At 40.6% G+C, this 276,951-nt stretch overlaps 29 protein-coding genes, 2 long non-coding RNA genes and 1 other non-coding gene across 56 annotated transcripts in view; 18 read left to right on the forward strand and 14 right to left on the reverse strand.

Moving 5' to 3' along the window:
* Positions 1–2,632: 2,632 nt before the first annotated feature.
* On the reverse strand, positions 2,633–12,299 carry LOC144215702 (rho guanine nucleotide exchange factor 7-like). Its single transcript, XM_077744829.1, has 22 exons — positions 11,981–12,299; positions 11,372–11,455; positions 9,562–9,646; positions 9,368–9,483; positions 9,049–9,253; positions 8,490–8,581; positions 7,939–8,033; positions 7,693–7,788; positions 6,763–6,885; positions 6,490–6,628; positions 6,346–6,405; positions 6,113–6,259; positions 5,947–6,033; positions 5,736–5,814; positions 5,495–5,625; positions 5,213–5,419; positions 5,029–5,122; positions 4,858–4,947; positions 3,833–3,991; positions 3,543–3,639; positions 3,371–3,425; positions 2,633–3,308 (listed from the first exon to the last, which is right to left on the reverse strand). The coding sequence occupies exons 1-22, from the start codon at positions 12,143–12,145 to the stop codon at positions 3,186–3,188; spliced, it is 2,529 nt and encodes an 842-aa protein (XP_077600955.1). The 5' UTR covers positions 12,146–12,299; the 3' UTR covers positions 2,633–3,185.
* LOC144215621 (protein-tyrosine kinase 2-beta-like) lies at positions 11,135–23,571 on the forward strand. The gene is made up of 31 exons (XM_077744708.1): positions 11,135–11,266; positions 12,870–13,003; positions 13,079–13,400; positions 14,517–14,695; positions 14,861–14,948; positions 15,053–15,132; positions 15,203–15,265; positions 15,403–15,457; positions 15,524–15,664; positions 16,302–16,373; positions 16,464–16,565; positions 17,373–17,490; positions 17,555–17,585; positions 17,837–17,862; positions 17,958–18,005; positions 18,084–18,178; positions 18,266–18,344; positions 18,419–18,519; positions 18,894–19,009; positions 19,084–19,184; positions 19,248–19,337; positions 20,262–20,466; positions 21,799–21,889; positions 21,962–22,009; positions 22,095–22,217; positions 22,286–22,318; positions 22,469–22,493; positions 22,563–22,603; positions 22,668–22,802; positions 22,866–22,946; positions 23,037–23,571. Exons 3-31 carry the CDS (start codon positions 13,197–13,199, stop codon positions 23,268–23,270), a joined length of 2,805 nt encoding a protein of 934 aa, XP_077600834.1. The 5' UTR covers positions 11,135–11,266; positions 12,870–13,003; positions 13,079–13,196; the 3' UTR covers positions 23,271–23,571.
* A 281-nt stretch (positions 23,572–23,852) lies between these two features.
* Positions 23,853–26,234, forward strand: LOC144202946 (inosine-uridine preferring nucleoside hydrolase-like). Its single transcript, XM_077726089.1, has 8 exons — positions 23,853–23,986; positions 24,626–24,806; positions 24,899–25,078; positions 25,190–25,301; positions 25,386–25,522; positions 25,599–25,676; positions 25,816–25,932; positions 26,009–26,234. The coding sequence occupies exons 2-8, from the start codon at positions 24,627–24,629 to the stop codon at positions 26,159–26,161; spliced, it is 957 nt and encodes a 318-aa protein (XP_077582215.1). The 5' UTR covers positions 23,853–23,986; position 24,626; the 3' UTR covers positions 26,162–26,234.
* A 1,108-nt stretch (positions 26,235–27,342) lies between these two features.
* LOC144202950 (inosine-uridine preferring nucleoside hydrolase-like) lies at positions 27,343–31,242 on the forward strand. The gene is made up of 8 exons (XM_077726100.1): positions 27,343–27,473; positions 27,935–28,116; positions 28,190–28,369; positions 29,105–29,216; positions 29,293–29,429; positions 30,046–30,123; positions 30,249–30,365; positions 30,471–31,242. Exons 2-8 carry the CDS (start codon positions 27,940–27,942, stop codon positions 30,621–30,623), a joined length of 954 nt encoding a protein of 317 aa, XP_077582226.1. The 5' UTR covers positions 27,343–27,473; positions 27,935–27,939; the 3' UTR covers positions 30,624–31,242.
* On the reverse strand, positions 31,197–33,676 carry unc50 (unc-50 homolog (C. elegans)). The gene is made up of 6 exons (XM_077726110.1): positions 33,517–33,676; positions 32,704–32,975; positions 32,496–32,616; positions 32,286–32,425; positions 31,989–32,096; positions 31,197–31,719 (listed from the first exon to the last, which is right to left on the reverse strand). Exons 2-6 carry the CDS (start codon positions 32,969–32,971, stop codon positions 31,583–31,585), a joined length of 774 nt encoding a protein of 257 aa, XP_077582236.1. The 5' UTR covers positions 32,972–32,975; positions 33,517–33,676; the 3' UTR covers positions 31,197–31,582.
* A 167-nt stretch (positions 33,677–33,843) lies between these two features.
* On the forward strand, positions 33,844–38,741 carry ndufs1 (NADH:ubiquinone oxidoreductase core subunit S1). The gene is made up of 19 exons (XM_077728654.1): positions 33,844–33,960; positions 34,563–34,639; positions 34,714–34,805; positions 34,902–35,009; positions 35,084–35,160; positions 35,248–35,329; positions 35,410–35,540; positions 35,615–35,800; positions 35,869–36,003; positions 36,084–36,198; positions 36,343–36,488; positions 36,571–36,699; positions 37,164–37,293; positions 37,363–37,523; positions 37,606–37,760; positions 37,841–38,016; positions 38,087–38,221; positions 38,301–38,373; positions 38,466–38,741. The coding sequence occupies exons 2-19, from the start codon at positions 34,567–34,569 to the stop codon at positions 38,549–38,551; spliced, it is 2,190 nt and encodes a 729-aa protein (XP_077584780.1). The 5' UTR covers positions 33,844–33,960; positions 34,563–34,566; the 3' UTR covers positions 38,552–38,741.
* A 607-nt stretch (positions 38,742–39,348) lies between these two features.
* LOC144203140 (ras-related and estrogen-regulated growth inhibitor) lies at positions 39,349–42,649 on the forward strand. Its single transcript, XM_077726439.1, has 7 exons — positions 39,349–39,394; positions 39,577–39,633; positions 40,342–40,415; positions 40,538–40,676; positions 41,199–41,292; positions 41,895–41,966; positions 42,541–42,649. The coding sequence occupies exons 1-7, from the start codon at positions 39,349–39,351 to the stop codon at positions 42,647–42,649; spliced, it is 591 nt and encodes a 196-aa protein (XP_077582565.1).
* A 2,762-nt stretch (positions 42,650–45,411) lies between these two features.
* Positions 45,412–61,579, forward strand: creb3l1 (cAMP responsive element binding protein 3-like 1). The gene is made up of 13 exons (XM_077719806.1): positions 45,412–45,711; positions 50,742–50,874; positions 52,403–52,489; positions 55,246–55,400; positions 55,474–55,555; positions 55,633–55,823; positions 55,918–56,064; positions 56,183–56,241; positions 57,414–57,482; positions 58,718–58,820; positions 58,892–59,042; positions 59,589–59,751; positions 59,920–61,579. The coding sequence occupies exons 1-13, from the start codon at positions 45,604–45,606 to the stop codon at positions 59,954–59,956; spliced, it is 1,485 nt and encodes a 494-aa protein (XP_077575932.1). The 5' UTR covers positions 45,412–45,603; the 3' UTR covers positions 59,957–61,579.
* Positions 61,193–63,594, reverse strand: harbi1 (harbinger transposase derived 1). 4 transcript variants are annotated; one of them, XM_077720064.1, is made up of 6 exons: positions 63,471–63,594; positions 62,898–63,063; positions 62,610–62,812; positions 62,242–62,537; positions 61,990–62,165; positions 61,193–61,880 (listed from the first exon to the last, which is right to left on the reverse strand). In XM_077720064.1, the coding sequence occupies exons 2-6, from the start codon at positions 63,060–63,062 to the stop codon at positions 61,680–61,682; spliced, it is 1,041 nt and encodes a 346-aa protein (XP_077576190.1). In that variant the 5' UTR covers position 63,063; positions 63,471–63,594; the 3' UTR covers positions 61,193–61,679. The 4 variants fall into 4 exon arrangements, with proteins under 4 accessions (XP_077576190.1, XP_077576059.1, XP_077576112.1 ...); XM_077719933.1 differs by lacking the exon at positions 63,471–63,594 and adding an exon at positions 63,197–63,452; XM_077719986.1 differs by lacking the exon at positions 63,471–63,594 and adding an exon at positions 63,144–63,452.
* Positions 63,595–63,676: 82 nt separating this feature from the next.
* Positions 63,677–70,637, forward strand: atg13 (ATG13 autophagy related 13 homolog (S. cerevisiae)). Of its 2 annotated transcripts, XM_077719611.1 has the most exons (18): positions 63,677–63,890; positions 64,390–64,470; positions 64,550–64,630; positions 64,835–64,954; positions 65,144–65,190; positions 65,717–65,857; positions 65,927–65,967; positions 66,038–66,134; positions 66,198–66,305; positions 66,380–66,473; positions 67,231–67,329; positions 67,721–67,804; positions 68,304–68,416; positions 68,475–68,601; positions 69,107–69,181; positions 69,264–69,371; positions 69,448–69,579; positions 69,656–70,637. In XM_077719611.1, exons 2-18 carry the CDS (start codon positions 64,402–64,404, stop codon positions 69,731–69,733), a joined length of 1,614 nt encoding a protein of 537 aa, XP_077575737.1. In that variant the 5' UTR covers positions 63,677–63,890; positions 64,390–64,401; the 3' UTR covers positions 69,734–70,637. The 2 variants fall into 2 exon arrangements, with proteins under 2 accessions (XP_077575737.1, XP_077575821.1); XM_077719695.1 differs by lacking the exon at positions 67,231–67,329 and having other exon boundaries at positions 63,678–63,890.
* Positions 70,638–70,641: 4 nt separating this feature from the next.
* Positions 70,642–80,879, reverse strand: kpnb3 (karyopherin (importin) beta 3). The gene is made up of 25 exons (XM_077719494.1): positions 80,712–80,879; positions 78,736–78,816; positions 78,254–78,446; positions 78,059–78,161; positions 77,483–77,579; positions 77,286–77,390; positions 77,060–77,182; positions 76,850–76,970; positions 76,240–76,434; positions 76,032–76,156; positions 75,755–75,844; positions 75,507–75,680; positions 75,206–75,424; positions 75,050–75,133; positions 74,481–74,613; positions 74,283–74,404; positions 73,802–73,898; positions 73,489–73,661; positions 73,287–73,398; positions 72,947–73,002; positions 72,754–72,876; positions 72,459–72,678; positions 71,894–72,122; positions 71,629–71,770; positions 70,642–71,540 (listed from the first exon to the last, which is right to left on the reverse strand). Exons 1-25 carry the CDS (start codon positions 80,796–80,798, stop codon positions 71,457–71,459), a joined length of 3,288 nt encoding a protein of 1,095 aa, XP_077575620.1. The 5' UTR covers positions 80,799–80,879; the 3' UTR covers positions 70,642–71,456.
* A 2,946-nt stretch (positions 80,880–83,825) lies between these two features.
* Positions 83,826–95,071, forward strand: LOC144214502 (semaphorin-5B-like). Its single transcript, XM_077742967.1, has 23 exons — positions 83,826–83,971; positions 84,280–84,436; positions 87,465–87,653; positions 88,213–88,312; positions 88,388–88,433; positions 88,517–88,579; positions 88,949–89,047; positions 89,161–89,374; positions 89,449–89,734; positions 89,818–89,953; positions 90,505–90,712; positions 90,789–90,996; positions 91,068–91,185; positions 91,644–91,828; positions 92,112–92,255; positions 92,512–92,659; positions 92,730–92,955; positions 93,040–93,261; positions 93,419–93,589; positions 93,695–93,838; positions 93,924–93,959; positions 94,041–94,255; positions 94,348–95,071. Exons 3-23 carry the CDS (start codon positions 87,473–87,475, stop codon positions 94,498–94,500), a joined length of 3,303 nt encoding a protein of 1,100 aa, XP_077599093.1. The 5' UTR covers positions 83,826–83,971; positions 84,280–84,436; positions 87,465–87,472; the 3' UTR covers positions 94,501–95,071.
* Positions 87,887–108,124, reverse strand: LOC144214675 (uncharacterized). Its single transcript, XR_013330272.1, has 4 exons — positions 107,969–108,124; positions 97,114–97,182; positions 92,091–92,228; positions 87,887–88,334 (listed from the first exon to the last, which is right to left on the reverse strand). It is a non-coding gene; the product is annotated as an uncharacterized LOC144214675 (long non-coding RNA).
* On the forward strand, positions 95,578–106,532 carry LOC144214568 (voltage-dependent L-type calcium channel subunit beta-4-like). Of its 2 annotated transcripts, XM_077743101.1 has the most exons (14): positions 95,578–95,819; positions 97,096–97,179; positions 99,963–100,133; positions 100,211–100,333; positions 100,424–100,551; positions 101,289–101,365; positions 101,818–101,837; positions 102,620–102,700; positions 103,086–103,144; positions 103,226–103,335; positions 103,425–103,576; positions 103,944–104,039; positions 104,452–104,637; positions 104,819–106,532. In XM_077743101.1, the coding sequence occupies exons 1-14, from the start codon at positions 95,757–95,759 to the stop codon at positions 105,080–105,082; spliced, it is 1,614 nt and encodes a 537-aa protein (XP_077599227.1). In that variant the 5' UTR covers positions 95,578–95,756; the 3' UTR covers positions 105,083–106,532. The 2 variants fall into 2 exon arrangements, with proteins under 2 accessions (XP_077599227.1, XP_077599308.1); XM_077743182.1 differs by lacking the exons at positions 95,578–95,819; positions 97,096–97,179 and adding an exon at positions 98,222–98,701.
* A 609-nt stretch (positions 108,125–108,733) lies between the features above and the next one.
* LOC144204486 (ETS translocation variant 5-like) lies at positions 108,734–114,602 on the reverse strand. Of its 2 annotated transcripts, none has more exons than XM_077728516.1 (13): positions 114,448–114,602; positions 113,410–113,475; positions 113,255–113,339; positions 113,104–113,151; positions 112,964–113,014; positions 112,255–112,363; positions 111,978–112,172; positions 110,934–111,193; positions 110,786–110,851; positions 110,647–110,715; positions 110,420–110,571; positions 109,999–110,100; positions 108,734–109,924 (listed from the first exon to the last, which is right to left on the reverse strand). In XM_077728516.1, the coding sequence occupies exons 2-13, from the start codon at positions 113,455–113,457 to the stop codon at positions 109,691–109,693; spliced, it is 1,419 nt and encodes a 472-aa protein (XP_077584642.1). In that variant the 5' UTR covers positions 113,458–113,475; positions 114,448–114,602; the 3' UTR covers positions 108,734–109,690. The 2 variants fall into 2 exon arrangements, with proteins under 2 accessions (XP_077584642.1, XP_077584633.1); XM_077728507.1 differs by lacking the exon at positions 114,448–114,602 and adding an exon at positions 114,228–114,323.
* A 1,227-nt stretch (positions 114,603–115,829) lies between these two features.
* LOC144207648 (small Cajal body-specific RNA 2) lies at positions 115,830–116,216 on the reverse strand. The gene has a single exon (XR_013328746.1).
* A 25-nt stretch (positions 116,217–116,241) lies between these two features.
* On the forward strand, positions 116,242–121,815 carry LOC144206375 (protein FAM107B). 3 transcript variants are annotated; one of them, XM_077731340.1, is made up of 6 exons: positions 116,242–116,643; positions 117,314–117,513; positions 119,780–119,804; positions 120,237–120,354; positions 120,430–120,574; positions 121,372–121,815. In XM_077731340.1, exons 2-6 carry the CDS (start codon positions 117,385–117,387, stop codon positions 121,468–121,470), a joined length of 516 nt encoding a protein of 171 aa, XP_077587466.1. In that variant the 5' UTR covers positions 116,242–116,643; positions 117,314–117,384; the 3' UTR covers positions 121,471–121,815. The 3 variants fall into 3 exon arrangements, with proteins under 3 accessions (XP_077587466.1, XP_077587475.1, XP_077587480.1); XM_077731349.1 differs by having other exon boundaries at positions 117,348–117,513; XM_077731354.1 differs by lacking the exons at positions 116,242–116,643; positions 117,314–117,513 and adding an exon at positions 117,587–118,020.
* A 1,181-nt stretch (positions 121,816–122,996) lies between these two features.
* On the forward strand, positions 122,997–133,530 carry inavaa (innate immunity activator a). The gene is made up of 10 exons (XM_077732865.1): positions 122,997–123,057; positions 127,419–127,499; positions 127,618–127,751; positions 128,662–128,784; positions 129,457–129,691; positions 129,757–129,810; positions 130,320–130,476; positions 130,555–130,704; positions 130,785–131,214; positions 133,278–133,530. The coding sequence occupies exons 2-10, from the start codon at positions 127,436–127,438 to the stop codon at positions 133,368–133,370; spliced, it is 1,440 nt and encodes a 479-aa protein (XP_077588991.1). The 5' UTR covers positions 122,997–123,057; positions 127,419–127,435; the 3' UTR covers positions 133,371–133,530.
* LOC144207410 (uncharacterized) lies at positions 132,939–134,959 on the reverse strand. The gene is made up of 2 exons (XR_013328650.1): positions 134,282–134,959; positions 132,939–134,222 (listed from the first exon to the last, which is right to left on the reverse strand). It is a non-coding gene; the product is annotated as an uncharacterized LOC144207410 (long non-coding RNA).
* An 81-nt stretch (positions 134,960–135,040) lies between these two features.
* Positions 135,041–137,816, reverse strand: LOC144201130 (inositol 1,4,5-triphosphate receptor associated 2). Of its 3 annotated transcripts, XM_077723548.1 has the most exons (10): positions 137,691–137,816; positions 137,269–137,627; positions 137,150–137,177; positions 136,904–137,044; positions 136,706–136,837; positions 136,022–136,169; positions 135,915–135,955; positions 135,795–135,845; positions 135,579–135,736; positions 135,059–135,511 (listed from the first exon to the last, which is right to left on the reverse strand). In XM_077723548.1, the coding sequence occupies exons 3-10, from the start codon at positions 137,168–137,170 to the stop codon at positions 135,292–135,294; spliced, it is 912 nt and encodes a 303-aa protein (XP_077579674.1). In that variant the 5' UTR covers positions 137,171–137,177; positions 137,269–137,627; positions 137,691–137,816; the 3' UTR covers positions 135,059–135,291. The 3 variants fall into 3 exon arrangements, with proteins under 3 accessions (XP_077579658.1, XP_077579664.1, XP_077579674.1); XM_077723532.1 differs by having other exon boundaries at positions 135,041–135,511; positions 136,706–137,044; XM_077723538.1 differs by having other exon boundaries at positions 135,041–135,511; positions 136,706–137,044; positions 137,269–137,793.
* A 174-nt stretch (positions 137,817–137,990) lies between these two features.
* rpl10a (ribosomal protein L10a) lies at positions 137,991–140,544 on the reverse strand. Of its 2 annotated transcripts, XM_077729012.1 has the most exons (6): positions 140,460–140,544; positions 139,896–139,967; positions 139,246–139,326; positions 138,532–138,680; positions 138,280–138,452; positions 137,991–138,195 (listed from the first exon to the last, which is right to left on the reverse strand). In XM_077729012.1, the coding sequence occupies exons 1-6, from the start codon at positions 140,462–140,464 to the stop codon at positions 138,025–138,027; spliced, it is 651 nt and encodes a 216-aa protein (XP_077585138.1). In that variant the 5' UTR covers positions 140,465–140,544; the 3' UTR covers positions 137,991–138,024. The 2 variants fall into 2 exon arrangements, with proteins under 2 accessions (XP_077585138.1, XP_077585147.1); XM_077729021.1 differs by lacking the exons at positions 139,246–139,326; positions 139,896–139,967; positions 140,460–140,544 and adding an exon at positions 138,927–139,200.
* A 323-nt stretch (positions 140,545–140,867) lies between these two features.
* Positions 140,868–144,450, reverse strand: fance (FA complementation group E). The gene is made up of 12 exons (XM_077721315.1): positions 144,158–144,450; positions 143,265–143,742; positions 143,066–143,149; positions 142,626–142,697; positions 142,417–142,461; positions 142,142–142,195; positions 141,880–142,023; positions 141,692–141,815; positions 141,545–141,620; positions 141,412–141,478; positions 141,188–141,313; positions 140,868–141,098 (listed from the first exon to the last, which is right to left on the reverse strand). Exons 1-12 carry the CDS (start codon positions 144,367–144,369, stop codon positions 140,994–140,996), a joined length of 1,587 nt encoding a protein of 528 aa, XP_077577441.1. The 5' UTR covers positions 144,370–144,450; the 3' UTR covers positions 140,868–140,993.
* Positions 144,451–144,771: 321 nt separating this feature from the next.
* Positions 144,772–148,778, reverse strand: mkrn4 (makorin, ring finger protein, 4). Of its 3 annotated transcripts, none has more exons than XM_077732988.1 (9): positions 148,544–148,778; positions 147,248–147,376; positions 146,913–147,178; positions 146,607–146,671; positions 146,283–146,524; positions 146,103–146,210; positions 145,701–145,800; positions 145,517–145,628; positions 144,772–145,420 (listed from the first exon to the last, which is right to left on the reverse strand). In XM_077732988.1, the coding sequence occupies exons 1-9, from the start codon at positions 148,582–148,584 to the stop codon at positions 145,407–145,409; spliced, it is 1,077 nt and encodes a 358-aa protein (XP_077589114.1). In that variant the 5' UTR covers positions 148,585–148,778; the 3' UTR covers positions 144,772–145,406. The 3 variants fall into 3 exon arrangements, with proteins under 3 accessions (XP_077589114.1, XP_077589109.1, XP_077589103.1); XM_077732983.1 differs by having other exon boundaries at positions 144,772–145,423; XM_077732977.1 differs by having other exon boundaries at positions 144,772–145,628; positions 148,544–148,776.
* A 521-nt stretch (positions 148,779–149,299) lies between these two features.
* On the reverse strand, positions 149,300–155,426 carry ppardb (peroxisome proliferator-activated receptor delta b). Its single transcript, XM_077732968.1, has 8 exons — positions 154,904–155,426; positions 153,228–153,584; positions 152,996–153,147; positions 152,767–152,905; positions 151,944–152,146; positions 151,074–151,280; positions 150,737–150,980; positions 149,300–150,676 (listed from the first exon to the last, which is right to left on the reverse strand). Exons 2-8 carry the CDS (start codon positions 153,523–153,525, stop codon positions 150,429–150,431), a joined length of 1,491 nt encoding a protein of 496 aa, XP_077589094.1. The 5' UTR covers positions 153,526–153,584; positions 154,904–155,426; the 3' UTR covers positions 149,300–150,428.
* Positions 155,427–156,450: 1,024 nt separating this feature from the next.
* Positions 156,451–164,610, reverse strand: LOC144207464 (differentially expressed in FDCP 6 homolog). The gene is made up of 11 exons (XM_077732958.1): positions 164,433–164,610; positions 162,308–162,448; positions 161,731–161,916; positions 159,907–160,134; positions 159,662–159,808; positions 159,062–159,170; positions 158,695–158,993; positions 158,412–158,578; positions 157,809–158,007; positions 157,576–157,666; positions 156,451–157,345 (listed from the first exon to the last, which is right to left on the reverse strand). Exons 1-11 carry the CDS (start codon positions 164,526–164,528, stop codon positions 157,158–157,160), a joined length of 1,851 nt encoding a protein of 616 aa, XP_077589084.1. The 5' UTR covers positions 164,529–164,610; the 3' UTR covers positions 156,451–157,157.
* Positions 164,611–166,332: 1,722 nt separating this feature from the next.
* troap (trophinin associated protein) lies at positions 166,333–170,917 on the forward strand. Its single transcript, XM_077722200.1, has 13 exons — positions 166,333–166,687; positions 167,199–167,317; positions 167,395–167,496; positions 167,983–168,022; positions 168,360–168,466; positions 168,630–168,752; positions 168,872–168,994; positions 169,112–169,151; positions 169,323–169,390; positions 169,752–169,841; positions 169,902–170,139; positions 170,216–170,409; positions 170,514–170,917. The coding sequence occupies exons 2-13, from the start codon at positions 167,312–167,314 to the stop codon at positions 170,571–170,573; spliced, it is 1,191 nt and encodes a 396-aa protein (XP_077578326.1). The 5' UTR covers positions 166,333–166,687; positions 167,199–167,311; the 3' UTR covers positions 170,574–170,917.
* A 474-nt stretch (positions 170,918–171,391) lies between these two features.
* pfkma (phosphofructokinase, muscle a) lies at positions 171,392–179,115 on the forward strand. Its single transcript, XM_077713079.1, has 22 exons — positions 171,392–171,553; positions 172,835–172,908; positions 172,976–173,053; positions 173,448–173,637; positions 173,908–174,073; positions 174,285–174,329; positions 174,488–174,596; positions 174,660–174,755; positions 175,256–175,348; positions 175,555–175,680; positions 175,925–175,989; positions 176,104–176,167; positions 176,327–176,473; positions 176,576–176,646; positions 176,782–176,869; positions 177,100–177,252; positions 177,321–177,485; positions 177,558–177,619; positions 177,813–177,924; positions 177,997–178,096; positions 178,710–178,815; positions 178,912–179,115. Exons 1-22 carry the CDS (start codon positions 171,463–171,465, stop codon positions 179,051–179,053), a joined length of 2,343 nt encoding a protein of 780 aa, XP_077569205.1. The 5' UTR covers positions 171,392–171,462; the 3' UTR covers positions 179,054–179,115.
* Positions 179,116–179,803: 688 nt separating this feature from the next.
* On the forward strand, positions 179,804–193,102 carry larp4aa (La ribonucleoprotein 4Aa). 3 transcript variants are annotated; one of them, XM_077718692.1, is made up of 17 exons: positions 179,804–180,408; positions 182,528–182,645; positions 182,891–183,052; positions 183,707–183,788; positions 183,873–184,009; positions 184,087–184,190; positions 184,502–184,612; positions 185,330–185,383; positions 185,513–185,722; positions 186,554–186,654; positions 186,794–186,835; positions 188,566–188,784; positions 188,940–188,994; positions 189,080–189,238; positions 190,063–190,184; positions 190,258–190,615; positions 191,060–193,102. In XM_077718692.1, the coding sequence occupies exons 1-17, from the start codon at positions 180,289–180,291 to the stop codon at positions 191,456–191,458; spliced, it is 2,553 nt and encodes an 850-aa protein (XP_077574818.1). In that variant the 5' UTR covers positions 179,804–180,288; the 3' UTR covers positions 191,459–193,102. The 3 variants fall into 3 exon arrangements, with proteins under 3 accessions (XP_077574818.1, XP_077574810.1, XP_077574827.1); XM_077718684.1 differs by having other exon boundaries at positions 179,805–180,408; positions 190,255–190,615; XM_077718701.1 differs by lacking the exon at positions 186,794–186,835 and having other exon boundaries at positions 179,805–180,408; positions 190,255–190,615.
* A 566-nt stretch (positions 193,103–193,668) lies between these two features.
* On the forward strand, positions 193,669–197,063 carry asb8 (ankyrin repeat and SOCS box containing 8). The gene is made up of 4 exons (XM_077723739.1): positions 193,669–193,797; positions 194,410–194,576; positions 194,661–194,765; positions 195,545–197,063. The coding sequence occupies exons 2-4, from the start codon at positions 194,448–194,450 to the stop codon at positions 196,178–196,180; spliced, it is 870 nt and encodes a 289-aa protein (XP_077579865.1). The 5' UTR covers positions 193,669–193,797; positions 194,410–194,447; the 3' UTR covers positions 196,181–197,063.
* Positions 197,064–199,184: 2,121 nt separating this feature from the next.
* atf7a (activating transcription factor 7a) lies at positions 199,185–213,428 on the forward strand. Its single transcript, XM_077723749.1, has 12 exons — positions 199,185–199,244; positions 204,181–204,252; positions 207,049–207,142; positions 207,262–207,381; positions 208,417–208,595; positions 208,654–208,802; positions 209,540–209,633; positions 209,718–209,837; positions 210,732–210,881; positions 211,065–211,253; positions 211,780–211,885; positions 212,239–213,428. The coding sequence occupies exons 2-12, from the start codon at positions 204,205–204,207 to the stop codon at positions 212,460–212,462; spliced, it is 1,473 nt and encodes a 490-aa protein (XP_077579875.1). The 5' UTR covers positions 199,185–199,244; positions 204,181–204,204; the 3' UTR covers positions 212,463–213,428.
* Positions 213,429–217,593: 4,165 nt separating this feature from the next.
* dip2ba (disco-interacting protein 2 homolog Ba) lies at positions 217,594–247,578 on the forward strand. 5 transcript variants are annotated; one of them, XM_077715495.1, is made up of 39 exons: positions 217,612–218,001; positions 229,245–229,307; positions 229,919–230,074; positions 230,165–230,290; positions 231,286–231,516; positions 231,604–231,735; positions 232,648–232,659; positions 233,157–233,276; positions 233,355–233,552; positions 234,104–234,195; positions 234,269–234,379; positions 235,037–235,160; positions 235,301–235,410; positions 235,549–235,651; positions 235,848–235,912; positions 235,991–236,084; positions 236,627–236,746; positions 236,830–236,944; positions 237,192–237,331; positions 237,415–237,551; positions 237,689–237,769; positions 238,083–238,210; positions 238,292–238,406; positions 239,151–239,352; positions 239,443–239,555; positions 240,560–240,640; positions 241,422–241,545; positions 241,657–241,778; positions 241,858–241,969; positions 242,036–242,145; positions 242,465–242,595; positions 242,667–242,835; positions 243,391–243,561; positions 243,634–243,695; positions 243,771–243,828; positions 243,905–243,979; positions 244,304–244,478; positions 244,561–244,684; positions 244,793–247,578. In XM_077715495.1, exons 1-39 carry the CDS (start codon positions 217,917–217,919, stop codon positions 245,043–245,045), a joined length of 4,740 nt encoding a protein of 1,579 aa, XP_077571621.1. In that variant the 5' UTR covers positions 217,612–217,916; the 3' UTR covers positions 245,046–247,578. The 5 variants fall into 5 exon arrangements, with proteins under 5 accessions (XP_077571636.1, XP_077571615.1, XP_077571608.1 ...); XM_077715482.1 differs by having other exon boundaries at positions 217,609–218,001; positions 243,391–243,695; XM_077715501.1 differs by lacking the exon at positions 232,648–232,659.
* A 911-nt stretch (positions 247,579–248,489) lies between these two features.
* scn8aa (sodium channel, voltage gated, type VIII, alpha subunit a) overlaps positions 248,490–276,951 on the forward strand; it is a 45,327-nt gene continuing 16,865 nt past the window's right edge. Inside the window, exons 1-17 of one of the 6 annotated variants that reach the window (XM_077725287.1) lie at positions 248,490–248,581; positions 254,844–255,177; positions 260,500–260,617; positions 261,136–261,226; positions 261,391–261,519; positions 265,134–265,225; positions 267,759–267,980; positions 268,157–268,220; positions 268,323–268,464; positions 269,166–269,372; positions 269,445–269,726; positions 271,478–271,792; positions 272,990–273,125; positions 273,355–273,593; positions 274,345–274,518; positions 274,642–274,998; positions 275,646–276,119. In XM_077725287.1, the coding sequence (XP_077581413.1) occupies positions 254,899–255,177; positions 260,500–260,617; positions 261,136–261,226; positions 261,391–261,519; positions 265,134–265,225; positions 267,759–267,980; positions 268,157–268,220; positions 268,323–268,464; positions 269,166–269,372; positions 269,445–269,726; positions 271,478–271,792; positions 272,990–273,125; positions 273,355–273,593; positions 274,345–274,518; positions 274,642–274,998; positions 275,646–276,119 (3,321 nt within the window). In that variant the 5' untranslated portion in view covers positions 248,490–248,581; positions 254,844–254,898. Of the gene's footprint in view, positions 248,582–249,628; positions 249,758–254,843; positions 255,178–260,499; positions 260,618–261,135; positions 261,227–261,390; positions 261,520–264,815; positions 264,908–265,133; positions 265,226–267,758; positions 267,981–268,156; positions 268,221–268,322; positions 268,465–269,165; positions 269,373–269,444; positions 269,727–271,477; positions 271,793–272,989; positions 273,126–273,354; positions 273,594–274,344; positions 274,519–274,641; positions 274,999–275,645; positions 276,120–276,951 lie in introns of those variants that run through there. The other 5 variants (XM_077725297.1, XM_077725313.1, XM_077725279.1 and 2 more) reach the window with 5 other exon arrangements.

Consider the following 276,951-nt stretch of genomic DNA (forward strand, 5'->3'; position numbering starts at 1 on the left):
ATCAAAGAGAAAATAAAAATGCATGCTTTTGCAAGAGTCTGTGTCTTTGGAGGGTAATGCACAATTGTGTTGACGTAGCTGTATGAATGGGATTCTTACATACAGCATTAGTTTTCCATTCATCAAAATAGATGTATTCTCCAAAAACAATCAAATAAAAAGCTTTTCACTTATATAATTACAAGTTTTATCATAGTGCCTCCTTTCATGACTCAAAACAATAGAGCAGCATGGCTTTAGTCATAAGAACTAAATCTCATGATGGGTCAGATTAAGTAAAGACTAAAGCCTAGTCCACATGTGCCACAATGTGGCATTGAAAACATGTGAATAAATGGTATAAAAGTGGTTTAAGGAAAATTAAACTCATTCAATAGGTGTCTTCTAAATCAGGGGTCCCGAACTAGTTAGACACAAATAGCAAAAATGTTAAACTGTGAGAATTAAAGAGCCCCACCACGCAGTGACCTGCCAAAACAGACAGACATACTCACAAAACACAGAATTAAAACCTTATTATTCACCATAATACTTTCCACTCTTAACACACACATTAAACACAACTTAGCCAGTTAACACAACTCAACTACCCTGAAGGTTGCTGTGGCAAAGAGCCGCATTCATTTTGGCCTTGAGCCGCATGCGGCTCGAGGGCCACATGTTCGCCACCCCTGGTCCAAATACATTTGACATTTGGTTTATGGGCTAGGACTAGACTAGGTTTTATGGGCAGGGATAGTCCAAGTCCCTAAGAGATACACAGGATGTGAGCAAACGTAGCACATGAGCACAATATTCCATTTAAAAAAAGGATTTGAATCAGAAAGGTTACAACTCATCATCTCATAGCCTGTGGAAAGTATCTGATGGAGCCAATGATCTAAATCGGCGGTCTCCAACTTTTTTCTCACCGCGGACCGACCGGTAAAGCTCTTTCTATTTTCTTGTGGACCGGCCGATGGGGAGGGCGACAACTTAAGACAAAATTGTGTGGGGTCAGTGCATGAACGACAACCACGATGTCAAAAAAATGTCCAAAGTTTAATCTCAATTATTTATTATTATTATTATAAAAACTTTTCCAATTTCAAGTAGAAGGGCGAGATTGAAAATGATTTTTACTCTGGCGGACTGGCACTAGGAAACTCGCGGACCGGGACCGGTCCACGGACCAGTGGTTGGGGACCATTAATCTAAATGACAAATGCAAAATATGCAAGAACAATTTTAGGAATAATAGTTTGATAAATGAAAAGTAGGTATCACTTTTTGATTTTTCAAGAAAAACACAAAGTAGTCTGAAACTTTTATACAGTAGTTTAGGCTACAAATGGACAAATATGAACTGAAGAGTTCAGCAAGCTACTATAAAATTAGATGCAAGCTGTGGTGCAATTAAATAACAAAAGTTGCTAGGCATCTGCAACACTACTTCAGCTGGGTCGAACCTCTTTAAATAGAAAAAAAAATACATGGGAATAAAGGGTAGTAGTAGTCATTTTAGAGTATAAATTACCTTTTCAATGATTAATTAGTAATTGGCTGTGCCTAGTTGGCGTGCTTACCTTTAAACCTGGGTGGTGAGGGTAACAATAGGGAGTCAAGACTATACAATTGAACTCCAAATTCAAATTTAAAACAATCACATGAAAATTGACTCATTTAATTGTGTCATCGCCTTTACTACAGGATCCAAATTCAATAGCAATTGTTGTTAATTTACCTGAGTTTAAAGCACTGAGATGCTCAATGATGAGAAGTTGACTTCAAATAATTTTCAACAGAGATGTGTGTCGAAAAAGAATTTCTGTCAATGTATCTACTAAACGCGAAACGTGTCTATTCAGAACAGCAGGAAGAAGATCAGCGAGTGATCACGGTTGTATTGATAAACTGTGGGTCGTGTCCACCCCTGGAGGGCAGTAGGACTCAAAACATGCAATACCACAGAAACACTCTAGGGGACGCTTAAACCCATTGTATAAAATGTCAAAGGAAGAAGCATCAGTAGTAATTTGGGTTTATGTTTACTTGTCTACAAAGTGAGATTGGCTCACATGGCTAAAATGAGGAATGGCAAGCTACAATTTGCCATTTCACAAAAGAATCAGTAAAATAACAATTTTCTAAATATTTTGCAACTTGCACAGAGGCTCTCTGAGCCTTAATGGCACCTTCCCCCAACCTTTACTTTTACATTAATATTCTGAACCGCTTAATCCCCACAAGGGTCGCTGGATTCACTCACACTCTCACCAAGGGGCAATTTAGAGTGTTCAACCAGCCTACCATGGATGCTTTTGGAATTTGGGAGGAAATCGTAAGACCCAGAGAAAACATTTACAGTGTATGTAAATGTCATTTGCAGCCAATATAACCACATTTGTACATTTTTGATAGCCTATTTAGGCTATACTCTCTCTTATAGAACATCAATTTGACACAGAAAACTACAGGCAATCAAGCACGTCAATGCAATGTGTGTCTTCATAATTTATCCTGTTGTCCTCATTCCTTGACTGATCTTGTAATCATCCCGCAAATCCCAAAAGCCTTCCAACAGACAAATGAAAATGTCACCTTGTTGGTTGTGATTTGAATGTGTTAAGAAATAATAACAGAAATAGAAGACTATCGTTGGAGGAATTTTATTTGACACATTATTGAAATAAATAGGCATTTGATTGTTGGACATCATTAACATTAAAACAGACTTGGAATCAGATGCTATTAAATAGATCATTTACAGTTACATTGCATCATACAGCTTTTGAGGTCATTAGTGACAAAATGTGTATTTTCTGGCATATATTGAAAAGTGTTTAAGTTTGGAAAAAAAGGAATGCTTTCTTTGTCTGTTGGCAATTTTTAGTGTGATTAGGTCAAGTGTAGAAAATCTGATTAAAAGAATACAGAATATAAAAAAGACAATATTAACAAAAAATAGTATTCATTGAATTGCATATTTGACATCATAAAAAAAAATGTATTGCTTTGGTTTAGAAACCGCACACTAATTACCATTGAACATTTTCAGTAGGTTGCCTGAAATAGGTCATTTTAACGGGCAACAATGTCCTCGGGCAACAATGTCCTCTTGGCAACTAGCTCAGTGACTCACACGTTTAAGGTCATCGTGGATGATACGGCCTCAATTTTCTCCAAGATTCAAAGTAATGTTGGTTTCAGAGGTTTGTCTCATCCCAGGTTGGGTCATTCAAGTTCTTCAAAACCCTCCTTATGACCCTCTCAAGCTCTTTCCTGGCCCTTTGCTCCTCCTCGAGTGTCCTTTTCATCCTCTTGTTGTCCTGAAAGACCACAAAAACATGGTTTCCCTACTTCCTTTATCCAGCAAAGTGTGTGTACTTACCTGTTTGAGTTCCTGGACTTCATCCCTCAAACTGTAGACAGTGTCTACCAAACTCCTGTAACCAGAATTTGATATTCTTTTGACATGAGGGAAAAAAAATGACTATCCACATTGATCTGTTGGTACATATTGTGAGCACTCGTAAACACCATATCACATGCCTCTGTCTCACCTCTCTTCCATTACGGTTTGTCCGTTGCTCTTGGTTTCCTCCACTATGATCTTCTCCTCATCTGGGAACAACATATGCACATCTCTCCTGCTGGAACCTATTTCAAAGCAGACAACAGTGTAAACTATTGTGTCTTCTTTTAATGCCATGCTACAACATGCATATAAAACAAGAAAACATCAGACACATACATGCAAACACAGCAGATACGGACACTAGAGGACTAACTCTATAGGCACACTAGCCAGGTTGCCATTGCTTTATTCTGACTTGCTACACTGAAATCTTACGAGAAATCGAGGCAGTCCTGTAACTAGTGGCAGTCCAGATACTGTCATAATCCGAGTCTTCTGATTGGTCGGAAGGCGGCAGGTTGCCCGGGATGCCAACAACGACGAGGCTGGAGTCAGCGAGCACGTGGTTGTGCATGAGGTCAGTGCCTTGCCAGGCTGCGCCCGCAGTCACCAGTGGGGGTGCATAGGGCAATGATGGAGGGGGAACATGAACCGCAGAGTTGGGATCCAAAAAAAATAAAAAAAATAGAGGGGTGCCCCCCAGCCCCATAAATAAATCAACATCAAGCCCCAAAAAAGTACATGGGGAAAATACATTTAAAAAAAACGTGGACCATGATTGGGAGGCATAAATTAAAGTAACATGTATATACAGTAACGATGAAAGGCAAGAGTATATGATTTAATGGATGAATGAAAAAGGGAGGAGAGAGAAAAGCTTTTCTTAAGAGTTGATGCTGAGAATAAAAAGATTCAGAGGTAAGCATGCATTTTGAAACATTGTCTTGATAACTTCAGATTTTAAGTAGCCATAACTCATTTCATTTCGCTTAAATAACTTATTTTGAGCATTGCGAGCTCATGTTTACCATGTTAATCTTGGTAACATGATTAAATGAGTTCAATTGATTTGCATGATGAAATTAGTGGGCCAAAAATGCATTTTTGAGTAAACTGAACCTAATAATTGATAAATTGCGTAAACCTAGCTTTGATTCGATCACTGCTGGGAGCAACTTATATAATATTGATGTCCCGATTCAATTCTCGCCAGATGTGGCTATTTTTGGAGTATTAGATGTAATTACAAGATCGGATCCAATACAGTATTCATGAGGGTTTTCAGTAGTGTTGCATTAAAGTACTTAAATTGAAGGCCATTAAAACTTGAAAATTCAAGTAAAATTGGCTAACCTAAACTCTTTTCTTTTCTACATGATAATACATGATATACATATTTTTACCTTGCCATAGTGAGGCAACCCATGTTTGTGTATGCTGAAAGTGTGTTTGTAACTCACTCGAGTTGAGTGTCTGTCGCGTCCTGGCACTGGTGCAGTACGCCTCAATTACTTTCAATATCTGAGCGTCTTCTTCGAGAGCCGCTGTGCCTGAAAGAAAACGACGGACTAGAGATTTGACTAAAGCCCATCAAGACATTTATGCGAACAGGTACATTGAACCCTACTTACTCTTTCTAACAGAGAAGTCTTCCTCTGACGGTTTCCTCTCTGGTTTCCTCTTAGGAAGCAATTTCTTCATATTCTTTGGACTCTTGCTCATATCCTGCCATTAAAAAATATAGGAGAGTAATTAGTACCACGAAGCACAAAAGGCTTAAAAAGTTCAAAGTTTAAGTGGTTAATCAAGAAGCACCTCCTTGTTGTAAAGAGCGGCAGATGGCCGGAGAGGAGGCGCGGGCCGAAGGCAGCTCATGCTCCAGGGTTTTGGGGTATTTGGAGGTTCCATTACCCCCCACGTGGAACTGCCTCCACATGAGGAAAGATGGGGGAGGGTGTGGAAGCCGCTACTGCCGCTTCGAGACTCTGAGTGTCGGGAAGGCGTGATGGGCAGAGAAGGCAACTGGCATATAGAGACGGACGGCAGGGGTCAAATGTGAAGTTCTCTGGGTTTTAGGAGGAGAAAAGGAGGACTTACAGTGTGACACACTGACTGAGTCTTGTATGAGTGAGCAGCATGCGTGTGTGTGTGTTTGGTGAGAAGGTCTAGCCAGTCCAGCAGATCCTGCTGACTGTTGCACGCTACTTGCATCCGTTCACACTGGGTACCTGCACAGCACATGTATAGATACACAACCTTTCAATGTTTTTCTCCATGGTCCAAAACTATAAAGACATTGATCTCCAAGTCACAAAACACATAGAATAGAAAGTCAGACCAGAAATTTCGAAAGCATTCCTCATGGTTTCACCATCTTCTAACTGGGAGATCAGCATGCCTGAAAGTGGCATCTTTCCCTGCAAAAACAAAACGTTACATTACATTTTCAACATTTGGCAAACTTTTAAAATCCTGTTCTCCCTTGATTTGAATAATTACTATACTAGATTGGAATGTTTATCCAAACATGGAATAGTATCAAACTAAACCTGATAAATGAAGCCACTCATCCTCAAGCTTGCTGAGAGGAAAAGGAGAGTGTGAGGGAAGAGCACAAGGTAGCGTTCACTCCACTCCTAAAATACATACAAATTGCCTCTTATATGGTGCACTATGTTGTAACTCAGTATGTGGTCAAAATGCTCCAGAGGTCACCTGACAGTTCTGATAGCAAACAGCAGCCTGGGACATGTGAAGAACAGGGCCGAGAGTCTTGATGTCTTCCCCTTCCCAATTCCTGATTGGCTCAGTTAAAATCTGTAACTCCAGGTCCTTCTTCTTCCTCACTTCCTGACACATGGCCTGAAAAGGAAAACGAGAAACGGCACTCCGTGATGAATTCACTTAGTTTGACTTAGTCGGACTGATGGCTAAGTTCTTCGTCCTACCGCCAGACTTTGAAACGATGCCATGCAAACATGGAGGTCCACTCTGTCTGGGTGTTGCTCCTGAAACCAAAACCATAAAACTTTTCTGTTTCCATTGTTAAGGTAACAAATCACCATCAAGTGTCTTCTTCAGAATGGATGTACCTCCATGTGTCTGTCCATTTCCTTCAGCAGGGTTGGATATCGCTCTAGGCGAGTAAAGGGTTTACTCAAGCTGGTGGTCAACGTTAGAATCCCTGGACTTGATGCTCCTTTGGACTCCATGTACTCCCCCAGCTCCTCACTGCATAACGGGCAATTCAGATGTTTTCTCTGCCTAAGTCGTGTTTCTTAAGTCCCTTTCCCCTTGCATTACCCAACTATTATGGGCTAACCCTAAGACATCAAGGAATTGCCCATTGCACAAGCCATTCTGACCTTTGTTGGGTGAGAACATTGACAGCAGATGGATGATTTGAGCAGTAAGCCACGTAAAGATACTTCATTTGGGGCAGTAAATTTAAGAAGAAGCCGCCTATCCTCTGCTGACATTCTGGAAGCCTAAAATAAAAAAGAAAACAGCACATAAATATGTAATACTTTAAGTGATTTGACACCAACATGACACTGTGATACTTACAAAAGATGTCCAAACACTAAAAAGTCAAATGAACACACCCAGTTTCAAGGATGTGAGACATTGTGCTAAAAGTGGATTTTAAAATTCCACACACCCTTATTCAAATGCCAATGTCAACTCTCCCTTTTATCATGTCTAATAAAAAAATAGCAATCCACCAAAGAGGTTAAATGCCAATAAGTTAAACTTTTTGACTCGAATTGCTACTACATGTACTGTGGCCCAAACAAAAAACAGTTGATCATAAAAAGAGCACCACCCTTGCTTCACTATGTACTATGGTTATGGCCCTTGATTTTCTAGGGCTTTGTTTTCAGAAGTTGGGCAAGGTGAGGGAAATTATAAACAATGACTCTTCATGCTTTAAGACAGAAATCAAAGAATAAAGTATTAAGAAAAAGCCTTCCAGAAAAACTGAATATATATATAAGGGTTAAGTATTTATTATCTCCATCCAATCAGGTGAGAAGGCAGTTAGTAAACTCTGAATATAACCTCAATACCAATTATAAGGTGTGGACACTTGTGCAATCGCATAAGGTGAGTTTTTTTTTTGGTTTTTGTTTTACATCCCTGTGATATTTTCCCCCCAATTCAATTGTACAGGTCCCATTTATAATACAAAATCTTTTGAAATGATTCATCTCGGTCACATCCTTTTTATAAAAAACGAACTGAAAAGGTCGAATGTGAGCTTCTGAACAGACAAAACAAATGCAGCCACTGACTTTGTATGCTCTTCCAAAGATTGAACCAGCAACTGCTGGAATGTAGAGATCTCCTCAAGGTTTCCCTGAATGTGGCTGATGTCAGCACCACTCAGCCTGTAGAAAATCAAGTAGTAAACATTTATAATTCAAAAGTTATCTTCGACTCAATTTTCCATTTTCTGTACAAATATTCTGGTCTGTATACACTGGTGTGCTGCTGTTTTTCTTAATATTCTTGAGAAAATATCTCAAATGTAACTTGACCTATCTGTTGGCTGCAGCGTACGCAGGTAAGACCCCAGAAGACTTTGTAGTTCTCTTGAATATTCAGTCTCTGCTTCCAAGATATTCTGGAGAACCTTAAACACACACAAATAAAATTCAACAAATGTACACTAATAAAAAAATAAAAGTATGTAGGAGGTCATTTATTTCAGGATCACATTTTGAGTCTTTTTCATTAACAGCGAATCCAAGGGAGGTCAGTTAGCTCGTTAGTAAGATAGATTCAGATAGGTTAACTGAAGACGGGAAGCCTGGAAAGACTGCGGAAGCTTGCATTATTAAAACACTTGCACACATCAAGAGGAGCAAAGAATCTCTGGCATAGCTGCCCCAGAAACCATTGGAACGAAAGAAATAACCTACATAATGACACACACAGACGCGTGTGTATGCAGTAGATCAATTACAAACACGAATTGATTGCAACTGATTACAAAAGCACAACCCTGGCATTAGATGGAAAACTGAAAGAAGATAGAAAAGCAATGGACACTGTCACCGTGTTTGGCACTATTACTTGTGATACTAACCACATTGTAGTAGGTCTTGCTGATGATGGAAGTGTCAAATCCTTTCGGAGGACTTTTAAGCGTCCCAGACTTTGGTTTGTCTGATGGCTTATCTGCATAGCAACAAATAAGGAGAGAAATTGTCAAAAAGGAGTAACACATTTATATATACACACACATAGAACTCATATTTCAGGAAGCACTGTTTAACGTCTGTCATAGGATTATGACCGCCAGCCTGGTAGTAAACAACCGACATTATCCAGACCAATCCACTGCCAGTCCTTTGCAAAGGAAATACATGTTTTCCCCACATTACATGTTCAGGATGTTCTGTGGGTGTGTATGTGTGTGCGTGTATCCTCTTTATCCTGGAACTTCCTGGCTTTGTTTGTCAGGCCCTTTCCTTCCTTGCTTTCCTCATGTTCTTTAAAAATAACACACAACATACATTTCTTCTCATTTGAGCTTGGATGTGTGTTTGCATGTGTGTCTAACTTGGACAAGTATGCATTTTCTAAGCAGAGAAGATGAGATATGATAGAGTTTTTGACATGTTGGGTGTAATTCCAGCACCAACCGCTTCCTTTCAGTTCTCGCACGTAGTTACTGGGGAACCAGCCGATCTTGCCGTTGAGTGATCCTTCCCACCAGCCCCCATCCTCCTGCCTGCTCACATTAATGATGTCGCCCTTGGAGAAAGACAATTCGTCCTCATTTGTCTGTTGGAAAGCGAAGCGTGCCTTGAAAAGAAAGTGGCCACACCCGCCGCCCTCAGACATGTCCTGCAACAGAGAAAATGCACATTCGGCAAAAATGCAGTAATATGACAAAAATCTTAAATGATTAGGTTGCGGAATGTTGTTGAGGAGAGCTATTTCCTTCTTGGTACAACTTACAAGGCTATGATACTGAGGTGGTTGCAGTTTGGAGGAACGATTTTGGCTGTTGAGAGAATCAAACGATTTAATCCTCAACGTGGCCGAGTGAGGCACAGACACAGGAACGTCGGATTCTGCAAACAATCAGCGATTTTAATTTCAAATCAAATCTTGAAGATAAAATGAAGGAGCATTTATGCAAACATTGTTACCTTCAGTGGCTTTGCTCAGTGCAACCAAAGAGTTTAAGACCTTGTTGAAGTTCACCCCCTGAAGGAGGTCATGGAGCTCAAATGCCTGCGAGATTTAGAAAATGGATATGTCCAATTACATTATTATATTTACATTCACCATCACAGTACAGGATCCAACAATGATATACGCCTGCCTGTGTTTCATTGTGTGGTTAATGATGCCATTCCTGCAAAAGTCTGATGCGGGATTACTCGGAGTCTGAGCTCCCCCTGGTAATCTCTCCATTACAAACTAAAGACGCATAGACACGTGAACCCATAAGCAAAATACCTAAAGCACCTAATCTGGTGGAAACAAAAAACAAAAAAAATTGTGACGGATAATGAACACTATTAATACTATTACTACTATTATTGGTTCAAATAAACAAATAAACCAATGAAATTCCTTGCTTAATCAGATTGATACTTAGAAGCAGCTGCTCTTATAAACTCTTCAACCTGCACAATTTGCATAAGTTCACTTCACGTCATATTTATTGCTATAATGTGGTATTCAATGAATCTGCATTACAACATGTTCTGCTGCTATTGCCATACCCATTAGCTCACTAAAGCTTCTGCTGTTACATTGACTGAAAATGAAATTTATTGGCTTCATTGATAGTAACGTGAAGGTACTCTGGGGCCTTGATTTCATTATTCAAATCATTTAACTCATGGCCAAGTTCTACAATTGCAACGGTCATCAAAAAAATCTCTCAGCCCCAACAGAGTCAGAGGTCCACCATGATTGGAAAGACAGAAAATTGTCTGCATGTCAGCGGGCTGCCACTAATAGAGGCCTTGGCGTCCAGCACCATAGTTGACATCTAATCAACCTGATTGGAAAATCCACTAGCTGCATGACATTTTGCATTACATCACCCTATTACACTCCTCTCTTTCATCCTTCTGTTCTTCACTATGGGTTTTTCCCCTCTAGTCATGAATATGGTCGTTTTCCCCGATTCCGGTACACAAATGAATCATGTCTTACGTAACGTGATATGTTTGATTACAACTGCACTTGAATCAATAGCCTGTGTGTGCTCTGTAAGTTAGAAAATAGCAATACATTTGCTGACACATTCTTTAATATATAGCATTTTCAATATTTGGACTAGCATTTGGTGATTAAAAAAAAGAAAACGCTACAGAGAAACACCTACAAAATAAAGTCTAAGATTAACAGCCTCGGGGGTCAAAACAGAAAGAGTGCTCCCCTCCTGTTCCCATGACTACCACTGACAGGTTACGTGAACTCAATTCAATTAACTTAATTACTCTTTCATGCACAAAATGGAATAGCTGGAATCAAGATCCTATTTGTGTGTGTTTTTAGAACCCTGCAGGTGTGGTCGGAAATAATCACATAGCTGTCCACTTTAATAGTGTCCCTAAATGGGTAATGTGGGTTTATTTATACTACAGTCATACACTGGTGACGAGTTAAGCCCCGCCCCCGCACCCTCCCACACTAACACTAAAGTACTTATATAGTTATAAGTGGATATTCCGTGTCTGCATTAAGTGTCTACCCAGTGAAAAACAGTGAAAAACACTGTTATTTTTCAAAATCAAACTCTCATGCACCGTTGCCGTGTTAATGTGAACGTTTCCTGCAAAATAGTGCGCACCTGTACAGTCCGTTACGACGAGAGACACACCTGATGACCAACAGGTTCGGAAACAAGTATTTCAAAAATAGCCCGAATAATGAATATCAAAGTATGGAAGTATAATTTCAACTTATTCAATGATTTTAACATTAAATACAGCCACCTACCTCTACGCCGAAAGTCCCGACACCTTTGATGAATTCGTTTATGTTCAGCTGAACCTCGCTGTCACTTCTCGGTTCCTGAAAAAACTACGGATAAAAAAGTCACTCGATCAGAGCAGAATAATACTCATGATTTAAAAATATGTATATATTTATAACAAGGGGCACTTAGAAATAAATTTTACACGGAAATAATTTTTGTTTTGGCTTGTCTTCTAGCACTTGTCTTATGGCTATTTACGAGCGTTACCTTCAATACCTGCCTATTTTTCCGGTAAAACTTTCAGACTAAAAACCATATTAGTGGTAAACAAATTGTGTTGCATTATTGAGTTTGTGTGGTTTATTTTAAAACGAAACATCGCAAATAATATCACAAAGAATAGGTCGTGGTTATCTAGTTTTCAAGACTAGTATTGCCCATAAATGTGGATATCAGTGATGGCCTTTTATTTCGAAAGAGATATGTCTGACCTTGTTTTACAAATGAGAGGACCTCATAATTCATTTACTGTTCAATCATTTATCACCTAGCCATACTTTGCCCCCGATAACAAGCCAAAATGGTTCAGTTGTGTATTTTATTCTTTGATCATTTTTGCAATGACTCACTTTTTCCGTCGTTCCCGGTCTTAGTCGTTCCAGCAGCCTGCACAGGACCACCCCGTCCTGCAGAGACGTACGGAGGAAAGCCTCCGGATCTGAGATGCTCTTTTTGGGAGACTCCAGGACCCCTAGCGTGATGAGCCACGTTACAGTCTGCTCAGCCGCGTTCATCGTAGACTCAGAAAGCTCGTGGGCCGATCAAATGTTTCTTTTAAAAATGGAAGACGTGAAGAATAGTCAGTGCAGCGTCCACCTCATTGTTGAATCACCACAGCTCAGCTATTACAATGTCAAAAAATGGATGGATTCTCTCTCTCTCTCTCTCTCTCTCTCTCTCTCTCTCTCTCTCCTCCCCTCTCTCACTCGCTCTTCAATTACATTAGCTGAAAATTCATTTACAAGTGGCGTTTGTGTTGCATTTGTGTAAAACTGGGTAACACCACCACCTGGTGGACAAAGACTTGAAGTGGACCTAATTCGTCCATCTCAGGTCAGGCTTTACTCACTTTGAGGCCACCAGACCAGAATGCTACACCAACAGTGTGGGTCTTTCATCCAAAGGAGAACTTGAAGGGGGCAGTTGGGACCCCATCATCCGAGCCTCAAAGGCTTGAAAGTATGAAAAGAAAGACAAAGTTGCATAATTTGGCCACTTTTTGACCTCATGAAGGCCTTATCAGATACCAGACAATAATCACAAGAATTTCAAGAGAGCCTTTACACTGCCGTATTAATGTTTCATTTTCGATAACCTCAAAACCATCAGTTCATTTTTTGTCAAATATCTTGCAACATGCAATCGAAAACTCAGAGCAACACAGCAAATCATTATTGCTGTCAGTTTTTCTGTCAGTGGCTCTTCAACTTCCTTGTTTGTTGCTTCCTCTTTCAACAGCATTTGGTAACGGATTTGGCAGAAAATAATTCTCGTGTGACAGACTTTCAAAAAGGAGCAGCCTATTTTTGACAACTTTTATTTTTTGCATTTTGAAGTCATCGTGTGGCACTGGTGCCATTTGCACGAGATGGGTGAGTACATGAGAGAAAGTACTTCACTTGCTAGAGAAATCCAAAACCTTGATAGAATCTTCTGTCTTTCTGCAGCACCAGTTTGTCAATTCATGGATGTTTGACGAACTTGTGGTATTTGCAATTCTGGCGATACCTGTCTAAGTATAGTTTTCATGCTGGGGTTGCTTGAGTGTGTACATGTTTGTCTGAAATGTCAGGAGTTAGCAACACTTTGTCCTGGAGGAGCATGTCTCCTACTGGGCATCCAAAGACCCCAGAAATGCCCCCTACAGCAACTATGGGCAAGAAAGGCATCTTCTTGGTGAAGATTATCAAAGTTTGTTTCCTCAGCAACAGTTTCAACCTCGGCAAGAACTTCAAACTGGTCCGGTGCGTCGAAGGAATGACAGTTGGGGTATTTTTCAACTACTACAATGCTAACTAACCTGAATTGTTCAGTATTTAACCTGTTTTATTCTGTTTTGTGGAGTCAGCTTGTTGTATTCAAAAGTCTTTAAAATATTTGGTATTTGGTAACAAGTAAGGTGGGGATTTTTTTTTTTAAAAGAAATATTTAAAAATGAACTACGGCCGCCTGGTTGACTTCCTAAACCTCCCATCAGTTCTTAGGCAATGAACGCATAAGCAAAGATTGTGCATGCATTTGACAAGTCTGAAATGATTTCATATAATTATCCGTCCTGAGACGATTAAATGCTTTTTCATCTCTATATCATCAAAAATACAGCCACAATTAATGAATCAGCCCTCGTACAAAAATATATATGTTGGGCTCATAGTTGGATTAATCCTGGCCCATGCTACCAAGTTTCTAAACAATAGATTTCAATGTTACTTTGCACAAAAAGAATAAGAACAATTACTACCACTATTTCAGTGGTGACTTGGGAGCAAAAAAAAAACAGTGATTCAAAGAAGGCCACGGTTGGCTTAGGTTTGCCACATCCGCTGACAGTTCTGAGGTTGAGATTTTTTTTAATATTCAGTGATCCTGCTTAATGTTTATCTTTCTAGTTTCCCCACACATTTTACAATATATAAATAAGGTGGCACTCCGATGACTGGCGAGCATGTCCGCCTGACAGTTCTGAGATCGAGGGTCCAATCCCTGGTGTGGAGTTTGCATGTTCAGCATTGTTTTTTTTCCTCTCACATCCCAAAAAACATGCCTGGTAGGCTGGTTGCACACAACTAGTGTGAGCATAAGTGGTCATTTGCCTCATTGCTCCCTGCCATTGGCTTGTGAGAATAAGTAGAATGGAAATTCCCAGCAATTTACTGGTGCCCAATCTAGGGTGCACACCAAATCAACCAGTGGCAACAAAGTTGCTTATTTAGTTCAATAGTGTTGATTTTACGTTGAGGGATTGACAAATACTTTCTAAACTGCACTTTCTCTCTCTAAGTGTCTTTGTTGCATTGAATAATTGTGCAAAATGTTGATGTATTTTCAAGTCTTTAGTTTCACAGTCACAAATATCCCCCGGACTGCAACAATCTTCTCTCATAGGATGTCATCAGCATTGTCTTGTCCAGTGGCTGCGTGGGTCCAGGCATAAAGCACAACCTCTGTTACGGACTCCTCCTCAAACACCTCAAGTCATCGGAGATACACTGGCTACATCCAGACTTGACCATGGCTGAGCTCATACAGAGATATGAGGACCAGCACCTGGAAGCAGAGTGGAGGTCTGTACGCCTTGTTTCTTGTCATCGACAAATGAAACTGTGATATTGTGTGGCAACGCTTTCACGCTGGTGTATTCCAAGCGTGTAGAATGATGTGGAACAATGTTGAATGCTTTAACTTTAGTCAAAGGATTACAACAATGGTTGATTAGTATTTTCTTTTAGATATGACTTAAGGATCAGATACATTCCAAGAGACTTCTTAGAAAAATTCCAAGAGGACAGAACTACAATGCTTTACTTTTACCAGCAGGTCAGTTATGCTTTTTGAAGCACTCGTGCTGTCTTTTAAAAATGTGAAATTGGTTGTAAGAGACATTAAACAGAGGGTTTATTTATTTATTTATGTATTCACAGCTACGTAGTGATTACATTCAGCGGTTTGCCTCCAAAGTCAGCGATGGGATGGCTCTACAGCTTGGTTGTCTGGAGATTAGGTAGTGCATAATTTCAAGCACATGCATTTGTCTTCTGTATTAAAAGGAATCATTTTCAATGTGCTGACAGGAGATTTTACAAAGACATGAATCCAAATGGACTGGAGAAAAAGTCCAACTTTGAGCTTTTGGAGTAAGTCAGTGCACAGTGTTTTAATACCCTTTTAATATGTGTATTTATTAAAACGGCCAATGTGTGCCATGTCAACTAAACAGAATCTATGCTGTAGAATTTTCATTCTGTTTCATAATGTGAATTTCCTCTTTAAGGAAGGATGTGGGACTGGACCTGTTCTTTCCAAAAGAACTTATCAGCAGCATGAAGGTAGATTCCATTATTATGGATTGTAAAATGTGTAACCCTAACTGAAGGCTAACTTCTGACTTCCAGCCTAAGCAGCTGCGACGCATGATCCGCCAGACATTTCAGGGCTACGGCACTCTGAACCAGGATCAGTGCATGGCCAGGTTCTTCAGCACTCTGGCTCAGTGTTACAACTATACTCAGGAGAGATTTGCCTGCCAGCTGGTGGTGAGTCTGTGCGAAATGACGGCAGCCTCTTGCTCTTTATTTCTACCTCCTAGTGGTTTATATGGTTCTCACGTAACGTGTGAAAATAATCTATCACTATCTTTTTGTGGGTAATCTCTTAGACCACTCAAACTTTTGCGCAAGGCCTGCTTTGTGCTACAGCAGGGGTCGGGAACCTATTTGATGCAAAGAGCCGTAAACAATTCATATTTTTTAAATGTTACTCCATTAGAGCCATGCTCCATCCGAATTTAAAAGCCAACGTACATGAAAATGTGTGCCTTTTTTAGTCACTTTACCACTTTTAAAGTACAAAAAGTATCTGAATTATTTTGACAACATTGTTACGTTGTTGCTAATCAATGAGTATCAATGAGAAAATCCATGCTAAAGAGTGTAATGAGAAAAAAAAGGCGCTGGGGGTAGTGTCAATGCCATAATACCAACGTAATGCTCCTATTCCTGTGCTTTATCACCAGTAGTTTCCATAGTTTACCTCACAGGTTAGTGGAGAGCCATATGCACACATCAAAAGAGCCATGTGTGGCTCCCGAGCCATAGGTTCCCTACCCCTGTGCTACAGCATATTCCTATGTGCAAAATCATTTCTTAAATGTGACTGCGTGTTCCTCTTAAGCATGGTTGGGGTGTAACAATAGACCTAGTCATCGGATCTGAAGGTATCAGTCAGCAAACTGGAAACTCAACAGTAAGCTCATTCTCTTTCAATTTAACGAATTACTGCTTTCTAGGACATGTTAAAAAATAAATATATGTGTACATATTTCTATCCCCTAAGCCCATCCGCTTGGCCACATTCTCTCAAGTGAGCAGTGTCTTGTGCACTGCAGAAAGCGATGGCCGTGCTCTGCTCACCGTATACATAGAGGGAACTACGCAGGTAACTTGGCCTATATGGCAGCCGTTTGTAATGTGTATCTACAAAATGTATTATTCTCTATTAACTACCAAAAATGTTTGGAAAACAACCTGATGACGAGATTTTTCTCATCATCAAAAATAAAATGATACAATCCAGAACCTTGATTAGAAAGGAGGAAAATTTATTAGACAGACGGGATTGGCCTCAGCATCCCCCGCGACCTTAATGAGGATAAAGCGGTTCAGAAAATGAGATGAGATGAGATTTTCTCATCATCAGATTGTTTTCTGAACATTTTTTGGTAATTAATGGAAAATAATACGTTTTGTAAAAACGTATGAAACCCAATTAAACTTTATTTCACAATATTGTTTTCCAATAGAGTCCAATATTGTTTTCTAAACATTTTTTGGGGTGAATAAAAAAATTGTAGATACCTATGAAACCAATTAAATTTTATTTCACAATAATAATAATAATAACATATACTTACCATTTTAAATATGTAAGTGTTTTGCTTAAGTATCAAAGCAATCGGCCATATTTTATAACTGGTAATCCAGTTCTAATCATGATTCTGATTGTGTTATTTATGTATTTTTTTTACATATACATATTCTTTGATTGCCCCAGATTACATATGACAATAATATGATTAACAGTAATAAATTCAATTATATTTTTTATTTTATTTACATAAACAAGCGATAAGAAATAATACTATTTACTATTTACCCTTATGGAAGGGTTCCTTCTCACACAGCCATGCTGCTGTGGCCTCCTTCTTGTGTAGTTGTGAATTAAATAACTTTTTCTACTCCACAGCCTCTTTCAGTGAGTACTGAGTCTATGGCTGTCGCGGAGAACATGGCCAATTTCATCGACGGCTTCTGCCAGCTGGAATGCAGCCATCGTGGCTCACTCATTACCAGGCCAAATAAAGGTATACCTTGGAAATAATTGACCAATCCTGTAACCCATATAACAGAATGTCTCTATTCTTCCAGTGAGACAAAAACTCCCTGAGATTCCAAAACAGTGAGTTCAACTTTTCCAAGTAACCCTTAAAAAATGTACTTTGGATGTATACTAACTCTAATTAATTGTTAAAAATTCTATACTGTGCTTGGTTTCATTTATAAAGGCTCTTTTAACTTGGTCTCTGATATTTCGAAATTACAATATATTACTATAATGTGATACACTTCTTAAGAAAAGCATATTAATTGCAATTTTAATGACCTTGCTTTGAATTTTCATCTCAAAACATGATATTTGACCTCTTTTAGCAATGATCCCACTGGACCACCAAAAGGTTTGATACCAATCATGCACACTTTCAATAAACTTATTTTCCTACACACTAAATATTTGTATTTAAGTTTTGAACATTATTCTTTCTGTCTTCAGGTTCAGATATTTATGCTGAGATTCCTGACTCCACAATAGACGCATGTGGTGAGAGACCTAATGATACTTAAAAAAATAACGATACAGCGAAAATATATACTTTTTAAACTGTGTCTGTAAATTTAGAACAGCAAAGGATCTCCCGAGTGGATGTAATTGTAGGTTCAATCCTGGGTGAAGGCTTTTTTGGAGAGGTTCATGATGGTGTGTATAAAAGTAAGGTGAGTTTATCTGCAAGTTTTAATGTTAATGCATAGCCTAACTACTTTGAGTTAACTGACTGCAGTGACTGTGTTTTGTGTTTAAAGACAGGCACGATTCGAGTAGCCATCAAAACCTGCAAGGACTGTTCAGCAAGCGTGAAGGAAAGGTTTCTCAGTGAAGCTGGTCGGTAAATATTAATGTGAGATTTTCCCAAAATATATTAGACACGCAAGTGCTTCATGCCACTTAAATTTCAGCTTTGATGAAAAATCTGGACCACCCGCATATCGTACGCCTGCTTGGAGTGATTGATATTGATCCAGTCTGGATTGTCATGGAACTCTATGAATATGGAGAAGTATGCATTTTTAAATACTTGTGGTTGTCTCATATTGTACTATATATGCTACAGAAAGACAAAAACTAGTTTCCTACGAGCCATGTTCACAACATGTAATACTTTTCCACATACACTATCATCAAAGTACATACTTTAACATATTTCTGAGGTTGTGAGCAGTGTAGAAATCAGAGCAATCTTATTGGTTGCTTTGAAAGTTATTGTGCTTTTTATGGGAGCTTTTCCCTTTCAATTATCTTAGCTTTAAATGATAAAAAATGATAAGTCCAGAAAAATACAATGCTTATCCTTGTCAGGGTCAGCAGTACATTACTTTGACCCATTCCAAATCCTTTCAGTAATTTGGTTTTTATTTGTGTTTATGGTGTCAGCTGGGAAAATATCTGATGGATCGCAAATATATACTGACAACATCTACGTTAATCCTATACTGTCTGCAAATCTGCAAAGCATTAGCATACCTGGAAAGCCTCAACATGGTGCACAGGTATATCCAAATGATTATTTTCCTCTAAAGATTGCAGCTTTTACTTCATTCTGCATTCTGCTGCCATTTTGTAGAGATATAGCGGTAAGAAACATCCTGGTGGCATCTCCTAAATGCGTTAAACTTGGGGACTTTGGGCTCTCTCGCTACATCGATGACCAGGATTACTACAAAGGTAAAGTGATTTTCGCATATTTTGGCTGCCAACCTTTTGAAACGTCTCTCTTTACACGTGCAGCGTCTGTTTCACGATTGCCAATCAAGTGGATGGCGCCAGAATCTATCAACTTCCGACGTTTCACCATTGCCAGTGATGTCTGGATGTTTGGTTAGAGACCCTTTAATGCAACCTTTCTTATGTACTTTTAGATTAGATTAGTAGCAGTAGCAAGACAGACACAAGACACACAAGACAATGTAGACCTTGGGATGAAACTGGAGCCACACTCAGGAAGTGACTGCTGACTGAGACTGAGGTTACCACATAGTCCCCCAGTATTCTGGAGGTTTAAAAGGTGTTACAAGATGTGTTTTTGAGATACGAATGTAACATACTGTCGTAATGTCAACTGAATTTTTAATCAGACATAGGCATTGTTGTCATCATTGACTTGACAAAAAGCCTAATAGTCATCATACCCAGCTGCGTAAGCCGAAATTGTATAGTGCTTCTCCACAAGTTCGCCTTCCCAGGCAATACCCATTAATTGACATATTCAGACTTGTTAGCACTCCGCCACGATGGAAACATCGCATCACCTCTTGAGCGCCATCATTATTCACTATCAATATTGCTTAAAAAATATTACAATATTGCTTAGAAAATATTACAATATTGCTTAAAAAATATTACAATATTGCTTAAAATGTAAGGAAAATTAGATAAAATAACAAGTAATAATTACATAAAATAAGATTTTTATACAATTAGAATATCATAACTATATTTAAAAAAAATACATGGAGCAACCAAAAATATATTTGAGTCTTGCAAATCTCAAGGAAAGGACATAAAAATAATAAGACATATGACCTTGCAATCAAAAGTGTAAAATAATTTAAATAAACGCTTTGTCTCATGCAATTGCATCCTTTTTATATTTGACTGATGCTGACAGTGAATGATCATGTTTCATTTTGAAATCCAATCCATTTTCAACTCGGAGGAATATATTGATACTCATTGCTTCACTGTCAATAGCAGCCCAACGGTCCACTAAAAGCATGTGTGTGCATGTGTGTGACAAAACAGGTGTATGTGTTTGGGAGATCTTCTCACCTGGCCAGCAACCATTCCTCTGGCTGGAAAACAGACAGGTTATCACTCAGCTGGAGTCCGGTGTCCGACTACCTAAACCAGTGTTGTGCCCACCTAGCGTCTACTCTCTGCTGACCAGCTGCTGGGCCTATGAGCCACACATCCGTCCCAGCTTCAGTCAGCTTGTCTGCTTACTGAGGTACTTGATTTCCCACTACATTTCTTACAAATTAAAAAAAAATATGATTGTTTTTGTGGATGTGCAAAGTGGCCGCAGTGGGTGCAGGTTTTCCTTCCAACTGAAGAAGAGGATATATTTCTACTCGTGTTATCTTAAAAGTGTAATCAATTGATTGTCGTCAGGTGCTGCTAGTTTAAGAAGAAACCTTATTGGTTAAAGTGTTTGTCCGGGAACAATTGGAACAAAAACCTGCACCCATTGCCGCCTTTTGTGGAAAAATTTGGACACTGCATGATTTAATTGGTGGCTGGTCAATTTTCTTTTAAATGGAAAAACATCACCTTCAATCAAATCAATCAAAATCCTTTATTGCCATTATACAACAGCTGCCCATAACGAAATTAGTGCTGCTACTCCCCTAAGTGCGTGTTTCAGTGAGTAATTTAAAAAGTCACGTCTGGGCAAGCTAATTCTAAAATATTGCACATTGTTATTGCACATAAGGGATTGTGTAAGTCGTGTTCATATCTCTAAAAAAAAATTGTCCAACAAAGTGAAAAAACTGAATTTCATTCATTTTTATTGCATAATAATGGAGAAAAAAATTCAATCTACAAAAAATTAAAATTATATCTACATAGTTACTATCTTAACCAATCACATGCGAGTATCTTAGAATGGCTGGCAGCCCTTCTTTAATGTCATAAAACTGAATTATCACATACACTTGTGTTTGAGTTTAGAAGTGTTTGTACATACTTGAAGGTACAAATGAAGTCGGAAAATGGCTGCACTCCTAAGTGCATTCTTTTTTTTTTTAAACAGAGACCTAAAAATAAATTGTGTTTAGACACCTAATTAATATGAGCAACCATCTTTGACATAAAGGTCATTTATACCAAGTGTTGTTATTCCCTAAAGGGACAGAAACCACAATAATCATGTGTATCCCAGTAGAAAGGATCTGATGTTTTTTAACACTAAATTTCTTTTCACTTCGATGTCACAGTGAATAAAATAAAAATAAATAAAAGCCACTTTGTGTTTCCAGAAAGTGTCTGCCTGACATGGTGGCATATTTTATTAATGCCAATGCTATTTTAGCCAATCGCAAATATTCCACATTGCAGACCTTTCCTGATTCTATCGGTAATAGAAATTGCTTCCATCATCAAGGACTGATTTCATAACATGGGCTCTTAAGCTGCATTTTTTTTTGCTCTCTGATAAAACATTTCTACATTGTCGGGGGTCAAATACATTTTCAATTTTATACATGAATAACTCAGTAATCCTATTTCACACGAATGATATTTATTACAAATGTTGACTCTCCCTTATTAATGAAAGGGACATTCTTCAAATGGAGGAGGAAGGCGCAACACATTTCATCTCATCTATCTCGCAGATGGACACTGACCCTACTGAGCCCCCTCCAAAGGTGATGACTGACCATAAGTTTCATTATGCATTATTATAACCTGTACCACCCTGTCTTATGACCACTTTTCAGCCTTCCAGAGTTGTGGGCGCAACCATCCCTCGTTTCTCACACATCCAGGTGTGTTTCACACATCTCCATGAATTGCAGAAAATCTCGCACGTGTGTCAAAATCAGCTTTTGTCTTGCGTGTATGTGTGTTTAGGGGACAACCTGGAATGTTCCGAGTTGGGAGAAAACACAAGAGCACATTGATGACACTCTTCGAAGACAAAGAAGAGAGATGGTGATAGATAGACAGTGGCTGGAGCAGGAGGAGCAACAACTGGTGATATGAACAACAATCACGCAAACACACATGCGCACAATGACGGAGAGTGTGTGTTTGTATTGCAGGATACGGCTGTGCATCAAGCCTCAAACATCAAGGTGCCATATTTCTTCCTACAGCTCAAACATTTGTTTTGCAACTATAGTGCCAAATGATTACGTGAAACAAACTGTTAAAACTCAAGTTCACCCTCTGTTGCTTTTGTTTTACCTTTTACAACATGACCAAACCCCCATTTTTATTTGCAGCTTCCAGAAAAAAAAGCATCTGACGGTAATTTCCCTTAGGTGAAACATCCCAAATGGTAACAGAATGTGTAAAATAGCACTTATTATGTTAAAGGATGTTCAGCTGCGTCTCCAGCGCCTCCTGACATCACATGGGTAAGTTTCAAGTCTTGTCTTTAGTATTCAGCTTCTCCATTTCAAGATAATAGTGGCGCTGTAGTCTTGTCCCACGGCAGTGTTGGACCGAACAGATGATCAGGTTTACTCTGGCGTCATGGCGATAGTCAGACAGGTGGTAAAGCTGAAAAATGAAGTCAACATGTTGCCCGCCTCAGAGTATCCCAACGCTATCAAAGTAAGTGTCTCCCATTATTGGGTACTTTCACAATGGATGAAAGCACCATTCCATGCAATTCAGGAAGTTGGCGTTACTCTCCGAAGTCTTATTCAACACGTCGATGATATTACGCCTTCCCTGCACAGCTCAGTTACAAACGAGGTATTGCACCTCTAATATCTTTCTAATGTATTTTTTTTTCATGCAGAATTCCCACAGGAAGACACATAAGGGAATGTGTTTTGTTTTCAGATCGCAGGCACAAAAAAGCTGCTGAACAAAGATTTAGGCGAGTTGATCAATAAAATGAGACTGGCCCAGCAGAATTCAGTGACCACGCTGAAGCAGGAGTGCCAACGACAGATGTTGGCCGCTGCACACACCCTGGCACTGAACTCTAAGAACCTGCTGGATGCCGTGGACCAGGCTCGAGTCAGGGCCAACCTGGCAAGGCCGGAACAAGATGACAACTGTTCCCTGGATTAAGGGGGTTGGTAAGGGTCTGTTCTGTGCTCCAGGATGTGTAGTACATGTAGAGCAATAAACACTCGGCCCAAATGAACTCAAGACATTTGCTCAAAAGTGGACCACTGCTACATTGCCATGGAGAATTCTTATTTACATAACTGTAAAATGTTTAGGGTGCTGTTTTAATGCACAATTGCAGTCTTGGTTTGTCTCCAAAACATCTCGCTGTTCCTGAAATCATTTACATCCTATTCAACCTGGTCACTCAACAACTTCATTGCAGCCAAAACTGCATATTTTAAATAAACAATCATGCCAACACTCGCCTGACTTTGCATGTTGGTTACAAAAACCATACAGCCATAAACGCTAGCATCATTCTTAAGTGTGCGTGAGGCATGTGCATAATTACATATCATACATTCAATCCCATATGGTTTTATTTCCACATCTGCACCAAGACTAAAGACTGACTAATAAAACGTGTTTTGAAACATGATACTGCCAAAAGCATTATGTCATCCCCATAAGTACAAGATCGCTAACCCAATTCAAATGAAAAAACTAGTTGTTACTCATCACAAAAATGTTGGGCCCTCAAGGGTAGGCGTTGCTTATTGCATAAGAACGCCAGGGTCTTTAAAAACCTGCACCGCAAGCTCGCTGCCAGAGGATCTCTTTCGGGTTTACTGGTAGCAGCAGCTGGGAGCCATCCTACAAAAACTTCTTACCAGGTGAGAATATCTGTCTTTAGATTAAGTAGCAGAGCGGCCCGGTGGAGTGAGTGGTTAGCGTGTTGGCTTGACAGCTCTGGGGTCCAGGGTTCAAATCCAGGGAATGTCCACCTTTGTGGAGTTTGCATGTTCTGCATTTTACTCCCACATTCCAAAAACATGCATGGTAGGCCGATTGGACACCTTAAATGGCCCCTAAGTATGAGTGTGGGCATGGATGGTTGTTTGTCTCCTTGTGCCCTGCGATTGGTTGGCCACCAATACAGGGTGTCCTCCGCCTCTGGCCTGGAGTCAGCTGGGATAGGCTCCAGCACCCCCCTGCGAAGATAAAGTGGTTCACAAAATGAGATGAGATGAGAGAATAAGTAGCACTCTTTTTCACTCCACTTTATCATTTTTTAGATTCATTTTTGCCTAATGTATTTCTGTCACATTTTTCCACTGACCATTCACAAATAATATAAACAAACTTGCAAGTTTAAGTGATTTAACTTGCATTAGGGTTGATTTTTTTGTATTGATTTTTTTGGACAGTTTTCCAATATTTTGCATGTTTTAGACCATCCTGAATCCAATTCAAAGCCCAGTTTAAAAAAAGGAAGATCTTTCAAAGAAATTTGATTTTGTGCTTGGATACAGGATGAAAAAGAAGCTAATACTTGATGTGGACACAGGGGTGGATGATGCTCAGGCCATTTTGATGGCCTTGGGGGATCCTAATGTTGAGATACTGGGGATCACTTGTAGCCACGGCAACACCACCCTTGAGAATGTCCTGAAGAACACCCTTCGGGTTCTAAAGGTGTGCAACAGGTTGGACGTGAGTACTTATTTGATTCCCGATTGAACATACCGTACGAATTGTACGTACTAAACATGCTTCGGATCTTTATAAGATAACTCTTTTCAAAGATCCCGGTGTACGCGGGATGCTCGCGGCCACTCCTCTCCAACAAACGACATTCCAGTGATTATCATGGGAATGACGGCCTTGGAGATGTACCAGATCCAGATGCTCCCGGGTTGGAACTGGTGCAGAAGAAAAAAGGTGTCCAGGCCTTAATTAAAATGGTCAAACAGAACCCGGGAGAGGTGAGACAAGCAAAGATAGTCTTGAGGAATGAGACGGGTTGGCGATTAGGGTTAGCTACACTGTATGATTGCTGTGTGCTAATTTTATGTTTGTTTGTCCATTGTGCCCAGGTTACTCTAGTGGCCACAGCACCTCTGACTAACCTCGCAGTCGCAGTGCAACTGGATCCTTCCCTTCCCAAGAAGCTTAAGGCTCTGTACATCATGGGAGGCAACATTGACTGTACAATTACACACCCAATCTGAACATGCACATACATATTTTTCTCAAGTTTGGCTTGCATGACATGCTTTGTCTTGTACACAGCCAGGGGTAACACCACCATATGCGGGGAATTTAACTTTGTTGCCGACACAGAGGCTGCCTACATTGTTTTGGAACGCTACACTTGCCCCACCACTATTGCCTCTTGGGAGTTCACCTGCAGTAACAGCCTGCCATGGGTATGCCTGAAGCTCTAAATGGCAGGCAGTTAAAGGAATTTTTGGGGAAATAATATTCTCTGTCTTCTATATTTAGTCTTTTGCTGACCAGTTGTACTCCATTAAGTCTGAGAAAGCCGCCTTCATGAAAAAAATTTCAGCCCTTTCCAGGAAGGTAAGTTTTGGCAGGCAGAGGTTTCATTGTAGCATATTATTGCAAAAGATAACTCACACTTGACGGGTGGACTAGCACAAGTCAATGTTAACAATCCATATTTCCTTGAAACATAAGCCCTCTCTCAATGTGATGACAGAAATCGCAATCAAAGGACTACGAGAAGGAAATCACAGCAGGAAAAGGCTTCAATACTTGCGACGCCTACGCCGCGGCCGCAGCCATCAATGACTCTCTAATCACAGAGAGTGATAATGTGAGAATGAGTTCTATTTCGTCATCTTTCCAAATGAGAACAATTCCATCTTTGACTGCCTTCACTGGGTTCTCAGGTCGCTGTGACCGTGGAGCTATTGGGAGCCAATACCCGAGGCATGATGGTATTGGACTACATGGAGCTCTTGGGGAAGAAACACAAGGTGACCATCATGAAAAAGGTTGACCTGGAGATGTTCAAACAGATGCTCATCAATTCACTGCAGTAGTTTGGATTGCAGTGGCCGAGATGAGATATAATCCCTTTGTTCTTTAAGTCAAATAAATCCACATCAACATGGATTTTTGATGACTACATTCTTGAACAAAATTCAATAATCTTCTTCTATTGCCTGCTTCTACTTGTAGTTTAACATGCAGTTTCAAAATTCCAAAGTGTTGTAACCAAGCCAATTCCAATGCAAAACTCGTCCGGTTTCGCAAATCCAGCAGGTTGTGGAATGCCGGAATTGCGATAGTCTTTTTGCTAGTTGGAGTGACATGGACAAAGAAAACAGTTGTTCAGCCAATATATTGAATGTTTTCATATTTTTTTTGTTTTTAAATATTTACAGTAATTGGGGTAGTCCGGTGGATTGAGTGTTTAGCATGTCAGCCTCACAGCTCTGGGTTCAAATCCGAGGTGGTGCACCTGTGTGGAGTTTGCATCTGGGCCCGCGTGGGTTTTCTCCGGGTACTCCATTTTCCTCCCACATTTCCAAAAACATGTATGGTAGGCTGATTGGACACTCTAAATTGCCTCTAGGTATGAGTGTGAGAGTGAATGGTCATACAGATGAGATTGTTTCCCAATTTTCTTTCAAATAAACACAATTAAAGACAATTTTCATTCCTGTGCTCTGGAAGTGCAGCACCTTCTTGACTATGGAATATGAATACTGCAGTTCTGTTGAAATGTTGTATATCGGAAACAAGCCTTTTGTGCTGATGTGGCAAGGCAAGGGACCTTTAAGAAATGTCATACTATTCTTGCCTATGACGTATCGCTTCCTTAAAAGCAGCAGAATGGAAGACACGTGAGGACTCAGAAGAATATAGGCTTTGTGGCTTTATGGCGGAACAGAGCGCACAAACACATGATTAACAGATGGTCCTCACTTTGACTACACCAATGCCACATGTACATTAAAAAAACATTCAGGAATTAAACAAGACTTGTTTGCTAATATACAAAGAAGGGACAGTGGTTATGAAGAAAGGGAGACAGCCTTAGCTACTACTTTTCTACTTGGCCTTGGACCAACTTTATTTTAAGAAATAAGAATTCATGTGGGTAAAGAATGGGTGGTGTCTCAACTTCTGTAATTTTGCAAAACTTTTCTGTCTTTTTTTTCTCAACCTCAACATCTTTTCAGGAACCAGAAATTGTTGTTTACTGGTGTGTGTGTGTGTGTGTGTGTGTTACATAAGTTTTTGACAGCCCCACCCCATATACAAAAAGCAGGATACCCACCCTATGGTTAAGAGTTACTACTTCCTGACTGAGGTAACGTTAATCTATCCTACAAACTTCCCCAGCCGGTAAGTTGAACTGTTTGCTCTCCTTTTTTTTTTTAACAAATTCTATTCCTTTTGTACTATTAACACATTGTCAGAATTCTCAAATGCTATAAACGTATTTGTATGCTTATTCCTCATTAACTTTCATACTTTGTGTGGTGCTTTTTGTTCACATTCCACTACTGTCGTGTTCTATTTGAGATGGTGTGTTGCATTTAAAAGCCTGTTTCCTGCAAATGTTAGCAGAATTATAGCAACTATGTGAGACATTTTAATGTGTTGCTAAAAATGTAGCAGGAATTTTCCTGCAGCAAAAAACTAAACATAAATGTGATCCTAGGGAATTATAATATAAAGCAACTTGAGAGATTCTCACCTGCATTATATCTCCCCTAGATGAGTTTATTTATAGCTGCTTGCATAGGTTAAATGAGTTCATAGTCACAAGTTGTTGCCATGTTTTTTCCCTCTACTTCCTCCAGATATAATGAAGAAATTGATTCTCGATGTGGATACTGGGGTGGATGATGCTCAGGCCATCATGATGGCCCTGGCAGCCCCCAATGTGGATGTAATGGCCATCACCTGCACCCATGGCAACACTCCCCTTAAGAACACACTGAAGAATACCCTACGTGTCTTGAAAATGTGCAACAGGCTAGATGTAATTTCTAACTTCAAATGATTCTAATAGTTTCTTCCCGACCAGTCTAACTTTGGAATGTCATGCATAACAGATAAAGGTGTACCCTGGCTTTGAGGAGCCCTTACTGGGCAACAAAATACATGCGGGAGACTTTCACGGGAAGGACGGACTGGGCGACGTCCCAGATCCAGATGCTCCAGGTCTGGAACTGGTACAGAAGACCAATGCTGTGGATGCCATTATTTCCATTACCAAGCAAAATCCTGGAGAGGTGCGTGAATGGCAGAAATTAGCTTTTATACTGGCAACCAAGGAGTTAAAGAACATAATAGGCACTGTTCGTTTGAATTAAAATTGTCAATTTTGCATGAATTATAAAAAAAAAGGTACTAAAGCTTTAAAAAGGGGAGAAAAGAGCAATGGAGTTGAAGGATATGCTGTATGATACAACATGATTATGTTTGGATATACATGACTAGCAGTAGTGTTACGATGTAATCAGCAATTAATATTGCACCAAGATATGTATAAGTTCAAATGAATTGGAAGTCACTGTATGTCAAATATAGGAATTTAAATATTTTTTAAAAATTAAAAAAGACAATGCCCTATATATATATATATATATATATATATATATATATATATATATATATATATATATATATATATATATATATATATATATATATATATATATATATATATATATATATATATATATATATATATATATATATATATATATATATATATATATATATATATATATATATATATATATATATATATATATATATATATATATATATATATATATATATATATATATATATATATATATATATATATATATATATATATATATACATGATACCTGACTATAAGTGGCAATACAAATAATAATGACTATTTTACCTATGAGTTAAAATAGATTGGATGTCTATGGGCCGCCAACAAGTAAATAGTACTTTTATGTTTTACATGACATGCCTTGCATGTGCAGGTGATCCTCGTCTCAACAGGACCCCTGACCACCCCGGCACTCGCCGTCAAAATGGACCCTTCTTTGCCCGCCAGATTGAAGAGCCTTTACATAATGGGAGGCAACATCGAATGTAAGTGGACGCTTCATCCGTATTTAATATAACATGTTTGTGATGGAGGACATATGTGTTGTGTTAACCCACATAGCGAGAGGGAACACAACTGTGTGTGGAGAGTTTAACTTTCTGGCTGATCCTGAGGCCGCCTACATCGTGTTGGAACGTTATACGTGTCCCACTACCATCGCCTCATGGGAGTTCAGCTGCAGGAACTCCCTGCCATGGGTGAGGAGCAAATGAATGGACACTAGACCGCTAATGAGTAATCAAATATTTTGATCATTTATCATTCACTGGGACATTGTTGACCTTAAAGTTCTTTATAATCCCTTTCTAAAAATTAAATGCATTCCTATTAGTATTTGATTACTACTTTTTTCTATTTAAAAACTAAGCAGAAAAAGGGCATATATTTACTTTGAATTTAAGCATGATTTTTATATAAATTAAAAAAAACTCAACTAAATCGTATTCACCTATTATACACTTTTTCATATTTATTTTTTCAGATTTCTGTAGTACTTGGTGAAAGCATTATTGTAGTTGTATTGAATCAAAATTGAAAATGATCCGATTACGCAAGGGAAAAAAACAGCAAGACAGCCTGACTTTTGCCATAGTTTTTGGTTTTAACACATTTCTCAGTAAAATGTTTAGACTAGCATAATACAGGATGACGCAATTTTTTTATTCATATTGGCAGACGTGAGCAAGTGACAGCACTCCAACTTGAGCAACCTTATTTTTCTATGAGCTGATTATCCAACTACTATTAAAATAATGGATTGTGGCAGCCCTAATAAACACAAGTTTCATGTCTTGTTATGTTTGTGTACCATAGTCCTTCTGTGACACCTGGCTAGCCCAAAATACCCCAAAATCCCGTTTTATGGACTCCATCTATGCCCACACGCGGAAGGTAAATCTTAATGAATCCACATTTCACAACACTATTCTCTACAATGTAAACAAAAAGTAGGGTCATTCTTGAGTTATTATGATACTGAAAAGACTTCTGATTTCTTTTACTTTTCCACCTTGCAGATGGTTCAAACAGATCGGTATCAGAAGGAACTGGTGTCAGGATCTGGGTTCAACACCTGCGATACCTACGCTGTTGCTGCAGCCATCGCAGACAATTTGGTAACAGAAAGTGAGATGGTATGGTCAAGTTTCTCTCTGATTCTCTGAAATGGCAAAGTGGGAGAGAGTTTTTTGGGGGAAATATAAGATACAAAGAATCATTTCTGTGGGGCGCTTTCACAGGTGCCCGTGACAGTGGAGTTGGAGGGAAAAAACACCAGAGGCATGATGGTCCTGGATTACATTGATGCGTTGAATAAGGAGCATAAAGTCACCATCTTGAAGAAAGTCGACCTTGAGATCTTCAAGCAACTGATGATGAATGCACTGAAGTAGCAAGGGTGGAGCCATCATTCCAAGAGAGGGCAACATTTTTGGTAATATTTCTATGGGGTGGCTAGAGGTTGGCTTGCCCCCCAAAAATCTTGTATGAAATCATTTTTCTAATATTGTGTCTGTCATTTCCACGGAAAGTTTACTTCCCAACGTGGAATTGCTGCCTAGAATCTTTCTGGTTAAGATCTCAAGATAATAAAAATAACTTTTGGGAAAATGTCCAAAGAAGGGCTAGTCATTCCCCAAATCTGGAGCTATGTTCCAGTAGAGTTTACAACATTCAGAGTCACTTGCATGTGAAAAAGACATGTTCTACTTAGTTTGGGAAACCTAAGAGAAAGTTTTTTTCCTTCTGTTGGAAACAGTATGTTTGATATAATCAATGACACAATCAAGCAATTGATTGTCTGCTAAATAGTTTGATCTCATCCCATGCGGGATTTTTGACAAAGGTTTTTTTTTAAAGCATTTTACGTGACGGTTTGTTATAACAAATGGAAAGAAAAAAATAAAGACACATTCATGAACACTAAAACATGCAACTGTCATTATGAAATGTAAAATGGGAAGATATAAAGCCAAGAAAACATTTTATTGAAAAATCTCTGGAATGTCGGCCTCAATAAATAAGAAAGGCTGTTTTCAATTCAAGTAGAATTTTCTCAGTTTGTGGAAAAAAAACGGAACATACACAATATTTTCTCTTGATTCTGAGTTTATATATTACAACCCAACAAAATTCTATTTACAAATTATACAAAATAGCTAAAACTTGGAGCTCACAAGCTCCAGTGTTCCGGCAACATCGTCACATGCAGACAAAGCCGCAATGACTCAAACAGAAAACAAATGGAGTCATTCCAGAGTCACAATCAGTCCTGTTAAGTGATACTCCGTCACTTTGTCGCTGTGTGCAAAAGGAGCCGCATGAACGACCTCCGGCTTATATTGCAGCACTCCTACTGCACTCTGTATTTGTAAAAGCCGCAGAGGCCTTGCGTAAAGTTCCAGCCCAATGAGATGGAGAGGATATAGATGAGCGCCAGTGGGGCAAAAGGGTAGAGTAGGACCACTGTGTTCTTCAGGAACGGTAGAGCTGTTTGAATGGGAGGATATTTTAAATGACACATTGGCAAAATAAAAATAAAGTCACTAAAGTCTTTTCTGTCATTTTCTTGGTTGGATTTGTGTCGAAAATATGGTCTGCTGTCATTTCTAAAGTCACTTTCGACAATACAGCATTACAGAAAACTAATAGTCCGTAAATTCATGAAGTCATTCACATTTTTTCAACCATCAAATTTGTCAAGGTGCAGTCTTTCCTAGAATAATGATATGTATATTAAAAATGAAAATAGGCCTCACCGTTGTACCCCAAGAATGTGATGTAGAGATAATAACCGATGGCTATCAACCACAAGGTGTTCCCTACAAAGTATCCTAGGAACCAGGCGGAGTTGATGACAATCATATCTGAGGCACACCAAAAAAAACAGTGTTCACAACTTCCCCTAAGACACTCAACAAACTATCTTGAAGTGCAAAATCTGTGTCGCTGTGATAACGTGCAATCACAGCGATATCCTACTTTAGTTGATGTAAATTTAGCATTTTTTCCTGCAAGATTCTTATTTAGAATCATCATTACGTCGACCCACTCACGATTGATGAAAAACAACTGCAAGAAGTGCAGAATGACAAGGAGGGGGTAGAAAGCATTGAGGTGCACGTCAAACGCGTAGCCCCACTCCACGTCAAACTCGCGGCGAGGATGTTTCAGCAAGTATTTGTTGCTTATCACCCTGAAAACAAAAACATCATTGGCCATCTTTGTTTTGAACATTTCAATTAAAGCATCACTATACGACTCACCACATGATGGTTGAGATGAGGAGGCCTACTCCAATGCAATCAACAAAGACCACCCAGAGTAGAAGCTTCAGTGTTTCAAGAACGCCCATGTCCAGCACCAGTCCGAAACCTATAGTCGAAACTAGACGTAGAAAGAGGTTAAAAAAAATGCATATTTCTCAACCCCACGTCGTAATGTCATCTCGTTATCAGGAGATAGAAAACTTGCCACATAACCAGATGCTGAGGAGAACTAGGAAAGCTGGGTCATCACGAGCCCACTGGTCTTTGGTCTGTTTCCTATAGTGGAAGTTGCGGTAGACTCTTTGCGGGGATGTGAACAAATAAAGCATCTGCCACAGTGCAAATTCAAAGTCCATCTGCCTGAAATGGAACAGTCTTCGCAGGTACTTCCAGCGTTTGGCGCCCGCCGTATGTCGAGCGGCATCCCTCGAACCAAGGGCACCGTTGCTGTGTTGGCTGGTGGTTGGCAACATGAACCTGAAAATATTGTTAATATTTTTTGGAGTTTTATTAAACTTTTCATTGGCTGCCAATGACAGCAATAGCCGTCTAATCCATTTTAATTGGGAGGGGCAGAAGAAAGAACGTTCATTTCCCCTCAGAATAAAACTGAGTGAGTCAACCAGTGTTCTACGTAAAAATATAACATACAATAATGATAAATTATACTATTTTTTATTTTTTTGCCATAACGATTTTATTCTTCAGTGATGTTAAAATAGGCAATAAGGCTGTCGTCTTTGAAAGATCTGTCATCTTTGAAATTGCACACACACAGACGGCCTATAAAGGAATATCTTAAATCAATGTTCATCAAATCCTCCTTTGCAAGACTGAAAACAAAGCAATATATGGATACCCAATGCGATTATCCTGCTGATACACACTGAACATTTAGCTTCAAGCTAACTACAATAACAATCAAAAAGGCCTATTACTGGTTCTCAAAAGCAACTATAGAATGAAACACACAGAGGCTGCTGTGAAAGAGTTATTGTTTTTCCCTGTGTAGATCTACCTTTGTTGCTATAGTCCTTTCCCGAAGCACGTAAACTTTTTTCCTTGCTTGTTCGTACAGATATAGTATTTACGGTGCCGTCAAACTGAACACGTACAGACTTCCGGTAATACCGCGAGGTACTATGGGTAATGTAGTCGTGGCTGATCTGTTCCTAAGCAAAACAACGACAGCGCACATTAAATGACAATACTTAAGCAATATACTATGAATCAGAGTTTCATATGAAATGATCTCTCAGCTATAACGTTTAAAAAAACGAATCGAAGTTGCAATGGTGTTTCCTTATTTGTCCACTAGATGGCAAACTTACTCATAAAGTGAGTTTCCATGGCTAATTCCAATCGGAAGTAGCATATGCTACTTCCGCTAAATACGTCGTTGCTTGTGGATTACAAGAAAACAGTCGCCGCTGTTCTGGTCCAGAAGGCCAAATAGCGACAGGTAAGTCATAAAAAATGACAGATTTGTAAATATTGGAGTCGTTGCATTGTGTGGCTTCAAGATATATAAATATTTTCGATGTAACTCTCAGGAACCTTGTTACAACACCATGTCCTTGAATATTGCGCTTAGCTAATGCAACTCTCCTTTCAGCAAGGAGACATTTGGTTGCTTATGTCATTAGCTTCTTCCATAGTAATACCGATATTTGTATATATACATGCACTTTTAATATACGCATCAGAGGATATTTTTGTTTTAAATGCCTATCTGAAAGGTTTTTGTTGGGTGCGTCGATTGCACCCATTTTTGTTGACAAGGATACACATGTTTTGTGTCAGTCTGTATCGGCGATTTCCAACCAGGGTCCTGTCAAACGCTACTTTTCTTTGGAAAAGTAATGATATTTCACTCTGATTTTACATAGAATGACAACATTTAATTAGCAAGAAGAGAAGATCATCATTATTTAAAATGTCAGACTTTTGACATTTTAGTGTGGTGCTGTGAGATTTAACAAAAAAAAATGCTAAATGAATGTATTTGCTCAATAATGACATACATTTCCTTCAATGCAATCACATCATTCCCACTTGATGAAGAATTATGTTGCGCCTGCCAAATGTTGGCCGAGCCTTGGCCGGAGCCACGAAGGGCAGCCTGGCTCCAGCCTACCCAGGTAAGTTTGGTTTGTTTGCATGTTTTTTGGTCATTGTCTGTGAGTTATAGTAATTACGACTATTTTTTTTATAGTGCGCACAAACGTGCGTGCTGCGAGCAATATGGTTGAGGTGTTTGTGGATGGGAAACCAGTAGAGGTGGAGCCTGGTACTACTGTTCTACAGGTAAGTAATACATTTAAGTGTATTTATTGAAACAGAGTAACAATATGGTGTATATATCGGTGTTGTCATTCATTTCATTTTTCTGTTCTTCTTCAGGCCTGTGAGAAAGTAGGAATCCAGATCCCAAGATTCTGCTACCACGAGCGCCTCTCAGTGGCTGGGAATTGCCGCATGTGTCTAGTAGAGATTGAGAAAGCCCCAAAGGTCTGAAAGCCACTCTAAATCAGAATCTTGTCAACACAATGGCAGCTCTCACTTTTCTTTCTTCTTTCTAATAGCCTGTTGCAGCATGTGCCATGCCTGTCATGAAGGGTTGGAATATCCTCACAAATTCAGAGAAGACTCGCAAAGCCAGGTGCAAACTTCAGTTATTGCCCAAATAAAAATTGTTGTGCAAAAATGTCATATTGCAAATGGATTAATTGTCAATTTATGGTATCAGAGAGGGAGTGATGGAATTTCTATTGGCCAACCACCCACTAGACTGCCCAATTTGTGATCAAGGCGGAGAGTGCGACTTGCAGGTGGCTTTTATTTATTTATTTATTTTAGGAACAGAAAGATGGGCAATTCTTTTTACTACTCGGCAACATTCTGATTTTAGGACCAGTCCATGCAGTTTGGTTCTGACCGCAGTCGCTTCACGGAGCAGAAGCGAGCAGTGGAAGACAAGAACATTGGCCCGCTAATCAAAACGATCATGACACGGTGCATCCAATGCACCCGCTGCGTCCGGTACTGAGACGTCTGAAATGCTACGATCCGAGTTCCACCTCGAAATAACTCAAATCAATTGTCTTTTCTTGCAGTTTTGCCAGTGAAATCGCTGGAGTGGAAGATTTGGGAACAACAGGAAGAGGGAACAACTTGCAAATCGGCACCTATGTGGAGAAGATGTTCATGTCGGAACTGTCAGGGAACGTCATTGATATTTGTCCAGTCGGTGCTCTCACTTCCAAGCCGTACGCCTTCACAGCACGACCCTGGGAAACAAGGTATGTAAAACTACATCTTAAGCGACGCGGAGGGGAAAAACTTGTTTAAAATGTTGAATACATTGCAGGAAAACTGAGTCAATTGACGTGCTGGATGCCGTGGGCAGCAACATTGTAGTGAGCACCAGAGGAGGTGAGGTTATGAGGGTGCTGCCTCGGCTGAATGAAGACATTAATGAAGAATGGATCTCTGACAAGACCAGGTAAGATTCATGCTGGGTACCGTCGTACGGCGTATGCGCTTCAGCAAAAAATATATATATAATTTTGTGTGTTTTTATAGGTTCGCCTACGACGGTCTGAAGAGGCAGCGGTTGACTCAGCCATTGGTCAAGGACCAGTCGGGTCAGCTGGCCCCGACGAGTTGGGAGGATGCCCTGACTCGTGTTGCTGGAGCTGTAAGTGCTACTGATAGTTAACCTTCCATACATTCCAACAAAATAGAATGAGCAGCAATGAATGTGTAGTCTCCGTGAAGGTCAGTTATCATGTTCCAGTGCCAGTGACGGTGTATTTTTTTTTGTTTGTTTGGTTTTTTTTAGCTTCAAAGTGTTCAAGGCAGCGAAGTTGCGGCCATCGCGGGAGGCATGGCGGATGCTGAAGCCCTGGTCACCCTTAAAGATCTCCTCAACAGGTTGGATTCGGAAAGCCTCTGCACAGAGGAGGTCTTCCCTATGACTGGAGCTGGGTAGGTAGAAAAGTGGACTGTTTAAAAAAAAAAAAAAAAAAGGCGCGTGTTAATTTGGACACTTTTGCCGCTCTTTATGCAGCACTGATTTGCGGTCCAATTATCTTCTGAACACACGCATTGCTGGGATTGAGGACTGTGACCTGCTTTTGCTGGTCGGGACAAATCCACGATACGAAGCCCCATTGTTTAACGCCAGAATCCGCAAGAGGTAAAATAATATTATTTTTTGGTTCCTTTTTTTTTTTTAATATATAAAATGAAAACTTTTGGAATGAAATATTGGAATTTCAAATGTTTTTTTTCTACCTTTACTCTAATATATATATTTTTAAAGTAAAATATGAACAAAAGTAACCATCAAAAATGTTGACGATTTATTTGATTGTCAATTATTTGCTGAATAATGATGACAGCCCAAAAAGTTTGATAAAGGAACAAACACCCACTGCGAATGTTGTCAATCTGTTGCTTGCTCGAGAAGAACTTAAGTGAAAATAAAATGAACTTCCACTGTAAAATATTATGGTTCTCTGTGGGGGAAACATTTTTTTTTACCTTCACTGTAATATTAACCTGAGCAAAAGCAGGACATTTGCGCTTTTTTTTGGTTGTAATGCATTTTAAGAACGAAACCATATTTCTACCATACCTTTTGCTCTCTATCTGGTTTAGCTGGCTTCATAATGAGCTACGTGTTGCACTAGTGGGTCACGGTGTTGACCTGAATTACACTTATGACCATCTTGGAGAGGAGACCTCAGTCCTGAAGGAGCTGGCCAATGGAACGCACGCATTCTGCAAGGTAACATCTTCACCCACATGACTTTAGGTGACGCAAACCTCACCAAGCTGCTGCTTTATCCAAATGCAGGTCCTGGAAACTGCTAAGTGTCCGGTGGTGGTCGTGGGCAGTAGCGCTCTACAGAGAGAAGATGGTGCCGCCATTTTAAGTTCAGTTTCCACCATCGCGCAGAATGCCAGAACCAGCAGTGGAGTGGAGCCAGGCTGGAAAGTTCTCAATGTCCTGCACAGGTAGGAAAGATGGGTGATGCACGGCATTGACAAAAGGGAAACCAACTGGCTGTCAAGTTTGAGCTTCTCTGGGTTTGAACAGAGTGGCCAGTCAAGTTGCGGCTCTAGACCTGGGTTACAGAGCAGGCGTGGACGCCATCAGGAAGAACCCACCCAAAGTCTTGTTCTTGCTTGGTGCCGATAGTGGGTGCATCACCCGTGCTGACCTTCCAAAAGATGCCTTCATTATCTACCAAGGTAAATGCACCATCGTTGTCCCAACACATCATCGAATAAAGCCAGAGTGTACTTAGCCGGTTCCTTATCATTTCCCGCAGGTCATCACGGTGACGTCGGCGCAACCATGGCCGATATCGTCCTCCCCGGCGCTGCGTACACGGAGAAGAATGCCACGTATGTCAACACGGAGGGGAGGAGCCAACACACCCGGGTAGCCGTGACCGCGCCGGGAATGGCCCGAGAGGACTGGAAGATCATCCGAGCCGTGGCCGAGGTGAAGTTTCCTCTCACTCTATGGAACACGATGACATTGTCACAGCCACACTTAAAATATACACTTTCAGCTGGCAGGTTTGACACTGCCTTACGACTCACTGGACGAGGTCCGATCCAGGCTTGCTGAGGTGTCTCCAAACCTGGTGCGGTATGATGACGTGGAGGAGGCAAACTATTTTAAGCAGGCAAATGAACTTGCTAAGGTAAAAACGCTTGTATTATCCCGTCTTTTTGTATTGAAGGGTAAAGTATCCAAACACATTTGTTGAATTTCTTCTTTAGGGGGTAAAACAGGACCTCATCGCCACTCCTCTCATACCACCTCAAGTTTCTGTGAAGGACTTCTACATGACAGGTATGTGCAAAGCCTTCAAGAAGGCTCAGCAGAATCTAGCTGCCCAGATCAACGCTGTCTTTTCCCCCCATTTCCCTTTTGGTCTTTTTCAGACTCCATCAGCAGGGCATCGCAGACGATGGCCAAGTGTGTGAAAGCCAGCACAGAGGGGGCTATCGATGAGCCCTCTATTTGTTAAACACCAATAAGCGTCCATAAACTTTTAGGTCTATTGAAACGATCAACACTCAAAACTCTGTTTTTGCAACATTTAATTTAAATGTGTCCTCGTTGTAGCCAACTTCATTCTTTTCACTCTTGAGAGCAAACTTTGTTGGAGTGGATGGAGCTTTGAAAAATGTACAAAATGAATAAAATATTATAATTAATATTTTGTGTGTTTTTTTTTTTTAACTGTCACCTGTGGTAACCCTTTCAAGCACAAATTCTGATTTATTTAATTCTAACTGTTACAAGGATTCATTGAAGGAAGTAAACTTCCTTGTAATTTGGCTGGGAAGAGCTAATAAATCTCCATCAAAGGCACTGAAAGAGGTGGACATTTGATCACAATTCCTGTCAAATGTGGTCCGTTTAGGCAGATGGGGTTAAAAAAGAAATCCCCCAAAAGTTAATTCTGAGAGGGTATGTGTATTGACATTTGTGATATATGTACTATAATTAAGTCTAGTTGAACATGGAATGTTCAAACAAGCATAAAGCCTGCCGTCTGGAAATGATGGTTTGTATTTAGGGCCCAGTGAAAGGTTTATGTGAAGGTCTGCAGTCTTCAAGCCAGCTGACTCGTGTCCCCGAGAGTCACTTTCCTCCAAGCAAGGAAGAGGAGAGAGTCTTTGGTGACTTAATCCCGGCCTTATTTGGCAATTCATCATCAAGGTAGGTGTAAAGACCCTGTTCGTTATAGTCTTTTGTGTCAGTCCTTGTCTGGGATGATATTCTTTGGTCTTTCCAGGCACATTCCCCAAGCAGCAGACAATGGTGAAACTTCTCATCCTGGGAACTCCAAACACAGGAAAGACTGGTAGACTGCCTTTGTGATGATACATTTATATTTGACATGGTGGCCAAGTCATAAGACTTGACATGAAAATCTGTTCATTGCACTCAAAGTGGGAACCAACCATGGAATGCATCCTCGTTAGAATTTTCTTAAAATGTTAATTCCTTGATTTCCTTACAGTGGGCCTTTTTCTTTTTCTACAGCCTTGTGTGTCCGTTTCATGACAAAGCAATTTATTGGCGAATATGACCACAAGAAAGGTAAGATGGACCCTTTCATAAACAAATGTTCTCCTTTTTTTCCTTTTACTCTTACAGGCCACTCATTTAATTCTTTATCTTTCATTGATGGTGCTAGAAGTCCAATCCATTTGTAAGTCTAGCGACGTCAATGGCACCAAACTATATGCTTGTCTTCCCACTTTAAATGAAATGGACATTGATTGCTATTGCGATAGCATCGAATGATTTCAATACTATGGGAAAAAACAACTAGTGTTACTTGAAGCCATAATGAATGCTTTTTTGAATTCATCTTTAATTTCATTTCAATTTCATTTTTCCCTTTAAGTGTGAAAATATGGTAATTTTTCTTGACATTGAATTCATTTCTAAATTTGCTTATAATTGTTTTTAAACAAATAGTGAAAATATATGGATGATTAGTAGATTTATTTTTTAATGAACAGAAATAGTCACTTGCATAAAGGTTTAACTGCTCTAGGTGTCAACTTTTAAATATCTGTCCTTGGAAGTGACCATGTCTGTGGAAGGGTTAACGCAAAACCATCATCATGCGTGGTAACCTCAGTCTCAGTCTGCAGAACTTTCTTTTGTGGCTCCAGTTTTTACCTAGGTCTACAATGTCTTGTGTGTCTTGTGTGTGTCTGTCTTGCTACTGCAACCAAGAAATTTCCCAAATACGGGATGAAATAAAATTCTAATCTAATCTAATGTGTTCCACCACAGATGTGATTTACAGATGCTGCCGCCTCGTGGACCAGGAAGCTGTTGACCTTGAGATTTTGGATACAGCTGGCCAGGTACATTTGTTTTACACCTACAGCCCATAACCCAGCAGTGGAGCACATATGGTTCCTCAGAATTCAACACCAAGAGCATGGAAATCTTAAATCTGAATGATAAATTAAATATTGTGTGACAGGAGAGTTGCCCACCATCCCTGGAGGCCTCCATTCGTTGGGCTGATGGCTTCCTGTTGCTCTATTCCATCACGCACCGCCAAAGTTTTCTGGAGGTCGCCCGGCTCAAGAGACTTATTGACCAAACCAAGCAGAATCTGGGTAAGAATGGAATTGATTCATAATGACACCGTATATGTGTCAATCGATGGTTCCAACATAAAATGAGTCTAGAATGAATACGTTTTTGGGCTTATCACTTAACTATGGAAATTGTGCAACTAAAACTTTGCATTTGACATATATAGATGAAGTATCGGGAACAAATACCATGTCATTTTTCCTTTAAAAAATGCCCTTTCACGTATTTGAGGCATTGAGTCAAATTACCCGCATTAACAATCGTCAAGACTACTGACTAACCAACCAAAAGACTAGAACCAGTTCTGTGTGATCTACCCAGGCAATGTGTTTGCTCTCTTGTGTAAGCCCTGGATGGAGCCTGCCTATTGTCATCTTGACATCCACACACACACACACACACACACACGCACACACACACACACACACACACACCAGATCTCGCCGTATGTGACACATCCACATTTGACTGTATTCCTTAATTCTCAAGCAAAGACTTATATACATCTTCATCTGGGAAGTAACCATGGGTGTGTGATTCAGCTGTCCCAACAGTTTTAGTAGCCAATAAAGCAGACTTGGAAATTGGGAGAGAGGTGACAACAGTGGAAGGACAGAGACTGGCTCGTGATTTAAGGTTTGTCTGTAGGTACAGTGTACTCTATTATTAATGTGCTTATCGGGTGTGTGTTACTTTGCAATATTTGGAGAAAAACATTTTAACTACACTAAGTCAATATTGGGGTTCATATACAATCAGGGCACAGTCCAAAAAAAAAAGACTAAAGCATACCTGTCAACTGGTACGTTCTCGCCGTAATTGGTACAACTGAAAGCCCATTTTTATATTGGTACGCTGTACACATGAAAATGGTACGCTAAACGGTGATTTTGAGAAAAAAAAATAAATTAAGGCACTTTCTAGCCATTTTTCACCATCCGCCATTGTTTCTTCCCGGAAACGCATCTCTGCCAAGTGATATATGTACCGGCGCCTCTGATTGGCTAAAAAAAAAAGATCATGATAAACATTTCGTTTTGTAACACTTTCACCATGTGATTTCCGTTTCCTGTTCCCTTGTTTATGTTTACTTTCATTTGCAAAAAATTACAAAAAAGTAAAGTGGTAAGATTTTCCATGTATTTATACATATATGTAAGGGCGAAAACAAAATTTGGTAAGATCACAAATGGTTCGAGGTTGACAGGTATGCTAAAGTGATGTTTGCGTGTGTTAAGGTGTGATTTCAGGGAGTTGTCAGTGGCTGATGCTGTGTTGGCTGTGGAAACTGCTGTGTTTCAGCTCATCAGGTTGGTTTCATTTCATGTGAATGACCCCCTTTTTTTTTTAAATATGGATTTTTTTTGTTTATACTTAGAGATGTAGATTTATTTGAGGTCCTTTAGTGTTTAAAAAAATCTTAAAGCACTAGCTGCCATTGAGATACATACATTCAAATGTCAAAATACAACGTCCTCATGCTAAAAATGTGTTAATCCTTTCATGAAAAAAAATCATTAAAATTACTGACTGCCATTGACAGAGCTAGGCGTCCAATCAATTTTGATGTCTAGCTCTGTCACTGAAAGAAAAGCTGTCTTTTAATACTATGAAAAAAAATATGGTTCAAATTGACAATCTATTAATCGATACATATGATAAAAATCTGAAAGTAAATACAACGATGATTAAAAATTGCTAATAGTTTTATCATTATTAATGACCAAAAATAGTCACTTTCTGTATAAAAAGTTGTAAATACCAACTTTTGAATCACTGTCCACTATTTTTCAGCCGTTCTTGAAAGTTAATAATACCCGCACAAGAATTTTTGGTTCCCTTCTTAAAATAGGATTATTTTATCCCCAACGTGTGTGAAAACAGGCAGGTCCTGGACCAACAGCGGCCCTTGCCTGACCGCCGTTCTTACATGCTGACTATGCGCCACGCTCTGACTAGGAAACTGACCCGCTCGAAAACCATGCAGTGGTGACCTTTGACCCCCAGCATAGCAGGAGGGCACTTATATAAATCAGCGTGGAGACTACAGACGGGCTTTCTCCTTGAATGGGTTCGACATGATATAGGGAATTAAACTGTTATTTTACTTCTGTTTGGTTCTTACCAATCAATCAAATTCTGCCTCTGCCAGAAAATGAGTCTTTGAGTGTGCTGTTCTGACTTTAATAAAGTTTTTAAAGATGACAAGCAAAGCTTCTCCAGCCTGCAAAGCCTTTCACTTTACAGTAGATGGCAATGTCTACTCCTTCTTTGGTTTATCTGCCAGACAGACAATTGTTTCTCACATGTTCTTGACATGTGAGTAATTTGACACTCAAGTGTCTTATGTCACTGTTATCTAGAAAATGACTGATGCTGGGCTTTGGAAGGGAGTCTCTGCTCAGTTTTTCTTGGCATGTAGGCCTTAAAGCTGGCTTACCTATAGCTTTCTGTGTTTATTATGTGACTATTGGATGTTGATGAGGAGGATGGATGACATTGTAGTGGTCACCTAGGAAACTAAAGGTCAAAATGGCAAGGAAGTATTTTGGCTCAGAATAGACAGTGAGTCATTGTGCATCATTAGGGACTCAGCCTATCACCGTCATGCTGCTCACAAATGATAACTATACTACTTAAAAATCACAGGAAATGTCGTCTCCATCTATTGATGCGTTATTCCATTTATACAATCGGCTTACTGATATGGTTAATTTAAATCTGCAATACTGAGAGTGGGAGTGTGTCTGCTTTGTGTGTTGTTGTGTACACATTTTCATTCTTGAAAAGCTCTCACATAATCTTTACTACAAAAAAATATTATTTAATAGTTCTTTTGACAATGAATATCTCAAAAATGACAATTTGAAATGTAATTTTAATTAGGAAAAATCCCTAAAAAGTCCAGAAAAAAACTAAAGAGCTCAAAATTATTCAAGCCTGATTACGTCACAGTGATGGCAAAGAGAAAAGATGTTTAAAATTGGATTTTTGCTCATTACAGCAACATGGTCAAATTTCATAATTAAATTGAACCATTGATGTAACCCAGTGTTATAACCTTGTAAAATGATATCCAAACAGAGAGATAAGATACAAAAAATTGTATAACTGATGGTAATCATCATGGGTCTTTGTGACCGGTGCGCTCTATTTTGACTCTTTGAGGAAAGGCTTGAGATATTATAAATAAATAACAAAAGCAATTGCTTTCTCATTCCCAGTTATAGTTCAAAATGAATTTCTTACATTGCACTTTGGGGCTAGGACCTAAATACCTGTACTTTGACTACCTCTAACATGTATGTAAAAGGGCAAGGCCATTACCATGACATAATAAATATTAGGATTTTTTCATGTGCAGCAGCATAGAAATGTTCATACGAAGTTATAAATATCGCTGACATTTTGGCAAACCACTGAATGAGTGTAATCCACAAATGCACCATATATGAGTTCTAGCAGGACGCATCACAGATTGTTTAACAGGGCAGTGATGCAAACAAAGAGTTCCACTAACAATAGGTTTGGTCTTCTCGCGCTTCTAAATTATAGTTTTGTTTGTTATAAGGGAAATAAAGTTTGGTCTTTAGCTGCGGACTAAAAAAAATGGAATTTTACCACAGAAGTGTTTGTTTTAAAAAAGCAGCACCTGACTTCAACAGTGTTTTGTTGTAAAACACCAGATGAGTGAAAATCTCTTCTCTTGATTGGCTAAAAAATGAAAACCTGCACCCTGCCAAAAAAAAATCACTTTATGGAATAGTTTGGACACACCTGGTCAATACATATTTAAGTTGGGAGACCTCGAGATTGTTCCATTTTGTATTGAAGGATTACTTATTGGCCTCCATTGATGGCACTAGACGCGCAATCCATTGTGCTGAACATCTTTTGCCGTCAATGGCAGTTAATGAGCAATTAAACATATCTAAGTCACAGGTAACTCATGAGTCATCAACCTTTTTAGACGTGGAGACTCACGAACGTAGTCGTCATGGTAACGAAATCTGTAACGCGTGGGTCAGGGTGACTCACTAGCATGAGATGGGGTCCACCCCATAGACAGAATCATTTCAGTCAGAGAAGAAATAGGGTGTGATAAGTATGCAGTGATACTTGTTCCTTAGGGAGACATGGCCAATACCTGTCAGCAACATTTATGCGACTGTGTATTGTTTAATATTGTGAGAAAATTCAATAAGTACACACCTATTGCAGAAAAAATGTTATTATAATTATATAATATAGTATTGTACGTCCAGTGGACAAGTGGTTTGCACTATGGTCTCACATTTCTCGGATTGAGGGTTCAATTCGCGATGGCCTTTCCTGTGTGGAGTTTGCATGCTCTCCCTGTGCTTGTGTGGGTTTTTCTCTGGGTACTTCCTCAAAACATATGTGATAGGCTGGTTAAATTTCCCCAAGGCAGAGATGGCAAACAAGTTAAACACACAGAGCACAAATTTTACGAGAAACATGAAACGAGGCAAAGAAACGCAGCATGTACAAAATATAATAAGAAACAAGTTAGTCTTGGAGCCGCATGTGGCTCGATAGCCGTGTGTCCACCAGCCTTACCCCAAGGTATGACTGGTGCCTTCAGTAGGCTGGGATAGGCTCCAGCACCCCGCTTGTGAATGAAAGATTGAATGAACACTCATGCTTGGCTCTTTCTAATCTTGTCAAAAGGGAATGGGCGGAGCTTGTATATTATCCAGGTGTGCGTAGATCAGATGACGGCAGGAAAGGGGCGGGGCTTGGCTGCATATTCATCCGAGCGTGGGAGAAGCAGTGGTTGGATGAAGAAGACGGACGGAGTTCGGTTCTCTCTCTCACCCAGCGGATGGCGGCCGTCGAGCGTGTCATTGACCCGCGGACGATGCAGACGTTAGGAGTCCTTCTTTTTCATCCATAAGTTGTGTATCCAGACAAGACGCGACCACCATGGAGTCGATATTAGAGACACTGGCGGCGGATAAACTCTACCCGACCGGAGGCAACAACCTGTTGGATCTGGAGGAACTCAACGAAGGAGATTTTCTCACCAATGTGGTGAGTCAAACTGCAGCAGAATGCATGAAAAACACACTTACAAAACGCAACAAGTGTTTGAGTTTGATAGAAATGATCATTATAATTAGTCTTAGGTGGACGTTCCACCCGGACCCGGACATCGGTTGGCAGATCCTTATTGACATCCGGTGCAATTACCTTTCCCCCTTTATGTGTGTATGAATGTGTATGAATTTGTATGTGCGTGCGTGTGCGCGCGTGCACGTGGATGTGCACGTGCCTGCCTGCCTGCCTGCCTGCGTGTGTGTGTCTTGGTGTCTTCCAAACTGTGGAAAAGAACTATACATTGCAAAGAGGAACTTTTCTCCTTATCAATTGGACAGTATACATTTGTACATGGATGATCATTAAATGCCAGCCCTCCGAGTGCTAGTGGATTGGACGTTTGTCTTTGTCAGTGGCAATGAAACATGCTCACTCACTGTTAGTGCTATGGGTTGAAGTGCATTGGACATCCATTGCCGTTTTTAAATGCATTCACGTGGGATTGTAATTTTAGATGAAGTATAGATTAAGGATGTTCACAATATGATTGTCATTTTCAGAATTGGGTAAGAAAAAATAGTTATTGAAATGTATTTATTTTGAGGTTTTACCTTGTTGGCTGACATTGACGGCAATAGGTGTCCAATCCAACTTGATCGCTGCCAACAACTTTGTCAAAATCGATTGGATGTCTGTTGTCATCAATGGCAATGCTGACTATTCTTATCTAAATGGCTGTGATGTCTTCAGATGGCATTGGCAGTGAATGAGTGAATGACTGCTAGCAACAAAATAAGTATAAGCATCCTGCAAAACAACAAGAATAGTACAGTATACATGTATACAGCACATTTTATACTATATTTAAACAGATTGTCCTGCAACAGAAAAAAAGTTGAGACTATAATAAAGATAACTCATTTTATCACATTGAATGAGTAACTTTATTATTCATTTCAAACAAAATACTTGAACGTAATATGTTCTAAATTGTCCCCAGCTTCGAATGTTTGCGAGAATGGATGTCTGTTTCATTCTGCCCTGCAATTGGTGGCAAATCATTAAGGTTGTCCCCCCCACCCCTACTGCCTGTAGTTGGCTGGGATAGGCTCCAGCACCCACACAACCCTTCTGAGGAAACACCGTTCAGAAAATGAATGAATGAATTTTTACTACCTTATTTTCTGCTTCTCAGTTGACGTGAAAAAACAGGGATTTGTCAATTGTCAGGACAGAATCCGATCAGTTGAGGTACTATTCAGAGTACAACCTAACACTTTTGCTATGGTAACTTAAATAGGATCAAAAAGTGCCATGTTACAAATAAGTGATTTTCATATTTTTTTTATTCTGGTACCATTTCAGCACAGTTTGCTATACAGCCGAGCACATTTTAATTTCATTGTGTTATTGTAATGTTTAAGGATGCATAATATGGATTTACAAACAACAACAAGAACATGCAAACATGAGCTTATACAGGCAGTGTTGCTCTGAAGGCTTTTATATCGATATTAGCAGTTACTACTGTTGGAACGTAAAGTTTTAGCACATGACTCTAATGACGTATTTTAATCACTACCTACACTTATCTGTATTAATCAGTATTATTTGAGTCAACTGTCCCATAAAATGTGACTCTTTGCCACCGCCATGCATATACAATGTGGGGGTATCATTTTCCTCCATTGTTGTTGTTTGTTAGTGTCCAAGTCTGACTTTGTGTTCGTTTGAGTCAATCAATCAATCACCAAGCAATGAGAGGATGGACAACAGTTAACAAACACATTCACTGAAACATTAAATTTAGTCTTTAATGCACCAAACATGCACAGCACATCTATGGCAACATTTAACCACATACACATACTGTGCAGTCGGTATTCCCTATTAATCATTAAAACAACAACCAATAGAACCCAAATTTTCCTTGTACAGTGTCTTTTAAAAAACCAGCTGTCCTTTAGTCACTGACTTAATCATCTTTTTGGTTTTGGAAATCTCATCTCATTTTTTTGAACCACTTTATTGTCACTAGTCATGGGGGGTGCTGGAGTCTATCCCAGCTGACTTTGGGCCAGAGGCAGGGGATACCCTGTATTGGTGGCCATCCAATCACAGGGCACAAGGAGACAGAGGACAACCATACACACTCACAACCATCCCTCGGGGCAATTTAGTGTCCAATCAGCTTTCCATGCATGTCTTTGGAATGTAGAAGGTAACCGGAGTGCCCGGAGGAAACCCCAAAGAGGCTCGGGGTGAACATGCAAACTCCAGACAGGTAGACTGACCTGGATTTGAACCCGGCACGACAGAGCTTTTAGGACAGCGCGTTAACCACTCGCACCAGCCAGTTTCGGAAAGGCTAAATATAATATTTCTGTTTCCGTATTGTCATAATGCACAATCGCCATCAGTGGCACACCATGAGTTCATTTCCCGCTTTTCACTGAAGTCCATTGAGCCGTCACAAATTTAAGTGCAAATGTGAATTGAATGTCTTAATAAATAAAAAAAATGGCCAAAGTTCCAGTAAACTTGCCGTCAAATTTTAGGAGTCGGCATAAAACTGCTGGAATGCGCCTTTTCAACACTAAACACTCCATCTGGACACTTCCATGCATCCTGTCATTGATTTTATTTAATCATTTTGGGTCTATTGTCATCTTTCTCTCTTCCCAATTGCCAAATCTAATCATTCTATGCGGCCCACTATGAATCTTTTTCATTATGCTCCCCCAAATTGTCTTCAATTTAAATAACTATAACATATTGAAATTTATGTTTGTTTGTTGCCACCCCCTCCTTTTTTTAAAAGCAATCGTTTGTAACAACCCCTTTTGGAGGCGACACTATGATTACATGGTTTCTAGTGACAAAAATGATTTTGACACCCCTGCATAGTGTGGCTTCCATTTTTTTTCCTTTTTCCTTCTCAACTCCCCATTCAAACCCTGCACTCCAGCTGTAGAAAGACACACCCATCCTGTCTGCATCCTCACTGCTGATTGGGCACGGAGCTGCCTGAAGGAATGTGAGCAGGCACGCTGTCTGTGTGATAGACAGAGAGAGAGACAGAAAAGACAAATTTTGTGTGTCTTGTTTTCCTGAGAACGATGCTTGACTTTAGTCTCCACATTAACTCCAGTGAAGCTAAATGTAGCCAAACCGCTTTAACCACATGAAATCAAATGCAGTGGGGAGCACTGCCTTCGGCGTTTAACTCCGCAGAGCAATTTCACTTTACTTACGAATGTCAAAACATCATCGTTGCATGCAAGTCATCCATCAAATTGCTTAGACTCCAAATTTATGAGCATGTCATTATATTTATAGCCCTAAACTTCCCTTCCATTCACAGCCAGTAAAGTCCTAATTAATGGATGATCATAACTGATTATCCTGTAATGTGAGATACTATTTTGCAAACTTTTTTTCACCAGCTACAATCTAAAAATATATTTTTTTAATTCCACACCAATTATTGCTTTACATACCAACATTGAAATGCTGAAATATACTACTAATTATGTACGTATTCCACGTTTTTCTACCTGCAATATCCCTGACTGCTGTTGTGACAAATGGCACAATTGCAGTGTTTTTTTTTACAGTTTGAGACCAAACATTGTTAATTACAAGGATAACATTAGTCTTAATATATAATTACTCCTTACATACTGTATATTTCCACTTACTGGCAGCTCTGTTTCTTCCTCACTATTAAAAACACAAACATGACATTAAGATGTAAGAATGTATGCGTTTTCCAACAAAATGCAGTTTTCAGTATGTGAAATGTCTTTGATCATTATTGATGGAGAATATATCATCTTAAACTGGAAGGGTTGGACGTAAATCGCCAGCAATGGCAGTGACTCAGTAAATATATTATGAATTGTTCGGTTTAATCCGCAACTACAGGTCGATACAATATTTCCAACATCTTCACATGCCCCCTGATGAATCTGAACTTATTCCAGAACTGAATTCAGGGTAATTAGTGTTGAATCCATGTGATTTCATCAAATGATTGCACCATTTCCAGACCTTCAATGCAGACATGCTTAGCCTCAAAGACAACCTAACATAATGCGTGATGTCATTCTGAGGTTAAAACTTTCTTTTAGAATGCTACCCAGTGCTATATGTTCATAAATAATCCTCTTACGTTGATTGCTCTTTACAATTTCTGGATGGATGTAAAGCCTGGAATTGACTTGACGAGGTGCTTTGTGATTCCTGCTGCTATAACAACAAACCACTTTTTTCTTTTTAATTCACGCCTGTCTACAGACTTCTAATGCAGAGACATGTCGTGCTATATTTTTGAACATGAGCTCACACTTGTTTCCTGGAATAATACATTGAAATGAGCTTTACTCTCCTCTCCTTACCTCAAAACCTCTCTGGATGCCCACAAAGTCCGAGCACCGCACTGTCCCAGGCTTCCCGAACGTCTCGACTTGGTGACTCATTCGTTTCAAGACAAACATGTGTTGGATATAGTGACATCATAGACGAGGTGACATTTGGCTCTTTGAAGGCTGTTGAACTCATCTAAATGCCTTCTAATCAATTCATCATTATGCACTTTAATCAAGGTGGTTGTACTTGAAAAATTTAGCAAAGAAAAGGTTTTAGAACTTGAAACCCATGAATAATCAGTGATGATCGAGAAAACGGTTTTACAAAAGTTGATTGAATGAATAGCGGATGTGACAAAATCTGACATTGATTAAGCATCTCAACGTTGCAAATTGAATTTGTCTTGCTACCATATGCACACGATCAGATCTTTATGAAACCTGTTATGTCATCACCGCTCCTGAAATTGCATTAAACATGTTAAAGATCTTCAAAAGCAAACAAAAGTTCATATTCATAATAAAAAAAACAATGCTATTTATTAAAATTGCAGGCAGACTCTGCACATCTCCAAAACTATCACTTGAGATTGCCTAGAAATCATGCAAATCAGTTGTCCTCCCATTAAATCCAATTGTATTTTTGTTTTCCAGCCTTTCCCAGGTGATCAAATGGACGACTTCAACAGCGAGTTATTCAGCAGTTTCTTTGACGACCACCTATTAGAGCGCCCCCCGCTGACAGACAGGCATTTCTTTCTCCACATGGACATAGACAACAGCCCAGGTCAAAATCATAATTTTTATCCTTGCTACTTTTTTAATACTGCTGTAGTGTACTGTGAAAAACTAGGGGTGATGCTTGCCACGTCCAATTGTGGCTTTCCAAGTGGGTGAAAATAGCCCTAATACGTGTCAACTTATACATTTTTCCCGTATTTTATAGGTTTTTTTGGTCATTTCAAATTGTGTACGCTGTATGGCAACTTTTAAGGGATTTTTTTTTTCAAGTACCTTTTTTTTTTAAAAAAAAAAAACAATCTTGTCTTCCCCATTTTGGCTCTAATCCCTATCGTTTGTGTCACCGCTATCAGACGAAAATGTCATTGCCAATTGATAATGTTGTTATGCTTTGAGCATGATATGCATGACTTCCGTCTTTTCACTATATAAATATAGCGTGTCAGCAAGCAATATACCAAGACAGTCAAGGTGTCAGCGCATTTACACAATCTTGAATTTAGTGCATGTGAATGGCACACCGACTGATTTAAGTCCTTTCTATGTGAGTCAATATGTGCCACGTTGTGTTTGTATAGTTTATTGTCACTTAATAGGGGAATTGCAATCATTAATAGGGGGAGCAATTGGCCAAGGTTGACAGGTATGATTTTTCTTTTCTTCCTTTGGATTCCTGCAAATTGGCTAGTTGCTTGACCTCTCAGCCAACATCTGCTCACAAATTTACCCCCAACCCTCAGTCGGGCTCCAATTGGAAGCCAACTCGGCATGGAGACCAAGAGTATTGAGTTTCCCCTTTAAAAAGGTTCACAGTTCACCTCCTTCCTCTCACAGAGAGGTCAAATTCCAAGATGCACAAGTTTATATTAGCCTCAGCTTCCAAAAATGTTCACTTTGAACAACTGAAAGTGTCAGCATGCCGCTCCTACGAGCTGATTCCTGCCTCAAATCCTTTTTGAGGCAAAAACATAGTCACTTTCATAATTCAGTGGCACTGTAATTTAAAAAAAAATCTGTCTTTTGTTTGTGTTTTGGAGACCATGACTCTCACGGTTGTTAAAATTGTTAGTTGGACTCATGTCGGCCAGAGAAAGAATTTGGTTTCATTTTTAACCGATTCAATCAACAAATTCAACATTGGATTAAAAAAATGGAAATAATATAAGCATTCTATAGATCCTGAATTGGTATAAAAAAGGATTTAAATGAGTTTTGCTGTCACTGTACAGCGCAAAATGAAAATATTTTGGTTATAAAGGTGTTTTATTGTCGCTGTACATGGCACAGCTAAGTAGTTTTCTGTCTCAGTGGGCAATCATTCTCCTTTTTTTTCACAAAAATTCTTCAGGTCTAGTAAATGTACTCCTATAAAATGTGTATATAATGGTATAGTTACATAGTAAATTATTGTGTAATCCAATGGTTGGGAAATAAATGTCTCGTAACTGCATTGAATGGGAAACCACATATTCTAGTAACAAACACAGTATGCAAAATTGCCCTTGTAAAATATGTATGAATGTATTTATTCAGTAACCCCAACAAGACATGAATAACCTGAGTGATTTTCACAGACATCCAAGGTGAGCACAGCTACTCTTTGAGTGGAGACTCTGCCCCCCAGAGCCCTGCCCTGTCAGTCAAGATGGACCAAGACTCTGGTGGGTGACTTCCCTGTTTTTCTTCTTGACTCGCTTTTGTCATCTGTCATGTTACTGCTGTTGTCTAGAACTTTCCCACTCATTTTGTCCCTACAAATAAACATTCACATGTGATCGAGCTAAATGTGAAGTGCAGGTTCATCTTCCCATTTTCAGTTTTGTAACTCCAGTTCCTCTGTCCATGTGCTTTTGTGTTCTCCATTTATCCTGGGTATCCTTCTGCCTGTACAATTTTTCCCACTCTAACTAAGCCCTGCCCACCTACCGCGCACGTGCATACACACGCCTGTCCAGACACACTACTACTATGACAAGCATATGGTTTTGAGTGCGGTGTAGTTGAAGTCAGAAGAACATCCCTGTCTCTCTTTCTTGCAGTTTTAAACACACACTCGGCCTTAATTCAATCAAATCCTCATTAAATTATGTGCTCTTACTAAAAGTGGAGTGGAATTCACATGCAAAAACAAAACAATAAAAGAAAATAACATTTAAACGCCTATGTGGTGTGGTTTGAGCCTTTCCAGAGAATGACTACGCTAACATGCGGCACGCGACATGCTGCAATCAAATGCTTAAAAATCACAAACACCACGCAAGGAAAAGCAAAATGCGTAAGTTAAGAGCTTATGCGGTCAATCCAATCAAATTGGATCTGATGTCTAGAACAGATTCGATATTTAGTTCATCCTGTATTTGGAACATTTCTTGGTTTCAGTAGTAAGACAGACAAAAGACACACAAGACATTGTAGATCTAGGTAAACAAACTGGAGCCACTTACAGGAAGTCCACAAGGTGGGGAGCTTCTGCAGACAGACTGAGGTTACCGCATAGTCCTTCAGTAATCTGGAGGTTTTAAAGATCATCTTCCTTGCCTAGATCATCCCAAACTGTCAATAACAAAAACAATAACAGCAGCAGCAGCAGAGATTTTCGTCAAAGGCAGTGAGATATGATCACTTTAAATGGATGTCATTTGTATATTTGTCAATGGCGGTGAATGAGTTAAGGGCCACAACCCACAAATTATCCTGTGGTAAACGGATTTTGAAATCTATTTATATTTCAACTACTAAAACAAACTCTGGTGGACCGACAAACGAGTGGTTAGCGTTTCGATTTCTCAGTTCTGGGATTGAGGGTTCGATCCTAGGTCGGTCCTCACTGTGTGGAGTTTGCATGTTCTCCTTGAGCTTGTGTGGGTTTTCTTTGGGTACTCTGGTTTCCTCCCACATCCCTAAAACATGCAAAGTAGGCTGGTTGAAAAGTCTAAATTGTCCCTAAGTATGAGTGTGAGCATGAGCGGTTGTCTGTCTTCTTGTGCCCTGTGATTGGCTGGCCACCGGTTCATGGTGTCCCCCGCCTGGTGCTCCTGGTTAGCTGGGATAGGCTCCAGCAACCCACGCGAACCTTGCAAGGATAAGTGGTTCAGAAAATGAATGAAAGCAAACTGCATCTTCTGCATGTGTGCCCCATTCTTTGTTAAACCATGAAGAATAATATTAAAAGTTTACCTTATTTCATTGCAAATACTTATGTAGTATTCTTTTTAGTTGTATAATAATGTTTTTACTCTTCTTCTTCTCAATCGCCTCTTATTAGGTTAGCCTCTTAAGGTATTATTTTAATTCCAAGATGCCAGGAAGTAACGCAACATAAATGTTATGAGGTTGCTGTGCTATTAAACTAAAAGAAACAACTGACCGATTTGGACCAATGCAATGTATAAAACAACAGATAAAAAGGCATTTAAACAAGGGAGAAGCTTATGTTATTTGATTTTCTTGTCAACCGAACCCTCACTACACGGAAATTACCAGAGGAAGCCCATTTTTTTAAAGAAAAAATGGAAATGAGTGTATGTGTTGTTAGTAAGAACGGGAAATTAATATTGAAAACGCCTATTGACAGAAATAGTGTCTTATTTAACAGTATTTTCTTTCATGTTTTGTCCTTTTCAGCAAACACCCTGCAAATATAATTGGATACAATTGAAACTTTTAACCAAAAATATTTACCTCAAGGGAAAAAGTCATCAAATGACTTTGGATGCTACTGGTTGTTATTTTTTTTTATATAAGCTCACACATGGAGGCTCATATTTGTACCCCACTTGGCTTCAATTTACTGCTCTGCTTGTCGATGGGAAGCATACGTTTTACTGCCATCACCTGCCGTGCCGGAGCAACTTTTAGTTTTTTTTTTACTGCTTCTGTTCTGCTGAGATCACAGACCGCTTGCCATTCACCCGCTGGGATTCAAACCATTAACTTTTACATGACTGAACAAAAGCCTGATAATGTATAATTTGGTAGAAATATTTACTCATTCTGTTCCACCTTATCTCGAAGAAAAGTACTGAACTTTCAATAGTATATTGTATGTAAGTTATGATACTAATGAGTTTAAACAGTTTTTAACTAATATAACAAAAAAATGACTGGTTCTGTCCACCAAAAATCGAGCAATGTGAACGAGGAACAATTAAAACCCTTGATTATACCCTTATTTATATATTTATTCATGTATTTATTTATTGACTTACTATTAACTCCCAATTTGTGTATAATGCCTTTCCTATTCCTGCATCCTCACCCTCTTCCTACTGCAACAAAGAAATTTCCCGAATACGGGATGAATAAAGTTATCCAATCCAATCCAATCCAACGACATGGGAATTAAAGTTCATGTCGTAAGTATTAAAAGAAAAAAGTACAGTTGATGATCGTCTCTCTTGCACTTTCTCTTGCTTAGAATTTGAATGGAGCTTCAGTCAGGACCTGTCGACCATCTTGGTGAAACAGGAAGAGCCGGATGTGGCTCATGAGCCCGAGCCGCAGCCTGCCGAAGACTCGCCTTTCATACTAAGCCCAGCCCCTGCAAGAAGAGGGTCACTATGGAAACACACAGTGAGCATCCCTTAGTGGAAGACACTTTTTATTTTCTGCTTAATGTTCAAATCTGTATATTTTCTTGGTTCAGGTGTGTCCTCCAGATGATGTTAAACCTGTGACTATAAAAGATGAACCAGGCGAGGTGGGACAGTGCCACTGCCGGCCTACTGGTATGCACAGCACCCCCAATTTGCCCTTTTGAATTTCTCAGTATTGATGTATTCATTTGATCAAACTTCTTTCTCAGAAGAGGGCCTGCAACTTCCGCCCACTCCACCCAGCAGCAACCACGGCGACAGTGACGGCTCCCTGCCGCCCTCCTCCCCACACCTGGCCCTTCCTTCGTCTTCCCCGCAGCCGCAACAGAGACCAACAGGCCGGGGGTCCGCTTCCTCATCCGCGGCCATCTCGTCTTCACCTCTACTCACTGCGCCGCATGTCAGTAGCCTTTTTCTCCTGTGGCTTCTTACCTCCCCTGATCAAAACATTCATTTAACACTCTCCTTCTTCGACTTTTATTTTGGCGTGGCAGAAACTGCAGGGCTCCGGACCCCTTTTGTTGACCGAGGAAGAGAAACGGACCCTCGTTGCTGAGGGATACCCCGTACCTAACAAACTTCCCCTCACCAAAAGTGAAGAGAAGGCTCTCAAACGAGTTAGACGGAAGATTAAAAACAAGGTATAATGGGTAAACCAATAAACTTGAAATAAAATTCCCGATAGGTTGATTTATTATGCAAGTTTTGTAGTATTGCTAAAAATAAAATTACTGAAATATTTTTAAAAAATCTGGACAGATCTCAGCTCAGGAGAGTCGGAGGAAGAAGAAAGAATATGTGGAATGCCTGGAGAAAAGGTGAGTTATCATTTTTCCAGCCAATAACAGCCATTTTTTTTCCAAATACAACCTGGTTGACATTTCCTGTTTAATCCTTCATATTAACTCTATATAAACACTTAAATTGGTGTTAAGCAAACCAACCGTCTCTTCCCACTTGTGTACATCATTTGAGTGCATTCAATTCACATGTCAGGGATGGGGAAAGTTGAAAAACAGCTGGTTTTAATTTGAACTTTTTCCCTGCTCAGTGTGGAGCCACAGGCAAAGGACAAACCAGATTCATCATAAAAGTAGCTCTCTTTTTTTCCCCCCTTTTCATTAGTTTTTGTGTAGGGATTATTGGATGATCACTCAGAAAGGAAACAGCAGGCATCTGACAAGAGGTGGCGCACACAGAATTCGATGTATTCAAGGCAAACAGAAGGATTATAGGGATTAGATTAATGACATCCTATCACCTTCCATTCATTTGAAGAAATAATGTAATGTGAATGCGGGAAGGGAACATCCCACTTAAATTATTACATGAACACAAATTTGAATCGTGTGTATTACATGCACAAATTCAGATTTAATTGTTTCTTTAAATGTTTTTTTTCTTTCTTTTAAATTACAATATTAAAGGAAAGTGGTCTCAAACTTGCAGCCCACAGGTCAAACTCTTATGGCCCCCGCTACTCACGCAGATTTTGTGACCACTACACTATCAGGTGGCTATGAAAAATAGAAATAATGCTAATTAAAACAAAAGGAGTTAATAAAAAAAAATCTGACCTTTTTCAAATCAATTGTAATACATTGTTGAAACAAAGGGAAGTGAAAAACATTTAATTTAAAGTGTGGTATGTATATCGTTGCTTTGAGAAATGTATTTCTAGTTTTGTTTGATTCTATAAATCTCTGAAGCAGATATTAACCCTTTGGCTGCCATTGACAGTAATAGATCTCCAATCCATTTTTAAGTGGGAGGGGCCACAAGCAATCAAACTATCCCAAAGAGTTTAATAACAAAAAACAATGTGGTGGGCCGCTTTGGAACCAGCTGTAGGCAGATGACTTATCTTGAATATGAATAAAATCTATGGGCAATTCATGACAGTGTTAAAAGCATGTTTTAATTGGTGATTAGGAATTCCCACGGGACGAAAAAAAAAGTCATTTAATTTATTTTTATTTTTTTGCTCCAGGGTTGAAAACTACACGTCAGAAAATGGTGACCTATGGAGAAAAGTGGAGAACCTGGAGACAACCAATAGGTAAAGCTTTCTACACATGGTCAGCAAAATCATACATAAAAATTGAAGAAAATAAATAGAAATCACAAATGCAAAAAGATCAAATCATATCCCACTGTCACAGTATTATTTAGTCTGACTTGTTTTATTTAATGATGCCGTGATTTATAAACACAACAAATTCAGTCATTCTTGGATTTGGCACAACAACAAAAAATACTAAGTAATTTGGTTCCTTACTGAATCTGGATTGGAGGCCTATCACTTTTAATAACAGCCATTGAGTTAATTTTTACAACAAAGGTGCTTATTTCCAACCTATTATGTCTAGAGTTCATATAATGAATACTTCTCAAGCATACACTATATTTATGCGAAACAGTTATGTTGCTATAGGAATTTGAGCCTAATCTACTATTATCTCAGAGGAAGATATGGTCGTATTGGGGCTTCTGTGTGCGGCGGTCTATAATCAAAAGTTTACGTGGTGCAACGCCCACCCTCCACATCCAGCCCACCCACATTCACGAACAATCACTGGGTAAAATAGTTGCGTTGGCGCAAAACGATCTCCATGAGTCAACATTGTAAGTCTATAAAACAAGTTTGTTTGTGTTCCATGTGTCTACTTCAAATGAACTCATTGGCTGCCATTAAACGGCAGTTAAAATGGGAGGCTTGCCACTAATGCCAAGTGGTTTTGTGCCATTGTCAGTGATAGAAGTCCGACTTGTTGTACAGCTCCCTTAGTTCAAATGGAAACAGCAGCCGAGTGCATTGCTGCATTTTTTTTGACATTTTTTTATTCACAAGGCAAAGGCCAAACAGCCTTTTGATGGCCTGCCTGACTTGCTGGCCGTGCCAGTTGAATATCTGACTCCAATTCATTGGGTTCATTTGGCTGGCGTTTGCTTTAAAGCGCAGCACAAATGTTGAGCAGTGTCTCCCCTCAGTGTTCGCATTGGTCCATTACAGCGCAAACCATCAGAACCCTGTTCTCCAGGTCACAAAAAGCCACTGGCTAGTAAAGTTCTTGTTTTTGCACCAATCTGACAGCCAAAAACGAAAAGAAAAAGTGGGTCAAAATAGCAGGTTTTTTTTTTTACATTTAATTAACATAAAGCACCAAAAATGTCTTTTGACTGTGAATCTCTAGGAATATTATATACAATACTTCCAGGACAGGACTACCATAACGTAAACATCCATGTTGATATTATCCTCCACATTCATAGCACTTTATTATGTGTCTATAGGGGTCTCCTGCAGCAGCTCCAGAAAGTCCAATCGCTTATTTCAGGGAAAGTTCTGCCACGCACTTGTAAAATGGCCTCAACTCAAACGGGGACATGCCTCATGGTAAATATTTTCACTTTTTTAGTACTTTGAATTGTGCACAAAGGGCTAAATGTATTTTTCTCTCTGCACAGATGATGGCATTGTGTTTTGTCCTGGTGTTGGGCTCCTTTTCCCCTTGTTTCTCTTCCCTCTCCTTTGTCCCCCACGCTTCTTCTTCTTCCTCCTTACATATTTCTTCACCTCCATCCCACCAAGAAGCGGACCTATACACAACCAGTCAGGGTATGTTGCCACTCCATAATAACGGTACCCTTTCATTTGGAATTTGCTCTCCCAGAAAAAGTGGTGCTTTCTTGGAACGTGGGTAGATCATTAAAGACAAAAACAATAAAGCATTCCGGAATAGTTTTAAAATGAATGCTATGGACCCTATAGTTCAACACCCTTGGGTTTGGGACTCCAACAATCATGATGAAAGATGTTAATATACTATATTGTTTGTGGTGACAGAAGGACTTTTGGCTTTTATTCAAGTTGTTTTTTTTTAAACTGATAGATATATGTCACATTGAAACTTTTTAAAGCACCACTTTGTAGCTTGGGCCGCCTGGTGGTTGAGTGGTTAGCATGTTGGCCTCACAGTGGGGGACCTGGGTTCAAATCCAGGTCGGTCCACCTGTGCGAAGAGGTTGCTTGTTCTCCCCGGGTCTGCGTGGGTTTTCTCTGGGAACTCCGGTTTCCTCCCACATTCCAAAGACATGCATGGTAGCTTATCACCATGTTAACATCTTCCAAGACAAATGACAGTAAGTTTGTGCTTTTGTGCAGTTCGCTCCCGTAGCCTGCTCTTCTTCGACGAAGGGTCTCCACTAGTGGATTCCCCCGCAACATTACTAGTGGAGAGGCTCCGGTCTCGACCGCACATTCAGGCAAGCCGCCACACAGCTGATGTGCGGGGGAGCCAGACAAGAGGGCCCAAGTTGGACCACAGGTACAATTTCACAGTAATCCCTCGAAGATCGTGGATAATATTGACCAGACAAGGTCGCGATAATTGAAAAAACGCAAAGTTGGATCCCCCACCTAATATTACTGCCATACTATACATCATCCACAGTATCATATCCTTCAAGCTAAAGTTTACTCTTGTCTCCTTCAGAGAAACAAAAGCAAACGATGATTCAGAATCCCTCTGACAGACAGCCTGTTGCCCCTCACCCCTCAACTGCAGCTGACTCTTCACAGCAGCCCTCCAAGCACCATGGCACATATTATATATATATCAATATGAATATTTCCCTTCAATACATGGAAATAATGAACCTGCCAGGCCTCAATCATGCCGTAAGCACACATTGACTTCCCCTGTGAGCTTCTATGTCAACTGGTGTGTGCCACTGACAACTTCAGTGCTGCTGCTGACAAGTAGACGTCCTCCTTCACAGGAAGCCATTCAAGTGCCTAACACTTATAATTGAATCAGTTGCTTTTATTCGAATCAGAAGTGCAAAGTGAAAAGTATGTCTCACTCAGTTTGACACCACACAAGATCAAATCATAAAAGTCTGTCAGAGCTAAATACTAATTCGATTTTCAATTAGTTTTTACCTAATCAACAGTCCAAGCATTTATTTTGCACCCCAAAAAAAAACTCTACAATCATGTTTTCCTTTTGAAAAATTCCGAGGAGTGAGAAATTATTATTTTTATGGAATTTAAAACCGTGTGGATGTATGTGTGTATATAATATATTTGCAGCAAAAAAAATTGCATAGTTAAATTATGCGACAAAAATATGTGTTGTTTTAAAGTTGAGTGTATAGTTTTGCCTTGTTTTTTTTACATAATTTTCTTAAAAAGTACAAAAATGACCATATTGCTTAATAATATTCTGAGTATCAAAAAAAGAGCATATTTATTTAATGCAAAAAAAAAAAGAAAATACAAAGCCGTGTTGATCATTCAAAATTGTGTAAAATTATTTTTAATATTTTGATAGTGGCGCGTGGGACATCTGTTGTCCCTTTGGCATCAACTTGGGGTGTCTTAGTGTCTTTTTGCTGTATACTGGAATTCTGTCTTGTTTTAAGTCGCACTAAAATCCATATTTTTTTTGCTTGTTTTTACAAATAAGTGCCACTGTGAAATCAAAGCAAACAAAGAACTTTGATTGACTCCAATTTATCGACAAATTGCATTCAAAATATTTTGCCATCAAAGTAAGATATGCTTGCGTTTATGTATTTATTTCTGTCAGTAGAGCGTAAGCCTGTAAATATATGTATGGAATTACATTCCCAGATGTTAAACACCATTGCCATCTTCAAAAGGACACTCAAAACATTTTTCTTTATTCCTGTTCTGTCCATGACAGATTTCTTTAGAATACAGTATATACAGTAATGGCATTGATTACCCATAGAGATGATATGTCTTTGTGTGTCTAATTTTTTTATTTGGTTTGATTTACACCCCCCAAAAATGTCATTGTGTCAAGTTTGCCTCAACAATATCAATGCATTGGTGTACCATGTACATAAATGATATGGAGTTGTAAATACGGGATTCAAATCTGTCACATACTCCTTTTTGATAAGAAAAAAAAATTGTATCAAGGGTTCATTCCCTTTTTCCAGTTCTGGAAAACAATGGAACTCATTTTTTTTGGGCTGAACATAGTGAGAAGAAGAATCCAATTATTTCCACAGAGATGTGTTGTTATTGTACAGTGTCTTGCATGTTCCTCCATATATGTCTATGTTAAAGTAGTGTAGTCAGTAGAGTAGTAACCAGCAAAATATTAAAAATTTGCATCAGCATCACGGTCTCTTAACTTTCTTGCTTTGAATATAGACACCCCCCCATCCTATGTTGGCTTCCCTGTTGTTTGAAAATTGTCCTGCAGTTTCCAGGCTCCCGTTAGCTGAAGTGCTTCAGAATGAGCTGTTTGCGCATCTCTTCAGCCTGACTGTCCCGGTCTTCGGGTCTTTGCTCAAAAGTTTCAGGCAGCTCTAACGGGTCTGTCCTTTCCAGAGTCCAAGCGTCTAATCCTGACTGCAGAGAGGCATTGTGGAGAACACAACAGGCCAACATGATAGATGAGCTCCTTTCTGGTGAGTACTGTGTGGAACAGTTAAATACAACAGTGGTTAGTTGGTTAGTGTTCACCCGTACATGACTATATAGATATATATGTGTATTCTTCTCAATGTAAGTAAAACTAAGTTACCTGCAAATATCCTTTGGTACCATCTAAACAGCGAAATCTTGTCTGAATGGCGCGAAATGTTCTATCCACAATCTCATGTGTAGCCGTGTGAGCAAGATTGTATCCAAACTCTGCAGGAGATCCAGGGCATTTCACCGGGGTCATCAACCACGTCTTTAAAGGATAACTGCTGTCACCTAAAAAGCAGAAACCTCATGTTCCATTATCAATAAGATAAACTCGATGTTATCTGGCCAATCTGACAATCCTCACCCAGCAAATAGCCCTCCTCAGATTCCTGCAGTTCTTTGTAAAGGGCAGATCTTTCCAGAACATCCACAGCTTTGAAACCACCCGGCCAGTGAGTTTCCACGCTGAGTAACAAGCCTCTGGCGTCACAAACGAGCTGACAGCCAATAGAGTGGAATCCCCTCTTGTTGACATATGTTGAGTCTTCGCTGTTGGGAGCCTTGATGGCCACTTGAACACAGTCCAGAACTCCAAAAACGCCCATCAATCCCGCCACCCTCTGGAATTCCTGGGAAGTCTGCTCTTGAATTACTGGATTTCTGTGGGGTACCACCATTTGTCATCTACTTTGTTAACAGCAGATAAACAACTACAACTATATCATGTCGTACCTATTCAATGTGATAAACTGGGGCGCTTTCTCAATCAGAGCTTTGGTAACATTGGACACGCATCTGGACATGGACGCTTGGCTGATTCCAATAGTGTCTCCCATTGATGTTTGGAAAGAACCTGATGTGTAGAAGCCCAACGCAGCCAGGACTTGGACCTCGGGACTGATCGCTCTGGACCTCTGTGTTCTCCTGCAGAGTGACTGGAGTGCAGAAATTGACAGAAATATATAGTAGTTTTTTCAAAATGATTAATAACGTTGAAAGTGTGGAAAAATATGTGGTCACCTCTCTAAGTAATTCCACCAAGTACAAGATGAACTCTCTGGGGAAGCCAAACTGTGTGATGAGGAAGTCATCGGATACCGAGCCCACATCGAATCGGTCCAGTGTCTTGTGACCACGACCATGCAACAGCAAGTCACAATCCAAAACGGCGATGGATATCGCCATGCTGTGTAAATACAGTACTCTCATTATACTTGTATGATGACAATAAAAGCATTCAGTTGGATAATAGTAACAAATACATACATTGTACAATTTATAGTTAGAAATAATATTTATTTCACACCGTCCCGTATTACATTTCAATGTTCGAATGAATCATTAGGAGTATCACCCCGGTGCTAAAAAAAATAATTTTAATAAAAATAAATAATAATAAATAAAATAAAACATTGCGTCGTAGCTTGTACCGTACAACTAAAAGCAAAATGCTAAATCTTTAGCTCAGGATGGAGTCATTTGCCATGCAGGAAAACAATAAAACAGATCATGCGCACCAAATCGTTAAATAACTGAGATCGTTACTAAATATTATGCATTCTTGCGTTGTTTTCCTTTACGATAACGATTTACCTTGACTGGTGTATTTCAAAGACAACGACTATTTCAAGGAAACGCCACTTGGGACACTTGCTCCCAGATTCGCCAAACTACTTTCAAAGTTCATCTTTGTATACATGTAAAATAAAAAACTCGAACATAACTCAATAGTATCATATATTTACCCGTTCAAATAAAACAAATACATATATATTTTATTATATATTCTTTAATTTACTTCGTGATCTCGGGAAGAAAATCGCGAAAGTGCTGTCGGGAAACTGCTGCTGTCTAAACACGTCGACATGGGGAAGATAAACAGAAAAGTAGCACAGCAGCTGTTAACGTTGTTTACGTCGGAATTTCTCTTGTAAAACATTAAATCGAATACCTCCATTTATTGAATTAATTTGTACATCGCTGACGCCGTGTGTTCCTAAAGGAAACCCTCATGTAAGCTTGCTTTTTGTGATAGCCTTCAAGTGCGACGTTCATGTCGCCTGATTGTAGCCTAACCTTTTGCCAATGATTCATCGGTTCATTTACCGAGTAACCTTTAGATTTTAGACCCATTGTTGCCTTTCAAGGATCTATCTGTGATTAATTATATTGTTGATTGATCGGCAATGGATTGGCGTTTGCAAACATTTTATGTATCAGATCAATGAGCACTGTAAAAAAAAAACACGGAGAGGCCGTATTTGGCTTAATTTATACGACTCTGCTTAAAGGTTTGTCTTATAACTTAATAATTGGTCATATCGACATTACCGTAACTATTTTTAAAAAGGGATTTTTTTACAGAATGCAAAAAAAGATTGTGCTTCAATTGGTTATTCAAGCTAAAGTTGCACATAATTGTTCAGTGCTCTACTGTATATTATTAAAATATGTGTTGATTATTATTATTCATCATTTAAAAACAACACGATATTATCATGCATGATTGCAGGGTCGTGACAACATGGAAAGTGACCTGAATCCCCAGGATAAAAAAGACTTGGATAAATTCATTAAGTTCTTCGCCTTGAAGGTGAGAAGGTGTTACATCATAACAATATTTTTAACCCTTTTCTTCTGACATAAATTCAAAATATTGGTGATGTTTGTAGACGGTGCAGGTGATCGTCCAAGGTCGCCTGGGTGAAAAGATATGCATTCGCTCGTCTTCCTCCCCTACTGGCTCTGACTGGGTAAAATTATATCACATTTATATTTAGTATATATGAAAAGTTGGCTCTATGAAGTGCTTTCCTTTCATTTATGAAATGACACAACCTAGTAAATTTATGTGATCCGTTCTTTTTCTTGCTGAATTCTACTTTAAGCTTGTATGTCTTTTGTTTTTTTCCAAGTGACTCTCATATGCTTTTTTGAAATGTTGTATTTTTTTTTAGTTTAATCTAGCAATCAAAGACATCCCGGAAGTAACCCATGAAGCTAAGAAAGCACTGGCCGGTCAACTTCCCGGCGTTGGGCGCTCAATGTGTGTCGAGATCTCCCTCAAGACGTCGGAGGTGAAACATAAACATGATTTCAAGATTGAAAATGAGCTTATGTGCTCTTCTAAATCCTAGATCTTACATATTCCTACCTGGAATTTTGTAATGTCACAGTTCTGAAAGGATAATGTTGTTATTTGGACATTTGTCTTATTGTGTCCATTTTATTTCATCATCATCATCATCTACCTTTCTTTCATCTAGGGGGACTCCATGGAGTTAGAGACTTGGTGCCTGGAGATGAATGAAAAGTAAGCTCTTTTGTCACTTTAGAAATGTGTATTTTGGAAAAAAAATATCATTTTCAATAGTTTCATATGTTCCAAAAAAACGAAACAAGACAAAGCAAATGTGCTGTTTGAAATATATACTTGAAGATAGGCAAAAAGACGAGAGATTCGCATAAACCTTTTAATGCATAAATATTTTAAAAATATATATATATATTATTAACCCTTACATAGCACTCATTTAAGTCATTGCCCACCAGTGAAAGCACCAGACGTCTAATCCAGTTTGAAGGGGAGGGGCTAATAAACAAACCGATTGCACGTATCCCATCATTGGCATGCAATGAGTTAAATACCATGAAAATAAATCTGTACATTTAATTGGGGTCTTAAGCAATGTGCATTTCTGCTTTTATACACTTGATTTATTGGCGATAAAGCTCTAAAGTGGCAACTTTTGAATAGCTGTCCACTGCAGTGACCACTTGAGGTTAAATCAAAAATCCCATCCATTGCAGTGACATTTCCTTCCATTTTTCTTCCATAGATGTGACAAGGACATCAAAGTGTCGTATACCGTCTACGACCGTCTATCCGTCCTTCTAAAGTCTCTGCTGGCTGTCACCAGAGTAACACCTGCCTACAAACTTTCCCGAAAGCAGGGACATGACTATGTGATATTGTACAGGTGTGTACAGGTGTGTCAGTTTTCACCAGCTCTTCCATTTGTTTCATTATTTTTGTGTCTTTCTTCTAGAATCTATTTTGGGGAAGTTCAAATGAGAGGATTAGGAGAAGGTAGTTTCTCTGTTGGAGGTGGCAACAATTTCCACCATGAGCCAACATTTTTTTTCTCCATCCTTTTAAGGTTTCCAGACGGTACGCGTTGGCGTGGTGGGAACCCCCGTTGGCACTCTCACACTTTCTTGTGCCTATCGCACCAATTTGGCTTTAATGTCCAACAGGTAACATGAACTGTCCTATCAGATTGTTCTCTGTTTTGTTACAAATGGAACTTGGTCTTGCAGACAGTTTGAGCGATCCGTCCCCATTATGGGCATCATTGTGGACCACTTTGTGGACCCTCCCGGTGGCAGTCAACGAACTGCAGCCATGGGTCAGCCCTGCAACTACAGGTAACCCATGCATACACTTGTTGGAATTGGCCCAGACTGCTGAATTATTATTTTTTTTTGGTTTATCTTCTCAGAGCGCCAGACGATGACGATGGGGAAACATTTGCAGGAGTTCAAGATTCACAAGAGGCTTGCACGACGTCCTTCTCTACTTCCCCTCCCTCGCAGGTAAGATGACTCTTTTTTTTTTTTTCCAGATAGTGATCATCTTTCTCAACCGTCCCTTATTATGTCTTTTTAAAAGAATCGATTTTGCAGACCAGTCTAATCTAGGGCTACCATTTTTTCCCTCTTCTAACAAATTTCCACGATGATATAGTTGATAATTCCGCATCACACAAGGCCAGAAATGTCACATTTTGAATTCAATCCAGAACACAATTTAAAATGTAAAAAAAAGAAAAATCTTCCACAGTGACAAATGATCTTAATTCTTTTCTAAATGTTTGATTTCAATTTTCTCTTCTATTTTTGTGGCTCGGTCTTTGAGCATTTTATTGGGTCACTTTTTTTTTGCCAACATATTATTTGAGAAACATAAATACAGTAATCCCTCGAATATCGCAGTTATATGGCCTTGATAATAGGAAAATGGCTTCCGCTTGCGAGTTTCAGTGTGGATTTTCACATATTTATGAACTTTAAAAAATCTTTTAATAATTTATAGCAGAAAAAAATCGCATAGAAGTGAATTTTTGATAAGTGAAGTCGCAATAATGGAGGGAAGACTGGTATTAAATATTCTTGTGTTTATACTTTGGTGGTTGTGTGTGGGTTAGGTGGGTGGGCATAACATTTCTCAGTTTATCTTGTATACTACACTTAGTTGTTGAGAACTTGTGTTCTTCTTGGCTAGTTTTTCCATTTCACTTTGTATTTTCTCTCCACTTTTCTTTTCTTTCCTTTCTATTGAACTGCTTTTCAGTGTATCTGCACACTGAGTCCTTCTCCTTCCAAACTGTCCAAGGCCCTTCCCCTGGACAATCCCCAGTTTCCGCTGGTGCCTGGGATGGTCGCTCACACTGTGAGTCTACACTTGGGAATTCCATCTACTGACACTTTTTGCCTTTTTGCTTTTAAACTTCACACTTTATTGACCAACTTGATGCCTTTTCGATGCAAAATAGTCCAATTCCAGGCTAAAGCAGTCTTGAGTTTTCCTTTAAACCATAGATACTGTTTCTGGCCAATTTGCACGGTACATAGAATTCTATGGTGATTACTTTTCAAATGTTTTAAGTATTATTTTGAATGCATTTAAATGACCTTTCTGGATTAGAGCCCACTTGAAATCACCCCCAAAAAAAGCAATATTTTTCAAATTTTTGTCTCAAAGAGTCAAACTGATTGATAGTAAATTTGGTGTAGATCACACATCTGTTTTCTTTTTATTTTTTTGGGTGGCAAATGTGCAGCTGTACGCTTCCAGGGTCTCCTACCAGCCCCCCGTCCTAGCAGGAGCTATTGAGGTCTGCCATACTGCTGTCATTCCAAGCCAGGTAATAATACATTTGTTTTAAAAATAAAATAAAAATTGTGTCATTTGACTTATTCACTGAGATCTAGATTAGGGCCGCCATGATTAATTGACTACTTGGCAACTAATCAATGATCAAACAAGTACACAATTGATTAATAATCATTTAGAGACAGTCAATTTCTGAATTGTTCAAATTCACTCCTCTTTTTCATGAAAAAAAGTTAGTCTGTTTTTAAAAATATATTACATTGAAAAGTGCTTTTTCAAATTAAATAATAGAAATTTGAAAAAACACTACTATTCTATCCATTTTATCTATTTATACTCTTTTTTTTTTTTTTAAATGTAAGAAAAGTAGGGAATACAATTCTGTATACATTCCAATTCCTTTAATATAAACAATAGATAACGTGATTTATATAAGAACTGATTAGAGGTCCAATGGCAAAATAATAACCATCTAGACCCCTGGAATGCTTGCACAAGGTCCTAACATTATTGCACTTTATGCTTCTCAGGCACCACACGCTGCTGGCAAGGAAGACGGGCATGTGTTAATTCCAGCGCATGCCTATCATGGCCACCATGGCCACGTGACAGCGGAACGCACGGTCAACACGCCCGTCGGGAGGTAATTCCACGTGAAGCCGCATGCCTTGGAGCAAATTGACGGCCCCTTATTTCCCCAGCGGCGGGAACGACGACGACATATTGTCCCAAGGCGGGAGAAGTGCTTTTCCATCCGACCCGCTGGCATCTCTAAATGCGTTCACGAGGAAAGTCGGCGCCTTTGTCAATAAACCCAATACGCGGCGGGTAAGTCAAACTAAATTCACTACTACATTTTTCTTTCTTATTGTCATTCATTTATGACAGGGTCTCAAATTAAAGGTCAATTGCAGCCCCCATTTGATATCCAATTGTAATATTGATGTTGACCGCAAGTATTTTGCCATGGTCAATAAAAAACAATATCTTTATTCATTTTAAGTCAAATGAAACATTTGGAAATATTCGTTTAAATAGGAATAAATGAAACAAAAAATGGAACTCAATCTAAAGAAAAAGTTTAATAAGTTCAGCGCATACATTTCAAATGACGTGCACACCTGCCAAATAAAGTTCTGATGATCTGCTAAAGCTTTTACTGACACTTTCATAGCCACATCTCACAATTCAACCATTTGATTCCTTAGAACATTTTTTTTTTTAGTTTCCTTTGGGCACAATGTAGCATAAAGTCCTCCTCCAAATGTCATACACACTTACTACTGAGTGCACATTCAGCTTTTGACTTGATCCTTTTTCGGGTGTTTTTAAGCACTCGGCTGCAATGGACCTGCCATTTGCGGCATTTGCTCCACGAGGCCTCGACACAGAAGATAATGATCCCATGGTGAGAGCATTCGCTACTGGCTCGCAATGTTAACGTTGACATAGATGACTCAGCATCTCATTGTGCACTTGTGCGCATTCAGGTACATCCGCCAGACTCCCCTCCTTGCGTGTCACCTCTGCAGGCCAGCCTTCACTCTCAGGGCTCAGAGGAATCAGGACAGCAGGATGACTTTGTCATGGTTGACTTTGTACGTGTCTCGTCTCGACTACGTCCAGAAGCGCTGCATTTTTCCACCTAACGGCTCTTTTGACGTGACTTTTCAGCGGCCGGCATTTTCGAAAGACGATTTGTTGCCAATGGATCTCGGGACGTTCTACAGAGAGTTCCAGAATCCACCGCAACTGGCCAGCCTCTCACTTCACATCAGCTCTCAATCGATGGCTGACGATCTCGTGGTATGCTTATTCAAACATTAACCCATCCTTGACTTTTTTACAATTGAGAAGTTTTAACAATGAGCCATTTGTGCAGGACTCGCTGCCAGAAAAGCTGGCCATCTACGAGAGAAACATCGATGAATTTGACGCCTTTGTGGATATGCTCCAATAGATGGACAAGGTGTGTCAACATCCAAATTTCTTTCCTGGCAAGTTTGTACAGAATATTCATTTGTAAATACATTTGTGGCAACTAGCGTACACCCAAGTAGCGAGAACACCGATTGTGTCACGCAACTGTGCAAATGAAAGGATGTCTACTTTAATATATCAGGGACTTGATGAGATACAGCTGATCTAACTGCAATGGCTTTTATCTTCAAACACTACTAGCTGCTCAGTGTGCTGTCTTTAAAGGATGAGTTCCAACTCCGCAGCTGGCCTGTGGATTTCAGTCATGTACACATCATTATGCTTTCCACAGAAGTGTTGAAAAGTTAAAACTTGGTGTGTGCTCGATGCATCGAAGAGGAAAATTTGCTTCATTTTAGGAAACACTATCCTGCACTTAGCCTAAATTTTGCACACGTAAAAAAAATATATACAGTCAATCTCTTTGAAACAAAGTGAACTTTCTGGTTGTGAAGTTGCGCGTCGAGCATTGACCAAGCCTCAACATCTCACTCGTCCAAGTTGTTCTAAGCCAGGGGTGGCTAACTCTGGTTTTCAAGAGCCCCTATATCCAGTCTGTTTTCCATGTTTCCCTCCACCAACACACTTGAATCAAATCATCAGAATCATTGTCAAGCTTCTGGACAGCTTGCTAAGGAGTTGATCATTTGATTCAGTGTTGGCAGAGGGAGACATGGAAAACAGACTGGATAGGGGCACTCGGGGATCAAAGTTGATTATCCCTGTTCTAAGCCATCTGTTTTGATTGTATTAGGTTAACGTAGTACCACATGACAAATGACTCATTGAAATTACAATTAGGAAATTTGAGTCAAATAGTCTGGTCGAGAGCTTTAACGTAAACTTTCCTTTGCCTGGATGTCCCAATAAAAGCATGCAAAACAGCTATTGTCATGTCATATTCTCAAGTGGAATTTTATTGTAGGTGTTTTTGAGAAATGTCACCACATACCTGCAGGGCTGTAAAGTGTTACACCATGAAAGCGAAAAGTACGGTAGCGCACACGGATACTCTACAAGCATTTAGACATGAACTTAGTTGGCAGTCACCAAATACAGTTAAGCCCCCATTCCTAATGCTACCATGTGTTTTGCCATTCCAAAAAAAAAAAAAAAAAGTTAACCATTTGAACAGCAATCCAAGGAAGTTATAGATGTAGGAAGTCCTGCCGAGTTGACATACTCCTTGACAAATTCTAAAGTCACTATGTTCCCTAGAGTTAGCCATTCAAAACATGCCATTAATTTTGAACAACTGCTCTGAAATACATGATATGCCTAAGTGACTAGCAAAAAAAGAAAAGAAAAAAACCCATGGGGGAATAATTCACAGCAGACAGGCAGTGATTGCCAAGTGTTCATTTTTCAACTCACCCAGCGTGCAGTCCAATAGAAAGTCCAGTCCCCGTGCTACCCTCCCCTCTCAAATGAGCCCCCCTCTGATCTTTTGTTAGTGAATTTGTGTTGGGCTTCTGCAGAAACAAGTCACGACTGAGGGAATGCTTGGAAACAAACATTGAGTTAAAGGAGATGAGGCACTCAGTCCATGATGTCGGGGTGCTCCATTTTTGTGCCAGTCTATTGAGTGCTGGGAGATGAGGGGGGGCGGGGATAAAGCCAGAATTCTTGCTCTGCATATCAAGGTCTGTCAAGAGTCAACTTTTCTTCAGGGGGCTTCACAGCTGGGAGTCTGATCAGGAAGCTCAGGCAGCAGTCAGTAAATCTTGTATAGCTTTCTGTTGGGTCTCATTTAGCGTCTCTATACACTTGGACCACAATCCGGAACCCTAAGAGGTATTTAATATTCAAAAAATAAAAACCATATAGATCACACAAATTCCCGTCATGATGAACAAAAAGCGGCGCGGCGCTTACCTCGACTTGTCGGACGACGTTGGCCAGACGTTTACTGCAAGCGTCTTCCGATTTCACCGACTCGTTTGCGACTCCGTCGGCGATGATGCAGAACAAGTTGGGCAGGTTGGAGTTGTTGGGTCCGAGGACAATAGGGTTGTTACTGCACAGAGCGAAAACAAAAGGGCGGTTGGCCCTAGGATGCTTGCTGCTATCGACGGCAAATCTGGCACCGTCCATGTCCGTTAAATGAGATTGCCACGCTACTCGTGAGTGTCAGGCTAACCTTTCAATGAGGTCGCACAGGAAGTCAAAAGTGTGGACAGCTTCCTCTTTATCCTCGTTGAGGGGTAAACATCGGAGCCATAGAGGGAGAATTTCATTGACATTGGCGCATTCCGGCCGGAACCTCATGACCTTGCCGACGGCCGAGATGCAGTTTTCAGTGGCGTTGACGTTCTCCTTGGAGCGAGAATCGCCCGCCTTGATGACTTGGACCAGCAGGGGGATGGCCTCTGGGGGGAAACCAGTGCGTATCAGAAATCATTTTCAATAGGTCGCGAGACTGGAGTACTTTTGAAAGAGTATACTATTCATATTACTTCATTATTTTGTCAACACAAGTGTTTTCACTAGTGTTGCACCAATATCAGAAAATTTTAATACAGCATTAAAATCGTCCAACAGTTTAAAAAAATCAAAATGAATGGGCCATGTCAGACCACCAAGGGAATATTTTAACAACGTATTTGCACATGAAGTTTCAATTCAAAAACACATTTCCTATAGCAAAATATCAAGAAAGTGGCCGCTTTTATGCCAATTCATTCAAATATGTAAAAAGCGACTACCTGTGCAGAAGGGTCGGTAGCTTTCCCCGCCGTATTGCGCCATGACGCCGACACCATAGGCGGCCGCCTGCCGAACCTCGGGGCTGGCGTCGCACAGAGACTGCAACATGGGGCGGAGGAAGTACTCGGCGTACTTGAAGGAAGACGGGCTGCAGTGCTCCACCACGTCATCAAAAATGCACAGCCCCCACTGTCTGTCTGCCCACGGCCTGTTGGGATACTGGAGGACACGATCCAATCTTTTAGCGGTCAAAGGTTCCGTTTCAAGAGTGACGAAGCAAAAAATAAAACTTACGATGAGCTGGACAATGAGCTGCAGCAGCTGTTCAAACCAAGGAAGCACTTTCTCTTTGTAACTGCTGAAAACTGAGTGCAGGACATCCGACACTTTGGTCAAGATGTACACGTCGTTTTCGTCCTGGGAAAGGAGAAGCTACTCGTTAGAAGCGCCTCCACGCCGGCAGAGTTCACACAAGGTGAGAACTTACCTCATCTTGCAAAGATTCCTCCACTTGTTCATCATAGTCTTCATCCTGCCTTTTAGCTGGAAGCACAAGTATTGCATCAACATGGCTGACAGTGAGTCGTGTAACTCGAATTACTGACCCGTTTATACTATCTATTTTTTTCTTTTTATACCACATGACTGCATACTCTAATGTAAAGCAACTGTTATCATGGCTTTGTCACAACCTGCGTAACTCATTGGCTGCCATTGAAAGACTCAAAAAGCATATATTGCACAGGTAGTTACTTCTTAATACTTAATATTAGCGCTGCATCGGTCCAACGATAATAGCACGACAATGTGTGCTTGCAAAGTCTCACCTTGTCTCAACTCCTGATTTTTAAAATGTTCCTCCAGTTTGCTTTTCAAAATGCCACCCAACTCCTCAAAATGCTCATTGTTCAGACAGCCATCTCCCATAAGCTCAATGCACTAGACGGAAAACGAAAAAAAAAGGGCAATGAGAAGCCTGTCAGAATTGAACAAACTTTGCGGGACTTTTAAGAAAGGGCTATTTCTTACTTTGGCAAAAGAATGCATGATTTCCGACAGGACGTCCGAGTCCGGCTCTGTACCGATCGCCTTAATGATGGCGTCGCACATGAAGAGCCACATTTCGGTGAGGTACTCGGGTCCCCGAACGCGAGCGCACTCCAACAGCAGGGGCATGGACTCGGCGGCCGCCACACGCACACGTAACAACGTTAAGGGCAGTGTACAGTATATGGATGCTAATGTTACACTTGCTGGTTAAAAAAAAAAAAAAAAAACTTTTTTTGCAGGTTTCATCATTGCCATTTGCAAATGTCTTGTGGTCAACGAATAAGAAGGATATCATCGTGGAAGTAGAATTTGAGTAAAGGGACCATCAGCTTCACCACTTGCTCAGTGTACTCCACAAAACCTTCCTTCAGCTCTTTGGCATAACACACCTTAAAGACAAACATGTTCATCAATAATGACTTTTTTTTTCTAGTTCTCACACTGATTTTTTTCTACCCGTTTAGATTTGGTTTATTTTGTTTAAAATAGCTTCATTCAAAACAGGAACTAATTAAACATTTTCCCTCATCTTTAGTTAGGTGTAAATACTGTTATCACACAGAGATTCAATTTACACCAAAACGATGACCGAGCCTTATGATTTACTTATATCATGGTCCTTATATTCCACTCTAGTATATTTTCAAGTTTTTTTTTATTTCACAAATAAATGCCATTTCGCGTCGGTATATAAAAAAATACCAACTAATTTTATATCTTCACTTTTAGGTTTTACGAAAACTACAGGTCACTATTACAAGACAGACAGTTACCAGCATCTGGCACGCAGTAGACTTCTCTTCTAAACCAGCAGTTTTGATGCCAAAACTCTGCTGGTCTCCGAGGTTGACAAACTCCCATCCATCATCCTCCGATATGCTCTCCATATCCTGAGCTACAAGAAACATCGTTTGAATTCATCTTAACATAAAAGGAAAAAAGTGTGAGCATTATTAAAGCAACTAACTTACTGTCAAGGAGCGCCACCTCAGGTTTAATGGAGGCCGTCTTCAATAAAGGCCCCATTACCACTGGCAGGTACTGCTGAAAATCCTTCCCCAGGATCTTGCACATCCTCGCCCAGGCAGAGATCATGTACGAGATCTATAAAAAATAAAAACTTAAACATATATTTACACACCGTATTTACTCTCATATAAGCCGCCTGCACGTATAAGCGGCACCCTTAAAATTGTTGAATTGTATCATTTCTCACGTATAATCCACCACTGATTCCCAAATTTCACTTCCATAATCTTGTTTTTTTAAAATAGGCAGTAAAAGTGTTACTTTTCAGGGCAAATGTTAAGAAAAATCACCACAAGTGGCATTTCCTAGATATTGTATGAATCGCATTCACCTGCGTCATTGTATAATGGCGTCGCCAACACGCAGTTGGGTGCACGTCGTGTTTTTATGCACATATAAGCTGAACAAACCCTTGACTGTTCGACAAAGATGGCTTATATGCGAATAAATACTTTTTTAAGGAGGCCGGGGGTCAATTTGAAAGAAGTCAAGAACTGCCGGGTCTCATCACCTGTGGGTCATCATCTTCCATGTCGTGAAAGTTGGTTTGAGTTTTCAGAAGGAGCTGCATGACCGCATAGGCATCTGGCATGAACTAACAGGAAACAAAGAAATATTGCGTATACGGGAAGTGATCAACAACCTTCTACAAACAAACATAGGCTACCTTCTCCTTGCCCACAGCCAGACCGATGAGGCTGATGCACTCGATGGTCTTGCCCCGAAGCAGCCGCAGCTCCTTCTGCACGGCGATTTCCACAATGTGTTTAAGCGAGGGCATGAACGAGTCATAGTAGGGCACAAATTTCTCCTCGGCGGTGTCTGCCACGGATGCAATGGAAGTGACCACCTGCTCCAAGACCAGTTTGGTGCCCTTCTGGAATAACTAGGGCAAATAATAATAATAATACATTTAGGAACTTAAAGCCCAGCAATGAATAAAACCTTTTCTTTGGTTAGATGTTTACCTCTTGTAACTTTGCCACCATAATCAGATGGAGGTGCTTGACCAAATTATCCAAATAAGGGATGAGCAACGACTTTGGACAGTCTTCTGTGAAATTAATAAGCGCAGCAGCGGCATGCGCCTGCACTCGCGGGTTACTTTGGTCATTCATGGTCTGAAGCAGTGTATTGATCACCTAAACGGGAGAAAACGCCTTAGCCTACAAATAGAACCATCCGACCGCTACGACTCACTTCAAATGGGCTTTACCTTGTCATGAAACTTCTTTTGAAACGTCGGGGCGAAATCGGTGGCCATTTGTCCAATAGCGTTGCAGGCGGCGTAGCGCACTCTCGGATGCTGGGGAGGATTTAGGTTCCATAAGTTTACCAATCTTCAGTCACTAGAGGCCATTGAAGCCTATGGATACCCAGCCGATTTTGACTGGGAGAGGCTAGCGGCGAATCACCGCAGCCAAACTCTCCCGGTCAAAGCCGAGTGGACGTCTAACGCCATGAAAAGCACTCGTCATTCAAAAGAATCTTACTGCATCACCGCAGAAGTGCAGTACGGAGAAGACGGTCTCATTCAGGATGGCCTCCATTTGCTGGTGGCAGCCTTCGCCGATGGCCGACAGCGCCATCAGTCCGGCGTGGCGAACCTTCCAGTCAGCTGAAAGTCAACACTGGCTTTATTTCAGCTTGAAAAAATTGCAAGGAATGCATCTGCAGGTGAAATTGTCGTTTTTTACTCACGGTTCTGTAACATCAGCTTGATGGGCTCTTTAATCAGTGGCAAAATAATCTTTCCTCCAAGACCACAGGCAATTCGGTCCAGAGCACTTTCTCCCGCTACCGCGTTACTGTCAAAATCATCATCCTCTAGCTCATCGGCCATGGCCCAATCCTCTTCCTCTTCTAGGTCCACCATCATTGCGAGCATCTGGGGCACTGGAAATAAAACAATTCAATTTGGCAGCTGAATAACGTTTGCTGGTGTGTAAGCTTTGGTTGACCATCCAAACAGAAAAGGAACACAACTTGGGTAAAATGTAAATTTGGTCTGTGAGGTATCAAAATAAAAACAGATGAAGCTAACAGTCATAAAGATACCCATTTTTGTTTAAACATCTTTGTTGTGCAATTAAATTTCTATTTCCAGGTTGTTCATGTTTGCCAGAATCACCTTATATAACACCACCACCCCGACACCACCCCCGGGTGTTTCTTCTTGATTTCAGGTAACCCTGCCTTTAAAAACACGACTGAAACTCTAGTGCAAACTGTTTTTTAGGGCTGGTGGAATTTGCCTGTATCATATCATCAGTTACTACTTCCAGAAAGCAAAAAAAAACAGGTTACTTACCAGCCTGAGCCACAATGTTGATGTGTTTCCTTAACATGGCTGCCGCAGTCTCCGATATGGTGACGATGACTTCCAATGCCAACTGTCTATGCATGTTGGGCAGGTTGGGATCTGCGCAGAGCTGAAACAGGATGGCAAGCAAGCATTGTCATCAGAACCTTAACGTCAAATGCAGCGCAAAATTCACGTGGCACGGTTTCACAAAGTCACCTTCAGGCAAAGTTGGAGAGTGGCCTCCAAGTTTGGTCTCAGAAATTTGGGAGCCGTGTCTGCAATTTCCACCAAAGATTTGAGGACCGAGTCGTCTCCTTGGTAGCAGGAGTCATTCACTGCCTGAGGGGAAATATCGAAAAGTGGCATTAGACAGGCAAACTCAAGTCCAAAAACCAAACCAAAAAAACAGACAACAGAGATTTATCGTTCAAGTGGAATCTACCAGCAGGATGCCTGGCAGCAGGTCAGCAAAATGCTTAAGTAGAGCCGAGTTGCCTTCATTGGACAGGACAAAAGAGGCTGCAGCTCGGGCGGCCAACATGCGGATCTGAAAAGACAGTGGACGACGCATCAGATACGAGTCACCAATGTGTCCAGCTTCAACTGAATGATGTGTCCCAAACTTTAGGACCATTTTACCTGAGGGTTGGCTTGATCTTGCATGCACTGGACAAGCATGCGTTTGATAACATCCATGTAGTGCTGCTGCTGATTGCCAAAGATTCCTGGGAAGTTCCTGGAAAAGGCAGAAGTGAAGTCAGCCAATGATTAAAGGGTATCGTAAATTCCAAAATGTTCATCACGTGACTGTTTGTGATAACCTTTAACCGATACACTCCCATTCATTGTGGCATTTGATGTAAAGAGTAGTCAATCAATGGCTGCCTTTGAGTTCTGTAGTCCTCAATGGAAGATTGTGGACTATAGAAATCAGAATATTTGCCGTTTTTTTTTGGCTTTTACAAATTAAAATATATATAATTTTTTTAAAATTAATTAACATAGCCTTCGTGCACATAAAAAATGAATATTTTTATGCTGGCTTTTTAGTTGATTGTATAAATTAACTAGCACAGCACTAGTTGCCAGGCAAAATGATCCTCCTAAAGAAACCATAACAACAATGTGACCAACAACCATGAGGAGTTTGACACAACCGCTTATGCACACACCAACACGTCTACTTTGGAACCAATACACTAAAGAGCATCTCACCAAAATATATGTAAGGCAGCTTCTCGCAAGCCGACGCTGTCCGAATTGACAGATTCAAACAGGTACTTGAGTACCTCTGGCCACTGATTGTTCCCATCGTCATCTATATTAAAAGGAGACATAATTTAAATCAAATCCATAACTTTTTAAATTCATTATTATATAAAAGGCACAAGAAAGTGTTTCAAATATTACCTATGAGGTTGCGGGAGAGCTCCGCTGCAATGTCGCAGACCTTCTTACGGATGTTGGGTGAGGTCTCTTGTTGGATGCTGGCCAGAAGTTCAGTTTTGATGGCTGTTTGAATCTCAACGTCGAGCCCCGGGTAGATTTCTTCAAAGGAGGATGACAGGAGCCTCCGCAGAAGCACTGCTGCCATCTGTCGGACCTGATGAATGAGGAACAAACACTCTTGAACATTTATTTCCTCTCTTTGACATAACCAAGGCAGCCTTCTCTTCTTGGACTTCTCCCATTACAAAACTAAAAATATTAGCTTCCAAAGGAGGAGGCGAGCTAGAGGCAGGGACTGAGCAGCTGGTAGTCTCAGGGGATAAACCCAACTGCCCCAATAGCAGAGCTGTGACTCATCCCAAGCAGTTGTCATGGCCCAAATGATAGAACTACAATTTGTTTGACAATTATTTAGCACATTCATGCTGAATTCTCAGACGCACCTCCTCTGCAGCGGACGGATCTCGGACAGCCTGGAGCAGGAACATGATCTTGGTTTGACCGGGGATCGAGTCATAGGTCTCCTGGAAATGCAGAATGGACAGTGGTTGGACAGGTTCAAGCGAGACAAGATCTAGAATGCATGACTCATGGGACAATTCACATTTTTCTGTTGCAGCACCTCTGGCTTGTTGGTGAAGGGACGGCAGGAGACATATTTAGTAGTAACTCCCAAACTACTGAAATTATCTGTAGTCTTGTGCCCACTGCTTAGCAATATGGAATCATTGCACGAGGAGAACCCCATGTGAAACGAGTGAAATACTCGAGGTTACATTTTAAGGAAGAGTTCTTTAGTTCTCAATGTGTTCCATGCTATTGACAGTTATCTGTGGAAAAACTTGGGGGCTGGTAGTAGCTGTTTTTAGGAATTTAACATGCCTCTCTGGTCAAATTATTTCAAGTCTTTGCTCAAATGTACCATTTTTTTTGGCCATGCCACTAATTATTTTGCCCCAGAACTATTATTAAAAGAGGACAAACATCAACAATCTCTTATTTTTCAAAGTAAATCAATAAATCACTTTGTGTGTAGTTAATTAAGGTTTTTGGTCCACATTGAGGAATGAGATTTTTTTTCTAACCCCAATCAGTCAATGCTGTAATGACATATTAAAAAAGGTATAAACTCTGGATGAATTTAGCCTGCACAAGCAGCAGACAAAGCTTGAAATCAGTTTTAGCAGGCTGTTAGAGTGAAAATGTGATAGAAAAGTGTGTTTGAACCACTGGAGTGCACATCACATGCAGAACCTCTTGCTCAATTTGGACAACAACAAAAACCTGAATCAAATAAAGGCATATAATCAGACTGCACACTTAATACAAATGTAAAATTGTGACAGTGAATGTTTTCCATAGTCAAATTTGTGTGCATGTTGAATCTGCTTGGAAGAAAAGAAAAACGGGCTAAGAAATGATAGCATCATGAAAATTTATAATGGAATATTATCACCCTGCCACACACGGGACATAAAACTGACTGAAAACTTAGTCAGGTTGAGGAAATGATTTGATTTTCTGATCAAAACACCAGTTTGAGCAAGACCTGTAATATATAACCAAAATATTTGATGAATAAAACAAGCGACTAAAGACCCTGAAGTTGTTTGTGCATGGTGAACAGGTTTGTGAGCCTCATCAGCACTTTTAATTGAAATTGCATGTCATTCGCAAAATCTCAGATTGGCTGCCGTGGGCGGACACGATGCACGATGTTATCAATGATAACTTGCCATCACGCGTGGCACATTTCCAAGTAGCATTTGGTGACAGCGCAGTAAAAAAAATTGGATGCAACACTCGTAACAAAGGTTCGATCATAAAGCTGACATCGGGATGATTTGAGAAAACTCCCGTCATTTATAAACGCGCGCAACACTGATGCCGGCCCACTTCGGGGGTCATGCGTTCAAGAAATCATATTGAAAATGAACTGAAATCAAAAGGCGCCAGCCTTCCATTTACTGAATTGAGCTAATAATCAAATGCTAATTCTACCGCTAGGCAAGTTAGCCACCGGGAAGTAGCTTTCGCGGCTTCTCTGGTAGTTCCATGCTACTTCCGGTACGATGCCTAGCTTCCCTCGAGCATCTCAGATTTTCCAGGCTCCGCAATCTCTGTAAATAAATTACAGCAAACCAAAGCGGCTGCCAAATAAGCAGAGGCGTGTACGCACGTCCAAACACGCCGAATGTCACCCGAGGCTTTGGCCGTTCCTCGGCTTAGTCGTGCCCTCTAAACTACGCAGCATGGTTTAGCATGGGAGTGTTAGCCGAGCAGTCCGCCCAGCCTCGCCTTGGCTCCCGTTTGCACGTGGGCTAACCAAAACCTGACGCGCTAGCGGGGCGGTTAGCCTAGGCTCCCCTCGAGTTGCGTTTATCAACATGGCAGGCGGCGACAAGCGTTCCCCCCTCACCTCGTGTTGTTTCCTGACATTGTTGTCAGGGCTCATCAGGTTCCCCAGCAAGAGGTAGAATTGCTGTTGTTCCGCCATTGCCGACATCCAAAAAGACCAGCCGGGTGGAGACGCGGCGACTTGAGCCCGGCAGTTCCAGCTTAGGTCGCACAACGTTACTCGTCGCCCATTGGTTTATTCTAGCCACTCTTCTAAACGCCCATTGGTCGTCTGCCGGCCCGTCGACGCTCGCTATTGGCTCCAATCGAGGCTTTTCGTTAATTGGACGCAGTCTGCGACGGAAAGTGAAGATCTCTTCCCATTCGCAAAGAAATGGGCCAGATAGCGGGAAAAGTTGCAAAAAGGAGGAACGATTATACAGTTCGACAACTCTAGACTTAAAGACGTTCATAGGGAAAGTGGTTAATTGCGGGTCTTTAAAAATAACTCCAATAATTATAAAAGAGGCTAAATTCATCCATCCATTTACCGTACCGCTTACAAGGGTCTCAGGGGGTGCTGGAGCCTCTCCCAGCCAGCCACACCCTGAATCGGCAGCCGGCCAATCGCGGGCCACAACGAGACGGACAACCATTCAATCCCAAACATACATGTAGGGACACTTTCGAGTGTTCAACTAACCTAACATTTTTAGGGAATGTGGGAGGAAATTTGAGTACCTGGAGAAAACCCACGCAAGCCCGGGGAGAACATTCAACTCCACACAGAACACAGTCAATCAACCCATGATCTCAGAACTGTGAGAGGGACGTTCTAACCGCTCACCTCTGTTGTGCCCCTGTTTTTCATTAAAAAATACAAACTATACAAATTTCATCCAACATACAGTACAGTTTATGACATACTATATATTGAGGAATGATTGGCTTCTATATCAGAATGTGTCTTTCTTTCTTTTTCCAGTAGATGGCAATCTAAATGAATCTGAATGCTCTTATTTGAAAAGCTTCTCCAGTATGCATACAGATGTGTTGTGTATTAGTGTAATTTTTAAAAATTAATTTTAAGTGGAAGAGTTCTGTCTATGAGTCTATATTTCACCTTGCAAGTAAGCCGGGGACAGTGTTCCAAGACTCTCAGTCATATGTATCCGTTCAAGGGGGAAAAAAATCATAAATCAATATCTAAATTCGCTCAAGGCTCAATACTATGTGAGTGTTTAGGTTTTGGGACATTTTTGTCATCAATAGTTTCTAGAAAAGATTTGCAGCAACGGTGGTCATTAATAGAGGAGCATAAGTCATGCTGAAGTTATTTAAATTGTGTATGTAAAGACTTATTTTATTATTTGACGTACTACTAATGCACTTGTTGTTTCTTTGTTTCATTCTGGTCGAAATACATTTGAAGTTAATAAACATCCACAAATATTTGCAATCATCTGCTTTCTGCTCCAGCGTTTCCTAACTTTAATTAAGTTAAATCAAGAAATAAACAAACAAACAAACAAAAAGCATTACTCATAGAAATCTGGGTCTATTAAGTTTCTCTTCTGAGAGGAAGTCCAAATTAATCTCGTTGTATCAAATGGCAACAGATTAACCCTTTTCGTACATTGCCGACATACACTGGGTAAACCAGCAAAAATGTTTGCATTGAATTAGTGATAATTCATGCACATATTTTTAAAACCTGCAAAAATTCCTGTGGTAGCCCTGATGACTTCTTAGGACACACAGTGGTACCCACATCACACTGCTTGTGTATCACCATCCAGCCTCTCACATTTCTATTCCTACAGACAAGTAAACAAACAAGTGACGGTGGGATACTTTTCATATCTACCTATTTCCCCGAATTTCTCTCCGCTTAACCTTGCTTGATAATTTGTTTGACCATCTATTTGAGTGTATGACCTCTCGGTGAGCAGGTAAACGTCATTGACTGCACAGGTTTCACGCCCTACGACTGCCAAGCTTATTAAAGCATTTAGTTTTACAGTGCAATTTGTGTGCTTGAGGTGTTCTAAGTCAATATTTCCAGGTGACGAGCAAGTTTGTTTGACAGTGGCGAGCTATGTGCAGGACAAGGCCGCCATTGACGGCCATGATGTGAGGCGCAGGGAGGCAGAGGACAACTATTCACCTCTTTGGCGGGTGTTTGTGGATTCATAAAACTCTCTGCGGATGAATTAGCTCAAATTATGTAGCCACGCTTCACATTCCGCAAATTTCAATGCCATGGGAGTTGGGCACGGACAGTCTAATTCAGACGTGGGCAAACTACGGCCCGCGGGCCACATCCTGCTCGCAAAGCCTTTTAATCCGGCCCGCCGACCTTGTCCAAATAATGTATTTTTTTCCCAAGATGGCGCCGTCACGCGGAAGCCAGTGGCAGTAGCTCTGTCCACTCTTATTTGTTTTTCCTGTTTTACAACCCCTCTATCTTTTTATAAATTACATTTTAATATTTCTCAATACATTCCTTTTTACTTTACTTTGTACTTTATTCTTTAATGATGAGTGATGAGTATGTTAATACTTTAGTCCTTTTTTTCTGTTTATGTTTCATATGTACTGTTAACGGATGCAGTTTTTTATATGTATCGTATCTTGGCCCATCTGTCAAAATTTTAAAGTCAATGTGGCCCCCAGACTGAAAAGTTTGCCCACCCCTGGTCTAATTACAATATAAACAGTTGGACTGTTTCCTTAAAAATATGGTTGGTAAAATAGTTGGCTGGAATGGGCTCCAGCACCCCCATGACTCGAATCGGTACGAAAAAGTTATGCACTATGTATGCTCACATTTGCCTTCACCATTATTCAATAGCGAACTAAATATTCGACCCGTGGTCTGCATTTTGCGAAAAACCCTGCTTGCTTTTTTTGCTTCCTTGAATCCTGATACGTGTGCACGAACAGCATACAACTGCTAAAAGACATTTCTACCTTTAAATCAATCTGAGCTCACGGCATGGAATTAGGTGCTTTCAGATGGTTTTAGTGGTGTGTTAATAAAAACTTTTCGGTGACCTCACAAAAACATATAAAGGCCCCAAATCCAATTCTGGATCAAAGAAATAATAATCTCAGTGCTCCACCTCCTGCGGTAACAATTTAGTGTGCATAAACAGGATAACTTGAGCAGTCAAAGACCCCCCCACCCAACACCCGTCACACTCCACTCTACTGCTTCCTCATCTCTGCACACAGGCCGGCCAGCGTGCCTGTGTGTAACAACTTGTCCCCCTCTTGTTAATCACTGCTTTCTTCACCATGTGAAACGGGATCCGCGCCAGCAGTTACTTTGGTGTCCGAGTAAGTTTATCACTTTATTCTTTGCAAATTTGTGCGTGTTCCTCGTGGCATTTAGAGAACGAGGTTTGCCTGTCTGCCTACTCCGTCTAGTCTGTTTCTGTACCCCATTTAGTCCAAATTTAATCCAAAAGTCAATGAGGTATCTGTTGAAATCTGATATTTGTCTTTGTCCTTATAAAGTTTCTTTTCCAGGTTCACTGAATAGTCAATGCAAATTCCAATATTTTAAAGACACACAACTGAGTCTATAGTAACTTGTGTCACTTGGATGCAATTTATTAACTCCTAATACTGTTTCCGATACTCAGGTGTGTGACGATACAGTTTAAAGCTTGTTTGGAAAACCTCACTACATATGAACTAAGTGGCTGACTGTCCTAGACTCAGTAGTCAAGTTGCTAGACTACCGCAGAAAATCCAGTTGGAGAAGAGGTTGGGAAAATGAATAACAAAGAGCTGTTACAGGTGTGTATTTTCTTTTACATGTAATAATTCAAATATGCTTTCCACGGTGGTTTGATATTCTGCTGTTTTCGTTAAACCTTTTACATCGCCTCCCCCTTTTTAACGGCACAGTTCTAGGAACTTTTAAAAATAATTAAATACATTTAACATTTAAGTCTTCATAGTTGTTATCCCTATTAACAACTCTGTCAACTCAACTCTCAAGCGCGCTTTTCTCGTGACTGTCAGTATGAGGTGAAAAAAAACAGTGTATAAATTTCAGGGAGGTAAACTAAGTTAAAAAGTGAACTCCTAGTTCAGAAAATGCTCTGTCACTGAATAAAAACAGCAGGCTGGGCTGTGAAGACCACTACCCCTACATCGGAACCTTTTCAGCAGATGACAGCGGCCACATTGACTTTAAAAATTTGACAGATGGGCCGTGTCAGCACAAGATACGATACATATAAAAAACCGCATCCGTTAACAGTACATATGAAACATAAACAGAAAAAAAGGACTCAAGTATTGACATACTTGTCACTCATCATCAAAGTAAAAAGTATAAAGTACAAAGTAAAGTAAAAAGGAATGTTTTAAGAATGATTAAAATGTAATTTGAAAAAAGATAGAGGGACTTTAAAACACAAAAAACAAATGAGAGTGGACAGAGCTACTGCCACTGGCTTCCACGTAACGGCACCATCTTGGGGGGGGGGGGGGGGGGGGGGGGGGTGATTTGGACAACGTCGGTGGTCCGGATTAAAAAGCCTAGCCGGCCGTATGTGGCCCGCGAGCCGTAGTTTGCCCATGTCTGGTCTAGGGTGATAAATACGTGAAGATTAGAGAAGTGGCGTCCAGTGCAGGTGTGCCACTTGAGGATTCCTCTTCCCCATTTCTTCACACCATCGCCAAACCGCTATCATTAGGTTGGGCAATGTACCGATTGACCGTTGTGGTGTGGCCATGGTCCGTTAATGTTTCTTTTTAAGTGTGGCTAAACTAGTAAGTCCATTCACTTGCTTGAAAAAAAAAAAGTGCGCCCGTTGGCAGATAGTTGGCAGGTTGCACAGAGAGGCCATTCACCCCCGTAGGAAGGAGCTGAGAACTGCCTCGGAAATGCTCGCCTCGCCTTGAATATTTTAATGGGGAGACTTTGGATGCCTTTACATGCTCTTGTCTACATGACCTGACTTCACTACACCCCAACTATGTCATATAAAGGAGACATTTGAAAATTGGACAAAAGCTGGCAATATTGCAAATGGTTTATTAGTTTATAGTTGTTATTTAAAGAAATAACACTGACTTTGGTATCCTGGGAGATGGCGGGTGGATAAAGTGTGTGTGTGTGTGTGTGTGTGTGTGTTATTCTGCCTCTTGATTATGTTAGGATGCAGTCCAAGTTCTCTGGTTAGACAAGGCTCATATATACAAAGTCAGACCCTCAACACCTCTTTTATTTGGGATGCCATGCGGAACGGATTAAAGGCTTTTTTTCAATGGGGACACAACAACGTGTCATCAATATCCCTCTTATAAATAGTGCCACTAAAGAGGCCTTGACTGGATTTTAATGAAGATTTCTTCATGTGTACATTCATTGTCTCAACATGTGCGTCTGGTCTGTGCTTAGTGCAAGTGGCTGGATCGCATGGAATTATTCCTGGTGTTTTTGTGAGCTTTTGTACATTTTGGAAGAAACATTTTCATTGTCTTTAAAGTTGGGGCCCCACTGTGTTCCTCGTACCGCGTCACAAACTCAGGAGTCAATGTTCTTTCTTTCCATGCAAGGTGAAGGCATGTATGCAATGTAAATACATTGTAGCATAGAGTAGTACAAAAAAAGTATGGACAGACCCAGGGAGGTAAAAAATAATTTAAAAAACTCGGCCCGAAAGACTTGAGAATTTACTCAGACGGCAGCTAAAATCTCTGTCAATGATGTTTTTCTATCTAGATTTTTTTGTGGTCACATGTTTACTCAATGTATAAAGTATTTGCTCACATCCAAGTAAATACAGGACACATGAATTAGACACAGTATCTGTTCGCAGCTTGTGAAGTGTTTATAAACTGTTTTTCGACAAACTAGCAAAATATCTGATGCCCCTGGTTTTTGACAATTGACTCCTTTCCTTTTGTTTAACCAGTAAGAATTGGAATATTGACTATCTATCGACTATAGCTTTGAATGATTGTCAAATTTTATTTGGTTGGCTTGAATTGAATTGCCATCCTTTTCACTCCAGTAAAAGGAGACAATGCAATTAGAAATATTTGGGGCCATCATAAAATTTCAATTTTGGAGGTATTTTTTACAAATATATCAAACACTTACTACACAATTCTAGTATAAGTCGATTGCTATTAACATTGAAATATATAAACAACTGCTACCACAATAAAGATGGTTGAAAACCAGTTATTCCATATTCCTTGGAAGCAGGTTCACCTAATTTCTAAAATATAGCCATCAGATTGAGAAATGCATGGCTAAAAATAAGCACCTGAATTCTCAAAGCATGCCTAACGCCCACCAAGGCAGACCACTGATCCAAAATGGCTTTTTTTTTGACACTGGAGCAATATTTTAAACATCTCCATGCAGGAATGTTTACAGAACACAATTCCAACATGACTCTGCACAATGTAAATGCCTAAATCACATCGTTTGGGATGATTGAAACTGACCCCAACCCAAGAGAGTATGGAGGAATTAGAGCGGATATCCAAACCATGCACGGCACCAAAAAAAAGCACTCCTGAACTTTGCAGAAAACTATTAAAGATTCATTAGGTATTTTATAGCTGCAATGGCTACAATGACATCCAATTGAATCCTGTAGATTAAGAATGCAATTGGAAAACCCTCTAATTAGACTGAAGAAGCCCTAGGATCAGATTTTCTGTCTCCATTATCTTAAATTTATTCATCACATCCTCATGTCTGAGTGTCTTTCACACAAGAAAATCAGATATGAACGCACGCACATACAATAAAAAAAGATGTTGTTAAGTTTCATATGTACCTCTTTGGCTTCTACAGGATGTTTCATGGCACTCAATAAAGGACTGGATGCAGTTGTAACTATGGCCACATTAGGGTGGGGACCGTGGGCCCTTTCCCCCTGCAGTCTAGTGCTGCTCTTCTGCGTACTCGTCTGTCTGTCGCAGCCACCCCCATTCAAACCTGCAGACTGTGATCGAAAGGAGCATCCCGTCGCGGACACACAAGGTGATGTGTGAGTAAAAGGATTAAAAGCCAAGGTTGCAAATGGATTGGTTTTAGAACATGTTTACTGGCTTATTTGGTCATGAGGTAACAGATGAGAAAAAAAATTTGACTAAATATTTTTTTTTTTAAAGATGGTGTACAAGCTGCTTCTAAATGGCGGTATATTTGCCCCTAAAATATGAGTTTTTCATTTAGTACTCGCACCTTTGTGATCTCTATTTTTCCTGGGGGGGTTTTCAACCATCAGTATTGTTACATTTTATTTTGTTGCTTAAACACGCCGAACCTGAGCCCCGGTTGTGGTGATAATCTATGAATAATCTGTATTTATCATGAATATAGAGAAAAGGAGGGGTAAAGTACATTCACTTGATAGGTCAATTTACATTGTGATACCATTAAAACCTTAAATATGTACTAAGAGAGTTATAGTTAACATCTTATCTCAGCTAATAGTTACGGAAAGCACTCCAGCACAAAGGGCAACCCACGGTTTTTGTTGTTATGCTGCTTTTTATGCGACCAGCATTCACAATCTTGCCTTTCTGAATGATCACAGAATTGAAGAAATGGACGTCCGAGTTCTCCCACCCAGGAGCAAAGGACTTCTCTCAGTTGTCCTTGGACCTAAGCAGAAAGCAGCTGATTGTGGGAGCGAGGTGCTGCTAATGACACCCCAAGCTGCAAATAAACAAATACAAATAACAACCGTGTTTATCATGTACTATTTTCAGAAACTTCCTGTTCACGCTTAGTTTAAGCAACGCCTCCGTTAAACAGGTAACACTTTTTTTTCTTCCTATGCTTCATTTTCTATTGGCAAGCTTTACACGTCCTAAATCGGTATTTTTGGGGGCCCTCAGGCTTCAGAATGGACACCCGATGAAGACACAATTCTTTCTTGCAAGAGCAAGGGGAAGTCAGAGGTAGTTTTTCAAATAAAAATACATCCTCAAAATGCTTATTTATTTTTTTATTAATTTATGCATACATTTATTTATGTATATGTGTATATGTATGTATATATATATATATATATATATATATATATATATATATATATATATATATATATATATATATATATAAATTAATTTATTTATTTATGTATATATTTATGTATTAACTTATTAATTACCTATCTATTTATGACTAAAATGTCTTTTCCTGTATCTGCATTCTCACCCTCCTGCTACTGTGACAATGAATTTTCCCGAATACGGGATGAATAAATCCAATCCAATCCAATCCAAAATGTAGTTGACCACACTGGCTTACATTATGTTTGTATGCAGGAAGAGTGTCAAAACTACATTCGGGTTTTATTGCTCAGTGGAAGGACCCTGATCACATGTGGTACCAACGCTTTTACCCCTGTCTGTATGACCAGGCAGGTTGGTGCTAACTTAATGTTTCACCAATCAATGCAAGTCACTCTACTCAAAGCGCAGTTAAAAGCGCCCTTCATATCCTCGATGTAATATTTTCTTCTTTTATTTTCTGTCAGATTGATAACATCAGTCAGGTGTTGGAGACGGTGAACGGTGTGGCGCGATGTCCCTACGACCCTCTCCACAACTCCACCGCCATGATTTCGGAGAAAGGCGAGCTATACGCCGCCACGGTGATTGACTTTTCTGGACGCGACCCTGTGATCTACAGGAGCTTGGGCAAAATGCACCCTCTGCGCACGGCTCAGTACAACTCAAAATGGCTCAATGGTAAAAGCAAAAGAGATAGGCGGTATTTTCCTCTTTTGTTCTATTTATCACTTCACTTGAACACTTCTCCTTAGAACCTCAGTTTGTGTCTGCTTATGACATTGGCCTATTCGCCTACTTCTTCCTGAGGGAAACTGCTGTTGAAAACGACTGCGGAAAGATGGTTTTCTCCCGCGTTGCCCGTGTATGTCAAAACGACAGGGGCGGTCGTTTCCTTTTGGAGGACACCTGGACCACTTTTATGAAGGCTCGACTCAATTGCTCACGCTCAGGAGAAATCCCCTTTCATTACAATGAACTACAGAGCACCTTCTACTTACCTGAGCAGGACTTGATCTACGGAATTTTCACCAGTAACGTGTGAGTGATCGCAAAGTGGGATGGCATCATAAAGCAGAGGTTTTTCAGCCACTTGTTGATCCACAAATCCATTTCACTTACAGGAACAGCATGTCAGCTACCGCAGTTTGCGCCTTCAACCTGACTGCCATTACACAGGCTTTCAACGGACCTTTCCGCTACCAGGAGAACCCCCGCACAGCCTGGCTTTCTGCTCCGAATCCCATACCCAATTTTCAGGTACCGTATTTTCACGACTATAAGGCGCACTTAAAAGTCTTACATTTTCTCCAAAATAGACAGTGCACCTTATAATACAGTGCGCCTTATATTTGGAAAAAACAGAAAACGAAAAACCACCACTGTCGGATATTTAAAAAATACAAACGCCTGAACTGAAACAATACTGTTAAATATGCAGGTGCCATCTTAGTTTACAAAATCTTTCATCATATAGCTCCTCCCCCACTGCAAGATTTTATACAAAAAAATCCAAAACATCAACAATGGCTGGCTCTAGAGGTGACTGTGTAGTGAGTGCTTCATACCTGGAAGTCAATAGCAATTACCGTATTTTCACGACTATAAGGCGCACTTAAGTCTTAAATTTTCTCCAAAATAGACAGTGCGCCGTATAATACAGTGCACCTTATATATGGAAAAAAAGTCATTCATTGAGGGTGCGCCTTATAATGCGGTGCACCTTATAGTCGTGAAAATAGGGTAAGCTGTTTAACCCGCTAACTCTTTCTAACGAGACCCAATAAGTGTCCCATTTTCTATACCATCAGTGTGGCACACTAAATGAAGGTGGCACAAGTGGGAACCTGACCGAACGCAACCTCCAGGATGCTCAGCGGCTCTTTTTGATGCACGATGTAGTGCAGCCGGTGACGGTAAACCCTTTGCTCGCCCAAGACAACGTGCGTTTCTCCAAGCTGGTGGTGGACGTCGTGCACGGCCGTGATGCCACTTACCACGTCATGTATATCGGCACTGGTGAGACAGGAATAACGTCGACTGGTTATAATCAGATTCCACGTGGGGGCTTATACTTTTTCTGTTGGCCCATCAGAGCAAGGCACTATCTTAAAGACTCTGGCCACCACCGATACCAATCTTCACGGCTGCTACCTGGAGGAGCTCCGGATTCTTCCCGATAAGCAAATTGGCTCAATCAAGAGCATGCAGATCCTCCACACTGACAGATCTTTGTTTGTGGGTCTTGATGACAGGCTGGTGAAGATCCCCTTGGAACGATGCTCTGGACATCCAACGGAGCAGTATGGGAATTTTCAGTAAAATGGTCTATGCATGTCAATGGGAATTTAACACAAGCACATTTTCTAATTAGACGTTGTCTGGAAGCTCGGGACCCATATTGCGGCTGGGATTCCAAACAGGGGCGTTGCACAACCAGTAAAGAGAGTGCCGACATGAACCAGTGGAGTCAGAATATTACTCAGTGTCCAGTAAGTCACATACAGTAATCCCTCGATTTTCGCGACTTCACTTATCGCAAATTCAGTATTTTGCATTTTTTTATCTGCTATTAATTATTAAAATGTTATTTTATTTTTTATTTTTTTACTTGAGTGCTGAGTCCTAGTAGCAAGAATGGCTTCCGCTTATGAGTTTCAATGTGGATTTTCCCATTTTTATGAATTTAAACAAAACAACAACAAAAATTCAAACTTAGTAAAAATATGAAAGGACTCACTAGGATTCATCACTGAAGTAAAATATATATATATATATATATGTGTGTGTGTGTGTTTTTTTAATAGCTGTGACCCTACTTTGCAATTTTTTTTATTATCGCGGCCATGTCTGGTCTACATTAATCACGATATTCGAAAGATTACTGTACTCCACTTTCTTTCTTTCTCTCCCTTCCATGCTAGCAATAACGCATTTGTTCTCCCTGAAGGTGAGGAATCTGAAACAGGATGGCGGTTTTGGTCCGTGGGCACCCTGGCAACCCTGTACCCACAATGACGGCGAAGGTGCGACCAGCAGTTGCATTTGCCGCTCCCGCTCGTGTGACGAACCTGTGGCCCGATGCGGGGGGGTCGACTGTAAAGGCCCAAACATTCAGGTGGCAAACTGCTCTAGGTAAGTTTCATGATGTAGATTTTCCCTTCTAGGCACTACCGTGTGTATCATTTCATGAATGACTTCATAGGAAGTCACCTGACTCATCAGCTATGTAGTACATCAACAAACTCATCTGGTTGGCTTCAGATGGAGAGATTTAAATTGCTGGCAATTTTAAAGCTCTAAAATGACCTAATCCAACTCTCTCAATCCAAACAAGTACATGCAAATAGCATGTCATGTACATTTATTATGATAATATATATGAAGTAATACTCACATAAAATGATGTCTGACTCAGAAATGGTGGCTGGACTCCTTGGTCTTCATGGGGCCATTGCAGCAGCAGTTGTGGTATTGGTTTTGAAGTGAGGCAGCGGTCCTGCAACAACCCCTCGCCTCGTTACGGAGGTCGAATCTGTGTTGGCCAAGGTCAGGAGGAGAGGTAAGAATAATAATTGAGAGCAGAAGGGAGCATAAATATTTAAAAAATCCTGAGAATATTCGTTTCCATTGAAGCAATAGATCAGTCCATTCCAGATAATTTGAATTGGCAAGGCATTCCAAAAGGAATTGGACGTCAGTTGCTGTCTGTGGCTGCGATTGTGTGCATCACCACCATTTTTCCATTGAAAAACCACTTGCACTGAATGAATTGACTGACAGGCTGTGCGGGCTGAGAAAGACTGTTGTGTCTTCAGGCTGTGCAATGATAAGAAAAGGTGCCCATTACCAGTGGTTTGGACTGGATGGGGTTCCTGGACTCAATGCAGTGCTGAATGTGGAGGCGGAATACACTCCAGGACCAGAACTTGTGAGAATGGAAAAAGCTGCCCCGGATGCACCATGGTATGGAGTTCCAACTTGTGTTTTGAACCACTTGAACCGCAACAGAGGAACTCTCAATTTTCCTGTACAGGAGTACGAGACTTGCAATCTGGAGGCCTGTCCGGAGGTGCGTCGCAACACCCCGTGGACTCCCTGGATACCAGTGAACATCAGCCAAGATGGATCCCGTCAAGAGCAAAGATTCAGATACGTGTGCCGAGCCTTACTCGAGGATGTCCAGCTGCTACAATTGGGAAAGAAGAAAATAGAGACCAGGTTTTGTCCAAATGATGGTTCTGGAAGCTGCCAGACCGACTGTAGGACATGAGACTCTATGATTTTTAGGAGGTGGATGGGGATGTTCTACACCTAATTTGCTAGATTGTATCTTTTCATTCCAGCTCTGGTTGGTGATTTAGTGAAGTCAAGTAGCTGGATCGTGTCACTGCCTAAAGATACGCACTGGGGATCTTGGGAAAATTGGTCCCCCTGTTCCCAGCCATGTTCCAGAGGCTTTCGAACCCGGAGACGCGCTTGCTCAGTGGCAGAGGCTAGGACCAATCCGAGCGCTTGTGTCGGGTCCCCGGTGGATTATCAGGATTGCAACATGCAGCCATGCCCAGGTAAAATGCTTTTGATACATTTTCTCCCTCAACTCCATGGTCAGAAGAGGCCAAAGACATTTTGACATTTTAGGCTGCTTAAAATGTTCCACACTGGAGGCAAACTGCCTTCCTAATAACTCCGCCGGCAGCCATGTTGAATGTGTTTGTACCCCAGTGACCGGAGCCTGGTCGTGCTGGTCTTCATGGTCCCAATGTTCTGCAAGCTGTAGTGGGGGCCACTTTCAGCGTACCAGGTCGTGTGACCACCCACCCCCTGCCAATGGAGGTGGGATTTGTATTGGTCTACACACTGAAGAGGCACTTTGCAATACACACACTTGTGAAGGTAGATCAATCAACAAGCTTATTTTGTGTGGTTTTCATAGTACTGATAACCATGCCAACTCAAGCGTGTAGATATCTAAAGGGTTTTTATATCACTGACCATCAGGTTGGAGTTTGTGGTCAGACTGGGGCAACTGCGATGAGAAAGGCCTACAGCATCGTTCCCACTACTGTGGTGGAAACCAGGAAGCCAATTTGTGTCCGGGTAACACAAGTCAAACCAGACCCTGCCAGACACATGAAGTGGCAGGTAAACACAAACAATGAAATGAAGGGAGTTTTGCCTACATTATGCTTTGTCTAACCCTATTGGATTTCCATTTTTGCCAATTTAGTCATTTTGCCAGAGCAAGAAGTGAACAACTGTGGAAGTGAGTGAAAGAAATTATTCCCTTTCAATTCCTAGGAATTGTAATTGTTATCAATTCACGGGACGTTTTGTTTTTTCACAGGTTTCACATTGTTCCAGCTGATTGCTGTTGGCGTTGCCAGTTTTTTTGCAGCTGCCTTGTTGTCTGCACTGGCATTTGCCTATTGCCACCATTTGAGTCGACCGTCTGCAGAGTCGGCGGCGGCTATTCACCCTAGTAGGCACAACCACCTGATCTATAACAAACAGGACAATGCCACACCAAAGAATGAGAAGTACATTCCAATGGAAGTTGTGGTGGGTTCTTGTCAAATCTGTACATTTTTTCCCCCTCTTCCACCTGAAAATGTTTTTTTTTTCGTCATGCAATTCTATTTTTAACCCTCCAGATGCTACACAAAAACAACCTTCACGTGAACGACGACACCAGCCGCCATTTTCCTTCCACCAGTAACATGTTCAGCACCACTTATTATCCCCCCAACCTGAGCAAGTACGACTTTCCACCAGAAGCTTCCTGCAGGGCTTACGTGCACAGCTAGCAGCACACCAGTTTAAAGCAAATCACCAAACTCACAATCATCCAAATGGTATTCTGTTCTCGGGTATCAGACTTTGTCAATAGCTTAACAACCAAGCTTTGAAATTTGTCACTTTCTGAAAATTCGGAGAAAAGCTCTGAATTACTACCAAGCAGAAAACTATTTATGTTTCATTTTATGGAGAAAACAAAGTGCTACATTGGGATGCTATCATTTTGAATTGTAATTCCTGGATATTTTCCTCTTGCAAAAATGCCTCTTAAACTAAATAATAGAGCTGAAAAATGCATGAAAACAGATATCATTTATGTTGGGAAGCAATCTTTTAAGAACAGGGACACAAATTGAGTGGCTTTCTTTTGCAGTCAGCAAGCATTATTAAACAATGCTGAAGAAAACAATGATAGAGAGTTAAGTTTTACTTCCCTAATAATGATCATCATTTAAGAAAACAATTTTGTTTTCTCTTCTTTTGACACCTATACAAAAAGACTTAACTGGAGAACGCCTGCTCACTGGAATTTTTGACTTTAAAAAGACACAATTATATCATAGTTTCAACACTTTGAACTGTGTATATTCAATATATTTTTGTATGATGTGCTGTTCTAGATAAATAAATTTGTTGTCTGGTAGTATAGCTGATGAGACATAGCAGTACAAGTAGTATATCAATTTATATTTGAAACCTCACTCAGCACTAAAGTAATCATGCTTTTGTTTTAGCTTTGAACAATCTATGGCCTTCATCGTCACATTTTCTCAATTTTTAATCGAGACCTGCTAAGGTGAACATTTACTGAATAATTTTCTGAACCCTTTTTCTTTCTATTCTTCTGAGTTATTCTTAACCAATGTGAAATTTTACACATAGCTTTCTATATAAATCTGAATGAAGCCTTTTAAATAGCCATCAATTATGCCTAAATAAAGACCCCCTCCCTCATCCATCACTCATTTCCATCTGCTGACGAGCGGGCCATCGTCACCATCTTCACCATCATTATCATCATCGTCCTTATCACCCTCCTCCTCCTCCTCCTCCTCCTCCTCCTCATCATCATCATCATCATCATCATCATCATCATCACTCAAGAGGCTCCCAGCTAAAAAGAGTAGCAGTAGGAGAGCCTTAGATAGCGAGTCCCCACGCCCTGCTGCGTGGTGTGAAGCTGGAGCACGTATCCCGCAAGCCGCCACCCCTCCGCCGGGCGACACCGGAACAACCGGCGGTCTGGACCGATGTCCTGGCTGAAATGTCCCGGCACATTTACATCCGGAACAAGATTGGTGAGGGCATCCAAGCGCCAATATTCCAGGTATCTACTCTGCTTTTCTTTATACGTCACATTGTTGTACTATACAAACTTTTTGCAAAGCATGCCAATATGTCAATGTTTTGTGACTTTTATACAAATATTTTCATTTTAATTTAACTGTTACCATTCTTTAGAAAATTATACAGTTCTTGCAAGTGAATATATTGTTGGACTGCTGTAAAAAATATCTGAAAAGAAATTCTTGTTATTATGAAATGAGGATATTTAAAGAATCCTCTCTTTATAGCTATTCTTAGCATACTTATGGCAACAGCAGGAAAGAGATGCTGACCCAAATGAATGGCCTTGTTTTAGAGAATGAAAAAAAGTGGGTTCTGATGTCTCTGACATTGCCATTCACTCTGGAGACACAGACAGAAATGGGACAAATGACTAGCAGATAATGAATTTAGCTCTCTAGAGTGTAGGTCAGTTACTATATGTGGCATTTATGAAGGTGAGACCAAGTGAAGACGCTTCAAGTGTGACACAAAATTCTAAAGCAAAAGATAGATGCAACTTAGGGGTTTGTATTTTGACTCCATTTGAATTTGCATGTGGGTTTTTGCACCTTTGTAGCTACACCTACAAGTCTCTCATTTCTCCACCGTTGGGCTGTGGGACACACTGGAGGAATCGTTAGACTTGCATCTGCCAGTGTAATATTCTTGAATTTGTAGGCCTAAATTGTCCACTGCTTGGCCCAGCTTGATTCTGATTCAGAAATGACAATAGTATACATATAACAGAGAATCAGCCATAATAAATTCTGTGTAACTTCATTTATGAGTTCTCGAGTTGGGAATCACCAATAAGAGCTATTTGTTTCTATCCTTGTTTGTATTTTTGTCTGTTTTAAATATATACGACAAGCTAAAATCAATACTGGGTAATTTTGGTGCAATCAATGGGGTACACAGATGTAATCCTACATATTTTAAGGATTTGGGAGAAATTTTGAAAGAAGAAACCTGCAGTACACAACATGATAACATTAGCAACATACAGAACATTAAGTGTAACAGAAATGTTTGTTCATTAATTTCGGGCACCATCACTCTCAAATCTACTTCATTAAATGAGGTTTTGTTGGGTTTAATGAATACTATTGCCATCCTATAATAAGTGTATTTTGATTTAATTGCTGTAAGTGAATTGCTGTCAGTTGCGTTTTCAACTCTGGTGGATAGTTTGAGTTTTAAAAAATAAAATAAACATGAACAGTGAGTTCATAATGATACAGCATTTTCTCTTTTGCCACTTATGATCGGTCTAGGTAAATCGGGGGACTTACGCTCGGAGAAGCCGCCTGAAGAGGTCAGATGGAAGCACCACTTCAACCAGCTTCATCCTCAGACAGGTGCTAAACAATGACAACCGCAAATGCTTGTAAAAAAAGGGACTGTGTTATGTACTACATGTCTTGCCATGTGCATAGATGAGCAAATTTGAAATGTGCAGGATCATGTTGTGGGGTTGTTTTGCTTCAACAGGAACTGGTGCCTTTTGCAAAATGGATGGCATAGTGTAAGGAAAAAAACAATAATTGGACAAATAGCAACATAACAAGACATCAACCGAGGAACACGAGTCTGTCAAATGAGCCTATATACTGCATACATACTGCCAAATTGGATTCAAAGTGACATCTACAAAGTCAACGTTTCGGAGTAGCCATCACAAAATCATGATCTTAATCAAGACTGAAACTTTTGGGGCAATGACATGAATTATAAAGGTGGTCTAAAACTCGAATCAGTTCTTTCAGGAGAAATGGGACAAAATTATCTCACTAATATTGGAGAAGCTTTGGTATGTACTTCAAAAATCTTGACCAAATCTTACAGTTAAAAGCAAATTTCCCAAAACGTTTTCCTTTTGTTGAGATTTACTTTATATCAGATAGCATGGGAAATAGGTGTTGCGAATATAAGTCTGCAAATGTAATTGATTATTATAACATAGAGGATTATTTATATATGATAAAGACCTAATTATGAATAGAAATGATCAACCAAAGTTGCCAATTTAACCACAATAGTGCAGACCTTAGTTAGCTGGCACAGGCTCCAGCACCCCTGTGACCATCAAGAGGATAAAATAAATGAATGAATATGACTGCAGTACATGAAATCTAACTTTGATTTATTTAGCCAGAACCCTTAACTTGAATCATGAAGGCACCTATATGCCTCCATTTGTTCATAAAGCCTATTCCTATGATAATAACACTTAATGATAACATTTTTATTAGATCTTTGCGCTGCAAACGCTTTATAAACTGAGGTCTCCTGTGAAAAAAAAAGCCTGCGAATGGAAATACATGATGCTGCCCCACCCTCCTCCCCCGCTGATCTCTGCTCCCTCGGAGCTGACTGGCCGGCGACCTAGCCAATCACATTGATGCACATTTGCTCAGTCATCAGGCTTGGATATTGAGGCAGGATCTACTGCCTGCTGCCTGCTGCTGCCGCTTCGCTCTTTGCCCGTGATGAAATGAAATGCCCGGATCGGGCTACTTCTAGGGAGAGCCGCTCCATCCTATAATGTAAGGCAGCCAGCAGCTCTGGGAAACCAAGGAGACGCTGCATCCATCCAGCATCCAGAGGACCGGCCGTCGTCATCCATCAGGGAGGAGAGATATCTCTCTTTTTTTTTTTCCTTTTTTTTTTTTTTTAGAAAAACAGCCTTCTGTGCAGTGAAGAGAGGGGATTGTCGTCATCCTCTCCATCCTTTTTCCCCCTTCTCCGGCGCCCCCTCCTTCCTCCTCCGTCTCTACGCTTGCTCTCTCCCCCCTCATTCTGTGCCAGAAAAGCGCGTTGGAATAGCAAACCTCCATGTATGACAATTTGTACCTGCATGGATTTGAAGACTCGGAGGCGGTGAGTGGACGTGCGCCGCTGTCTTTGTGCTCACGCGTAGCATGCGCGAAAGGCCTCAGAGTCCACAACATACTGTAGCGAGAGGGTGGGCTCTGCTATGGCTATGAGGGGGTAGGAAGTCAGTATGTTCAAGAGAGAGAGAAACAGGGTGGGGGTGCACATTTACCAGATGGCCTCTTCCGTCAATTTAATTTTTGTCCCCACCATGTGTCTGCGTGATGTGTGACTGCAGTCCGACTCCAGTTAGTGTCAGCGCGCCCCCAGAAAATGTAGCTTTTCCGACCGAGCGCCAGGAAGAAGACATAAAGACGTTGATGGTGACATGGATTTAGCAATTTCCGCTCCACCTGAGGTGGGCCCTTGCGTAGGCTCTCGCCCGGGCTGAGAGAATCACGCATCGTGATGTCATTAAGTGGATTGTGATGTTGATGAGTCACATGCTGGAGCTACTCCATTGGAGGAGGGCTGGGATGCTGCAAAGCATCCACAGATGAGAAGATGCTTTGCTTAGTGATTGGACATGGAGGGGAAAAAATGGTGCCAGGGCACGCGCAATGATTGGCTTACCTGTGAAAATGAACGGCATTTGCTGCAACTTCACCCCGCTCTACGCAATAGCCTATCTTTATAAAAATGCTACTCATGCTGAAGTAACTGTTTTGACTCCCCCGAGCAGTGGTTTCTCTTTTCCCTGATTGTAAGGATATGTAAATGACATATCCTTCTTTCACCAAGCGTATTGACCAAGCAATACTACGACAGACCTTCTAGTTAGCTATCAATCTTCACCCACAATCCCAAATGCTGCTGAACCTTCCAAATGTCCCTAAAATTCTGCTTCCTAGTTTCTGTTTCTGATTTTTTTAAATGCTTAAATGTACAATGAAATAGTAGCAACTGTGGTTTCCACACTTTTGCCATAAAATAATAGGAAAAAGATCAAATTCATAGTGTTTCAATGTAAATTTCAATGTAAGTATCAGTAGATTTTATTTAACTGACAATCATTCTAGAAACTATTTCATATTGTAATTCCTACTGTGATCCATTTGTAACCAATGGTGACATAATGAAAGTGCCCCCTCCCCCTCTTGAACCAGGATTTATACTATACCCACATTGTGGCAGTCGACCATACTGACTACTGATCTATTGTGGTTAGTTGGACGATAATCTTGACATGATTTTTTAGATTTCGGCAATCAGAATCTGTCAGTTTAGGTAAAGAAAGGCTTTTCTTCTGTACGTGACTTGTTTGCAGGGCTCAGCTGATTCGTATACTAGTAGACCATCAGACTCAGATGTCTCTCTGGAGGAAGAGCGTGACGTGCAGGCCCAGGTCCAGAGCCAGAGCCCAAGCCAGAGCCAGGGACCGGGACAGAGTCGACAGGAACGCGAGCAGCAGGCCACCATCCAACTGGAGAGAGCCAAGGTGAGTGGGCTGACATTGTTATTGGGAATCGCCATACTTTTCTAGTCCCAAAGGATAAACCCGCATTTGCCTTCCAGACCAAGCCCGTTGCGTTTGCTGTGAGGACCAACGTCAGCTACTGCGGCGCTCTTGATGAGGATGTTCCAGTTCCAGCCACTGCCATCTCCTTCGATGCCAAGGACTTCCTCCACATAAAAGAGGTTCATTTGGACTTTGTGGTTTGCAAATTGACATCACTCAAAACCTGCGATGTGAATTTGGAGATGTTATGTCCTGTGTTCCGACGCTAGAAGTTCAACAACGACTGGTGGATCGGACGCTTGGTGAAAGAAGGTTGCGAGATCGGCTTCATTCCCAGCCCCCTGAAGCTTGAGAACATCAGACTGCAGCAGGAACAGAAAAGAGGACGAGTCCAAGGGTAAGTAGCAGAAAAGGCTATTCTGTACATTGTTGCTTAACCGTGGTGGGATTTTGGATTACTGCCATCCTTAACCCACGGACGGTTCTTTTAGTTGACTAATCCAGGGAGTTTCCCAATCAAACTATGTGCGAGATTTGCAAATATTAGGAAGGCGACTTTTAAATCATTTTCGTCAGGCAGAAAAATGTAGGCAAGTGCTTTGATTTGACTTTACTTTTGAGTAAACGACGTACAAGGGCCGCCAAATTTTGCGTCCTCGACAGACTTTTACTGACAACGCTATTGTTTTATTGGTAGTATTTATTTAGCTTATTGTTTTGACTTCCCATATTTGTATGGATTTTCGGTCAATTCTAAAATCAAGTGATAGTCCAATCTTGGACGCGACAAATCTGTCTATGACTCATCCCTTTTACTCCCACGGTCACTTTCAGCGGCCTCGATAGGAGCTCCCATTAACTTTGTGTGTGTTTTCTCGCGTGCGTATAATGTGTCTTGAAGGTTATGTCGTGCGGCATTTGTACTCAAAGTTGGCTTTAACGCTAATGTCTTTGGACCCGACTGCTCCGGCGAGCTTGGCGACTGCCACCAAAGCGTCAGACACAAGCGGACATGTTCAAATTCACCGAGTTCCCGGACTGATCCCTTGACGTTTGGTCGGGCTCCCTCCCGTTTTCTGCATTAATGCCACGCTGTGTTTCTGTCTCTCTTTATCCCCCTCTTGTGTTTTCCAGTAAGTCTGGAGGGAACTCCTCTTCCAGTGTAGAGGATGAGGTGTCCGCCTCTATCCGACCCCTCATATCCTCCACAGGTGAGCGCATCAGACAGGGGGAGAGGGCCCTAAGTAGCCAGCCACCTGCTTAGAGATGAGCCTCCTGAAGCGCAACAGCCTAGAATAAGAGCCTAAAGCCTTCCAGTGTCTTTTGCTTAGAGCCTAAGTTGTTGGTATATTTTCCCATGATGCTCCTCTTCCTCCAGTTGAGGACTGCAGGCGTTCTGAGAGTGGGGCTTACCACAGTGTGAATCCAACGACAAGACTAAGAACCCCCCAGTCCCCTGAACAGCACTCGTGTGATTTGTGTGACTATCATAGGAACATAGAAACACATTTGCTCACATATTATTACTACTACTACTATTTCTTGATCCTAGTTGATAGTTGCTAGGTTTTCTTTGTTTGACGGCAAGCACGTTTTCTGATCGCCAGTCTTTTGACTGGCAGCCACTGACGACTCTGTCGCTGTCTTCTCTCCCCTCCCGCAGGAAAGCAGAAACAGAAAGTGGTAAGTTGGGTGACGCCCACTCACCAAGCATCCACTTAGTTCTCGTGACCTCCATCGCAGAATGACAGGAGCTTGTGGCACTGCAGCAAGTTGCCACTTATCACACGGAGCGCAATACTTCAGGCTCCCTGAAGTATCAAAGTTGTCTTTTTACACATCTTTCCAAACACCACCTCGAATCGATTGCTTTAAATGTCTGTTGGCAGACAACATTTGGCATGTTGCTCCTCATCCTTTCATTCTCTCATTCCATTGAAGCCTTGTTTGCATTGACCATTACACAGAGAGTTTGCCATAAAAATGACCAAGAACACTGCAGTCAATCCTTCCTTCCAAAATCAAGAAAACTACAATGGGCAAGAGCAAAACATACATTTCTGAAACATATGTTCAAAACTAAAACAGACAGACGATAAAGAAAACACAAGGTTTGTGTCTTCATTACTCACGTAGTTCGTCTTTGTTGAATCTATTTCATATGCAGCAAATGGCTAGGACGGCACACTATTGTATGTCTGGCTGACGCAGCTAATGCCATCCAACAATTTTCCCATGGAAACACGCGGCACTTAAGGATGTGCTGTGTCTTGCTGAGCTGTACTGCTTGGTGGAAACATGGCTTCAGCCAGTTTGCGTTCTGCCAGAGCAGCTTGTCATGTGAACAACTGATTGTAATCCACATTCATCCGCTGCCCATTGGAGCTGTCTGATTGTGTTTTGTTGGCGACATTGTCTCGCTCGCGTTCAACAACCAACCGCTGACTAAATGTTTGAATTGCCAGACGGAGCACATCCCCCCATATGACGTGGTCCCTTCCATGAGACCGGTGGTGTTGGTGGGACCCTCGCTGAAGGGATATGAGGTGAGCCTGACAACACAACAAAAGGTCTGAAGCAGAAAACTACAGAGACTACAATCATCTCATCTCATTTTCTGAACCGCTTTATCCCCATTAGGGCCGCGGGGGTGCTGGAGCCAATCCCAGCTTTCTCCGGGCCAGAGGTGGGAGGGACACCCTGAATCGGTGGCTAGCACACTCACAATCCATACCTGGGGGCAATTTAGAGTGTCCAATCCGCCTACCACGCATGTTTTTGGAATTTGGGAGGAAACCGGAGTACCCGGGGAAACCCACGCAGGCCCGGGGAGAACATGCAAACTCCACACAGGTGGACATGATCTGGATTTGAGATGGCACCAATTCCTCCTTTTGATTAAAAGACATGATAAAATATGCATCTTTGCAGGTCACCGATATGATGCAGAAAGCACTCTTTGACTTTCTCAAGCACAGATTTGATGGCAGGTAAGACCAATTTAACCTCTTTTCTCATTTTTGGATTTTCCCCATCCGGTGGAAGTACAGAATATTTGCTCACTCTTGCAGGATTTCAATCACTCGAGTCACTGCAGATATATCTTTAGCCAAAAGATCTGTTCTCAACAATCCCAGCAAGAGGGCCATTATAGAGCGGTCCAACACCCGCTCCAGTTTAGGTAAGACATAAAACCGTAAGAACTGTCGAATGGAGAGCTAGATGTTCCACGAACGAAACTCTTTGCTCACTTATGTTTTGTGTCAACAGCTGAAGTGCAAAGCGAGATTGAGAGGATCTTTGAGTTGGCTCGCTCACTTCAGCTGGTTGTGCTGGATGCCGACACCATCAACCACCCGGCTCAGCTCCTCAAAACCTCCCTGGCGCCCATCATTGTTCATGTCAAAGTGTCTTCTCCGAAGGTAGGTTCTAGCACGACCAATTAAATGGATCTCACTTTGATTAGTATAAAACGAAGCTTGGTTTAACCTCGTGAATGAATTGAGGTTAGGTTAGGCTAGGTTAGAACTTTATTTCATCCCGTATTCTGGAAATTTCTTGGTTGCTGTAGTCAGACACAAGACATTGTAGACCTAGGTAAGAAACTGGAGCCACACACATGAAGTCCACAAGGGAGAAAAACGAAAGCGAGATTCTAATCAAGAATTCTACAAAATTAGGCTGCTACAACATAGCGGGCATCAAAAGACTAGTTTTACAACTCTTCAATAGAAACCAACAAAAAGACGTTCTAGCGTCGTGAAGGATTTGTCTTTCTTTGTCCTCCAGGTTTTGCAGAGGCTTGTCAAGTCCAGAGGGAAGTCCCAGAGCAAACACCTGAATGTCCAACTCGTGGCTGCGGACAAACTTGCTCAATGTCCTCCAGTAAGTGGCAATCATTATAGCATATAGGCCTGTATTTATTGCGATGCTATGTGATAAGAGTGAATGAGTGGTTAGCGCGTGGACATCACAGTTCTGGGGTCGAGTGTTGGATCCCAGGTCGGTCCTCACTGTGTGGAGTTTGCATGGGTTTTCTCCGGGTACTCGAGTTTCCTCCCACACCCCCAAAACATGCAGTGTAGGCTGGTTTGAACACTCTAAATTGCCCCTAGGCATGAATGTGAGCATGAATGGTTGTCTCCTTGTGCCTTGCGGTTGGCTGGACACCGATTCAGGGTGTACCCTGCCTGGTGCCCATCGTTGGCTGGGATAGGCTCCAGCACCTTCCTTGTGACGATAAGCTTGTCAGAAAATGAATGAATGTAAAAACAGTCTAGCATGTTGCTCCCAACAGGAAATGTTTGACATCATCCTGGACGAGAACCAGCTTGAGGACGCCTGCGAGCATCTAGCAGAATACCTTGAGGCCTATTGGAAAGCAACGCATACCTCCATGGCGACGCCCCTAAACCCATTGCTGGGACGCAACCTAGGCCCCAGCACACTCACGACATACCCTACCAGCATCTCTGGACTGCAAGTACGTATGCCACGCCCAGTTCCAGTTCTTGCTGGGTTGACGCAAGGGGCAATTCGTGAGTTATTTCCGAATTGGAAGCCATTTGTGGGAATGGATTAGAGTAAAAGAGTTGAAATGTTTTATTTCACTGTTTGGAGTCTAATTTGAATCATTGCTGTCTCGTCCCAATGATTCTTAACAGCAGAGCCAAAGAATGCAACAGAGCAACCACGCGGGCGACCATTCTACCGCCAACGAACGCCGCAACCTGATGACATCTGACGAAAACTACCACAACGAACGGGCGCACAAGGGACGTAACCGAATGTCTTCGGGCTCGCAGCACAGCCGGGAGACGCAGGACCCCTACCAGGACTACCAGGACCCCTATCAGGATGCATACAAGCCACACCGCAACCGCAGCTCCCCAGGCAGCTACAGCCATGACTCCCGGCACCGGCTCTGAACGCACTTTTGTCATCGCCCAGATGTCCCAAATCCCACCCAAAAGTCATCGCTGCCACAGAGCCGAGCTCGTCTCAACTTTTCCCTATTTTCAGGGGGGGTTATTTATGTGTCACGTCACCGAGACATTCCCCCAAAAGATTTTCGTTTTGTGATGCCCGGCCAAACGACGGGATCTTTGCGCTCAGAAGACACCCGGTGCTGATGCCCAAGTCGCACCAGGTAGGACGGAGGACAGAGACCCCTCGCCTAACCATGTACAAACCCTCTCACTGTTTAGCTTTTTGCATGCTAATAGATGATGAACGTCTGCATCCTTCCTTGAAAGTTTGGGTTTTTTTTTTTTCCCTTTTCTATCCCATTAGTCTGATTTTTCTTCATCACAAGATCGTAGACACGTGGTTTGGCGGTTTCCAAAAGGGGGGTATTGGCAATTTTCTAGCGTGCTGCTAGTTGAAAAATTGGTGCTTCACATTCTTGAACTATTTTGGTGATTGAACATTTGTTCTTAAATGGCATAGCTCTCTCTATCTCTCTCTCTCTCGTAGTTCATTGCTGCAAACAGGTCCGACTGATAATGGGAAAACAGTGCTTCTCTTCTGTAGCCCAAATGCTAGATTGATGCTATTTGGAGAACCTCTGCTTGATAAGTTTCAATTTGATAGCATTTTAAGAAGACTTGCTCTTTTGCTTTTGGCTTTTAGTGTCGTTTTAGTGAATTATTTCCTGTGATTGGTTTCTCCTGGCTCTCCTCAGGTCCTTCCCAGTCCCTCCCACTTCCTGCTTGCTCACCTGTGTCCTGTTGCATAGTCAAATCTCTTGCATTTAGCAGCTCCTGATTTTTATGGCTGCACATTTCTCTTACATTTGCGCATATTTGTACATTTGTTGACCTGACGTATTCAGTTTCACCTCCACGTATTCATTCAACATTCGTACAAATCAACTATAATATTGACATCTTTATGGAAACGTCTGTTTGGTAAGGTGTCCCTCTGTGTGGCCCTCTTAACTTGCTAAGTTAAGAAATTGTTTGCCGTTGAATGACAGTCGGTATGGACACACTGATGACGAAAGTGCAAATGTAGCTACTAAGGCACCTTATATGGATTTATTTCAAAAGTTGGTATTAATTTGGGAGAAAGCTTGTGCTAGATGTCTAACATTTTCTGATAATATTGTTGAGCCAACAAATTTGAGAGTATCAAATGAATTGAACTGTGTGAATGAAAAGTTTGGGATAATAAAACGTTTATTTCACTTAACATGAAAATGATCAATAGTAAGCTATATGTGTATGTACTATAAATGGCACACAAAAGCTAGGGCTGGTTTGTGAAATGCAATACATTGTTGATGTTCACTTTTTTGGCAGTTTGGTTTACTTGCACCAATTCAATTTCAGTTAAAGCAGTTTGTTAGAAACAATCCGCCAACCAGTAAAACTGGAACTAAATCCTCTGCAAGTTATTCGATGCTTACCATAAGCACATCAGATTTGCCATATGATGGCTATAGTCACATTAAAAGCAATTTCCATTTTAAATGGTGTCCCAAGCAAAAAAAAATGTTCAAGTATTTTACACCATTAATAACCATATGATAAACTTACACGGTTCTTTTTTTTTTAACCATATTAGATGTAATATTGAACTAAGTTGATAGAAAGTCGATGAAAAAGAACATGTATTCCAGCCTAAAAGTAACAGATGAGCATTTCTGGTGATTATTTTTCTAATATATGTACATAGAAGTCTTTTAAGAAATGCTCTAAAGAAAAGGACAAAAGCAAAGTTTCTGTCACGTGTGATTCAAAGCAGCATGCTTTGCATTTAATGAGGATCTTCATGTACTATGCAACCACAAACATCATCCCGTGGCCCCTACCCAACCCCCCTTTTTCCACACAGCTTCTTCTGGACCATTGAGGAAATCTTGTGTTTATTGTGGATATGTCTGTGGAAGGTGAAAATCCTCAGCGGCTAATGCGGTATTGCATGCAGAATATATCATTCTAATTTACGAGGAACACTTAAAGAAAACAAAATGACTTTGGAGGCAGCTGTGTTCAAGGCAGAGCTTCCAAGAGACAACAATATTTCTTTTGCAAAAATAAAAGAGCCGTTATGATATTGAGTGCTGTATTTTATTTTGACATTGTCAGAGTCAAAAACAAAACTGTTGGTAACAATATCGCTGTTGAATAATAATTAAATCATTGCATATAGTATGGTATGTATTAATAATAGGGTTGATCCTACTTTGCGGTTTTTCGATTATCGAGGCCGTGTCTGGTCTACATGATCCACAATATTCGAGGGATTGCTGAATATATAAAGAAAAAAAAGGAAAAGGTACGAGCCTCTCAAACAATTAGATTAATTTCAATCCTTCCACCGGGTTAAACACCAGTCTATTTATATCTTATATGGTAATTGTTACGACTCCCCCTGGGGTAAGATATACCAGTTGAGTCGCAACTACCACAGCAGACGGGTCCGGTCAATGATGAGTCCAGACAAACAATGCAAGTAGCCTTCAGTGATATTTTATTTACAACAAAGTCAACAAAAACCTAGACAACGGGATAACATTGGGGAAGCATGAGATATTAAAGTGGCACCCTCAAACAAACAGTAAAAAAAAAAAACCTCCCAGACAAGTGTCCAAATGAACACCCACAAAAATACAGGAAATAAGACTGAAGGGTGCCCCTGTCAGAACTGATGTAATCAAAGTCTAGACAGGAGAATAACAACGTGTCTAAATGCACAAACTATATGTATACCCCGGGGTGTCTAAACTTATCTTAAGTCCCCCTATGCAACCCAAAGTCTTTAACTTTGCCAACATAAATAGTAAATATAACAAGGAGTAATGTACTCACATTACCAGGTGAAGCTGGGACAATCAAACTTTACTTTGCACTAAACCATGAGCTTTCTAAGGAAAGAAAGGACTCCACTGCTTCAGCAGTTATCACCGGAATCACCGGCAGCCAAGGGAGTCAAAGTCAGGAATCAAGAGAAACCAAGTCACCAAGTCAGGCTGAACTGACAAATAAAAAGGGTTTAAATAAGGACAGGAAGTGAATCTTGATTGGAGGAGGAATGATGAGAAAGTAGGGTGTCACCGGGGTGGAGCCACAGCTCCATGTACCTGTATAGAGGAAAAGAAACCACACCCCCTCCTACATAGTGTCCAGGCTGACAGCCGTAACAGTAATAATAGAAAAAAAGGGAATATCTAAGAAAATTGCAATATTATAGTAAATCAATCATGAAAGTCACCGTGGATTGCCACTGTAAATAGTATTTTTGTATTATTTTCAAGGGTCTAAGAAACTCGTGATTTACATACTACTTCAATGTTTCAAACAACCGTATTTTTACTTGGTGTTTGTTGTGTTTCACTTAAAAAAATTCAAGGACGACATTGAGCCATGGGGAGCTGCTATAAGCTCTGGTTTGTCAATATTCAAGGAAAATGGCGCCTATTTTAAGCTATTTCCAGTTCCATCCCATTTGTTAAAAGAACTTGATGAAAAGACTTACAGTACTGTGAATGCAATGCCTTAAAAACAACATTGATTCAAATATGAATGTCGCTCATCATCCTTAAAAATAAAATAGTCTGAAACAGAGAAGGCAAATGAGTAAAATAGTTTTATTGTATCAGTTAAGATTAACGCAAGGCACATGTACAGCAAAGTGAAGGCCAATATTCTCCTGCAGTGATTCCACCACAAAACGTCAAATCTCCAAATAAGGGCATTGCACCACCATTAACACGATTAAAAGAAACAGTGCAACACATCTTTTTTGCAAAAATATATTCGTATACAGAATAATCATACCGCATCTCTACACACTGAAGCGACTCGACTATACAAAATGCAAGAAAGTGGACAGGTTGAAAACAATTGGACTAAATTCCTCATGCGTAATTAATCAATCATCAATGTGGCAGTGAATCAAAAATAGGTGCTAAACTTTTGTCATAAACAGTTCTACTGAAAAGCATACAAGTTCATATAATGAGAAAAAAATATTAGCTATCAAACACAAAAAGATTATAAGAAGACAAGGACGTCTGAAAAACATGTCAGCGTCCCTTTTAGGCAGGTTTAGTAGCTGCATGGCTTTCGAAAGACAGTTTTTGGTTCAATCATAGCACTCCCGCCTTCAAAACATTTGCATGTTTGTTTTGAAGTCAATGTATGATTGGATCCTGCACATCATGTGTCTTATTTGATTGTTGGCTGCAAAATTAGGACAGAAACATCACAGGGATTATGTGGGCTGAAGCATACTGCATCCAAAATTGACGGAAAAACACTGGCAGCTGTGTTTACCAGCATTTTACTCTTAATGTAAAAGACATTCCAGGTTAAAATTAATAACAAAATAGAGAGGAAAAAAGTCTAATCTTTAAAATATGACAGTATGTAAATCTAAGTGATTTGATGGTGGTGATGTCAATGCATATTTTACTGTTTAGTTTTTTTTTTTAATGGCAAAATACTGAAAACCACAATTGCCAGTTGTTTTTGTTTAAGGTATAGATTTAAGAGTCAACATTGCAACATGGCTATCATAAAACCTGTGATCTAGTAAAGGCAGTTTTCAGGAAAGGCCAGTCCCTGAATGCACTGCTCACCGACATCCCCCAAGAACGGACCTTCCTCCTCGGACGGAGGCATCGTTAGGATCTCCTCCTCGGCCGGAAGCGGACGGGAATCCGGGTCAGGCTTCAGACTCGGCCTGTGTTTTTCAGGGAATGCCAAACAGAAGAGGGCCTCTGGGTTGCAGACGAACTTGTAGACGTATCTCTCCCCGGCGACCTGACGGGACAACCAATCGCGGGAAAGAAGTTGAGCACTTATCTGTGACATGCAAATGTTCACTTGAACTTTACCTTCTGCATGATGCCCTTCTCATAGTAGTACCTCAGCGAACGGCTCAGCTTGTCGTAATTCATGGCTGGTCGGTTCTTCTGGATGCCCCAGAGCCGGGCCACCTGGATTGCCAGAAGAAAAAAAAATCCAACTAGGTTAGGTGTGCTCAATATATGGATTGTGAGCTACCAGTCCATTGGTAAGGTACTCTTGGTCGATCGAGATTAAGATTTGAACCAAGGATTGGATTTGCAGTCAAATTCTATATGGGACTTAAGCATGGAAACAGAGCCATCGCGAGTCCAAGTACCTGCTGACTCTATTTTGCATTATCTTCAGCATACATAACTGCTAAACTTTGTCATGGGCCCGGGGAAAAAAGGGTAGATGTCGCAATGTTGTCTCCTTGAAAAGGACATTCTTTGAGTAAAAAACACGTACCTCTTCAGAGTCTATGAGTTTGAACTCCATATTGTGCCCCGTCCACACGATCAGATGCGCATTGGCCGGGTTGTCCAATAGTGTCAGCAGGAACTGCCACAATTGCAGGGAGCCACGACGCTGGTACGGCAAAGGGTCCTGCTTTACTTTACCTGAAATGGAAAAACTATGACGCACACATGCTTCTGTCTGATTAACCACTCAGGTGACGAGTTCTGGCTTCTTACCCTCCAGTCTGTCCGGCACGACGCTAGCGTCATCGTAGTAAAACTGTGCTTCTGCGTCACGGGGGAATCCTTACACGGGATAAGAAGATGAATAACCACTTCACACATGACCGAAAAGTTTATAAAATTGTGCAGTCACCTGTTCCGCCGTGCTGGTACGAGACAGATTTTTTGCCAAATGGGGATGACCGGCAGGTTTGAACTTCTTCAAGACAAAAAAAAAGTGAAACGTGACGTTTTAAAGGCAATCGTCGAAGCGCACTTTGGGCAATTCACTCAAAACACACCTGCGTCAAAGCCAAAGTCTCTCGGCTCTTGTTTGATAGTGACCCGGTTGAAGGCTGCCATGCTAGAAGAGCATCCCGCCGCCTCCCGTACACGGCGATCCACGCTCTCCTGTTTGCAAACGACCGCACCGCCGCCCGAAACGAGCGGCTCTGACAGGTGCCTCTGATAAGCCGGGCGGCTCGATGGCGAGAAGTGAATGTTGGTTGTTTTCTTTGCCGGTAGAAAGGGCAAATATGGGTCTGACATCTGCCGCTGAAACCTAAGAAGAGATTTACATACTGTTAGATACAGTAGAATTTTTTTTCACTGGCATTAGAAACAACCATGTTCTTTATCAAAGTATGTCAGAAACATTTTAGAAAGAATCCTGACAATGGAAAACTGGGACCATCATTTCCTATTGTTAGCTGGTTTATCTCTTTTTCATAGCATCTCCAATTTGTATAAGTATATTGGATATCTGTTTTATGACAGTATGTATCCCTTGTTTGTTCTTTCTCTTTATCTTTTGACCTTCTCTTTTCGTAAGGTTAATTGTACCTAAATGATTTACTTTTTCTGTCCAGCTGCACTTTTAACCCTTCCAGGGACATTTTGGGAATTTACAAACTTAGATACTATCAATTATGATAATTTAAAAATATATATAATCATCATTTGAATATTTTATATTGTTTGTATATGATTATAAATACTGGTATACATTAATATATGTTGATTAAGGGTAAATTAAGGAAATTAAAAGGAAAAAAATGAAATCCACACTGTAACTGTACACAAGCAACAATCCAAATCGAATAGTATTTAACTTATTGTGTGTCATTGACAGTATTAATTTAGACTAGGAGGACTGGTCTTAAATGCTTATATTTCAATGCCATTGACGGCGCTAGATGTCTGATCCATCAAGAAAGGGAAAAAAACTCGCAAGACTATTAGGCCATTTAAAATGACTAATCAAGTTGCACCATTCCGTATTTCAAAAAAAACAACTCCTGTTTTGAAAAGGTGAAAAAGACTAAGTAAACATATTTTTCACCCACCTCTGCTCTGAGGCAAATTCTGCAGCGAGACAGCCAATGGGAGGGCGTGGCAATGCAAATGGGAGGCTCTGATTGCCCTGCGGCATGCGCTGCTGCTGGTGGGTGGGGCTGCTGGACACCTGCCATGTGGGACTGTTAGCCAGACGCCGCTGCGAATTTGGTACGGTGAACTCCGCCGTTTTGTCATCACAAACACTGTGGAGAAGAAGAAAAGGAACATTTACTGACTATGTTCCTAATGTGAACCCGAGGTCGTGTTCCCCGTCAGGTGTCCTGCCTGTTGCTGTAGTGGCAGACGTCCGTGTGACGCGTCCTGCATGAAGACAGATCTTTGGATGGGCTGGACTCTCGCTTCACTTTGCCAACATGTGGCGTTTGAAAGGTGGCTGCAAAGACAAAGTAAAACAAGAGAAAACACCATTTTATTTTTGACTGGCGAGGAGGGGCTTTTCTCTCTTCTCTATAGAGAGTTTGATAAACTCAAAAGAAGCGCTGTGCGATGTAGAAAAAAGCCTTTTACGTTGCGATTTATATCGTGATATTGTTAAGGCACCATATGGTAAATTTTAAATTATTTGCTGAAAAATTAAACCAATTAATTTCGAGTGCTTTCCCCCGCTCCCTTTATCTTTGAATTGAGATTAAACTAATCTGCCACAGATGTATCAAAGTAGTGCTGCAACCTAAATCTATCCAAACAGAGGAGGCACAGTATTATAAAGACGTTTGCTCAAATCTGAAAATATCAAATGATTTACTAATAGACCAATATATCATTATGTACTGTCTTGCATGCAATACTTATGTACAATTGAAAGGGGCGCAAATTGGCAAACTACCAAAAGGATTTGAGGACAGCAATTATAGGCTGACTATGGCATATATAGAATCTCATAGTAATAGTGACGACAGTCATGTAAAATGTCAATAGAAAGTTATAAATGGTTTTGGCCATAAACATTGTCAAATTGAACAGTACTACTTACCAGTAATGTACTGGAAATCAGGTACAAACTGCTCATCATCGGGAGCCTGAGCTGTGAAGACAAGGAATGGCAAACGTCAGACAATAAACACATCAGCAGGAAGTCAATTCTTCCATATCTCAGAATGACTGGTGCACTACCTTCGGCTATCCAGATCTCCTGAAGCTGGCTGAGATCTTGGAAAAGTTCTGTCAAGCAGAAATACAATTGATTTCATTACACTTGCACACACAAATAAAAATGATGTTTTTCATTTTTTCAGAGGTTTTAGATACGTTGTTATAAACGCACCCTCTGTGTCTTGATCCAAGCCAGCATGTACAAACTTCCTCTTCCTGTTGTTGAGGCATCGCTCTGTTCCCTCTGACTGGCATTCCTATGCCCAAAAGTCTACGTTTAAGCAACAGCCACCATTCCTGAATTGATTTGAAGTGAACATAACTCACGTTATCTGGTACCATGAAGGGAACTTGTTGGTCATAAAAGCAATCCATGTTGCTGAAGACTTCACCCTGGAAAATGACATATGGGAGAGGTTATAAGTAACATATTTTAAAATAGATAGTACTGCTTCATCATACTGGCCCACTTTGTTTTTCTGTCGCTGATTTCAAATCTGCCATTCTGTTTTTTTTTATACTTTAGTCTTAATCCAATTGGCATTGTTGTTGTTGTTTTTATATTAGCATTTTGATCATGTGTATTAATGTTCTATACACTTTTCAGTCCTTAACAGAGTTCTAAATGTATTTTTCCTAATAGTTGCAAATGATATTTTTGCCTGATTTACCCGCATTGGAGCAATGCAGTATTTATTGTTAGTCTCCTGTGTTCTATTATATTATATATTACATTATAACAAGGCAGATTTTGATTCAGCCCTCCAAACTAAATAATGCATAAATGCAAAAAAATTGCAAATGTTAGCTTGGGGGCTGGGAACCTTAAATTAATCCTATTTCGGTGCCCTTGACGACAATATACATTAAATACGTTTTAAGTAATAGCCCACCCAGCCCAAATAATTTTGACGTCTATTGCCGTCAATTGCAATTAACGTGTTAAAAGAGTGGCTGTACGGATGCTGTTCATTCTCACGAGTCAAACTCGAGTCGGTGTTTGGTTTTACTTAATTAAAAAATAAAAATTGAAAAAAAATACGTTTTGAAGATGATAAGGCGACGGATGAAGGATTTTTATTTTTGTTATTTAATAAAGTGAAACTTGATCCTAGCAGGATATCATTTTGGGGGTGGCAGCTTACCAATATCACGTTACTCATTTACCCCAAACGCTTAAAAAAACAATCCCAAACGCATTCGTCCTGCGGTGACAGAAATAGAAAAAAATGGACGCACTGTTGCCTCTCCGTCAGAAAATGGCGAACGACTTTACACGTATCTTCTTCAGATAGCTGAGCCACGATTGCATAATAAAAGCACATGAGTAACGGGAGAAAAAGAAAACGCTTGCGCACGCCTCACCAGGTAAACGACGTTTCTCGACAGTCTGAAAGTGCAACTCGATCAAGGTTTTCTCATTTGCATCCCTACATTCTTCGCTTTAATACCGGACTGCGGATTTTTCTCAATGGAGACCCCTCCGCGTTCGACGTTAGCAGATCTGAGCGCTGCCTTCCTATTGGCTAAAAAAATGTGTCAATCAAACTCAACCAATCGCCTTGTTGGGCGCTGTTTATATCGTCCTCTCTGTAATTTTATGAATGGCCGTGCTTCATTCCCCTATCCAAGGTTCTCTTAAAGGGCCAGGCGTGCAATTACGTAATCATTGACCTACTCATTTTGAAGAACAATTGGAAAGTTGACACCTTTAACCCTTTATTTTGCACGTCACTATTTTTGGTCCATTTAAAAACGACATCGATATAATTTAAACCAGGAGAACTTCTTTCAGGGCTATCGATGTACGATCAAATTCGTTAGGGAGCAAATAACATCAATTGCATCGAGTTAAATGAGTGCCCTGTAAGTATAAAAATAAAGTTATAATTCATGCGTAAAAAAAGAGAAGCTACTGTATGGGAAATTCAAGGGTGGGCAAAGCCTGGAAAATATTTTAAACAGACAAGTAGGTTGCTAACCAAGTCAGTTTATTTTTAAACGTACATTCAAATCATGTACAGTACATAAGATAAAAGCAATTAAAAAACAAATGACAATCAAACGCAATACATCAAGAACAAGGGAATAAACATTTTAAGTCTCCATAGATCCAAGTATGCTTTATTGTAAAATGGCACCCAAAAGAGGTGAGATTTCAAAGAGGTTTAAAATGGCCTCTCATTGAGGATCTTGGATGTCCTCACTGAGATGGTCTGGGGCCTAGTTTTGGGACCCCAAGAGATCTGGTTGAACAGTAGCTCCAATGAAAAAGAGCAAGACAATAAATAATTTAAAAACATGTTTTTAATTGAAATTCATGTAGAACATGTGTCTGCAGGACAACAGCTTGAGCCTGAGAAGGCAAGTCAACTGTATTCATTGTGAAAATAACTTAAGGAACAATGTTTCTTAATTATTGGCAATCGCCACACCAATGTAAGTTGTTAAATATAAGCTATATTATTGACGATTCACTTGGCCGTTAATTCGACTTTAGGACACATTGAAGGACAATACAATTCCATTTTGTGGCTGTAGAGGTTATCAAAAACAGTAAGCCTTCTGGTCCTTTTTCGTCTTTAACTGCATGCGCATTATAGATTAAGAATAAGTTCGTCATGTCTTGTTAAAAGACATTTGGTCGGCCATTTAAGTCGCAAACAACATGACAATGAGATAAGTCTGTTAGGATAGCTAGCTATAGTAAGGCAATATATACCTAAATTTTAACGCTTTGGTTGTGGACAGATCAGAATCGCTTCTTACTCATTATCCGTCGTGAGATCTGGCAAGTAACCAAATTCACTTCGAACTAGTATATCTGATCAATTCATCATTTCTGACCACGCCGCAAAGCGTGGAGGCCCAGAGCTTGCTCTCGTGCTTTCAGCTCATCGCCGCTAAAGGCTAAGCGAGCATTTGTTCCTATCACTTCCAGTCACGGTCGGGCCACAAACCATGACCGGATCAAATAAGATCAATGTGTAGATTGGCGATTTAAACCCCAAAAGAAACGACATTCATACACAATCACACTCGCAAACACGCACGGACCAACACACGACACATACATTGACATTCACACGCCATTCAGTTTGCCGAAGCTCTTTGTCGCTTCCGCTGATATAGACATGAGCTGCGTTGCATCATGGGAACAGAGACAGGCTTTTCATTTTTTTTAAAGAGACATTACCAAATTGATAGGTGTTTTGATGATTATTATTTATACGAAGAAATACAACATCTAAATAAACTTTCTGACGCGTAAACAGAATAAATAAAAGGTTTTTAAACATTTCCCCAAAGATGTTATTTATCATCATCTACGTCACCTGATCCTCGGTAGCCATGGTGATTGTTCAACAAAAGGATGATTGGCCGTATTAACTTAGTCTTGAAATGTTGGAACTCGGAAGTCAAAACAATGCAAAATAGCTGCTGAAAAAACATACTAGACTTTAACCAGGAGAGGACACCATATTTAGAATAAAGGCTCGTATTAAGCAGTCTCCTGCGACAACCTCCAAGTCTGCTTTCAGGTTTCAATTCGGATTTAAGGTTGGTTTGCACGTATAACGGAATTGGACGTCTGTCACCGTCAATGAATACTTCCAGAGTTTTGCCCTGTCTACTTTTTTTTAGCATATCCTATATCAATACTGTCATGAAAACTAAAATGAGAAAACAGATTTAAAAACACTTTTTTTTGTTTTTTTAAGAACTATAAGTAATTTGAAAATGAATCCAATCTTTATATGAAGGAAATTAATGAAATTATAATGAATAAATACCCAATTATACACTGATTGTTTTTTTTAGGTGCACTTCCCTACTTATTTATGTTGTTGACTACTTATTTATGAATTAATTATTCATTGATTATTATTTATTGGTTATATATCTACCTGTTTGTTGTTGTTCTTTGTGCACTTGGTGATGAAGCTTTAAATCACATTATATTTAATGACAATAGTATTGGACTTATGACATGTCATTGCACATCCAATTCAAAGACAAGTTGTACTAAATGCTTATGTTTGCTCCATTTGGACGACATCTAATGACTTCTATGAGTTGGCTTGTCAAACAACTTTCAATTTGGAAAAACATAGACCAGGACTGCATGTGTACATTCACATACGAAGACTGTGATTTTAAGGCTAAAAGTAGGCAATTGTTTACATATATGGGTGTACAATTAGAAGTGATTTATCCATCTTATGTACAGTGACAGGATATACCTGTGGCACTGTGATTAACAGCAGACAATGCCGGAAGGATTCGTAGATCTCCCTGTACATGTGCAGCCGGTCTGGACAAAACTATAGACATGTACACCCACTGCTGCATTGTTGGGTGTCATTGAATGCGGCCATAATGCTGAGGGACTCCAAGTCCCATTGGAGGACAACTACCTCAATGTCAAAGGTGGGCAATCGTCCGTTTCTGTCTTCAGTGCAACTTCCTGATTTCTGTTGTAACTTTGACATCCAATCTCTATTAAAGATTTTTCCCACGTGATTGTTTTTCTGCAAAGGGTTTGAGTTCCTCGCCCGACATTATTGGACTCTTAAGAAAATACAGTTCACTGTTAATAGTGGGCTGCTATATTGGATTTAAGCTGCTTTTGCGTCCAAGCCCATTACCTAATCCAGTATCCTTTACCACATGGGGGCTGGTGAGGTCATCGTGAATGGCGTAATCAGATTGGAGCGTCTACCTACTACAAGGTGACACTAACTGTACTAAATCCCACGTCGACAACAATACAGTCGATTCCACACGTTATGAACAATCAGATGGCAGAGACGATGTTAGGAGGCGGCTTTGTCTTGTTTGTTTTTTTCCAACCTACTATGGACTAATAAATAAGACGCGGGACAGAGAGAAACAAGCTCCGCCCTCTATACCATGGAGGACTCCCATGCAAGCAAAGTGAGTGGTTGAAATTTGTGGCTCACGGGTTTGAGCAGTGGTCCTCAACTAATCCCAAATGACTAACTGTACCGGTTTATAGTAAAGATTCTTCAATTTTTCTTACACATTAGATGAGTCGTTGACAATAGCGATAGATGGACGCTAGAGTAGTTTGAGAGTACTTACATTGGTCATGTGAACTAAAAATGTGTTGAACTCAATTCTGCATGTGTTTTGCATTGCATTCCAAAATATCTCAATGGATAAAAGTCAACAAGAAACAAAGATGATAATAGGAAGTAAACATTATTCTTTTAAAGTCATTGTCCTAGTGTGTCAGATGAAGATGAGTAACAGTCACGGTTGCTTCTGTTCTGTTAATAATTTGTATTATTGTGTTTCATTTTGCTGGGTTCTGCTTGCTATTTTTATTACATTACTTTGCCGGTGACATGAAAAAACACGGACAATGTAAAGAGCAGGGATACAGTATAACCTCGCTGTACTATAGATGTCCAATCTTTTCACTCTTATCATTTCGGAAGCAGTTATTTGCATTGAAGATCTTGTTGTTGTGGTCTCTACCCTCAGATTGAGTGGTAAATTAAGACGTTCGTTTATTACTGTAGCCTATTAATGGCCTGCTTAAAGTTGCAAATGTTTTGTCATTATTATGAATCGCTCATTGACTATGCTGAGCTATGCGCTGAAGTTCTCACTCCATAATGACACATACAGAAAGTATATTTGTAATTTTTTAGACAACATTGGGGGGGGGAAAGAAAAGCTTGTGGTTTTCAACAATTTCAGGGACAATGGTCACTATATAGTGCACCACAATACAAGACCTTTAATCCTAAATAGAGCAAATGACTATTTTTGTTATTAAAAAAAGGTAAATATGAGCAACTTTTTTTAATGATTAACCATTGGTTTCAATGCTTATTAAATGATAAGAAATACATGAATAATTATTGCAATGGTAATGGTAACGAATTAGATGAATATTTTTTGAAGTAATTGTTATGTAACAATTGTTATGGTAACACTAAAATTATTTTGAAACAATATGGCTCTGAAATCCTAAAGTAATGCCAGCTTTTCTCAAAATAAATAAACGAGAATTCAAATTAAAATCTACACAAAAATTCATTAATTAAATCCAACTCAATAATCCTATTTTATAGTACTTTCTGCCTATTTACAAATCTAGTCAGTAGTACTGTGAAACCACTAACGTGTTGGTTGTGGGTAATATTTACTACATCTACTACATTTACTATTTCGGTATTTTAACATAAGTTGTACTTGAATGTGGGTCGCAGGGTGAGCCAAAATATGAAAAAATAAAATGCAATTCATCATTGTGCCATTACACTTTGTCACGCCAAAATAAAATGCTCACATGGAGTACTCATCACCTCGTCCGGCTCATCCAAGAATTAATAGACTTTTGTAAATTAGATTAAACCAAACAACCAAACTATAAATTGGGCTTTTGTGTGGTTTTTGGCACACTCGGTGCAAAAACAACCCAACTATTTTCATGTCTTATCCTTGCTTGATGAGTTGTGAGATTGTTGCACCATGTGATTACCACTCTGAGCCTTCTAACTAACCAGCAAAGATGTTACATCACTCTTGTTTTGCATGCGAGTATTCTAGCCACATGTCATTAACACGGTGCATCCAATCAGCCATGTTTTTTTCTTCTGCTCAGAAAAATGAACATTTCTAATATTTCTAACATTTTTTCTCTGTCCTGATGTGCTACCAGAAAGCAGGATATGGACAAGAAAAAGGTAATAACAGACTCAAATACTGTATTGAGTCGTCTTATAGCTGTATCTAGTATTACGAGCGCTTTTGCCAAACATATACTATATATACTTATACTAAACACAATACAGTAATCCCTCGAATTTCGCGGATAATGTAGCCCAGACATGGCCGCCATAATCGGAAAAAACACAAAGTAGGATCCTTATTGCCATTCAATACAACATTTAAAGTAATGTAAACCTGGTTGAATAAGTTAAATATGGTACATTTTTTTGCCACAATAATTAGAAGAACTGTTAACATGTGAATTATTTTAAAAAAATAATGTATTTTGCATTTTTTTTTAATTGTCAATTAGTGCTTTTATTTGAACATATATTTTTAGTAATAATAATCCATTTTGTGTGGTCACGGTATCCATAAAGGTCAAATATGTTTGGATTTTTTTTCAGATAAGGTAAGCGCTGCGGACAGCAGTAGCGACACTCAGCCCCGGAAACTCAACGGCTCTTCTGCCGAGGTACCGAGCTACCAGAACTTGCATCGAGAATTGCTGCTCAGCCACAAGCGGTGGGTGGACGACACGACACCCTGCATCGCTGTCCTCCCAAATGCTTCGTGCCGACTCTTCCACGCTATCCACAGGGGTCTTGTGCTGGAGGAAAAGCCAGAGCTGAAGCGAGTGCTGGAGCAGCGGCGGCTGGAGCTTCACAGAGAGCGGGAGATGGCTCAGCAGGGACCTTCTGACCTGGAGACTGAGCTCCGCAAGAGACAGCAGAAGCTACGAGAGGTCAGCAAACCATTCCTTGCAAGGAACTCAAAGCACATTAACAATATTCAAATATCTCTTCATTTACTGCCAATCCCCTTTATTTTCTGGACTGGGGCCTTCTATATGAACGTCGTCCTGAGACTAGACCAGGGGTCACCAACTCCAGTCCTCGGGGGCACTTATCCAGTATGTTTTTAATGCCTCCCTCCTCCAACGCACCAGAATCCAATAATCAGGCTTCTTATCAGGCTCCTGGACAGCTTGCTGATGAGTTGATCATTTCATTCCAATGTGTTGGAAGAGGGACACAATAGGAAATAAACTAGATAGATCCCATCCAGGACCGGAGTTGCTGACATCAACATTAAGATGGATATGCATGTGATTAATGGTCATTTTTAATTGCTTGACACCAGTAATATATATTATTTACACGGCTTTTTGGGGAAAAGAGAACATGTGCAGTGATTGCAACTTATAAAGCCAAAAAAACAAAAACAAAATATGTCTTTATAAGATTATTTTTTAATTAAATGTATTCATGTGAAACAAAATACTGAAATCTCACACAATTTTCTCCATTGATTAAAAATAAATGAAAAGCACTTTTAAGTGACAACCTCCATCTAGTGTTAAAACTGGGAAATGCAACAGAATGGGTAGGCTGGGATAGGCTGGATTTAAGATTCTTTTTAGAGTCATATTTAATGATATTTTCCTAACTTGCTGCGGTACGTAAGTTTGGACAACCCTGTTTAATGTCATGGTCCTGCTACTGATAAAGAGTGACTGGATCTGTCTTTGAACCTTTGCAGTACGAGCAAGAGGAGATCAGACAGAAGGAGAACCAGCAGAAGATACCCGAGTTTGTTCGTGTGAAGGACAACCTAAGACGCACGCAGATGTTCGAATAATGACCTCCACTGTTGCATGTCATATGCCGACTTTCAAATTGTGTCTTGTGTGTCCAATTTTGACCGATAACTCACCTATGCCAGAAAAGACAAATCTCTATAGTACCGTCTTTATATTTGTCTATGTGTGTACTAAGTGAGTGTTGCTGCTGTATTGAATTTTTTCTACTGTCATTTTTTTTCTCCTAACTCATGCAATTCCATTTACTCCTAAGCAACAATGGCAAGCAGACATTTTCAGACTGATTTGAGATAGTATGTCTTACAAGAATGACTCATGAAAGGTGTCTGTCACAATTTTTGCTGTTCCCAGAGTGCAGTGAAATAAAGCCTACGTCTCACACATTGGCATGTGTTTTATTGGACACCATTCAAATGGTATGGCCATGGATTTGCATGCAGCTCTTCTCCCCGAGGACCCGTGCCTCTTTCACATGGATATGACTCTTTGTTTAATGAGCCTGTCTTTTTCATCCCTTCGCCTACCGAGAGGAGAAAGCTGACCATCTGGACGAATCTTTTCAGGGAAACACAAGCCGTGAATACCCAAGGGTCTAGTTCAGGGCCTCGAGACTTTGGCAAACTGTGGGCAAGACACTCACTTCCATTCGTGGCTATGGTCTAAAACGGCAAAGGACGAAAATCCCTGAAGATTCTGCTTGTGATGGCACGATAGCTTCAGTTTTAAGAATGCCATTGGGTCAGAAAAATACTATTGGACAGTTGATGTCAGCATTTATAAATGTAAACAATTTACTATGCCTTTATTCTTTGCTTACAGGTCCATGGCAATGTGGATTTCAAAATTCAAGGACTGAACTGCAGATATAAACACACTCAAATTTTTTTTCCATTCATTTTCTGTTCCGCTCACCTTTACAAGGGTTGCGGGGGTGCTGGAGCCTATCCCAGGCCATTTTTGGCAGGAGGCGGGGCACATCCTGAAATGATTACCAGCCAATCATTGGCCACTATGAGACAAACAACCATTCGTCTGCACACAGACACTTGAGGACAATTTAGAGTGTTTAACAAGCCTATAACGCATAATTTGTTGTTGTTCAGGGATAATTTTCATTTTCCGAAATGAATCAGACTTCAAGTGCATTCGTATTTTGTTTAATGTTTCAAATAATTGTAGTATAGGAATGGTCGTTGTTTTGTTAACAAGATCAAATGAGAAAATCGACAAAAACACGAAGCACTGTGTCTAATATCAATGTAACATCAATTCAACAGGTCGCGTGCTGGCCGAGTTAGAAATCATCCAAAACAGACCGAACCATTCAAAAAAACTAGAGGGGTGTTTGCACTCCCCATAAAAAATTCCGTCGTCAAAAACACACACATACAAAAACAACCACTTTTTAGACGTTCATTATTTTATCATGATGAGTAAAGAAGCGGTGGAAAGTTGGATTTCAACGTTTTGGTGGATGTAATTAAACGCTCCACCCCCATGAAGGGGAAATTTGGAATGGACTGGAACAGATATCCTGAACGGCTCAGCTGGCTCTTTGGAGAAAGTTGAATACTACGCACAGCAGCTGTTCCACAGCAATGCGCGACTGAACACTAACACAAAATGTAAGTAAACTTGCATTTTTAATTTGAAACCAACTATTTTTAAATTAGTTTTTGCATGTACAATTTGTATTTTTTTTTAAAGCAGAAAAGCATATTTTGACATAAGTGATGTTTAGTAGTTGTAATTCTTGATCATGCCAAATTTCCTATAAACAAAGACACTAATGTGTCAGAGGAAACGAGAAAAAAGTTATTTTATTCTTAATTGGGTTACCATTGACAACGACAGACGTCCAATTTATATGACCTGGGAGGATTAGCTATGAATGAACATGTTTCATTGCTGTTGAGATCATAAAACATCATTTCATCACATTAAACGTGTGGCTCTCGAGCTACATGCGGCTTCCCGGCCAAAAGTAATGCAGCTTTTTGCTTCTTATTATATTTTGTATATACCGTTGCTCTTTGTTTCATTTCATCTTTCTTTTCCTTATTCTCCCTTAAAATACACCAATTCAACAGGACCCATTAAAAACTAATAATAAATTACATTTAAAAAAAAAACAATTTAGCAGAATGGATCTTGTATGATGCTTCTGACATAAAGTCTGGTTCTTTGACTCTCACCGTTGAACATTTGGCTCTTTTCTCAAATGTATCCAAGATCTCTCATTCCCGAATGGTGACCCCCTAAGAATGGCCAAATTGGGTTAATGTATTGCAAATAAGAGTCTTTACCCAGGTTGACCTAAGTGGTTTGGGCCATGGTGGCAGAATCAACATCTCAGTCCACATGTGGACAGACTTGCTAAAGACAACATATCCCGGGAGTGTGTGTGTGTCCCCCACCCCCAATGGGATTTCACTCTGGGTGAAAAGTTGCGACTACATCCTGTCGGTCCTTCTGAAAGGACGACTCAATGAGATGAGTTGCAGAGAACAATGGAGCATCTCTTCTCCAATGTGGCCCAAACTGCTCAGCATATGGCTTACAGACACTTCAGGTGGTGCTCTTTGCCTTTTCCATTGTCCTTGCTGGTAAACAAATCCAGCGCGTGACCAAATTGAATTCATCTCTCTTGCCGGCCGCTCCCCGGCGTTGATGTTCCATTTTTCTCTCCCTTTCTTTTGAGTTGGGCAGGCTGAAAAGTCATTTGGTTTTCTTCCACCGCATCAGCATTCCGTGGAGCATTTTAATTGCCACTTTCCCCGCAGGCTTCGGCCTCATTTCAGGCATCCATCCGTCCTTCGCCGTTTTTATTTGGTGAACCGACACCGGCCCAAGTCGGTAATTCCAGGGCCGACCGCAGCGGTAACCAGTGCGGCGGTGGCGGCGGGGGCGGTGTTCCAGGGGTTTGCAGCTCCCCAGGCTCTAGGGAAAGGGCGGAGGGGGAATCTTTGAGACAGTGAATCCCCGTCTATAATCTCTTGCCATAAACACTCATTTCCATCTATCTAAAATTTTTATGTGTGGGTGGGCGCCGAGGACGGGTGGGACGCTCATCACCATCAGTCTTGCTATTTTAGGGACAATTTAGAGGTCTCGCCCGCAAATTAAATGAAAAAACTCAAACCAGCGGTAAATGGTACCCATAATAGTGTTCGGTGACATGGCTATGTATAATTGAATTGGATTATTTTGTTGTCATTATTGTGTAATGAGATTTAAAGCTTCACCACAAAGTGCACAGATAACAACAACAAACAAATAAATGGTCAATAACAATGAATACTAAATATATAATAAATAAGTGATAAGTAGACAACAGCATGAGTTGAAACGTGGTCATGTAACAACAAACTGATAAATAATCAATATGAAATATAATAAATAAACTGAATAAGTAATAAATAAATAAGTGTCCACATAATAAATATGTAGTAGTCAACATATAGATAAGTACAAAAAGTGACTAAAGTGGTTACGTATTGCCTTAAATACCATCTATTGACACATTATCATTCATAATAATACATTATACAAATACACTGAAAATTATTTTAGATGGATCTCAGTAATCAGCCGCTGTTTTTAATTGACCATGTGCTGATGTGATGATGATGATGAATGATTTGCACTTTCCTGGTTGCAGAATTTTTACCGGTAAAAAAATATGATTACTGAATCAGCGTCAGATTGGTATTGCATTGGTGTTAGATTGCTATTTGGCAAATTCTAACTCGAAAATTAAATCAGCTGTCAAAAAATCAGCGTCAAGGATACTCATTAGTGGATTTTGGGGGGGTGGGGGTGGAGGGGTGGATAACCATTATCAGGCTTTGAAGGTATGATTCAATCATTCCCAAGGCCGCATTGGCGTCTTTACTGACAGAAACTGTCTGAAAAACAGTGAATGCAGCACGTAAGCTCCAAACAAGTCAGTTTCCCCCCTCTTCCCCCTCCTCAACATCCACCCACTCATTCCAAACATAACCACAGCAAGAGTTATGGGGTGCAAGCGGGTAAGTCCCACATTACTCTGTCTCCCGAGCTGGGCTCCCTCCCGCCCGTGTTGTCAGCACATATCGCGGCCTCAGCAGGATATTGAAGCCACTGGGTGGATGATACAAGACCTTTTGTTGGACTGTTGTTTTACTGAGTCAGGCTGCCCGCCACTCATTGTGCGAGCGCCGGCGACTCATTGCACATGAACTGCCTTGTTAAAAACTCCATCATATCTCAATACATATGCCGTGTCCTGTTGATCCTAACAAGATAGCATCTCCAAACACAGCAGAGGAAGGAAGCATCCGCCTTTTCTCTTGTCACTGCTATTTACTTCCTCTTTTTTTTTTGCTTGTTGTGATACTATCACAAGGAAGAGGCGAGCTAAGCACATCCTTTAATCATGTTATTTCCTGTAGTGTCACCCCTTGTGATCAGCCTTTTTCAAAGCCACGGGGGCAGGCATGTGAGATGCTGAATTCATGAATTGACCTAAAAATCACTAAGGGATAAAGGCACTCTTTTGTAACGCTTTGCCTTCGTTTTTTTTGTTTTGTTTTTTTACTAATGCTTAAAGTGGGCAGAGCATTGTTTTTTTTTTTTAGGGTTTGTTGTGTTGCATCTACTTAACGCTCAAGTTGCAAATCACTCGTTTCAAGGGGCTCCAAAAAACTGAAACGAAATTATGTAAACATTCACCACAATCAATGACATTTCACCTAAAAATGATGTCATATCTGGGCGTTCCCAGATGCATTTTTTGGGAGAAATAACTACCAAATGGTAAGATGTCAGCTGTCAGGCTCTTTAAGAAAAGAAATGGCTGAATGTTAAGACCAACTGTAGGTATTGTACATGTACATCTATGTGTATGTATGTTTATATATATATATATTCCAGCAACACGCTTATTTTATTCATGTCTATATTTATTTTTTTCATTTATCTATTAGCTTATTTATTAACTATTTATTTATGTCTAAAATGTATTTTCTGTGTCTGTATTCTCACCCTCTTGCTACTGTGACAATGACATTTCCCAGATACGGGATGAATAAAGTAATCTAATCTAAAACTACAGGACGGCCTACATTTCTACATGTCAAATTAAATTAGTTTAGTCCTTTCTCTAAAAGTTTCTTTACATTCTCACCTTTTCATAGCATTTTTAAGGGTCTTAAGTGTCACCTTTTGAATTGCTCTCCATTGTAGTAGGACCATTGTCCTGAAAGGGTTAAGGTGGTACTCGCTGTCAAATATTTGAGAACTGCTGATTTGGAGATCCCCTTCTCAGTTCTGTTTTTGTTGTTGTTGTTGTTGTTGTTGTTTTCTTTAAATTTCATCCGAGTATTGTTTGTGGGCCATAAATGAACGCCACTAGCCTGCTTGTGTCACACGAGTCCTCCTCATTGTGTTGTGATGCAGCATGAGCCCACTTTTAGACATTCTTCCACTTCAAAGCCCCACCCAGAGGCTTTTTGGTGGACACTGGTTGAATGGGCCGCGGGGGTGTGTTCGCAGGGAGAACAGGTGCAGAGCACGAGAGAAGGTGGGGTGGGGCGGGGTCATTCCTCCAGCCATCTGCTTTCTTTTTGGAGGTCTGAAAACTTGAAACAACCCGGTGACACCGCCTCATGGCGACACGCTCCTTTGGACGACCGTGTGCCGTCACCATGGCACCTCGACGCGGATTAACCCCGCACATGTGCCGAGTCACCCCGTGGGGCTCCCCTCTTTTGTGATGGAGCGTGGGAGGGAGTAAGAGGGTGGAAGGGGGTCCCAGGATGATTGTGTGGAAAGACACGCCGGGCTTACTATTGTTAAGTGAAACAGCAGGCCAGCCTCAATGAAGACGTTGAGTGTCGTGGGGAAGAAAGAACGGGACGGCATATTAAATCAGGAGCCTGTTTACACTTGCTCTTGAAAGAATGAATGGGAGTCAGTTGTAATACATATTTCAATAATCTTACAGAGACATCCCGAGTCAATATGACGGCCATTGAGAGCAAAGAAGAGATCAGCGACACAGACAGCGGGATCATTTTGCACTCTGGTGAGGATCCACATGCGTCAATTGTTGCTGAATTACACAAATTCCAAAGACCATTGCAACTCGGAATCTAATTTGGCACATGGCACGGATGTGGATGAACGTTTTCCTCGCTGGACAGGTCCAGAAAGCCCCACGTCGCCTGTCAAGGACACCAGCACGCATACCAGAGCCCTCAAAGTCAAGCATCAATCTTTGGAGGGACGTCTGGAGCTTTGCTTGTTGGAGCTCAGGAAACTATGCATTCGGGAAGCTGTGAGTAATACCAACACAAGAGTCTTTACAGCATGGAGTTACACTTTAAGGCAGGGGTCTCAAAACGAGTCGGTAAAAGGCCCCAGTGGGTCCTGGTCTTTGTTTCAACGGAGCCTTCTTAAAAAAAATAAAAAGGACGCAATGGGCTGGAATCAACTTGCAAAAAGTGTCCGCTTGTTCGGTTTGAATGAAAACCTGCACCCACTGCAGCCCTTTGAGGACCAATTTGAGACCACTGTTTTAAGGCATTTATTAGAGTTGGTTGTCTTGCATATACATTTTTATACGTCTTTCCCGTATTTTCTACGCTTTTTTTAAATCCTTTCGAATTGTGTACACTGTATAACAACTTTCATACGGGATTTTTGTTTTTTTAAGTACATTTTTGTTGTCAAACCGATCTCGTTTGAGCCATTTCAGCTCTAATCCGGATCGTCTCGGTCACTGGTGGTAGACGAAAACAGTACATTTTGTCATACTTTAAGCATGACATGAGCACACGCATTATTCCCCTTTCAAAGGTCCTCCTTTTCACTATATAAATGCAGCGAGTCAGCAAGCAATGTACCCAAACAGTCAAGCTGTCAGCGTCATACAACGACATTTTGAATATAGGCGAGTCAACTGATTGGGCACTATGTCCACTTTGGTGAAAATTTTAGACTTAAATGCGCCCTATGTGAGTAATATGTGCTGTGTTGCATTTGTACAATTGTATTATCACTTAATAAGGGGAAAAGCAATCAATAATAAGGGAAGTAATTGGCCGAGGTTGACAGGTATGACATTGTTTCTTTATGGATCATTGTTGAATCGATTTACACTTCTAACATGTGTCAAAGGGGACTTACTGCTAATCCTTATGCGTTGTAAAGATTGTCAATGAATAGATTTGACTTTTCCTCCCCAGGAGCTGACTGGTAAATTGTCCTCGGACTATCCTCTCATGCCTGATGAGATTCCACCGCAGGTTCGAATGAGGATTGGCGCTTCCTTCAAGATTGACGAAGGTTTAATCTATTTGGAGAAAGAGGTATGAAAGGAACAAATAGGCACTCGGAATTTAAAAGTAAAATGATATCAACATGTGGGCATTTTTTAAAAGTAATTTCACCACTTTTAAAGTACAAAGAAGTCTCGGAATTCTTTTGACAACATCGTTACGCTGCTGTTAACAGTGCTGACATGACGCTCTTATTAGTGCCAGAAGTTTCCATGCTTTGGATTAGATCAGATTTAGATTAGATTAGAACTTTTTCATCCCGTATTCGGGAAATTCCTTGGTGGCAGTAGCACAACAGACACAAGACACACAAGACATTGCAGACCTAGGTAGAAAAAATTGGAGCCACACATAGGAAGTCCACAAGGTGGCGACCTTCTGCAGACTGAGGTTACCACACAGTCCCTCTGTAGTCTGGAGGTTTTAAAGATCATCTTCCTTGCCTAGATCTTCCTAAACTGTCCTAGCACCTAATCAACATTTCACCACACAGGTTAGCGGAGAGCCATATGCACTCATCAAAAGAGCCACATACGGCTCCTGAGCCATAGGTTCCCTATCCCTGCTATAAACTATTCATATATATTTGCCTGTGGTGAATTCCTGAAGTGATCAGGTGTTACTCTATATATAAACAATCCTAGGATTGAATGGCAGAGGTATCCACCACGAGATGTCATGAGATATTTTGGGACATTTTAGGACTCCGAATTGAACGGCCTGGAGACGGAGCTGGCTCTCCAGCGGCAGATATTCCAGGCGGCGCGTAAGCTCTCACTGGAGGACAAGCTGAGCAAGCCTCAGAAGAAGAGCCGGGCACAGCAGTGCAAACGACAGGAGAAGAAGGTTCGCCAGCTGCAGGAGGCCGTCTTCCAGTGTCGCATTAGAAGCCAGTGCAGCTCGCCCACAGTTGGCGACGCCGGGCCCAAAAGCAAAGGTGAGTGGCCAATGGTGGACTGTGCCATAATCGGATGAATTATTATTATTTTTTTTTCTGTGCAGATTTAAACATATCAGATGACAGCTCACTGTCTGATGTGGTGGCCATGGATGAAGGTAGGCGGAGTTTGTGTTTCGTTTTGGTGTCGTTGCTTGGACGTTCAGTTCATTTTGAGTGGGAAGGGCGAAGGAAATAGGGTCATTATACTTCATTTTCATTTGATTAATCATTGTTTTCCTTGTAATATTTTTATAGTTATAGAGAAATGTATAAAACAATACAATTGAAGTTAGGGAAACCAAATTGAACAAAAGCACAAATACACACAGTTTACAGCCCCAAGAGATGTTTTTTTTTTAATTCTCATAGTATTTAAGTCATCAGCTGCCAATTCAGTTTCAACAAACAGTTTTTTTCCCCAAGACTCTTAATTCCAACCACATTTTTGGCACACCGCAATATAAGGATGAGTATCGTGTCTTAGTGGGAGACATGGCGAACTTGGACTTGAAAAAGAACTTGACAGGCATACGATATGTCAAAGTAGTATCCATATCACCCTATAATCGGTGATTTTCCACCCACGATTCCACATCTCTAACTATTCCGTCTTATCCTCCTACAGACGTCGATCTCCTGGACACCGTCTCTACTTCAGTAACATGCCTGGCCGAATGCGAGCGCTCGCCCATCCAGAATACACCCTGGAAGGAGTCTAGTCTGGACCAGCCTTATCACAAGCCCGTAAAACCCCAACCTGTTGGCAGCGGCAAAGGCTCTGGGTGAGACAGAGTTCGGTTAGATGATAACCTAAAGTGAAATCACTCCGTAGAAATATTCCTTTGGTCTCCCGCACCCAGCGGCAAGGCGGTAACGCAAGTCCAGGCAGACTTCGACAGAATTCCCCTGTCCCACTTTATTAAGAACTCAGCGCTGCGGCAAAGTCATTCCGCCAGCGCTCCCTCCACGCCGGAGCTGCATGTGCGCCGGCAATACTCGCAGTCCTTCAGGTAGACAAAATTGATAAAAGCACGCCGATGCCTTCAAAACGGTCTCCATCTTTAATTGCTATCTTTTGACGTATTCCCAGATTCGCCAAGAGGAGGCCATGCGCGGACAAAGAGACCCTCAGCTCAGAGTCACTCAGGACGCGAACCCGCCTACCGCAACGACGTTGCGCCGCCGACTTCCTGTCGCTCTCCCCGGAGAGTGTCGGCGGATGCGAGCGCTCTGCCCGCTCTTTGGCGCCCACGGAGATTCCCAAGCTCAGCCCGCCGCCATATGGCTTCCGTTCGCCGACGCCCCAAAAAGCCAAGGTCCCACCCCCTTACACCAGGGTGGCACGGACGCCCTCGTTGAACGTGTACCCCCAGCGACCTGCCACGCCCCGCAGGGACGTGGTGTCGGAGGAGCTCAAGTCGTGGCATCAGCGCAGTCAGAGCCACGACTTGGCGTTGGGCCTTACCGAACTGCAAGGCACCCTGGGAGTCAAGAGCCCCACTTTGCCACCATTTCATCAGGTTGGTCAAACGGCTTCCATTTCGTTGATGGGCATTAGGTCAACACATTCATTTTTAACTTTTACTGTGTACTTTTTTAAATTTAAATTCTATCTTTACCTTTACTACTACACTGAATTTTTTAACCCTTTCATGGACAGTTATTCAAAACATGCTTTTTGATCAAAACACTATGTATAACCTGACTATTTTTGGTCATTTAAAGAATAATTAGATCCTAATCTCACATTTCGGTCGTGGAAGCTTCAGGACTAACATTTGGTTCCTTCATGATCCAAATTGTGAGGTCCGCAAATGTGGGTGAAATGTTTTGATTTTTTTATTTATTCATTAAAAAACAGCACATATTAATGATCATATTCATGTTAATGAACATGTATGTATATATATATATGAACATGTATGTATATATATATGAACATGTATGTATATATATATATATATATATATATATATATATATATATATATATATATATATATATATATATATATATATATATATATATATATATATATATATATATATATATATATATATATATATATATATATATATATATATATATATATATATATATATATATATATATATGTATATATATGTATATATATGTATATATGTGTATATATGTGTATATATGTGTATATATGTGTATATATATGTATATATATGTATATATATGTATATATATGTATATATATGTATATGTATATGTATGTATATGTATGTATATGTATGTATATGTATGTATATGTATGTATATGTATATATATGTATATATATGTATATATATGTATATATATGTATATATATATGTATATATATGTGTATATATATGTATATATATGTGTATATATGTGTATATATGTGTATATATGTGTATATATGTGTATATATATGTGTATATATATGTGTATATATATGTGTATATATATGTGTATATATATGTGTATATATATGTGTATATATATGTGTATATATATGTGTATATATATGTGTATATATATGTGTATATATATGTGTATATATGTGTATATATGTGTATATATGTGTATATATGTGTATATATGTGTGTATATGTGTGTATATGTGTATATATGTGTATATATGTGTATATATGTGTATATATGTGTATATATGTGTATATATGTGTATATATGTGTATATATGTGTATATATGTGTATATATGTGTATATATGTGTATATATGTGTATATATGTGTGTATATATATGTGTGTATATATATGTGTGTATATATATGTGTGTATATATATGTGTGTATATATGTGTGTATATATATGTGTGTATATATGTGTGTATATATGTGTGTATATATGTGTGTATATGTGTGTATATATGTGTGTATATATGTGTGTATATATGTGTGTATATATGTGTGTATATATGTGTGTATGTATGTATGTGTATGTATGTGTATGTATATATGTATATATATATGTATATGTATATGTATATGTATATGTATATATATATATATATATATATATATATATATATGTATATATGTATATATGTATATATGTATATATGTATATATGTATATATGTATATATGTATATATGTATATATGTATATGTATATATGTATATATGTAAGATTGAAGCTGAAGGCTGATTTCCATCTTTAGTTACTTGAGTAGGTTGAAGCTAAACGATGGCACATACTAGACATACATGCTTTAATAATATTGCATACAAACTTGCAATTATGATCATCTTTTAATTTATTTGAGTTATCTGAAGCAATTATAAATGATCTTAAACACAGACAGAAGCGATTACATTTCCCCAAATACATTTTTCATAACTCCGAAACTGAAATGAAGCCCATCAAAAATGTCCCATAGAACTGAAAAAAAAAAATGAATTATCGGGAACATTCAATTACAAAATGGGGGTAAGTATTTGTGCAGATAGTCACAGAATTCAAAATATCAAAAAGAACATTTTATGCTACCACTACAGTGATGCCTTTCTACAGCAAAGGTGCAAACTGAACACTAACATAAAGGTGTTATTTTCTCATTGTTTTGGGGCAGGGTTCAGGGAACGTCATTCTCCAGAGAGCTGACGACGGGACTCCGCTCCAGTGGTTTGTTCCAGAGGACCATGAAATTGTCAGCCAGGTCTAGTTTACCATTGAACAATTTCAACGAAAGAAAATCACCTGACCGCCTTTCATTTCCAATTTCTTATTCATTTTAAATGTCCGGTACAGCTAAATGAATATTTATTTGTAATAATGTCATAATGACAACAAAAAAAACCTCAATGAACATTTTTTAAATCTTATTTTCAGACTTTTTTGTCATGTTACACATCTTTTACTCTCAATCAACTTTTGAAATGAAAAAAAAATGAAGAAAACAACGTTGATTTCCGTGATGTGTAGACTTTTGCATTTCTATCATTTGTATTTATCGTTTTATTCTATTTATTAAAGTTTTCAGACGATTCAGATGGTAGGCAGAAATTGTGCACCACCAGTCTAGCATAGGTTTCCCCTCCTTTTTAATTTAATACTTAATGTAAATCATATTTATTTGTTTTTAGATAAACGCTTCTCCAATTTGGAGCATACGGTCTTTTTATGCAGAACTCCTACATTTTGCACATGAAACTTCACTTTGCATTCCTAATATAATTTGTTTATTTATCAAGTGGATGTTGTTATTGTTAACATACCATAGACTACTAAAAAAAGTTTGATGTGAAGATGTTGCTTGTTTCGTTAAAATTTAACATGAGGTACATTGATTTGAAAAAGGAATTCTTTTCTTTTTTGGAGCGTTGAAAATGTTACTAATCTGACGATTGTATTTTTTCTATATTTATAGTAAAGAATGTACAATTCACCATTGTGGACTTATTTTTTTCAATCCACTAAAATAACAATCCAAGTAAAGAAGGAGAGAAAGATAAAGATGCAAATCAGCAGCCAACGGCAGCGAGGCAGGAATTGCCTTCTCCGTGGCGCAGCGTCTCTATCGAAGATAACCATCGTTAAAATGCCAATTATTACTTCTTAAAACATGAGACTTACGCAGAGATGTGGCGGAAGATGGTTGTTCTCTTTTTCTCTTTGTCAACCTTTTTCTTTGCCGATAAAGTTTTATTCTTGTGCCTGGGCCGCGTTGTGTCTGCCGTGGAATTGAAGGAGGAGCCACTTTGAAGGAGACAAAAGAAAATCTACTTTAATTACTCATTAAATAGTGTTGATATTTTCGTATAAATGGACAAAATGCTAGATTTTCTCATTTTGAAACTTGATTTGTTGTCAGTTTTAAAAGTTGTTTTGACTCTGGGTTTACAACCCTACACCCATCACATTCCTGTCAACATATGTATATGTTTTTCATATATTTAAATGTTTTTTGATCATTTCAAATTGTGTAGAAAAACTTTTGTACTGGGTTTTTTAAGTCAATTTTTGTAAAACCAATCTCGTTTTACCCATTTCGGCTCTAATCCTCATCATCTGGGTCACTGGTAGCAGACAAAAACGTCATCGCCGACTGCTAATATACTATTATGCTTTAAACATGATATACGCACGTGCATTCCACTTTCACTGGTTCGCCTTTTCACTATAAAAATATAGTGAGTCAGCAAGCAATGTACCCTGACAGTCAAGCTGTCAGAATCATACTGCAACATCCACAAAATCTTGAATTTAGTGCACACTGATTGGGTACCCCGTCCACTTTGGAGAACATTTTTGACTTTTAAGTGCGCCCTATTTGAGTAGATTGATAAAGATGTGACTGCGTGGGGGTTTGCAATCATTAATAAGGGGAACAATTGACTGAGGTTGACAGGTATGCAATCAAGAAATTGTGAACCTATTTTTGTCTCTGCGTCCGGGATGCCAGAGCTCAATAATCTGTCGGCTACTTTAAGCAAAGATGTTACAAAACAGTTGGAATTAACAATGTTGTCCCATCTCTTTTCCAGATCTCCCTCCTCTACCACACCTGAATCAAATGATCAACTCACCAGCAAGCTGTCCTGTAGCTTGATCACAATCCTGATGATTTGATTCAGGTGTGTTGGTTAAGGGAGACATGGAAAACAGACTGGATGGGAACCAGAGTTGGAGATCTCTGCTTTAACATTAAAAAAATGGAAGAAATGAAAAAAATGGCACCACCTCTTAAAAGGCTCCTTTCCACCGGTATTCAATTTGCACGGCATAGGGGTCTCTGGGGAGAGGGGAGGAAGAGTTGGTTCTGAGTCAAGCACAGGGGCAGACACTCCATCAGGATCAAGTGTCCTGAAAGAGGAAAGGAATACATTCCAAGATGAGGTGGAATGGGGTCAAGGGCGGAATGAAGTGGCACCTGTCATCCACGGAAATGCTGTCTTCCTTGTTGAGGCCGCTGCAGCTGGATGTCGAGCTCAAGGTGGGAGAGGGGCAGGTGGGGAAGGATTTACTTCGCGAGACACCCGGCCCGCGAGCTGCCCGCCTCTTCGACTCTCTCTTTGTCTTCCGGAGAGGCTGGTGGACGTACGTTGGGAAATTAAAGACGCTACACCACCGAGAAACGACGACTCACCTGCAAGTCGCTTGGAATCAACGTCACGCTGACTCTACGACGACTGCCATTCTAGTAGAGAGGGGAAGGCCAGCGTGAGAACGCTGCAGCCGTCTGGGAGCAAAGGTCACGGCTTCGTACCTGCTGAAAGCTTTTCCTCCAGCTGTCACTCTCATCTGGATCTAGGGACCAAACAAACTGGGTAAGTCAAATATATTAGGAAAGGTCGGCGGCCAAAGACGACAGACCGAAAGGTTCGTCGATAGTCCGACAGGAATTCTGCTGCTGGATCATCTTCTTAGCCTCCTCCAGCTCGGCCTCGTGTCGCTCCAGACGTCTCCTCACGTTCTCCACATGAGACACGGTGAGCTCCACTGCACGGCTAACGCGAGCCTCCTGATGTGCCATGAACAAGTGAACACAATTTATAATAAACACTCCAATTTTGAACATAGGAGTTCTTTTGTTAATTGTAGCCAAATCATTTTCCCTATCTTGTTTTGTGTGTTAAAAATGAGGAAACAGAAATGTGGAAAATGATTCCACTAACTGCTTTTTGTTTTTAATTAAGCCCATACAAAGAAAACTTCAAGAAACAACATTTAAAATAATATTTTGCACAAATTTTATTCTTAAATTAACTAAAAAAATTCTGGACTGGTTATCCCCACAAGTGTCATGGGGGGTGCTGGAGCTTGACTGGCCACCAATTCAGGGGGTCGCCCACTTGGTGCCTGAAGTCGGCTAGGATAGGCTAAAGCACCCCCCGCGACCTTAGTGAATATAAAGCGCTTCAGAAAATGAAACGACTGGAAGACAATTTCAAATATTTCTGGTAGATTTACACTGAAATCAATGGAATTTCACTCGTCTTAAGTGGTTTGTTTTTGCAGTCAAGTGCTCTAAAGATGGGGAATTGAGCATCAGTTCACCTGGTGCACTGCTCCGAGGACCTCGGCCGTGTTGGAGATGCGTTCCACGGTGCCTGTGAGGATGTCCAGCGACAACTCCATCTTCTGCACGATCTTACTGCGCTTGCTATCCAGGCACAGGCCCTTTAGAGTCTGGAAGAGCGGAAGACAGAGCTTCAAATCAGTCACGTGTTGAAAATTGTTCAACTCAACAAAAACCTCAAGCGTCTCTTTGCATCTGGACAGCTCTAGCAGGACATTCTCCTCAGCCAGGTTGCGGGCGTGTTCTTCTGCCTGGAGCCTCTGCTTCAGCGTGTACTGGTCGCAGCGGAAGGCCAGGGAAATCTGAGTGAAGGCCTTCTGAAAGAGGGTCCCAAAGAAATTTATTGTGATTTTTGAGTGCATTGTTAGACCATATAAATACCCAAGTGCATGTATTCAATCTAAATATAAAAAAAGACTTACTTCCAAATCCATCTCTGACATCTCTGGACTGTCAGACAGCAAAAAATAAAGGCTCACTTAGAAAAAAAGGTTGCATTTAGTATTGATATTTACAATGAAAACATATTTTGTGTGGAGACCTGTTGAGGCCCACACGCTCTATGATGGACAGTTCATTCCAATTATTTGCTGGTGGCTCTTCCTCGCTGCTTTCTGTAAATTAAGTCAGTTTGAGCTTGATGCATTTGGGTGAAAAATTCAATTGATAACATACGAGTTGAAGCAGCATAAGAAGCAGTGCATTCTGGGACTTGTGGTCCAACCATCACTTTGGAGTTTTTAAGCTCCTCGGTTTCACTTAACATTTCAATATCAACCATGAATACATACTGTCTACTCTACAACTTGTCCGGGTGTTCATGAAACTGCAAAACGCACCATCGTCACTGTCATCAGCGTCACGAGTCGAGTCTTGATAGGTACGAGTCTGAGTCTCCGACTGAAAGACAGCTCAACTTCATGGATGCTAAATCTTTTTAGGTTGTCTTTGGATTCTACTCACCTGGGGCTGCGTGACCACACACACTGGTTCCATCCAAAAAGAAGGGTTTCTCACTGGTAAGACAGTTTCAATGCTACCTCAGAGCATTTTAGCAGCGACTACTTTGGAGACAGTGCTAAGAATAGATAATCCCATTAGGAGATCCGCAGTCAACAGCAAACAAGTAGCTTTTAGCTTGCTGCTGCTGGTCATGTTCATCTTGAACAAAGAATGTGACGGTTTGGAACACCTAAATGAACATTACAGCTCGAGCAGCCTTTGTTTCAGCTCCTACATTAAAATCAACACTCAGACACCGTGTCATGGGTGGGAAGTCCACATTTTATTATTTTGTTTAGAAAAGACGTTGGGGCTTTCCCATGGTGCTCTTGATGTAGAGGGCACGCACATTCTGCCAGTTCTTCTTGAGCAGCGACACCAGGAAGTTGACAGCCAGGTGGATGTTGTACACCAGTTCATCCTCAGTCATCTTGACGTGTCCCACGGCCACGGCAAGGCAGAGAACCTGAAGCGCAGGAGGAAAAAAAGTCAGGACGAAGCAAAGGAAGGAGCCATGGCGGGGTGGTGTGTTGTCGGGAGCTCATTTTACCTTCTTCATCTGGAACTTGATGGTGGATTTGACCTCGTCCACTTTGGCACTCATGTTCTCATTGTGGGTGAGCAGAGAGGGGAACTTGCCAGCCTTGTTGAGCCCGGGGCCCAAGATACGAGGAATCTGCTTGATCAGAGACTCTGACGCCAGGAAAGCGTCATACTTCTTGGCTGAGGGGGGAAAAAAATTGCTATTGGTGGATGTCCCAAGGCCATCGCGGAATCTAGCGACGTCATGTGCCCTCCTCACCGAGCTTCTTGACCAGCTTCTTGTTTTTGTTGAGCTTTTTGAGCGCCTCCACATCCATGTGTGGGAGGTTGGCGGCCTTGGCCTCATCGCAATGCTGTTGGTCTCCCAGAAGGCACACAGAGAATTTAGGCCTGGGCAGAGTCCTCAGCCTACATAAAGAAGACAACCCACCCACAAATAAATCAGTTTGAAACCTGCCCTGCCATTTGCTTAGGTCTAAAAAGCCTATTCCACCACTTCATGGGTATGGAATTAGAATCACAGCAACGGCCTTCCTCAACATGATCAAATAATCAAACTTGGACATCTTAGAAATGCCTCCACGTGACAAAGTGTAATGTTCTACTCAAAGCTGAACATAAACGAGGCAGAGGATTTGAATTGTCGAGTCTTACCCATACCGCAACAGAGGCGGGGGTCCAGCTGACTTCATTCATAACACAGTGAACAATTGGCGGCCCGAGGCGACGAGCTACAAAAAGCTCCGCCTCTAAAAGCCTCCCCTCATGTTTTAAGACCCAGGGTAGGGGTCCGCCTGCCGTGGCCGGATCAGCCTTGGCAGACTACCCAGAGTACTTTTCCGGTGCCTGCACCTGGCACATCCAAACTGCACTATGTATGGCCCCAAAATTGCAAGTTCTACCATTGAAGCTTATTTAGGCTGTGCCAGGCGCAAACTCGGAAAAGGATGGGTGAGGCAGAAAGTGGTCCAACCTGACTGTGCCGGAGAAACGCTTGTCCTTCTGGGGATCATAATTTTTCAGGCTGATCTGCAGCTCCACAGTCTCCACAAACCTAACACAAAAGACAGAGATGTTAACAACCAGGACCATCAATAGCAGTTACGTTAACAGATCCACAACTAATTTTGCAATAAGTTGCCTAATCAGCCAGTATATTACGACTGCGGGGGTGGGCAATACAACCAAAAACTGATTTATTCGATCAAAAATCTGATTTGACTTGTGCTTTAACGGAGACTGTCAGTGGCTGTGTGAAAAAGTGAGTTTTTCATTTTAGATAAATCTTAATAAATGAATACAATACAATATAGATTGTTTAGCCTGCCATTTCTGGTTAAAATTAAATGTTTAAACATAAGTAATGTAGATATGTATATTGACTATATTGGTCTTTTCATCAGGCTTACTGTGTATATATAGGTTTATTTTGTGTAACAGGCGAATTTATGATCTATTCCATTAGGTCTACATGTATATTCCTAGGTCAGTGTTTTCACCTTAGACATTTGGACAGTTTTGATGTCTACCACATACATAAACAACCTAATATTTAAAAAGTGGCAACAGTATGAGAAACAAGAACTCTCACGGGCAAAAACTGGGGCTATTTGGAATACTTACTTCCTCCTCTTCTTTTTGGAGCCCAACAAGACTTCCCTCACAGCCTCGAACAACGTGTCCCTGGAAACCTTACTGTAATGCAAATAAATTAGATTAATGACAAAATAATTCCTGCCATTTAAAGACAGATTCCTCAAGTAGGGCAAGCACTTCTATATCAATGTCTAATGTTTACGTTTAGACTTTATTTTATTAACATAAACTGTAATAGAAAATGCTATCCTATGCTAGCTAGGCCACCATCGAAAGATACGTCTTTACATAAAAGTCCATCAATACAGCCAATATTGTTGCATTCACTAACTGATCCATGTAGTAGATGCCAAAAAGTAACCATAAACATGTAATGTAATAACGGATGCGATTTGATTGTATCTCGCCACGAAACGCGGTAGCGCACGCCGGTAATGTACGAAGTGGTGGGAAAACAGCTGACACGGTAAAATGATAAAACACCGGTCCTGTGTATAACAGACCATTGCTTTGCGATTTAATAGGTTGATTGTCGGCATAACCAGCATTACAGTTAACTTGTTTGCAAACATTTTCTTTAAATGAATCTACCTCATTTTCGTAGCTCGTCCTTCTCGAGCTGCTACGCTAGAAAGGAAGTGCAGGGGGAAATTACGTCCAATAAAGGCCGCTTGAATGTAACGTCATAAAAAAACGCCGGAAATGTTTTTCCTTCCTTTTTTTTTCTCCACAGTAATTGTTTTAAAATCTGATTATCGCTAGTTCGTCACATTATTATACACTATTAATGCAATTAAATATTTGTTTTACAAATGTTTTGTATTTTCAAAAGTAGATGTTGAACAAAATTGAGGCCACTGAACCAGCTTTTGCCACATATCTATTTTGTTTTCTTTTATTTGTGCAAAATACAACATTAGACTTTCAAAAAAAAATATCACACACATACCAAACATATACATTTAGCAAGACCACTCAGTAAAGCAATTGCCATAGTAATAATTAAGAAACTGCAATCTTTTGATCTTTTGAAAAGTCAACATACAGCACATTGACCACCATAACAAAAAAATGCATATCCAATTATAAGTCTTTGTCAAGCAGCGTAATATATAAATATATTTTTTATATGTTTGGGATTCTTTTCAATAAAGCTTGAAGAGACTTTTTTAGGAATGTCTCATTTAGCATCAGGCACCCAGAGAGGGATTGTTTCTGCGATGCACTCACCTGTGGGGGAAAAAAATGCAGTTTTAATGTTTTTTAAATTTAAAATAAGTCTGTTATTTAATTATTTTTTTATCAATTCATTAACTTACAAGGCTGGCATATTTGGTGAGCACAGTCAACAACATTTTTGCAAAGTTGACAGATTTTTCGAACAAAGGAGCCTGGCTAATTAGATGTTCAATCAGCTGTGTGAAAAGTTCTTCATTCATGTCGGGCTGTGAAAAAAAGACCAATGTCTTGCTATTCCAATATATATAGACTTGCTATTACAATACATCGTAATATATTATGCTGCAAATAAACATGGACTAACCTTAGCCTCTAGCAAGCTATGTATAAAAGAAAGCAGCGTCTCACTCCACGATATTTTGAAAGTCATCCTGGAAGGGAAAGGAAAGTGTTAGAAGCAACTGCACAATAAAGTCTTGAGATATATTTTGTCTTACTGAAGCACCAGCAGCTTGTAGTGGGAATCTAAACAGCCATCTATCAGTTTGTTCAGGAGCTCAACTTGGGCACTCCCTAAAATACTGACTCAAATTAAGGATGCTTCCACATGTAACCACCTTAATTAAGCCTGACTCTTCCCTTACCCAAGTTCTCCCGCTCTAGAAGTGGTTCAATCAAGGCGTGGCACATGGATCTGGGGTAGCGGCCTCCGAGTGCTATAACAGCACTCACCAGGCATCTGGAGGCAGGCTCGGCGAGGGCTACAACCTGCACGCAGCGGCAGCCTCCGTGAAATCCCGCAACATTGGAAGACAGCCCCGCATGAACGTACCCTCTGCAACAGCAAACTCTTGATGAGTGTTGCTGCCGTACTAAAACTGAGGTCGGGGGACAGAGCCAAGATGCTGCTGCAAAACTGGAGCAGAGTGTGCTCGGCTAAATCGGATAAACTCAGCTCGCAGCACAGTATTTCCACCTTTGAAAAAAAAATTGAGAGCAATACGTGTCAGAAAAAGCTCCAAATAGAGCCTGAGATGATAATGCATACTAGATAAAATATTATAAATTCAGGCGAGTGTTTGCCTTTTACTTACTTGACTAGTGTTACAGTCATTCAGCACTTTAAACACTTCCAGTGAGGGGTCCCACTATAAAAGGATACAAAAAAAAAAACAGTCAAAAAAATAAAAAAGTGCAGTATAGAAGAGGGGTGGCCAAACTATAACGGCCTGCAGCAAATTATTAAAAAATATTACTTAATGTGGCCTACAGAAGAAGCGTCAACACTATGTTCTGTTGCAATTCTCAGTTTTAAGATGGTTAGATAGAGCTAGTAAAGAAGAAAAACATGTAATCTTATACATATCACCTCTGTCTGATGTTGAAATAATTCCTTTATCTGAAGAACTGAGACCTGAGTGAGCATGAAAATGACAAAATATACTTATTCAATAGAAACTGGTGCTAAGAAAATGAACTCAGTTGTTAGCGGTGTGCTAACAAGTGCGTTTGATAGTTCATTTTTGATATTTGCAGAAAAATGCAAATATTGTTGAGAAATAAAGGATTTATCTGTACCTTTATGTGTTCGGGGAGAGGATCAAGGGTGTTTTCATTTCCTGGTGCATCTGTTTTTAATTTTTCTGCTGTCTATGGAACAAACATTACATTAAGGAAAAAAATATTTATTTATTTAGTGGCAATAGACGTCCAATCCATTCAAACTAGGAGGGCTGAGCAGTCATCAGTTTAAAGAGAATGGACATCGATCGCCATCAATGGCTGCCAATGAGTAGAAAAGGTGTCTCAAAGATCTTTGCCAAAGGGTAATCATATTTCACTTAGCTCATATGCACATTATACTTGAATATTGATTAATTGAAGTTATAGTTAGAGACCATTCCACTCTATAATATTGAATATCTGCAATCCTTAACAATAACGGAATATTTCCTAAAGTGACAGCACACATGTCAAATCACAAATGTCTTAATTTGCACACTGGTCAACATCTCTACCTCAGTTTGTTTAGGGAGATGATCTTGGTTGTTTTCCCAAGACGACATCTGACGTGAAGCATCACTGTCCAAATCCTCAGCAATCTAAGAAGAAATGTTACAACCTCAATGCCCTCAAATTGTGGCATTGTACATTCTTTTTTCACCCAAATTTTGGTAAAATAGTCATACAGCACAAATCTGTCTTGCTTATAATTACCTCGTTGTGTTCTGCGAGTAGATTGTGACCAACGTTTTGTGTGCTGATACTCTCATCCATTTTTAATTTCTTGCTCTGTTGATGCTGGATTTGCTCATTGTCGTCATTAAATACATCAAAATCCCCCTTCCTTTTCTTCTGTAATCCCGATTCCGACATGCAAGACACAGTGTGAGGTTCTTCCACCTGAATTCCAGAGCGCTCGGACCACCCTGCGGTCTCGTCACCCATTCGCTGTGATAACGCCGCTAGTCGCTGAGCGCACACTGAGCTGTAAAGAGGTTCTTCCACTGAGGAGCCCATGTTTCTTTCCAGTTGCTTCAACATTGCGGTGACCCAGGGGCTTGGACACGGCTCTTGAGCCAGACATTGGACTAGACGGAGAATGGCGGATTTGGGTACCCGCGATTGGCACAGGTAGATGAATGTCAGCAAGTTTTGCTTGAACTGCGCAGGAAAGAGCCACACCAGGGGTTTACTAGGAGTGGGAGAAAACAAAAGTGAGGGGTACAAAATCACAGTGACTGGCAGAGCAGATGTGGAGACAAAATGAATCCGTTAACCAATCAATTATTTCAAGTATTCTCTATGGAAAACGTTACTGATGTCGTTCACTAAAACAGAGTGATCCCGGAATTGAATGATGAGTTTAAATCATTTTAGTTAGTTCTTCTTAAATGATTGATTTAGGAGTGGGCAAACTGATATTACAATTGGATGTCAAATGATAACAGCAATATATTGGCCCCTGGCCCGCATGTTTAAGACCACTGCCCAATAATACACCACGAATGTCAAGAAAACGTTTTAGAAAAACAAAACTCGTAACTCAAGGGTTCAAAAGCGTACTTAATATGTATTTGGGTTGTGACCAGCAACTTATTCTTTCTTACACGACCAGGGTCTGCTCATCCTTCCCGGTGCAGCTGACGTCGTCTCGACAAAGTGTTTCGATGAAGTCAGACAGTGATTTCTCCGGATTGGCCCTCTGCTGCCGTCTGAAAACTTCCAGTGCTCGGTGGGCACCAGAAACCCCGGAGAAGAGCGACCGGGCCAAAAGCTTCCACTGTCCGCTAATGCGACTAAGCAAATGTCCGGCGTTCATCGCCTCAAGTGAATCTAACAACGGCGTGCATTAGGTTCACTTCACACGGAAATCAATCTGCCCCCACTCATACTGCGCATGTGTATATCGCTGAGTCGCCACCTAGTGGACATTTTGAGAACAGTCACTGATGGAGTTGGAATACAATATACTACGTATACGCGGCTACGGTATTATCGGAGTACTATGCTTAGTGTTTTTTTTAACAGAAATGTTCTCATATTGTCATACATTGAAATATAGTGATGCCTTAAATGACCCAAATGAATTCTTAGTTTCAAAACACCGAGTTAGGCATTTTATTTTTAAAATATGAACTAATGACAGGGTCAGTTGATAAGACCACAAACTGAAATATAAATAAAATAGAAAGTAAATAAAAATGGGAAAGTACAAACGTCATTTATAGTGAGACAACGTTTATTTTCAGTGTACAAGTACATTTTTTTTTTCCATTCAAGTTTTTAAAAGAAATGGTTAAAAAAAAGACATTTCAACGATTGTCAAAATGAGGTTAGTTTCATCAAGGTATATTGATGCAGGAATATTAAGAACATCCACCAGACAGTAAACTTTTATCATGAAAATCTAAAAAGGCTCAACCAAACGACACTTAAAATATTATTTTTTTTGGCACTGTTTTGAGCACTTAAATTCAACTGGAGAGGCATAGAGAAAAACAAGCTGCCACAAATGTTTGAATAACTAGAACTGGGGGGGGGGGGGGGGGGGGTAGGCTGTGAACATAGCCTTCAAATTTGTTTGAATCATCTTGTCAAGACAGTTTACAGCTAGAACACTGTCATTTGAGCAATGTTTTATTTCTAGCTGTCCACTGCAGCAGGCCAATTCAGTCGTTTGTCCCTGGTTGAGGAAAAGCAGGTCCGTCGCGTGACCTACTAAAGGGCCGAGCCTTGCCAACTCCAAAATTATACCTGTTGATCCAAGTGGGACAGTCGCATCATAACACAGCCACAATGTCTTGTGGAGACAACTCACTCTGCCCTGTCAAAATTGCACGGGAGGTCTAACGGGGCTCAGAAGCCATACTCTGCTAATAAAAAAGGAATGTATTTGTCATTGTCGTCGTCATCATCATCCTCGTCGGAATGAAGAAGAGTCATGGCTATGAAGAAATTTAGCAGACCGTCATAGTCTTCATCCTCATCGTCGTCGTCCTCGTCTTCATCGTCATCCTCGTCCTCGTCGTCCTCTTCTTCCTCCTCCTCCTCTTCCTCCCCGTCATCGTCTGTATTGCACTGGTGGGCGAGACCACGAGTAAAAGCCAAGTCCAAAAGTGGGTGAAGCATTGAGCAAATCCTACTACGTACCAGGAATGATCTGCGGCGCGTGGACCTGACGTGTCGGTAGAGGCAATCCCCCTCGAAGGGGCAGTATTTGTTTCGCGCATAGTAACTGCAGCTTCGCTTGCTACAAGTCAGAAAGCAAGGAAAACTAACATTATACAGAATCAAGGTGTATACCACGTGGTCATCGAGACAGGTTTCTATGGGCGGTGTGTGCTACAATATATATTTCACATTAGACCATTGCAACCATCTTGAATGAAATATGGCGGAGCAAGCTAAATCAGTACATTTCATAGTGTTGCTCATTAACTAAATGTGTGCATATGGACACTACTGCGAAGAGTATCTCAATAATTATACTTCCAACCCTAATTAAAATTTAGCAATTCATGGCTCAATGGCAACATTTTTTCAAAAGCCCACCTGAATTTTTCTTTAAAGTCTGCTATTAGACGGTCCTTTGCTTGACCTTCCACCCAGTACTTGTTGGGCACATAGAAGGCTGATCTGACCCTGCACTGTGGACAGGTCCTGTACATAGGGGTAAACTTTTGAGCTCGCAAAGACGATTAGACATGTTCACGTGTCAAATTTGAAACCTACTTGACGACATCGGACCCGAGGTTTCTGGTTTTCCTCCAAGTCATGATGCACTCTAGACAGAAGGCATGAGTGCAGTTTGGCAAAATTCCAAACACCCGGTTTCTGCGATCCATCTTCTCATACACCTTGTCCATGCATATGCCACAGATAACATCGCGACTCTGGAGAATGGCCTCGGCCTCCTCGGCGCACAAAGCGGCTGCAGAAGCACCGGCTGCTTCCGTGCCACTCGGAAGGCATACCTGCCCAAAAATGATTGAATCAGCTTGTTTATTGGTTTTGCACAAATGTAATAAAAAGAAAAAAAATAAGCCTAGTACAAACCTCTTTATCACATGCACCTGCACAAAACTGTTCAGAGTTCTTAACAGACACTCTCGAAACAGCACCTGTTAAAAAAAGGGGGGGGGGTCATTCAGGCCACTGCATTTCAATGACAATTAAGTTTCCATAAACTGATGAAAAACTACCAAGTTTACCCATCCAATTTTTTTTTAGATATATTTTTTTTTTAGGAAAGCCAAGTTTATCTAGAAGTTGCCTTCCTCACTACCCCATTTAAGTCACTGCTGTGCTCTTTGGGTCTTTTTTGTATTTCGGTCAATCATAGAAAACTTTTAAGGCACCCACCTTGTAACCGTTTCGAAGAACTACGGGTCCTGCCTTCTGTGACAGTTGAGAGGACCGAGGGGTTTGAAGTGGCACTTTGCAGTCTTGGCGGCTCATTTGCTTGTACGAAAGCAAAAGCGTCAGAAGCCCTTTGGTCAGCTGGGCCTTCAGCCACAATGGATGCAGAGGAAGAGTAGGAGGAGGATGATGTGGAGGGTGAGGCTGCTGGTACAGGCATTCTTCGACCACCAAAATTTGGACCTTCAGGTTGGCGGAGATGGATGTACCTAGTTGGGGAAAACAACAACTGAGCAATCTAATCTCCATTTCTGGCATGGGACCAAAAAGTATGTTACCTGCAGTGTTCACCATACCAGCATGCACCTTTCTGGTAGTAGCGACATATTTGGGGTGGTGGTGTAGTTGGCAACTCGTGTCGATAATGGCATCTGGAGCCATACCTGCATGAGCCATTCAAATAATGCCTGCAAGAAAGGAATTTGCTTGGCTATTCATGCACCATTTTGACATCCCATTATTAGATTGGATAACTTTATTCATCCCCTATTTGGGAAATGTCATGGGCACAGTAGCAAGAGGATGCAAATGTAGATTATAAGAAAGGCATTTTAGACATAAAAGGATAGGTAACAAATTAATAAATTATGCAAGTGCGTCTGCATACAGGTTATTTCCTTAGCTAGCCAATTACTATTGCATTCATTAAGTGACCCAAAAAAATTGTCTATTGTGTATATAACCAGGTAATATTTTTTAGTAGCAAATCAATTAGGTCAGTGGCAAATACACCAGCATAGTTTACAGCAATATACTGCAATTATGATGCAACGCAATGAGTATCATAGGAATTGGTCAGTTTTCAGCTTGTAGTAGCACATTTCTGCTCGTTTCCTTCAGTCGGCCATTACTGATAGTTAGCTGGGTGGGCTCCAGCACCCCCGCGAGCCTATTGAGGATAAAGCGGTTCAGAAAATGATATGAGACAAATCAAGAAAATTCCAACCACAAATGACCTCAACCTTTATGATAAGCGAATGCGTCATATTCAAGGTTGACCAACCCACGTCGCCACTACGATTTTGCCAGACGTGTGCAAGTTAAAAAAAAAAGATTAAAAAAAAAAACTATCACTCGGCGCTTAATCCATGTGGAAAGTTTATGATTTACCACGTATTTCACTAGTCCGTTGAAATGTTGCAGTTACGTGTTGGTCCTTGACTGCCAAAATATCGAAAAAAAGATTATTCGAAGAAATACAAACTCAAAACAGGCAAACACAATGGGTAACTTGCTTTGTTTATGTACCGTGGACTTCACACCACGCGTCTAATACGTCCTCCATATTTGTCTTTCCTAAATATTTAGCCAAAAGAAGTTATTGTGTTCCGGCTACTAAAAACCAAACAACGCTGTTGTGCATTCAAATTGAAAAAAAAAACAACAACTCCTAAACAACCACCGAGACTTCAGCTAGTACGTTATGCCCTCTTGACAACAAAGTCTCAAGACCCCAAACTTTTTGGCTTCCGCCTTCATTCGAGACGGAACAATGTCCTTTTATTCTGCGACGGCGGTTGTCGACTCGTGAAAGTTAACGACGCCGCCGTAACATTTGTAAAGTGTTGTCTTACCTACAAATACCACCATTGCGGGCTGAGTAGGAGCGGTCCATGTCCGCTGCCGCCCGACGTGCTTATGCTTGGGCGTGCGTGTGCTGCTAATGCTGTAGTGCGGAACCGTCACACGTCCGACCTCTTAATATTACAATAATCGACAGCCGGCCTCTCTTCGCCAATTAACGGAGCGACGAGCCAATAAAAACGTGACGTCAATCCTTGATCGTCACGCTTCTCAATCTCAACTCTCTACTGTGTATTACTACCCTTTATCTCTAAAAATAGAACAGGTATTTTTTTTCCGGTTGCATGATTTGTAATTGGTTTCAGTTTTGTTCTCCACGCTCAAGCTTTCATGCAATCGGAATTAAACAAAAAAATATATATTGGTGTTGTATACAGATTATTAGAATATTTTCACCAACAATTCGTTTAACTTTTCAGTCTCTTCTATAGTTGTATTTTTTTTAAATCATTGTCAATATCTGTTTGTCATAGTTTTGACATAGATAACGCATACAAGTGGATTTTGATTAGTTTTCGTTCTTAAAGCAGTACGTATAAACTTTCTATATGTATATGATAACCTGTATCTGCAGTTACCTAAAACATGCCGGGTACTATTTTTCTACATTATTTTACATTTATCAGTCATATGTTAAAAAAATTAATCATTCTGCAATAAATTTGCATTGCATTAAACCGTGATTTACAACAAAAAACTACTAAAGCTTACAGAAAACAGGCTGAAATCAAACTACAACCACTCAGTTTCACTTCTGAAGTGGTTCATCGTCCCAGAGCTGCAACAACAATTAAATGCCTCAAACATTCCAACCAAATTTCATTCTGATCTTACCACACATAACAGAGATATTGCATTGGTTACATTATGATCAATTCTGGTAAAACTTTTTGGCACATTTGAGACAGGCAGAGGTAGATCACAATAACTTCCCGGGCACTTTTTTCTTCTTCCTCCAAACATGTCAAGCACACCTTAGTTCACCTGTTTGACCACTATTGAAATGCATTTTTAAGGTTTAAGGCAAAAGTGCTGCCATTAGACAGCGGAATCTTATCCTGAAATAGAGGTAGAATAAATGAACAATGTCAGAAAAAGGAAATGATAACTGAGAAGAAATTACTACAAGAAAACTGCCTTCTAAAAAAAAAGTAGAATAATACCCACTGTACTATGTTCATAAAAGTATGAGCATATTCCAGCACGGAAGGAAAAGCTGGTTATTAGTTGATGTCATGTTTCATTAATGAAGCAGGAAGGTAAGAAATAACTAAAGCCTCATACATACAATGATGTAACAAAGTTCATGTTTGACAATCATGATCAACAATTACAAATAATTAGACATAACAAGTAAGAGCTAGTTACTAAAAACATGATGTGTTCAGGTCAGATTTTTGATGTATTGCATAATATGGCTAAATGCCCTGGCTGTCTTTGTAGCCCATGATTTTTATTGCACAGGCACCTGCACTGCGTGGGATCACAACAGCAAAAATGTTGAAAGTGAAGGTCACTCACTAAAGATAAGGATGTAAACACAAAGTAACCTGCACGTCGTCCTCTTTGTCCAATTGCTTTACTCTGAAACACTGTTGTCCTAATGCACCATGCCCACACTGATGGCTCTTCTCCACAGCACCACACAAGTATGTGTACATGTAACAAGAAATGTTTCCCCTATTTACCAGGGAGCAGCTTCAGCAATATACATAAACTTCTCTTATATGATTTGACCTTAGTGGAAAAGAGAGGACCTATTCTGCACCCGACATACACCTAGCTGGTACACAACCATGACCTCACTCGGAACAGTGTTTCACTGAACCCAGTGTATTTGTTGTGAATTCTGTGTGTAACAGTATTCTGAGCCATTTAATACATGTCTTTGTAGATCTCCTGCAGAAGTGGGTGAAGCGAAGTCTCTGACTCTGTCTTTTTAATCTTCTGAACAAGCTGAGCATTCTCCGTGACCAACTGGCGAAGGTCAGCCATCTTCTGCAGCAGCTTGGGGAAGAGGTAGACTGAGTCCGAGTGGTTCGCCTGCAGGTGGAGGTCCAAGGCCTGCAAAATGTTGTCCTGGCTCTGCTCTACCTGCTTCACATTCATCAAGCCGGGGCGATCTGGAGAAACAAAAGCGTCAGTCACATTTGAGCAAGGATCACACAGATGTTTCTTTGTACCTCCACACAGGATGATGGCGGCCACGAAGAGCGCCAGGTCACTGTCGTCCAATTCCAGAGCATTGAACTTGACCGCAAACTCAAATTTGGGTTCCATAATCTCACTGAATGGCTTCCTCAAGCTGCGAAGAAATTCCCGGGTCACAAAGCCTTTACCGTTGGCTACCAGGAGTCCATCTTTGTTCATGAGAGATGGCAACATTGCAAAAATAGCCTCGTGCACGCCATATTTCAATAACGTCACCTACAGGTAAAAGAATGACAAACCCACACCAATGACATCCTTTTTTCCACATCACCACATTGCCAATCGTAATGAAACCAAGCAGAGACTGACCTGGTCGTTCAGGAAGAGGTCGACAAACCCTGGAATGCTCTTGGCAAACTCAGTCAGCTCACGCACCGTCTCCACTGTGGTGCACTGACAGCGATAGAAAACGTGCACCCCGATCTCTTTGGTCAGGGGAGCGCCTGGAAGCAATTGGCTCCACACCAAACCACTCTCGGCCTTCCAGAGGGTGTCTACGTCGTATATCACAAATGGCTGACATTGAGACGAGAGACAAGTGTTAAGACGATCGGGATGAAGTACCTTGAAAATTACACTATTCTCACAGAATTAGTACGTGGGAAAAATACACCCAAGCTTTAACTAGTATTGGAGTTGGAGCCAGCATTGTGCATGTAATATCTATGGCAGACACAAGAGCTAATTCTCGCTAAAATCAAACAGACCTGTGTGGCAGATAATGCTTTGCGTGTGTTGTGTGCACGCATGGCTAATAATTATATGTTCTAAAATTGCCACATCCGGTTCATTACAGATGCACTTTCAAGGTGCAGTCATAGCTAGCCAACTCCAGGTGGAACCTGCAATGTCTAACTAACCACCAATGCAAACAACGACTCAAATTGTGGTATCACCCCATTGCAAATCCAGATAATGCTGACTTTTCTTTGTCACTTCCCCTTGAGCTTCATACCTGAAGTCGCAATTCAAATACCATTATCTTTAGTTAAGAGCCATCAAACCAACAAAAAGGTTAGCCGGCTCTTGACTCAAGTTACCTCAGTGTAGGAACTGTTTGGAAAGTCAAATGGATGTTGAACTAGCATCACACACTGGCTCCCAGTTGTCTAGTCACAAGGCACAACATACAAACTAGGGAAGTCTGATTGATACATAGAAAAGAATTGAGAGCATTACTGAAGTGCTGCTGGTTTTGCCCATCAGGATGCTGCGGGCCCTCTTTTTTGTCAAACTGAGGTTCTTCAAGTAGGCTGTGTTGACTTGCTTAGCCAAAGTCTTCAAGTCGGAGCCACCCGGTTTGCTGAGGTTAAGCTCCTCTGCAAGCAGGCCCGCCACTAACTTCTTTCTTTCTGCCTCAGGCATGCGGCCATATCTAATTGCTGTTAAAAAAAACACGTTCTAACATGACTTGACACATTTAAGTTGAGTTATACAATCCTAACACACATGCTAGTCGGCAAAGATGAAAGACAAAAAGTTGCAGGGCAGGATTTAGGATGCTGTTACTATTCATTTTGAAGGTCTTGCTTTCATGAGCCTTTTTTTTTAAGTAAAATGGTGGCATATACACAGACAGTAAGGTGAAATTAGCACACACACTGCAAACGATACTGACTGCTACATTGGGATGATGGCAAGTGTTCACATGACTGAGGACAAAATAATGTTGCTTTTGTTGACTCAATGTTTGTTTTGCTCAGGTTGTACTTCCTATTTTGCTTACCTAGCCATTGGCTTGACATGGCTGTCAGTTGAAATGGTGTTGTGTTTAACATTACTTTAGGTAGGTTGCTCCATCCCGCATTCCAGACCCTTGAGCCAACATCTAAGTTTTTGTAGCTAACTGGCTACACTGTCAGCTAACAGTAGCATGTCGACATCACAACTGCCGTATCTCCTCTAAGTGGAGTTCCAATGTTAAAGGAGTTATAAATGTACCTTGATCAAAAAGGAATTAATCCATTAGCAAAAAACTCTGTTAACCTGCTCACTCACTCACCATCGTGGGACATTCCCAAAGAAAGGCACTTCTGGAAACGACAATACTGGCACTTGTTGCGATTCTTCTTTTGAATCTTGCAAGAACGCTCGCAGCGCTCGTATTCCAATTTCATGCGCACGGTTCTTCTAAAAAATCCCTGAGTTGGGATGGGGAAAGAAAAACAAACTCACTAATCAGTGCTTTGATATTTTTTCGAGAGGCCGACACACACAGGGCGGTGCGTTACCTTACAACCCTCACAAGCATGTACTCCGTAATGGAATCCTGATGCCTTGTCCCCGCAAACTTTACACTCCACGCTGATACCAGATGTTGTGCTGTCTTCTCGGCCCAGACGCAGCTGCTCGGACAGCGAGGGCGACGGCGTGTGGGAAAGGTCTGCTCGGGGAAAAGCACCAATAGTAAGGCACTTTGGCCGCTGAGAACGTAACGGGAGCTTGAAGGAGGAGACGTCTCACCGGTGTAGCTTGATGCTGCACTGCTGTGATTGTTTTCTTCTGCACTCTTCCTTCTCTCCCGCTCACCTCGCTCCCTGGACGCCTTCTCTAGCTCTTTTTTCTCGCCGTTGCTTTCAGGGCCTTTAGATTCGTCAAGATTGGCGTGGTCCGACGTGCTTGTGCCCTCGCAGCTGTCCGAGCCGTGGGATTCACTCCGGGATGTTGACCACCTGACATCGCTCGTATCCGCTGGTGAACCAGGCTGGCGGTAGCCGTTTACCCTGTTCTGCTCAGCAGAAGTTTCCTTCAAGCTTTCCATGGTTATTTTTGAAGCGCACCGAGTGGGCCTCCCTCTTGTCACGTTGCTGTCATGGCCCGCTAGGTGAGAAGTTGATAATGTAGATTACATTCAGATCCATATTCACTTCAAATACTATACAACACCCCTCTATTTAGCAGGCCAAAATACTATATATAGAAATACTTTAGTATGGCCACTTTACATAAGCCATGAAATGGACAGGAAGTTTTTTTCCTTTATATTGGAGCATTTTCCAACCCAACAGTACACAGTAAGCAATGTCCATTTGTAGAATGATGTGCTCAAATATGACATTATGGACAACATCAAGCCAATATGAGAATTTGTCTCAAACAAGCCAGAGCAATAGTTGTTGATTCAATATTTGCTGAAAGTGGGAGTAGGCTAAAGAAAAGATCTATGTTCCACCACTTTAATCAAATATCGACTTGAAGGAATAAACAACAACTGCAACATGGTAAAAATGGTCAAACAAGCAAGGTCTACTTGAAATTACGGTCAAGACATGTCCAATTCTGTATTGTTTTTCATTTTTTTTTAAATTTAAAAAAAAACTCAGTGTACTTTTAAATTACTTATTTTGTATTGAGCTATTTTATAGTTTTCATTTGTTGCAGCGTGGCGTATTATTTCACTTAAAGTCAAGTAGAGAAATTCTGAACAAACTATCAAATGAAATTTCTCAATTTGAAATCATTTGAGAGTTGAACTCCACATTTCCAAGAAAATGGCAGCAGGTGCACCGTACTTGGGAAGTTCAGTGTGTCCCCTGCTATCTTTAAACCTTGTGCACTTGTGTTTTTCTGGAGCCACCTATTTTGTTTGCTTGGCTTTCATGCAAGGGTGAACCGTGTACAAAGGGACATGGTGCATGCACTGTGTACACACAGAGAGCTGCTGTGTTGATCTCAGGACCGAGTGTAAGTTTGGGGTCTTTTGGTGGTTGGGGGTGGGGGAGTTGACTGCCCTCTAGTGGAAAAAAAAACTCTGAAACCTTACGTTGCCTATTGGTGATAAGATAAACCTTAAGTTGACGCTTACTGGAAGTGACTTGTTTATTACGGTAGAAACGCGTTGTTCCCACAAAACACACTTGCCCACTGTCGAATTGATGGACAATCCGGTAGCGATATGGCGATATACTCGGATAATCGTTACATCCCTACTGGGCTACTAGCGATTTGCAGCATTTGGGAAAAAAAAATCAAGCGAATAAACTCGACAAACGCTGTAGTTAATTCGGAGTTTAGGGACTCGGGTCGACATGCTAACTTAGCAAGTTAGCTTCTAACCTTGATAGGCACCAGTGTGTTAGCGTGGTTGACCCACATTCCCGTGGGTGACTTTAAACGCCGACATGCCAATAAGCACTTACCTCTTTTCAAAGTGCTGCTGCTTCACTGGGTGACGCCGCAGCGACCAAGTTGTACAGCGGGCGCGTGTAGAAGACAGTTCCGATTTAAGATCGGGAAATCGATCGACTCGGATGTTGACAAGTTGTTGGAAGCCAACAGCAGCCGCAGCAGGAGTTACTCACTAGCTGCACAAGCTAACGTCAAACGTCGATCCCAAAACCCGGGCCTTCCATCTTCATTGGGGAAGCGGCCATAATGACCCGATGAGTCGTGTCCGAAAGGCTAAGGAAAGCACACGAACACCTTGACGGGCAACCATATCACCGGCGCGTGTCGGTCAAGTTAGGCGATAATCCCCCACTGACTGTCTCCTTGTTGTTCCCAGTTTTGCTTTGCTCTACCCTCTCATACAGGGGGTGCGTTTGAAAAAGTAGTCCGTCACACTCCGGACCGTTCAGAGACGCGAAGGGCTATTGGAATGGAATAAGCTTCTATTGAGGAGAGTTGAGCCAGACTTCATTTTCGAACGCTCCCGAGTACCGCCCACTACGTGACGTCACATGCCAGGAAGCCACTGTCCCTAAACAACAACAACAACAACCCCAAAAAAATCAATAAACACACTCTTGTTTGAACCCTTACAAGGACAGTGGTCTCTACAGTGGCTGGGTAGTCAAAAGTTGATAGATAAGAGCTTTATTAAATAAGGGACTATTTTGGTCATTACAATAAAACATGAATATTCATTTCCACATTTTCTGTACCGCTTTATCCTCACTTGGGTTGCAGGGGATGCTGGAGCCTATCCCAACTGACTTGGGGCCACAGGCAGGGGACACCCCGAATCAGTGGCCAGCCAATCGCAGGGCACAAGGAGATGGACAACCATTCATACCTTGGGGCAATTTAGAATATCCAATCAGCCTACCATGCATTTCTTTGGAATGTGGGAGGAAACCACAGTACCCAGAGAAAAACCAATGCAGGTCCGGGGAGAACATGCAAACTCCACACAGGGGGGATGACCTGGATTTGAACCCAGGATCTTTGAGCTGTGAGGTCGATGTGCTAACCAAGCCACCAGGCTTGAATAAATAATATATAATATAATATAATGTATTACTACTAAAGTTAGTAAAATACTGCAGTGTGCAGAGTACTCTGTAAGCAGTAGCTGACTCGGCACATCTGGAGAGTTCACAACCTCTATTTGCCAGACTTGTGTCAGACTTAATAGTTAATAGTCAAACCCAAGACAATATATTAAGATTCACTGTATTAAATGACAGACTATTCTAAAATGTGTCGATTGGATGATATTCATGAAAAATCTGACAAGGAACATATTCTCCAACAGAATGTTGTTGGGAGATGACTTTCAAATTTTGGAACCCAAATGAACTTTGCGATGCCACTTTAACTTGTATATTTTCTTACAATTCCAAGTACACTTTAGCATTAAAATGAACAACACTGACAGTGAGCACGCCTCTGCTATCCATTGAGTGAATGTGTTATTACATTTTATTCCAGGCTTATTCAAAAAGCTTAATGTTAACACATTAATTAGTACTTTAAAAAATCCTTTATTTTGCATTTATTCTCGTTGTACTCTGAGAATACACATTTGAGCCCACAACAGACACATTGTGGTCCTAAATACATTTTTTTTTTAAAAAAACAAGTGAACAAACGAAGAGTATTATAACTAAAAACAGCATTGAACTGGCCAGTTTTAAAAGGCAATACTTCAAACCATCATTTGATTATGACGTAGGCAGGTTGCAAAAAAGTCCCTTCTTACTGCGACTAAACCAGTAAAAGCAGTGTTGTGTAAATGTTCACTGTTTTATTTTTCAGCATTGAATTTCCATTTTTTGATGGCATTGTGGGCTATTGCAATTTTTACCCCATGATATAGTACTTAGTTGGCTGCAAGGATTAATGAGTTATTGACATGTTATCATTTTGTTAAGTGTATTGCATATTGCCTGATATTAAAATGATGTAAATAATCTTGTTTGAAACAAACAGCTAATTTGTATCTATGTTGTATGTAATATTCAGAGCTCAGTGGATAATAATGCAGATGCATTGTATCATTGAAACATTAACAAAGCTGAAACAAAACAACACATTTTGTTTCATTCAGAGTTCATTATTCTGTATTTAACATCTAATCAGCACTCACATACTGCCACATAGTTTTAAATTCCCACTCCTCCAGTCAAAAAAAATGATTGGGTCGACATGAACCATCTATGACTCATGGTTTTAGAGGAAGTTCAGGTCTCCATTAGAAGTGTGTGAATCTGTATTGCGCCCATGGCCATCGTCCAGATTTTCTTTACATTCCTCGTTTTCTTCTCCAGATCCCGATATTCTTTTGAGATGCAGACCAGGATCTCTTTGGGTCGGAATTTGAAAGGATGGCATGGAGCTTCTCGACAAAGGTCTTTTGTCTGGACACAATGCATTCATAGAACAGAGACAGTTGCATTAAAACATGTTTTTCAGGGAAATAAATGCCAGTACTTGTGGTTGATCCAGTTAACATGCATTATATTCAGTGATTTAAAAAAAATCAAAGCAATTCCTTCTCTTTTTTGCATTGAATGCACATACAACACAAATGTACATTTTGTTCCATATTCACTGCTCCTCTGCAATGTCAGCAAAGCGTGCAACTCACCACCAGGTGCAATGGGTCGCATCAGTCTGTTCATCTGAACATTCCAGTGTTTGACGTTGGTGCTTGCTTGGCGCAGCTTCTTCTGAGCTGCCTACATTTAAAAACAGAGCATTTCAAACCTTCAAGTTCATCAAGATCAATATTGAAGTCCAATTAAACCCCAGCGTGTGTTTTTGTTCTCAAGTGTCAAGAAGAACAGAATTAAGTTTGCTCAATATGCCGTTGTTTCTTACCACCACATCCTGGTCAACTCTATGCCGATTGGCTCGGACCTCTTCCAGCTGCCTCTGAGCCTCGTCCAGTTCCCGGGACTTGGCTTCCATCTCCTGCTGTAGCTCCTCCTTCTCCCGTTGCGTCTTTAGGATATACTCTTCCTGCTCCTCTTGGAGATTCATTAGCGCCTTCATTTTGTCCTCTTCCTCAACAAGTAACCTGCAACCAGCCCACATCACCCGCCAAAACGTCATTCAAAATACAATGTACTTTGCTTTAGTCAAGGGCTTTCTAAAGTATTTACAGTAGCTGGTGCAATTTTGTCTCAATAATCAGAATGAATGGAGACAAATGACAACTAGTGGAAGGAAGGTGAGGAAGTTCAGTTTAGTGACGTCTGAATTTTGATGCACAATTGAGCCAGAGTGGAAACATCACAACATTTGCAAATGATGGCAACATCCTCTGGAAGACATCACCACTTGAACTTTTTTAATTTTTTTTACAATGTGTGCTCCGCTGCTACACATCACAAAGATGACTTTTATTTAAAATACTTGAACAATGCATTGATTCAATTCATTTGTAGCACTTGTGGTCCACCATAGGAAAGGCAACATTACCCTGCTTGAGCATAACGGAAGGTCTCCTCATCAAGCCTGGCTCGAATCTCTTGCTGAAGCGCCTCCTCCAGTCGCTTCTGCAACTCCTCCAGCTCTCGGATCCTCTTCCTGTGCCTTTCTGCTTCCTCCTCTTTCAAAGCCATCTCTGCCTGCATGCTGATTCGTACCTTGATACCACCGCCCAAGCCCCAACACACACACAGGCAGGCAGGCAAAGAGCAGGAAGGAAGTCAATGAAAGGCAGTCATTTTGCAAAGCTGGTGTCACTCAAAGCCACGCTGACCTCCTCTGCTTCCCGCAGCTGCACCTCCAAGGTCTGCTGAAGTTGCTGGTGTTGTTGTCGCCTCCTCTCTTCATCCTGCTCCAGGAGAACTTGGGCCTGTTTCTGCGCTTCCCTCAAGAGCTCCAGCTCCGCCAGATTACGCTCCCCTTCTTCTTGGAGATCCCGCCACCTCTGGAGCTCCTCCTCCTTGGCCCCCTGCCTCTTTTCACGCTGCTCACGCTGCTCGTGCCGCTTCAGCTTCAAGTCCTTGTGCAAGGACTTCTTCCCTTCTACCTGCAGTCTTATGGCTGTCTGAATGGCTGTCGGTGGATGACAAATGAGCGTCCGTGTGATGAAAGAGGCTCTTTGGAGTTAACTTTCTTCTCACCTGTTGTCCATTCTTGTCTCTGTTTGGTGTCCGACGAGCTCATCTCGTATGATTTAGACAGCGTTTTTAGACAAAACATGCACCTTTTACCATCTCGGTCTGGCAGCACCTTGAAACAAGACCATACAAAAAAGAATGACGGCATTCAAGTCCAATCTCATTCATTCATTTTCTATGACACTTATAACACTTATTCTCACAAGGGTCACGGAGGGTGCTGGAGCCTATCCCAGCTGACTCCACCCTGAATCGGTGCCAGTAATTACAGTAGTAACAATAACACTTTTCTCATTCGATTACATTACATACTGTTCCTGTACTTCAATTTACCACCATAAGTTACTAGTTGCTTTTCCCTTGTAGTTGTTTCGTCAAGAATAAATGGACACATTATTTCTTATATATACAGACTATGCAACAAACCATAATTGAATTAGATCTCAAAAGGTTAACTGCACTGTTGTGAGTCTTTGCAAGTGATATCTTCAGTAACTTTAAATGTATCACAATAAATCTAAGTTCTACCCTAAAATCACATACCCATCCTGTGAAAAATGCTGTCAACAAACATGGATGGAGTAGTATTTGTTTTTTCTTTACCTCGACACAGCAGTTGCCATCCAAAGCAATGTTTCCCTGGCACTCCTTGCGATCCTCCCCGGTGTAATAAAACAAGTTGCCTGGCTTCAGAGTGAACCAACGCTCTTTCCAATTTCTCCTGAGTTGGCCTTTCTTCCACAAATATCCCTGCAAAGCGAACCCCCCATGCCAAAACACACACACACAACTATTGTCATGACACAAAGCATAGTCACATCAGCAAGCATACGTGTGGCTCTACCTACCTCTTTGAGGACATCACCAACAATCTCCCTGTATACTTCCTCTATAGCCATACCAATGACACTCCTATTAATGCCTCTAGCCAGCTTTCCTGCGTCCATCATCTCCAAGAAAACCCAAACAGTGAGGCCTTTCTGCTGCACTGCATCTTGGGAGAGTAAGTCCTCCAGTTCAACAGAATTTTGCTCGACGCTCATTGCTGCGCATATCTTCTTGAGGAGGTATTCCACCTATTGTGGAGAGGCATACACAGTATATAGATATTACGCCCGTGATTATATAAACATGCTTAACTTCTTCATCTTCCCATGTTTGTTATTGTGATTAATGGAACAGACAGCATCTAATAAAGATGGTTTATCCATGTATTTATGCAGAGGAAGCATTTTTTTTAGGCCTATGATAATGTAGAAAATAATGTTTTAAATAAAAAAAATGTCACCAGTTACAAGCCATTTTGTGACACCTGTTATATAGTATACCTATGCACATATGCGACGATAATATTAATGTTCAAATGCTAACTCATCGCTAAAATAGTCCCAGCATTGATACAATCTGAGTTTGTGCTATGAGCGACTATATGGTCTCTTATTTTATCTTAATTTACAGAAAAAAGTAATTCTGTATTTTTTTCCATTTTTTCAACAACATTTTTAAAACATCCCTTTAAACAAAGCAAGGTTTTATTAACAGCATGCCAATTTCTTAACACAGAGTAGTTGAGAAAGCATGAGGTGGATAGTGTTGCATGGTGCCCAGCATAGAAAAAAAAAATCTAATCCGCTCACTAAATGTAAGCATTCTTCTTTGAAGCGTCAGTGAAAAATAAATTACAGGAAACCAAAACACGAGTTTGAAAGTGAGACAGCAGCCCAAATTAGAGCATAAAAAGAAGCTGTATGTTGCTGTATACAAGGAACAAGATTTCAGTCAGTGTGCACTTGGAGTTTATACATTTTTTTGGACATGTTTGTTTTACTACACATTACAGCCTTGTCATTGAAATGAACAAGACAGCAATGTAATCCTGAACACCCACACAGTTACATTTTTTTCTCAGCCAACAACCGAAATGTAGTTTTAGAAGGGCATTCATTTACTGGCATTTATGAAAAGTGAGGGAATCATTGGCTAGTGGAGGGATTATGGGTAAGAAATACATCTTGTGACTAAATTATGCAATCTCCCATAAATGAGATAAAATAACTGTGCTCATTGACAAAAGTGAGATTTAACAATAGCAACAATCACATGGATATTAGAGCATGACTTTTTTGTCACACTGGTTGAACTAATATTTTTTGATCAACTCTATAAGGGAAATTCACCCATTGAGAAATGTTATGTCATTAATTCCAGAGTTAGAACTGTCATGGAAATAAATGCTCATTGTTGAGCAACCAAATATTGTACGACAACACAATCATTTTATGTATAGCACACTTCAACACTAAAATACCCTCATTTCTCAAAAGACTGTTGTTTAAAGGAACCAAATGGTAAACATTGATATATGTTGGAGAAATTAATGAATTCATTTATTTTCTAAACCACTTTATTATCATTAGGGTCGCGCGGGGTGCTGGAGACTATCCCTGCTGACTTCGGGCCAGAGGCGGGGGACACCCTGAATTGGTGGCTAGCCAATAGCAGGGCACGAAGAGGCGGACAATCTTTCACTCTTACACCCCCCAAAAAATCAATTAAGTTCATCAGTTTGAAATTTAAATATCTCGTATGTAGTGTGTTTGATGGAATATATGTTGAAAAATGTGCAAATCTCATTAGGTACTTATAAGTTTTCCATTGGGTGTTTGACCAACCTCATCAGGGACCATCACCAAAGGGTACTTGTCCTCCGACAGAAAGTTAAAAAGGCACCAAAGCCGAAATGCATCCTGCTCAGCCAAAACTGTGGTTGAATCCCTCTTAGGCTTGTAGTTTTTCTTGGCCGTAAGTGTCCAACACAGCTCATCCACATCTTCCTTGTTGAATGAACCGTCAACTACCTACAAAAATACATACTGCCATCACCAAAATAGCAGTTACTGCTGTGAGCAGAATGTCAAGCAAGATAAATAGTCGAATGATTTGCTGCCAAAACACAACTTTCATTTCAGAAAATCTCATTCAATTAGGTCTCTTTTAAATTAGTACTATTGTATGCATGTGAACTGCTTAATGTGTAGTACAAAGTAGTGTTTGTTTTACACCCGTTTTTGTCTCAAATTTAAAAAAAATAAAACCTCAAGGGGTCCTGGTAAATACAAGATACCGTCCATACAGTGTCTGAGTATATCAATAAAGTTTAAATTTAACTTACTTAATTACAGATACTTACGCCCATATTGGGGATCCCTCCTATAAAATGTACGTACGGTATAGTTGTTATGAAATCACCTTATCCAGGATGTATTTGTTGAGGTAGGGCATGTAACCCTGACTGGAGACTGGGCCGTCGTCATCATCCCGGAAATGCTCCTCTAAAGCAACTGGGTCATGTGGAATGCATAACACTGTGCAGAGGTTGTGAGACAACACCTGCAAATACACAAGTTTGGTGTCTTTAAAAAAAAGTATCTTAAGAAACAAATACATTTGCACATCAGCAAAGTGCAGTTAAGTAAAAATGTTAAACACCAAAATATGCTTACAATATGAGCACAAAATGTGAATTGACTTTTTCATTCTAAGTGCGCCAGTATCGCAGTAGGATAAAAAATGTATACTCAATTTGTAAAAACCTATGTAATTCTACCGATCTCATTTTACTGGTGCTGAATATCAGCTCCTTTTTTATTTCAGGGAAAAATAGGATTTTGTTCTCCTTTTAACAGGTGATAGACGTTAAGCCAAATTACAAACCCAGACATGCCACGGGCATGAACATTAGTCTACGTATTCTTACAGTCTCATCTCATCTCTTGTCATTTTCTGAACCTCTTTATCCTCGCGGGGGGTGCTGGAGCCTATCCCAGCTGACTCCGGGCCAGACGATCGCATGGCACAACCATATACGCTCGCACCCATACCTAGGGCCAATTTAGACTGTCCAATTAGCCTACCTTGCAGGTTTTGGAATGTGGGAGGAGACCGGAGTACCCGGAGCAAACCCACCCAGACCCGGGGAGAACATGCAAACGCCACACAGATGGACATGACCTGAATTTGAACCCAGGACATCAGAGCTGAGGCCGACGCACTAACCACTCTCTCCACTGAGCCGACGTTCTTGATTTGTTTAAAATAAACATTTTGTTTTCATGACTTCATTACAGTAATTGCAGCATATTTTTACCATGAGTGTCAATGTTCCCCCTAATGTATAGTGAGACATACTTCTAACGAAAGATTCAAACACCCCAACCACATCCTGTCTTAAGTCTTCACTCGAGAAAAAAACATTTCTTGCTATCGAGGCCATGCAGAGGCGGAATATATTGTATTATTTATGTTTATGAAATCTACTCATGAATTCAAACTTAGGCCATCTTTCATACAATATTATGTTAATAATTCTGACCCAACATTTCAGCACCAATTGAAATTGCATAAATCCCAAAGCACAAAAACAGAATACAATAAATTAAAAAAACAAAATATAAACAATTATTAACTGTCTGAATTCAGACTGTACCAAGTACAAAGTTTTTTTTTACCGTGAGAAAGTTTTGGTTTTTGTTTCATCATTTGCAGTGACACAACCGGCACTCTACACCACTAACTTGACGTAGCAATGAGGGAAAATAATCTAAACAGCTGATAATAAAATTGGGAAAAATACTCATGCGCCCCAAATAGATTGGGCCCTGGGTTTTGGCCCACATTGCCTATAGCAAAAACTGGGTGTACTGCTTTTGTGAGAAAAACATACACTGTACCCTGGTGCTCATTGGCTGAATGCATGTGGGGGATAAGCCTTGTCATGGGGCTGAAGAGCATGAAGGTGGCTGGAATGAAGTGTGATCTGTAGTGACATAATCACCATGAGGTCAAGCCAATGCACAGAGGCTGCATTGAACACAGAGACAATAATGACCAATACGGCAGAGCGTTGTCTAAGCTCTCACTCTAACAATGTTCTTTTGACACACACACACACACACACACACACACACACACACATATGCATATGTGCACACACAGGAGGGTTTGTGTCGTTCATTCAATTCAACATGCTCAGATCGGGCCCAGTGTCAAAGAAACCACTTTTGCACTCAACAAATTGCTCAAATGCCTTCAGATAATGTAACTGTCTGAGTGACGCTGAACACACTAGCTGCCATTGACACCGCTAGACGTCCAATCCAAGTTGACTGGGAGTCTGTGAAAATGATTGGACGTCTATCGCTGTCAATGGCATCTGATTTGTTAATATGGCGTCGATGGTTGAAACTAGTCTGGAGCATGCCTTATTTAAATCGGTGGTTTGAGTTTGAAGGAGGAAGTAAAGGGCAGTTTTGTATCTTTTTTTAAATGAGGAAAAAGGTGAATTTTAGGGGCATACTAACAGCTAAACACTCACCTTCAGCTGAGACTTGGAGACCTTTCCACTTCTCTCCAGATCCAATGCCGTGAAGCCATACCAGATTGACTTCAGAAGCTCAGAGCGCAGGTCCATGACTGCACAAGCGTCACGATTTCCTCTATCTGTGGTCCGTGGACGGTCTTCTTCCTTCCTCTGCCTCTGGGTGACAGGCACACGCTCAAGCAAACACTCGCGTGCACGCTCAGTGTAGCGCTGCGGTCAAGCCGTCGGAGCAGGATGCGCTACCTCATGTCGGCAGCGACATCTGCTGGACAAAGTCTGTCCCTGAGGGAGATTTTACACCCAAACGGCCTGAGTTGTATATACTACTATACAGTACCATAAGCGTTTTGCTGTGTCTCACTTATAAACACGAGTGACATTTTGTAAGGTTACAACATATTGATGTTGGGATAAGAACGGTTTATTCTAATTTTCTGATATAGCAAAAACGTTCAGTCGTGTTGAGGTCAGGATTTTACATGCCAGATAAATTCATTATATGAAGTAAATATAAATATGCAGTTCATGTGCTTATAGATTTTGCATTGGTGTAGTTAGAAGGGACTATATCAAAACTGTTCTTGCGAATTTGCAGACACACGGAATTCTTGAAAATAATGGATTAAACATTTAGTTATATACATATGCATAGTTTATAGATTCTGAACGGTTCATTTTTAAATAACGTGCGACATTGTTTTGTGTTGTTTATGCAACTCAGTCGCTCATTGGGCCCCGAAAAATATACAGCCAAATGGCACGTGTGACGATTGGCTAATAGGTTACGATTTCAGCCAATAGAAAAGTGCGGCAACTTCGAAACGGTTGTAAATCCAGGAAGTTGACACAGTGAAGAGTGAATGCGCAGTCGCAGCTGAAAGTTTAAACTCCCATCGTTTTGCTGCTAGGAATAGCTGTCTAACGACCGCTTTTTCTTTTTTTAAATAGTTTCTTTTGTCTCCTAATTTGTTGTAATAACACCACTGTGACCAACTCACACACCTGCACAAAAAGGATTGTTCTCATACATTGTTTTCCAGTCCTGTCTCTTGCTTTTCACAACATTGATAAAAATGGATGCATCTCCGGTTCTACGTGCTCAAGGACAGAATGAAATCCGCGATTACATTCGGAGGTAAGAGACCAATTCGGAGGTAGAAACATCACCTCAATGTTTACACTTGGAAATATATTACTTTTAATTGCATGGGTTAGGCATTGTTTCCCGAACCTTTTGCAACAAGTACCACCTGTTTCCTTTCTAATCGACAGTGCAACAAAAAGTAAAATGATAATTCGATTTCATGCGACCACTGAGTCAATTTGACATCTTTTATGCGATGTCATTGATCTGCTTCAAAATTCGTCTTCAAGCTGCCTGTTTCCCTGGTCAACGGGAATTCATTATTTGTATCATCATTTCCACCAAACTGTCACAACAAAACCTTATCTGTTCATTCAATAATTCACGGACCCATTATGGTTATAATTTATTGTTCATGATACTAATCTATGAATGGCTTGTCTTCCCTAGTGTGCAATGTTGTTTAGTTTGTCTCATTCACTCCCTGGTTTGAAACATAATTGTTTCTCGTAATGGTCTTTCTTCCCAGGGTTAAAAACGACAACAACCGGATGCCACAGGATCCCCGAAACTCAAAACTTGTGCACACGCAGTCCCACTCTAGCCACAATTCTGAGAACCAAGATCCTGAAAGGCAGCCTCCCCTGCGGCAAAGTAGACTTCCAGTGCCTGTCAAGTCAAAACAAACTTTTCATGCTTCTCAGTGGGAGGAGAATCGCTTGCCCGTGAGTTTGTCATTCCCATCATTTCAGCAGTGTACATTTAACTTTTCTTTTTAGTTAACGTGCTATCTCTTAACTGCAGGGGAAAGCCAAGAAGAGAAAGTCGTGGGCCAGGCCTGTTCCTTTCAACAAGTCTTGCACACAAAAACACAAGGGTTTGAAATCACAGGTTGTAACACGGCCAAACAGTGGTGCTCATTTTACCCGGCCTCAAAATAGTAAACCCCCTAAGTGTCTGGCGGTGCCAGCTAAGGACAAATGCAGGTCTCATGGGACACTTTCAGGGAATTCTGACCCTAAAAATGTTACACAGCATAGGGATGCCTTCTCCTCGTCTTCCTCTGCCTGTTTGGATGGCCTGACCCATCTCGGTCTCATAGATCCGCCTGAAAGTTCCAGGCCGGATAAAAATGTGCAGGACAACCTCTCAAGGGGTCCATATGGTAAGATCACTGCATAAATTAGCATGCTACCCGTGGATGTGTTTGGCAGTGTTGAGCACGTATTAACTTGGGCAAGGTGCTATGTTTGGTTTCTAAATGATATGTTTCTCAGATTTAACCTCCAAAGAGTTTGATATTTTGGCTATAATTAGGCTTCAAATAAGTGTTAAAAAATAATCATTATCTTTTTACATGATGTAGTTTCTGAGAAAAATTATGTCCACGTCATAAGTGGACGCCAAGCCATCAGAGTCCAAAATTTAACACTGTACTCTTGACAACCAAAAATGTGATGTCCACTCATGTGGATGCCAGGTCATAGGAGGTTAAATCAGGTATTCAGAGTATAATTTGTTTTGAAGAAAATACTCAATGATAAACATATTTTATTAATGATTTAAATTAAATACAGTTTCATAATCATTTTATTTTATGATCCTTGGCTTGATTGGAATGTAAAGCCTAGTGTTTAAAATGTTTCTATTCCTCCACTGATTGGTGTGTGTTTCAGATGAAGCTGAAAGATTCCGGCCCATTAATGCTGCTTTGCCAAGTATCCTGGGTAACAAAGGCGCGCGTGTCTCCTGCCAGCCATTTCCAACTCCAAACTCACAATCTCGTGGCATGTTTGTAAGTTGTTATTGCTATTGATGTTACTATAGTTGTATCTAGCCCTCCCTGTATTATTATGTATGTTGCTTCTTCAGCCGCAATCTGGATCAAAAAGTCAAAAAGCTGCCCCCAAGACTGAATGCCGTATTCATACCTCACTTCAAAACGCCATTGGAAAAGACACTTTTCCACAGACGGTATGTATGTCTTTACAGCAGATGAAAATTCTATACACTACCTATTCAGTTTTCTGTGATGTTTAAAGAAAATAAGTAAATAAATAATATAGTTTTTTATTGCGTCTACAACAAAAAGAAAACTGGTCAAGAATCGAACAGTGGTTCTAACAGAAACTTTGGTAAGAGATTCTCTTATGAGCATGTGACAACATTCCTCATATTCTTTTGGATATACAGTGTGCAAGACCAAAGCCTTGTTTTGCAAAGAAAATAAAACATGCGAAACCCCACCAAACCCATGTGTAAATGTGCTTAGGTTGGCACATTGGCCTAACGTGTTAAAAAGCTGTGAGTTCAAATCCGACTACCACACAAGAGAGATCCTGTATGACTCGCATGTGTCAAACCGATTCTGCCAAGGGCCACAGTGGGTCCTGCTCTTTGTACAATGTACAACTATTGCCAATCATTTTCATTTGTACTTTCTGACATTTTTCCATGCAGCCACAGAGAGTTCCAATTAAGAAGAATGTGACAGTGACAGGTAAGCTATTTTAAAATACTGTATGTTGTCCATTTATTTGAGAAAGGTTTATGGCAACTTTGGGCTTTCACTCTAAAACAACTTTCAACCTTCAGAAATTCTTGCAGTATGAACACAAATCATGCTACAAAGCAGCACATGCCTACAGTATAATGTTAAATTGGCCATATATTCCATGGCTCAAGAGACAGATGCCACACTTGAACTCAAGCCTGTTGAGATGGGTAATGCTAAAAGTACTGATAGGTCATACCCATATGGATGCACCAAAGTCTTGCAAATGAATCATTAGTGGAAAGGATAATCGAGTGACATTTAACTTTGTGATGTTTTTCAGATAAAGCTGTGCACTTTCAGCCAGATCCCGCATCTTTGCTAAGTATCCTGCGTAATGAGGGGGTGCAGGTCTCCAGCCAACCTAGCTCCCAAAGTTATTCTATGTTTGTGAGTATGCAGGGTCTGGGCGAGTCTTATTATTAGTAACACAATGGATAAAGATTTCCAATTTGTTCTTTATTTTTGTTGTTTGTAGTATTATTTAACTATAATTGTAATAGAAGTGCATATTCATGTTTTGAAGTAAACATGTCATCCTTGATTTCTGCAGCCCCAAAGAATGTCTGTTACAAAGAGTCATGAAAAAGCTACGTCCAAACAGAAAACGTGGGCTGCAGGCCCGATGCGTGCCACCCCTCGAGATCCAGTGGCCAGAGAGCCTATTCTTGACACGGTATGAATACACTTCTATTTCCATTGCAGTTAATTCTGTACATTTTTTTCAATAAAATGTGCAATGAGCCTGTACAGTTTCATATTTTGAAGGAAACCTGTCATTCTTTATATCTGCAGCCCCAAAGAGCTTATGTTACAAAGAGTCATGAAAAATCTGCACCCAGACAGAAAATGTGGGCTGCAGGCCCGGTTCGTGCCACCCCTCGAGATCCAGTGGCCAGAGATGCCTATCTTGACACAGTATGAATACACTTCTATTTCCATTGCTGTTAATTCCGTGGATCTTTTTTCCAATCATTGAGCTTCTTATTGATTTCTTTTTAATAAAAAGAGGTTTTGTTTTATTCTCCGATGCAGCCACAGAGAGTTCCAGTTAAAAAGAATCTGTCTGTAGCAGGTAAGATACAATATGCATAATTCTTTCCCCAACAATTGTTAGTATAAATAATAGTTACTACTTACAGTTCCAATTTGAAGTACTGCTTTTTTCTACAAGTAGGTGTATAAAAACCCTCAGTTTTCATGATGTATTTTTGTGAGTAAGATCATTGTGAGTCCTCCCCTTCAGGTTCAACACACAAAAAGACTAAGAACTTCCAGTCATGGCCAAAACCTTCCTCTTCCAGTCCTGCAATGGTGTGTATTATATGTGGGCCTTTTTTTTTGGATTATAACAAAACTTTAATTCAAGGAGACTATATTCATGGTTGCACCACAATATTTTTAATTAGTGTATCTGGAATGTCATGTCAAATCTCAAGTAGGGTGAAGTCTAGGAATAAAGTGCAAGCACCAAAAGTAAATACGTTTGCAAGGAGAACATTTAAATGAAGAACAAGGTTGTTAGGAGGCCTCTCTGAAAGCCTGATGATGTGAGCCTTACATCTTGATAGGAACAAAGGGATTTATTTGGGATTTGCACAATAAAAATGCCCATTCTGCGGTTCTGCATTGAAATTAAACTTACTAAAAACGTTCTCTTTTTTTGTGATGGCAGAAAGTTGTCCAGACATTATTTGTTCACCAGGAAGATGGAGAGACCCCCAACAAAGAAAAGGAAGTGCACCCTCACCTTCAAGCCACACCTGTAAGAAGTCCACACAAGGAACATTTTATTGTTTCATTAAATCATTCTAATCTCCAATAGATTAAAGACAAAGTAAAAATGACCACTGTCTCGGGTGATGAAGAGGAGCATGGAAATTATGAAGCACAGCCGCCCAGAGAATCTGTTATATTTTTCTCCACGGGCAAAAATCTATTACGGTGTGAGAGGCAGGAGAATTCTTTCCAACGGGTGCTACCTGATCGGGAGCCATCCGAACTGGTACAAGTGGACAAGCCTGCAAGTCGTGTCGTCCCAACCGGTCATGTGCTCTACAGAGGTAAAGCCATGGCTAGTCCTCTGCCATATTACACAGTGGTCTGTTACATGAATAAGTTGTGACTTCTGTTTTCCAGGAAAAAAAAACTGTGTTACTGACACCACGCTTACCATGTTATCAAAGCTTCGTACTGACATGAAGGACAAACGTTTGGAACCGGAGGTTGCTTTCTATACCTCTCGTTCCCTCTCTAGTTCTCCCGAGTCTCAACACTCGCAAGTCCGTTGTAGAGACCCGGTGGCATCCTTGCTGCACTTTGAAGAGTCCATTGTGAGTACCCAAGTAGTTGTAGGTTCACAGCCGTTAAATTCAAAATACAAATTTCCAATGCTTGAATTTTCATGTAATGTGACACGATTGTTTTCTCTTTCCAGAAATTTATTCCATTGTGCTTGGAAGCTTGCTCTCCACCATCATCGCCACTTAAAGAATGAAGTATGGTGCCTTTTTCATGGAAAAATAATACAGATTAAGTCCATAAATATTGTGAGCTCAATGAATGCAAACACTGAAACTTGTTTTTCTGTTATGATATTAATTTTGAATTCATATTGTAGGTTGAATATGTATTGATTAATATCTTTGGATCCTAAGGATTACATTTTTCTTTCAAAAAGACGGAGGATAAATGCCTGAGCTTCAAATGGCTATGTATTCAGATAAACACCTGAAGGGGTTCTTTTTTCTTCTTTTTGTTGTATGTGGACTGGCACCTTTTGTAATGTCTATGTTTCTGTTTTTTCTTCCTTTTTGGAAATAAAATTTTGTATGTAAAGTACAGTATGACTGGATGTCTTGGATGAATGACTTTATTAACCAATCAGATGGTGCAATTTGTTTTTCCAGGTTAATCCCCACTGACACAGTTACAACATCCCATTTAGTATAGTCAGTTTTCATGTCATTTATCAATTGGATCTGTACTTGCATTTTCTTTTTGTTCTCTGTCCTGTGAAACCACCAGACTTCAAGGAATTGTGTGCCCATTTAAATCCAGTGGGTAAGTTACAAAATTGTATTTTTACACTTTTGCCTTTGCTATTAATTTCCGATCATTTTCCTTTTTTTGTCGGAGAAATTAGCTGTTACCCAAAGAGTTTTGTATGGATGGACGACGATTACTTGCTTTGTGTTGTCATGTCCAGAGCAGGTGCTTGGATCTATATTTAGTTGGCTGAATGGTGGGGGAGAGGGTGCCGATGGGAGTGGACTTGGGAAAACCGTAAACTATAAAGCCTGTGCACTTCCACGAGTTCAGCAACCTCTCCTGCTGGTGTTGTCCTCTTCTCTTCATCGTGTCCTTCGCCAATTATTTGGGGAAACATGTCAGAGAACCTCCACCCAATCATTGACCCCTCCAAGATGGGACTAGGGCGTTCCATAGCTGTGCTGACGTCCGGAGGAGATGCTCAGGGTAAGCAAAGAGAAGTTCTCTTTCACAAATGCACCAAAAAATTAACATTCGTTGAGATTATGTGATGGATTGAAATCAGAAATATGCAGTTTTTCCCCTTTTATGATTGCAACTGAGAAGTGCCATCCTCATGGAGGGTTGGATGCTCTCTCCACCTCCAGAGGATGTGACGTCATTGATTTCTTTAAATTTTTTCACGGTACCTACGCCTAGCATTTCTATAATATGGGTTTTTAGGCTAATTTTAGGGATGTGACCTTCCTGTAGCACGGTGTTGAGGCACTGCTGCTACAGCAGCTGCTTTGTATTGAAACAAGAGCTGCTGCCTACCAACTTGTCACAACACAAACACACGATGTGGCATTTGACGTTAAAGGGTATTCAGCTGCAAACCATAGGGCGAGCTATTAACGTGCCCTGTCCTTTTCTCACGGCCTATTCTGGCCTGATCTGCTGACTGTAATGAGTTCAGCAAAGCATACCTGTCAACTGGTACGTTCTCGCCGTAATTGGTACAACTGAAAGCCCATTTTTATATTGGTACGCTGTACACATGAAAATGGTACGCTAAACGGTGATTTTGAGAAAAAAAAATAAATTAAGGCACTTTCTAGCCATTTTTCACCATCCGCCATTGTTTCTTCCCGGAAACGCATGTCTGCCAAGTGATATATGTACCGGCGCCTCTGATTGGCTAAAAAAAAAAGATCATGATAAACATTTCGTTTTGTAACACTTTCACCATGTGATTTCCGTTTCCTGTTCCCTTGTTTATGTTTACTTTCATTTTCTACTTGTTGTTCGTGATTTTTTACAAAAAAGTAAAGTGGTAAGATTTTCCATGTATTTATACATATATGTAAGGGCGAAAACAAAATTTGGTAAGATCACAAATGGTTCGAGGTTGACAGGTATGGCAAAGGCTGAAGTACTAGTTGAGTCTTATATTTATACAGCTTTATCACTACGTGCGTAGTAATTGTTTTCTCACAACAAAAGGAGCAAAATAATACTGGTTACTATAAACTGGATCTCTAAAGTTGAGTGCCTTAACATCAGACCTTTTGGAATTACTGCCACTACCACTACTACAGTGCTACAAACACTGCTATGACTCCTAATGATAGTACGATTAGTACAACATTGAAGACAACTGCTAATCTAATACCAATACAGCTGCTTCAATTGCGACACTTATTGTGTTAGTCACAGTAGTACAACTATTTACTATAATTTGATGTAAGTCATAAAATACAGAAAAATCTCTTTGTTTTGTTTCAGGAATGAATGCTGCTGTCAGAGCCACTGTCCGAGTAGGTCTCTATACTGGAGCTAAAGTCTACTTTGTTCATGAGGTAGGAAAAAAATGTACCAAATAGACAGGAAGACTGGAATGCAAACCTATTCCAAACTGTGCTCCAGGGCTACCAAGGCCTCGTGGATGGAGGACAAAACATTAAGCCTGCCACCTGGGAGAGTGTTTCTATGATGCTTCAGCTGGTGAGTTGATGACACACTTGAACTCATTCATTCATTATCTGAGCCGCTTATCCTCACAGGGGTCGCAGGGATGCTGCAGTCTATCCCAGCCAACAACGGAAAGTAGGCAGGGCACATGAAGACTAACAACCACACACATACACTCATACCTACAGACAATCTGGAGCGTTATGTTCCTACCATATATGTTTTAGAAATGTACTGGGAAGAGGTTGGGGGGGGGGGTGAAATCTCCACCTCAGAACTCTTCCATCGTCTTTATACACATTAACTCTTGACAGAAGAAGCTTTGTGACTGGCAGTGGATATTACTACATTGCATGGTGGCCCTCATGGCACATTGATGAATTGCATGAGTTCTCAACAGCTTTTGTTTCCTCTGGTGTGGCATCAGGGGGGAACGGTCATCGGCAGTGCACGCTGTCAAGATTTTAGAGCCAGGGAGGGCCGCATGAAAGCGGCCTGTAACCTGGTGAAGCTCGGAATCACCAATCTGTGTGTTATCGGAGGGGATGGCAGCTTGACTGGAGCCAATCAGTTCAGAGCAGAATGGAGTGGACTGCTCGCTGACCTTCTCCAAACTGGTAAGGAGACGTGGTTTTTCTCTTATACTCCAGCAATAAACTTTTTTTTTTAATGAACGCTCTACCTTGCTGTGTGAATTAGGGTGGAAAAAATAATTCAGTATGTCGTACACTCTCCACTGCCATGAAATTTTTTTTCAAAATGTCCTTTTTTATCACAAATGTTCCTGAACAAACCATGTTTTCTTCACCAATATAATCAGGAATATTATATTAAATTATATTTACAATATATTTATTTTAATTCACATCATTATGAAACATCTGCAGGTAAGATTACAAATGAAGAAGCCAAAAAGTCATCCCACCTCAACATCGTGGGCATGGTGGGATCCATCGATAATGACTTCTGCGGTACCGACATGACCATTGGCACGGACTCTGCCCTTCACCGCATTATCGAGGTGGTTGACGCCATCACCACTACTGCTCAAAGGTCAGCCAGTCAGGTCTATTGCTATTATTTTTATTTTATTTAAACTTTAGTTATCCAAGTAAAATCCCAATGATACCTGTTAAGGCAGCAGCAATGCATAGATACATTAAAGAAAGATAACGACACAAAGGAAAATGGATATTTTTACTGTTTTGGGGTTACTAAATTTGTAGTATTACACTGCAGTTATTGTTTCCTTGTGTATTTGCAGCCACCAGCGCACATTCATCCTGGAAGTAATGGGCAGGCATTGTGGGTCAGTATATAAAATGTATATTTATTACTATTGTTCATATATCTGCATGAGGTGATCTGGGTGCAGCAGGCAAGTTGCTGACAAATGCAGAAGTTTGTGGTTACATGTAAAATTGAGTTAAAACGAAGTATTGCCTTTGTCTGACCCCTGACCACTAGGTACTTGGCGCTGGTGTCGGCTCTGGCCTGTGGCGCAGACTGGGTGTTGATTCCAGAGATGCCACCAGATGACGGTTGGGAGGAACACTTGTTCAGGAGGCTGGCTGATGTACGAGTGTTCCCGCATTATCCTTGCATCATGCATGACAGTAACAGTAGTTTGTGTTTTCAGCAACGGGCCAGAGGTTCTCGTCTAAATGTGATCATTGTTGCTGAGGGTGCCATGTCCAGAGATGGGAAACCAATTTCATCGGACCACATTAAGAAGGCAAGGCCCGTGTGGGGAATGTACTTCATTATGTTCCATATGCTTACGTTCATTTATTGTGTACATTTTGATGCCACACTAGTTGCCGCAGAAGACAATTGTAATAAAAAAAAAGAAAAGGGAGTTGTATTTTGAAAAGAAATATTATGGGCATCATGTATACAAAATAACATATCTCTTTTAATATGTAAATTATATTTAGTTTGGTTCATTTTAAATGTTAGTTAAGTTATTTTCTCAATTATTTTTTTAAAATTTATTTTAACTTTGGATGCAGTTTTATCATGTTTCCACAAATATTTGCATTGGAAATGCCATAGGATTATGTTTTTTGGAAGGTGTGGGTTTTATGAATGAATTGGACTTGACTAATTGGGCTTGGATGACAATTTAGTTATGATTCTGTGTCACACTATGGACACGCAAAACATTAATTGTTTTTTATGATTTTTTTCAGTACAATACTGCTAGCACTAATAGATGTATTTATGGTTCTCCAGCTAGTAACTGACAGACTTGGTTTTGATACCCGCACCACCGTCCTTGGACATGTGCAGAGGGGAGGGACACCATCGGCCTTTGACAGAATCTTGGTCAGTACCTCAATCAAACTATTCTATTTTATGTGTTGCTAAAGTAAATGCAAATAACATACTAATGTTGAATTTGCCCTTTTTTCTGTGAATGGAAAAGAATAAAGTCAAACAAAACTAAAATGAAGCTCACAACATATTAAGGATTATTATGGAAACATAACTAATAATCTGACTGTGTGGATTGGTATGTTTGTCCCCTCCAGGGTAGCAGAATGGGCGTTGAGGCGGTGATGGCTCTGCTGGAGGCCACACCAGACACCCCGGCCTGCGTGGTCAGCCTGTCTGGCAACCAGGCAGTGAGGCTACCATTAATGGAGTGTGTTCAAGTGGTATGTTTGCTCATTTATCCTTTACCAGAAAATAAATTAAGACAGCAGACTACCAATATGTAGTCATTCAATACAAAAGAAATTCTCAAACAACTGCACAAGAAAGTGAAACATTACATCATAAAATTGCACCCTGTAAGAGAATTGATACATAAAAGTGGTGAGTTGGAATGTGAAACTGTTGAAAGTGCTGTGAGATGTGACTCTCAAGTCTTTTTCTTTTTTTGTTATTTGTGCTATTCAGACCAAAGATGTGACTGCAGCCATGGCTGAAGGTAGATTCGATGACGCTATCAAGCTTAGAGGAAAGTAAGATGTACACGCCAAATAAATCAATGTTAATGTTACTCTGCCTGTTATAATTAAATATAAAACAATGTAGAATCAGAGTTGACCCAAAGAATATTTTTCACTTAACTGCAGGAGCTTTGAAAACAACTGGAACACATACAAGCTGTTGGCCCACATTAACCCACCAGATGTTAAAGTAAGGACCTCACCAACTCACCAATGTCTAAATGCTTTTTTACCGAGAGCAAAATTATCCTGCAACTGCATTCATTCGCCTCATCTGGCAACACTGTTAATTAGTTCCTGCATATGTAATTGCATTGAAGTCAAGTGAACCATGCTTCCCTTCTATCAGAGCAACATCAACGTTGCCGTAATAAATGTTGGCGCCCCTTGTGCTGGCATGAATGCAGCTGTGCGTGCAGCCGTCCGAATGGGCATCATCCAGGGTCACAACATGCTCGCTGTCCACGACGGCTTTGATGGCCTCGCTCACGGACAGGTGACTGTGCTCTCTTAATGGCTTACACACATACTTTGAACTAAAGAATGGCATTTGCTAACCAAAATCGAAGACCTATATTTTCACTCTTTCTTACTTCAGGTTGAGACTATTAACTGGACTTCAGTGAGCGGCTGGACTGGTTTGGGGGGCTCAATGTTGGGCACTAAGAGGTGAAGATGCACAAATTAGCTTTCAAAGTAGAAGCTTTAAAAAAAAACTGTTTTTCACCAATTGGAAGTTTTTTTTCTTCTTCATCTGTCATAACGCATAGCATGTTGCTGTCTTCTGTTCATCTACCCAAAAAGAACACTTCCAGGTAAACTGATGGAGGAAATCAGCAAGAACATTGCAAAATTGAACATTCACGCTTTGGTTATCATTGGAGGATTTGAGGTAAGTTGTTTTCTATTGTTTTCACATTATTCTCAAGAGACGAAGAGCCAGAGTAAATGACAACAATATGAAGAGCAGCATAGCATGTTGATGTGGAGTTAGTTTATATTTAGTAAAGAAGAGCTCTTTAAAAGTATAGATGTGATCTGAAAAGGAGTATAAAAAAAAAAAAGGATGAATTAAAAATTGTTATTTAAAATGTGTCTGCACTGGGTTATGTGTTCTCACAGGCCTACGTGGGAGGCTTGGAGATGGTTCAGGCCCGAGAGAAGTACGAGGAAATGTGCATCCCCATGGTCGTAATCCCTGCCACAGTCTCCAACAATGTTCCTGGGTCTGACTTCAGCATTGGGGCGGACACAGCTCTCAACACTATCACCTCTGTGAGTAGCTGGACTGCCACCGTGCACATAGAAAACTATGCTCACACGATTGACTTCTTCCAATGCAGACATGCGATAGAATCAAGCAGTCAGCAGCAGGGACCAAACGTCGTGTGTTCCTTGTTGAGACTATGGGCGGCTACTGTGGCTACTTAGCCACCATGGCCGGACTAGCAGCCGGGGCAGATGCTGCATACATATTTGAGGAGAAATTTAACATTAAAGACTTAGAGGTGATCACGTGATGGTTTAGAAAGCCTGTATTAATTGGTTTGGGGATGATTAAATATGCTCTTTGTCCCCAGATGAATGTTGAGCATCTTGTGGAGAAGATGAAGACAACAGTCAAGAGAGGCTTGATTCTCAGGTAGAACAGATAGGAACTGGAAAGGATCATTTTTATATTGATGAATTCCAGTGACCTTACCTTATTTAAAAACAAATTAATTACAATTTTTTTGTCATGTAACCACTAAACATGGTCTCGTATTTAATGATGGAATCCAAATGATTGCTATTTTTTTCCTCTTATAACTGCCTCATGGTTCTTCCTACTGCAGGAATGAGAACTCAAATGCAAACTACACCACCGATTTTATCTTCAACTTGTACTCTGAGGAGGGTAAAGGCATCTTTGACTGTCGCAAGAATGTGCTTGGACACATGCAACAGGTCGGTTGGATGGGTCCGATGTTCACTGACTTTCAGCCAAACTGACCTGACAACCTTTCTGTCTTACTGAAGGGTGGCACTCCAACACCTTTTGACAGAAATTTTGGCACAAAGATGGGGGCCAAGTCTGTCCTGTGGTTGACTGAGAAGCTAAAAGAGTGCTACAGACACGGTGAGGTTGTCTTATTTGAACCAGCACGGGTGTGCTACAGCACGCTTAAACCCTAAACTCTGGCTAATAGGGAATATGCCCTCTACTGGCTAATTTGTGACCTACATGAAAATATATGTCAGCAATTAACTAATCTGCTGATACAAAAATACATACCTGTCAATTTATACATTTCCCCCCGTATTTTATACATTTTTGTTTATCATGTCTAATTGTCTACGTCGCATAACAACTTTTATACAAGATTTTAGTTTTTAAGTACCGTATTTTCACGACTATAAGGCGCACTGCATTATAAGGCGCACCCTCAACAAATTAATCAGGCCTAAGACGAAAAAATCTTTAATCGGTCCCCCCAAGATCAATGCGCACACATTCCTTGAATATACCTACCAAAATGCATAATGAACTGTCCATGATTAACTTAACTTAACTTAATACAGGAGAAGTGTAACAATTTTAGTTGGTGTCTTACCCAAGAAGCCACAACTAGGAAAACAGTAGTCGAGTACACATTGGTGTCATGGTACGTAGTTTAAGATTGTTGCTTTTGGTCCTGGCTTTCCTGTGGTGCATTTCCCTCACATCTTAACGATTGTCTGGCTTCCAACAGGTCGCATCTTTGCCAATACACCCAACTCTGCCTGCGTGCTAGGCATGAGAAAGAGGGCACTCACCTTCCAGCCACTCGCTGAACTTAAACAAGACACTGACTTTGAGTATGATGTGCACGCTGACAATGCAACACGTGTATGAGAGCCTTGTGGAGTATTGAAGGCTAAATTCTCTAACCATCCCACCCCTATTTGTTTCAGGCACAGAATTCCAAAGACGCAGTGGTGGTTGAAGATACGGCCCATCATGAAGATCCTGGCCAAGTACGACATCAAACTGGATACCTCGGAACATGCCGACATGGAGCATGTTATCAAGAAGAGAGGGCTCGTTAGCAACTAATGGATGGATGAGCACACGTTCATGTATATTATGTTCAGAAGCAGTCCAAAGAATATATAAAGGAAAACATTAAAGCATTGTCTCAAGTGTGTGGTTATTTTCTAACATGTTGTACTGGTCCAACGTGCAAATATTTGCTTAGGTAAATTAACCATGAGTTTTCTTTTACTGGAATCGTGTCTTTCTGTGGTGATTTTGGGGGCCATCTGAATTGGAGAATTGGTTTAACACAGGTCAAAAACCACAGGTTCTTGGAGCCGCATGTGGCCCTTCACACCGCTGTCCTAGTGCCCTAAAAAAATCAAGTGGGGGAAATCTATTTTTGTATTATATGGTTTCTGTAAGAGGACAAACTCAACACAAATATTACGTATGAATGAATGTCTAGACCAAATATAAAATGTATATAAACAAATATAAGATTTGTGTCATAGCCTGCGATACACGTTTCTAACAGCAGGGTCAGATGCTCAGCGGGTTTCTGCTGTAAACAAACCGGTGACTGATGGACCATGGATCCCAAGGGTTTGTCTTATTTTGTCTTTTTTTTTCTAAATAGGTTTGCCATGGTCAATTATTATGCGTCAATTGCTTGTCAACACTTGCACAAGTCTTCAAAAAATCGACAAACCATTTCCATGCCCCCACTGGTTCTTATAGTTATTTTTTTCTAAGAATGCAGAGAAACATGGTGCACAAGTTGATATGTAGAGGTCGTTTGCCAGTAGGTAAAGTTGCAAAATTGAAACCGGAAACGGAAGTGTCTTTCGCAGAGGTCACCGAGAACTCGCGGTGGTTGCCGGGACGTCGGCGGACTGTGTGCCTGCGCCGAGCGAAGGTTCGTGTCCCCAGTGTCCGCTCTGGTGGCCCGGTCAGGAATGCGCGGTTGAGCGGCGTGTCGTGTGACAAAGTGACCGAGGACGCTGCACCGCGCGAGGAGTCATGATTGCACTTTGTGGCTTTTATTAGTTTAGCATCGCCGTACGGGCTACGTGTTTCATTCGTCGAGCTAGCTGACGGTAGCCCTCTTCATTGATTCGGAGCACGCTAGGTGCCAAGCATACCGGCTATTAGCGAGCCTGCTAAGTAAGCTATTTTCCGAGCGCCGAGCATTTGGGACCGACTACGCGGCGGATCGACCGGGGAACACGACCGGCAGAGGAGGCGGGCGCCAGGCAGGCCGGCCGGCGGGGTCGGGAGAACGCGACGGGGTGGAAGTGTGTCAGGAGCGGCTGATGAGTTCAGACCAGAGCGGAGAGCCGCCGCTGCTGCAGGAGGAGGCTGACCCCGGACCGAAGACCGGTGGGGAGGACGAGCCACCGCCGACGGACGACGACGCAGGCTCCGGCGGCATGGTGAGTGAGGCCCGATAGCCACGCGCGTATCACCCGCCCTATTATTGATCCAAATCAGAATCTTATCTATGTTCACACCAAGCACACTTTATTCCACATTATCACTACGTAGTTTCACATTGCAGCCCCATCGCGACGGACAGCTAGCTTAACGTTAGCTGCCCACCGGGAAGCTCATTAAGTCGATTGCTGACTAATCATGAGCTAATAAGTTAGGAAGCCGCCGTGCCTAGGTGAGAAATGCTTTTATTTGGGGTCCTGGATCCTCACTCCAGAGCTTTCCCTCTCTGTGTGTCGCCCTCATCGTATCATTTTCATGCCAATCGAGTGAAGTTTGACGTTCATTCCCCGCGACCGTTGCCGTTAGCCGAATCGGTTGTCCTGCGGCTAAAGCTAGGCTAGCTCACTGCTGTGACATGCGACGCGAGGAGCCGGCCTGCTGCCTGCGCAGCAGTCAGCTGACTCCACTCGGATGTCCCCGACACAGAGACACGCTTTGTCACTCGTCCTTAGTGTTTCGGGGCGACTACATTGATAATGTGGCGAAATGGCGTCCAGCGAAGGGAGTCGGTTTCTTGCGACCAGCTGTTCATGTCAGGCTGGGAGGGCGGCGGGGGGCAAGGACCTCTGTTTGCAGGTGGTGGCTGGCAATGTCATGAGGAAAACGAGTGTAAGACATTTTCTTTTTCATTAACTCTATTTCGGGTTTATTTATTCTCAAGTGAACAGTTTCTGCTTTTTGGGATATGATCACAATGAAGTGGTTTGGGGATTTTTGTACGAATTGAAAGTATATAACCTTAAACTTAGGACTGTGCTGGAATCCACTTATGTCCTGGAAATTCTGGACTAGATTTTCGCCTAAATGTTTCACATGAGTCCGGAGAAAAACACCAGACAAGCACAATAGTAATCAATAGTACTGTAAATGCTGGAGTTGTCCCTTCATTGACGTGGTCAAGCTGATTCGTCAATAAAGTGATCTCGCCTAAAAATGGTTATCCTAGAATTTGCTGAAGCGCTTACAACTGACGCTTCATTGAGTTTTTGGGGTAAATTTAGTGCTGACATAATTTTTATATTAATGTTTATTAAATAACATTCAATTTTCAGCCTTAGCTTTAACTCATCGCCTGCCATTACCAAGCTGGAAGGACACGCTTTGCAGCGCTAGCAGATGTAGAGCATTTTGAGTTATCTTTCAAGGCCTTCGGAATTTTGTTTTATCACTGTTTGACTATGTAAACACAAGGTTGCCAAACGAAAGATTAGACTCTTTCATCAGAAAACAAGTTTGGCTCTACCTTACTGTGTTTTTTAGTAAATTCTATCTTGACACAGGTTGCTCTCACCCAAAACATAGCCAAAATGAATAGCAAATTGTTCACAATGTTGAGAAAACAAGTTTTGCAACAAATATTGTTGCAGTAACTGAATACAATTAAACTCTTTATCATCACTGACTCCAGATCTGAAACAAGTGCAGTCAACACATACGTAACTCTGCTGAGACTAGGTCCTTATTGCGATATTCCTCCTCTCCAATTATTACTGTGATTCCTTCTATCACCATGATTCAGCAGTGTGTGCTTGCTTGTTATTGTGGCAGCTCAATGAATCCTTAACTATGTGCTCACTCACTTGTGGCTGTCTGACTACTGGTTGACAAAGTCCTTGATCAGATAGTGCAGTGACAGCACATTTAAATGACGAGCAGGGTTACTGAACCATCGCGGCCAAAATCATGATTACAATGAGCCACCAAAGACTTGAAATATCGTTTCAAATAAAATGCGGAATTGTTTTTCTAAACGCCTAAATAACACGCTATGTCCTGTTGTTTTAAATTTGTAAATATTTAATGTGTATATCCTTGCAGGGCAAGAATTGGAAACTAGCATTAGCTACAAATGCTGTGAGGCTGCTCACTAGAAATATTTTCCTTGATTTTCCTTTTAGTAGCTTTAGACCCGTTCATATAAACCTGAAATCAAAATATAACAGTAACTTAAAATCACAGGCCCTTTAAAAACTAATTTTATTCGATTCCCTCCAAAAGTGAGTTTTATATTTATGAGCTCTTTATATAGACAGAATACATTTTTTGTCTACTTTGAAGGTCACCTCGAAGGGCACGAGTTTGAATCCGAACGCCAAGGTGTGGCAGGAGATGCCTGTGACCCCCAGTGAGGCGGTGGCCAACAGTCCCCAATGGCCCCCTTCGGACCTTGGTGATGGTGAGTTTATGATTCTTAGGTAGCAAAATGAGCTCGTAAATCATGTAATTTCCCGCTATTGTTTCTAAATAAATCGATGGCAGCCAATGCCTTCCAAACTGATCCCCTGATCGACATTAATGTTTTGTTTGGGAATTTTTCAGTGTAAAAGCTAATGGCTTCTTATGTTGAGTTGTTTTTGTGCAGTGTCACAGTCGAGTTGAGGCTTCAATCACAATTTCCCGTCTGAACCTAATGCTTTCCAGGTTATGAAGAGCCGTCAAGTGCTAGTTACAAGCCCTACACTGTGGGATTCCCAGGCTCAGATGAAAGCAGCAGCCCAGCAAAAGCCGAGACAGCTGTCAATGGAATGGACCCGGCAGAATTGGCCTATTCACCTGCCAAGCTCCCCAATGTAGAGACCTCAGGTTTGACCTACGCCGCAACACACACCGATCTAAGATAAAGTGGTAATGGAGGAATTTGTTTCATAACTGCTCCGAGATCTGTATGTCTCACATAACCAGTTGTGCAAACGAACCTGAGCACTGATTCATGGTATTTGTGAAATTGCAATATGAATATTTATTCATATGAATATTGTTCAGTTGCTGATGGCACACTTACCTGACTTTGGCGCAGGTGCTGTGGGATTAAGAGGTGGTGTGATTGGAGTGCAAATGGTTGTGTATCTCTATTGTCCTCTATGACCTACTGGCAACCAGTAAAGCATGTAGGGCACCTTTCATCTGAAGACCACTGGGAGGGGCTCAGACAGTCTGTGACCATGACAAGAATGAGAATTGTCTTTCAGTCCCGCTGATAGCGCTCGACTTCCAGTCCATTTTTATTCGTAGAAGTTTGCAAATAATCATCGCTGCTAACCTCTGCCAGTCAATTTGGATTTGACATTTACTTCTGTCAATGGCAGCTAATGAATTTGAATGAGAATCCTATAAAGTTTTAACTTTTTATCACCAACTAGATTTTATATGCAGTCTGAGATAACATTACAAAAATATCCATAAGATCATTACTAACCTTATGCCTGTATTGTTCGAATTCTGTTTGGATTATTTTAGATGCCAAATCAGAAGATCAACCACTTTCAACGGAGAATCTACGAGAGACTCTAAAAAAGGAGCTTGAGTTTTATTTTTCACGGTAAGAGTTTGCTAATTACAAAAGTGCATCCAGTATAAAAGTTGATAAACTAATTTCTAAATTTTTTTTTTATTTTACATTTAGAGAGAATCTCTCAAAGGATCTGTACCTGATGTCCCAGATGGACAGTGACCAGTTTGTCCCTATTTGGACCATTGCCAGCATGGATGGCATCAAGGCTCTCACCAGTGACATGGACCTCATTTTAGATGTGTTAAGATGTAGGTGATGCATTCCAAACATATCACGCGAAATTGTTTGTTTAGGAAAAATCTGAATTGACATTGTATCTCTTCAGCATCGCCGATGGTCCAAGTGGACGAGAAGGGAGAAAAAGTGCGCCCCAACCACAAACGGTGTATTATCATTCTGCGGGAGGTCCCGGAGACCACACCTGTTGAGGTAAATGTAATTCAAAATAGAAGAAAAGATCGACTGGAAGCTTGTGAGCTAAGAAACTTAATTTTTGCTGGACTAAAATAAAGTGTCATTACACATTCCCTTGGTGGATAGCAGTGGCACGCAACTGGAAATAATATGCAATATTAAATAATTGAGAAGCACTGATCCAATCTAATAACAAAATATATTGCTGTTTTTGTCAAAATACAAAAATGTCTATTTTTAAAACAAATGTGAGTGTTTATATATGTATATATATAAGGATACTTGGTCGCTAAAATCAACACTTCTCTGTGACTCAATTTTTACAGGAAGTAGAGTCACTGTTCCTCAACGGCAACTGTCCGAAGGTGATAAGTGTTGAGTTTGCACACAACAACAACTGGTACATAACATTCCAGTCAGACACCGATGCACAGCAGGTACATTAATATTTTTGTTGTCTTTTTTTTTTCCTATTGACATAATCCTCTGCAATATGGATGATATTGTGTATCCTCGTATGGTTTCATTTGTTTTAACATGAATGTTATGTTAAATATCTCCCATGGTTTTGACATTTATTTAGAAGACAGCCAATTGCATAAACGGGGAGTGTAAATAAAAGGAGAGCACCCAGAGTAGACCTCTGCCCAACCAGACAAATTCAGGGCATAAATACTATTAAAAAGATTTGATAGTACAACCAGTTTACAAGGAATGTATACAATGTTGTGCAATTTTTTTGTTTACATACATTCATACTGATGTAAACTGCAAATTATTTGTATATTGATATACCTATGTGTACTAGGAACGGGTATATATGAAGGTGTATTTCTGGATGGTGTAAACAAGCAACAGCCAAGTAGTACAGTTGCTGTAGTCACATTCACCTTCATACACTATTTATACTTTGTTTAGCTACAGAAGTGTAGGGTGACTCAAGTCACTGTGGTTGAAGACAAAAACGTGCAAATTCATGTACGTCCACCGCACAGATGCAATTTATTAAAAATTAAAAGGCCAATATCACAATACCAAAAAAAATTCAGCAATAGAAGTTCATTTCATAGTATAGACAAGGGACCATAATCTTAATGACAGCATTTGTTAACAAAAGAGGAGTGGTGATCATTTAAGTTCTGCTCTATCCCCAGGCTTATGAGTACTTGCGAGAGGAAGTTAAAACATTTCAGGGAAAACCCATAATGGTGAGTAAAAACTATTCTCTTTTACTGTTTTTCTCCGTGAAGCTTTGTTTGATGGTTCCCCCCCCCTTTTCTTTTTCTCTCATTTTTGTCTTTCTATTTTTTAATGAACCCACCATGACATGATCAAAGGCCAGGATAAAAGCCATCAATACATTCTTTGCAAAGAATGGCTACCGTAGCATGGAGAGCAGCCTTTACTCCCAGCAGACCCAGAGCCATTCCCAGTACAGCTCCCCTCTCTACATGCAGCATGTCTACCCCCAGCAACAGTACCCCGTTTATGGCATTGTGCCCCCTACCTGGGCCCCCTCACCCACGCCGTACTTTGAGACCCCTTTGGTGAGACACACTGCCTTCACGGTACCACACACACACAAACGCACAATCTACTCCCAAAATAATTCAAATTGTATCACTTCAGTTATAACATTGACTCACAAAGTGAGGCTTTACTGTCCCCTTGTGCAAAGCTTGATAGATTATACTGTTCAAATGCAGATAAAAGAATAAATGATGGGTCAACTATATATAGGGGACCGTTTGGTTTCAATATTTCAGTTAGACCCTGTGATGACATCATGACGCATGGAGGGTGTTTGGTTGTGAAGTAACTGGCTTTGTTCTCTATTTTGTTCTTTAAATATATATATACATATATATACATATGTGTATATATCTATATATATTTAAACTGTCTAATTCTAATCACGATTTTCTTTCTAAGTCAGGCACTTCGCTTCCTTCCCAATGACCCATGAGATTATGAGATCTGAGGGTCAAACTTGCCTGTTGTTTAGGACGCCGAAAAAATGGGGGACTGGAGTTGCGCGATGGCCATTGGGCCATTGGATCTTGAGCTCTATACTTAAGTGTCAAAGGATATCCCATTTTTTTTTCAACAATAACCAAGTCTAATCCAATTCAGGGGTTTCAGTCAATTATTTCATGATATTCTTTGGACGATGGTCTAAGCCAAAGTTAGTCTTTCACAATTTGATTTGATTAAAGGGTCTTCAATTGAGTTAATGCAATATTATATACACATAACACAGTCAGTTGCATTTCACCTTCACTAAAAAACAAATACGACAATTTCTTTTCCAAAATTCTATAGCTTGACCATTATTGTGTTATTGTTGATATTTTTAATATATGGCTCTATCCCTTCAGGCACCGTTTCCCAACAGTGGTTTTGTGAACGGATATGGGTCTGGACACTACAAAACGGGGTCTGGTTCTCTTACAATCACCAGGCCTTTCCACAGAAATCGGTAAGGCTTGTGTTTGACTTGTCTTACAAATATGTGCAGTCGATCATGTTGAACATTACATCATCTGCAATGACCACGAGATACATTGACCCCACCAGGGAACTGTATCTTACCCCCTGTCTTCTTGATATCCCTACAGTGTCCCCCTCTATTCAAGAAAGAATGTTATAAATGCCTTCAGGTACCCATATTATATTTCACAATAAGCTTCATTGCAACCTCTCATCCTCCCATTATACTCCTTATTATATGAATAGGTGTCATGTAGCGGTAAATGGTACTCAATCAGTTAAGTCGTGATAAAATATGACCTAAACACTAGCTTTCCCAGTTCTTACCCCATTGCAGCATCTTATGTTTTCCCTTTCATCTTAATTACTAAACCATCCGTTTTGTTTTTCCATAATTCTTTTTTTTCCTCCCAAAGCGGTTTACCTCATCAGCATTTTCACGAGCACTTGTATAATCTGCTGTGAAATGCTGTAACAGTTGCAAATGGAATGTTGCCGTATATCGGGATAAAAAACAATGAAACAGGGTTATTAAGATTTTCATGAGAGTACTGAGTGTAACCTCAACCAAACATCCACTTAAACGCATTGAAAGCATTGCAACACATTTTTCATAGGAAAAGGAAAAGGCAACCTATTTGCCTTTTTTGGGGAAAAGTGCAGATGGAAGGACACCAGTTTCATTTCAGATTTTTTTCCCATTTAATTGTTTGGATTTTCCTTCAGGTTTTGTAACTTAGATTTATAGTAGCTTAAGTTAGATCCCTGTTGATGTATAGATGAACCATTCACGAGACACTTGTTCTATGCAGCCTTTTTTCAGTATGTGGGGTAAAATAAACAAAAAATGCCAGGTTCTGGCATTTTTAAAATATCACACAAGTCTACTCCACAGCCAGACCCGATGATGAAATCATGACGAATAGAGGGAGGCGGAGGTGGGAGGTAACTGGCTTTGTCTTTCTTTCTCTCTATCTCACTCTCACTTACTCTCTCTTTTCTTCTTTGACAAAGTGGGACACTTCCCTCCATCCATCCCGATGAACATTAAGATTATGAGATCTGAGGGTCAGAGAGTGCTGAGTAGGCCAGTGCATGCTTTTGCAGTTTTTTTTTTGGTCATCTGCATTGAAAGTGTAATTTTTTTATGTGCTCTTGACAAATGTATATATTTGGTCTTCTGTGTGTAATTGGTTCTTGCCTCTACCAATAACAATCAGGTTTGTTTTGGAAAAAAAAGGTATAGAATTTAGTAACAAGCTCATGTTATTTTAAATCCTGATACAAGGCCTGGATCCGAGTTAAAATTTCAATTTGTGTATAGTGACCTGGATATGTATGAGATAACTGTCACAAATATTGTGTTAAAATGGTAAATGGAGTTACAATTCTGACCCCTGTCCACCTTCAAGGAAGTCAATGCTCTTTGACATCTCTTCTCTTATATAGTGTTCACTCGTGCTGAAGCATATTTAGACAAGGTCACCAGTTGGGGGAAAGGTATCCCATGTTTATTTCCACCAAAAACACATTTAATTAACCTTTCAGACAGATTTCTGAATCCACGCTTAAGTTGTGCAGCATAATTCTGCGATAAGATCAAATATTTGATTTTTTTTTTAGCACCCCCAGGAAAAATATACACCATAAATGCAGCGTTTGGCTTTTTTCCTGCTTTTTACAGTTTTTCAACATTTAACTAGTGTCGATCCACATGTGCAATACTTACCAAGTCATTCCATCGCTCCCATTTTGTAATTTTTTCTTTATCTTTATTTTTTTTTATTTTTTGCAACTTTAAGTTGTTGTAAACAAGGTGAAGCTGAAACATTGGTTGGAAACTAACCACCACATATGTAGAAAGTGCCTTGTCTGCGACTGATGTGCTCATTTTCCATAGAAACCACGTGAAACCACCGGTGAGGATGGACGAGTTGGCTCCCACATCCATCACATCGGTCCCACTGGAGGGTCTGAGCGGTCTGCGTAGTCCACAGTCTCTTGTCCCCTCCAATCCTGCACAGGCTGCCTCTGACCTTAGCGCCATGTTCTCACACTTATCTTCCTCATCCTCCTCCTTGGATCCAAATGATGACAATAACATGGCTGGACGTGGAAGGTATTGCATTTAAACTGGGAGAGCCGCAACTAATTCTAATGTTTTAGTGCTACTGACATCATGTTTTCCAATTATTTCATAAAGGGGCTGAAAACAAACAGTTCTTGTTATGCAAATGCAAACCCTCACCAACTTACTCTTTCTTTTAATTTTAGACGGACTACTTTTTACAGAGGAACACGTAGAAGACGAGAAGATGACAGAATGACGGTCAGTATACATTCATTCTAATATTGGACACGCACCGAGTATGCCATTTTACTGATGGCATCGGTTTGTTCACATTTCCCCGCAGAGGCCTGTACCGCTTGCCGAGGTTAAGGTTTCACCTCCCAAGTTTGACTTGGCTACTACCAATTTTCCACCTCTTCCCGGCTGCGTGGTCAGTACTCAAGAAGAGCCCGTGCTTGAGAACCGGATGTCGGATGTTGTTCGCGGTTTGTACAGGGACAAGGTAAGAACAAAAGGTATAAAGTCAAAGGCGCCTCAAAGTTTGAATGCAATCCACTCTGCGACTTCTACAACTTCACTTACAATTGGCATCCATTAGTGTTGTAGGAATAATTCCTTTTTGAGCCCAACCCGTAATACAACTTTTAAAAGAAGCTTATTGTGCATTAAGAACCTCTGTTGCTATCAGTGGCAGCCACATAAGCGACAGTTTAGTTTCAATGTTTCAGTTAGACCCTGTGATGACATCATGACGCATGGAGGGTGTTTGGTTGTGAAGTAACTGGCTTTGTTCTCTATTTTGTTCTATATATATAGATAGATATATATGTATATATATCTATATATTTTTAAACTGTCTAATTCTAATCACGCTTTTCTTTCAAAGTCAGGCACTTTGCTCCCTTCCCAATGACCCATGAGATTATGAGATCTGAGGGTCAAACTTGCATGTTTACGGCGCCCAAAAAGGGGTGGGGGTTGCACAATGGAAATTCAACGTTGGCTCCAGAGCTCTATACTTAGGTATCAAGGGATATTATTATTTTTTTTAACCTAACCTATGTCTAATCCAATTCAGAGGGTTTCAATCAATTATTTCATGATATCCTTTGGACAATGATATTGTATAAGCCAAAATTACTAAATCTGTCACAATTAAAAACCTCTGGCAAGGGTTGAAAGTCTGTATTCTTTGAAATATTTTGTGTATCTATCACTAAGTGGCATTTTTTCCTTCTATGTGGCATTCAAGCTTCAAGGCACCACTTCCCAACACTAGTCGTGGGGGAATTAGAGGGTTAAACATCCCTACTTTTTATTTTACAGATAGAAGCAGTAAGTAAAGAAAGCAATACAAGTCCAGCTGTGGTCACAGAGGATGCTTCGGCATGCTCAAATCCGACCGCTGCCAAGTCTGTCGCGCAACCTCTTGCACCACAGGGCCCTAAGTAAGTAACGTACACTGAGTTTAGTAGCATAGACAACTACCTCAACATTGCTTTTGTCCGGACACGACAGCAGGATTCGGGAGAAGAAGGTCGAGCAACCGGAACCGGTTGTCCCTAAAGTGATCGCCAGCGTGCCTCCTGAAAGCCCTGTGAGCCCCGCCTCGTCCACACAAGCCTTGCCTAGCTGGAAGCCTCTGGCGCCGCCTGCCGCCTCCACCCCATTGAAACCCTGCACACCCCCGCCTCTTCCTGCTGCTGTTCCCGCTGCTGCTCCCGCTGCTGCTCCCACTGCCGTTCCCGCTGCCGTTCCCGCTGCCGTTCCCGCTGCCGTTCCCGCTGCCGTTCCCGCGGCCGTTCCCGCTGCCGTTCCCGCTGCCGTTCCTGCGGCCGTTCCCGCGGCTGTTCCCGCGGCCGTTCCCGCGCCGGCACAGGTGAGTTTCTGGAAGCGCTTACTGGCAGCCCAAAAACTAAAAAAAATCAAAAGGAATGAGGAATTGGCACAATGAGTTACCCCTGATTTACTCTAAAGCCACAAATTGATCAACTACAAAAAATGGTTCCGGGTAAAAGTGCGATCTACATAGTCTTGTATTAACAATTACAGTAATCCTTTAATATCGGAGATAATGTAGACCAGACATGGTCGCGATAATCGCAAAATTCATTTTTATGAACTAAAAAAAATGTTTTTTAAATAATAATTAATAGCGGGGGGAATCGCAAAGTAGTGAATTCGCGATAAGTCAAGACAATAATCGAGGGATTAGTGTAATGCTAGACAGCCAAAGTTGCTTTTAAAGCAAACTGGTTTTATCACACAATCGTTGGCATATTACCACTTACAACCACTGTCATGTTCCTTTCCCCTTTTTTAGGAGCCTCGTAAACTCAGCTACGCCGAGGTGTGCCAACGGCCTCCAAAGGACCCGCCGCCCGCAGCCCCTGCCCCTGTCCCGGTCCCGACCCCCTGCAGCACGGCAGCCGGCCAGCCTTTGCGTGAATTGCGCGTGAATAAGTCAGAGGAGCCCGGGACGGGCGTCACGCCCGGGGACAAGACGGAGCGAGGCCAAGACAGAGAGACGGCGCGAGAGTGGAAAGATGGCCGCTTTTCGCGCGACCCCAAGGGCCACTTCCGCAGCAATGGGCCCCGGGGCACCGGGGGCCTGAAGTTCCGAGAGCAGAGGCGGCCGCCTCTCGCTCGACGCCACTCGCCGCAGGGAGCTTACAGGCACGCCGGCAAAGAGCAGAATATCCCGCCAGTATCGCCAAAGTAAAGGATAAGAAAACTATGAATAGAAAAAGATGTATGAAAATCTACATGGATATATGTCTAATTATATACAAATGAATAACATAAAAGCAACAACATCATGGTAGCTACCTTCCCCCTGGAACTTGTCCGCACGGCGGCACATGGTGCGTGGGTTAATGACACCCGACGAACTGAAACGAATGGACGTACTTTTGGATGGCGTCGTGCTCGAAAGAATAGACTTTCTGTGGAGGTCGTCTTATTTGTGCTCGCCGTGGGAGAGGTAGGGTTCTGGCGCCCTGTACGTGGGCCTCTACCACCTTTTGATTTTAAGAACAATATGCACTAAAAGAAGAGATCATGCATATGTCTTGTACATAAACAAAGATATCACTAACACAATGAGCTGTGCTTTGGTTTGCAAGTATGACTGAGAAAGGGTTGACTGTTTTTGCATTGATTGTTTTAGAAAGAAAGCGATTGACGTGTTTAATGAGACAGAGAGAGAGGGGGGGAGAGAGAGATGTCCTCAGAATGGAAGCTGTAGTCAATGACACAGTTGTATGATTTCGATTCACTTACGGCTTGCTTAAAAGATGCGTCGGTCAAATATCAAGGTAGCCATTCGGAGTTTTGCTCGTCGGTCCAGATCTCCGTTTACACGATTGTTCAAGTGTGCGGCGAACTGCCAACCATGTGAAACCGCGTGCGGTGAGGGGCTGCGTGAACTGCGCTTTAGCTGGTGTGCACAGCGCCAAAGTTGGCTTATGTTTGGATGTATATTAGTCATTGTCAGCGACCAGAGATCACGGCGCTCTCATACGGTCCGCCCAAACCACGTCGTTTGGTGGACGTTTCGACCCAGGGTTAGGGTTAGCAAAAGTTGATTTTGATGAAATGATAGAGATATAGTTGGCTGCGCTGTTAGTTCTTACAAACCTTCACTAGATGTGTGGGAGATTTTATTAGCTTGTACTGCGGTTCTGACAGCAGGGATCCACCTGATTGTGCTTTTTAGGGTGAGTTTGCTTCTTTTTTTTCCATTTTGAAAAAAAAGTTAACTTTAGAATGTTGAGGTTTAAGCTCACTGTATGTATTGCTTTTAAAATATTTATTATCCTTTTGTTGCGCAAGGCTTTTCTCAAGAGCTTGGTAGGCTGGTTTCCCCAAAGTTGTCAAATCACAATGACAAAACCAAATGGAATCGTGCTGCATAATGATAAACCAGTCAACATGCCAGCAAAAGGGATTTACGTATGTGATATTTGACGCTTGGGGTATATAGGCGCAGTATAAGAGTAATCAATCACTGGAGCTGCCATTTGGTTTTCACCAAGGAGTTGAATTAACAAAAATTGCACTAACGTCCAAATACATCTGCTCGTGGAAAATGTGAATTTTTCTTTTTTTTTTTTTAATAGTGTTTGCTTGACAGGCAGAAAAAGACTACCACAACCCCGTCCTTATGTTTGGCTTACTTTGTTGATTTTGTTTTTGGGGTTGGGATTGTAAAAGGAAATATACTTAACTGATCAAATGTGTTTGAGACACAATCCTAGAACTGTAAGAAATGTCACCCAAAAAAAACATTGATTTGGCTTCACTGTGTTCTTTCTTTGTCTTTTGGTTAAATGATTACTGTCACAATAAAATGGATGGTAACTCACTATTTTGTTCATATGAATTCTGAATGGAAAAATGACAAAGGCTATGTTCAGGAACGTAAACTTCATCACATGATGACCTTTAGTTTGGGGATATATTAAGGAACAGGATAAACCCACAAACAATAAACAAATATAATTGTGTTAATGTGTATTGTTGTAGGAGTATAGTTGGCTTGGATGTTGGAAGTTGATTAATAATAATCTTAAAAACTACAGGACACATTACTTTCTGAAGCCATACATGTTTGACCTCGTAACCCTCTAAATTTAATCACCTCTTCTGTTTGATATCACAAACATATTCATATAGTTTGATTATAACCCTTTAGCTCGATCTTGAGTTATCTAGGACACAAACACTGACAAATAAACAGCCATAGGAAGCAACCATCAGTGGACCACTATTGCTGTTGATGGCACAACCATTAAAAATATTTATTTTTAAATTGTCTAGTGTTTAGTTATTGTCTATTGTCAAGGGCACAACCCTTTAAAAAAAAAGTGTAATTGTACGTATTTGTTTTCAAAATGTGTTGTTCAGTAATGATCCAATCCGAGCTGAGCAGTGGAGGGACATGGGGCGTGGTAACACGTGACGATGACGTCATGTTTTTCCTCTGTCAACCCGAGTAGCAAACAAACGGTGCACCGAGCAGACAGCTTTCAAAACGCCTCCATTCTTTCTTGCCGAAAGGTACGTTTTCACGTTAAAACGTTTTATTGTTTCTAGCCGAATACAGGTGTGTCGCAAGTGTTCCGAATGAATGTCATTTGCATTTTCTTCCTCCCCAGTGACTGCTTCTACATGCTACCAACGAGAGCTAGTTAGTTAGCTAGCCTGGGAGCTAGCGATGTGTAGGGTCCAGAATTGCAAAATTAGCCGAAACTAGTTTCAAAATTAGCATGTCAATTCGTTCTTTCACCGTATGTGCTATGTGAAAATCAAACGCCCTTGCTCGATAGGACCTACACGTTTTTTTTTAATTATTGAGCCAACCCAAAGTCAATTAAGTGGATCGGCATCGCCCCTGTCACATTGGGCTTGACGCTGCGTGTTTCCAAATGACTATTTTTCTCTATATTTTACTCAATTAAATCCATTGACGTTGAATTAATGCTATCTTATAAGTGAATGAGTCAACCACTAGCGTTGGAACTGGGCGGATCCAGCGGCAATGAATGAGTTAAATTAAAAATGAAGGCTTGCTTATTTTCCATCTTAAATGTGGCCCTTGAGAATTGAAGTTGTTGACACAGCCTGTTTACCTCTGTAATTGTTGCAAATCTTTCTGCATGTTTTCCGCAGTGTCACCCTTGAATGGGTGCGATGGTCTTCAGTAACACATGAGCTCTACTATGTGGTACATCATGCAAAGCATTCAAAGTAAATACTCTCTGTCTGAGCGGCTCATCCGCACCATCGCCGCCATCCGTTCTTTCCCGCATGACAACGTGGAAGATCTCATCCGCAAGGTGACCGGCCCGTCTTTCTCTTCCATCAATTCCAAATGTGTTTTTTTTTCTTGTTGATGAATGTTGTTCATATATGACGTCAAGGGCGCCGATGTGAACCGCATGCACGGCACGCTTAAGCCCCTGCACTGTGCCTGCATGGTTGCTGACGCCGAATGTGTGGAGCTGCTGTTGGAGAAGGGGGCAGAGGTATGTGTGGCACACATGACCGTACACTTAGATGGGTGGGCAGGCCCCCTCACAGACCCAACCGATCTTCACATCCGGTTCGTTCTGACGTCATCGGCGATTTGCTTTGTTCAAATTACAAGAGTACATAATATTGCCTTTACATGTATATATATATATATATATATATATATATTTTTTTTTTTCCAATTCATTCACTATCCGAGGTGCGCATCTTCACAAGGGTCGCAAGGGTGCGGCGGCCTATCCCAACCAAAAACAGGATGTAGGCAGAGTACACACTGAATTGGTTGTCAGGCAGCCTTCCATATATTTCTATCATTTATTAAATATTAACTAGTTAGAACAAATTGCAAACCGGTTGTGGTCCGAGATACACTGCCGGTGATGCACTTTCAATCCCTTAATAGAACAATAGGTAACGAAAGAGGGTGGCTAATGGACGGCTATTTAAGAGCCGGAAGATTTCTGACACTTCCCGGAAGGCAGGCTCGTCATTTAAAGTCACACATTTAAAAGGAAAAAGAAGGGATTGACGTCTGAGCCATCTGAGTGTGAATGATAACTACCAGCTTAAGTCCTTAACGTTACATTTTAATGAGGTATATTCCTGTATTTTCTCGCATATAGGCCGTATTTGCTGCTCAAAAGAATGAATCAAAGGAATGTCTTATATGCGCACAAATTAGACTTGACATGCACAAGACAATGCAGCCGATATGGTCATTTATTTTGAAATGGAATGTAATTGTAATTTAAAATCCTCCCCCATCTGTTAGGTGAATGCCTTGGATGGCTACAACCGGACGGCGCTCCATTATGCGGCAGAGAAGGACGAGAGCTGCGTGGAGATCCTCTTAGAGTACGGAGCCCAGCCCAACGCTCTGGACGGCAACAAAGACACGCCGCTCCACTGGGCCGCCTTCAAAGACAACCCAGAGTGCGTGAGAGCTCTGCTCGACAGCGGGGCTTGCCCCAACGCCCGCGACTACAACAGTGACACGCCGCTCAGCTGGGCCGCTATGAAGGGCAACCTGGAAAGCGTCAAAGTGCTTTTGGACTACGGCGCACGGGTGCACGTGACCAACCTGAAGGGCCAGACGCCCATCTCACGACTGGTGGCGCTCTTGGCGCGCGGCCTGGGCACCGAGCTGGAGGAGGAGTGCCTGGACCTGTTGTGCCGGGCGGCCGGGCGCTTCCAGATCCGCCGGGCCGACGGCACGCTTCCCAAGGAGCTCAGTAAGGATCCGCAGCTGCTGGCCAGGCTGACCGGCATGGCGGCCCAAGCGCCCTCGCTGCGCTCTCTGGCACGCTGTACCGTCAGGCGGAGTCTGGGTGTGCGCTTCCTGCCCGCCGCCGTCAAAGAGCTTCCATTACCAGAGACCATCAAGGAGTATCTACTCCTCAGAGACTAAGAGGTTAGGCGTTGGCGGTGACGCCAACGGCAACGCTCGTCTCCTGGCTTTTAAAACGACACGACCGCCTTCCATGCCCCTTTTCACACTGTTCCATACTATGGAGCGTAGGTGGAATATTGTTCTTTTTTTCACAAATTAGTTGAAATCAGTATAACAGAAGAATAATTCACATCTGGGAGCGTGGAACTTATATTTTTAATATAAAAAAAGTTCTTACGTCAATTAAAGGTTACGTTTTAACCCTAACCAAACAAAATTGGACATTTTATAGAACCAAAAAAAAGTCAGCACAGTGGAAAAGGGGTATGACACAGGCATTTGTCATGTCAAGTCGCTTTTAGTGGTGTGTTGTCACAAGCAGTAAAGTTCATTTGTGTTATAAGAATGGCACGCTGCACCAGTAAAAACATTGATATTATAGTTCACGTATGCGCCGCTACACTTCCGAGCACTTGAAAAGAATGGGGAGAGGGTTTTACGTTGTTCCACTATTACTATGGAAAGAAACAAATGGGAACAGTTGTAATTGGTTGTAATTGGTTGTTTTTTGTTTTTTTCGTTTTTAGTTTTGTCAATTGGAACGGCCACATAGGTCTGACGTGAGTGATGTAGCATGACAACATGCCTGGTGTTCTGTGCGCTTTTCAACGTGGAGCAAAGCTGTCCTGTTTTTGTGAGACACAATGTGTCTGTTAGTGTTTTTTTTTTTAAATTTTATTTAAGACTTTTTGTTTAACTTTTAACAATGCAACAAATTTCAGTTATGGATATTTTTTTAATTCACATAATATGCTTTGTTAAATGTATCCAGGTTGAAAATGGAGGATTTTGTGTTGTGGTGCTGCAGATGTATAATCCTGTTAAAATCGCATCTTATTTACGCTTGAAATTTTCTTTCTTTCTGGGGTTGGGCTCTTTGAACATCGTTTGTTGGATATTCTCCAAAGCACCAAGCAAAAATTTAGAGAACATTTTCAAGGTCAAAAAGTCTTAAACTATTCTTCGCATGTTTATTGGTTAGATTACAGATCGATTAACACTTTATATATATATTTACTTAATAATCATACAGCTCCTTCACTTCCCTGCTGGAAAGCAGGTTATGGGACGTTCCAATAAATGGAGACATCTTAGAAAAATTTCTTAGTCATAAATAGTGAAAAATAGAATTTTAAAAAATTTAAACCCTATTACTGCTATTGATAGAAATATCCATTTTAATTGGGGCTCTTCCAGTTCAAATGAATATGACATCTATCGTCGTCAATGATACTGAAATACATATGATCAACCATTCACCATGAGCCAACAGCACTAACGTAATTGGCCAAACCAGATTGCGTGAAATCGGCTGTATAGTTGTGACGTCAAACGGCTATAGTTCTTAAAAGCGTATCACCAACTTTTTAACCTTTTCACTTTAAAGTATGTATACCTTCTTTGGTTTGGGTCACACTTTGGTCAAAAAATTGACCGGAAGTGAACGTCACATTAAAAACAACACCATACACTATTACGTCCTTCTTAAATCTCGTTTTATGGTCGCTGTAATGGATAGGTGAGGAAAAAAAGTACAAAGCGGAGTAAAACCAATACAAAACCACCCGAACAATTGTTTGGAATGAACTCGTTGCATCAGCACCTCACGCATCATTTAGACTTTAAGAGGTCATTTTAGTGTGGGTGCGGTTATAATGTGAACGTGCTCCACGTGCTTGGAAGACACTGTAAGGGGATTTAAGGGGTACCTTGATGTGGACTAAGCCTCGGCGAATCAAATCAAATGATGTAAGGTTTACATCAACAAGATGGAGTTAGGTCACACTCCACGTGCGTGCGCTCTTAGTTACTTCTGTAGTTGCCTTTTAAGTCTTTGACGTCCCCCTAAAAAGCCTATATTGTACAGACCAAGTGAATCAAAGCAGCCCCGGACGCGAATTATCGGATTGACCCCGCCCCCTTTACATTGCCACTTTTTTTCGTTATGTGTGTCTTTGATGTTTTTTTTTCTTTTTTGGGGGAGTGATAAATAAATGGAGTATAGATCAAAAGATTGCAGCAAACGTCATAATAGCCCTTGGGAGCCGCACCCGCAGCTTCGGCGTCACACAGACAAAAGCAGAATCCACCTTGGAAGAGCGAAAATGTTGATGGGAGCTATCTACAAAATATTTTCTTCCAACCCACTGTGAAAATAACTCGCGTGTCTGGACACACTCCACAGGTAAATAAATCCAAGTGTCGGCTAGTTTTATTTATTTGTTTTTCTCATTAGTTATACAGATCATCCATTACTTGATTGTAATTCCCAGTCGCAATTGACTCAACACGCGCACAAACACGCACGCATCGCGCGCAAATATATGTACAATTCGCCATTCACTTCAAAATAAACTTTTGTTTTGCTATTGAAAGCGAAAAAAGACTATTAGATACAAAACTAATTGGATTTACTTTTTGGCATTGAAGTATCACAGCCCTATTACTGATAATAAAAAAGAAATGATTTGAAACAACTCAACTTTTTCTGCCATTTTTGAAAATCAAAGACATGTTTCCAATGTGTTTTCTGTCATCAAATGGCATGGATTTTAAGTTCATTTGACACCCCGTGCATGGATAATGTCACAAAAATGTACTGTCTTACTAAAGTAATTTATAAACTATCAATATATCATTATATATCACTGTATGATTATGATACATTTGCCCGAATTACTACTAAGGTTTTTAATGTAATATATAAATTGCAATCGACCAAATGTTTTTTATTACACTTCAATATATACAATTTCCATCTTACTACCACAAGTGACTGAGTTAGTGAACTGAAGGTAACTTTTCAATAGATGTCCTTGAAATGTTTAACATTACGTTTTTTTCGGTGAATACTGCTTTTTATTTGATATAAATGTGTAAAATGACGACAAGACATTAAAAAGAGCGCTTATCGGTCGAATATTAGTGTTGTCAATTTGTGCGTTTAACTTGAGATCTCGCGATAACTCGTTGTCGAGGGGAGTGTCAAATTCCAGAAGAGGAAAAGAGAGAGCCCGAAAGAGTGAGTTTGCAAACACTTTTTAAACATTTGAATTCAACGTAAACTTGCCCTCGGTGTTACCACGTGCTAATGTAGCATTCTGCACGATAGTTTTATGCCGTGTCGGTGTTTTTAAAGTTTACGTCAATCGCCGTGACTGCTCCAACCTCTTAATCGGACTTGCTTTGAACTCAAATGTCAGTCTGCTAACAGTCTCCTGCTATGTTATTTTCCCTGACTTTGTTCAACCTGATCGCCTGTAAAGTGTGTCTTATAAGTCGGCGACGTGTCCATTAGGGTTTGTTAACCTTCGGGCTCATGAGAGAAATGGATAATAACGGTGTTATTCGCCGCGCCGTGCGCGCGCTCGGCCTGTCGTTAACGCTAGCACAGCAGTTAGCCATTACTTGTGTTTTTTTCTTTTTTTTTTGTCTCGTGGATACAAAAATGGATTTCGGGACTTTTAGCCAATGAGATTCTTCAAAATGAGGCGAGTGACAGCATCGCCGGCTTTGATTGCTTTACATGTTATTGATTGACGTGCGCTCAAGCCAATCCAAGAGGGTATTGGTTTGCCGTCTTACGGTAAAAGGCGGGGCAAGTTTTGCCTGAAATTGATGGAGGCAGAAACTATTCGGCGCGGTTGCCACAAGATTTTTATTATGCATGATTCGGTTTCCCGAGCGTATAAAATGTCAGAAAAAAATATAATTTCGTCTTTGCTGCTATTTCATGAATATGGTGGTTTGCAAGTACGGTCCTGCAACTCGCCCCGCGTCATGATAAGTTTAGTATTGATACCTGAGCTGCCGAATGCCTCGGGATTCAAAGCATATATGTATTTCAACGCCTTCACATGGAATGTAGGTCATGTGTCCGGCCCACTTTTTAAATTCCAGAGATGGGTAATACATTTACTCTCCATAAAGTGACATTTTAACTACTCATGCACGATTTTTTTTCACCCTCAAGGAGTACTATTGATGGAAATAGACGTCCAATTCATTTTGACTTGGAGGGGTGAAAGATGTGCATTCACTGCCAGTCCTTCATGTTTTGTTGAATTGGACGTCTATTGCCGTCAATGGAATACAATGAGTTAAATATTTTGAAAAATAACCCTACCCTTATTTTGGAGGATTTCTGTAATTATTCGTTTAGATTTAATTAAATTAGCTTTTATTAAAGTTGTGTTATTATATTCATGTATTTATAATTACATAATATAAAAGTAGGGGCGGCCCACTGGAGCGAGTGGTTAGCGCGTCAGCCTCACAGCGCTGGGGTCCACTTGTGTGGAGTTTGCATGTTCTCCCCGTGCCTGCGTGGGTTTCTTCCGGGTACTCCGGCTTCCTTCTTCTTGTGCCCTGTGATTGGATGGCCACCGATTCAGGTTGTCCCCCGCCTCTGGCTTGTAGTCAGCTGGAATAGGCTCCAGCACCCCCGCAACGCTAATGAGGTTAAAGCGGTTCAGAAAATGAGATGAGAATATAAAAGTAACAAAATACTGAAAAATTATATACAAAATGATTGATAAAATGCAGACATGATGGTGGAGTGTTAAAGACGTATGCCCCACAGTGTTTATTTATATTAGGGGTTAAACTTTGGTGGGTTCAGGCTTTTCTGGGTTGTGTTTGGGGCCTGCTTGGGTTTTCTCTGGGTACACCAGTTTCCTCCCGTATCCCAAAAATGTGTATAGAAGGCTGGTCAATTCATATATTTAACCATGTGCAATATTTTTATGGGTGTACCAAAGTATAGGATTTACCAGTGTACATTCATCAATACTTGTAGATTTCATATTGGAAAAATAACCTGTTGCTTTATTTGTATTGCACTGCCTGATAGGATCACATAGTGTGAATGTAACATTTAGAACAGTTAGGTATTGGATTTCATTTGTTCCAATGAGCAAATTTCAGGTCTGCCTGTTACAAAAATACATGTACACGCCCAGCTTAGAAGGTCGTAACCCACATTAACAGCACCTCTGGACCCAACAGTGGATCTACAGTCGACTTTTGTTCTTCCAACCATCTCGTCCACATTCTTTTCTTTTTGTCAGGGTCCCCCCTATCTATCTATCCCCTGGCAATCAGAGCCTCCGATTCCAACGTCATGGCTGCAGCGTGATCTATTAATACGGTTTGTTTAGTCAGTTTCCTAGCAAGCCACATCAAACACTGGGTGGCTGTGGCTGCTTATAGCTGAGACTTGTTCCCTTACACCTGCTGAGTTGGAGAAACCCAAGTTCAACGGCGGGAGCTTGGCTGCAGCTCAGTCGGAAGGAGAAAAAATTGCTCCCTCAAGATTTCCATGTCACCTTGAAGATGAAAATAGGAACACTTGAAATTCAATATTCAAATCTCATTCTATCTCATTTTCTGAACCGCTTCATCCTCACTAGGGTCGCAGGGGGTGCTGGAGCCTATCCAAACTGACTCCCAGCTGAATCGGTGGCCAGCCGATCTGAAAATAGGAACACTTGAAATTCAATATTCAAATCTCATTCTATCTCATTTTCTGAACCGCTTCATCCTCACTAGGGTCGCAGGGGGTGCTGGAGCCTATCCAAACTGACTCCCAGCTGAATCGGTGGCCAGCCGATCGCAAGGCACATGGAGACGGACAACCATGCACACTCACACCCATACCTAGGGACAATTCTGAGTCTCCAATTAGCCTACCATGCATGTTTTTAGAATGTAGGAGGAAACAATGTTTATTTTCCAGGAGCCTTTGTCAGATTTCTCACCAAACTGCTCATTCCGACGCAGCAATTGTGTGTTCTTATAGATACAGGTAATAGAACTCTTATTCTTATTCTGCTGGTCCACTCTGCTGGTCACTTAAGGTTCATCCGTATTTTTTTAGGCCATCCAAAGGGAGGGCTCAAGGTCTCACTTGTTTTGTTCTTTTTGTTTTTGGTCAGGACACTAACTAAAACTGTTACTGCTCATTTATCAGTGCATGGGTCGAAATGATAAATATTGTATCAGGCCTGATTCATTGGATTAATCGAGGACTCATTGTTGCTTGGAAGTTCCTACTTGACCAGTAGATGGCATGCCCACTCTTCAGATTTGCCAATTTATTCTTGCTTGTAGTTTCTCTTTAGCCATATCTGATGAGGCTTTAAGGGAGAGAGACAGGTGGTCATAGTTCATTTAATCTTGCTTCAAAAACTCTGTCTTTTTAGACTTTCATTCTGAAGGTGCACCAAAAACTCAAATGTAACATTTCATGTCAGTGCTAGCCCAGTTCGTGTCTTCTCCTTCCAAAATGTAAATGTGTTGACTCCCACTGGCGGTGCACACCCTCGGTCTAACGAGCACGAAACAGTCCCGTGTGCACACCGCTTACTGCCCAAATAGATTCAGCCGATTGGAAGAGCTTTGTGAGGGCCCTGACACCAATATGCCGAAGAAACAAGACTCGCTTGTTGCACAGCAAAATTGTGGTGGTGGGGGGTGGGGGGTAGTTGGAGATGAGTTCAGAAGGGTTTTTGTGTGCCGTAGAAACGGACATATAGACAACCATAAAATACTTAGAAGAATGTCTTGTAGATTTCTCAGGCTACTTACTGACGATAGAGGCAGACCAATGCTTTATAATTGCTTGCAGATGATGGAAGATGGATGCTACATTGCTGCTCGAAAGGGGCGCGGCTTTACTAAATAATGCTCCTCCCCAGTGGCTCACAGTTTTTATTGTTTTTGAGTGTTTTTGGTAGTTTGTATGTAATTTTTCAACTTATAAAGGAGGACATTTTGGTGATGAGTTATCAACAGCTATTATATTGGAGAACATTGTCGTAAAAAAAAAAGATAAATTGAACGATTAGCCGACAAAATCCTCCATATTTATTTTTTTAGCCATGTATACTTTTGCGTTTTGCCTTTTTAATGAATGTGATGACGCATGCAAATGATTTTAAAAGTGTTTTTAGTGGAAAAGACAATAAAGTGGGATATATGTCACTTAAACTATACATTGAAAACATAAAGGGGTTGTTGGATACTATTGTGAAATATAGTTAATGTATTTTTTTTTCCGATCGGTGCAACTACCGTCTACTGTATATTTTGTGCATGCCACACAATGAATCACACACACTATTCACACAAATGTAAGAATTCAAAGACCTAAAAAAATTGGCAAAAGAGTTGCCTCGTCAAAAGCTTGCCGTTCAATTCTGCCTTCCTTCAGTGTAAAATAATCGCCAAGTCAAAAGCAATAATCTTCAAAAAAAAAAAAAGGGGAAAGTTCTTTACTTATGCCTTGGGAGTTTGAATCTGGGCTCCAGCTTCCGCATCAGAGGACAAAAGCTTGTCTTGTTAATAACAACATATGGGCATAAATCCTTAGTGATTAAAGTTGTGATACAAGATGGAGTTTGTTTCACTCTTTCAGAGCCATTCTTTCATTGTTTTCTTCTCCTGCCTGAGCGGAAACGGATCAGACGCTCTTTGTAGTATGACCAGTCAACGTTTTTGTGATATATGGAGTGCTTTTGACCATGCCCATTCCATTTTCTTATTCACAAAACCATAAATGCTCCCAAAAGCTTGTTTTTTTTGCACCTGATGGGTAACTCTAGTTCAATAGTTGCCCTCCATTAAAGTTCAACTGCCGGTACTACTAGTCAGATAAGCACCAGCTGGATATAAAAAAAAAAAAATGGGAGTGAGAAAAATAGAGGAGGCGGGGTTACAAAGCAGATGGGACAGAAGATGAGAAAGCGTGAGATGTCGCTAGGCTGTCTCGTCATTGGCCGGGCAGAAACCCCCACGTGTGCAGGAAATATCACCAGGGAAACTTGCTTGCGCTGCCTGGCTGTGCTTTTTTCCCTTCTCCATGGCAGGGGTTATTTTTAAATAGCCTCCCGCTCAGACTAAAGACGCATCAAGCGAGAAACCGCCTAGTTATGTTCTCCTTTTCTCCTCTCCCACAGTCACATTGCAAGCTCCTTGCAAAAATGGGCGACGAACGACCTTTTGTGTGCCACGCTCCTGGCTGCGGACAGGTAAGTTGACTCTCTTCTACTTTCGCCATTTCTGCCATTTATGTGTGTACAAAGATGCTCGCCTTGTGGGGGACAGCGGCGTCTGTCTCCTCTCGTGGTGAGTCAGTCAGTTGGGAGGCCTTCGTGAGTAAGCACAGTTATACTGTTTCAACCTGTCGGAACGTCTGCGGAGTGACTCACTTCACTTTACGAGGGATTCTAAAGAAGGCTTTGTGGGAAATTAGCTCTTGAAAGTGATTGGATTGAAAACAGATCAGAGGCAGGAGAATGTAATAGACACAAGTTTTTTCTCAATTGAATGAATGACTTTTTGTCGTTGTTTGCTATAAAAGGACATTGGATACTGACCGAGGGGACTTGTTTTTTTGGCACTCTCCTGTGATGTAAACACCATTATTCCTTTGACTTGCCTGATGCCAGCACTTGGTATGCAGCTGTGGAACTGAGACAAGTGGTTTCCTTTTAGTTGTCAACAATTGGATAGGCTGAAACAATATTTTCTAATATACAATCGAATCCAAAATAGTTACTCGTTAAGAATCTGACTTCGTCATTCTCTCTTTGTTGTGATGATTTATTATTGATCCTTTTAAAATGTTTTTGTTTTTTTAGCAATTCAAAGTTATTGCAGATTAGATATCGATGTGACACTTGAAAAAGATTAACAAGCAAAAGAGTACCTGTTGTATCTTACTTTGAAAATTATAGCAGTTTTGAAATCAGTAAGTTTTACTGTAACAGTTAAAAAATATGCAACAGAAAAGGGAAAAATAAGCATTGGCCAGTCTTTAACCAGTAATTAACCATGCATTCTTTCCCTGTTGGTTTGCTACTTATCAAAGGTTCAATATTAAATGTCCATTGATCCGGTGAATTATTTTTCCAATTAATTTAATCAAAAGGTGTGTCGACAGGATTCCTATCAAAGAGTTTTGTGTTCTTATGGCAATGCAGTTAAATTAAAGATAAAACCCTTTTAACAATGAATGGGGCTCTATGTCAAAATTTGGGGGTCAAGAACAATTATAAGATTCAAATTAGACAGGACACATTGTTGTCATGGATTATCTGGAGATCCTGTTTTGCTCATAATAGCTTCTCAAAACTATTCATACATTCATTCATTTCTTGAGTCTATCCCAGCTGACTCCCAGCTGAATCGGTGGCCAGCCAATTGCAGGGCAGGAGGAGATAGACAACCATGCGCACTCACACTCATACCTAGGCACACTTTAGAGTGTCCAACCAGCCTACCATGCATGTTTTTGGAATGTGGAAGGAAACCGGAGTACCCAGAGAAAACCCACACTGGAGAACATGTAAACTCCTCACAGTTGGACTGAGATGGATTTGAACCCAGGACCACAGAACTGTGAGGCCGATGCGTAACCACTAAGCAGCTTGGCCGGCGTTTCCCATTCTATTGGAATTTATTAATCAGGGCACGCAAACTAGTTTTACAATCTCTTTTCGAATCAATATCTTTTAAAAATGTTATATCTTGTGCATATATAATGTGAAATAGACCATTTGGCACCATTTTCAGATTTAATTAAATTGCCCCCCGAAAAAGAGCTTCTGTCAAACAAATGTTCACTTCCAAGTAACACCTGTACAAGATGCACTATTGCTCTTTTGTCTAACACGTCTTTCCTGTAATAAATCTCTAACCAATTTGTCTATATCAAAATAGTTGTTGTTAAATTTGATCATTAACTACTTGTTGCTTGAATTTCAAATTTCATAAAACATGCCGTAAGATTCAATAACATGACCACAGAATGTACTATAATTTGTGCCCCACTACCATTCTACGCAGTATTTATTTATTTTTTTTTTACCCGGAAAGCCTGAATCACTGCCGTCATATTTTACTTCTGCCTTTGCTCTTCGTTTTCCTTTCACGAGCTAACGACAGAAACAACAACAACAACTGCATACCACCCTAACCCCCCACCTTCCCCTTTCCATGCCGGCCAGTATTTTTTTTTATGTGAGTCGTGGTAACCTTATATGCCAGTACCTCCTGCATGGTGATTAGTGTGTTAGTTTCCTCAGCAAGACTCTGCAAACAACGTGGAGTTCTTCGGGTAATGTGGCCTAGCTGTCCTAAAAATAATGCCCACCCTCCCACGCAAACACACACACTCACATACACACACACACTCACGCACACACTCACACCCTCGCACACACTTGACGGTATTTCCACTTCACTCATGGCAGCATTTGCAACTGCAACACGGCACCCTTAAAATAGGATGCAGCCAATAGCAACGAGCCTGGTGCCATAGCTAAGATTATTCTTCCTACACGGCTGATGAATTCACGTGGGCACCTCTCCACAAAACTAGCGTATGACTTTCTCAAGTGCCAAATGAACTAAAGAAACAACAACAAAAAATCAACAGCTACAGTATTTTGATAATCGATCGTTTGGAGACCTTCATAACAAAAAAATGTTAAGAAGTTAAGTTCTCCCTGGGCCTGCGTGGGTTCCCTCCAGGTATTCCGGTTTCCCAAAACATGCATTGTAGGCTGATTGGACACCCTAAATTGCCCCTAGGTATGGGTGTGAGTGTGCATGGTTGTCCGGCTCCTTGTTCCCTGTTATTGGCTAGCCACCAATGGTTCGCTAACGATTTTTATGGTGTCAGCCAAGATATCTGAACACGAGCTGTGGAAAAAAACGACGTAGGAAAATCTATTGGAGACATCCTGACATCCTTTAGCTATACATTATGTAAATTAACTCCATCCTTTGTCCTTTTTTTCTCTTCTTCTTCGCATCACCAGAGATTTACCAATGAAGACCACTTGGCCGTACACAAACACAAGCATGAGATGACATTAAAGTTTGCACCCAGGACAGACTCAGTCATTATTGCAGGTAATAATCTAACTATTCATTAAATAACAACTAGTATTCCACTATGTTTATAGTTGTGTTTGTATCTACAGTGACTAAGCGTGAAAGGTTTACTTTGTTTTTCTTTTTCTTTTTTCAAGACCAAACGCCCACTCCAACTCGTTTTCTAAAAAACTGTGAGGAGGTCGGTCTGTTCAATGATCTGGCCAACTCCTTTGAACAAGATGATGATGACAACAAGCGTGTTAAGAACTCTGTAAGATGTTTTTTTTGGTTTTGCTTTGTCTTGATATAATATATTGGCAAGTGCAAATGTTGTGATGTCTTTATCCGTCCCACAAATACAACGTTTATATGTCATTATTCACTTTATGTCCAAAAAGCGTCCTTGAAGTGACACGCGTGCACACAAAAGTACGTTGTCGGCTGAGGCACATGCTTATATAACACGATGTTGACTCAAGCGTATGTGGAAAAAATACGATGTCACGTGGCACATTGTTTACGGAAATAAATGTGCTCCCACTTGAAGGTCCGCGTCAGAATTATTCTATTACAACTTGCTTGCACGAGGAGATTGAAATTGTCAAATACAAATTTAAATAATGAAACATTAGAAGCTGTATAATCAACAGCTACCACAGATCCAACAATTCCTTGATTAATTGAAATTGCTATGCTAATCAAATGAACATTTAGAGACATTGTTCAACTTTAAATTGTCCAAATCCTAATAATTTCAGCCTCTCGACAATTTTCAAATTGGTTTATTGACCAAACAAAAAGAAAACGGATAATTATCGACAGTATAACTAATTACAAGGAATTAAAACAGTGAATTTCAGCTTTAGCAGCTGTCAACAAATGTTTACACATGCTAGAAATACGTCACACCAGACCCCACTTGAAGTCCATGTGCTCTTTTCTTCTTTTTCTTATGTTGTCATAAAAACAGAAACAGGGGTGTTCAATGTGTTGACATCGTACAAGTAGACGGCCAACCTACTATTTTCCATTTGATCCAGTTTATTGGTTTTCTTTATTAGGCTATTGGCTTGTCTGCAGCCAACCTGCTCACGGGATAAAGCCACTCTTATTGGTGGTCTCGTTGGTCGCAAACAATGCAGGTGGCTGCCGTTGCTCAATCTCACGTGGGGTATATCCACAAACATAACTGCTTAGCTTTGTCGGTGGCCCAGAAATAGGTAGATGGTGGGAGATCTGTTCACTTAAAAGTAGATTTTGAAGCAAACAAGTTAGGGCACCCCTGATATCCAGAGTATTTATCTCTTCTTGTCGATGTCCTCAGCTCCCTGCCCCCTCTTCAGTGGCTTTGGACATGAGCTTGCAGACACCGTCAGATGTGAAGGTTAAAGAGGAGGGACCTCTTGAGGTTGACTCCTCGCCACCAGACAGTCCTGACTCTCTCTCTCCAAGACCAGAGAGCAGAAATGAGACCTTTGTCAGGGGGAAGGTAAGATGCAAGTTTTGTCATTCTAAAGAAGAGCCACCTACTAATGATATTGTCACAGGACATGCCACCAAGGAGTTCTGCCCCGACTCCCACCATTGTACGACCAGGTTCCCTTCCCCTGCACTTGGGCTTTGACAGCCTTCAGCCCACCATGCCGTCGCCCACATCTGTTATCACACAGGCACCACCTTCTAATCGCACTTTGGGGTGAGTCAACGTGAACCTTTTTCGGCCTCCTGGGGAAAAAAAACATTAGTTCAAGTATTGTAATCGCAAAATTCATAGCCAAAATACTGTCTAAAACTTTTTGCACGGCAACACGCTCGTTTCATAAACAAATTTAAATGAACTTGGATTACGATGCAGACATAAAATAAGTTTAATCTAACCTTACACTAAATTTAATTCTAATTTTGCATTTAAGTTTGATACCTTTCTTCTCCCGGGTTGGCTGTATTTGCCCCGCCTCCACCCTGACTTTCACTATCGATGGGCTGTTTGCTTTTGTATTCCATTCAAAATATTCCGCAAATGATGCACGCGAATACCCTCACAATAGAATAACGCACGGCCACTTGGCAATGAGAAGTGATATATACTCCTCGTACTAGCGATCGCTACGTCATTCGCGCTGAGTGATGGGGGGGAAAAACACTGAAAAAATTGCAACGCTCCACCCAGTGCTCTTGGATATCTGTTATACACGAAAGAGATGCAGCAAAAAAGACAGTGTGCTAAAATCATAAACCGCATATCTTGGCCACCTGGCTTTCTCCTATCTCTAAATTTGCCTCGTATCTAGAGATCATTATTTGCTCGAAATTGTACTCGTATCTCGAATTGCTCGTATGTCGGGGTGCTCGTATGTCGAGGTACCACTGTATACAGTATATAAAAACTTGGAGCTTTGTCACGCACACAATAACCTCTGTAATTCTTTCTAGTTCGCCAACAAGCCACTACTCCATGATGATGCTCCCCACGGGTCAGGCGGTGCCAGTCCTCCCAGGTCCAGTTCAGATGCAATCTGTCATCAGTGTAAGGCCTGCACAACAAAATACTTTTTAGAAAGATCTATTTTCCAGTCATTTCAGTATGTGGTGTATTTCTTGTATTCCTAAGCTTGCTCGACCCATGTGCATGGTACCAAACATTCCGGGAATCCCTGGTCCTCCTCTTGGAAATAGTAGCAGCGGTTCAAACTCCCCCTCTGGGTATAGCATCCACTCCGAGGCCAAGATGGTGAGTGCTTGATTAGCTATCCGTAACTCCATCACTGTTTTTTTCCTCATCTATAGGCCTTTTTTTGGTCTCCATCTTTACCCTGTAGTCACCCACTGCCTTCCTTTTCGCTCAATTATTTAGTCATATGATGTTTTGGGTTTGCACTGAACCCATGAGAGCCAAAAATACTATTTTACTATGCATAACAGACCGAGTGCAACAAATGCATGGAACTAAAGCAGAAACCAATTTTAGTTTCAATATTACATCATAAAACGTGTAATAGTATGCAAATTTTAAACATTACAAACTGCCACAGCTGCCAGAGGTCCAACAATTCATTGAGTAATTGAACTGGTTTTGCTAATCAAATGAACATTTTAGAGGGATTGTTTATCTTTAAATTATCCAAATACTCAGACTTTTAGCATCTATTGAGAAAATATACTGAAGTCTCAGTTCTCCAAGTAAACATTTATTGTATACTATTACACTATAAACACATTTTAAACTGGTTTATTCATTAAATTAAATTGTATAATTCTGCAGGATGCCACCTTTCCTTCAAGCGCCAAATTCTGTCTTCACTGGTCCTTTTTGCAACCAATTTTGAAGGACTTTATAACAGGAGGCATTTATCACCAGAAAGTACTTACTACAGTGCATTTGAATAGTGTAGGCATTTTTGGGGGGCACCTACACATTTGATGGAATTCAGGATTTAGAATATTTTTTGCCAGGTTGACAAATGAGGCCAAACATGCTGACTGTAAGCATTGGCCCAATGGTCTCTCTGTCTGTCTGTCTGTCTGTCTGATTCCCCCATTTCTTGCTGATGTAGGAATTGATTTTTTTTTTAGCTTGGCCAGGTCCTATCAAAGTCTCCCTTCTGATTGATGCCTTTTTCTCTAGCGTCTGAAGGCAACGCTATCCCAGCACAGCCCAACAGGACACAGCATCGGCATGATGGCCATGAGTAACAGTCCCATGGTGCCTCAGAGAGCGGAACAGAGCCAATTCCTTGTCCAACAGCCAGATGCTCAATCCCCTTCGCAGCCTCAGGTAAATGGCATTGACTGTCACCCACTACTTACAGATACACTGCAAGTTTGCTCACTTGCCTTGACCAGCATGTAATAAGCATTTAAATATCATTTGTTGGTACGTGACAAGCATTTAGTTGCTAACAAGTCGGTAGCCAGCAAACTGTATCTGCATGTACTCCACCTTCCCCACCATCCGCAGGTATCTCCAGCACAGCCAACGGGTGGGCGTCGACGACGAACGGGAGAAGATGACCCAGACGAGCGACGGCAGCGCTTCCTCGAGAGGAACCGGGCGGCAGCGTCACGATGCAGGCAAAAACGCAAACTGTGGGTCAACTCCCTGGAGAAAAAGGCAGAGGAACTCAGCAGCATGAACATCTCACTCTCAGTACGTCAACGTAGAAGAGGAGTAATATCTATGATGTACCTAGACTTCTATCAAAGAAAAAAAATCCATTCAATCCACCCTCATTTGGCTATATATACAATTTAGATTGTTCGCCTAACCTAGTTAACTCCAGGCACCAGGTGGGGGCCACCTTGAATCGGTGGGAAGGCGATCGCAAGGGCACAAGAAGCTGAACAAACATTCGCGCTCAGACTCGTACCTAGGGGCATTTTAGAGTTTTCAACCAGCCTAGCCTGGATGTTTTTGAGATGTGGGTGGAAAGTGGAGTACCTGGGTAAAACCCCACTTAACCTGGGATCGAACCCATGACCCTAGAACTGCGAGGCCGCCGCACAATCCACTCTCCGCCGGGCTGCATTTAATCAGGGCTAACTAATTATAGAGAAAAATAGGAAAAAAAATTACAGAGGTGGCCCGATGGCTGTGGTGGTTAACACAATCCACTCACAATTCTGTTCTAATGTGGAGTCTTATATTGATTTTTTCTCAAATGTATGTTGTCCAGAACGAGGTGTCTCTGTTGAGAAACGAGGTGGCTCACTTGAAGCAGCTTTTGTTGGCGCACAAGGACTGTCCTGTCACCACCTTGCAGAAGAAATCCTCTTACCTGGGTGAGCAACCAAGCAATTCATGAGACTTTGGTAAAGAGACACTTGTTACAAAACAGTGCTACTGCCATCTACATGGGTTTTTTCGGATTATTTTAGTACCACCATAAGATAACCCCATAGGGCCCCCCTTAAAAATATAAATGAATCAAATACCCTCACAGATCATATTCTTTTTACTCTCCTTGCGTTATGGTGGTAACATAGCCTTAAATTTGACAATAGAGAGGTGTTCAAGAGAATTTGGACATGTATTGCTGTCAATCGCAGTCAATGAGGTGTCTTTCATGTTGACTAGTGTGTGGTATTTTGCTTTTCCACCAGCTTCAAGTACAAATATGGTGTCTCGTTAACAGTCGCTGTCGACGACAACATGAAAGAGACCCCGGAGACGACAGGTTCCCTCGCGCCAGTGATCCAACATGGCCTCTCGGCCAATCACAACGGCCTAAACTCGAGAGCGGCGGCAGAGGCCATGGCCATGTCTGTGCTGGCCGGATTGGGACACCAACAGAGCCTCGAGAGCGGAGCCTCTCACATCATCATGGCGGCGGCGCATTCGCACTCCGCTGCCAGATGATGAGCGAGCCATGTCTCCATGCTTTTTGTTTTTCTTTTTGTGTGAAGAACAACTTAGTCTCCACAGCCCCTTCAAGTCCCCACCATGCTGTGGCCTGGAGCTCAGTAGCATCAGCCTTCTGGAAATGGACTGAAACTTTTGGAGAGTGCTTCCTGTTCACTTTGCCATAGATGACAGGGGCTGGACTCCCCGTTTTGCGCATTGTGCCTCCTCCACGCCCCCCTCCCTCACTCAATATTTCATATGTACGACGACTCTTACAGACAACAACACTTGGGCCTTTTCGGCTGGATTTACACAGCACGTTTAAGTGCCCGCTAAGGTGGGTCGTGGCCGGCCGTACAGGACTCTGACTTTGCAGGGCTGCTATATCACTCAACCTTTGGGGAACAAAGGACTTGAAGATGGATCATTTGTGGCTGGTGCAGTGCACTTGAGTCCATGCCTTTGTGATGTTTGATCAGAAGGACACTAAGTGATTATGTAGTCTACTATGTTGGCATTTCGCAGTAGACTACATGCCAGATTTTTAGACGTGTCTTTCGCTTCACAAATCCTATATAATAGGGCAGCGTTGTTTTTTTTTTTTTTTTTTTTTTTTTACCGAGCACCTAAAACAAGTGCTTTCAGTGAGCTTCCCAAAACTTCAAAACTGTTTTGAAAGGGCGTCATATCTCATTTTCATTTTATAAGAAGCATCTGCTTTTTTGGTGTTATGCCTCCAAAATGTTTAGTTTGCCTGGACAAACAAAATTTGTATATGCTCTATGAAACAACTCTAAAGTATTTACAAATTCTATTCTATCCCTTCATTTTAGATCTACACATGCACTACATTATGTGGCCCCGTCTACATTATTATTATTATTATTTTTTTAAATTCCGCCAAGATACACCGTTTTAGGAGAATATTAATAACCGGAACGCCAAGTGAGAACCTTTGAGAAAAAAAAAAAAAATATATATATAAAAATATATATCTATATATATATATATATATATGTATATATATGTATGCATGTATGTGCGTATGTATATATATATATATATATATATATATATATATATATATATATATATATATATATATATATATATATAAATATATATATATATATATATATATATATATATATATATATATACACACACATACACATACATACATATATACACATATATATTTGCATACATACATAAATGTTTCTTTTTATCGCAGTGAAAACAATTGGGCACTTAAAGCAGCGTAGCAACAACAAGCGCCATTGCCATCTACTGTAAAGGATATGCAATTGCAATTAATTGTAGTACAACCAACAACAAAAAACATGCCGTTCCCGTCATCGGATCGCTCACTCAGGAGGTCGCGCTACACTATTTGGGGAGCACCAGTACTAAGCCTTTCCAAAGTCCTGTCTTGAACTGAAACAAAGACATGGAACAAATTAAAAGTAAAGAGGAGATGCAGGCCGTCTTGGCTTATACATTACAACACTCGCGTCATCCTGTCATCGAACAATATTCCTCAGAACGATTCAGTGTTTATGAGATCTGTTTCCTAAACAACTGCGGGTCTGTTTCCTTGTAGACCGGGCAACAGGCATGGGATTTGAAAGTCAAGTAGCCAAGCTGTGCCTTAACCATGCGGTCCAAATACCCCAAAGGCTTTATTCGGACTCGCGCATATGTGAGTTCATGCTTTTCTTCACAACCCAATTATGTCAAAAATTGGAACTGTGTCTTAACGTTTTCTGTGTAAATCAAGGGTTTTTACATACATACTGTACTTAGAAAAAAATGTGGCTTGTAATTGAAATACACCCAATTATTTGGAAAAGTGCTTTTTATGCCCCCTGATGTCAATTTTAAAATCAAACCTCATGTTAAACCCCCTTTATGAGACTTAAACTGTCAATGATATGACAAACTGTCAATGGTTCCATATGTAAGCCAACCAAGCGCTTTGCTTATTCCTCTTAGGTGATCGCTAGATGTATGCTTCTCTATAGGCCTACTTTTTTTGTGCAGCTCCTTTCTACAGTGTGTATATAAAACTGGCACGTTCTCCAAGTTGTGTACAAGACAACAGTTAGAATATTTAATGGTTTTTTAAAGTTAGCAATATAGCTTTTATCAGTTTTTTTTTTTTTTTTTTTTTTGCTTGAAGGGAATTTCCTCGCATCTTGGTAATACTTCCATATCAATGTGTGTGACTTGTGACTAACGTTGCACTGTAACTCAGGACGGTTGCACATTCTCGCTGCTCGGACGAATGGGATGCATCTTGCATGCTCCTCAACCCGAAAAGATAAAATCCAAAGCCATATAAGTATATGTAATATGACCACAACCACAAAAAAATGTTAAAGAATGTTTTTCTATTGGTTGACACGATGTTACTGCTTGAAATTGCACTTGTGGTGTCTAATCAGTTGGCCTTAAAATCATTTGTGCTTCCTCATATCCATTATAAACATTCTTTTATGGAAAGAAATGTATACTGAACAAGCATCCAAAGATTATAAATAAATATTTGTGATATACGCCATCTTTTCTACTATAGCTAAATATCATCTGGTGAAGAAATGGGACTACAACGTGCTAATATTTTTTTGTTTTAAAGTTATTTTTTATTCGCTTAGTATGGTCATATATTTGCAAAAACAAAAAGACATGAGAAAAATATATTAATTGTCTATTCATGTACTGATGCACTAAAACTGTTGCAGGAATGTCTTTGGTTTGGTTCATGCTGGTGTTTTTCAGGCTCTGATTTCAAATACTATATTTAAAATAACATTTTTCTTTTACATATGTAGTTTAAAAATGGGAGAATAGCTCCTTTCAAATTTGACTAATTTTAAAATGTGTCTGTGTGAATTATAAGTGTTCACATCTTGAGGAAGGAGGAAGGATTTTTTCCCCTCAATTTGGGCTCCATTTTCGTACACGGTGTACCTCGTCTTGGGCATAAAACGTTGCGTAATTAGATTTTCATTTTAGCGCAAAGTTGGCTGCACATTGGGTGAAATTTGGAAAATTATTCTGTGCCAAAATGGTGGGTTAGTAGTCTGTTTTTAATGGCACAGAAGTGGTAATCTAAGTTCCAGTTGCAATAAGGACTGTTTTATTAAGGGATCGAGACTTAGGGAGAACATGCCATGGGATAACACGCCATGGCACAGGTGAGGGTATTGGGGCACTCACACCAACGCGACTGACCTTCAATTAAGGGAAACAAATTTCTTCTTTCGTCTTGTCTAAGATGAACAGTAGAACAAAACTGGCCTGCTCTTAAAGGGTATGAGAAGAAGCCACCTTATTAGGTGTGAAGGGAGTCGGAGGTGCTGAAGCGCCCTGCAGTGCTGATTAGTCTTTCAAATTTACTGACTGGGCGTGTATCCAAAAATGACATTATTTCTGCCAGAGTACAACATGAACATGAAAATAGAGCCCTGAGTTATAGATGTGGTATTTTCCCCTAATTTACCAGTAATCTTGAGTTTTCAATTTAGTAATGTGTAATTTACATAGTTAAAGGAGCAGTTTTTCTGTATATGTTGCAGCAATTTTACAGGTAAAGCATACATTTTTGTTTTATAACACTCCCATGGTAGAGTGGTGATCTACTAGCGTGTCCTTGTACTGTAAATATATGTATCTTATGAAAATAGTTTTTTTCATGCATGTCCAAGTTGAGTACTATGAACACAAAGGGTTTACTGCATTTTTCCTAAAAGAAAAAAAAATGTGATTTCTGGTTTTCAGTTAGATTTGGTTTGCAAAACAATTCTGTTGTTTGTTTTCATTGTCAATTAGTTTTCAAATTCAGAAGCAGATCATATGCTGAGAATTTTAACAAAGAAAAAAAATAAAACATGTTTTATACTTTTTTTTCCAGTGTTCACATCTTAGTACTTTGGTTATTTATTCAGGTATTTCTGATTGCAAAAAGTCCTCAAAGTACAGCAAGTATTGATGATGCAAAATTATGAAGTGGTTAACATTGACATGTCAATTTATTAAATATATTGTCAAGGCCATATTTGCATACTCTATACAGTATTTTCTAAAACTATAATACACAAATAAAATCGAGCATACAATGTTCGATTGGTAACAAATCGTACTAAAATTTATTAAATTAATTTAAATTGAATTTTGAGAACCATTTTATAAATATGCATATAAGTATGCAGGAAAACCAGTCAAAAATTGTGCAATTCGTTAATAGCCTTATTGATATGATATTGTGGATTCAATGACTGTTACTGTAAGTACTTCCGGGTTATTTCGCTCGGCTAAACTTGTAAAGTTCCAAAAGCAAGGGGAATCCGAAGAGGGCCGAACTGGTGGAGGAGGCGACCAAGTCACGTTGCCACCAGCATCCCATGACTTTTTGCCATAATGCTACACTACCATTGCGGTCACGTGAGCCGTCGTTTCTCGTTCCGAAGTCAAGTCAGCCGTACTTCATTTTTGTTTGCCTTTTTCTTTCAGGTTTTACGGCAAAGAGGCAGGAAATGACTGGTGCGCGCATGAACTGGGGAAAAAAAACAACAACACGGCAACGTCACCAGCGAATTGAGAGCTTCGGACATTGAACTTCAGCATTAGTGTGAAGATTATGGAAATTAAAAATAAATAAATACATGTTATGTCGTTTTTTAGATATTAGATTCTTTAAAAGGGCATTCAGAGTTCGCCCAATTTCTTCAATAGCTCCCAGGCCTTTTAAACTCTTGACCCCAAATCAAGAAAAGTGATGGCTGATTACACCCTATATATCGTACACCTTTTGATTTCTTTAAAATGGCAAACTGATTTTTATTAAATGTTATTTCATTATCACATTATGTGTTCAATAGATCCCAGGCTGTTTGACCTATTGACTTCAAATTAGGACAAGTGATTTCTTCCAGTTTATCGTACATTTTTTTGTTTTTTCAATGACAAACTGCTTAAATTGATTATTAAATGTAGTATTACTATAATTAGAATCGAATAATTCCCAGGCCAGTTGACGTAATGACACCAAATCAACACGAGTGATTGGTGATTGCTTTTTGGTTAAAATAAATAAATAAAAATCAATAGCCTCATTTTATTTACTTGGTTTAAAGAATGACACGTATTAGTCACTATGGCATCTTTTTCCCCTATTTCATGCGCGCGGCCGTCGTTTCCTGCCTCTTTGCCGTAAAACCTGAAGGAAAAGGGCAACCGAAAATGAAGTGCGGCTGTCTCGACTTCGGAAAGAGAATCGACGGTTCACTTGACCGCAGTGCCACTATTATGGCGGAGCGAGCGGTCATGCCGATGGACAGTGTCACCCTCACCCTTTCGGATGCCTGTTTTGTGTCTTGAGGGAGGCTTTCTCATACTCCCTTGTCGTGGATTCTTTCCCCCCGACGGCCCTGCTTCCCCAACGCTCGCGTGTTTTTCGGCAAAGTCATGGCAGATCGCGGCGTGGATTTATCCGCCCTCCCGAAGACGGTTCGAGACCAGTTGGCGGAGTTGGACTTGGAACTATCCGAAGGTAAATAGACGCCCATGGCCTTCACACGCGGACGCGTCTCGCCTGTAAAGTGGTCACCGTGTCGTCTCGCATGTAAGCCGGTCACTGTGTCGTCTCGCCGGTAGCGATCGCACACGAGGCTGCCTTGCACCTTAGCTTATTGTCACTCGAAACTGGAGGTTGCTAGCCGCGCCTGCATCTTTTATATCCGGGATCTTGTCATAAAAAAATAAAACATGGAAAAAAAACTCTGACAATGTCTTAAATGCTTGGAATGAAATGCCTGTCTTGGCTATGTCTGTCATCTTGTTTATGTACGTGAAAGATCCTCAGCCAGAGGTAAGAAGGCCTTACTTTAGGGCTTGACTGCTGTCATTTCTCCTTGTTCCTATGCTCTTAACCTTTTTTCCCTCCTAGTCCAAATGTATTATACATCTATCGTCATCATTAGTATCCATTGGCCTTTGGAACCTTGTTGGCCCTGAAAGATCATTTTCCATCCAGCTTCTTAATTCAAATGAATTGGACGCCCTGCATCTAGTGGGGTTTAACTCCATGCCTGTTATTGACATTAAGAGGTGTCCAATCCATTTAAACTGGGAGGAATTGGCAATTAGCACGACCAGTCAAAATAGATTGGATATCTAGTGCTGCTATGGCACATATTTGGTTTAAAGAACTTGTTCAGTACCTGCTTGCTTGGAAAGCATCACTTTTCAGTCTAGTAATGCTTGTTGGATGGCCAATACACACACACACACACACACACACACACACACACATACAAACACCCCCCCCCCCCCCCCCCACACGCACTCAACATTATCTTGAAATTAAATCACAGCAATTACTTCCCAACAAAATAAAAACAAAAAACATTATTTAGGGCCCAAAAACTTCCGATACACTCTTTGCCTTGTGGATACTTTGTCCATAGTCCCCATATTACAAAGTGTTTCCTGAAGCCCAGGTGCCTAGTTAGGTCAAATATCCTAAAAAAAACACACACACACACACATTTGAATTGTGCACACACCCAAACACACTTAAACTGTACAATGAACCACTGCATGAATCCAAAGTAGTACATTGTACCCTCCCCCAAGGCAGCTGTTAGTCCCCTCATCCATCACAAACATACAATGTGCTCCTCTTCACTGCTTGAGGCAACTTGGACACATTCTTCCATGCCAATACAGTACAACCCATTTTCCATGTTACTTCCAGTGGTACGTCCACTATTTGTGCTTGCTAACAAATACAAGTCAACGCTTGGGTAGTTCGCAATAAAACAGTAATGACATCAAAATACTGTTTACATCACCAAGCCACAATCCCGAAAAGTTGAGAACTTTGGACACTGTACAAATTATGAACAAAAACTGAATGAAGGGATGTAAAAGTCCTTGTGTGAGGGCGTCAGGCATAGGGAGCTTGCGCATCTGTAAAAGCTTCGCAATGCAAAAAGGGATATCTAAGTTTTATGACAAACCGTGAGGAAAATAGCTTTGTTTCTCCTTTTTTTGAGATTTGCTGACACGACGGAATTTACAATAAATATACTTATCCCTATGGGTGGCCCGGTGGCGCGAGTGGTCAGCACATATGGAGTTTGCATGTTCTCCCCGGGCCTGTGTGGGTTTCCTCCGGGTACTCTGGTTTCCTCACACATTCCAAAAACATGCATGGTGGGCTGATTGGACACTCTAAATTGCCCCTGGGTACGAGTGTGAGCGTGAATGGTTGTTTGTCTCCTTGTGCCCTGCAATTGGCTGGCCACCAATTCAGGATGTCCCCCGTCTCTGGCCCGAAGTCATATGGGATAGGCTCCAGCACTCCCCGCGGCCCCAATGAGGATAAAGCGGTCCAGAAAATGAGATGAGATGAGATAAGATACTTTTGCCTTAAGGTGGTACATTCGCTCCGTTTTAAACAGTATTGAAATTTGGCACTAGTAGTTTTTATCGCCAATTTGTGTAGTGTCCCAACTCTTTGGGAATCAGGTTTGCACTAAACCAGATTTCAGGTGGGTAAAGAACAGAGCTCTGTATTTGACAACTTTGGTTTGCTCCAAATTTGACTTTGAAGTCACTGATTGTGTAATGGTAGATTTGCCTGACTGATGCAAGCAATGTGCGTTCAGTTAGAACTCAGCTCAGTCATACTTTCATGGAAAACACATTTGAATTCCTCCAAATTCTTACGTTAGCAGTTGTAAAACTGCAATCAGCGAAATGGTGATGTGACAAGGAGCAGCAGTTTTTAACAGAACTAAGATTTTTGTATCTTCAAAAAGAGTATCCCAGCCATCTTATTTATGAATCATTTTGCCACAATGGTTCTTCTTTGAGAAATTTTAACGCTGCATTTCTCAAATCAGAGTAAATACACCAGAAAAATAAAATTTCCATTATTACACTAACAAAAAAACTTTAGCAATCATCACGTTAGTGATGGATTTGTCACTATGAGCCCTGTTGTAACTGTTCTATGATGTTCTGCTGCATGAAAATTTTGTTGGGCTGATCCAGTTATGAAGTTCAGGCTGGTCCGTTGACCCATCCCATAGATTTTTTCTAAAAAAAATCCCTATGCCAGCAACATAGATGTAAATGCATTTACTATTTGAGCAAGTCACTTTTGGATGGTCAAACGTGCCTCGCATTAACTTTGGAGCTTTTGAGAAGGTCAATTGACCTGCAATATAACAGGAGAGTTAAGTACATAATAAGACCTGATGTTTGGCGAGGGGAAATGTTTGTTTCCGTGTTGCTTGGATAAGAAACCCTGGCCTGGCAAACGGCCTCTTAGGAAGCAAGCTACTTCTCTGGCAATCCCCCCCTGTGACCATGGCAACACAATGACCACCATTCAGCTGCTTTAAGCCGACGTGGCCAGGAGCTTTGACGTTTCCACCATTCAGCTTGGCCTTTGTGCAACTTGCACTGACTTGCTTCGTGGGCCATACTCTGGAAGATAAGAAGCTGTGTTTTTTCCTAGTCTGTTCTGCTTGGGGTGGGGATTGTAGGGTCACACTTTTATATTTTGTGTTTACATTATGATACAGCACAATAGTTAGGAAGTAAGGAGATGAGTTATTTTTGCTCCATCTCATTCCTTCATTGTCTATAATGACATTTTTTGTTTTCTTTACCAGTATTGTATCTTTTCTTTTTAATACAAACGTATCAGTATGCCAATGGGTTTCTTGAGATTTTAGTTTGGTTTAACACCATCTTTTAAAAAAAAATGTATGCGCACTAAAGTAGAAAATTCTGCTTAACTGAAACCATGCACTGTAGGAAGTGCTTGCTTTAAGTGGAAGTGGGCAAGCTAGATTTTCTGAACCAGGCTTCACATTTCTTAGTTCTATTAGGTCTAAACATTTTGAATAATAGATGGCCAACACTTCAATTGTTAGCTGTGTAACAAAAGATATGGACGAATGTATAGTTAGTATTTTACTACCCTAGTCACATTTAAATGAAGTTCCAGTGGAGAAAATCCCGATTTCATTCAATGTTTTAGGTTTCTTGATTATTTCCTTGAAGTGGTGGCCTTCCAAGGAACTTTTCATCTCATTTGTCAGCCAAAGCCTGCGGTGCCAGCAGATGGATATGCACTTATTATGTACATGGAGTATGATAACATATGCAAACGTTTGGAAGTCACATTATGTCGTTGTTGTGAATAGTTAAAAATGCTGGTACTGCAAAAAAATGCTGGAGGCCTAATCGTTTCATATGCCCTAATTAAACCCCATTGGAGTACCTCTTTATGTTAGAAACAGTAGGGTTTGTTGTTCTTTCATTGGTTACCTAGCTACCACCATCATTGTTTAAATAGATTGCTTACTTACATATATAATAGGTATGCCTTTTTATTTTTATTTTTAAAGGCTCTTCATATGGGTTTTGCAGGATTAAGTAATAATATGTATGGCCTATGTATGTCCTGAAAGAACCAGTTTTAGACTCCTGTTTGGTAAGGTGATAGTTGTGATGATGACCCTGAAGATGCAAGGCATGACTCAACATAAGAAAAGAGTGACGGTCTGGTTTTTAGAGCAGAAGACCCTTTCCTACCCCCACTTGGTGATTCAGCACTTGACCTATATTTTCCCTCTAAATCACTGGTTATAGTCAAGCATCCCATGACGTTGTATTTCACAACTTTCCTGCTGGGCTCTTTGGTGGCCAGCAGACATTTATTAGTCAGGGAGTCAGACAGTGACACACTTGCACAACTTTCCTTTTGAGTTTTACACCCTCTTGTTTCTCCGATTGTATCACACATGAACGTTTTGTAAATGTTGAGAAATGCTCTTGTGAATATAAACAGATCCGATTGGGTAGGGCAATCTGCTTTCATTGTCGATGAATTGAAACCAAGTATCTCTATGACTCTAAACTGGCAATCATTTTTGCCATTATTCTGGCGACATCTACCCTAACATCCTGAGTCAATGTTTTACAACGCCTACTTGGAAGGCTCCTGGTATTACGCAGCAAGTACATATGGGTCAATTTCTTGCCTGGGATTTTAGTGTGAAATATCACATCCTGCTGAAAACGGCCTTCCTCAAAGCTGCCAGCCCACGGATTGACCTGTGAAGAAAATGCCAATAGCTTTGCTAATTCATCAGCGAGTGCTTGTGACATGACGGTCATGGCTTTAAGTTCCCTTTAAAATCTACTGCAACCAACTTGTCTTTTCAAATGAATACCAACATGATCATGACTATTTGTTGAAAAACATGAGATGTATCTCTTGGTCTAAGTAGTCATACGACTGTAAACTAATTAGCTTTGTTATACAGTGTGTGATATGTAAATACAGCAACTCAAATGAACACCAAATATATTTAGTAAGTGTTTCAGTGTCATGGGAGATTTTTTTTGGGGCTCCTTTTAATGGGAATCAAACGCAGCAGCATTATGACAACCAAATTCTTTGATCACAGTTTTTTAGTGATGCTTGTGGTGGTCCAAGTTCACAAATGCAAAACACACTTTTGGACACAGACCATAAAAGATCACAATTATTTATTTTCTCATTTCTTTTGATCGTAATTCTTTTCCCGTGGTGGAGGGTCCTTACTGTTTTTCTTCTTCTTTTGTATAGCCAAATGATATTATTCATTTTGTATATTAGATGTTGACTTGACATTAAGTGCAAGGAATGTTTTCTAAAGGGCAAAAGAAATCCCTTCTTTGAATTGTGGCAGACTTAAGAATAGCCATCTCCCTAAATCTATTCATTGGAATGTTGCCAAAGGGTTGTCAGGAATTCCCTGTGGGTGAAGGTTCGGAGAAAAGCCCCTCAAAAGCTGATGTGTATCTTCTGTTTCCCAATGGAGATGCATTGTTTTAAATCTTGGCTCGCCGATACAAACCCCTTAATGTCAACTATGTCCCAAGTCAATGTAAGAGACTCCCTCGAATATGTTGGGTGTGGTTAACGTTTCTTAATCGGCTTTCGAGACTTTTTTCAAGTCCATCTATTGTAGTGCAATGAATGGAACTGTTATTGTTCTTACCACCATCCTGATACTTTCAAGTTCTAACTGCCAGAAACTTGAACAAATTGTTCTGACCGTAAAAATTTATCTGGCTGCAATCAATGTGAGGTCAGATATCAACTTAAACAATGCGAGAACCGTTATAGCGAGTCAGCTAAATTGAGCACCCACCATTAGCTGACTTAAAGTGCATCTGATCATAGTGCAGCTTGCAGTTAATGAATATTTATATAACCTTTTATATAAAGTTAGGAGAACATTTTTGGTCAAACACAAACACCCTTCCCTGCCAACCATCGTCAAGCAATCAAGTTGCATGATTTTAACCTAAAGCCCAAGATAACACTTAGTATTATTGCATTCATGTAATAGACAGTTGCACAAAGTATTGAAGTCTGCAATTCATGCATTTCTCCGACTACTTAAAATGACATTTTATGGGTGTAGCCATTTCGTGATATCACTTATACCCACCCACTATTAGACACATTTGAAATTCATTTGATCGATGGGAAAGAGTCTCATTATTTTTCTCAATTATCACACATCAGAACTGCAATTTTTTGTTGCTTTTACTGAAACAAGATTCTTCCTTTTTGGCATGGACATGAGATTGGTAATGTCTTTCACTAAGATGATTATAAATGGTGATTGCATATTTTTGCCTGTTTTTTTCCCCCGTTAGTCAGTGCGAATGGTGTACATATACCATTCATTGGCAAGTGGTTGTGCGTTATCTTATTGTGAGGACATTTGTTTGCATCATTTTCGGAATATTTTGAAGGAAATACAAACTCAAACAACCCTCAATATTGACTGAAAGTCAGTGTGGAGGGAGGTCAAATAGAGCCAACCCGGGAGAAGGAAGGTATCAAAATTTAAAACATAATTAGAATTTGGTGTAAATTTGGTGTAAGGTTAGATTAAACCTATTTTTCAGGGTGTCTGCATCGTAATCCAAGTTCATTTAAATTAGTTTGTTAGGTTACGAACGCATTACCATGCAAAAGACCCCCCCCCCCCTCTGTCGCTTCGTGAAATCCGTCTAATTTTAGTACTAATAAACCACTAGTTATTTTTTACTTTGTTAATAGATGGCGAATTAGAACCAATAAAAATGGGACATTTCACTGGGCTTGCACAAATCCATTCTCGAGATAAGCTCCAACTAACCTATTCTGCTAATTAGGACAAGTATTATAGAAAATGAATACATATTGAGACACGTAGGAATGTGAAATCAGAAAATGTTTTTATTGTTGAATACGTCATTAAGCTTCTAAAATCTGCTTGAAATGACACAGGTGGAGTGGACTGGATAGATTAATTTGAATATAATGCCAAGTGCAGCTTAGCCAGATTCGAGCACTGTTTCGAGCCCATTGTTTTTACCTTTCTGAGCTTTCAATTCTATTAATACAATCTCGTGGAGCTGATGTGACTTCCCATTTCAGCCTCTGTGTTTATGTGTGTCCTTCTCTAAAATGTGTCATTTGCACATCAGAACTTTCGAGGGGAAAGTTCTTCTTTCTATAATTCTCCTTTAGTTCCGCCGTAACTCTTTTGGCATTGTTTGGCGTAAAGATTTAGGGCAAAGTTGAATACTAAGTATGGCGGTGGTCCAATATTTTTTCCTGTTAATTCCATCACAGCTTGCGATTCCATTTTCATTTGGTAAACGCTGCTTTTTTCATGGCCAGTATTGCCGATAGAGTTAACGATACTGCCTAATATTTCAAATCAGTTACTTATCAAATCACTAAATACATTTGTTTTTATGATCTTCAAGTATTTTTTGATGATCTATTTATATTGTATTATATTATAAAGGAAAAAAGGTTGTTTATTGTTATTGTAACTGAATATAAATTACCACTAAAAGAGGCCTAAAGCAATCGTAAATGTAGAATTCACATTATTATATCATGGTACATGAGGGTTCTTTATCATAATAGAATATTGTCTATATTACTTGAGTGCATTAAAGGTTTTTTTTGCAGTTGATTAGAAAATTCCGACTCCTTTTAAAGATAAAGACTAAACCTAATACATTTAAATGACTGACATGGGAAAGATGGCTGCTCAAAAAAAAATAACACATATGCAAATCACAAATTTCCTCGAGTTATGGAAACTGAAAAAATATTTAAACATGTCTGTCAGGAGTCATTTTTGTTGAATATTTTGTTCACCGCTCACAATTAAATGCAATTTTCTAGCATTCATAAAAACAAATATGAGAACAAAGGCAACCTATCAGCAATTTTCTTGTACCTCTTTAGCTGTACCAACAGAGTACCCACAAACACACATACACATGTACTAAGCCAGTTTTTGCTTTCTCGAGTTCTGAATAATACTCCTCAATCAGCGCATTCCTTCTTTACTCAGACGATTTTTGTCGCACACACACACACAGGGTGGAGTACAACACTCATATCCTGTCCTATGACCTCAGATTACATGCACACTTACAGACGGTGTAGTGTTGGGCTAGCACCCGCATTCTTGCACTCCAATCCTCTAGCTTTCCAACTCATTTGGCAGCAGCTGTCACCATCATAGAGTCAGAGCGGCCTTGCCGGTTGGCTCTGTTGTTTTGCCCAACATCCATGACAGGCCCTTCTCTGTCTGCTAATGACCGACAACTCTCCCCTTTGCTGGCACTGACTGGGCGTCAGGACCAGCCGGGACTGGACTCTGCCTCCGGAAACAATGACGCTCCAGTCCGCTACGATCCGTGTGCACATTGCTATGCTTGGATTTGGGTTTGGGCACGCCTCAGCATATACCCATGCATGGGGCACATTTATAAGGCTATTATTGTTCAATCAATCAAACTAAAATAGTGTCCAAAAAGCACATAAGAGGTGTACCATTTTTTGATTTTTTTTACAGTATTTTAAAGTATTTTTCTACTGCAAAATTACATCAGAACCAATTTCAAAGTTTTATCCAATCACGTTTCTGACTAGTGTGCAATAAATAAATCAGTCCTACAATACTTTTGTTAAGTGGATACCTATAGGCCTCATCTCATTTTCTGAACCGCTTCATCCTCATTAGGGTCGCCAGGGGTGCTGGAGCCAATCATAGTTGTCACCGGGCCAGAGACAGGGAGACAAAGGACAACCATGCACACTCACAACCATACCTAGGGTTAATTTAGTGTCCAATCAGCGTACCATGCAGATTTTTGAAATATGGGAGGAAACTGGAGTACCCACAGGAAACCCATGCAGGCCCATAAGGGATGGTGTGGAATTATTTAATGTTTAATTTTTCATTATTAAACACATTTTTTATTATAATATCTTTTTTTCACCCTGTGTGTGCGTGAAAAATATATATTATGTATTATTTTATTAAATTATTCAATCTCATGCTTGTATAATGACAATAAAAGTATTCAGTTCAATCATTTCAATTGAAATTGGGTACGGAATTGAAAGAAAGGGAATCATTAATCTTCATACAAATCTTGTCAAATGGATGGGATCGATTGAATAAAAGCAGAGAAACGCTACTCAAGGACATGTCATGCTCATTAATTAGTATGAACCTTCTTATGATTTGTGTCGCCTACATGCATCTGTAGGGGTTTAGATTTAATAACCAAGATTTAAGTTAGGTTAGAAATATTTTGAAGACCTCAAGATGAGATGAAAGATGATAAGATGCAAAGAGAAAGAAAAAAAATTATATAAAAATCCTTCCAGAAGTGCTATAAGGCTTGGCAGGCTGGGAAAGTGTGTTAGACCCCTGGGGATTCAGTCAAAGGGGAAAACCTTGTAGTTTAGAGTTGTTGTTTTTGAAGAGAAATAGTAGTAGTCCAGAGTTATTCATTTTTTCCTTTGCCGGATTTTTTTCTGATTAAACTCACTCATTGAACCCTTATTATTGTAGGTTCAGTGATTGAGATCTTTTGAGAATAGTGTAATCTATTAATAATTGGTATGCACTCAAAACATTTTTTTTATTGCCTTGAGAGGCCAACCCCTTTTTTGTAGATAGAGAATGCTATTGTCAAAACACTAAATTATGCCCCCCAGTTTTTGGATGCGCGCCAATCCCATCACCAATAAAGATGAGAATCACCAAAATAAAAATGACTATTAATATGGACTTTTTTTAATGCAATAACAGTTTGTTTGGATTTGTCACCTGAACTCTGTCATATCGTTTGAGATCAGACTCTATGTTGACTTAATCAGCTTTGTTAAACTAAGACAAAAAAGACAACTTATCACTTCCTAATTTTCTTAATCAAAAATGTTATTTTTTTTTAGATTCTTCATTCAAACAGATGACAAATTTCAGGACACCCAACTTATAACACTGGTTGAAATCATTTGGGTTGGATAAGCTAACCAATCACATGCAAATGCTTACCTAGCACACCATTGAAAACGGCAATATAGTAATAAAACAGTGGAAAAAAACGGCATCCATTTTACATAACAGACATGCAGAGAAAATACGTGCTGGTAATAGGTGGCGCTGATTTCAAAAAGCCTGGTTCTGCTGCCTTTCCTACGAGATAGTCTCCAGCTCACTTCAGTTATTGTTCTTTTATCTGCAAGCATTGCAATCGTATTTGGGTTTTGTCGTTTGAAGGACATTTCTGCACAGTCATCATGTTTATTCACCGGCACATACATATATAAAGCAAAACAATGGCGTTATCTTCTCCTCTAAGCGTGTGTATTTTGAGCTTGGCATGTGTTGATAGTAGATTTACTGCAAAGAGGATTATTATTATAATTGGCCATGCATTTGGTATGTAGGCCTTATCCTTACCCACCTCTTTTTACCAGCACCCCCATACAAAAGCACTGCAGGTACATTTGTTGAAGTTCAGAATCAATATTTATCTGATGCCAAAAACATAAAATGTAGGTAAAATCCAGTTTGGGACCTCATACCAGAAGTACTAATTCTTCAAATTTAGATATATATGGCAACATGTGCTGTGGCTAAATTGTGAAGGAGAGAAAAATGATGAATACAGCATACTGCTGCAAATGTACCGAATTTTTACAACTATAGGGTGCACCTCATTATAAGGCGCACCCTCAATGAATGACATTTTTCCATATATAAGGAGCACTGTATTATAAGGCGCACTGTCTATTTTGGAGAAAATTTAAGACTTTTAAGTGCGCCTTATAGTTTATGTAACTACGGTAATTGCTATTGACTTCCAGCTATGAAGCACTTACTACAGTCACCTCTAGAGCCAGCCATTGTTGATGTTTTGGATTTTTTTTGTATAAAATCTTGCAGTGGGGGAGGAGCTATATGATGGAAGATTTTGTAAACTAAGATGGCATCTGCATATTTAACAGTATTGTTTCAGTTCAGGCGTTTGTATTTTTTTTAATATCCGACAGTGGTGGTTTTTCGTTTTTGGTTTTCTGTTTTTTCCATATATAAGGCGCACTGGATTATAAGGCGCACTGTCTATTTTGGAGAAAATTTAACACTTAAGTGCGCCTTATAGTCGTGACAATACGATAGCTTAGTGCTTCTGATAGTGTTTTGGGGATAGCAGAGAAGTCCTTGATTACCCTCACGGCATCACCATGGCAAACTAGAAACTCAATGAGTCTGTATGTTCAGTTCAGATGAGTAATCCTTGATTGGTGTACAGTTCTGGTCAAACTATGTACGGGCCACCATTGGCCCACAGCAAATGATGAAACTCATATAAACAACACGTCATCTCTGTCTTCTCTCCTAGGTGACATCACACAGAAAGGCTTTGAGAAGAAGAGAGCAAAGCTGCTGGCCTCCTGTTTGCCCAGTAAGACCACCCACTAATTCTAATAAGTCTTGATACAATTGTGTGAGATCGGTCTCTCATAAAAATTACACTTATTTAAGGTGCGGGGGCCTTACAAAAGACGCGAATGTATTAAAGAGTGCTCAAAATTAATGCTTAATTTTATCCTTTACACAAGACTGTGGAAATAAATCATCAGACGTTTCATAAAAGTGTTTATATACAGACATTTGCTTTTGGAAAGAAAGAGTTAGACTTGAAAGTGTGCTGGTGCAACCTTTTTACCACTTTCTCGTCTAATACTCTGGCACATTCTAGTGGCCTCTAATAGAACCACACACTATTAACCACAATTGTTGATGTTGTCATTTGCCTCGACCTCAAGTGAGACAGGTTCCCCAGTATTTCATGTGAACTATTTTATCTAATAATATAGTGGTGGCTCAATACTACACACAACTGTGCACTAGATAGGCGCTCCTTTCTTATTTTAATTTGGTATTTCCCGATGGATTTGGCATCCCACGAGACCCAACCAATAATTGAGATTATCTCCATTGGTTATCTGTAACTTTTTTTGAAATGAGATTGTTCCATGTACTCATTATTTCTTTTTCATGACTTTTTTGAAGATGCAGATGTGACTTCACCAGATTTGCAGCTTTCTGGAGGCCAAAGCACGGATCCCACGCCAAGTCCCGAGGCCCCAGGAGCCTCCATATCTTCAGCCGCAAAACACCACCGGTCACACCGTAGTGGAGGGGCGAGAGATGAGCGCTACCGATCAGGTACAAACACGAAAAGAAATACAAAACATTTGCATTGTCCTTGTTTTTTGTTTTGCTCACTTGATTTCCCACTTGTTTATTCATTGATAGACATTCACACAGAAGCCGTGCAGGCAGCGTTAGCTAAACACAAAGAGGAGAAGATGGCTCTGCCAATGCCAACCAAGCGACGCTCCGCCTTTGTCCAGTCTCCTAGTGACGCTTGCACACCTCCAGGTACATTTCATGCCAAAAAAATGATAAATACCGCATACTACCACAAATGTAAGATAGCATGCAGTCCTGATGGACGTTTTATGATATACATAATGATTGATTTTGAAGGTATTATACTTAACTGTACCTAAATGTTTGAAAAAGAGACGGTTCCAAAATATTAGCAGTGAAACTTTAGTTGTATAAATTGAATGCAGTTCAACTGTACTCCACAAATGTCATCAAATAAAACAATTGACCAGAGAGTCTGAGGAGTTACCATATCTAGAATGTTAAAAAATGACTAATAATTAACAGGCTGACTCAACTACAAATAACCTTGTGCATTTTATATCCAGTTCATGCCATCTTTCATACATTTAACTGTATCTTTATGTCTTTAATCTTGGTCTGATTTTCTCAGTAACAGTGAATAAATACATTTCCATTGAAAATCTAAACAAGTGTGGAAGTCTAAAGGAATCACAATGTATAAAATGCAAACACTATCTTAAAGCACAGCTTAATTTTGGATTGTGAACAATTACTTTTGCCCTTCACTTGCACCAGTACAAAAGAAACTCCCCAATTATCTTCCCTTCGTTTATCATTTACAGCATACACACAAAAAATAGTAAATGGGCAGGAGTAACAATAAAAACTTGCCTATAAACAACATTTAAGAGGCTGTGCAAGCTTAGATTTTAAAACTGATTTCGGCCATCTCTTTTTCATCGTCAACAACAACAAAAAAGGGTTGTTTGGAAATTCCATTCAAGGTTTGGTCTACCTCCACAGTCAGCTCCCATAGCACCATTCCAATTTTAATTGTCACTCCCATACCACCGTTTTAGGTGGCATGATTCCAATTTTAATTGTCAAAAGAAAGAGGGATTAAACAGTGTTTTCCTATAGTTAGCCTAAAAGTAATGTGTTCATTTGAAATATCTGGAGAAGCGGAAAAGAAAAAAAGTACTGATGAAGGGTATAAATGAGCGATATTGTTATTTCACCAGACACATCTTCTGCATCAGAGGATGAGGGCTCACTGCGTAGAAAGGCCGCCCTCAGTGCGGCGTTGGCCCAGGGCCTGCAGAGTCCCGATTACTGGATCAACCGTTCCGTCCAAAGCTCCTCCACATCTTCATCGGCGTCGTCCACCCTCTCCCACGGAGAGCCGAAGAGTCAGCCTCCCCATCAGCCCGCTGCTTCGGTGCTGGCCGATGTACTGGCCCACTTGCGCATCGGTGAGCTATTTTAATCAGCCACACATTTCAATGAGCTCTGTCGCCGTCCAACTTAGCATGGCTTGCTTTTTTGTCCATCTCCATTAGAAAATAGTGTCCCTCCAGATGTGACGTCGACTTCTGGTGTCCAGGACAGAAGCTCTAAATTGGACCTGCCTCCCGCTGTCAGGGGGATGAGCCGCGGGCAGAGCCGCTCGAGCATGCTGGATACTGCTGATGGTACATGCATACAAGCAGAAATTTATTTTGATGCTATCAGATGGATGTCTTTTCGCATTTCAATCGTGTGAGGTGATAAAAAACCAAAACAAGCTATCCTCTCTTCATAAAGTCAGGGTCATACAATGGCTGCTCCCCAAAAAATCGGGGAGAAACGTTTAACGCAGGGGTGTCAAACATACGGCCCGCGGGCTGGATCCGGCCCGTCTAGTTGTTTGGTACGGCCCGGGGAAGAAAGCTGCATTGTATAAAAAAATATGAATTTTCTTTAAAATTTGTAGTTCTTGTATTATCCGCTGTTTTAGTACGTGCAGACAATATGAATTGACATTTATTTATGTTCTTATGTTATTCTCTTGGTCATAATATATTGTTCATAATGTAAAAGGAAAATTATTTTAAAAAACATTTTGATAATGTATTCATTCTTTGCACTAATTTAGTATTATTATGTGACTTATACAAAGTAAAAAAGTGGGCTTATTGTTAGTTATGTCATTTTGCAAAAAGTTTACTGGTCCGGCCCGCTTGATCTCAAATTAAGCTGTATTCGGCCCGCAGACCAAAGGGAATTTGACACCCCTGGTTTAACGTCTTCAGTAGTTGAGTTTGACATTATCATAAACATTATTTTTGAACAACATTGATCACATAAGTCACATTGTCGTTTTTTGCGGCATTGGCATTTGCTGTCATAAACCTAATGAAGCTGTATTTGTCCATGTAGAAGTTATTGCATGTTTTAATCATTACAGATGTGTGACATTTGTGTTTTCTATTCAACAGTACTACAGTGATGACACTCTTAATTGAGTGTGTGTTCAATTAAGTCAAGGAACATCCCGCTAATCACTTATTTTTGTCTTCTTTCTTTTGGGTCCATTAATCCATCTTGCCTTTCATTTAAAAAAGGAAAGCGAAAAGGTAATTGGAGTGGGACGTTGAAGAGGCCCGTGTCAGCTTACTTTCCAGCCTGTCACTCTACATCAGTGGTCCCCAAACTATTTCAGAAAGGGCTGCAGGGGGTGCAGGTTTTTGTTCCAACCTGTAAGAGGAAATCTTTCCACCAATCTGGTATCCTAGAAGTCTAATCGGTGGATTGCAGTCAGGTGCTTCTTTTTTCAGCAGAAACCTCATTGGTTAAACTGTTTGTGTTGGATCGGTTGGAACAAAAACCTGCACCCACAGTGGCTCTGGAGGACCAGTTTGGAGACCTCTGCTCTTCATGTTTGTCTCGTGATTTAGGCTTAGAATTAGACAACCTCCTACGCTTGATCTTTTCCCCTAATTTTTCTGACCTCTGTCTGTCCAAGTAGCTTTAAAATCTTTCCTATTGCTGATTTTGACCCTGACTGTATGTGTGTTTTCCATTGGTGTTAGAATTTTGGTTTGTTTGTTAACAGCGTTTGCCGTTTACACAGGTGTTCCCGTCAACAGCAGAGTGTCCACTAAGATTCAACAGTTGCTAAACACCCTCAAACGGCCTAAGCGACCACCGCTCAGTGAATTCTTCCTCGACGACTCTGAGGAAATAGTTGAAGGTCAGCACATTAATCTGTACTTCATTTATGACAAGAAGCATCGCCGTACCCTTTGTCACTAACCTCTGTTGCATCCAGTTCCGCAGCCAGACCCTAACACCCCTAAACCGGAAGGCCGTCAGATCGTCCCAGTGAAAGGGGAGCCATTGGGTGTTGTTAGTAACTGGCCTCCTGCTCTACAAGCAGCCCTTGCCCGCTGGGGGGCCACCCAAGCCAAGAGCCCCGCACTCACTGCGCTGGACATTACAGGAAAACCCCTCTACACTCTCACATATGGTGATCATTGTTTTTCTATATGGACAAACTGACAAGTCAGAGTTAGACATTTGGACTATGTCGTGTTTGGTCATAATAACTGACCTCATCAACTGTTAGTGCAAGAAGCTACTAAAATGGACTAAAATTCCTGGCACATTGTGGGAAGATCTACATTGAAAGCCTTTTTTTTCTCACAAAAAAGCTGCTGACTAGGAGTTATCGCGCAAAAGCCATCGACCAAAATCAGGAAGTGAAAAACGACCATAACAAATGTGGTTTTGTTGCAAAATGTCTGAATGAAAACAACACATCCACCCACAGGGCAACTGTCTATCTCTAAATGTTCAGATACTGAATCTCTTTCGAACAAAAATATTTGGACACCACCATCTTATTTTTCCTTTGAAAGAAAGTCTGTGATTCTTTCACACCAACAAAAAGAAAACATTGCAAAAAGTCCAAGAAAAAGACAAAACACAAGCAGAGTTTATCCTTTCATATGAACTGCAACAAAGTTTCGTGTTAATTTCGTGTTTATTTCTCAAACATATTTTTGTTCTTCCTGCTAGGTAAATTGTGGAGCCGCAGTCTGAAACTGGCTTACACGCTCCTGAATAAATTGGGCACAAAGACGGAACCTGTGCTACAACCTGGAGATCGAGTAAGAGAATGCCAATCATTGCACTCCAAATTTGCACAAGTGGTATGGAAGTTTATTATCTTTTGTCTCCTAGGTAGCGCTGGTTTACCCAAACAATGATCCTGTTATGTTCTGGGTCGCATTTTATGGATGTTTGTTGGCTGAGGTCATCCCTGTGCCCATTGAAGTACCACTTTCCAAACAAGTAAGTTTAATGCCATCGAGCTTCTGTTGAGACATTTTGTCTTTGTTTTTGACATGATATCATGAATAGATGAAGGATTAAGATTTATAGCACACTCTGTACAGAGCAAATGGTAACAGACTATCCATTTGGACATTGTTTTGAACCATAACAATACAGAATGAATAAAGTTATCTAATCTAATATAATCTAAATTTCCCAAAGCAAAGCAGGATTTAACAAGAATGACTACTTGGAATCAAGAGGCTGAAATCAGAGAACTTGAACAATTTAAACTTTTGACAATGGCTCCTAAAAAAAAACTCTTCTGTAAAATTTAGTTCCATTTGGCAATTCATCGTACTTTGCCCTGTCTAATAGAGTATTAGTACTTTGTCTGCATTTTATAGCAAAACTGTTGACACTGTAGCCCCAAACACTAGCTCCTTTTTGGTGACTCCTTAATCTTTATCAGAACTCTTCTATCTATCCACTGAGAGGAAGACCCTTGAAAACATAGCACTGTGCTTATTTTAAGTTCCATTTTCACTTGATAACTAGCTTGTATGAACTGATCAGTAGCTGTAGTCGTACCCATTCACCAGGTTTTTTTCAATTACATTTGTATAGATGAATTTCCTCGTACATTCATTAATAAGCCAGTGTCTCTTTCCATAGGATGCAGGCAGTCAGCAGATTGGCTTCCTCTTGGGCAGCTGTGGTGTCAGTCTGGCACTGACTAGCGAGGTGTGTCTCAAAGGGTTGCCCAAGTCCCCGAATGGCGAGATCATCCAGTTCAAAGGTCAGCCTCCACATTGGCTCCATCATCATACTACTTGCATCACATTCCCTAGTCTTGTGTGTCTCATTTTCTTCATGTGCAGTGAGTGTGGAGAAAAAGTTCCAAGTGTGTCAGCCAGATTGTTTTTTCACTTTCTCCAGGATGGCCAAGAATGAAATGGGTGGTGACAGACACAAAATACCTGACCAAACCTTCCAAAGACTGGCAGCCTCATATTCCCACCGCCAACACGGACACTGCCTATATCGAGGTACTCTTTCCTGAAGAGTACTATGTTTCTTACCGTGTATCTTTCTGAAATGTATTCTGTAGCTGTGTATGAATTATCTTGGTTGAGCTCCACTTTTTTGTCAAAAGCTCATTTGGGTGTGCTTTCCACTACTTCCAGTACAAAGCCAGTAAAGAGGGGACGGTCATGGGTGTGGCTGTGTCCAAGATCTCCATGCTGACCCACTGTCAAGCACTGACACAGGCCTGTAACTACTGCGAAGGTCAGTATGTCTCATTATGAGGATTTACACGTGGACTTAATATAAATAATTAAGGAAAATGTAAGAAGCAAGTATGTATGCACTGTAAAACTGAAAATAGACAAATCACATCACACATTGTCTAATGGACTGACTGTGACAAAACATTAGTTGGTAGTGTGTTATTCATTGGTCAATGTATCTCTGCTTTCTGAAGGTGAGACTTTGGTCAATGTCTTGGACTGCAAGAAAGACATGGGCTTGTGGCATGGCGTCTTGACGGTAAGATAAGTTCTATGTACCATTTTTTAGACTGGTAAGTAGTCTCAATAATGACAGTCATATGCGTGCCCCTCACAGAGTGTGATGAATAGAATCCACACCGTTACTGTGCCATACTCCGTCATGAAAGCCTGTCCCATGTCCTGGGTGCAGAGGGTGCACATCCACAAAGGTAAAACCAATCAAAGCTGCCAGGGGCAAAACGTTTTTCGGTTATTACAACTTGCTACTTTAATTTAAATGTTGAATCCTGACTAGTATTCTTTGGCATTCATAAGCCAATAGTTGGAGATAAAATGAGTCAGGCATCTTGGGTCATTGCACACTCTTGAACCAGGTAAGACCAGACTGGTCTGTTTAGATTCTAAAATCCTTATAAAGCGTGATTTATGGGTGTGTAAGTGTATGTTAAGATTCTCTCGCTATGTTTGTCCAAACCGTGCAACTTAGAGAGTTGAATTTTTTTAAGGTGGGCAGAAACGGCTGTCTGAACCTAATAGACACATTTCTTCACCTTCTCTAAGTGTTTAAACCCAATCTTTTATTTTTTAAACACCCATTTTTCAAAAGAGATTTTTTTTAAATAGCGCAATAATTGTCTTTTTTTCCACCTGTTTGTCATGATTATGGGAGAAATGCCATAATTTAAAAGCACGCAGGACAACTATTAACGCACAAACAGGAGAATAAGGTTGTCTATTGGTTAACTCACAGCTCGTGTGGCCTTGGTGAAATGCCGTGATCTTCACTGGGCAATGATGGCCCACAAAGATCAGAGGGACACCAACCTGTCCTCCATACGGATGCTCATTGTCGCCGATGGAGCTAATCCATGTGAGTCATGTTATTTATTTTTATCGCCTTTTACCAAACTAGTACTTGTTTTTCTTTAACTTTCTTTTTTTTGTGCGATTTAGGGTCCGTATCATCATGCGACGCCTTCCTTAATGTGTTCCAGTCTCACGGTCTAAAGCCTGAGGTCATTTGTCCATGTGCCACCTCACCTGAGGCCTTGACGGTGGCCATTCGTAGGTACGCATTTGCCCATGTGCATTAAAGTGAAAAAGTGGGGTTGCATAATTACCCTAACCCTTTCATGCATTCTTAGACATGGCAACAACCCTTTTTTTTAAGTATGAGAGCTGAAAAAAATTGTTTTAACCATAATTAGAGTTTTCCTTTTGGATTAGATGTCATTTTTAAATATTAAATGAATTATTAAACTGTTTATATTTAGTCCATTCTTTAGCTCACGCAATCCTTCTTTCTTCTGTTGCAGACCTGGTGTGAGAGGAGCCCCTCTGCCAGCCAGGGCCATCCTCTCTATGGGCGGGTTAAGCCACGGCGTAATCAGAGTCAACACCGAAGACAAGAATTCCGCTCTCACTGTTCAAGATGTCGGTCACATCATGCCTGGAGGTTGTCCACCAATCGCAGTCGTACACACTAACCATCAGCAAAATTGCAACAGGTTAACAGTGGGACTTTGATGTGTATTTCAGCTCTGATGTGCATTGTGAAACCCGACGGCTCTCCTCAGCTCTGCAAAACGGATGAGATAGGAGAGATTGTGATCAGCTCCCGAGCAGGGGGGACCATGTACTATGGACTTCCTGGGGTCACCAAAAACACTTTTGAGGTCTGTCAAAGCACGCAGGCTTTTCTTTTTGCCAGTCAGAGATACTCATTAGTGTGAAGCAAGTTCTTTCATACACACATTGTGTGGAAAAGTAAAATTGAATCTAAAAAAATGCATGAAATATTTTTCCACTTTAGGTGATTCCTGTCAACCAGTCTGGAGCACCTTTAGGAGAAGTTGCCTTCACCCGAACTGGATTGCTTGGATTTGTTGGCCCAGTAAGTCACATACAAACAGAAATAATGCTCTGATTAGTGATCAATTGATAATAAGAAATATTTTGGCATTTGATGTATATGGGTATATTTATATGTGTGATTTAAGTTCTATGAAGGTCAGGGCTTGCATTATTATTATTATTTTTTTTTTACAATTTTACTGCAAATGAATAGCAGCTCAAAATATCGGCCCCCTCTAACTACTAATAATCAATATCGCTAAAACACTCCTGAAAACCCGTATCATTCGATCAGCTGATTTTGGATATGTTTTTTAGAAGCGACTGAAGTACTCCTTATTATATTTCCACAGGGAAGTCTGGTATTTGTTGTGGGCAAGATTGAGGGGCTGCTGATGGTGAGCCGGCGACGTCACAATGCTGATGACCTGGTGGCTACGGCTCTTGCTGTGGAACCTGTTAAGACAGTTTACAGGGGCAGGTGAGCCACTGACGACGGCTAGTTAAAACAAGAAATGTATAATGTCAGATAATTGATGTTCTTTTCTATGGCTTTCCCCAGGATCGCCGTGTTTTCAGTGACTGTGTTTTATGATGAGAGGATTGTGATAGTGGCAGAGCAACGACCCGATGCCAGCGAGGAGGACAGCTTCCAGTGGATGAGTCGAGTTCTGCAGGTACGTAAAGGTTACTTCTGTAACAGGCATATAAATGCCCCTCGAAAAACCATTTGGTGAAAAAAATGGTGAAAAATAAGCCCTTGTTTTTAGGTTTTAGGGGAGTGACACTCAATCACTGCTTTCACTCAGAAAGGCCTGATTTTCTGTCGTTGTAGACGGCCAAAGAATCAAACTTTTAATTTTGTCTGCTGCACTTGTAATTTCCGAAATGAGCTAAAACCTTCTCAGAAGAGCCCATAAGTCTTAACATTCCTCCTAGTAAATGCCTAAACATTCTTGTGACATTTCAAAGTACATCACTTGCCATCAAGAACTCAAATAGACATTGTAACTAGAACACTCTATTTGAGACAAACAGTGTGGAGACTTTTATTTTTTTTAATGAACTCATTCGCTGCTGGAAAAATTTATAAGCTTTTTTGAAGTGATGTGGCATCCTTCTTGAACATCTAATATTGCTTTCTGTGTATATTTAAGTTTTTTTGTAATCTTTTATTGTTATCTCATTGACTATGCTTGACTTCTAATTGATTTTGACTGGGGTTGCCAAGTCAGATTTCCACTGAGAAAACCAGTTTCCAGTTAAAAAGGAATGTTATGAAGCTTGCTTACTGGTGCGAAGATGTTTACACGTCTGCCAGGCACTTTCTGGCCTCTTTCCAAAATGCATACTTTAAACCTATTTCTACAGGATGTTTATTTTTGGAACATTTTGTAATATACTTAATATTCTCCCTGTAGGCCATCGACAGCATCCACCAGGTGGGGCTGTACTGCCTTGCTCTGGTACCTGCAAACACCCTCCCAAAGACGCCTCTGGGTGGCATCCACATCTGTGAAACCAAGCAGAACTTTCTGGAGGGAAACCTTCACCCCTGCAACATCCTTATGTGCCCACACACATGCGTCACCAACATGCCCAAACCACGACAGAAACAGCATGGTGAGTTGGTTCATGTAATCCGTTTGACACCACATTTGGATGACTGAAGGAATGTGGCTTGAAATTATGGCATCCATCTGATCTGTGCAGTGGACGTTGGGCCAGCGTCAATGCTGGTAGGGAACCTCGTGGCAGGAAAACGTATTGCCCAGGCTACAGGCAGAGAATTGAGTGCGGTGGAAGACCAGGATCCGATTCGGAAGGTACCATATAGCGTACTCCATTGATTTTGTTCATATCTGTACCATTGTTAGATGCTTACCAGAGAAATTAAGCAGTACAATGATGTTGACTACCGTATTTTCACGACTATAAGGCGCACTTAAAAGTCTTAAATTTTCTCCAAAAAAGACAGTGCGCCTTATAATACAGTGCGCCTTATATATGGGAAAAAAACTGAAAAACGAAAAACCACCACTGTCGGATATTAAAAAAACACAAACGCCTGAACTGAAACAATACTGTTAAATATGCAGGTGCCATCTTAGTTTACAAAATCTTTCATCATATAGCTCCTCCCCCACTGCAAGATTTTATACCAAAAAAATCCAAAACATCAACAATGGCTGGCTCTAGAGGTGACTGTAGTGAGTGCTTCATACCTGGAAGTTAATAGCAATTACCGTATTTTCACGACTATAAGGCGCACTTAAAAGTCTTAAATGTTCTCCAAAAAAGACAGCGCGCCTTATAATACAGTGCGCCTTATATATGGAAAAAATGTCGTTCATTGAGGGTGCGCCTTATAATCGTGAAAATACGGTAGTTTGAATGCAACATAACATCACTCACAATATAAAACTAAACCTAAAATGGTGCGCTTAAGGCGTATATTCATCAGCACCAGATTAAATAAAACCTTTACAGACCTACAGTGAAATTTTGCAAAGTAGACCTCCGTTCGTCTTATTAATTAAAGTGATCAAAGGGCATTATAGTTTGAGCTGTGTATCATGCACATATTTTTGGACTGTTGACTATTTTGCAAAACCCACAGTACTACATGGTTTGTTAGGAGGGGCAGATGGTCCCAGCATGACCTGGCAAAACAACCCTCCCTGCAGACCAAAACGCTCACATTTGGTGTTCGAGGGAGCATGGATAAACAATCATCACACTGTCACTGCAACGTTTATAGTGTTTATAATTGGGCTTTGATCCTTTAACAATCCATCAGTCTAAAATTCTATACCTCTGTCCCTTTCAGCACCAGTTTTTAGCGGACGCACTTCAATCCAGAGCCCAGACTGACCCAGATCATGTTCTTTATGTGCTCCTGAATGCAAAGGTACAGTCAAAGTACACGCTTGCAATCACGTTGAGGGAGTGAACACTGCACTTGCCATTGTTCCACAAGTAACACAATAATAGTGACTTGACGTCTTCTACCTATTGGTGCTAAATATTTCACTCATTGGTTTCCATTGACCTCAATTGAGGGTAAATCTATTTTGATTGAGATGGCCATCAGTCTCATTCATGTTTGTCACTGGCCGTGGGAACAAATAAATTAAATGCAGGAGTCAGGATTATAACCCATGGACCAGTATAATTATACATATACATGGCTGCTTGTTATTAATTGTTATGTTTGTTCCTATTGTGATGAGTTTTTTTTCTGTTTTTAAAAGTCTTGGGGCCAAAATGGACAAAAATGTGACTCAAAGAAATATTGAAATCAGATGCCATGTACCTTTCATTGCTGTATTTGACTGTTAAAGTGATAACTTTAATGTATTACTCTAAAGGACAAAATTTTGGGATACCAGTCCTGCAACATTTTCAGTATACCTTGTTACATGATGATAAAAATAACTAGGTAGTGGCAGAATTGGTTAATACATCCACCTCACAGTTCTAAGATCATGGATTTAAACCCAGGCAAACCTGTTTCTCACATTGTGCCCTCTGATTGGCTGGGAATGAGTTTGGTCGTCCCCCTCCAACTGTCCATATTTTGCTTGGATAGGTTCTAGCACCCCCGAATGTTTGAAAAAGGATCCTGTTGTACCAGATGTGTTGCTGATGCCAGATGGCAGATCATTTCACTTATGCCATTTTTGCTGCAGGGGGTGACAGTGTGCACGGCCACCTGCGCTCAGCTTCACAAGCGGGCCGAGAAAATCACAGCCACCCTCATGGAGCGAGGAGGCCTCAACACCGGTGACAATGTGGTGCTTCTTTATCCTCCAGGTAAACATGTATGAACTAAAATGTCAACAAACAACTGATTTAAGGGATGGGTCTGGTAGATTTCTGATGGAGTTTTTTGTTTTTCATCTCTGTATCTCTTTACCTTGGCAGGCGTTGATCTAATAGCTGCCTTCTATGGTTGCCTCTATGCCGGTGTGGTCCCTGTTACTGTGAGGCCTCCTCACCCACAGAATCTAGCTGCCACTCTCCCGACTGTCCGCATGATCATTGATGTGAGCGTGTAGCAGAATGTCCATTTAAACATGTTTTGGCGAGAATTCTTGTTTATCAAATGCTTGCTATGGTGTCCAGGTGAGCAAGGCAGCCTGCATCCTCACCACGCAACCTCTCATGAGGATCCTCAGGTCCAGGGAAGCTGCCGCTAGTGTCAACGTTAAGACGTGGCCCACCATTATAGACACAGGTGACGAGTTTGTATGTTTTTACATGACACCCCACCAACAAAAGTGACATGTTTTTCCCAACTTAGATGATCTACCCAGAAAACGGCCTCCACAAATCTATAAACCCCCAACAGCTGAGATGTTGGCTTACCTGGACTTTAGCGTGTCTACTACCGGCATGTTAACTGGAGTAAAGGTAAGCACGGCTTAAATTTCAAGGGATAAACAACACTTTTATTGTATGTATCCATAGGAAAACAATCTTATTTTATGAATTGCAGAATTTGGGATTTACTGAAACACATCTTTCAGATAAATGTCATTTATGCTATAAGGTCATGCTGTTTTTCCCTTGAAATTACTTTATTGTTGACTGCGCAAGACGTCCAATCCTTTTACACTGGGAAGGCACTTGGTGATCATTGACTGCCGACTCTCTCAAATTAAACTGATTTGGACATCTACCGCTGTCAAAGGAAGTGTAACATGATCGTTGACTGTGCGATTCTATTCAGATGTCTCACGCTGCGGTTAGCACACTGTGCCGTTCCATCAAGTTGCAATGTGAACTCTACTCTTCACGTCAAATAGCCATCTGCCTGGATCCGTACTGCGGTTTAGGCTTTGTGCTGTGGTGCCTCTCCAGGTACACTCTGAAAAGGCGCCCAGATGATAAAGAATGTCATGTAATGTTAGTGTGTTTGCTGTGTATGTTAGTGTTTACTCAGGTCATCAGTCAATCCTCATTCCTCCACTGGAACTGGAGAGCTCACTTCCGCTGTGGCTCAGTACACTCAGTCAGTACAAGATCCGAGACACCTTCTGCTCTTATTCCGTTATGGAGCTCTGCACCAAAGGCCTCGGGACCCAGACGGAGATGTTGAAGGTTGGACAGAAAATTGTAGACATGAGTCATTCTCTGCTACTTTCTCTTTCTGAAGGGATCTATATACAGAGCCGCCAACCTCCGTCGACCCCATTTCAGGAGTAACCTTGTCCCATTACCGGAGTTTATCCGGAGTGAATGCAATTCACGTAAAATCTATATCCGATATCTTGGAGGATTCACAATCCACTCGTGTTATTGAATTCTTCCGCTTTACAGTGCATTTCAATCAAGATTGAGAAGTGATAAGTGTAAATTTCGAGGCATTTAAATTGGAAATTTGGTACTTTTCTGAAATGGTTGCTTCAAAAAAAATGTAAGCTTCGTAAAAAATGTAAGTGAAATTTTTTTTGGGGATTTCCTTAGTTTAGAGAGGTTGTCCGGAGTACCAGAGTTTGCGTTGCATTTCCGGATGAATTCCGCAGTAATTGGCGGCTCTGGATATATTTGTTGGAAAACAAAAAAAGACTTGCTTTCTGTGGGCTTTTTGTTGAATTTGGCATTTCTGGAAAAGTCCATAATCGTGTGTGTGTGTGTGTGCACCTATACTTACAGGCGCGCGGTGTAAATCTATCGTGCGTGCGTAGCTGTGTTGTAATAGCTGAGGAACGGCCTCGACTAGCCCTGACGCAGTCCTTCTCCAAGCTCTTTAAAGATGTCGGCCTGTCGTCACGAGCCGTCAGCACTGCTTTCGGCTCCAGGGTCAACCTGGCCATCGGTCTTCAGGTGGGAATTTTAAAGTCATTTATTTCTTTTAATGTTTGGGTGCTTAATGTCTCTGGCCTGGCCTTGCGGCAGGGTACAGCAGGACCCGACCCCTCCACCGTCTACGTGGACATGAAGTCACTGCGTCACGACAGGTTTGCCCGGCCGGGACTTCTATCCTCGTATTTCTTAGCTTGACAGGATTGTAAAAGCGTGTGTGGGTCATTTAGGGTGAGGCTGGTCGAGCGGGGAGCGCCACAGAGTCTTCCGCTCATGGAATCGGGCACAGTGAGTTTTTATGTGTGATAAATTGGCACCATGACCAAGAACCGGGCGGCTAAACGCCAATGTTTTGTGTTTTCAGATTCTTCCTGGGATGCGAGTTATTATTGTTAACCCAGAGACGCGAGGACCGCTTGGAGACTCTCATCTTGGTGAGGTAAGTGAACAACCTAAAGATTATTTCACCAAAAATTCTAATTGACATTGCATATTAGATGGCAATGAAATACTCATTTTTGACTAGGTATTAGGTCATTTAAAAAAAATGGCAATTTTACCCAACTTAAAAGGATCTTTTATCGTTCTGTGAAAAGGATTTTTGTTATCCTTTTATTTTGGGTCCAGTTTAAATCACTGAAAACAGGATGTCTTGATTCGGGATAAACATGATTTTTTTGCGGGCGGGTGTCATGAAATTCTTTGTCTGACAAAAAGATCTGGTTGACTTTGTGAACCAAACAAATACCATTTGTGCGTGTAGATCTGGGTAAACAGTGCCCACAGCGCAAGTGGCTACTACACCATCTATGGGGAAGAGAGCTTGCAGGCGGACCACTTCAACACCCGACTCAGCTTTGGGGATCCAAACACACTGTGGGCCAGAACAGGCTATCTGGGTTTCATCAAGAGAACCGAGCTCCTGGATGCTAGCGGAGGTAAGCTGCTTTCTTGCTGTTGTTTTTTATATGTTAAGCCATACACCGTGCAGCTAACTGTCTTATTTTCGTGCTACTGCAGATCGCCACGATGCCTTATTTGTAGTTGGCTCCCTGGACGAGACGCTAGAGCTCAGGGGCTTACGTTACCACCCCATCGACATTGAGACGTCCGTGTCTCGAACTCACCGCAGCATCGCAGAGAGGTGAGTTGATTTCATTCTCGACATGTTTAAACGGTTCATTTGAGCCCACGTGCAAACCGCTACGAAAGTCCGACTCGGTGGCCTCAGAGTTGCTTGGGTTCCCCTCAGTGCCGTGTTCACGTGGACCAACCTTCTGGTGGTGGTGGCCGAGTTGAGCGGCTCTGAGCAGGAGGCTCTGGACTTGGTACCCCTGGTCACCAATGTGGTTCTGGAGGAGCACCACCTTATCGTTGGCGTGGTGGTCATCGTAGACCCTGGCGTGATCCCCATCAACTCCCGGGGGGAAAAGCAGCGGATGCACCTGCGCGACTCCTTTCTAGCTGACCAGTTAGACCCCATCTACGTGGCCTACAACATGTGATGTGAGAGAGAAGAAACGTTACGAGCAATCAAAGCGGGCTTCCTTCTCTTGTTGAGCAGATTTTCATACTCATCATTTGGAACTTTTCACTCCGTTCATTCCTTTCCATGCCAACAAATCATGCAAATGTTTTTTTTTTAACATTTGTACCACCCGCCGCCCCGACGACACCTTTTTAAGAAGGACCTTCGCTTCTCAGTAGCAGGGCACACCGACTAGAACTACTGAGAAGAGGCGGAACTTTCCTCCTTCCATTGCACTTTAAGTAAGTCCTGGCACCTGTCCACTTCCCGTCTCCCCAAAAGGTGACTTCCATATTCGCTATGACGTCAAAGAGGCTTGAGGCCCGCTTCAGTATTAACGCGTGTTGCCAACCGGCGTCGTCACGCACACAAACGCAGCACATGTTAGAAAATGTCCGTCCTGAAAATGCACTTGAATGACAGGCAGGACAGTTAAGATGAGAGCTAATTGATCGGTGACCGTTATTCTTTATAATGTCCTATCGTGAAAAACAAAACAAAAAAAACCTGCCTAATCTTCTGCTGTAGCTAGCTTGCATTTGCAGACATAATATTGAGCAGGGTTTTTTATTTGTCAGCACAATTTGTTGGGATACCCGCACAATCCTTGCACAAAAAGGACAGCTAGCTGCACGTTTAAATTCACGTCCACACCCACACGGATAATCAGCAAAAAAATATCCACCTTCCGTCAAACAAACATATCTTTGTCTTTAAAATCTCCTATTTTAATCCGTTTCCAGGCATCTAAATAACCTGCCAGTGACATTCCTTTGTCAATATACACATCAATAATAACTCGAGCCTGATGAATGACTTAACACTTGCCCTATTTTCGCCATAGTGATTCCTATTTTCAGGTAAAGTCATGTCTAATTAAAGTGAGTCACAGTTGCCATCCCGTTTTCTTAGCATGGCGAGCGGCTCCTTTTTTTCTCCACTGAAAAATGTGAGCCCTGGTGAAAAGATAGTTAAAAAATGGTGTGTTTTCACTGGTAGAAGCAGCACTTTACCTGTGTTATCACTGCACCTCTTCTGACTTATTGGCTTTGGCATGATGGACTGATTGTGCTTCCATGTAGTCCAGTGACTGGTTTCTGACCATGGCTTGAAAAACAAAACAAAACTGGATCTCAGACCAACAGAATTTCCAGGTCATGGTGGAAGGAATTATGCAAATTTGCTGCACTGGTGCGTCACAATCTTGTGAACTCAAAAGGGCTTTCTCACAGGCAAATTTTGAGGAAATAGGCAGCTAACAATAGATTGACTTAATTTGACACTTGATGGCTGTGTTGTGGATGTGTATTTGTCATTTTTAAATCAAATATCCGTGTAAGTGTGGACCCCCAAGGCTCACGCTTAACCTGGTGCGCTCTGAAGCACCATTTCTCAACAGGTTACAACTGTTGGAGCCATAGCTTTCCTTCCCATGGTCATGAAGTCATCACAACCCCCCCCCCCCCCCCCCCCCTTTGTACAAATCGAGTATATTCCTGTCTTGGCCGTTTTACAAAAAAGAAAGGATCACTTTATTAAGGACGGTGAAAATGCACGTAAAGTGGAGAGACCTAAAAATTGCATGGTTTTTCTTGATGAGTTTTAGAACGCCGTCAATGGCAGCCAATCATTTGGCAATGACTGCTCCCAAAGAGCACCTGACCTGGTCTTTTCAGGCACACGGTTCCATTGCATTCTGACCATTTAATCGTGTGAATTCTGCCTCATTAGGGTCGACGCCCTGGTTGAACAAATAGTAAATTGTTACAAGGCAGGGCTGTGCCTTTTCACAGTAAAGCTCCAATGTTAGGGGATGGAATGAGTTCATTTAGATATCAATGAGTGAGGACACAACTTTTGCCTTATTAAAAAGCCTATGGAACTTTTAATTTGAAGCTCCTCCAGTCATTGTAGGAACTATATTGCACAGTTCTCTCTCTCTCTCAAGCTGTGGTCAAATAGTCCAACGCTTCCTGAATGTCTAACACTGAAAAACAAAGTAGAAATAGATGAATTAACATCATTGTAGGGAATTAATGAGGGTAAGGAGGTCAATGTTTATTCTGTATTTTAGCTGAAATACTATTCACACCGGTGTGATTTGTGTACATGACAATAGTTGAGATATGACTGATCTTTCATACTTGATGACAGCATTTTTTTGCTTTCATTTGCAAAAAAAAAAAAAGAAGAAAAATAACACCAGGCAATTCTGGCAGGAAGACCATGCACTTTCCCCAATTCGGTTTGTTGTGTGTGTATGTGTGAATGATTGGCTTTTATGGTGATTTTGTTTTTATAATCATAACATTTTTAGACTTTTTATTTTGTATGTCGCCTCCACTGTACTTTCACCCTTTTTCATCCGACTATGGGATTTCTTCTTCAGCATCTTGTAGGGTTTCTGTTGCTCTTTTTCTTCGTGTGACCAACACACATTTTGAGCCACTTTTTGACAATTCATCTGTTACTGTAACTCTTACACATTTTAATAAAGTTTTATAATTTAACGTCGGCCTTCTTCGGTGCTATTCTATTGGGATGTGCAAGTCCTTCTCCAGTGTCTGGGGGGGCTCATAAATTGATGTTGTAGAAGGGATCGTCTTCATTACCATTCATTCCACATCTCCAAAAATAACTCTAAGCACAGAATAGTGTTAACATGCTTTTTGGTGTCATTAGGAAGCCAAAGGCCCAAAATGTGTATATAAATACCTCAACTTTGACTTCTCTCTTCACTATGCATCGTAGAGCTGCAAGCAGCGGTTCGATCAATAGTGTGATTTCTCTAAAGCTGTCTTGAAAACAACAAAATGCTTTAACACTGTCATTGGATGTGGTTCATGTTAAATAAAAAAAAAGAAAGCAGACACTTTGCCCGATCTCTTCTTTTAATTCCATTTTTCCAGATACATATCACGACTAATTTGTTGCCACTGATGCAAACATACCGGACTCTTCCCCCTAGTTCAAATAATTTGGACGTCCTTAGGCTTACTCAGATTTTTATCCTGATCACTTTTTTAATTTTGTTATTGACTGCCATGCTCTTAAACTTTAACTTGGATGAATTGTTGTCCAGGTGAATTGTGCCACGTCAAACGCAACATTTTCACCTCATTGAGTAAGTAATTTATTGCCTTAGAATCAATATAATTTTGATGTTAAATCATGCAAATGTCTTGTATAGGAGGCCGAGTACTTGCTTGGAACTCTTCATTTTCTCATCATAACAGTGTAAGTCCATTTGACTTGATTCTTCCTGTCATGTTTTGTTGGGCTTGGTGATTGGGCGAGTTTTCCTTGTGTGTCCTCCCTCTCTCCTTGATTTTATGAGTTCCACCTGCTTTGTCCCTTTCCCTTTTGTGACACAGGTGTTTTTGATTGCCACCAACCATGGTCTGTGTACTTAAACCCCATGTTTTTGTACATCGTTGTGAGAGTATTTTGTCATAATCGCCTTTGACTGCGGAGCAGAGTGGAACCCAGGACCAAGAAGCAGGAAAACGAGAGGTAAGTATAGGTTCACAAATTAGGATTTTAATGAAGAAAACTAATCATACAAACCATGAAACCTTGGACAAAATCAATCAAAATGAAAACTTAATAGGGAAGGTGTACGCTGATGAATAGGCTAACGTTACAACAAACAGAAAACAATACCCCCACAAGGACATACCACAACACAGGGTTTAACTACGCACACAGGATTTGATGACAATCATGAACACAAAAAAACAACAGCAGGGGAAAAACATACAAACAGGCGGACAGGACATACTTTGAAAACACTTTATTCAGGTTTGTACAAATAACGGTTCACTGCAACATGTAAATTCATGTGAACATTCAAGTAGGCCGCTGAAACGAAATACCACTTAATATTCTCTATTGGCACATGGGCTGGAAGCTGCATGATTGTTTTGCCAGGAAAAACAAGTTTAGAGTTTGCATGTTCTCCCGGGCCTGCGTGGGTTTTCTCCGGGTATTACGGTTTCCTCCCACATTCTAAAAAATGCATGGTAGGCTGATTGGAGATTGTAAATCGAGTGTCAATGGTTGACAGGCTCCTTGTGCCCCGCGATAGGAATGTGGTGCTCTAAAAGTTTTTATTCAAACTTGAGACCTGGAAAAAAACGACAGTCGTCTTATATTCGGGCCAAGACGGTACCCCGAGTGCCAAGCTACCAACATTCCTACATTGAACTCTATCACTCTATCTCTCTATCTGTATCTCTCTCGGTCTCTCGCTCTCTCTCTTCCTCTCTCACGCACTTTCTCTCACGCTCACTCTCACATACACGCGCAAGAGATATACGATTGGGGTTTGTGCGTTTTAGTTTTTTTGTGCGTGTTTCTGTGTATGTGCACCATTGGGCGTCCACTCCCCTGTGGTGGCGCACTGGCGTCGGGCTGGAGGTGGGCGTGGGGGGGATGAATGACCTTTAGGATTGGAGCGACACTCCCTCACATTGTGCCGAGAGTCATCAATTATGCAGGGAAGTCTCTCGCTCTGAGGAGGGCCGCTAACTGCTGGAGCTGGAGGTGCTGGTGTAGATGGGTGGTGGTAGTGGTGGTGGGGGGAGACGGCAGCAGCAGCAATATGGCGACAAGCGCAGTTTCTCCCAGACCCTTAGCGCCTCTGCAAGTCCCGTAAAGGCTCCACGTTTCGCCTGTGACGCTTCCGAGGTAAGCGCACCTTCCTTCACATTGTGTCCGACTCTGTACGTTAAGGCGAAAGCAACTGATTCCTTGATTTAATTATTATCTTCTATTTATATTTATTTTTGGTGGGGCCGACTTGCTTGAATGTCGCAGAGCCCATTTACCCCCCAGACGCGTTAAATATGTCAAACGCTGAAAAAAATGGGCATTCACCACAAAAGCAACGCGCGCATAGGATACAGCAAAAAAAAAGAGACGGCTCCATCTTTAAAAAAAAAAATGAAGACATTTTCCACATTGTGGGTTACTTGTATCCAGTTTTGAAGAAAAAAAAATATATATATATATTTTAAAAGGATTGCCACCTAGCGGGACGGTTTCTACCTTGAATGACAGAATGCGCGTGTGTGTGTTGCTTTCACCTTCATGCGGCTGTCATTGTCTCATATCTTTTGGTCTTATTTCGAAACACGTCTGCTCCACGGGTGCGGTGGTGCACACCCTGAAACGCACATAAAAATCTTAAACGTCTATCATTGCATGTCGTTATTGGTGGGCTCGCTGCATATGACGATTGCTAAAGATTTTTGGTTGCCACCCATTGCAGCATCAGCTTGCCTCGGTCAATGTGTCGCTTCTTTTGCGCACTGTATGCTCCAATCTTGCACAAATCTGCACCTTGGTGTCGTCACCGTCGCATCCAACGTCCCGAGTAAGCCAGTTGTGGGCTTTTGTTGGAGCGTGAGATCAAATAATGCTTTATTTTTTCCTCCATATGCCGTCGAGGGCCTGCCTGGCTGTCTTGGATTCTGATAGGTTTATGATTTGATGCATGCAAGCATGTGTGTGTATGTCAGTAGAGCAGCAGAAGGTACTGTGGGTTGGCTTTCCGGCGTCCATTTTAACGTATTGGCCGCCACGGACATGGGTAGGTGTCCAATTTGTTTTAACTGGGAGGACCGATGGTGGATGCTGGTCTTTCGGTGCTATTGACGGCACGCCACTTCCACTGGGAGAGGCCGGCAGCCAAGCATCTTGGTGGATGGATAGTAAATGAGTTAAAAACAGATGCTTTTTGCGTAAGGTGGGAATCCATTTGGACTGGGAGCCTGGCAGCCATCGTTCGCTGCCAGCTCTCCCGGGCGAAATGGGTTCAACGTCTTGCGGCAGACGATGAGTTAAAACTCAGACGCCTTTGGATAAGGTGAGAGGGAGCTTCTCACGTTCATCATGTTCGTAAAAAGGCTGTTGGGAAACCGTCAAAAATCGCACGTGCAGAATTGACCCTGAAATTTCCTGAAGCTTGACGACTTGTCATGTAACCATCATGCTCGGACTAAAAGGCTTTTCTAGAGGCAAGAAGCCATTTAAGAGCAGCCTTTAAAAAAATTAAAATGATACAGGGCACCATCTGAATTAGAAAGCTGAGATGAGACACAGTCTACATCCTTTAGAAAGCCTCTCATTGGATATTAATTATCCTTTAAAGTGGCACTTTATCCTTAAATCTGCTCCTTAACAATCAATCACACAACGCTGCCCTAGTTTGTCTAGGTTTGTAATTCAGATAATCGTCATCTGTCATTGTAATCTAAATGTTTAATACATATTAAACTCATGAAGTCTTTAAGGCCCTGATCTACAGCTTGCTTGACATTTATTGTCTTACTCCTTAACTAATTGTATCAACGTGAGCATGAAATACAGTGAAAAATATTTTTACTTGCATATATTGTGCAAACACAACAAAATATAAAGTATTACTAATAATAATGGCAATATAGTTTTCGAGAACTAGTTTCCATCATCTGGTCGCCACACCCAAGATGGCTGACAGCTGTGCACCCCAACATAAAATCGAGAGCTCGCACTCCCTTCCCAATGTGATTATAGACACCCAATCGTGTGGTCAAAAATCACCATTTGTGTATGAATTATGGATTTAAAAAAGGCAGTGGTGGCTGGAGGCGCATTTTAATCATCCTCCACATCATACGTTTTTTTTTTTCACAAACTAGCCCTGTGTCTTCTTTACGGCCAAAAACCAGCTCCTATTCCCCTTTTAAGGGGAAATATTTTCATTTTGTATTTTAATAGCTCATTCTGTATAAAAACCTAAAATAAAAGCTCTTAAGTTGCCGTGCATTTAGTCATCGCTTATAATTTTTTGATGTTAGGATGCGATTCCATGTCCTGAAATATATGACATTTACACTAAGCGTAATTAGAAGTCGAATAAAAATCATAATATTGGCCAGAAAAAAAGTAAAAAAAACACTGTTACACAATCACAATTCCGCCCAAAGTCGTAGCTGTAAAAGAACGTCGCTTGTTCAAAATGGATCGTTCATTTCTTAAAAACAGGCATTCGTTGTCATCAAAAGGACAAGACCTGGGACAATTTATACGTTGCGAACAAGTTGGTCAAATGGATTTGTCGTGTTTTCATTATGACACTTTATTTTCTTGGTCTATGGAAAAAAAATTCAGAACTCAGTGACTCTACTTAATAATTCCGCATGATAGAACCATGTTTGTCTTGTACAACCATTTTCAAAAGTACACTAAAGTTACACATTAATGTAGACCCGGAATACTCCCCTTTCACTTTTTGACTGCATATGCACTTTGCAACTCTTCCAAAAATACCAATTTGTACATATTTGCAATTTTAACAAACGTTCGTTATACAGATTGAAAAGAAAACTGTTTAAAATGAAGAAAAAATGGTTGACTTTGGAATTTCAGACCTATACCGGGTTCTTCCCACTCTATTTAGGTCCTCGCAAAAAAACAACACAATTTATTCTTTTAAAATGGAGGATAACGCATTACATACTATCATTTATCAGTAGCAATACCAACTCAACTCATTTCTGTAAATCCATCATTATAATACTAATGCGTAAATTACTGACATTTAATTTACTTCTATTAAAGTCAGAGAGCTTAATGTGAAAGTCAATATTCTGTGCAATTATTGTGCTTACATTAGATATTATATTTTATTAATAGGCTTAAGCACCCTCAGCATTCATTGCAGCCAATTTGTGCCTCTTTCTGTGGTCCCTTCCCAATTGGGTTTTAAGGTTTAGATGATGGGTTGTTACTGAACCTATTTCAGACTCATTTGTGATTAAGTCAGAAAAGTGGGAAAAAGTTTAATTCTGAAACCATTGTTTGTCTTTCAACTCTTTCCCCCAAAATTTGAGTTGTTGCCATGAGATTTCTCATCAATATGCACACACTAATAATATATATTTTTAATTTTTGCTAACAATTTTTGCTAACAAATGATAAATAATCCACTCAGCTGGGGTAAAGCATTTTTTATTTTTTGTAATTGTTTCTCAGTCAGTAAGATACAAACAATTTGCATTTCAATACGAGGAGCTGCAACGTATCTCTGTTTCATGCAGTGTGTAAAAATTAGTGAAGGGAAACAACTGGAATTATTTTACAAAAAGTCAAAATTATCTAAATGTGACCAAAAAAAAAATCTGTATCTGTTATTCTTTTGGGTCACTTTTATTTCAAGGACATATTCATTTTTAACTATTTGAAAGTAGCACCTGAAATGATAGCAGTGTTCTCGTTACCTCTGCGTCCTGCGTCTGATACGCACAGCTTTTCTTCCAGACGCACAATTTCAAGTAATGTGCTTTTTTCGGACGCAAAGAAATTTTTATCAAAAAAAAAACCAAAACACATATATCCGATAGCAAACCAATTTATTCCACATAATCTTTGCGAAATAATTCTCGCGAGACTAGCAGACACTAGCAGACGAAGGAGAGAAAGCGATAGCAAGAGTTTCGTAATAGTGTAAGAAAGATAAAAAATGTTTCAGAAAAAGCAAAACAGTCTGGATAGTTATTTCGCAGTTAAAAATACAACTAGTAAGAAAAGAACTGCAGAAGATTCGATCGATGATCATGAAGCAAAACGGGGGAAGCAAGGAAAAATACGCACATTTCAAAAGACTTTTGGCTGCAAAGAGAGGAGGATCTACGAGCTGAAAGACTAGTACAATGATAAATAAACCCTAACCCTAAACCATATAATAAATAAATTAAATCTGAATGTTTATATATCGTTGTTTATGTTTTATTTGCATCCGTAGTATGTTGGGACTCGTGACAAGTTTCCTGGGACGCACGGTTTTCAGACAAGCGAATCCCTGGGACTCGCAGTGTGCCAATTGTAAAATTATCACTGTGATAGTGTTACTTTAAACCCACCATTGGCATCTACCAACCAACCAGCAGATGCCTGATTGAGAACTTTGCATCCATAACAGACCGGTTGGTTGTTTTCCTCTTTGACCCAGAAGGCACGATGTCCACAAGTTCAGAAAACAATTTGAAATGTGCACCCGTCACACCACAACATACTTTGCCACGTTGCATTTTACCCAGGGAAGCCAGCTGCGTTTGTGGGTGTGCTTTATTTATTGACATTGGTTATTCCTCAGTCCGTTTGGTGACATCCTTAACACTTGGATGTGCGTTTTTGATGCAGTGCCAACTGGGGGATCGATCCAAGGTCACAGGCATTCGGTGTCTGTGTTTTTTCTTGCCAGCTACATGAAGTGATTTCTCTCAACCTTTTGGTAATAGGTTGAAGTGTGAATGAAAATTGCACTTCAAGTATTTCAGTGATGAAACTGTGGGATCTTCCAATAAGATGTTTGATGAGAGTTCCTCCATTTTCTCTGTCATTTGTACCAGCTGTTTTGGATGGTGTTGATGTCATAGAATTCTAGGTTAAGGATTATTTGCGAAAACCAGTTAGTTTGGCCACTTGCTAACTGTAGTGTATTAAGATACACAATTGGTTGAACCTGATTTGCAAATCAATGTTGTCTCCAAATTATTTCTTAATCGTTTAACACCATTTCCCAACTTCATTGGAATTGTGGTTATATACTAGCACCTTCAATGAGTATACAATGAACAACTTATGAGAGGTTTAATTCCTGGGAGGAAAAAAACAATCTGGTCAATATGTAACTACAGTGAGATGGTTGTCTTTTGGTTATCTTGACATGTTTGCAGAAGAACAGAAGGGAAGTTAAAACTAACCTGCCCTCTATTCCCTCTTCCCCCAGATCTGCTAACTTGGATGGTCACAAGCTAAAGACTAGGTAGCTGCAGGATGAAAACATGGCCGCACCCCTTCTCGCACCGCCAGGACCTGACAGCTTTAGGAGGTTTAATGTGGAATCTTTGGCGGCCCTCGAGCAGCGCATCGACCAGCAGAAGAACGAGAAGCCGCCCAAGCAGGACAGTAGTTATCGTGATGACGACGATGAGAACAAACCCAAGCCCAATAGCGACCTGGAGGCTGGCAAGAGCCTCCCCTACATCTATGGGGACATCCCTAAGGGAATGGTGGCGGTACCATTGGATGATTTGGACCCGTACTACCTGAACTCTCAGAAAGTGAGTAGAATTGTCATTTTTCCAGTTTTTATTGTCGCACTGGGCTCAAGGGGCATGATCTTTTTTGTAAAAATGTTTTCATGAAACCTATGAAAATCATGTTTTTCACAGTGACTTTGTCAAACATATCACTTAGGCAGTTTTAGGTTTATGGTTTACACAGAAACAAAGGGTAGACAGAACATGACACGTGTGATAAGAGCAGGGATGCAAAATTACCCTCAAGTCGAACAAAGCTTGTAAAAAAAGAACCCAAAGCAGCTGCATGTCCCTCATTGTTATCCTTTTGTATTGTCTTTGTCACGTGCACCTTGCACTGATGTCACGCTATTGACTTGTGGACGTGTCTGGCTGTCACCCATTGCGATTATATCAGGGCAAGTCATAGCAATGAAATGAGGCTTGACTTGGTGTTTTCCCTTTTGCACACTCTCTTTTTCATTTGTGCTTAATTATCTTTCCTAAATTATGAAAAAGGGGATGTTTCTACCTGGCAAAATAATTATTTGACAGGTTACTCCAACAAAGAACCACAATTAACCCAAATGATGGGTAAGGATCATTGGCTAGTGGTCATGTTTTTTTTTCTTTTTAACTACTAGTAATCAAATTCCATTAGTACAGTCAACATATTCATGTTGAGGGATTTGAAAGAAGAACCGTAAGATTTTGAGAACTAACTTTTCATTCCAAAGTGGAAATAAGCACTTCAGTCAAACTTGCACAATGTATAATTGATTTATTGAGAGTTTAACTACCGCCGTATTCAGGCTTGTTCTCCCTGAAATCGATACTTTTTTGCCGCTGATTCCCAAGAGGAACAAAATATGCAGCATTAGAGCTTAATATAATGGTTATCAATCATATTTCACACAAAAAATAACTTGGTCTCCAATCATGCTTATCTCTTATTTCTCAAACAATAGCCTCTGATGGCAATATTACAAAACTTTAAAGCATTGAAACATGGCCACGCCTACTCAGGATCAGCCACACCAAAGGATGCTTTACGGGCGTCTTTCTCCTTATATTTCGTGGCGTGGCGAGTTATGTAAGGCAGGAAGGACAATGATAGCAGGCTAAGCTAGCTGCTCTTTCTTTGTTCTTCATTATCTGGGCCTGCCTCAAACATTCTAATCACGAGCCTGGATCACGTCTGCCTTGGCGGCGCTGCTTTGACGTCAGATCAGGTCATGAGGTTTTTTTTTTCCCCAGCAGGCTGACAGAATAAGGATGGTGCAGCCAGAGCAAGTCAATTTACGGGCAGATTAAATGGCGGACGTGAAACTAACTATCCGTCCTAATGCAGCAGTTAAAATCCCCGAAACAGGAGCTCAATGAAGCCTTTGCTTTTTTTTCTTAAATAGACAAATCAGAATGGAGTTGCCACTGAATGCGCTAATTAGTTTGATTGGATGATGGTTTAGGCGATTGGCCATCAGTCAAATAACACAATAACTATTAGTAGATTTAAACGAGGAGTTGAATTTTTAAATCAATGGATTGAATAAACTTGCCAAATCCTTTTCTTACCAACTCATTCTATATTTCACTTGTTCAAATAAAATGTGTTCTCATGGCATCTGTTTATAGTCATGAAAAAAGTATTATTGATTCTAAAACATCTGCCAATAATAAGCCAAGTCCATTTAAAACAGAAGGCCGATTTTTTTATCTTGATTTTAACAAAATGAAAATAAAACAACTATTTGAAGGCACATGGTTCTGGGTTTAAAAAAAAGAAAAGAAAAGGAATAAGCCCCTAAACCGGTGGTTTTTAACCTGGAGCCACCGGCTCACATTAGTTTCATATGTGCATTCACCATACCCTACTTTAGTTTAAAATAAAATGTGATTTTTTTTTTTTGTTGGTGCAAATTCAAGAAATCTAAATCCCTCGTAGCACTGATTGGCCAACCAATGTCACATGATCATCTGCAACCAGTGATGGTCAAGCGGGGCATGTTATCTTGTATTGACATGATGAGTGGATGTGTCGATTGACCTCCGTGGCAGAGGGTCCACCAAATCCCTGAGACCGACTCATTGAACCCATGTTAGGAACCACTGTCCAAGAACAAATAACTGGTTGGGTCAGCCTTTGACTAACCCCACTTTTAAAAACATACAAACAGCCTTTAAAAGTAAATCCTAAGGAGGCAATTGCAACCAATCAGCAAAACGGTCAGGGATGATAACATGTCACTTTTACAATGCATTAAACCCGGCATGTTTTTGCCTGTTCTCCAATTATCTTGCCATACTGCTTCCACGCAATTTACTCTTGGAGCACATTTAGGACATTAAAAATGCTCTGAGCGCCTATACAAAAATATCAAATTTGGGGGTAATTTTACATTAAAATCTGCCATCGGAATATAATTCACTTCAAATGCAGGTTAGAGTTTAAGTAAGCTCATCGGGTCCAAAATTCCACTCTTAATTTGATTTTATTAAGTTGGGTTTTGCTATTAGGGACAATTATTACCACGCTAAATTTTGTCTCCCTTTAGAACTTTATTTGTTTTTGCAGCACGGGTTGACAAACTAGTCCTTACGTTTTTCTGAGGGTGGCGCAGACATTTCTTCCTTTTTAATATTGGTCGGAGTGTCCAAAAGGCAGCTTTTCGATTGATGTGGACGAGGGAGGAAGTCTGGTGGAATATTTCCCCTCTTGCAGATGATGCAGTCATGCTTAATGGCGGCCGCCTCTTCTTCACTGCTCCCATCCCCCTTCCTCGCCTCTCCTCATTTCTGGCTGGCTGCCGTTGCTGTGTTTCTCCTTGGCCTGCTGCCGTCGCCACCGTTGCCGTCTGCCCGCCTGCCTGCCCGCCTGCCTGCCCGCCTGCCTGCCCGCTTCACTCACTCGCCCTGTTATGAAATTTTCAGCAGCTTTGCAGCACTTTAGTCATGGGATACAGAGTGTGTGTGGGGGGGCGGGGGGTCGATACATGCATGTCAGCTCTGTGTGTGTGTGTGTGCCTGAGAGCGGCATGCATATGCACTCAACATGTGTGTTTGTATTAAACAACAAATGCCATGAGAACAGCAAGTGACACACTTTAATTGTGGGGTGGATTCCAATGTATGAGACAGCATTTAGTTACGCATTTCATTTTTTGGCTGCTATGTTGTCTATCGTTATCTTCATGACAATTTAGTGTACCTCCACCAATGAAATGAGGAAGATTTCATTTTCTCATACTATATGTATATAGTGGTACCTTGAGATACAAGCTTAATCCATTCCGGGAGTGAGTTCATATGTCGATTCACTCGTATCTCAAATCAACATTTGCCATAGAAATGAACTAAAAACAAATTAATTCGATCCAACCCTCTGAAGAACACCAAAAAATAAGATATTGTAATGGAAAAATATTTTTATTTGTTCTAATTCTGCATCTATTAACCGAGTAACAAATAACTAGTGGTTATAATGTTTAATGGTATTAAAATTAGACAGATTTTGTGAAGGTGAGAAAGAGACTTTTTACCCGGCAATAGGTTCGTAACAGAACATAAACAAAATTGAAATGAACTTGGATTACGATACAGACACATTCACTCTAACGTTACACTAAACTTCATTCTAATTTTGTTTTGACAGTAGCCTCTCGCGTCGGCTGTACGCTCGTATATCAAAATGTGTCTCTTATCTCAAGGTAAATATTTGCTCGAAATTTTACTCCAATTGCTCTTATGTTGGGGCACTTGTATGTCAAGGCATTACTGCATGTAAGTGTTCTTGCCTGCTTATTGGTTACAAAGCAGGAGAGGCGGGAAATACGTTTTTCGTCATATTCTTAAAAACCACCCTATTCGTTCATTGTACAATTCGGACACTATTTTCGAGTTTCATGATTATACAGGGAGAATTACGGCCCATCTAAGCTCAATAGACACAGTATTGCTCATGCTTATGGGATGATTATGTTTTTTGTAGACGGTTGGCAACCCTCTCGCTTTCATTTGCAGTTAATGAGTTAAAAATTCAAAATAAGTACTACTCTTAAAAACCCAATGGTGATAGGGCCCAATTTCTGACCATGTGATTGCATTATGTATTAGTGCACTAGTTAGGAACCATTTCTAGCTATCTCATGCCGTTTAAGTCAAAGATTTAGCAACCAAGTTGACGTGATTACAACGTGACCCTTCCATATTCTACCTTGAGACGTTGACGCTGCTTTTAGCTTTGTGGATCTCTGCCTGATTTTGACTGCGAGTGCACAGATGACGAGTCATGTGACACATACACACACTTTGCTGAGGGCTTAATGTAGCGAGGGAGACCGCGTTAAAACATTCTTGGTCATATCACTTGTGCAAATGCAGTGTCTCATTAAAGTTTCATGGCCTAAGCCATGTTTTATTTAAACAATTATGAGGTTATCCACCGGAGGAGGTTCGCCAACTTTGGGTTTTTCAAAAAGCCAGTGCAGGCAGCAAAACGGGACACAAACACACACACACACAATCATTTTGTGTATTCAATAGGAAAGTAACAACTCCGTGATCAATCACGACGGCTGCATATACTAATAATAGAACCATCCTGCTAGCCGTTTGTCTTTGTTCCAATGTGTTTTACTGGCACAAAATGGCAGAAAACTGCACATTTTTGCAATTGCTCATATTTTATGTATTTCTATTGCCGCATATACCGAAAAAATTGTACACTTGTCTTGCATATCAAGGCACATTAGTGTCAACATTAACACATTCACACATTTGTGCATGCTATGGATGTACTTAAATGAAAATGTATGGCAAAAACTGAAATTGAGTAAAATGGGATCTGGCCAAAACAACTTCTGGTGCAAATGTTTAAAAAAGCAATGAAATGGTCTGAATTTGCGTTTTTATTTTCCCAATAATTATATATTATATTATATTTATGGTATTACTGAAGCCATCCATATCAAGAAGAAATTAACAAACAAACATTCTGTCACATTTTGGACAAAAATGTTCGTCCACGAAATTTTGATTGTATCATTAATAATAATAAATTTAATATGTATTTGTATGAACATTTAAGCATCAGAGAAAATACATTTCATAAACAACTCAAATTGACTTTACAGAATTGAATATAGGAAAAGATAGAAACATAATTACATAGTTACCTTTTTATTTTTAGAAATTGTTCAATATTTCATATTTTTTGACAAAATGAGAATAGTCATGCTAAAAAATATATGGAATTCCTGTTTTGGCTGAACAGAATTTTCATCACACATAAAAGTTCCTTAGCAAACCAACTGTGCTGTGCTGTTTACTAATACGTATTTTTCTCCTCTTTTCTTCTCTTCACAGACATTTATAGTGCTAAATAGGGGGAAGACAATCTTCCGTTTCAGTGCCACACCTGCCTTGTACTTCATAAGTCCTTTTAATCCGGTTAGGCAATTAGCTATTAAAATTTTGATACATTCATATCCTTTTCAAAGCTGTCTTAAAGGCAATGATTGCTTGCTTGTCTATATCAATCATGGTGATGTGTTTAGACCGAATAACATACGCTTTTAAGGTGCACATAGGAGTTGCTATTTTCAGGCTTTGTTTGTGGATCTTGTATTTGTACCATGTTAAGGTTAAGAGTGTGTGTGCTATATTTAGAATAAGAATTAGTAAGAACATAGCTTGTATAATTCCATTATCTTATTGTTTATCTTTTCAGATCCCATTAGGTAAGGGAAGGAAATAACCAACATTTTATATGATAGTTGTGCCATAATCATCAGGTATTAATAGTACAAGCATCCTCAAAAAAATGCCTTGTCAAAAATTGTCTTATAACATTAGTTATTCAGTTCAATTTATAATCGTTAACTTGAATTAACAGCATATTAATAGAAAGTCATTTATCATAATGAGGATTTATAAGATGTGTACTGTTTGTCCTTGCTTTCTTCAATTGCAGTGTTTTTTTCCTCCTTAACCTACCCTTCACTCTTTTCAGCATGATCATTATGTGTACTATTTTGACCAACTGTATATTCATGACGTTTAGTGATCCTCCCGAGTGGTCAAAACAAGTCGAGTAAGTAATACTTTCATTTTTCTCTCTCAATAAGATAATGCTTGTTCCGTGTGCCTGAGGTTAAATGCTACCTTGCTTGTGTTCATCTTCGCTAGATTGTTTTTATTTAATTATGTGCCGTGCTTGGTGTAAAGCAACCCTGTCGATGCCCTCGTCTCTTTCAGGTACACTTTCACAGGAATTTATACATTTGAGTCGCTTGTGAAAATCACGGCACGAGGGTTCTGCATAGATGGGTTTACATTCCTCCGAGACCCATGGAACTGGCTGGACTTTATGGTCATCTCCATGGCGTAAGTACATTTTTCCTTCTCTGTTACCACTTTGCAAGGAGTTCTTTTAAAAGAACATGATGCAATTGGCGCTTTTTCATTTTTTGGCGCCCAAGAATAGTATACTGCTACTTTGAAATCTGATTGCAATGTCTTTCAATATAACAAAGTGATTTTACCACTGTATTTTTTTCCATTGAGAGTGTTTATCATAATTCATATCTAATTTTAAATGCCCATGATCCAAATTTTTAATCACAGTGGACAGGTAGTGTTTTAATGAGTCAAATTTATTACAGAAGCTTCCAAAAAAATATATATTTGCTGATATTTACCGAGGCTTATTGCTAGCGGAGCAATACAGGAAGCCAAACTCAAATTGAATTCTTCCTAAAATGCCACTTTAAGGAGGGAGTTTGGAATGTTAAAATGACTTGCAAAATTAGAATTTTGACTAATTACAGCTCACCTCGTATCTGAACAATTCCACGCTTACTGGCAAGGACAAGGCAAGTCATAATGTCATTGCCATTATGAACATGGTAGGCTTGATAGTTGCAAAGAAAGCATTATACAAATTTAGATTTAAAAGAAAAATAGTATCCCTAAGAATACAAAGCTTGCATGAATACAGTTTTTTTTACCTAGGTCTACAATGTCTTCTGTGTCTGTCTTGCTACTGCAACCAAGGAAATTTCCCAAATATGGGATGAAATAATGTTCTAATCTAGTCTAATGAATACAAACTGACTGCTAAATTGGTACTTATTTAAATTTGCACTTTACTATATTAATAATTGTTAAGGTGTTTATTTTACGAACATTCAGTACTACAAACTTGAAAGTACTAATTGTTTTCTGTGTATAAAAAGATGCCGTCTACAAAGTTATGACATGCTGCTTATAGTGATGTGAAAAGATTTGGATAACTCTGGCAATTTTTATTATCAGAATTAAAACTAGGTTTAGTTACCGTTGTCTTTTTTAAAATCAATTTCAATACTTGGAACTAATTAGCAATAGATAATCGGCTGGAGAATGTAATAATAAAAAACATGGCGCTAATTTGGCAGAAGGAACATCTACCCAATACAGTTTCTTTTTTTCTGTTTAGAGTGGCCAAATTTTTGCTTCCGTGTAATATTGTTTTGTATTATATTATACATCTTCTGTTTGTCCATTAAACAATAGTTTCACCCTGAAATTTGACTTTATCAACCAGTTTTTTGGTATATCAAAATCAAGTTGCTGATCTAAACACCCAATTATTTAACTATGAAAATAATGGAAATTGTCAGGGCCCCAAACTATTCATGCCACTCAATTAGTAGCAACGTGGTTGGCCATTTGTGTCAGTCACTTTACTTTTTGCTTTTGAGTAATTTTAATAACAGACCTTTCTCAGGGATGGGAAACGTACCCGTAGAGGCTGACGCACTAATGACGGACCCGCCGGGCTGCCCCAGTTCATTTTTAATGGACAATATACATATATTTATATTGATATTGAAACATACCTTGACTTTCACGTTTAAGATGTCTGTGAGGAAGCCTACCTGTCCAAGAAGGCAGTGAGCCAAAATGCCTTTGTTGACATAGTTTCTATACTATCAATACAGAGTGTCACATTTCAGGGGCAGCACCGTGTGTGAATTCTATTTAAAGAGAGTTACATCACAGCATTGTGCCAAGTGCTGTCCCAATTCATTAAAACCAGAAGGACGCTCCACTCACACACTTCTCGTCAGCCATTTTGCGACGATTTGGAAGTGTACTCCTCGCTGCACTTTTCTCTCACTTCTTCTTGCAAGGAATCATTTCAATCGGTCCACGTATAAAAGTATTCCAATTTCAGACACATTTTCACTGTAGGGTTTTCACTTATTTAAACATTGGCGCCTTATCGAACAAAGCAAAACCTGTTTTTAATTCAAGTGTATGACTTTTAATGTTGAGTAGTGTTTATACTTGATGCAATAAGAACTTTATTTTCAAATGTTTGAGGTGCAAGTTTAAAGGAATTCTTACTGACCACTAGTTTTTAAGTAATAAAACAATGTAAGTGATGCCTCGAAGGAATATGTTGAAGGTTAAACTGTACCATTCGGTAACTGAGGCTTTCATCCACCGCGTAGTGCAGTGTCCTTTCTTCGAGGCATAATGAGTGTGCTTCACATAAATTTAGACCCAGCTGACTAGCATTGCAGATATCAATTCCAATGGCCAATCAGAATGATGCTCTGTACTGTCACATTGACACCAAATTAGCTTCTTTACCCCCTGCTGTATCTTCATTCAATTTAATTTTAAGTTCTCTATTTTCCTCAGTAAGAACCCTTTTAAAATGTAATTGACCACTATACCCAAAATAAATGGACTGATTTTAAGTAATATGCCATAAAATACACGAAAAAAAACGTATTTACTGTAATGAGTAACACTGATCCCTAGTGATCTTTTTCAATGAAGTTGTTGGGGGCGATGTTCACTTTATCTCCATCTTCTGCATCAGGATAAAGTTTCAAAAGGCACATTTATGTGTGTCCCCGTTCAAGAACTGGGAAACAAACAATGCTCAGAGGTGGAAATGTTTATTAGAATCGCCAGGGTAGGGGAAGTCAATTGGAGTGTTGAGGTCTTGTGGATTGTGCATTTTGTGCTTCTTTGGACTGGGACACATTATGCAAGCTGTTGTACGTCTTTATTTATTGCACAACGGCAATTGAAACCTAAAACGCTCGCATTGCAAATGATCCCTGTCCATTAAATGAATGAAAATGGCACAAATCTGTTCCGGTGACTCAAAAACACTCACTCATAATGAGTGATGAGTCACAGAAGACCTTCTTTAACACCTCCTGGCTTTCCACAAGTGGATAAAGCTTTGCCTGAATGTGTCGCTACAAGGTTTTTATATAATGACCATGACATCACAACTGGTTCTATGGCGTTTGGCTTTATATTTTTAGCATCCAACGACTACTTTGCGTGATGTTTTATTTTTAACGTAGGTTTGTTTGAATAATTGCTTATTGCCAAAATACTGCTTTTTGTAAAGTTTGCTGCCAGCATAGTTAGCGGTCGCAACTATTATCGCGGGTGGTCCCGGTCCCCATTAACCGTGATAACCGAGGGAACACTGTAGTACATGTTTTTTTTTTCGCCGGCAACTTGAGATTAACAACTCAAACTGAGGGAATTCCTCAGAACACTCGTGAAATGAGTCACCCGTAAGTAGAACTACTGTTGTGTTGCTATCAAGCCTATCACTTGTACACCAAATAACCAGCTGTTGTAACTGTGGTTTGATCCTGCAGGTATATAACAGAGTTTGTAAACCTAGGCAATGTCTCAGCTCTGCGAACGTTCAGGGTGTTGAGGGCATTGAAAACTATTTCTGTCATTCCAGGTAAGATAGGATTGGGCAGGGTGGTGGCTGGGGGGTTCACGGGCGGGGTCGGTGTTAGGTGTGTGTGTCCTCCTTTCTTTCTTTACCTTCCACCCTTCTCCTCCTCCGTGGACAGGCTCTGTGAGTGGCGTCGTTCTTCCTCCTGGTGCGCTAGTGTTGTGCTCTTGCCGTGTTTGGTTTTGGTCATCGTGTGTGTGTTCTGTGTGTGATCCTTCCCCTGTTCCAGATATGTAACAGAGTTTGTGGACCTGGGCAATGTATCTGCGCTGAGAACGTTCAGAGTTCTCCGAGCATTGAAAACTATCTCTGTCATTCCAGGTGAGACTCCGTTTAAACACTAAGGCTGATTTCCCCCGCCCTTTCTTTTTTTTTTTTTACTCACTATGATTACAATTATGATTTTTTTTGAGCAGCAGCGATATAATTGGAGACGGACATTTTTTGTTGGTTCTTTTTATCCTCCAAAATTATCAAAAATGGTACTAATACATTTTTGATAGGCTTTGCAGTCTCCCCTAGGGTCTTTTTCTGCCCCAGTAGCGCTCTCATTTTAAAGCTGGTTTCCATAGCACCTGTGATGACTCTTTTTTTTTTCCCCTTTATCTAGTAACATATTTTTCATTTTCAACAATCCGTTAGTTTTAAGATTACCACTGTCAAATAAATTGACAAGTAAATAAATAAAGAGCACTTGATATAAAAAGGCCCTATAATGAACTAGAAAGACGATCGCCGCCCCTTATAGGCCTACAAAGTTTATGAATGTATGAAGACTGCCAAGCCTAGTTTGTCAACATATCTCTTATGCTGCATGATGCTTCTCAGTCACTTGCTTTTCTAATCTTAACCTACCAAGAGCTTGGCTGATAAATGGCATTGACAGTTTGATTTCTCCTCCTTTTTTGTTAGGTTTTTAATTTGATTATTAACCTTGCCTCTCTTCATTGAGAATCTAGACCCCCCAAAAAAAGAACCAGAAAAAATAATGGTGACATTAGTGAGTGCCACTGAGCCATATTTCTTATTTGGCTGTCAATTGGGTTTTTCATCTTTTCTTAGATTCTTACAATGTATCCTAAAGGGAAGAGACTATTTTTGGTGGGGGGCAATAATAAAAGCAATTATCATTGAACATCCGTCAGATCGTCGGCAGAGAGTATTCACTCTGTACGGTTTAAATGCACTGAATATGCGTGTACACACATAGTAAAAAAAACTGAAGCAATAAACCGTGTTGTACAAACCCTAAAGCGACAACACGAAGATTTTTTTTTAAAAGGGTAGGAATAGATAGCAGGATGAGATAGAAATAATGAGACAGAGTTTAGAGCAGGAAATATGATTTGGCAGAGTATTTGGTTTCGCTCTGACTAGTATAGACTGGTGAGTTGATATAGTAAGGGAAACGAGGATTGGAATTGATTTACCATCTCCGAACCTCAAACCAATGAGTTACAATCTTTATACCAGGGGTGTCCAAACCATGGCCCACAGCCATTGATGACAATATAATTGAATATAGCCCACACAAGAAGCTTAAATCCAGTCTACCTTGCACTTTTCATCTTTAACACTAGACGGAGCTAGTTGTATTTATCTAGCCATGTTAAAAAGAGCCGCCATAGTTTCAAAAGTAAGCAATCCCAGCTCCAAACCTTCACTCTTAAGTACTAATTCTATTTTTTAGTCAGGTTCTATATTTCTCCTCCCTCTTCTACAAGCGGGTATTGACGCACCAGCTATTAAAACCCTCCAAAATGAAATATATTGATTTTATTTGAGGAGTAAGAGCATTTCATCTAATGGAAAAACAAGCTTTTGTTACATCCCAAGATTATTCAAAGCCTAACCAAAGTCTGTCAGAAAACATGCAATATGTATGAGGTGAATCTAGCGCTAAGGCATGAAAAGGGGGTCAGCCTGCTTCCATATTTGACTCCTTCCTGCCGGGCCGGTTGTGAACGCTGCCTCCAGAGGATGCCAAGGTAATGCGACTTTGTCGTCAGTGTGGATGAGAAAGATTACAGGGTGGCATTCTGTTGACATCATAACACCCCGCTTAAAAGGGAGCAGCCACACACACCATGGCGCTGGCATTGAATTGCTACCTACTCAGCCTTGGAGTTTAAATGACCTGCATGTGGTTTCTGCCCCTAAAATCCCCCACCCAAGCCAACCCTGCTTGTGCCTCCTTCTCATGGCCCTTCGTTGTGCCGCCGTGCTTTCCTCTCACTTTTCTGCAGTCTTCCCCCTCTCTTTCACACCACACGTGATTGGCAAAGGAATTAAAACACCGCTATATTTTTATTAGTATTTTGAAAAGAGTGGGAAGGCTCTTTGATATTACTTGTTTGATATTGTTTTGTCATTTTGGTTAAAGATGTACTACTCTAACAATGATGAAAATAATCAAATAATTCCTTTTTTAGAATGAGTCGGATTATCCATTTTTTTACAATGATTCGAGTCCCGACTTTATTCGATTGTGCTGAACGAATCGATACACCAATTGAATTTAAGATATGTATAATTTTGAGTATTTTTCAAGTATGGTAATGGTAATTATACTGGAGGTGCTTTCATCTCTTAGTTGCCCGAGTTTATCTTGCTCCTGCAATAACACAAATTGGACGCTGTTCCTTGTATTTAAGTCTACAGCCCATAAGGTTTCTAAAGACAACTTGTGAACTTCTTCATTAACCTGCCATACAGATGGCTTAATGTGTCGTCAGTGTTTTTCTTGCTAGCGTCACTGCGATTTCTATCCTTAGAAGTAGAGTCCAAATGTTCAATCTTGCAAAATGGGACTCTCCTGCTTCATCACTACGTTTGCATGGCTCCTCCCCTTCAGGCCTGAAGACCATCGTGGGCGCCCTCATCCAGTCGGTCAAGAAGCTTTCCGATGTGATGATCCTGACCGTCTTCTGCCTCAGTGTCTTTGCACTAATCGGTCTGCAGCTCTTCATGGGAAACCTTCGGCAAAAGTGTGTGATCTGGCCCATCAACATGACCGAGAACTACCAGGTCAACAGCAGCCAGAGCTTTGACTGGGACGAGTATATCACAAACAAGAGTAAGTAGGGAGAGGCGGCCTAGTCTTGTGAGTGGGTGGCAGGCTCACAGTATGAGTCAGCCCATACGTTGTCACAGGAAAACAGCATGGGGTTTTTGGCACAGGCAGGACAAAAATCATTGATATGAAATGAGACTGAATGAAGTTGTAATGTGGCTGTTCTTCTTGTCATTTAGCAAATTTCTACTTTCTGCCTGGGCAGCTGGATGCCCTTCTTTGTGGGAACAGCTCCGACTCAGGGTGAGTATTTGCAATTGCTTTTGCAAATACAGTGGTACCTTCACTAGCCAAAACTTTCAATGACGTGGACACTGAGTAAGCTTCAAGCTTTGCTCCCTACAGTCGATGCCCAGAGGGATACACCTGCATGAAAGCTGGAAGGAATCCAAACTACGGTTACACCAGCTTCGACAGCTTTGGATGGGCCTTTCTTGCTCTCTTCCGACTCATGACACAGGACTTCTGGGAAAACCTTTACATGCTGGTAAAGTCAACACACTATTACATATGCTCTTCCACACGGGGTTGTTGAGGGGTCGGTGATATTCCAATATATTCACATGACTTATTATGGGTTCCATACTCTACATCAATGGCACTGGTTTCACCCTTAAACCGCCCTTCCACACCCTAATCTGCCATGTCCTCTCTTTTTCTCATCCTAATGGTTAGTTGGGCTATCCATGCCTCTAACTGAGCTCTTGTTAAATAAAGTCAGTCAGTAATGCTACTTCTATCTAGGTAGCACATACCTTCACTAATGTTTCTAAATCACTCTTTCCCAAGTTCTGCATTTTCCTAATAAAACACACAGGAGTGCACCTAATTCTCATACGATACATTAAAAAGCAGTTCCGGCAATTAAGCTGTTTAACAGAATTGGTTAAAAAAAAAAGTACCAAAATGCCCAAAATGGAAGGTTACTCCACTAAGTGGGTACTTGGCAGTTAGGATTGTAACCAAGTGGGACGAATAATGAAACAGAAGCCCTTTGTTCCTATGTGGGCAAAATGCAACAGGATACAACAGCACACCCAGTTTTGACAATATCTCATCACCACTAACTCAACTTCTCATGTCCAATAACTGAATGCATGCAGCAAGTGCCCATGTCCTTGTAAAAACAATGCTAACCCTAAATAGCACTGAATCTGAATTTGTACCCATCAATGTATGTCTTATTAGACGCTGAGGGCAGCAGGAAAGACCTACATGATCTTCTTTGTGTTGGTGATATTTGTGGGTTCCTTCTACCTGGTCAATCTGATCCTCGCTGTGGTCGCCATGGCATATGAGGAACAGAACCAAGCCACCATGGAAGAAGCCACACGGAAAGAAGAGGAGTTTAAGGCCATGCTGGAGCAGCTCAAGAGAAACCAGGAAGAAGCTCAGGTCAGTGTTTGGCGGGGTAAAGTCATCACAGTGTTGCTGTGAAGACCTATTACGGATTTGGTTTGTCCGTAGACTGCTGCCATGGCGACTTCGGCCGGGACAGTATCGGAGGATGCGGTCGAGGATGATGGAGGAGGGCGGTTGTCGTGCAGCTCTTCTGAGATGTCCAAGCTCAGCTCCAAAAGTGCCAAAGAGCGGCGCAACCGCAAGAAGAAGTGGCGGCAGAAAGAGCAAGAGAAGGAGAAAGGCGACAGCGAGAAGTTCGTGAAGTCCGAGTCGGACGACGGCAGCAAAAGGAGCCGCTTCCGCTTTCCCGATAACCGCCTGGGTCGAAAATCTTCTATTATGAACCAGGTGAGGCGCAAACCTTTCACGTTTGAAATATTTCTCATTCTGTTGAGGTTATATTGTCACAACTACTAAACCTGCTAAGGTGCTGTTTAGGCCAAATTTCACGAAAAGAAGACCTTCATTTAGTCTAGTGCATCTTATTTATGCAATTTGATAGATTGATGTCTTTTAGTCTAAAAAAAAATCACAATACAATAATCTCCAACTGCATAGCAACTTTTTTAGGACAACAATTGTACTTTGATAACTGCTGATGGCCTTTTAAAAATTTCTGCATAGTTTTCCCACGTTACCACAATTATGCCTTCACTTTTCAGATTGTGTAAAGATGAAAACTCTTTAAACTCTACGAATTAGATTAAAACAATGTACGTCAACGTGATATTTGACCTAAAAGTTTGCCAGGTCACAACACCAGTTTTCGCCGCCACCTCTGAAATCATTCAACCTTTATTCGACATACACCGTACACAAATGACCCACGATTTCAAAGTGCATACTCAACGACATACTTTCGCCAGTTCGGCACTGCGTAGAGAAAATCATACAGCGGCCAGATGTGAAGACGTGCCCACCTCTGAGCTCTGAATAATTCAAAATAAAGACATGAATGTTTCAGAGGGAGCGATTCTGCAGCTTTGTAAAGGAGCCATTCATATTGTTACATTGTATGTGGGCTTCTAAAAAAAACAAGAAAATAGGACTTATGTAATTTAGTGTATTTGCCAGCAATCGCTGTTCACTTTGCATTCCGTCATTCCATTTAGCAAAACGTTATACTGGAGTTGAATTTGAGGCTATTTTTATAAAGCTGGAAGTGGCAGAGGTTGATTTTGTGCCGTGTTCCTTCACCATTTTGCCCTTGTGGTTTTCAGTGTGACCTTAGCAGTAATTGTCTTTAAGGTCGCACGACCAGCACTCTTTGGGGGGAAAAGGGACCGCTTCCAAGTCAGGCCCCATTGACGCCATCCATTCATCTCTATTTTCATGGTCATTGGACCAGGAGCTTGGGCTCATTAGGGGCGTGGCATAGCTGAATTCTCATCCATCTGACTTTAGGGAGACGGCGGGGTACACCCTTGAATGGTCTTCAGGCAGTCTCAGGGCACATATACACACACACAAGTATTCACAGTGACATCCACGCCCATGACACATTGATAGTCTTCAATGAAGCTAATCTGCATGTGTGTTTTAAGTATGTGGGTGAAAATGACGCTAGCGAAAACCCACACAAGAAAGTTGGAATGCCAACCCAGACTGCGCTACTTTGAGAAAAAGACATGTTTATTATTATTTCCCCGGTTCCATAATCTCATTCATTTTGAAAATAATTTGTTCTGAGGTCTTGGATAAAATGCAATAATGAAAGACCAGGAACTCCCCAAACTGAATGAATCAGTAGGCCTCCATCTTAGAGGAAAGAGGATTTCTAGTGACTTTCCACCTAGAAATCACAGGGTTTTAAAATCCAACATAAGATAAATTTTGGTTGATTTTACAATATACAAAATAATTATTTTACAATTGCTTGGATGTTCTAATCTGAGGACATTCCAAAAAAGATAACATCTGAAGATAAAAATAATTGCAATACCCAATTCTGATATTTACATACACAGTCTTTTATATCCAAAATGGCTATTTTTGACATGTACAAGTAGCTACGAATTTGACACCGCTGTCAACACATCTGAATATCGCCTCTTGGATTGTGTTTTTGTCTGATCCGTGTTGTTCTTCCTCCCTTCTAGTCCCTCCTCAGCATACCAGGCTCGCCCTTCTTGTCCCGCCACAACAGCAAGAGCAGCATCTTCAGTTTCAAGGGGCGTGGCAAGGACGTGGGTTCAGAGAACGAGTTTGCGGATGACGAACACAGCACGGTGGAGGAGTGCGAAGAGCGTCGCGGCTCCCTGTTCAGCCCGTACCGCCGCAGCAGCTACAGTGGCTACCACGGCAAGAGGAACAGCACTGTGGATTGCAACGGCGTGGTGTCCCTCATCGGCCCCGGGCCCGGTGGACGCCTTCTGCCTGAGGTGAAAATAGATAAGGCAGCTCCTGACGACAGTGTAAGGAAGTCATTGAGTAGACCGATTGAGGCATGGAATCCCCCAACCCCTGCCCTTCTCGTCCGTTCCTCTCCTTTATCTTCTGATCTGTCATCTTTGCAAATCCGTATGTATCTATTGGCTAAGCGCTCACCCCGCTCGTCCCCCTTCTTTACCTCCAATGCCTGCAGTGTATGCTGCCCTCCATAGTAAAGTAAAGGATGGAGATATTTATTTTTAAAAATATACTTAAGGCTTAGTAAAACTAGGCCTGTCATTCATTTTAAGGCAGTTGTTCTTACATTTAAATCATAATTCTAATGTTAATGTGGTGCAATATATAGACTCTTGATTTGATTCAATTTGTAATATACAACACTACTGCCTTGCTTTTGAATCCTCATCCAGAGTATTAGTCTGATGAGTTAAGACACTCGAGTGTAGTTTGTTGCTCCGTTCCTCCTTCAGGCATCCAAGGCCCCTCTGCAAGCCTGTGTGGGTAGCATTACAGTAGGAGGTGAAGGAGACAGCCAGCATAGAGATGTTTTTATCTCCTTCCCTAATGCATAGGTTCCATTTCCAAGCAGATAAGAGAGACCATATCTGCTTCCTTAATGCAAACCACATCTCAAAGTGGCACACACACACACACACACATTTCAAAAAGCAAAGAAAGGAGAGCTACAGTCCCGGTACACCTTGACCATTTTAAAAAAAAGAATTTCTTTAGTATGACTGAATTCAATTACAGTGATAATGTGGTAAACTATAGAGCCTCAACAAATACAAGAAAAAGCATAGCAAATAATCAATTCTTCTCCTTCTCTTTAACTTGGAGCATGCTCATGCATGACCACTTGACTGATATGACCGACCTGCTTTTTATTACTTTTGATCGCCTCCCTAGTTTTTGCATTTACAAAGGTGAACACTGGCAAACATGGATCCATGACTTTACAATGGCATGGACGGCCCTGAGCAGTTGGCAGACGAGTCACAAATGTGCCATTAACTAGTACAATTACACTCACATCTGCATGCATTTTCAGCATTACAGTGGTTCCTTAAAAAAATGCCCCAAAGCCTACCCTCCAATAATCCCAGCGACTTTTTGCTGCAATGCTGTTGTCCACTTCCCTCCGCTAGCCACCGGTGGCAATGTGGGATGGTGTGCATGTCCTCTCCATGGTTGCTTTATTCTTCCTCTCCTCCTGACAGCCCACTACTGAGGTTGAGGTGAAGAAGAAGCTGTCTGGCTCCCTGATGGTGTCTGTGGACCAGCTCAATACCTCCTTTGGGCGGAAAGAGCGGGCCAACAGTGTCATGAGCGTCATTACCAACACGCTAGTGGAGGGTACTGCCTCTTTAACCCAGCTATTAAACCTGCTTTTTCATTATTCTTCAACTCGGGCTGCACTCATTGATTGGTTAATTTGACATGGAATATCCTGCTTATCCGCTTTGCATAGCCAGCTATACCGGATACATACAACTGTTCTGTCACTCAAAAAACTTTGCATGTGTTTTGATTGGTGCACAAGCCTTGGTTTAGTTGTGACATCTGATTCGTGCTATGTCTTCAGAACTGGAGGAGTCCCAGCGCAAGTGTCCTCCTTGTTGGTATAAGTTTTCAAACACATTCCTCATATGGGAATGCTCTCCCACGTGGTTGAGGATCAAGGAGATTGTCAACCTGATAGTCATGGATCCCTTCGTTGATTTGGCAATCACCATCTGCATTGTCCTCAACACGCTCTTCATGGCTATGGAGCACTACCCCATGACGCCTGACTTTGAGGATATGTTGTATGTGGGGAATCTGGTGAGTGCTTTGGGAATGCAAAATTATCATTCCTGCAGTTATCTGTGTATTTTGGAGCAATTTACATGCAAGTACTAGTTCCTCCTCCCCTAATGAATGTAGAGGACCCCCGCCATCATCACTAAAGTTGACAACAAAACAAAAGTGTGCATATTGTGCACTAAAATACAATTACAATTCTCGAAAGCCTACTAGCCTAAAGTTAATATACAATGGTAGATATCTTTGAATAAACACAGTTTAAAATAAAGTCCAACTAAAATGTCTGTTAAAAAAATCCTAAAAATATTTTTTGGGGGGTACCATTTCTCTGTTTAGGGAATGTATGGTGATTTCTGGTCAATGAATACACCCATATGTCCCACAAACTAGGTATGGCTGACCATGCTCTCCTGAAAATAAGTATTTAGCAGTCCATAAGTTCAACTGTACTTCAATTCCTGTAGTTTGATCTTTGCATATGTTGAGTTTTTAAAATTAGAAGCAAAAAAATTTGTATCGTGTCCACTGTCTAAATACTCGATTGCTTCATTCTTGCTGTAAAGGTTAGACTATGTTTTTTGGGATCATGAGAAATGCAGTGTGACGTCGGGCCTGAAAATAGTCTGTGAGAGCTGAGAATTACATTACCATTACATTAGAAATACGGTTCTGTACTGTTTCGGGGCAACCTCATCACCACATAAGTTGTCTGTCTATACAGCCGTATGCTGTTTCTGATTATGGCTTTTCCTGCCTCACCTCTTGCCAGGTGTTCACAGGGATATTTGCTGGGGAAATGATGTTCAAACTAGTGGCTATGGACCCCTACTACTACTTCCAAGAAGCCTGGAATTGTTTTGATGGGTTCATTGTGACGCTGAGTTTAGTAGAGCTGGCTCTAGCTGACGTTGAGGGTTTGTCTGTGCTGCGTTCATTCCGACTGGTAAGTGCTCGTTTTAGCCAAAGCACCATGACATGCCTTGTGAAATACTGTATGCACACGTCTGTGGTTTGATTTTAATGCCTGGTTCACAACCTGACTATTCTCCACCTCGTCTTTCTCCAGCTCAGAGTATTTAAACTGGCCAAGTCCTGGCCAACACTCAACATGCTGATCAAGATCATTGGCAACTCTGTGGGCGCTTTAGGGAACTTGACTCTCGTGTTGGCCATTATTGTCTTCATCTTTGCCGTGGTGGGCATGCAGCTGTTTGGGAAGAGTTATAAAGACTGCGTATGCAAGATTGCCGCTGACTGTGAGCTACCACGTTGGCACATGAAGGACTTCTTCCACTCCTTCCTGATCGTTTTCCGGGTGCTGTGCGGCGAGTGGATTGAGACTATGTGGGACTGCATGGAGGTGGCCGGTCAGGGCATGTGCCTCATTGTCTTCATGATGGTCATGGTCATTGGCAACTTGGTGGTGAGTATACACAAGTTACACACATTGAGGTATAATGTAGTATAACTTGCTCCCATTTTTTTTTGTTGCGTTCTCGCTGAGCCTTAAAAGGTTTTATACAAATTTGAAGCGTCTTAAAAAGGCATTCTTTTTCATGGATTTGGTCTTAGATTGCTCTTTTTTTTATAATGAGTTTTTTTTTTTTGCCAGATGTAAACAAATGGATTTTCTGACATTTTAGTGTTACGCACTGTTTTGGGGTGTTTTCTGTGGGCTCATTGTGCAATTTGCATTGATACATTAAATTCAATCTTGAAATTGTTTTTAAAAGAACTAAATGTCACATATTTAAATGCAGCAACCTAAAAACGTAGAAATTATAAATGGGAGAGTAGATTCTTAACTCACAATCCGGTACTGTTGTTGTCACAGTTTGAAATATTTGCTATATATTTGCCCATTTATGTTTTTGACCAAATCCCCCAAAAATGAAGAATTATAGTCCATTTGAATGCTTAAAAAGTCTGATATCCCACCATCATTGTATTGTCAGTCTCATTGACAAAATATCGGTTTAAGCCTCAACCTTACCCTGTCCTCAATGCTTTGATATTTTCATCAAAAAAGTGTTGCCAAATTTATTTACAATTTTTTTCCCGGTTATAAAGGTGTTGAACCTGTTCCTTGCCTTACTCCTGAGTTCATTCAGCGCGGACAATTTGGCTGCCACGGATGACGACGGCGAGCTTAACAACCTGCAAATTTCTGTCATCCGCATCAAAAAAGGCATTGCATGGTTCAAAGCCAAGATGCGAGTGTTGGTAGCCAGTCTGCTGAGGAAACCACCGATGGAAGACGAGCAGAAGCCTTTGGACGACATGTACGACAAGAAGCTGAACTGTATCGCCAACCACACCGGGGTGGATATAAACCGTGATCTGGATTATGCAAAGAATGGCAACGGCACCACCAGTGGAATTGGCAGCAGCGTGGGCAAATATATGATCGACGAAGACCACATGTCGTTCATCCACAACCCCAACCTGACCGTCTGCGTGCCCATCGCTGTTGGGGAGTCTGACTTTGAAAACCTCAATACAGAAGACTTCAGCAGCGAATCTGATATTGAGAACAGCAAAGAGGTGTGTGTGTGACTCAAGCCCCACTTTGTACGAGGATATCAGGAAAAGGTTAACCAGTCAGTTAAAAGCAGTAAACACATTTTTGAACACACCCCTATTCTTAGTAGGTGGAGGTACTTCACGATGCCACGAAAGCTTTAGCGTGTGCACGTGAACCAAACAAAACAAAACAAAAATACAATACATCAAAACATAACACACATTAGCACTGTAACCGTTTGGTATCAAATGACAATCATCTTGCAGCTGGTCTGCAGCAAGTGCATGAAGCCAACACAACAGCCTTCAGTGCTATTTTCCTGCACATATCTAAATGACCTGCTGCACAACTATGAATTTTAGACCTGATGTTGGGAAATTGGTGGAAATGCCCTAATAAGAGTTGTTTGCCCTGCGCTGTGCATGCAACTGCCCACTCCATTTGACAACAATAAAAAAATAATAGTCTCATTCCCTATAAATCTGGCTCCATGTATCCCACATGGAAAGGGCGATTATATTTTATACAGATTTTACTGTTGTCGTATAAAGGAATTAATGAATATAAATATTTGTGGTAAGATATCGTCAATCCGATAGGCATCCCCTTATTTTATGCTCACCTTTAGAGCAGAGTCGTTAGATAATTCCTAAACAGTTTCAATGCTCCCTAGGACAACAAGGACAAGATGAGCCTTTTTTTTTGTTTATGTTGACACGCCACTAGCTTGTCTATCTTAAATCACACCTATGTATCTGCATAGGTTCTGGCTGTAATGGCACTCTATTGTCACAGACAAGCACTTGCTAGCTTTGTAGCCATTCTTTTTCACCAAAATTCTTTTGAACATTT

Source organism: Stigmatopora nigra, chromosome 1, assembly GCF_051989575.1.
Source record: "Stigmatopora nigra isolate UIUO_SnigA chromosome 1, RoL_Snig_1.1, whole genome shotgun sequence".
Lineage (NCBI taxonomy): Eukaryota > Metazoa > Chordata > Actinopteri > Syngnathiformes > Syngnathidae > Stigmatopora > Stigmatopora nigra.

Coding starts and splice junctions, on each gene's coding strand:
- pfkma (XM_077713079.1), top strand. CDS start 171,463: ATGTCAGAGAACCTCCACCCAATCATTGACCCCTCCAAGATGGGACTA. Junction 173,054..173,447: donor TTTCTATGATGCTTCAGCTG/GTGAGTTGATGA, acceptor GTGTGGCATCAG/GGGGGAACGGTCATCGGCAG. Junction 177,925..177,996: donor TGCTTGGACACATGCAACAG/GTCGGTTGGATG, acceptor GTCTTACTGAAG/GGTGGCACTCCAACACCTTT.
- fance (XM_077721315.1), bottom strand. CDS start 144,369: ATGAACGCCGGACATTTGCTTAGTCGCATTAGCGGACAGTGGAAGCTT. Junction 142,698..143,065: donor ATCTCCCTAAACAAACTGAG/GTAGAGATGTTG, acceptor TTTGTTCCATAG/ACAGCAGAAAAATTAAAAAC. Junction 141,099..141,187: donor TCACCAAATATGCCAGCCTT/GTAAGTTAATGA, acceptor TTTCCCCCACAG/GTGAGTGCATCGCAGAAACA.
- ppardb (XM_077732968.1), bottom strand. CDS start 153,525: ATGGAAAGCTTGAAGGAAACTTCTGCTGAGCAGAACAGGGTAAACGGC. Junction 153,148..153,227: donor TGCAGCATCAAGCTACACCG/GTGAGACGTCTC, acceptor TTCCCCGAGCAG/ACCTTTCCCACACGCCGTCG. Junction 152,147..152,766: donor TTTGGGAATGTCCCACGATG/GTGAGTGAGTGA, acceptor TTTTTTTAACAG/CAATTAGATATGGCCGCATG.
- LOC144202950 (XM_077726100.1), top strand. CDS start 27,940: ATGAAGAAATTGATTCTCGATGTGGATACTGGGGTGGATGATGCTCAG. Junction 29,217..29,292: donor AATGGGAGGCAACATCGAAT/GTAAGTGGACGC, acceptor TAACCCACATAG/CGAGAGGGAACACAACTGTG. Junction 30,124..30,248: donor TCTATGCCCACACGCGGAAG/GTAAATCTTAAT, acceptor TCCACCTTGCAG/ATGGTTCAAACAGATCGGTA.
- LOC144206375 (XM_077731340.1), top strand. CDS start 117,385: ATGTGCAGCCGGTCTGGACAAAACTATAGACATGTACACCCACTGCTG. Junction 117,514..119,779: donor CAACTACCTCAATGTCAAAG/GTGGGCAATCGT, acceptor ATGTGCTACCAG/AAAGCAGGATATGGACAAGA. Junction 120,355..120,429: donor TTGCTGCTCAGCCACAAGCG/GTGGGTGGACGA, acceptor CGCTATCCACAG/GGGTCTTGTGCTGGAGGAAA.
- rpl10a (XM_077729012.1), bottom strand. Junction 138,681..139,245: donor CGTTTCTCCGGCACAGTCAG/GTTGGACCACTT, acceptor TTCTTTATGTAG/GCTGAGGACTCTGCCCAGGC. Junction 138,453..138,531: donor GAAGCTGGTCAAGAAGCTCG/GTGAGGAGGGCA, acceptor TTCCCCCCTCAG/CCAAGAAGTATGACGCTTTC.
- asb8 (XM_077723739.1), top strand. CDS start 194,448: ATGAGCTCTACTATGTGGTACATCATGCAAAGCATTCAAAGTAAATAC. Junction 194,577..194,660: donor TGGAAGATCTCATCCGCAAG/GTGACCGGCCCG, acceptor TATGACGTCAAG/GGCGCCGATGTGAACCGCAT. Junction 194,766..195,544: donor TGTTGGAGAAGGGGGCAGAG/GTATGTGTGGCA, acceptor CCCATCTGTTAG/GTGAATGCCTTGGATGGCTA.
- atg13 (XM_077719611.1), top strand. CDS start 64,402: ATGGAAAGTGACCTGAATCCCCAGGATAAAAAAGACTTGGATAAATTC. Junction 64,471..64,549: donor TTAAGTTCTTCGCCTTGAAG/GTGAGAAGGTGT, acceptor TGATGTTTGTAG/ACGGTGCAGGTGATCGTCCA. Junction 66,306..66,379: donor GGTCAGCCCTGCAACTACAG/GTAACCCATGCA, acceptor TTATCTTCTCAG/AGCGCCAGACGATGACGATG.
- mkrn4 (XM_077732977.1), bottom strand. CDS start 148,584: ATGGACCGCTCCTACTCAGCCCGCAATGGTGGTATTTGTAG. Junction 146,672..146,912: donor TTCTTCGAAACGGTTACAAG/GTGGGTGCCTTA, acceptor TTTTTTTAACAG/GTGCTGTTTCGAGAGTGTCT. Junction 145,629..145,700: donor CGCGCCGCAGATCATTCCTG/GTACGTAGTAGG, acceptor CTCGCCCACCAG/TGCAATACAGACGATGACGG.
- kpnb3 (XM_077719494.1), bottom strand. CDS start 80,798: ATGTCGGCAATGGCGGAACAACAGCAATTCTACCTCTTGCTGGGGAAC. Junction 77,580..78,058: donor GCTGCCTTACATATATTTTG/GTGAGATGCTCT, acceptor TGCCTTTTCCAG/GAACTTCCCAGGAATCTTTG. Junction 74,614..75,049: donor TGGAAGATGATGACCCACAG/GTGATGAGACCC, acceptor TATTTTTTATAG/ATCTCGTACATGATCTCTGC.
- LOC144215621 (XM_077744708.1), top strand. CDS start 13,197: ATGTCAGGAGTTAGCAACACTTTGTCCTGGAGGAGCATGTCTCCTACT. Junction 22,218..22,285: donor AGCAGGAGGAGCAACAACTG/GTGATATGAACA, acceptor TTTGTATTGCAG/GATACGGCTGTGCATCAAGC. Junction 22,319..22,468: donor ATCAAGCCTCAAACATCAAG/GTGCCATATTTC, acceptor TTTTATTTGCAG/CTTCCAGAAAAAAAAGCATC.
- inavaa (XM_077732865.1), top strand. CDS start 127,436: ATGACGGCCATTGAGAGCAAAGAAGAGATCAGCGACACAGACAGCGGG. Junction 127,500..127,617: donor CGGGATCATTTTGCACTCTG/GTGAGGATCCAC, acceptor CTCGCTGGACAG/GTCCAGAAAGCCCCACGTCG. Junction 128,785..129,456: donor TAATCTATTTGGAGAAAGAG/GTATGAAAGGAA, acceptor GGGACATTTTAG/GACTCCGAATTGAACGGCCT.
- LOC144201130 (XM_077723532.1), bottom strand. CDS start 137,170: ATGTCAGAGATGGATTTGGAA. Junction 135,956..136,021: donor GACTATCGACGAACCTTTCG/GTCTGTCGTCTT, acceptor TTTGGTCCCTAG/ATCCAGATGAGAGTGACAGC. Junction 135,737..135,794: donor TGATTCCAAGCGACTTGCAG/GTGAGTCGTCGT, acceptor TACGTCCACCAG/CCTCTCCGGAAGACAAAGAG.
- LOC144202946 (XM_077726089.1), top strand. CDS start 24,627: ATGAAAAAGAAGCTAATACTTGATGTGGACACAGGGGTGGATGATGCT. Junction 25,079..25,189: donor TCAAACAGAACCCGGGAGAG/GTGAGACAAGCA, acceptor CATTGTGCCCAG/GTTACTCTAGTGGCCACAGC. Junction 25,302..25,385: donor CATGGGAGGCAACATTGACT/GTACAATTACAC, acceptor TCTTGTACACAG/CCAGGGGTAACACCACCATA.
- ndufs1 (XM_077728654.1), top strand. CDS start 34,567: ATGTTGCGCCTGCCAAATGTTGGCCGAGCCTTGGCCGGAGCCACGAAG. Junction 38,222..38,300: donor AGGCAAATGAACTTGCTAAG/GTAAAAACGCTT, acceptor TTTCTTCTTTAG/GGGGTAAAACAGGACCTCAT. Junction 38,374..38,465: donor GAAGGACTTCTACATGACAG/GTATGTGCAAAG, acceptor GGTCTTTTTCAG/ACTCCATCAGCAGGGCATCG.
- LOC144214568 (XM_077743101.1), top strand. CDS start 95,757: ATGTCCCGGCACATTTACATCCGGAACAAGATTGGTGAGGGCATCCAA. Junction 95,820..97,095: donor TCCAAGCGCCAATATTCCAG/GTATCTACTCTG, acceptor TGATCGGTCTAG/GTAAATCGGGGGACTTACGC. Junction 103,336..103,424: donor CAACACCCGCTCCAGTTTAG/GTAAGACATAAA, acceptor TTGTGTCAACAG/CTGAAGTGCAAAGCGAGATT.
- LOC144203140 (XM_077726439.1), top strand. CDS start 39,349: ATGGTGAAACTTCTCATCCTGGGAACTCCAAACACAGGAAAGACTG. Junction 39,395..39,576: donor TCCAAACACAGGAAAGACTG/GTAGACTGCCTT, acceptor CTTTTTCTACAG/CCTTGTGTGTCCGTTTCATG. Junction 41,293..41,894: donor AGACTGGCTCGTGATTTAAG/GTTTGTCTGTAG, acceptor GCGTGTGTTAAG/GTGTGATTTCAGGGAGTTGT.
- LOC144204486 (XM_077728507.1), bottom strand. Junction 113,340..113,409: donor CCTTCATGGTACCAGATAAC/GTGAGTTATGTT, acceptor TTTTGGGCATAG/GAATGCCAGTCAGAGGGAAC. Junction 110,716..110,785: donor GTACCAGCACGGCGGAACAG/GTGACTGCACAA, acceptor ATCCCGTGTAAG/GATTCCCCCGTGACGCAGAA.
- LOC144214502 (XM_077742967.1), top strand. CDS start 87,473: ATGGCACTCAATAAAGGACTGGATGCAGTTGTAACTATGGCCACATTA. Junction 88,580..88,948: donor AGAGCAAGGGGAAGTCAGAG/GTAGTTTTTCAA, acceptor GTTTGTATGCAG/GAAGAGTGTCAAAACTACAT. Junction 93,960..94,040: donor AGAAGTGAACAACTGTGGAA/GTGAGTGAAAGA, acceptor GTTTTTTCACAG/GTTTCACATTGTTCCAGCTG.
- unc50 (XM_077726110.1), bottom strand. CDS start 32,971: ATGTTGCCAACCACCAGCCAACACAGCAACGGTGCCCTTGGTTCGAGG. Junction 32,617..32,703: donor CCTCAGCATCTGGTTATGTG/GCAAGTTTTCTA, acceptor TTCTACGTCTAG/TTTCGACTATAGGTTTCGGA. Junction 32,426..32,495: donor CTCATCTCAACCATCATGTG/GTGAGTCGTATA, acceptor TTTTGTTTTCAG/GGTGATAAGCAACAAATACT.
- troap (XM_077722200.1), top strand. Junction 168,753..168,871: donor GAGAGCCTATTCTTGACACG/GTATGAATACAC, acceptor TTATATCTGCAG/CCCCAAAGAGCTTATGTTAC. Junction 170,410..170,513: donor TGCACTTTGAAGAGTCCATT/GTGAGTACCCAA, acceptor TTCTCTTTCCAG/AAATTTATTCCATTGTGCTT.
- LOC144207464 (XM_077732958.1), bottom strand. CDS start 164,528: ATGGACCTGCGCTCTGAGCTTCTGAAGTCAATCTGGTATGGCTTCACG. Junction 159,809..159,906: donor TTGGTGATGTCCTCAAAGAG/GTAGGTAGAGCC, acceptor TTCGCTTTGCAG/GGATATTTGTGGAAGAAAGG. Junction 157,667..157,808: donor GAGTTGACCAGGATGTGGTG/GTAAGAAACAAC, acceptor TTTTAAATGTAG/GCAGCTCAGAAGAAGCTGCG.
- harbi1 (XM_077719933.1), bottom strand. CDS start 63,219: ATGATTCATTCGAACATTGAAAT. Junction 62,166..62,241: donor TGAGGAGGGCTATTTGCTGG/GTGAGGATTGTC, acceptor TCTGCTTTTTAG/GTGACAGCAGTTATCCTTTA. Junction 61,881..61,989: donor GTACCAAAGGATATTTGCAG/GTAACTTAGTTT, acceptor TGTTCCACACAG/TACTCACCAGAAAGGAGCTC.
- creb3l1 (XM_077719806.1), top strand. CDS start 45,604: ATGGAGTCGATATTAGAGACACTGGCGGCGGATAAACTCTACCCGACC. Junction 52,490..55,245: donor CAAGATGGACCAAGACTCTG/GTGGGTGACTTC, acceptor TCTCTTGCTTAG/AATTTGAATGGAGCTTCAGT. Junction 59,752..59,919: donor GGGCCCAAGTTGGACCACAG/GTACAATTTCAC, acceptor TGTCTCCTTCAG/AGAAACAAAAGCAAACGATG.
- atf7a (XM_077723749.1), top strand. CDS start 204,205: ATGGGCGACGAACGACCTTTTGTGTGCCACGCTCCTGGCTGCGGACAG. Junction 204,253..207,048: donor ACGCTCCTGGCTGCGGACAG/GTAAGTTGACTC, acceptor TCGCATCACCAG/AGATTTACCAATGAAGACCA. Junction 211,254..211,779: donor GCATGAACATCTCACTCTCA/GTACGTCAACGT, acceptor TATGTTGTCCAG/AACGAGGTGTCTCTGTTGAG.
- larp4aa (XM_077718684.1), top strand. CDS start 180,289: ATGAGTTCAGACCAGAGCGGAGAGCCGCCGCTGCTGCAGGAGGAGGCT. Junction 182,646..182,890: donor CCCTTCGGACCTTGGTGATG/GTGAGTTTATGA, acceptor AATGCTTTCCAG/GTTATGAAGAGCCGTCAAGT. Junction 184,191..184,501: donor CGGAGACCACACCTGTTGAG/GTAAATGTAATT, acceptor CAATTTTTACAG/GAAGTAGAGTCACTGTTCCT.
- LOC144215702 (XM_077744829.1), bottom strand. CDS start 12,145: ATGAACGCGGCTGAGCAGACTGTAACGTGGCTCATCACGCTAGGGGTC. Junction 8,582..9,048: donor GCGAGAACTGAAAGGAAGCG/GTTGGTGCTGGA, acceptor GTTGCTATGCAG/ATAAGCCATCAGACAAACCA. Junction 3,640..3,832: donor CAGGACTGCCTCGATTTCTC/GTAAGATTTCAG, acceptor GCTTTGAAATAG/GTTCCAGCAGGAGAGATGTG.
- dip2ba (XM_077715482.1), top strand. CDS start 217,917: ATGGCAGATCGCGGCGTGGATTTATCCGCCCTCCCGAAGACGGTTCGA. Junction 230,075..230,164: donor AGATGAGCGCTACCGATCAG/GTACAAACACGA, acceptor ATTCATTGATAG/ACATTCACACAGAAGCCGTG. Junction 233,277..233,354: donor CTCTGAGGAAATAGTTGAAG/GTCAGCACATTA, acceptor TGTTGCATCCAG/TTCCGCAGCCAGACCCTAAC.